The sequence below is a fragment of the Lepisosteus oculatus genome, chromosome 17 (genome assembly GCF_040954835.1).
Source record: "Lepisosteus oculatus isolate fLepOcu1 chromosome 17, fLepOcu1.hap2, whole genome shotgun sequence".
Taxonomy (NCBI): domain Eukaryota; kingdom Metazoa; phylum Chordata; class Actinopteri; order Semionotiformes; family Lepisosteidae; genus Lepisosteus; species Lepisosteus oculatus.
The window spans coordinates 2,550,461-2,770,028 of NC_090712.1; the positions used below are offsets into that span (position 1 = coordinate 2,550,461).

Below are 219,568 nucleotides of genomic sequence, written 5' to 3' on the forward strand. Positions count from 1 at the left end.
GAAATAAATTGCAGATTTCTTATTAAAAAATGACCCTATCAATTCCATTTATTTTGCTTCCTCTGCCTGTAAAATTAATTTCATGCAAATTGTGATTGCTGCTTGCTTTTGGAAGACAAACACAGACCAAAACATACACAAACTCTACCACCACAACATAATCCCAGGGCTTCATCAGAACTGAGTTCTATATCTCTAATACAAAGGCGATTTCCAAATATATTTAATTTGTTTATAGAAAAAAAACAAAGCAGGCTTAGAGCACAAGATGAATTGTTTTCCAGTCCCAGTAGAGTCTTTTATGCCCAAAGTTTCTTATCAAAATTAGTTGCATCTTACAGAAACAATTATGCAGTAGATTCATGTCCAATGGGATCTCAGTTATATATTTCAAGCAGTAATGTGCAGATCTTAACTGCCAGACCACCTAGCTTCGCTGATGTGTACAGATACAACAACACATCAACAACAATATTGACTCCTTAGTTTGATTAATCAGGCTGAAATCAGTCAGACTGTTTCCCCCATAATGCAAGGATTCACAAAAGGTTATCTCACTGGCTGCCGTAACCAGAACCAGACATAAACATTCGAAGTATCTGAAACTTTAAGTTAAAAGGACTGAACTCGGAAATCAATTAAGGTCAGCCAAAGTGGAGACTGATGAAAAGAGCAGGAGGTCACTCAATAAACATGTTTTAGGATGACACTATATATCGAGTTTGATAATTACTTCTGAGTCATGCATAATGCATTTTGAAAAGTACATATATAGAAACTGTTCTCACCCATTATGAAGTTGCTTCACTTTCGACAGGAGTACCAGTGAAGAGCTTTGTGGCAGTGTGAAAAAGGTAGAAATGCCTTAATGCTCCGCAGCTGTTTCATTTCTCTCATTAAGCTTCTTTGCACATTGCATGAAAAAGGGGATCTATCTGACCTGACGACTGCTACTCTGTTCTGTCCTTTATTCAGATTCAAAAGGGAGATGGCCCAGGCCTCATTATGTAGCAGATGAACATGGTTTTTAGTTGTTGAAGTAGGAGAACCAAAATAAAGGGTTTTGGCTTTAAAAAGCACAGGGGTTACATCATTATTTCATGTGTTATATTTTAAAAAAATGAAAAGCTCTACATTTTCACTACCTTCTCTTTATCTCTTCTGCCAAACACAACAATGGACATTAGAATGTTTTCCAATTATTAAAGAGAAAAACACAGAGAAATAAAACCTACACAGAAATCACCAGCATTGATCCCCAGATGTGAGCCCTTATTTTATGTGTAGGTAAGCTGTGAGCTAAAAAAATTATGAGCCCATCTTGTTCATCTTCTCTTGTGACAATTTGGACACACTTATAGAGACAGCAGAAATAATTGTTAAACATTTATAGTTTAATAGTTAACTTGCTGTTACACAGAAAGCAAAATAGACCAAAATAAATTAGAGATAAGAGGTGGAATAGCTTTATCTAAATGCGTTCAAATATTTTTCATCTGTAAGTACAAACTTTCTTTTACAAGAAAAGAAGTCTGTCACACAAAGAGGTTTTTTTCATCATTTTGGTTTTATTCTATTTTTTCCCTGTGTGACCAGTTGTGAGATGTGTTATAAACACACACATAGGATTCATTCATGATTTCTAGAAATGACCTGTGGTTCATTTTGTGGTATTTCAGAATCATTTAAAAATTTGTTTAAATAGCCTTCTACACTGCTTCGAGTATTTCAAGTTCACTTTGAGATATCTTTCCTGCTCGTTTTTAAAGAAATTATGAACAGTCTCTATTTCTTCTGGAGATATGGAAGCGATTTCTTTTTGGATCAGAAAATGAGCAGCGCATACCTTTATTTAACCACTTGGCAAAGACCACTGACCTTCTGAGGCAGGGCCTATAGCCGAGAGCAGGTGAGTAGATCCTGTGTGACCAGCAGCATCTCACGTCAAGGCAATTTCCCGGAGTATGAACCTTGAGCTCAGGTCTGACTGGCCTGGACTGGACCATAGGGGTCAATTTTTCCTCCCAAGGCTTTAATAACTACAATCTGTCCGAGGCAGGCCACATGATTGATTGACTGGTCATTCAGAAACCACTTTCCTCAGCTCCCCAGGGCAATAATTCGGTCAATTAGTCATACATAAACGAGACCTGGGAGTTGAAGGCTGTAGGAACTCTGCCTGCCACTTCTTTTAACAAAACTCCAGAGGGACCCACAAAAATATTAAAGGTTTTTAGCTATTATTCCATTTTCCATAATCACTTTATCCTCTGAGGGTCACAGTCAGCAGCAGTCTAACCCCAAAGGCAAAGTACAGGATATCTGCGGACAACAAATTAATAAAAATCGTGCAATTTATTCAGAGATTTTATATTCATAAGTAACTATCATCAACTTCCATAGCAAAATTACCCATCCGAGGAAACAGTAGAATTTGATTTACTGTCAGGTTAAGTACTAAGAGTCTGTTAAACATCAAAGACAGAAAATAAATAAAAAAAGGTTTGCTTATGACATTACATTTGTTATTGATTTTGGATTTAAAAGTTCAGAAGATGATAGGTTTGCAGTACTGGTAACAGTGACTCTCAGTAACAATGCTGTGAGAGAAGCAGAGCTGCTGGATTTAAAAACTGAACTACAGTCATCATGTTCCACTCAAAGCCCTGATCCTGCTGGGATACCTGGCTTCAGTAATAGTCCAGCCACATGGGAAACAGACGAGTCACCTTACAGTACATGTACTGGACATGAGGAGTAGAAACCAGTTGATACTGAACTACAATAAGAGGAAAGTAGCTTCAGAGAGGAAATTCAAACAAAAACATTCTCAATTCATTCTTTGCTTCATCTGAGTGTTGTTTTCCTCAAAGAGATGTGCTTTGTCTGGATCAGGATTTGAAGATGAGTCTGGGTGGCACAAATGCCTGCTTGGAGATACATGATCTATCTCTCTGTGCTGCTGAAGTCAATGGGAGGCTGGAAGAACCAACACTTTGAAATGAATCTTACATTAGGAATTTGTCTTTTCACATACCCCAGCTTGCTCTCCACGAGACACACAAGCACAGGCACAAGCTTGGTGTCAACCATTTATACAGCACTGCTGGGGCAGTTGAGGTTAAGGGCTTTGCTCAGGGTCCCAACAGAGGAGGATTCCACTGGTGGCTGCGGGACTTGAACCAGTAACCTTCTAGCCACAGGCACTGATCCTTAGCCACAGAGCCACCGCTCTGCCCCAGTCACGCAGGAGCAACTGTACTGCTGAGTTTGTTGTGGGTAAAGAGAAGTAGACAACTTCCATGCAGCTTCAAGACATTTTAAGCTCGCACATGATCTCCAGATTCCCACAATCTCGTGAGTTTGCTTTTCCTCGATGTGCAGTAATTTCTCTAGCCATGGTCACTCTGTCATCAGGACTCTGCAGGAATAACCTGAGAATCAAGGATTGTTGTTGTTTTCAAGGGAGTGAGATTGGAGTAGGGGACCTTTTTCCTCTCTGATGTCCTGGGGAAAAAATAATAAGTTCAGCCTTGCAGAAACACACTTTAACCCAAATACTTCCCTACTGCAGCACAATTATAGGAAGAAGGAATTCAGGAAATCAGCAGTCAGTAGTACAAAACATGTGCTCTTCTGACACACAAAATGAAAAGAAAGTTACTTTGGCAGAAGCCTTGGAAGTTTTAATTCAACATACAAAGACCGTCTTATTTCTCATTAAAAGTTGTAGGTCATCTCAGCACTTTTCAATACTCCAGGCATGAGAGGGATTGTGAGAAGAGATTTTTTTACCGAAGCCTTCATGCAGGGTTATTGTGCTAGAAAAGAAATATCAAATGTTTATGAGCTTTCAACGTTTAATCCAACAAACATTTGCTTTTCTCCTTCTGTCTAAGATGTTTCTAAAACATGTGCAGGGTGGCTGGATTCAGCTACAAAGCTCTTCCTGGAGTGTCATGTAAAACTGGAGCTTGGTTCTTCAAGCCTGACTCCACCCTCCTTAGGCATCCAGATTTCAACTACTGTTACTAGAAAAGAATTTTTAAGGATAAGAGTTCTATTGCTCTATTTTTGTGGGTGTGATATATAAACAGGACTTGTCTTTTGCAATAATTTGCGAACAACTCACACACACACACACACACAGAAGCCTGATGAGTGACTGAAGAGTCCTTCCGTTTATCTGGGCTGCAGTAAATTCCCTCACAATGCAGCCCTGCTGGAGCTCTGTCAGCCCTGGGCACTGCTGTTGAGTTGGCTGTAACATAAATGTCAATGTGCAGTTAAATGTTCTGTCACTGTGTCTTGAAAATGTCCTGTGGGCCTTAATGACAGACAAGCCATTTTTGGTACTTCCTCCATGCCTATGGACATGCCTGAAAACCAGTGCTAAATGTGGCTTGTTTGTCGATGCCCTCCTTAGCTTTTGTTCAGTGGGTGACGTCAGGATATGAGGCGCCGTGGATATGAGTTTGAAAAGGCACCAGGAAGACAATCCTGCATGTCACAACAGTCGAGCTTCCATTTGCAATTAAAAGCAACAACAAGGGGCAAAGAGTGAATAGAATTACAGCACCAAATTATTCCGTAACGATATTATTGCATATACAATGGATTATGGTAAATTATGCGAGATACATTTGCAGTGAATACAAGTTCTGCTTTTATGCCTGTGGATGTGGGAAAAAAAAATGTCTTCACTGTAATCACTTGTCCAGGTGACCTCACCCATTCCTTTATTGGTTCAAATGATCCATAGTGAATATTAAAATACATTCTGAATTTAAAGTACTTACAGTTCATCTGAATTTAAATTGTTGGCCTGCAGTGTGAGTGACAACACACATCTTATAAGCTTGTTGGACACCTCACCATGCCCTTGTCTCTGTTCATCACATAGTCAGTATGCGTCAGATCCTAAAAACCCCTTCTGTACATTGTCTTTTAACGGTTTAGTTGCACTCCAGTCTGTGTGCCTCTGAGAAATTATATTCTGGCTCAATATAGACTGGTGACTGGCTGATGATTTGGTAATGATTTCATTACAAGGTGGAATTGTTTACTGTGCTGCCTGTTATCACAGGAAATACACAGGTGTGACAATTGTCATTCAGTCAAGTTCAGTAAACACTCCACATGCTAATCATGGCTCTACCTCACACAGATGGTCACCTCGCTGAGCCTGGATGCTGCTCCATACTACCGTTCTTATGAAACGAGTCAAGATCCTTGCACAAGCAGTTCGTGATCAGTGGCACACACTGTCGTTCTTTTTGGAGCTCCTGCCTGAGACATGTGGGTGTGTTTTGGGACTGCCCTTAGCTTCCAGGACTGTCTGGTATTTACTTTGATCATTTCAGTTGATCTATCCTTCCAAATCAAAATATCGTTTACGATATGCAACCCTTTTGTGCCGATCCCAGAAAGAACACCTGGGTCTTGAAGGCCCTGGAAAAATGTGCAACACGTTTTAGGATGATAAAGAGATGTTTATTCTTTAGATGCAGTAATGATGACAGTCTTAAAGTCTAAGTCATTCATGAATTACGGAAGTGTTGCGTGATATCAGTGTTACAGTACTGGTTTCCAGCGACCAGGGGGCACCCGCACGGTCTCGGCTTTCTTCATCCACTCAGGGGAGGCGTGGGTTAACCAGGCCTCGTTAATCCATCACCACGCCTCCCCTCCTGTCTATTTAAACCCTGCTGTCTGCCTCTGCCTTGGTTCAGTATTGAGTTGTACTTTGTGGACTTAACATCAGAGCCTTCTTGTTACAGGACAGCTCCCTTGTTTTTGGACTTTGGTTTCTGGAACTTGCTTTGGATGTTGAGGACTTGTTGCTTACTTTCTGGCTTTTGGACTTCTTCGCTTTCCCTTTTGACCACAAATTTGGATCAGCCCTTTAACAGCTTCCTTGCCTTTTTGCCACCCGCATAGGGTCCATCAACTTCTTTACTTGCTGTTACCCAGTGTAACAATCGGCTTTCTCTTTCACAAGCTTCTTGTGTTTATTCCATGGAAAGGACCATGATTCCACTAGACTGGAACTTTCACTGGGTGTGTGGCCTGACTTTTTGAAGTAACTTCTCTAATTAGAAACTGATTGCTATCTAAATACACACTAAGGGACACAATGTTGTGGGAGTAGGGAACAAGCACCCCAAACCTTGTTGAAGATGGCCTTGCTTCCTTCAGGAAACATGTGGATGAGGTCTTCTGATCAATTTACTATTGGCAAATGGCCTAAATGGGTTGAAAAGCTTGTGTTCTTATGACCTAGAAAATTTAAGGTACTGGAAATCATTAGAACTTAGTGGATGCTTTTATCTAAAACTGTTTTGAGGAACCAGAGGAAAAAGTAGTGGGATATGTAAGCAGCTGATGTGCAGAACGTTTTTCAATAGGACCTTGGTTTCCAAATGTCCTTTTTCTTATTTACTATTATGTTCCACATCCCTCCTCTAGAGGGTGCTTCTACCACTTTTGGTTATGATTAATTTATATTATTTCCGGCTGCGTCTCGTTTCCCTTTTGGTTAAAAGCCTTGGAAGTATTGGAAGATGGACGCCACAAGGCTTGCCTATTTTCCGGGTTCTCCGAAGGCAGGCGTTTTCCCTGGTGTCCTGACCTCCTGGGTCCGGGATTCAGAGTACCTGGTCCCATTATATTTTTAGTCCCTGTGTTGGTTCTGACCCGGTTCCCCTTTTTAACTGTTTTGTCTTGAATCTCCCGGCTCTTGGATTATGGACTGCGCCCTGACTTCCCTTTGGGATTTCCTTGGACTTGGTTGCTTCGGCATTTCCCCCGAGCACCTGCTCACTACAGTCACCGCCCCCTGTCCCAACCCAGTTGTATCTTCCTCCATCGTCTTTTACGGATTATACCGTCTGCATAGGGTCTTTAATAACGCATTCCACGGGATTCAAAGCTGGCTCCTGTGATACTTACCTGCTATTCTCAAGGCCACTTCCTGACATCACTGACTGAGAAGCCTGGGAGTGTACAGTTACCTACTGTACTGTATGTGAGAACTTGCCACTTCCAATGGGCATTTGCTACTCCCTTTACTCCTTTGCCTGCTTCTTCAGGGATAGCCTTGCCTGTTTTCCAGGGGTGTCTTAAAAAGAGGCTCACTAGTGTTTCAGTACAATTCTCAAGAGGGTCTGGAATACCCATGAGTTCATTGGTATGTTTATGTGTGAATTTCTAAAAGACCCGTATGAAGCAGCAATCTGCAATGAAAAATGCAGTGTTACTAAACCATGCAGTCAAATGCAGCACTTCCTTTATCTGCCAGTGATAATATTCCATTCCACAACAACATTATTCCTCTTATTGATTCTTGAATTGTGAATTAACTAGCTCAACAGAATATTGGACCATTTCTTTTTGAACTGTAATACTATATTTAGGATATACTGATGGGGGGTCACAACATTTTATGGAATGAGAATACTATAGTTATAGCTTATGTACTTTCACAAAATGTTGTCAGTTTGTTTTAAGCCCTCTGACCAGCAATACAGCTTGTGCAGTGAGGCATTGCAACTTGCCAATCACATGAAAGCTCGTTAGGTGCACTTTGACCCAACAAGGTCCAGGTGGAACAATGTCTGATCAGGTCACCTTTAAAAAGGCCTTAAATCAAAGCTTGGGTCACTGCAAGAAAAAGGCCACACTTAGTCAGTTTTCTGTGCAGTCCATAATGTCACCAGAAGCAAGGGAGAGGGCCATTGGCATGCTGCAGGCAGGCATGTCATGTGCCAGACACTATGGAGTAAGCTGCTCCAGTGTGTCCTGACTGCAAAGAAGGTTTCAGTAGACCGGCAGGATCCAGTCGCCCTCGAGTGACCACACCAAGCTGGACCGACACATCAGACTGGTCCGTCTGAGAGATTGTTTCAGATCTGCCACCTGTACTACTGCTGAAACTGCAGGCAGACACAATGTCCGCATCAGTGACAGGACAGTGAGGCTCCATGCTGCTGGCCTTAGAGCAAGGCGACCTGTCAGAGGTCCTCTCCTCACACCTCCTAGACATCACACCCGACTGGCTTGGGCCAGACAGAGGGGCTGATGGACTCGTCATCAGTGGCATCAGGTCCTCTTCACACATGAGTCACTCTTCAGCCTGTTCCACGCAGATGGGAGGGCCAGAGTGTGGAGGAGGAGGTGTTGCGTTTCTTTTTTCCATCAGTATATATTTTCTCAAATTTAAATTATCTAAAAGATTGATTTTTCATTTTTTTGAAGTTCTAGTGACTGATATGTATCCAAATTCTTTCTTTTTTTGGAATTGTAAAAAGCTACAGGAGACAAATACAGAAATCACCAAATTATTGCTTGACTTGTGGACAAACTAACCTTTTAGCAGAACTATTGAGCTACTAAGAATTGAACATTTAAATTAGTGTCTAAACTAGAAAAACTGCATATGCAATATCTTTTCTAAAACACAATATCGTTTCATTTTAAAATGCAAAAGGTAACACAATAAAATAATGCATCGCAATAACCAACTGTAAAAACATTTTAAAACAAAAAACAATTGTTTTTATTCTCTATAACCTTCATCTTCTGTACAGTATATTGTGATCATGTCACCCAATCTTTAGCGTGAACATTTCAGAATGGGGATCTTTGTTCAGAAGTAATCACTTATCTCATGCATTGCAAGGCAGAGTATTTTGAATTATAAAACATTTGTATTCCAAAGAACACCTGTGGCAGCATTTTCCAAGAAAAATCCTTTAACCGATATCACATATGGGTTTCACATCACTCTCTGAATGGTAAAAAGTTCAGAGTACTTCCCAGATGAGGAGCCATTAATCACCCCTTTGCCCTTTTCGAGATGGAAAAGGTGCTGGAAGAAATTAAATGCTCATCAGAGTAACAAGATTACCATGTCCTTATATGGGTTATTAAATTATACCCACACAGGGGCAGAGATCTAAATGAAACCATGCCATGAGAAGAATAATTAACCACTTACATGAAAACAGGTGTTTGACCCATTAACTCACAAAATCAAAAGCATTTTTATCCCAGTATATGCAGCTATTCTTAAAAACTCATACAAGAACCGATTAGCCAGCTTCTCAACATTGTGCCCTACGTGACCCTCCAAAAGTAGTGGTGCAGAAAAGTCAAAACTGTTTTTTTTTTTTTGCTTTACAGTCAAGCACTGTGAATTTGTGATAATGAAATTAATAAGTAGTATGATATAATACAGTATGTGTTTTATTTCTGCCCGATTCCATGCCTAAAGTGCTTGGCAAAAGCATTAACCCCTTACAGTGATGTCCCAATTTGTTTAAGTGTAAATCATGTTTGCATATAACATATGTATATGTTAACCAAAACAAGAATGCTCAAACTGAACAGTTTTATGGGTGAAATAAGTTGCAATAAAAACTGCAAAGGAAAATCCAAAAGAGAAACATATTGGTCGCACACTTAGTGGAAGCATCTTTACAGCAGCAAGTCTTGTTGGATACGATTCTCTCTGCACACTGGGATCCACTTTGCTCAAGCTCTGTCAGGTTGGTTGAGGATAGACATTGGGCACCAATTTTCAAGACACTCTTGAAGACAGATTTTCTATCAGAATCAAGACCTTGAAGGAGCTACGCAGGGACATGAAAGGAGTGAATACTTTCGCAAGGCCCTGTACATTTAATCATATCATAACACAAATACGCTTTGTTATTCCCCCCTGTGATTTCAAGTGGCCATCTCAAGTGTTGAGATACATTCACCCTAAGTAAATTTCTGAGGGCAAAACTCAAGTATTTGGTTGCATGGATTGAATTGCAACAGCATGTTCTAACATTTTAGCAAGAAAAGGCAAGCTGGATATCGGGCAAAAACTGTTTAGGTTGTCCAGAGCCATATTTGGTAACTGCAGCCATTTAAAAAAGCTATTGGTCCCAGTCCAGGGCTGAAGGACTCATTTATTATGCTAATGACCACAGGGCAAAGGGCAGAAAAACAGGACTGGAATAAAACAGCGGGAATGGGATCTAATAAGCAAGTGGTGGATGTCACACGTGATACCAATTTCCTAAGGCGTGCAGTGTCAAGTTGAGAGAAACCAGAGAGAAGGGAGGCAGTAGTAGGCCTGCATGCAGGAGGTGGAAGAGCTACATGAGTGATGGAAAGAATGTCATTCCTGATGTCAATCTTGGAGTAAAAAACTCAAAGTGTTGAAAGTCAGGGATAAAGCAGGTAATGTAAAGGAGCCATTTGGCTCCAGCAGTCTGTTGATGGAGGAAAACAGGTACAGTATCTAGGGTTGTTATGGTTGTTCTCAATTATATGGGCGAAGTAGCTGGATCTAGCAGACTCTGTTGCATCCTTATACTCTATCAAGTGCTCCTTCCAAGACTGAAGATGTATATTCAAGCCAGAAAGACACCACCTACATTAGACTGAGCACAACCGGTGAGTAAACCAGTGGGCAGAGTGAGTTGAGTTTTAAGAGGAGCTATTGTGTTAAGAGTAGTTAACAGAGACTCATTAAGCATTTATACAGCACAAATACACAGGCCTTTATGGAGAATGGTTAGCAGTCTTTTGGAAGCTGATGAATGAAGATACAAGAAAAGAAAAAGAATTGAACACAGGACACAAAAGATGTTCTTCCCCCTTTAAAAGGCTTTACAAATAAAAACTCTAAGCCTGAAAGTAATCTTTCATTCTCATTTATTTGGTTCCACCACCACACGATCTTAAGCTGTTCATCTTCCAAGCTCTTGCTATAAGAAAACAGCAGTGACTGGAAAGATATTGCTTATTTTGATACGTCTCGATGTGATGTTAAATAAGGAAGTCTCCACGGTGTTCAGAACTTTCCAGTCAGGTAGACATCTTCTGATTGAACCAAAATGACAAAAGTACTGAAAAAACCTTTATGTTTAAACTTAGCAACTCCTCACACACTGTCATGAATTAAAAGCTGTTTTGACAAAGAAAAATTAAAAATGTCGAAAAATTAATTTCCCGGTTTCCAGTGACTCTCTCTCATTAAGCTTTAGTATAATAGTGATGAATGCAATTGTTCAGATAAGATTTCTTAATTAGCCTCCACAGGTGGGCTCAGTCTTCAATTACTCCACCTGTTCAATTAACAAAATTGCCATCTCTGTTCTGTGTATCCAGAGATTCAAAGTCTGAAAAAGAAGACGAGAAGAACAACTTTGTGCTTTTAGTTTGCAGCTCCATCCTGTTTTTTTTGTGAAGCAGATTAGGAGCACTGATGGGCAGGAATACAATTGTGGGTTTTATCACTAAGCCAGTTAAGAAAAATATAAGTGTTATGTCATGTATTTTAAAATAGTTTTGAAACTATTAAGCATTAAATACAGACTAAAAAAACTGAGCAATGACAGAGCAATGATTTGTGATTTCATTTAACATCTTGCTTGTTACCAAATAGCTGACAACAGTACATGAAGGTCATTAAACGTTTTTATAGTTTTAAAAAATTACTGAGGCCCACAATAAGGCGTGGGTTAATTGTTTGGGAAGGAACGTCAACCAAAGAGCTTCACCTCTTCTTCTTAACGTTTTTATACAGCTATTCACCCAAACTAGATTCAGGCATGTGGCCCAGGTTTTGCAATTTGTTGTTGGTTTTTCTGAAAACACAGGTGCAATTGCCTCGGGTCACTATGATGTAGGGAGAAAGCCGCCCTCCCGGCTCAAACGCCAGAGTCAGACGGAAGGCGGTGAGCCATTATGGCTGCCTGGTAATTGGAAAAACCTGCAGGATGAGGTACAGCTGGTGTGAATCAGTAATTGACACTCAGGGGGAGTGAAACTCCACATGTGAGACACGGTGGCAGGAGGGGCTCTGCGTGGAATTAGCCACTCCTCTGGGCTAATGAAGAGACTTGAAAGAGTAGCTGGGAGGAAGAGAGCTTCAGTCTGAGTCTAGGCTCCAGTGGTGGAAGGAGGGAGTGGGTCAGCCCTGGAGGGTAGGTGCTCGATAGTCATGGATTGACCTAGTTTACAGGTGTGTAGGGCGCGGTGAGGGATACTTGGGAGTATCCAGCACTGGCTGTACTTGGGGGGTGTCACAGTTGCTGGGAAGGCGGGCAGGCAGGCAGGCAGGGTGGTGGTTGTGGTGGTGGTTTATTTGCCAGGCTCAACAGGATTGAAAGTGACCTGCTGAGGAGCCATGCTGGCCAGCCGAACCAGGGCTGACTGGAGTCCTTAGTACCTGGAGGAGAGGGGCATTGCTTGGCAAGGGAGCAGCCTGTTATCTTCCTGCGGCCGGGAGCTGTCTGGATGACTACCTGACAACCTGGTACCCCTCGGTCTTGCTCTCGGCAGGTGGTTGGGCGGCGGTCTCATAGAGGGAGTTTAAACGGTGGGCTGCTGGTGAAGTTCAATTCAATTCAATTTATTTTTATATAGCACTTTTCACAACAAGGTGGCCCCAAGGCGCTTAATATACAAGTAACCGTACATTTCGTGAATACAGAACAGAAGACCAGAAGACAACGGAGGAGAGGAACCAAAAACTCCTTAGTAAGGAGGAAAAAAAAGTTGAGTTCAAGTGAATATTGCAAGCGCATGTCCCGGACTTGGCCTGGCACAGCCAGGCACCAGAGAATTCCAATGAAAGTGATGAGTGACCTAAGGATTGAGCCATGTGGATAAGCTTGCGCTGAACACCGAAGGGCCAGCTAATCAAGACTGAGAGTGAAGAGCTGATGATGATCAAGTAAGTGTGATTAATGAAGAGCTGGTGGGTTGAGTAGGTCCTCTTTGTCCTAGAAGGAAGAGGACTGTGCAGCCTTACCTAAGGGGGGGGCGGTTATGAAAGTGCTTTTGGCAAGCTCTTTAGTGACCAAGTTAGGAGTTTGGTGAAACGCATGATCAAAACGATGGTGCCTTCTACAGCAGTGTTCCTGGTTATTATATAAGGACGTGTGGAAGTTTTGGTCCAGAGGACGCTACTCGGGTTTTCCTTTGGAGATTAAAGAACTTCATGCTTAGCATTTATGTGGAGATAGCTCCCTTAATGTGATGAAATATGTAAGATCACACTGCTGGACTGTAGCCTTAACTTTGCAGAATTCGTAGTGTTGTATTCAGTGTTAAAACTGAAAGTCCTAATCCGTTTGTGTTGCTATCTACACCCAAATGAGATTTCCTAGCTCTCTCTCAGCTGTTGAGTATAATAGATTTTGAATTTGCTTATGAATAGTAAATGTCATGCATGACCAGTCCTGGGTATCACCTTTCTATTACTTCAAAACTACTTGCTACTTGTTGACTTCTTGACTTTTTTTTAAACAAATTGTGATCTTGGTGAGCAAGTGCCTTCTGTTCCTTTTAGGAATTATAGAGGTATGGAAAATCCTGAACAGATAAACAGGAAACCTCCTTTCTTGTTTGCACAGCAGCACTTGAACATATGAGACCACACTTGGAAGTCATTAGTATGTTGCTTTTCAAAGAAGATTTCCACACAGTTCAGTTCTGCTCATCTTACAGTATGATATTGATGCTGTGCAGAAAATTAGTTTGAATAATTTCAGCTTCTAACTTCAGGTAAGAAGTACAGTTATATTTCGGTGCTGTTTTCTCTTACCTGGCTCAGAAGGAATGCTGTTCCAGATCATTCGGATGACACTTTTTGGAAAGGCTTCAGTTTTTAATTTGTTATTTTTAGAATTGCAATAGACCCATACACAACTGGCTTAACTGGTGCTACCTATAAGTCAGAAAGCCCTGATGGGATCTATGTTTTGCAAGTACTGCATGCTGAATTTTGCAAATTGGGAAAACTGAGAACTTCTCTTTCATTTCTTAAAGTTACTGTCCTGTGAAGAAAGATGTGAAGACGGGGGTTTGAATTTAATCTTTTCTGTAGGGGGTTTAGACTTCTAAGTCACAAGCTGGGGTTTATGGCAGGAAAGGGGGTTAACTGATAAGGATTGCAGATGCAAGCTAGGAACCCCCCTGGGTGTAATGTTAAACTGACCATTTGCCCAGAACATCGTAAACTGGCCAAATACCATGAACCCCCCTCTTTACCATCAGACCAAGTGACGTCAGAAACGGAGAAGAAAACTGTATATAACCCAAAAGTTTGTAACAGTACGGGGGACAATACTTCGGTTTTGTTGTTTCTTGCGGGAAACAAGACTTCGGCTTTATTGTTCCTTGCATGCAATAAACTCATCTGTTTTACTTCATCTTGGGATCAAGAACCTTATTTCTTCTGTTACAACACCTGTAAAACTGCCTGTCGAGCAATGTGAAGTCCAAATATTGCATCACTTGTAACATTGTATGGATATGGATCTGAAAGTGGCCCATTTTAAACAGGGGTGTCACTCATTCTAGAGAACACTCTAGAATAGAAAAGAGATGCTAATACTCTTTCTAGTTTAATTTATTGGAAAATATTTTCTACTGCTGTAGATCTAAATCAGGCCTAAAATTGCCAATAATATATTATAGCACTTTTTTTATTCCTTCACTAACAAGACTTATGCCTAAACTATGTTACTCCTTCCTATAAAAAAACAACTTTTTGCACACTTGTGACATGTATGAGAGGTACATTACTCTAGGAAGAATGAACAGAGCAAAAACAGTCTTCCTTACGCAGGGTTGGCATGGGAGTGGTGTGATTAAAAGGAGTGGTGAGAATTCACTAGTTACAGCTACTGTTAAAGCTAAGTGCAAGCCTACATGCCTTCTGGTGCTCTGACACTTTTTATTCCGTTTCTCACTGACTTTCTGGTAAGTCAACCAGGTCCCATTAGTGCCTGATGCTGGAGAGAAAGCTCAGAAGTTGGTCGGAGTGAATAATATTATGTCGAAGCTTTGTTTCCTCAAGCACAATTACAAACCCGCCTTCAGGCAGCCTCCCGACAAATTGTTTGTAGGATTACATAGCAAATGCAGTAATGGTGACGAGGAGCCGGTGGCTCTGAACGTCTTGTTTATGAATTCGATGAAGCTGCAACACCTTTCCCATGCTAAATGGGTATGAATCCGATTAGACTTTGCAGATACACCTGGTAAACCTACCAATTTAGTTTGATCTGCTGTTGAGCAGAGCCTGTGGGAACGTAGCTCTCCGAGAGATTGCCTCTCCTAGAATGGTATTATGGGGTGGATAAAAGTGAAAGGTTATGTATTCAAACGTTCTGTGGATACATACTGTTACACATGTATCACACATATAGCCATACAAATGTTATACATACTTATTATATCAGTATTATTGTAACTGTAGGATTTCTATCGCATGTGAAGGATATCTGTGGTTTTACTTTTACTTGCTCACTAGACAACATTCAGGGTCATTATTAAGATGTTAAGTAAAACAAAGGAATTTCCTCCTTAACATTTTGCTGCTTTTTTCTGGTGCTAAACATGAAGCATGTCTAAGTTCTTCACACCTGAAGAAGGCTCAGCAGCTGAGATCCTGTCTTCAGCTTGGTAATTTAACCTTTACCTGTGTTTTCCCAGCCCAACCTGTTTTCAGAAATTGCTTTTCACAAGACCACGTGCTGGAAGGAGTCGAAAACGCATACAGGAGGCCACTTAGCTGTGTCCTTCTGGGCAAGCTGACCTATTGTACACTTGAACACACAGCACAGTTCTACAGTAAAAAATGGTGATGTGGTTTATTCAAACATCTGTATTAACAATTACAGAAACAATAAGGAGAAAAGAAGGGAGGTGCATTATTTTCATTTAACTGAATGGTGTAGCCCTGCAGCTCTCAACTGGCAGCCCACTGAAACTAAGCAGGTGTGAGCCTGGTCAGTACCTGAATGAGAGACCTCCTGGGAAGTTATGGCCCCTGCTGGAAGTGGTGTTAGTGGGACCAGCGAGGGGGGATCCACCCTGCAGTCTGTGTGGGTCCTAATGTCCCAGTATAGTGACGGGGACACTATTTGGATGAGATGTTAAACTGAGGTCCTGACTCTCAGTGGTCATTAAAGATGCCCGAGCATTTCTTGAGAAGAGTAGGGGTGTAACCCTGGCGTCCTGGCCAAAATTTCCCCCCTTGGCCTTTACTGTGGCCTCCAAATTGTCCCCATGTATGATTGGCCTGCACTTGCCCTGTGATGGACTGGCGTCCTGTCCAGGGTGTACCCTGCCTTGCACTCGCTGCTTGCCAGGTAGGCTCCAGCTTCCCGTGTGGTATGAAGCGGTTTGGTAAATGACATGACATGAATGGTGTAGTAAAAAACTATTATGAAGTCAATCTTACAAATATAAAACATAAATAAGAATATTACGGTAGAGTAAGAAAGCTATGGAAGTGCATCCATATACTGTATATTTTAAAATAGTTTTTTTAAAAGTGGTGTTTCACACTGTATTCCAGGGTCCTGTTGGAGTGAGCTTCTTTATCAAATACAAAGAAACTGTGGAGAGCAAAAGCCTGCAACTTTCAAGCAAGTGTGTCCTGAACTTGACTGAAAAGATGTAATAAAACCTATTTGAGTATTGTGTACACTTCCGTCGTGTCACTTGAGACTGGACCATAAACATGCCTTTAAACAGTGCCTGTATAGCACTGGAAAACATTTTCTGTGCCTTGGTTAATTCTTTTTTTTAGAGGCTGATTGAGAAAGAGGTTTTGTATAGGAAGGATTTGATTTTGCCACAAATCTTTGCTGATTACGTGTAAAGGTCACCCAGAAAGTAAAGTAACCCCGTATTTTTAAGTGTCCAATTCTTACATAGTTTTGAAATACCACTACAGAATTGCTCAGCAATCAGTTGTGAATGACATTTTGACAGAAGGGGGAAAAAAATGGAGGCATTACTTTCTGGATGACTTCCATAGGAAGAAATAGAAACTGGTTATGAGAATATAACTTTTAACTGGCTGAAGGGCCTGTTTGTTCTTGGTTTTTCTGCCTTAGTGGGCAAAATGCATCGTACTGAGGTGTTTTTTTTTCCTCTTAATGAGAACTCCACACAGAACAGGTCTTATCACGCACTTTTCTGGTGTGTGATGGAGCTGAATCAGCTACAAGAGGGGTGACTGCTGCCTGATCTACACCTCTCTGCCTCCCTGCTTCACAATAGCAAGTGGTCTTTGGGGCTTTTAATCAACCAGTTACCAGCAATGATGTATCTGACAGTCTAACATGCATAACGCACACTGCCTCATTGTTCCGTTTATGAGACGCGTCACATACAGCCCTGTTCTGTAATAAATGTCCAAATATGTCCTTATTGTAATGTGAGACAGGAAAGCCCAGGGACTATTTCACTGTTTCAGATGCTTATGACTAGTTTTCAATAGTGCAGGCCAGCTTTATTGTGAAACCCACTGATGTTGGAACTCGCCTCATTCTGCTGTTTGTAACTTGAAATTTCATTAAGGTTTAAGGCTGCTTTTTTTCTGATTGTGTCATAATGATTCCATAACTCTGCACGCCTCTTCTCAAATATGCTCTACTGCCTTTGAATTGATTCATCTTTCTGAAATCAAAGAACTTCTTAAAATAGTATAGATAAGCGATACATGGCTAAAAACAGCAGTTATTGCCTGATATACATGGCTGTCCGTTCCTTACTCACAATCTAAAACTCTAGAGTTGTCCTCTTGGGAAGTTTTCTTTTGCAGATGATAGGTCACAAAATGGAGTAGCTTTTAACATGGTTTTGCTGTGGTTTTTCCCACAATTTAACAGTGATTTCTTGCGATTTCAGCTTGTCTACTCTCCTGTTTATGACATTAACAACGATTATGTTGCATTAGTAAGAAACATAGGAAATACTTACCAACTTTTGATTTCACAGTAAATCAAAGTAAAAAAAGATGTAGAGGAACACCGAGTGCAGATTTGGTAAAGTTTCCGAAGACAAATGGCACTGAAAAGCACTGAAAATTATTTTTTTCCTTGATTGTGTGGTGTTTGTTTATACCAAAAGTGATTTGATATTTTTTTTTTGTATACGTTCTTTGAAAACATGAGTGATGTGGTGTTGTGTGACTCACAGAGGGTGTTATGTCAACAGCCAAGTCTAAAGGGAATTGCTGCAAATTATTTAATGTGGATTACAGTTCTTTTGTAGACAAGTGTCATTGAAAATAAAATGATTAATACTTTTGACAGCTCTCATATTTAGGAGCCAGATCATTAAAGTGGAATCATAAGGTTCATAGAATAGATACCAGTACTGTACTGTCATATTAATAATAGAAACACATTATCATAAGGACAGTTAGAAGTGCTGCACTGGTGTGTGGAAAAAGCTTTGTCTTTTTTTTTACTAGAGATATGTGAAGAAAAAAGACCCTGTGCTGTTTTCCTCCTCCTCCATCAGAAAAAACAGGTGTTCACTTCACTTGGGACTGTGTATTCCCGGAAATATTTTAATTTGGGGGGGAATAAGATGTGAGCATTTTAATAAAAATAAAAAGGGCATAACTTTAGGCTGTGATGATGGGCAATAAGGGCAAAAGCAATGTGTTATTGCGTCAATAATGCAATGACCACTGCACTGGAGAGAATTATTGATGGAAAGGATGTATATTTATCTGGTTGTACTGCGTGTAATGTAGCTATGATACACTGTATGTTAATATCTGGTTGTGACAAAACATAACTACTGGGTGACGGCTTCCACTATTCAGTGGAGTGGATTCTAGTGACGTACTGTAGGAACTTCTCCTGTTATCCTCCTCCTGCCCTCTGAGCTGAGCTTGCCACCTGCGTCTGTGTCCCTTGTACAGCCACACAGAAAAAAAAAAGTGGCATCCGTGTCTCAGTCAGGCGTTTTCACCCCTGATGATGGCAGGCAATTACTCCGAAAATGACCGTGAAAGCCAGCGGTCCCGCTACGCACTGTTCCAGCTGAGCTGCACTCCCGGTCTTTCTATTTTTACCCCCCGAGCTCCTGCAGGTAATTACGCTCTTCACCTGAAACGAAACGCCACTGGCGGAAGGTGCTAATGACTCTGCCTCCTTCAAAACATGCAGCCCTGCTAATGTGGACGTTCTGTACAATGCGGATTGTCCGTCTTTCAGAGAGACGTGCGGGCGCAAGAGCTGTTTGACTTGATTTTTAATTTTTTTTTTCCACGTGGAAAGTCGTTACAGCATAGTCAGATGTGAAAATCCTTTGTAAGTTATTATATTTGTGAAGGCAGCCTTGACTTTTCTGATCTAGTCAAAAAGAGAAGAGCAATCCACGGTGTCTCCTTATAATGAAACTCAGATCGGCAGTGGGAGGGGGGGTTGTTGGCCGTGCCTTTTTTAATTATGCCGCTCTGCAAGTTTCAGTGTTTTCTTGTCCAGATCCTTGCCAGGGAGAAGTAGGAGCAAGTGGAAGTTCCTAGGAATTGCATGTGCAACTCCCGTTTGCCTAATATCCATAGAACGTGGAAGAAAAGTGTAAAACTAAGCCATTTTCTATGCTGTTTGCTCCAAGTAATGGTAAAATGGAAATTGTACAAGTAAAACAAAAAGAATATCATCTGTATGCATTTTATGTAAGAACACACGGAGCGGATTCAGAAGCTGGGGTCGTATGTTTGCTGGTCCCCAGGGGCAACGGGGCCGTCTTGCAGTACGGTTTCTATTCCAGAAATACGGGCGCAAAGGAAAAGGCTTCACTGCTGGCTCTGTTGCACAGCTCTGGAACTAAACAGGCGCTGTTGCTGAAATCCCCTCCATCCTTACAGCCACGTCTCATCATCCTCTGCCCTCCTTTGAGATTTTGTCTGAGAATCATGTTAATGTATTGATTGCAATCAATCTTAGTGTTATGACAGATTGAGCTGAAAAGAGAGAAATCTTCTTTAGGAGGTGCTGAAATCTCTTTATTTGTTAATTATGCACTGTGGGACATTGCAATGTATTTTCCAGAGACGGGATTTGCGGTGTGTGACTAATAAATTATAGCAATTGACTGTTAGACCAGCACCTCCCCCCAATTCCCACAGTACAATGGATTAGAAGTGCTCACATGTACATTTCGTATCCCAGGGTAAGATGATGCGTGTTTCACTGTATAAACTAAAGAAATTGTCAAGAATTTGCTTAAACGGAATGAAGACCATGTTAAAGCAATAGGGATAAAGGAAAGGACAAAGAAATAAATCACAATAGCTTGAGTGATTTTTAATACTTATTGTATTGAGAAAAGAAATTGGTAAGTACATTGACAAACAGAATAAGCCCTCCCAATGAAAACAAACAGCCCCAAGTCAAAAGAGCCTCTGTCACTCATTGTGTACCAGCACCTCCACACCTTGTGCTGGGCAATAACGGCCCAGGCTGGGGAAATGACAGTCAAGACCGACAAACGTACCCTCACTTAGGAAGAATGAGCCAGGGAGCTGCTTCCAGGGTGAAGATGGGTGGAGGGAGGCTGTGAGAGAAGATGTGCACTTAAGAAAATTAGATATTTGTGCCTAAGAAACCTGATTTGTCCTCCTCCAGAATCTTAAACAACTTCCCTCTCGTGGTTGTCCCTCAGAAGTTACAAACAACTGCTTTGGTTTACTTTCCAGGAAAAGTTCCTAGATAAATCAAGAATCAGGCAGATCACAGAGGGAAATGTCCTGACTGATTGATGATTCTGACTGTAATCCCCTTTCCTCTCTCTCTCTTTTAAGTTTGAAATTTCTCCAGCCCATTTCAAAATGCCCATTGGTTTTAATCTGGAACATGTCTCTGCTCAGAGAGTAAAGTGGACACTATAACCCCAAGATCTGTGGTTCAAATCCTCTATCCTCTGAGCGGTGGTGGGGTGAATTGGGATGGGGAGGGTGGGAAGAATCTCTGGCCATTAATCAGTGTCAGCAGTCGAGCACCTGTGTTTACTTAGTTCTGTGTCAGTCCTGTATCCAGAATCCAGCTGTATTCTGCATGTGCTAAAGGTTTGCAGGTGTGCGTGTTGCAGGAACATGTTTCTGCTGGTCTGGGGAGGGGGGCTGCTAGCAATGAGCTGTTGGCAAGTGCAAATTGCTCCGACTTTGGAAGGGGAAAAAAGAATCAGTGCTTCCCAAGCAAAGCCAGTCTGCAATTTTGGAAACAACTGCAACAAAGCAGGGCCTTCTGTCTGTGCTCTGAGATTTGACAAGCGCTCAGCAAAAGCAGCAGCCTGCGTAGAACAATCATTTTCCCTTCACTTATCTTTCAGTCATAAAAATGCAGTTTTACTTTTTTTTGGGTTTGTTTTGCCATCGGCTTCGAAGAGACGAGAATCTGATGTGACAAATTAAGATTAAACTGGCACCGGACAAAGATTTCTTAGCCCCCCCGGCCTCTTCGGATAATTTCTTTGCTTTTTGCTTCCTCCTAAAAGTGGGGACAGGAATCAGTTGTGAAACTTTTGCAACAACAGGACCAAATGAACAAATATTTGAACTCCCATTTACATTCACAGTGCTTGCATTAAAAGAGGCTGTTGGATAGCTTTATGTGAGTTGACACTTTACCATTTCGTCAAGCTGGCTGTTACTGGGCCTTTTTGCCAATAAAAAAGAAACGTGTTTAATTAACACAACATAAAAGGCTTCGCCACAGCATCTACTGCTCGTCACGTCTGGCCTGTAATCATTCGTGCCCTTCCTGGGATGGAATTCCGTATTTCTCCTCATCTTCCACTTCTGATCAACAGTTGTCACTGTGGGTTTCTGTGGACTGTGGATCTTTCTTTGTTGAAGTGCTGTCTTCTCTGAACCCTCTATCCATATTGGTAGGATCTAGCTGTATCGGGTTGCAAATGAATCTACAGTTGAGGATCCACAGAAACCCAAAGGATAGCACCTAAAATCTGGAATGTATCCCAGTACTTTTGGTATTAAATTGCATGTCAACAAAACATGTCACTGACTTTAAAAAGGGATTTCGCTGGGAGTCCATTGATAATTTCTGAACCTCTTCCAGCACGTTCCCTTTGACATTTGTGACTAACCTCGAGGTCGGTCGTGATGCTTCATTTTGACACTTGTAAACAAACTGAGTCATGGTGGAGTCTTTTTACACTCTGCACGTGCAGGTTTTCCCATCTAGAAGACAATAAGCTTGACTGTACAATTTGTCCCAAAGTAACAAGGTGTTTTTCAAGTTCAAGATGCCACCCTATCATCTACTTATCCTGGAACAAAAACACATTTCCACTCTTTTACTCTATATAATACAGGAAATTCCTTTCCTGCCTCTAATAATGAGGGCTCTCTTTCTGCTACTGTTCTTGTAGTTTGGTTTGCTGTGCTTCTGAAGTCATATGCAGCGACTACAGAAAACCTTTCTCCCTACATCACTGCACATTGCCTAGGTTGTAGCTGTTTATAATAATGATAAGAATAAGATTGTACAATCACATTTACTAACACCATTGAACAACACTCAAACCACAGCTGATAAAAATACACTGTTTCGAAATTTAATAAGAAAATGCTCATATTAGCATTTCACTTAAAGAGTTGCTGTGCTGCAGGTCTTTTTTGATCTCTGCTCCATTTCAGCTTCAGAAGGTCCTGTTTCCATGTTCTTTATCTCTGATCGCTCTGATTTTACAGGTCCCTTTCAATCACTGTCTCCTGCAGATGTCGGAAAAATGTTGAAATGCTTCTGATAAGTGAATAATTGGTCCCGTTAGGTCAATCAGAGCTGAGGCGGAATAAATACCAGATACCCCTCTAGCCCTCAAATAAAGAATCTATTGACTCAGCCCCAACCAGTCTCCTGCAGCAGTTTCTAATAGCCACACACTGGAGACTGCAGAGTCTGCATGGGATTCTGTGTGACTGCTTCACAAGGACAAGCAGCACCCTTAACTGTTGCTGCTGCTTCTGGTAGACGCTGTGCAGAACACTGTAGATCTCATCAGAAAAGGAAGTGTAATGTGTTGTGTGATATCAATGGTTGTCTTTCAGTTAAAGTGAAGTCAACGAAGGTCAGATTAGCACCTGAGCACAACAGCCCTTTCATTGCAGTCTCCAGCCCCTAGTTTACTCTTGCACTACTGAAGCATGCTTTTGGCATGTTCATTTTGTCTTACATGTTCTCAGATTGCTTGATCTGGGCTGCTCTTGAACGAGACAGCTCAGTTGGGTCCCTGTATACTGCTTCTATCTTCCAGAGGTGCACCCTATGCATTGTCTGGCAGTCGAACGAAGACATGAGCAACGCACAGGAACCCAGCTAAACTGCACTTGACCAGGTGGTCAAAACAAGTGTTTGGAGATCAGTGTTTGCAGATTTATAGATCAGTTAACCAAGGACATGAAAACACACACAGAAAAAAGATTCATTTTTTTTCCTGACGCAGCGTTTCCTTAAAATAGTGGAATAACACACTGCAAATGAATGTATTGATCAAATATAGATTGCCCTTTATTTTGGATCTTCTGTTTTGGTGGGATCATTGAAGATGAATCAGACTAGTTGGATTTTAAATAGTATGTGTACTTTCTATATATAGTAAAATTAACTAGTATGAGAAATGAGAATTTTGGTATTGATGTCAGTTTTTATGGTTTTGATACTTTTGTTATTATCTAGCATTATCAGTATTCACTGTCAAATTATTGTCTCCATTTAGTCATTTCTACAGACTGACAGTCTTTTAAATTACTTAACAGTTCTTGTGTTAAACATGTTCACTCAGTTCTGTATCTTTCCCTGGTTTTTGAGTGTGAAGTGGACTAAATGTTCACTTGGATGGGATGAAAGATTCCAAGTCAACCCCTTGGTAAACCGCCTTATATTCATGCATATCTTGCACAGCTGGAATGAGTGCAGAACGAATGGGTATCTAGACTAAGCATGCAGGGAACTGGCTGAGAGCCCTTGCCACTGCTACACGCCAACTCCAAGGTGACTGTGCACATGAAACAGTTCCTGGATTGTCCCGAGCATCTGCGTTTGAGGCCGAAGACAAGCAGAGTTCAGATAGGTGGCACATCCAATGTGGTTTGTGGGGTTAATATATCAGTAGTGTGACAAAGGACTCGCTCTTTCAATTTAATCTGAAGAGAGTGTGGGATGCGATTGCACTGTGAAGAGTAAGAGCAGAGAGCGCAAGTCAATGAGCAGAGCAGGCGTGAGGAAGGGGCCCCAGCTGCAGGAGAGATTGTTGTAGCTCTGTAAAGACTGGCCCTTGGAAGAGCTGTCTGATTTAAAGCCTGAAGAACCCCTTGTTTTGGACAAACACATCTTGATCTTGTGTAAAAATGTGAGGTATTTTGCCATCTCCTACCCTTTTGACTCACTGTTTCCTCCTTCTTTAGTCAGGAATGGAATTTTGTGTGTGATCTACAGAAAGTTTAGACATTTCAAGTTAACAGTTCATCCTGATCGAATTCCGTAAATGACGAGGTACACCTGACAGGCATGACTGGTAAACGTGATGGGTCAGCTGATACAATGCTGGATTGGCAAGTCAGAAATAATGTAATTCCCCTTAAGTTCTTGTGAACATTTTGAAGATTTTGCTCAATTTAAATAGCAAAATAACAAGCATTATAAGTATATACCCATCCATTTTCGAACCACTTTATACAGTACAGGGTTTTGAAGGAGCTTGAGTCTGTATAATTATACTGTAATTATGATTATATTATAATACTCTAAGAGTCTGCTACTCTGCTACAGTCAGTCTACTCTACTCTGCTACAGTCAGTCAAACTTTAGATTATAGATGCTTAGAACATTCACTCCGTACTTTCACTCCTGGTTGTCTAAACCATTTATATTCATGAAATAATAATAAGCAATATTAATAGACTTTTGCCTTTGCATAGAATCAGATTAAATAAACAACAACAACAACAACAACAACAACATAGTTCTGCACTAATAAAACTTTATTACTAGTTTCATGTTTTTTGAAGTTACATTCAATTGAAGAAAAGAAAGAAGGAATAGTGTTTTATTGAGAATATTCAATAGCATTAACTTGGCATTAAACATCATACTTTTGAAGTTATATCTTCATTGACTATGTATCTATGATATAAATATAATCTTATTTCATGTCAGAACTAAATGCTGCTCCTGTGCTGTGCCTAAAAGTAAAACATTTATGCGTTCTAACTTCTAACTTCTGAGTACTGCTGTGGGTGAGGAAAACCGTAACAAACATATTACATAGGAAAATCTGTAGTCACTGTATTGGATTCTAGAACTCCTGCTGAGAAAGGGGACTTTGTAAAAAGAGATAAAGGTATAAATGGAGCAGTGAAACCATATTTTTTTTCCAACAATCATTACATTTTCAGCAATTGTCTCTTTAATATCTGGGTTAATTTGCAATAGTAACAAGGCAATAAAGTTTCAATTAAACTGTTCAAAGTGTAAAGACATGCCAGTGCTTAAAGAATAAATATGTCTTTACAGGTTATGAAGGGAAAAAAAACTATTTTAACTGTAAGTTATAGTGCATTTTGGATTGCAGTCTTAGTCAGGGAGCCTAAAGGCTTTTAGGGTCACTTCAGGTTTGAAATTATTGAACAAGATGTGAACATTTTATTAAAGTATTATTACTTCTGTTTGGTAATGGAACAGGATCATGAAAGAATCGGAAAGGAGTGTATATTTTTCGTATATCTCCTTGTGTTTCGTCACAAACATAGGAAAATTGGGAATAAATAACTCGGATTGTGCACTTCCAGAGCACAATAATTCATTGTATGTTTGAAAGTGCTTAAGCCTTTTGAATTTAGTTTTAATCCCTTTTTTATTTTATTTCATTTTCTTCCCTATTGTTTTGTGTTTCTAACGTAAAAAGTACACTTGGATGTTGATGTTGGGTATTTCCTTTTTCGTATAAATATTAGCATACATTGTATATTTAAATATTTCAGGGAATTGAAACCAAGCCATTATGCCTGGCAGTGTTATAATGTTTGTTCAGTATTATCTAGTCACAGAAATGGGGTTAGAGAGTGACTCATACAATCTGTAGTCTGATTTACAATATGAATTGGACATGCATATAATTTCATGGTGCTCCCCAGTTATAATTATTAATATTATTTTAGACCAATAGAAAAGTGGCAAAATGCTGAAAAACTGACCTACACGTGGTTTTTACTATTATGTTACAATAAGATTGTACATTGTCCAGTATACTACTCATTTTAATGCATTTATTGAACTAAAATGTACAGAAGACTAGTCCACATAATTTGTCTAACATACAGTATGTACAGCTTTAGGTCAACACCTCTGAATCAAAGTAGTTTATTTACAGTGTAAACATTTACTTTATATATAAGAACCAATTTTGTCACAATTCTTAACTTCACAACATTTCTCATTTGGTTTTAATACTGATGTTCTTATAATGGTATTTAAACAGCAAGTTAATGACAGATTATCTCCTCCTTCTTTCTGGAAGGCCTTCTTTAGAGTGTCTGAAAAAGAAACAACACAAAAGGGCAGATTTAGATCAATTCTATTTTCACAGATTATAAAGAGACAGCCATAGAAACAGGTCTTTTGTAGACAATAAGCATTTTGTTCTTATTCACCTGCTGCAGAGAGATTAATTTCTTTTCAGTTTGTAATTTCTGAATTTACCCCACTCCTTCTTTTTTATAAGGGAATCTGTGTTGTACAACATATGACTGTACAAGTCCACGCATAAAGGCTAGGTTTAAACTAGAAGTCTGTATTCTCCAATCAAATGAGGACAACATTGTGAGCAAACCAACCTTTCTAAAAGTGGACCACTTTTAAAGGACATCTATTCTGACAAAATGAATTTGACAGCAGACCTTTGGGAGGAAGGTAAGATCCTAATCTTGCCTACTTCCCCTCTCCTACATATATATATCTTGTCTTCAGGACTTCCCTTTGCACACCCCTCATGTCAACCCCAGGTACTGATACCCTTGTCGCAGCTCCACAGCTCATTCCTAATGAAAGTGAAGGCATGTTTGGTCAGCCTCATCCTTACGGTCAGGCTCTTGTTCTCTCGGCTAGGGTGAGTTGCACTAAATAACCTCTAAAACATTTTTAGAATTCATTAGGATCCAACTGAATTACTGAATGGTAGATTTTTTCCAAACAGCTCTCAGTTGCAGCTTTTGGCAGAGCATCTATGCATAATGGTCTTCATTTGTCTTTATGAAAAACTGCTGTGAAATCTGCTGTTGTGTCAGTTTCCATGTTCATCACTTCTTCCCATCTGATGTACCAAAAGTTTAATGTTTTTACATCAACAATAGGAAATTTTGGTCCCTGGTCCTTTGTTTTAGGTTCTATTGAAGCACCGAATGACTGAACTAACTAATTGCTGGACAAGGCTAATATTTTCTTCAAAACAGAAATAATTTGTCAACTGACAGAGTACCCTAAAATTCACGTAAGGCCCTGGACCCTGAGAGTTAGGTTTTCTGACATTTCTGACCACAGGGGTCAGAAACTGAAGGAAAGTTCGGACTTTTGGCGAGAGATAAAGAAATAACATGCTTGTGTTTTAGGGCCTTTGATTGTTAGGTACGATGCAAACTGTAATGGGAGCCTACCAATGGGAGGTGATTGAGGAGCTCATCTACTGTGACATCATCGTAGCTCTCTGAGAAGGAGGGCTCACTTATGGCAGCTTCATCCTGAAGGTTGGGAGAGTTTACATCTTCCTGGCTGTTATCAGTGACAAAACAAATGGGTTGAAATCCAAAAATGGAATTATGCTTGGAAGTATTGAATGGAAAAATGAAATTACACTACTGTAATAAACAGTAAACGCATAAAAATCCAAAACAAATGTATAGATGTATTTTGCTTTTAGAGGATTGGTTTTAATGGCACTATGTCAATCAAATACCTTAAATAATGCCAAATGCCATTTTAAATCGACATCGTTAAATAATATACATTCACATTGTTTGACATTGTATTCCAGCAGCTGCTGCATTGCCCTTTTTACAGAGTGCAGAAAGACCTGTTGGGCTCTCAGGCATCCCTGCCTTTACCTTCTCTTCCCTGTGAGCACGGAGTTCAGATATTTCTTCACAGCCATTTGTTTTCGGAAACGGCTGTAGTTGTCTGTAAAAAGGGCATCAGAATGGCGCTTGACTGGCATCTGTTCCTCCATCAGGTCATTACTAGGAGAGGAAATAGAAGACACAACAACTTTTAGCCAGGCTCAGAGCCCTGCTGTTCCAATGTTATGGAAGCCCTCAGGGAAGGTACATTTCTCGGGTATCTACATTCTGAGTCCACTTGTGATTCGACCCAAGAGGATATTCCTTTAGACTTTTTCTAAACAGAGATCTAGAATATAGCTCTGGGGTAATGTCATCATGAGATGATTGTTCTCCAAAATGTTCTAATTATTAGCTGTTTAATCATTATTTTTTAAGAAAGAAAGATAACTTGTTCTGAGGGAGGCTCATGTACTAACATGCTGACAAGTGTTAAGAAATAATTCATTCTGGAGTAGAAAGGATGGATCATTCTAGCATTTTCATTGATTTTTTTTATTGGACAGCACCTCCATACTCTCTGAGTATACATTTTTTTCTTCAGTTCGTCAGATAGACAGATGGAGACTTCTACTTTGGTTTTTGGAACAAGTAATGTAATTGATGTAACATAAACTGAATGTCTTGCTGTCACAAGATGATGCTAAAAGTTACTTTCTGTAACATACAGTACTTCTCCTTTCTAAACTGTGCATGACGTGCATTTAATAACATACAACAGGCTGATTTGCCCCTGGAATATACTGCAGTGTTCATGATAGAAAGATAGTGGTGAAATAATATTATCATTGATTTTCTGCACTTGTAATAATCTGTGAAATTTGAATTCAGCAATTCAAAGCTTGATATCTACAAAAAATGTAATACAAAACCTAATTGGGAACAATATCTTTAAAAGTGCAAGAGCTGAATTTAAACAACATGAATAACTGAAACACCATGTTTGCATTCTGTATCTCGCCTTGTTTATGTTTAATCAACAAAGAAAAAGATATTCAACTAAGCTTTTGACTACATGTACTTTTCCTATAAATATGTATCTACAGTATACACCTGGTTAATGACACCACACTGATGAAGCCTCAAATAGAGTTAATTTCTGTGGGGTTTTTGCCCAGACACATAAGTATGCAGTCATTTGTACACAGCTTCAAATCAGACATGATAAACATTCCTTTATACAGTGAGTGGATATGTAGACAAGACCTTCACTATCACAAGTTCATTCGTGAATAGGAAAATATGTATATGTCCATACAACATGTCAGACAGGTGGTGGTAAGTTCTATGACACCAGCTCTGTGTATTGAAACCTCTATTGTAGAAGTAACTCAAGAAGAATTTAGAAATCCTGAGAGATAATTGAGCTGCAGTGACTCTTTTAGCATATTTAACAATGCCTATCCAATCGCTTGGCATTTGACCAAATTAGTTTGCTTTATAAAGCTTATTGTTATTTAGATTTAGTGCCATAACTGGGGAAAACCCATACTACAGCTTTGGGAACTACACTGGAGTGCATAAATAGGCCTGCTCAAGTCATGTTTGGTTGTCTCATCTCTTGCCAGTTGAAGACAGCATCTTAAGAAATGCATCTTAAATCCGAGGATTTCAGAGATCAATAAAAAATCAGTTTATCAATAAAAATCACTAAATACCTGAAAAATACCTGAAATAACCTTTTTTGCAATCTTCTTAAAACGTGGTCGCAAGTGCATATTGTTTTCAGTCTTATGTAGTTTTAAACAATATTGCTCTAACAAAGAAAAACTAGTTAGGAATACCAGCTTGCTGTCTGACAAATTACTCCAGTCATGAAATTGAAATGTGTTTAAAACTATGCCAGGAATAAAATCCATTTTTACCTGACTCTTTTTCCAATTAGAGACTCCAGGTACCGTCGGGCGGATAGCTGGCCAAGAAGCTTGCTGTACCCACTTGTAAAAAGACCGTCAGCGTGTCGTGTGGGTCTGAAATTAAATTACGAAGTGAAATAACTCAACGCTACACGTTTCAAAACCATAAGACCATATACAAGCCCTACGTCGTTAATGCACGAAATCAGACATGTCATATTTCTCGACAGTGGCATGGCTGCCTTTGATGAAGATATTGGATATCTGTAGTGATGCGTTGATTCAAATAGAGCGATATGAAACCCATGAAGCATTCAAAAAAATACTGTAAAACGTACTGTACGCCATATGAACATAAATGGAGATTAAAGACGTCGTACCTAGCGATTGCGTTTGATAAATCATAGTAAAGCTTATAGCTCTCTGGGACGGAATCGTGTTTGGATGGACTCTTCGTCCAGTCGTTCTCGCTGTCTCCTTCAATTGCCACTGTGTTTCCCAGCCTACGGACCAGCAGAGAGAAACACTTCACTTAAAATCACTTCGTCTCGGATAAGCGCTTAAATTAATCTTAATAATAACAACGATTTCGAACCGTGTCACAGAATAATGACTTTCCAGGTAGCCTGTCGTTTTATATCTAGTTAATTGCTAACCAACCGCATCCAATGTAAGTAAATAAGCAAATTCCCAAGTAAGGTTTGGTTCGTTGAAGGTTCACGATATACAGTAATTTGTCCGATGTAATTAAAATCTAACTCCGTTCTGTTTAAGGTCGTCGAGGTGCATTCATTCAGGCGGATGTAGCACATTTAAAGGTCATCTTCAAAAAGCCAAGAGCATTTTGCCCGTAATCAGTGGTGCTAAACTCTTCGGTTTGCGGCTTTTTCTATAAATCAGCTACTATTGTCAGACGTCAGATTGAAGTTACCGATTATTTTAAAGTGTCACTGCTTGTTTTTGTTTTATTGTCAATTGCCTATGTTGTATATTATCGCAGACTTGGTTCTGTCCTTAAGATGTATGGGTTTATGTTACAGGTCAGGAAAGGCTAATGCAGTATTTAGCTCACCGATTTAGGGAAACTTCTGTTCTCTGTCGGAATCGCACATACTAGCGCCTGGCTTGTGTGCTATTACTTAAAACTCAACTGAAGAAAGAGCGATTAGACAACACGAAATCGGTGTTAACATCTGTCTCTCTCTAATAATAACAACTCAATTGTTTCAAAGAATAGTTAATATCTAGAAAGTCGTACCTCATAGACGAATAAGTTCCCAGCGCTGGTAGACCCACTGTTCTGGAATATAACACACTGCACAGGGCTATAAGCAGAAGAAGCTGGGAACTGTTTCTCTGTAACATCGCTTTCAATCTACACAAAAACGGACAGAGACAATGAGCAGACGTTTAGTTTGGTTTTAAGCTTGTTTCTTGTCACTTGACTGTAGCCTTACGTATCTTTCTCTGTAAATTTGAATATATTCTGAATGCAAATTTAGTAGCTTCAGCACGGAATTTAGCCAATAATTCTAAGGGAAGGCATTTCAATTACAATCCACTCAGATTTATTTTCTGAGCAGTTTTAACAATATTTATTTTAACGAGAAACAGTCGCTGATATTCTAAAGGCAGCGACAGGTGCTTGGCAAGTAGCCAGCTCATCATTTAAAGCACAATTCATATTTTCTTATTCTAAAAGCTGTTGCACTTAAAATGTATTTAGACGTAAAAAAGTATCATCAGCAAACTGCACTCTATAAGATTAAAATACAATAGGTACACTGTAACTGTACACTCGTCGGAACTTTCTGTCAAAATGCTAGTCTTTGTAATGCACAGCACTTGAAGCTACACTTCTACGCTCATGTGCTTTTATTGTCCTTAAAAGGTATAATGTATCTATTAAAACAACTTCACGTACGCATCACTCTTAAATATAAAAAAAACAATCGAGTCGAATTTTAAATATTGCATTCGGATTTTTTTTTAATTTGAAGGTGTATCTTTAACCGATCCCTTACACCTTCTCTTTATTTTGTATCAAAGGTTTAGGGAAACTGCGACTGGAGAGTCATTAGGCAGCAAGAGAATATCGATGAACTGCGCTACTTACAGGTGAGCAGTGAAAGTCTTCTGGCGTCTTTGGCTGGCGCTGTCCGCGGTGCTGGAATCAAGCACAGTAGACGGTAGGTTTCCACGCTGCAGAACTATCCCAGCAAAGCCAGCTCGCCCTCTTCAGCAGAACGTTGCCGGTGGTTCTTCTTAACTCCTGTGGGCACTCTTGCTGGATGTGGAGCAGTGTGCCTCATTTTATACATCTGAATACTTTTAGCCGAATAGGAAGGCAATCAGATTCGATCAGTTTAGATACGTCATGCCCAGTCCCACTGGGACAGGCGAGTTCGTCATTGGCTTGTTGGTAAGCCTGGATCCGTAAGCATCCGCCACAGTGGAACTAATTTATATCATACATAATGTGATTTCTAAAGTCCTGCAAGATATTGATTCATGCCCTCCACGTTCAAAGTGATATTAGTTTAGAGTCCAAACTAATATCACTTCTTTTTTCTGTAGCGATCTCCTAGTTTTCAAACCGAGCAACTTTTTGTTGTTTTGATCACAAGTAGTTTCAAGGTAAGCGGGAGCCCCTGTTCATTCACACAGTCGGGTCTGACTTTCAGCTTTGTCTTTGGATGTTTAATTTTTACTTCTGCTTTCAGATTATATTTTTAATCACTGGACTCCACTGATTAACATATATGCGCTTCAGATCAATCAAAACGTAGTTCGTATCAACCAGGCAGCGTCAACACTTCAAAACTAAATTGAGTTTAAAACGCCAGTATTTCTATTTTCATAAGTATTTTACAAGAAGGACATCTGTAATTATAGAACTGCAGAAAAAATAACCCTTTCCTGGAATTATATTTACTTCAATCTAAATTGCAGGGATTGTCCGATATTTTTAAAGGGGTTAAAGCCATGTCTGAAATGAATGTGCAATTCACGACGTCTCAGTAACTGAAATGAGAAAACCGTAATAAAAGAACTTTGTGATGAGGGTGCATGAAATATAATTTAATTTAAAAACGTATAAAATGTGAAAAATAATTGCGAAATCAATACCAGTCTCAACCTAACCAAAATTACTTATATTACTGTAGTTTTCGTTATTTTTCACATTAGAAAAATTGATTGTTGTCAAATCAGGTTGTAAAAGCCCCATTTTAAAGCATTTAAAAGTTTTGTTGAATAAAATTGCATGCACATGTCCCCTCTGTAGTGATTCCACAGATTTCTGTTCATTGTTTAATTATCATGTCAAAGATTCTTGACAGTAGACACTGGTAGTTTTTTTTGGGGTGGGATAGGTGTTTTCTAGAGACCTAAATGTAAATATGATCTGCAAAGGTCAGATGATCTTGATCAGCTCTGAACCAGTGTTAGCTCCCTAATGTGACAGAATGTTACAATAAGTCTGGAGGCATATTTGTTTTTATCATTGCAGTTGTGTATTGCAATCCAAGTTAGCTTGATTTGTTAATGTTGTGAGAATTGTAATACGCTAATTACTGCTACTGCTACTATTATGCTACTGGTGTTGAATCCTTTGACGCCTCTGAATCCATATGTGTCATATTTGCTGATATTTAGTTCTTTTTCGTATGTGTCTGCATTCAGTTAGCTTTTCTAAAGGAAATTTATTTGGCTATTTCTTTAGGATATACAAAATAAGCATTTAATATTTATCTATGCAGCAGAATACAATATGTACATCACAACACAGGAGTAAATTGACATTTGGGGCCAAGTAAACTGTGAAAAGGATTTTTGTCTATTCAGTTGCAAATAATTTTTTATCACCAGTAAGTAACCTGTGCACTCTTCACTTCCAGATTGCTAGAGTCTGCAACCAGCATATCCATATCAGCTTAAGAAAAACAAAATAAAATGTGTAATTTATTTCTAAAATTCTTTTGAGAATAATTTTAGTTTGTATCTATGTGAAAATATTCACGGGAACATGAGAAGAGATCGACGAGTCCATTACAGTTTTGTTGCTGCTACAAAACTAAGCCTGTCTTTCTATGGAATAACATGGCTGGGTAGCTTGTTCCAGACTCCCACAACCATTTGTGCAGAAAATATCCAGCTGTATTCATGAATGCAAATGTAAGTCACTTTGGATAAAGCATTAGCCAAATATATATATACTTACAGTAGTATATATAAAGGCGTTCCTCCTGACTGCAGAGGTAAATACATTTCTCTTAATTTTCCATGTGTATCCTGTGGTTGGTGTTCCAAGCTGACCCCAAAGATTTGAATCAGGCTGACTTTGTCAGTGCCTTTATGAGGATTCTTAGCACCTGGAATAAGTGCCCTCCAAGTCTGTTTTACACCTATTTGTAACTTCCATTCAAGAGTCTATGCCTTCAGCTGCAGTAATTAGTTTTTTTTTGTTTGCCATTTTAGTCTGTCTAAATGTGGTGTTAATGCAAATTGCAAAATTTTCAGTTGGCCTATTCATGCTCAAAATATCATACTCTTCGATTCCATATTTTCCTATCTGCATCTAACACTATGTACATTAAATCTGTCCATTCATGAATATTACCTAATTGTATTTTGTTCCTTCAGCAATCTTTACATTTTGTTGTATTTTAGAGTCATCTGTAATTTTATATCTACACTATAATTATGAGATTGTTGCTATATTTTAGAAAGAGAAGCGATCGTAATACAGAATCCAGATTAGGGTATCATAATACCCTAACCCTGTAGTATCCTAGTCCCTGACAATAACAGGTGATTGTAAAAACTTTTTTTTTCCTTAATTGATACCGTTTATCACCAAATCATCACCCAATTTCATGATAGTGAATCTAATTTTTTGTTATCCACTTTCATTATCCATATGAGAGAGATACTTAATATCAAATAAGGTGTGGGCACAATGAACAAAGAACACATGCGATTGTACATCTATATTACAGAGGTGTTGCTTAATTAAAAGGAATACAAAAATGAACCTGTGTGAAAAATGAGCGAATCACTAATTGTGATTCGATAATTGGGGTTATACAATACAGAGAGGAGACGTTTTGAAACAGCAGTACCTACTCTCTTAGACAAAGCATTAGCATGAAAGATACTGATCTCACTTGTTACCACTTGTTTCTTACTGTTTCGTCAGTGACTTCGATCACTGAGTCTGTCTGGAGCTGGATTAAAAAAATGTGCAGGACTTGGACAGAAGTATTCTTTGTACCTTTTCATTCACATCCAAATGTTTGCTACAGGCGTGTTCAAAGTTGTAGGTTGATTTGTAATTTCATAAACATTTTCAGTTAGCGATGGTGTTTCATCTTTTAACATAAGCACAAAGTTACAGTAACCAAACCAATAGTGAGGAAGAAGAGGGTATGTTAAACAGAAGTAGGAGGGTGCAAACACAAGGGCAGATCATTTTACGAAAGATGTAATCGTTTTGGGACTCTGCTCTATTTTCTACATGTAGAGGGGAAAGCAATCTTTATGTCTTTCCAAATAATTGTCGTTATTCATGAATCGAACAGTGCTGAACACCAAATCCAGATTGTGGTACACAAATGAAGACCCTTAACGTCTGCTAAGGGTAGGCTAAACCAGCGCGTCTAAAACTATTTGATTTCCAGCCACTGGCTGCACTGTGCTACATCACATAGCCTGATTTGGTTAGGCCAAAAATTAAATGAATTATGCGCAAACGACTTGGAAACATGCTGGTAAATTGACAGTGATGATTAAAAACAGAGTGCTGCATGAGGCCAGTGTTCAGGAAATTTTGCTCTTTTTACCGAATCAGGGGATATTATACATCGCCTGAAAGAGCACACTTTGGGTCACAGGCTTTTCAGGAACTTCAAAGATTTATGAGTGTGCTCCCTCATGATAGAAGCCATTTGTTTTCTCCCTCATTATGTCTGAGTCTCTTTAGGTTTAGGCTGTCATGAGTTTGGTTTTGGAGCCTCTCTGTCATCTTCTATTACTCTCCTTATATTCTCCCTTAGTTTCAGGTAGTCAGATTTATCTTTCAGTTCACATGGCTGGAAGACAAACCGAAATGACTGTGTGACTACATACCTCAGGGACCAAGTTCCTGCCCTGTTCTTGTTTTGGGCTCCACATTTACTGATGACATGTGTTGTTATAAAACTGATCGTTGTAAATTTCTGTTTTAGTTCAGGTGGGGAGCTGCACCAGCATGCGTAGGCTGCAAAAGAACAAGTAATAGGTTGATTCCCTGCTGAAAAGAGAAGAAAGAAAACACAACGTTTCGGCTGTGGAGCCTTCTTTTAACCCAGTTAGTAAAGGCACCTGCTGAGGGTAAGAGGCCCCCTTCTTACACCCGAAGAAGGCATCACAGCCAAAACATTGTGTTTTCTTTCTTTTCAGCAGGGAATAAACCTATTACTTATTTGTGTTTTATCTTTGTTCTGATCTGATTTATCTCTTCTTTCTTCAACCGGTGTCTCTTGCAAAACCCCCATCATTAATGAAGGTTAAGTGCAACTGCTTAATGCTGATTTCATCCTATAACCTGGTCATATTGTAGCCATACTTTAAAACAGGGTGTGTAACATACTCATTAAACTCACAAAACCTACATTTAATAATTCATGTGATTTTTCTAGGTTGTATTCCCTACAATTTGGCAAACTATTTACTTAAACCTTTACAATACATTTTCTGTTACTATAATATTTTAAATTATTTTCATATTTGGCATGTGATATTCTTCACATGTCTTTCTTTGACATTTATTCATCTCTGTTCAATGCCGGGTGTAACTCGATGCACTAATTTTCAAATTTTGAATTAAGAGGCCTTTAAGACAATCTCTGCCTTCCCACTTTTCCTTCATATCTCCTTTAAACACTTAGGCAATATTTTTCTTGACTTGGATATTTGTAATTTTAACCTTATATGTTTGCTGTACAACAATAGCACTTTTCTGTTGATAGAGAACATTACAATTTTCATGAAATCCCTTAATATTTAACCAGGGATTTTACCAAATGCATAAATATTTCTCTGACAGTCTCTTAACTTTTTCTGAAGTCCCTGTTTACATAATTAGGTATTTTGTAAAATCTGTGTTTCATGTTCCATCTCATATCTGTCTATGATATTTCCACCAGTTCTCAATTCCTTATTCCTGTTTTCTCATTCCTCATTCTTTCAAAGAGGCCTTTTTAGGAACATAAACCCTAATTTAGGCTCAGCCCATTGTGACTTAAAGTTTGCTTCAAGGTTACCGTATCATAGTCACGTTTCCAGTGATTGTAACACATCTCATCTCTCTATTCTGTCCTGGTTATTTGTGAAGTTGTGGTCAGTAAGAACATCACCCTCAGCAGGTGCCTTAACTAACTTGGTTAAAAAGCATTCATACTGTTTAAGCCATATCAATATCGGCTTCCAAATTTCCCCTGGGAACATCCCAGTCAATGTGTGTGAAGTTGACATCTCCCCAATAATATTATTTCCCTCTTTCTGCATACATTCATATTATATATTTAAGTGCTGTCTTCCATGTCTCAATTAGTTAATCTCTAGCATACACAACTGTATTATTCAGCCTTCAGACCAATTGTAAAACTGGTTAGCTTATTTAGAAAACTGCACTGCAAAAATATGAGGCATAGGGATGTGGTCTCAAAGCCTGTTTGGACTACAACCTAAAAGAATTACATGAAGTACTAAATGTGAAGAATAAGTATTTCACACAGGCTGTTATAAACTAGAGTATGTCAAAAATATGACCTGCTTATAGGATGAACTCTATCAGTCTTGAATAATATTAGCATTATTACCATGCATCTAATTTATGTATGACTGTATTTTTCCAGTTCTACTTAACTTTCATTAAGTATGTGAGTTACTCAGCCAGAATCTGTTCCCCATTGAGCCCCCATAAAAACATATGGGGAAGTATCATGCAACATTTTTCAAAATTCTGCTACTTGTTCTTTAAGGCACACATACTGATGTAGAGACAGTGTTGTTCAAGCATTTGTGTCCTAGTATGTGGAATTAATGCTATTTATTTTGCTTTGAGCAGTACACTGTCAATTTACAGGGTTCCCACCTTGTAGAAAGCAGCTGTTAGTGTAAGCCTGCCTGACATATTAGAAACACAAGTACAACTATCACCTGTATTTTGACAGATTAATGATGATACAAAACGACAAAGGAACAAGAAACAGAAACAAGATTTGTGCGTTTAAACCGACCCTGTCATGAGTCATACTTCGTGTGTAGGCATTTCTCATGCACATCCACCTTGAAATTAAGGAACTGACCTTAACACCTCCATAATGATTCAATCCAGTGCCTTTTTATGGGATAAATATCCAGGTGCGTGGTGTGATTAATGGATTCTGAATGAGGAAATTGCCTTTCCTGACGAACACAAGTAAAATAAGTTCTGGAACTAATCGAAACAAAATCTAAGCAGAAAAACATTCGCTGATGTGAAACCTGCATAGAAATAAGCCTTGATCACCGAAGAGCAACGTTACAGAAAGGCTACATTTGAAAGTTCACATTGAATACCACTTCTTCTAGTCTTTTCTAATTCTTATGATCCCATCCGAATATGACGCCGTAGTCTGGAGGACAGATATCACTCAGTTGAGTGCTGAATTTCTTCATGGTGCAGGGTTAATTATAATGCTATAACCAGTACCAATTTACAGCTCGTCTAAATGAGCTAACGTCAAAATGTCACATATTCCCCAGTCTCATGATTATGTTGTAAAAAGTGCAATATGTCATAATCGCAAGCAGTCTGGAACCTACAGGATTTCATTTTCCAGGTTTACACAACCCTTAAAAATCATTTTAAAAATCTGGTAATCAAAATAGTGAAATGCCAATATGAAGTCAGTTATATATATATATAAGGTACTGGTAATTTTTTTTGTTTTGGCCCAGTCTCACACCTTTCTCAATAAACCTGTATTCCATGGATCAGTGACATTTGTTCCAGATACCAACAGGGCCCATGAGCAACACGTTCCTATGGATAATGGCTGCACAAAGCAGCCTGTTTTCACAATGCAGTTTTCCACAGTAAGCCAAGCAGCTATACAAGTGGCCTTTGGACATTTGAACTAATTCATCCAGCTGGGCATTTTAGTGGAATGATATGGTACAATTGTTGCTCTTGGGTATAACAGCAGTGTCTCACCTGGGATTTGAACCCACAACCTTTCAGCTACAGGTTCGGAACCATGAGCAGTGCTCCACACTCCCATCCTAAGCCTAGTCCTTCAAGAAATAGTTATACACTTGTGCATAGGAGCACATTATCTAAAAACAAAACACTGTATCAGAAGAATTAAATAAATAGCAGCTGTTTACTGTATCATTTAACAAACACTGAAGCCGTATGTGCTGCAGAGTTTAAAGCATTGTAAAGACATTATCCATGCTAATGCTTTCAGAGCATCATTAGATTCCAAAGCTGATGCCAAGACCCAAGAGAAGACGTGGAATTATAATGGGAGCAAAAGCCCGGCATGCATATCTCCTGAGACTACAGGTCATCAGAGTCAATGAAATTATATAATTTCTTCTGGGATGCTAATAAAATTGTATTTTGCATTTCCTTCAATACTAACAAGATAAATAGGGCATTTAAGAGGTATTATTAAATTCTTAAAGGATTCGCTGGCCGTCTAGAGCTTGTTAACATCTTTGGCCACATCTGTTGAGATGTGTCAGGATGAAAAAACTATATTATAAAAGAGAGACGCTGCCCCAAACAGGCTAGATTCCTGAACCACATGACATCCTGCGACATCCTTTATAAATGCGTGCTTTGACCTTCAAACATTGGAGTAAGATGGAAGAGTCTTGAGAAACTTTCAATACGAGGAGTTCCTGTCGATACAAGGAGTTCGATTTCGTCCCAAATATAAAAATATTATGAAGAGTTTTGAAACATATGAGGACTTATGAGGAAAGGGAAGGTCTTGTCTAGCTTACTAGAATTGGACAGGAATTTGGCAAATGATATTTTAAATTAGTAAATGCAAAGCAATCCACATAGAAACATGCATTCTACATATCACATGGATGATTCTGAGTAACAGAAATCTATGGATGAGGGGGTCTGGATAATGTTAAAGCCATATCAATACCATAATGGATAATATTCATCTATCACCTCATTAAGAGGATGTCCGTCCATCCATCCCTTTTCTAACTACGTTATCCAATACAGGGATCACAAAGGATTCAGTCCATCATGGGGTGCACAGTCACACTCACACCAGGGCCAATTTTCCCAGAAGGCAATTACCCTACCGGTATTTGGATTGTGGGAGGAAACCACTGCACCTGCAGGAAACCCACATGAACATACAAACTCCACGCACACAGCACTCCGGGAATTGCACCCAGGGCCCTAGCATTGCAAAGCTATCTACAGCGCCACTGAGCCATCCGTGAAGAGAATGGGGTCGAAGCAATAGGAAAGCAAAACTTTGAATTTAAAAACAGTGAAAGTTATGATCATGCTTTACAGTACACCAGTGAGGCCTTAATTAGAATAGTGTGTTCAGATTTGGTCACCAGACTGTTAAAAAAACAGTCTGTTTAGAGCATCAGAAGAAGTTTAAAGAAAAACAGCAAAAATTATTCCAAGTCTCAGTGGACTTTCATATACATTTAAATCTTTTCACTGATCATGGAAGATTTAAATTAGATTGAAAGAGACTATTTCACACTCAGTAGAGAAGAGGCATACGGGCCAGGTGGTTAGTGTCAAGGTCTGATGTCCTTCAAGAAACAGTTAGATGAAGTTCTAGATTCACGTGGTCACTAAACTACCCAATAAGCAAACCAAATAAAAGGCCTTCTTCTTGTCTGCAGTCTCTGCAATGTTGCAAGCAACAGTCATTCCATTTCCACCTGAGGCAATGGTGGATATTTCAGTTTGTAGATGTTGCTGTATTCTTTGTATTTTAGGTACCCACAAAAGTCCAACTATGTCCAAAGCATCTGATGAATTTTCTGAAAGCACTTGTCCATTGAAACGTGACTTCAAAGACTTACTCATGAGTGGGGAAGAAAGGCTCCTGGAATTTACTGCCCAGCAGTCTCAACTCTGCATTTACCAGTGCAGCTCTGTGAATATGATAAAGCAAATAATAGGATAAATGTTCTGTTGTGGATTCTGTAACAATAGCTCAGTGTTGTGTAAGAGTCACTTAGTATGAAGGTTCTTCGCCGCAGTAGATACTGATGCACAGGTCACTGTTTGTACTTTGTATAACTGCACCAATTAAAAGTAGCTGATAACATTGTTTTTTATTTTAATTGAATGAAAGGTCTTAACTGACATTTGGGAGGAATAACAATAGACAAGCCAGTCTCATCGAGCTGATCCCAATCATTACCGACTTTTCACTATACACAGAAAATAACCCTTGCGCACACCTCTTCTTGCATTTTTGTCAGATTCATTCTATATGTGGACTGTGCTTCAGCCAACAAGCAGGAAAATAACAATAAGACAGAACAAAAGAAAACATATGCTACTTGTCTTACATTTGGCTCATACGTTATTCATCTCTACACGGTCCGTGCTCCTCAGAAGTTCAAGCCACAAGCCTTCTTCCTTCGTGTTCTTTAATTTAATCTTGAGCCGCTCCTCTGCACTTTCTTTTGTTTCTATTCTCTGGTATTCAGCTTGGCTTTGGTTATCTCCTTCCCAGCCCCTCCTGCCCTTGATGCCATCTCCTTGGGCCCTGGCCTGTAAGATGTCCTACCTGTGGCTCAGCCAGCAGGCGTCCTACAGTTTATACAATCCCTGGTGTCCCACTCTGGCCTCAGGCAGCCCCCTCTCAGCCCCTGCTGCTCAGGCCCAGGGTCTGTCCAGCGTCCTACCTCTGGCTCCTTCAACAGGCATCCCAGATGTTTTAATGGCTGCCTTCTCTTTTAATGTAAACTCTGTACCGCCATGTTCCTTCTGTCTGTTTTGGGGATCGCTTGATTCTTTTGGGGTTTGAGTGACCCCCGGGTTTCTCCCTCGTGGCCCCTGCTCCTCTTGATACCATCTCCCTCCAGCTCAACCGGCAGGCATCCGACAGCTTTCAACGTCCATCTTTTCTTTTTAATGTTTGCATTTCCTATTTTACTGCGCCTGGCTGTTCCTTCTGTCTCTTCTTCTCCATTGGTGGTTTTGGGGTCCACTAGTTTGGCTTTTGGGGGATCAAGCCTCCTCTGGGTAAAGCCAAAAATCTATGACACTTAAATATTCAATACACATTCACAAAGCACCTTGGATGACATTATTCCTCATGAAATGGAAGTTCTTAGCAGCAGTTCGTGAGGGATAACGACAGACAATCCCAATCTCACCCAGTGGAATTATCGACTTATTATATAAATTCCTCTCTCACGTGGCGCTTCTCGCATTTTGGTGCATTCATCCCACCCCAACCACATTTCCACCTTTGCTACTGCCCCTTAATTAACTCCCCTCTCTGAATGGGGTGGAGGTGGGGGGGTTAGTCTCCTTGTCCTTTGGCCAGGATGCTACCTCTTAACCAAGTTGGTTAAGCCAAAACTTATTATACTTAATTACTCAATACATATTTCCAAAGAATCTGATTCTTGGATGTTTGGTTAGTACAGAACTCTCCAAAGCACTTCACAAATAGGAAAAGACACTTTATCCATCCATATTTATTTTTTTTTCTTCTTGGTAAGCAGCACAGTTTAAGAAAATATGACTTTAATATTTGTCCCAGAAGCTGTGTGTTCTAAGTTGTTGGTGTTATCTTGTCCTGATTTGTCCTGGACTGAGAAGACCCAATAAACGTGCAAATAGGCACGTATAGTGTTGCCACAGCCTACATTTGCAGCACAGAAAACATGAAGTAATAATGGAATAAAAGGGAGTATTAAAAACAAACTGCTGAAGTGCCTGACAGATGTGCAAGGTGGAATTGTATTATAGAAAAATAATAAGACCAAATAAGCGTTCTGAAATCTGACTTTTATTTCATTGTGGTCTACCTTGGGATTCTCACGAATATTGGAAGACTGCACAGCCTCGTTGACGGTACGAAGCTGAAACCCCCCTGTCCTTATTCCATTTCCATTGATCCAGCACGTTTATACCCGTGGACTCCTGATTTCTATTGCCTTGTGAAATCAAAGATAGATATAAATGCATAAACACATGTCGGTATACACAAAAATGATTATATTCAAGATAAACCCTCCAGTATCAAAACGCCGCAATACGAATCTGCTATCAAAGGTTTTTGTTTTATTAAAGGTCATTGAAAGCTGTAGAAGCCAAAATACACACCGCAGATATGCCTGGAAAAATCCCTTGTTCTGAGTTATTAAATCCTCATAAATATTCATGAAAATATACTCCAACGAAAGGTATTAATGCATCTAGGGCACGTAAAATAAAATACAGTTATATGGCACCAAAGACTTTTACGATGTTATCTTCACAGGCTACACCTTTGCTAAGAGTACAGGTAGAGGATATGATTTGCCTTGCATATTATGTGGAAGCAAACCTGCAGGTTGCAAATACTAGCTTCTGCTTTGGGATTTCAAACGTTACAAGGAAACCAGATTAAATCACTTTCCAACTGCAATAAAACAGCCCCCCGAAAGTCCAACCCCTTCCTGGCAGGGACTCGGGGGATCTGAATTTTGAAGGTTACGGAAAGCATTTAGACATGGGCGATCACGTTCCAGGTTTTTTTTTTTATTTCAGATGACATTTTCTTGCCCTGTTGCCGTTTTCTTCTCGGCCTCTTGTTGGGTTTGGCTACGATTATCTGACAGAGGCATTTATTATTGGGCTTCCTATAACCAGCTGGAAAGCCTTAACGCAAATGCTGCATGTTCCGTACGGCTTGGTGTAATTAATCGGCAAGAACTGTATATAGACTGTATACATGATTCCACCTCAATCTGTCATGTGCTTACCTCTTTCAGTTTTGAATGCGCTATTTTTTTCTATATCCTGAAACCTAATTAACAGATTTCGTGCAGCCGGGTAACAGTATCAAATCATTATTGTCGGTTAAGAACGGAGTCGCTGGCGTGATGAATATCATCTTATTTGACGTTAATGAGACATCTTAATTTTCACATGTCACTGATATTTTCCGTTGCTTTTGACTGACCATATTGGAAGAAGACTGTGCGCTGGGTTAACTAAACTTTAATTCACTTTGTGTCCTTCTCTAAAACCAACGTCTCAAGAGCGGAGGAGAGTGGCGGTCTGTGTGACTCTGGATTCAGAGAATCATTTTTCATGTCCGTTGCTAAAGGCCATCAGTAATGAAGTCAGATAAAGAAGAGAAGTTCTGAATTTCCAATCGACGACACAGCCCAGCAAAAAGGAAACGAGCATTTTATATAATATAACCAGTGCAAATTTAGAACTAGAACAATGTAGTCCTTTAACATACCGGTATGCTTGCTTTCACACTTAATTATTCTAGACCAAGGGATTATACATTAACGATGCGTGCAAAATGTAGAATTAGTGATAGCTTACCCCTCGCCTTCCGTTTCAGTATTTTGCATTTGCAAAATTTGTATGTACAACGGTACCTATTATTTTTTCTCGGAGGTATTCCATGTATGGCTCCTTCATCCAACGTTTCACAAAACGTGCGTAGTTTTTTTTACCTGATTTATCTTAACAACATACTTTCACCAGCGTGTAAAGAACCGTTCTGTTGATTCCTGGGACTTTTTCTTAAGGTTAGACTTCACAGAACTAACTCGCGTTAGTGCAAAAAACACTCCTCATTTTCCTTTCCAAACTGAGTCTACCACTTAAATTCCCTCAAGCATGTTTCGGCTATTTTTGAGCGAAAAACAAAATATTTCAGCATTTTACAATTAGCTTTGTGAGCCCCCTTGCTTGCAGCAAAATAAGAGAAAGTGTAAAACTTTAGTGTAGTGAAAACTAGAAACATTTTCGATTCCTCAAAGTCTTAATTTTTGAATAAATTGTAATGCTTTTAGATATTACATATTTACATATTTAGCACACAAATCTGTTCATTATTTGAACATGGGGGAGACATTTATTATTGTCATATCACTGTTAGGGTTGTAAATATTAAAAAGTGCTTCCAAACTTATTTCTTGTCTTTCCTGAAATGCACTTGATCTGACTGCCAAAATTTAAAAACAAGAGAACTATCGTCCTCAATCTATATGTTTGTTTTGGCTGACTTCAATTACGTTGGGCAGTGTAGCATAGTGGGTCTTTGGACCCCTGACTGCCAGGTTGTGGTATCGAGTCCTGGTGCTGGTGTACCTTGAATGAGGCACCGTACCCCAGTTGTTCCTGGCCACCCAGCTGTTCGGGGGAGACCAACATTGCTAAGGAGAGGTCCCTGCAGTGGACTGGTGTTTGTCACCTGCTCTCAGTCATCGATGAGCTCTGGGACCAATGAGCTGCTGTGTCTGAGGTTCAGACATCACAGCCCCTCTCCCCCACACCACCATGACATTAGCAAGGCTTGGCGGTGAGAGCAGGGAGGTTGCTGGTTTAGACTCTCAACCAGAGCTGTAGACGACCCATTATCAGATTTAATATGTGTCTGACTCACCACAGTTCATCCAACACGGTCGTGACAGTGATGACTTGTTTAATGAGCTCTGGAAAACAGGGACCAGATTTTCCCTCATGTCAGCAGTGTCAGAACCCTGCAGTGGTGGGACCTTTTGGTGAGTTAAAACAAACAGCGTGGGATAGGAAACACATAAATTGACTCATTACCTTTGTAATTCAGGATAATTATTTTCCTTAAACAGTGGTGGTATGGCATTACAAATACAGTTGCTATTAGTTGATACAGGCCAATATAAAACTTTTCACTCATGCTAATTTTAACAGTGTCTGCCATTCCTGACTGAAAGTTCTGGTTCTAACTGCAAGGCAATCCAGACCAGAACCAGTATTCTTCTTCCACCCTAATCATGGGGTCTTCCTCCAGCTTTCCGACCCTAAAGTGACATTCGCCTTCCTCCCTAGATGGCAGCAAGGAGCTGAGAAACACGTCAAATGTCAAGATGCTTTATTATTGCACATACGTCTTTTAATGAACACATTATTGCTCATTATTCCACATACGTCTTTTAAATGCAACGACATTTGGGTTGCTATAGAGTAAATTCTGCAATCTTTACACAGCAACTTGAAATTGTTCTCTTGTGATGAATATTCCAAGTCTACGTAGAGAGATTCAAAGGTAACAATTAGATGATTCATCTTTATTACAACATACAAACACAAAAATCTTAAACAAGGTACAAACACATTCTGTACAGGGGAGGGTGAAGATCCATTTGGTGTGCATAAATACCCCTTTTCTTTTTAAACGTTTCACGGCAATAAAACATGACAATATTCCACTTACTAAATTGTTCAAAACACATGTCTTTACAGATTGATTCTTTTTAAGGGTGACAAAGAACAGGAATGTTTAATCCTGGTCATGAAGGTCCATATTGATTTTTTGTTCCAACCAAGCTCTCAGTTACACAATTGATATCATAATGGCATTCATTTGAGCTATTTGACTGGTTTCAGACTGGTTCCAACATGATATGCTTCTGCATATCATGTTGGAACTGCTTTTTAACTATTCATATGTAGAATATGGATTCATATGAATCCATACTATTCATATGGATTTCATATGTAGCAGTACTAATTGATTGCATGAGTATAACACATGGCTATGGTCCAATCGAGCAATTTGTTAGTTCAACATAGTCTTCAGTTAAGTAATTAAGCTTGGCAGGGACCAGCAGGAGAGTGTGCCTTCAGGATAGGGCTTAAGACCTTCCCTCTCTCTCCCTCCTCTTTCAAGGACTGAAGCAGGGTTGTCCTCAATAGCACTGATGACTTTAAATTCTCATGTGCAACAGTGTGCTCATGTGGATTAGCTTGGCAATTCTATCCATCTAGCAACTGCATACTGCATGTGGTACGTTATATAATTACTTCATGCGTTTTAAGCTTGCATTCCGTCTTATCGAAAACAAGGTTTTCCATCTCTACTGTGTCAGTGCCTTGATTCATTGATACATAAACAAGTCTTGCAAGAAAATAATTATCTAGTCTATTGTTGGCAAAGAAATAAATATGGCCAATTAAAATTTGTATTAGGAAGCGATACAGTAATTACTACAAGTACAACAATGCAGATAAACTGTATTTGTACTACATGTATGTGCTTTTGAATCTAACAACCCTAATAATAAGTTTACCATGGCAATGTCTGCCAAAGTTGCTTTAGACAAAAACATGTGACACATTATTTAACTGAAAAGTGAGTGAATGCTGAGGATGTGAATAATACTGAGGCAAATAATAGTTCATATACTAAGGAACACTTTCCACTTCCGAACTAGCTGTAAGTTAAATCACTAGTTTATCACTGTATTTGCTCTGACAATCCTCACAGGACATTTATTGACCAGTAAGTTGCGCTTTGTTTAATTGGGAAGTCATTGTCGAGAAGGGATATTTCGAATGATGTTGATGCTTTCTCACGAGATCGATATCCCTTATTGCATGGTTTGTAAAGCTGTGGTGTTTTTGGATTCCACAGTTAAGCGGGTTTCTTATGAAAGTCTCTAGAAACGCCGCAAAACTATGAAATATTGCAAGCAAAGTCAAACATATATCATCTCCAATTACGCTTCTCAGACAGACAAACCCATCCCTGCATGAAATTACTTCCCTGTGTTGTCTACATACTGTAGGAGGAATATTCGGCTCGGCTGACGCCCGTCCGCGCTGTTGATTTTTCTGTGCCTTCTGATTGGTCAGAGCGATATGGCGGAGGCTCACGGGATATCAAGATGGCCGCGTCCATTTGAATCCCTGTGTTGTTATTCTTAGTTTTTTACGTCTGGTCTTTTTTCCCCACGGAATTCAGTGTTTGTTTTGTTTCAGTTTGTCAAAAACTGTCATCCTCTTATATTGAACGTAAATACATCAAGGGACTCCGAGATCCGGCGGTAGACGATTCGTTACTAACAGGTTTGTCCGTATCCCTTGTTTATTTCCTGGCACAGTTTAATAGCTATCCAACGTTCAGCTGTTTCCGAGAATGACGTTTTGCCCTCAACATTAAGGCAAAGTGCGTGCTTTTCTTGTTTTGCTTAAACTAGTCTTGCTTAATTAACACTGCTTAGATTGTGAATCTAGATGAAATGTTGACTAGTAACGTGCTACGACATGCCCACGTGTTCCCGTGTTCTAAAATATTGCTGCTGTCACTTATCCGTAGCCCTCGTTTATTATCTTTCTTCCACTATCTGGCTCCTAAAATATGTAGTCTGGGAAGTTGCTGGAATAGTAGGATGGAACAACACATGCATCCAGCCGCTGTTACTGCGGGTCACTTCTACATCACTGCGCTGACCATGTTGTTGTTGATATCATTGTTTATGCCTTTCACAATTTTGAGCAGTGCGCTATACTCAGAGTGCTTCACTCTTTTTTAATTAAGAAATCGGACAACAAACTCCTAGAAATCGCTCGTTTGCTTTAACCAAATGTAGAAAGCATTGATTGTTTTTCTGGAAAGCTCTTCCAAGATAGACATGACCTCAGTAAGTTCATCCCTACCCCAGGTTCTCTCTGACGGAAAGGAGGAGTTGCTTTTTCTTGTCAGCTGTTTAAAGTGCAGAGTGTTTTCTCACTTTGTAAAACCTAACTCTTAAACAGAACAGTATGGGCCACAAACATGAACAAACACCTACAAATAAAACGCTATAAGCAAATTACATCTTTTGTCAGATTATGTTGTTTTTGCTTTCTGCTCATTTTCCAGTTCCTGCAGCTTTTTTGGGGTAATTTTCTTTCAGATATGTTTTATATCCTGGGGGGTGGGGGAAACGGCTGGCTTTTATCCAGATCATGTTTACCTGTTGGCTTCCCCTGCAGAAATAATGCTGATATCTGGAACTCATGTCGAACGTCTATGAAGAGAGAGCCACAATGATAGCCGCAGGTGAATTGCAGGAGTTTGTTCCGTTCGGTCGCGAGCACTGTAAGAATCACCCCAACGCCGTGAACCTGCAGCTGCGACAGCTTCAGCCGGCCTCCGAGCTGTGGTGCTCCGATGGGGCAGCCGGGCTGGTGGGGTCTCTTCGGGAGGTAACGCTGCAGGAAAAGGAGAGGGTAATGTCTCGAATTTCCTTTTACTCGCCCCCTTTCGGATTTATTTCTGTCCTGCTGCATTTTGTGTGTTCTCTCATTTTCAACTCTTTTTTTTCCCCCACTCCCTGATTCTGTTCCCCACATTGCTTTGCTGGAAGTTTATTTCCAGGTATCCCCTGTCGATTTCAGGTGATGCATGTGGGTGTTTCTCTAACATTGTCGTGAAAAGCCATTTTGGTCAGGTTCTTACTTTTGGCTTGATAACGAGCATTTAATTGTGGCAGCTTGTGCTGCGTCATGGCATGTTAACTGTAACACTTGATTTATTCAGATGGATACAATATGCTTTATTGATAACATAAACATCCCAGGACAAAAGACTCTAATTGAGCTACATTATATCAATAATCAGTATCACTAATACTAGTAAGATGGTGTGGAGGAAGAGATGCCTGTTAAAATTAAACTTGCAAACTTTCATGGCTCAAATACAGCTGTGGTGGATTTAGTCAAAGTTTTCATCGTTATGGGTGTATTTTGTGAAATTGTTGGCGGTTCCTGGAATGCCAGTCATCATCATACCTGTGAAGAATGGGCTATGGATCATTCCCTTTCTGTTGTGCTCAGGAGAGCTGGCAGCTGAGGAAGGGAGCTGGTGGAGAGGTCCATGGGGTGGAGTTTGAAGAGGAGCTGTATGCGGCTGGGAACATGGTGATATGGAGCCGGGGGAGCAAGAATCAGGCTTCGTATGTATACAAGGCTTTCACCGTGGACAGTCCTGTCCTACAGGTACACATGACAAAGGAAATCCACTCCCTCCTATTGTTCTTAAGCCTCTACTTTACTCCCGTGGGTAAAGAAAATCAAATACATCATTCAGCCCCAGAATAGAGTTTTTCTCCTGTTTTTCGTGCAGTCTCATTAAGTCATTATTTTCAAACTGCTCTCGGTGATCCTTTTGTGACATGGCTAAAGCTCTTTGAACTGGTTATGAAAGTGTATTATGTTTGTGCTTATCGAGGTACATGGAATTTGAAATTGTTTAATGGTTTATTTCAGGCCTTGTGGTGTAATTTTGGTGTACCCGAGGAAGATAGAGAAGGTAATTTTGCTTTTTTTTTTCATTTATAGTTTAGACATTAAAACCCTGGGTCTTTACGTCGGTGTATCAGCTTTCATTGTGTTTGTTGGTTGTAAACATGCAGCACAGTATCAGGCTTCAGATATGACTGCGGATTAATATCCCAGATGAGCAGATGAAATCCTTTGTTTAATTATAAGGGTATGACATGTATGAAATATTAATCTGTGTCATCCAGGCATCTAGGCTTATGCAGCTCAGCCTATTGAAAAGGTTGCCTTTTGTGGCAGCCGAAAAGATTTGGTAGGTGCAATGAAGAATCGGACAAAATCGCACTCCTGGCCAAGAGACTAGATGATGCATAAATAAATTTTGCTTTCAGAACAAGAAGTCGTGGAGCAAACTGTTTGCGTTGTTCAGAGGACGTGTGTGAATGTTCACAGTATTACTGGGAAAGACTTCATCTCCCCTTTGCCCTTCCAGGTGAGTCACAGTTCTTTGGCAAAAGGATATCTGTTTTTTACATTTTTTATAGATTTCTTCTGATCTGTGCTTAGAGCAACAGGTGCATTTATTGTGAAATCATATGAACCATTATTATTGCAGAGAGGCCACTCAACTAATTGTGTGGCTGATTCAGGTAATTTTGTGCACCTGCATTAATTTAGGTTTTCCACAGCGGAGTATTTGAATTATCATACAATCAAGCAGGGTGAACTGGGCGAGAGCTGGGACAGCTGTGGTCTGAGGCCAGGATAGACTGCTTTAGCTATTCCGTTTCACTCCATTGCAGTGTTTTCTATAACTCTTTCTCAATAATTATAGGGATCTTTGGCACTAGGGTGAATTAAGTAATTCAGGATTAACTATTGTTCCTGAAATGGCCTGGAATGGAAAATCCCAAGTTGCATATGCCTCGTGTAGGAGATCGGTATCGCGTGCTGGCGTAATCACCGAGATGTTCTGTTGTGCAGCATTTGATCATTTACAATAGTTGGAGCTCCAAAACCTTTATTGATCTATTAATTTAATTGATTGGACATTTTTAGTTCCACAAACGGTTGATTTCAAGTTAACTTGCATGTCTGAAATCTCGAGCTCTTTAGGAACTGCTGAAAATACTAGATTTATAGTTGAACAGATTATGAGGCAAATTATGGTTGTTGCTTGCGTGGGGCACTGAATAAGTGTGCCTGCGAAAAGAGCATCCAAAAGGACTTCTGAAAACTGAGCAAGGAAAAAATATGGAAAACTACATGCATGATGCCATGAGTATATTCTTCTCCTGTAAACTGTTAGACTTTTGCAGAAGTTGCTACCACTTAGAATCAGACGTGAGAAATTAAATGAATGGAAAAAGGTGGTGATCTAATCTATTTGCAACCCAGTTGGAAACGAATACAAAAAGCGTCTCAGTCAGTCTGTAATATTGTTGTAATGCAGGTGCTGAAACTTGAGAATGAATTGTGCAGAAAGTAAATGAAACTAAGAGCTTGGAGTTTCACCTCCATCTTGCAGAATGTGCTGAACCTCAGTCTCTGTGATCTCAGACTTTTTCCTATCATACCAGAAACTGTCTTACTGTATAAAAAATCCCTTAACATTTACATAAGGATTCCCTTTCTTCTGCTAGTTGTGAACACAACACTAGTCATTCAGTGAAGTATTGTAAATGGCAGTGAAAAAATGAATGAAACGTGCATCCTCAGTGTCAGGATGTTCACACACTCTTGCACCACAAAGGTGCATTGATCACTTCTTTAATACACTTGTTTAATACAGTATATGATCCGTCTTTCACAACCGTGATAGAATCAATATCAGTTTATTTTTAGTACACACAAAATAAAATTTCCCTCCAAAACAGCCCATGATCAGTGTGGTGTTTATTTCATTGTTGACTGTTACGTAAAGTTAAGCACGATTAATTTACACACCGCCTTGTAGTGTTTTGTCAGAGATTACTGATCTATGACAAAATTGCTAAATCAGTTAGATCAGACCACAGGCACTATGAGTGATGCTCCCTTAACAAATCCTAATACACTAAAATAGATGACAAATATGGCACACAAGCAGAATAATATTGTGTTAGGCTTAGCCATCCTGTATGTACTGAGTGCCCAGGGGGATTACACTTCAGTCCTAAGGGGGGCTGGATGGTCTTCCAGTTTTGGTTCCAAATTAAGGTCTCAGTGAGCTGGATTCGTTTTAATTATTAGCTCAGCTGGATATATTTAAAAAGGATGAAGAGATTTCAATTTTATTGTTTAGTCATCTGAGCTTGATTTCATTTACAACACAACAAAATCATTTTGAGCAAACAATATTGGACAGGAAAGTGTAAAATCTGTTTAACAAATAAAATAATTAGAACATTTAGGCCTCCAATTCAGCCCTGCCTTGTATCAAAACTTGGTATCTAATAGGGCCCAGAGAGTCCTTTTAAATCTGTAACTAAAGATGTGAAAGCGTTGACTAGTTAAGGAGGTTACCTGAGTTTATTTACTTGCTAGAAAGGAAAATGGTCTCTGCGAAAATGATTTTCTTGAGGAAAGTCTCTATTTTTTACACCTTCTTATTGAATTACAGTTACTGCTCACTCCAGTGAAAACCTGCCATGCATGTTTTCTTTTGCTGCAGAAAGAGCTTGTGCCCACAGGTTTGCATTCGTGTCAGCTGATCTTTAAAGACAATGCACAGCCCTACTGCACTGGACTCCTTATTGATATACCTGGCCCAACCCATTAGAAACACAGCTGGTGGTGGTGTGAAGCTGAAGAATCTTGACAAGATGCTGTTTATTCCTCAGATCTCTATAACCTGACATGATGAGAATTTTCCTTTGACCTAAAATTGAAAATATTGAGATCCTCCATCAGTCACCCAGTCAGTGTTTTGTTAACTCGGATGGGTTTTTCCTGTTGTGCCAATTGCTTGCCTCCTAATTTTGTGACTTTAGTGCTGAAGATTCTGTCAGAACCCCCCATTCTGACAGATCCTGAGGCAGCTGTGCATGACGTCACATCCGGCCTGTTTCATGTTTGGTGTTCTTTGGAGCATCTGCAGTTCCTTTGTTTCGCCTATCCATTACTTTGGTAGAGGTTGATCTTTGTCTCAACTGGACTTAGAATGTTTGCTCTAAAACTCTACTGGCTCATCTTTGCACATCTGAACATCAGCATGGCCTTGGCATGCAGGGCCAGCTCTGCAACTCTCTCACTTCTCATTGCCTATAATGGAGCCATTGATGGTGGCGGCAGAAAAGCAGTGAATCAGTAGATGAGTCATCTTGAGACGTGAATTCAACACGGAGTGATTTTGACAAGCTGCAAGTTAAGACACCCCAAGAATAGGCAGGCGATTGCACACAGTGCGTGTTGAGCTCATTAATTTGCAGACTTCATGCATCGTTGTTACCTCTTGTTATAACCTCTACGAGAGATGTAACCTAATATATGAAATTGGCATAACTGAATGTGTCCCAGTACGTATGGTCACTTCAAATGTATGCTTGAAATTACCCGAAAATGAAGCACATTACCTTTTACTTATTCAAATTAATCTATTTACCCCATAATTGCAAATTCAAATTGCTTGACTGGAAATCAGTTTTTACAGTATTGTACCAATAATTTTGGAAGACACTATATAATATTAAGATTATGTTTATATGATGTTGGAGTGTTCAAATCCGAAACACTTCAGTATTTAGAAAACTTGTGGCATCATCTCATGTTTGACCCTGGATAGCATTTAGAGTGATTGTATTAGGGCTTCAACATTTTTTTCTAATCACAATCCACATAGATCAAGCTGAAAAACAGTGGGGATATTTTTCTGTTTTTCTCTAAGGTATCAGCTGTGTGGCCGACCAAGTTTGGCTTGCTGTTTGAACGTAAAAATCCTACTTCTGATTTCCCACAGAGTCCTCCAAGGTAATAATATTTACTTTAAGTTGTGCATTTTCATTTTACTCTTGGATGCAATAGGTTTTCGCAATAAATGACTGCTATAGGTTGACCTCTATGAAAGGTAGAATATTCCTTTATGTCCATCTCTTATTCCCCCTTACTTTAAATTGATAATTGATATTCGCATCTGTGTTTCTAATCAGGACAAAATAATTATCCTCCTTATTAGTATTAGATGAAGCAGCTCACATTATCCTGCTATTTAGTCATTAAGATTTTGATCTTCAAAAAGCGAGTTAGGAGAAGCTGTTAGCTAGTGGATCCATCCAAAGTGTGTGGTATTGACTGTCACTCTAAACATGTTTTCACCAAAGCAAATTTAATGAAGAGTTCACCATTGTGGTTTAATGGCTAAATTAGAAAATGTATTATCTCCCAGTCTTATGAACTAAAATCCCTGATTGACAAATGGTTTGCAAAGAAAACAATGAAATGATATCGGAGACATGCATGCTATGTTTTATTTTTAACGTGGGGCTTCTGTGTGTTAATGTTGAATATTATTGTGCAGTTTTTAGATCTTTCTTCTGTATGTGAAAGTGAGTAGAGTATTGTTAGAGTTTTCATAATTACCCTGGAGACTGGTAGAGTAGGATGCAATATGCCATCTGACTTTTAAAATCTTTTCCCAGAGAGCCACTGCCAACAATTTTTAGCATGAGACATCCACTGGATGAAATTGCCCCTGTTATCTGCAAGTCAACAGGTGAGAATTGAGATCTCTGTTTATATATTTTTATTTTCTAATTCAGTATTGCCATAGTTTATAATGACAGTAATCATAAGACTAAATCATGGTTTGATGTACTGCACTTAGCCGATTGTCTTTATGAAATCTGATTACCAGGATTTAGGCTACACAAATCATATAATATCTACTTCATTGCTGACTGATCATCATGTGCTTTTCAAGGTGTTTAAAATCTAAGTCTTTAGCCATGTTGATGTTTTAATGATTGTGTTGCACTTTTATTTTTACAGTAAAACCTTTGTGGATTTCCTTTATTTTTTGCAAAGAGTAAACAAACAACCAGCTGTTTTGCACCTCAGTAAAGTATAGCTGCCACCTGCGGTTTCACAGGAGCAGAGGGAGAGCTTTCAAGTTTCCAGCCGGTTTTCGATCCAGGCAGGAAAGGCAGAGGAAAAGCAGGGAGCTCTTCTGGAGCTGATCGGTGTGTTGACTGTCCTTTTTTGTCTTGGCTTGTTTGCACGCAGGTCTGTTTGAAGCCGCACAGGTGCAGTATGTGGCCGACAGCACGCTGAGGATTGTTTTCACGAGCTGCGAGCCAGCGATCATCATGACCTACGACACGGTTCAGTACACTCACACTGTCTGGGCGCTGCGCAGAGTGACTCAAGAGGTATTATTTCTGTATACTGTATTTGAGTTTTGAGCAGTCTTGTGGCTAACATCAAAATTAAGGCTGTGTTTCGTTTTATTGAATTCAGTTCAGGCAGCCTGTTTAAAAGCTTTTTTTCCCCAGTTTGGTGTATTTTCCAAATGCTTTTATTAGTGCTGAGGAAGCCACACCTGTGGATTAGTGTTTAAATCTAAACCTTGTTTTAATGAAGTGATTTCTTTCATTGCTTTGCATTTCGATAGACGTAAATGCTGGTTCCTTTGTGTAAGGTTCCTGTGATGCTTTTCTGGCACTGTGATGAGACTTTTGTATTAGCCAGTGTCCCAGTTTTTTAACATTTGTATAAGGTTAGAAAATGTACTTAAAATGGTCAGCATAAGGAATATAATAGGTTATACTACAATCACTTACATTCAGATGCTGACTGTAGACTCAGCTTCTCAGGATAGTGTATGTGTTGTTCTAATGAGATGTTGCGGTTAAAGAATAAGATTCAGGAATGAAATGCACTGACACTTCGCTCTTCCTGTACTCTGCTTGCTGCCCTGGCAGGAGCAGTTTGTGGTTCTGAAATACCCGGAGCAGATCGGTACTCCACAGAAACTGGTGGCCACCAGCTCTTTCACTGCCCACCTCCGGAATGTCTCCAAAATGGATTCGCCCTCTGGCTCCCCATTCCAGAGCTACTCCCTGCACAACCAGAGCAGGATTACGGCCTCTCCGGGGCTCTACTCCCGATCCCACTCCCCATCCATATCAAACATGGCGGCTCTCAGGTCAGCCATCCCAGTGCTGTTTTTCAGGAAGCTCGAATTGCACTTGTGCAGCTCATCCACTGGGACTTTACTGACCGTCATTCAGACTGCACACCTGCTCTTTGACTTGAGGGATCCAGACAAGAGGATGAACGAGTGTCGGGACTGTAGGGGGCTTGAAGATGTCGCAACAAGGCGACATGAGCAATGCTGTTCTGTTCCTCATCAGTTTTAGGGGCTTATCTTTACTGCTCCTAGACCAAAGAGCTAATTGGAATCAAAACGATGTGAAGAAATCTATATAAATGTTAATTACTCACTTAGTTTTTCTGTGCCTCACTGTGCCATAAAACGGGTATTGAAGGTTCTATAGAATATTTATACTAATAAAGCTGCTGAAGGGCAGGATCACTGGTAAAGAGAGACTAACTGGTGAGTGTCGCTCTCGATCAGATTTCAGTGCCCTGTTTGGCTTCTGTCTCCTTGTTCGCAGTCGTTCTTACTCCCCTGCCATTGGGATGCCTTCCTTCTCCGAAGCCCCTCGGTTCAACACGTCCCTGTACTCCCCCTCGCCCAAGAACCACAGTGTGTGCCACTCTCCAAACAGCACTCTGAACGACTCTTTCCAGGCTCCGGAGACCGAGCCCATAGTGCCGGAGCTGTGCATGGAGCAGCTCTGGACGGAGACTGCATCCAGTTCCAGGTACCGGATCTGATCCCGCTCGACAATCCCCTGGACTGCTTCAGTTTTCCCAGCAGGACATTGATTCAGCTGGACATTGCCTGAATTACAACACCTGACTAGACAGAAGACTAGCAATTCCCTTAACATACTTTATTTTAGTTTTTTTTTTCCTGTTTGTTTATTTTTGTTTGGTTTTATTTTGGATTTGTGGGTCTCTTGTAACATACAATGTTTAACCCTTGGATGTCCCAGGGAGAAGAGCTGCCAAGCAACAAAGGTGTTCACCACAACTGACCTCTGTGATCACAGGTTTCTGTGCTTCCTGGTGGAATCCCAGCAGCAGCTGAGGTAAGTCGGCTCCCACTTCTGTGTGGATCTCCATGGATCTCCATGCTGTACGCTGTAAGAATTGTGCCGATCTCCTCGCACCTGTGCCTTCTCACTCCGGCACTGTAGTCAAAGAAAATCTCATGGTGCCTCTCGAGAAGCTTAGCTGTTGAACGCTCAGGTTGAGCTTTCCGGTCGCGGGTTCGAGCCCAGTTCATTTCACTGGCTGACGGTGACCAGGCTTCTCTAGGCAGAGATGCACAACTGGATAGGGTGGGATTAGTCAACTAGGGTTATCTCGGTTGGTGGCAACACTGAGACCCCTGTGGCATGCAGTCGTTGGGTGCTGTCAGTGAGGGACGCGCCTCTCTTCCAATCAGTGCAGTGATCCTGGTGACATGTTACAAGACGATTGGCTGGAAGATGGGCATCTGGGAGGAATCTGCCTACACTTCCTTATTCTCCCCTGAGTGAAAATCATGAGGATTGTAACTACAGGCTGAGACATGAAAAACATACAACATACCAAAAATAAATGGGCGATTCCAATGTGGAAAAAAAAATGCTAATGAATTTGATAGACAAAACAGTATTGATTATAACCAGCCTCATGTTTCTTGCGGATACAAAGACATCATTGCAGGCTGCGATCAGGGAGTTGTTGTGCCTGCTTTCTAGTGGACTTCCATGAGTAAACGTAATGAACCAGAAAAGGTGGTGGAATTGTGTCTTGTTAAGCTTCTGAATGAGTTGATTAAATCAGTCTCTCACAGACAGTAGCAGACTCATGACACATAAATGATGCCAGTCAGCACTGCTTCAAAATGTAACATTTTATATCCGGAAGATATTTTAAGATTTAAATGTATTTAATTGTCTTATTTTGTTAAAAATGTTTTTTAAGGCTATGTACATACCAAGTCTTAAAAACTGGCACTTTAACGCTTAACTTGGCTGTTGTTGCAGGTGTGTAAAATTCATTGAGAGCAATGACTCGTCTCAATTGATATTTGTTTCTGTCACCACAATCCCTGCGAAAGATGCGGCCCCACTAGAGGTAATTCATTTCAACTGATATTAATTAAAATATTGAGGGTTAAGGAACGGACTGTTTTTTCAAAGTGTAGCACTAGAGGGTTGAAAAGTTCTCTTTTCCTCTTTGCACATCAGAGCAAAGATTCTAGAACTGTACAAAGTGTTAGTGACGTTACAACTTCTAGTATTGGACGTAAAGTACACAGATGTTGAAATACCATTATAATTTATAAATGGCTTTACTGTGATTTTCCTTTCCTGGCCTGGAAGTTCTTAACTTGGTTAGAATATTCAGCAGTAGAATTTGGGCCTTCTTGAAGTGAGAGTGTGCCATTTCACTCTCTGCCCTGACTAAAGATATGTTACAGGCAATGAAATTTTGCTTTTGTTTCCCATGTTCTGCAGACTGCAGTTTGCCTCTGATCATTTGCTTTCTTGGATAACCTTCTTTTGCATTTTATAAAATGGAAAATTATTCATAGCTAATCCGGTCTGGCTTGTTTTCTTCAACAGAATATCAGTGCCATGCTGGTCCTGGAAACCAATGGGAGTCTGGTTTTGTACACTGGAATCTCCCGGGTATGTTTTTTTAAATCTGATAATTGCACTTTAGCTTCAGAGGGTAGGAGAGTGGGTTTGTGGCCTTGCAGTTTCCATCAAGTGGAAGTGGTGCAGAATTTGCTTTAACGTGAACCCGCAGTATTAGGACTGAGTTTGGTAGGAAATAGACACACAAAGCGCTTGACTAAATAAACTAATCATATGAGCCATGAACAACTTTATGCAGCTGTTTCTTGTAGATATTTAATATGCTGCATCTGAGCATTCAAATTGTATTGCTTTGCCACTAGTCTCCTGTGTACTTACTGGTTTAGCTTTGAAGGTGAGTGTTGTACAATAGTTGGTATGTTATATCACGTATATAAAATAATCTATACACATTTTATCTTCCACTGCATAAAATCCCTGCATCTGCAATGTGTAGCAGCAATTTATACTAAGCATATTATTAAGATGCTGAGATTTTATCTATCTTTATGCCTTAAAACCAACTTTCGGTGGTTGTATTCATTATTTGCCCTGGGTGACAGCATCGGGCAACCCATACAATAACTGTGTATAAACAAGTGCAACTTGAAATTACCCCCTTTGTGTAAATAAAACAACAGCAAGGCAGTGAATGACGCCTTCCACCTGTGTTGCTGATCTCTTTCCTAGGTGGGGAAGGTGTATATTCCTGGGCTCCCAGCTCCTTCGTGCAGCTTGTCGAACCCCATGCCACGCCCAAGCACCCCACTGGACAGTATCAGCACCCCGGCCAGGTCTCTGAGCAGACACGTAGGCCGTCTGGATGAGGTGAGCGGTGTGTGTAGGGGGCACACTCCCCAAGCTCTTGTTCCGTTTGTAGTGCTTGCCAATGAGGATCTACCAAAAACCTTGTCTGAAAAAGTTTCCCAATAAGTGCTGGCCTGGGTGATAGATTGAAAGATGGGTGGGTAGATCTCAGACTAGGGTGAAAGTTTGCGGAGACGTTTGCTGAGAAGCCTGCATACTGCAGTGTTTTTTCTTTAACTTTTTTTTTTTCGGGGGAAGAAAAAAAATCAGAAGAGTTTTAAACTCTTGGTCTCAGTGCTCAATTCATTTTCTTGTGGTGACTCACTACCCTTAGAAACTCACCCGGAAAAGATCCAAGTAATTTGCTTTTCAATAAAGTAACGTCTGTGCTAGGCAGCTTAATTGCTGAGTGGTCTACTCTAGTGCGATTTTGAGTTTTGGGAACAAACCTCCCAATATGCTCATCAATTTTACAATTAGATCCCAATTACATCCTAAAAATTACAGGTGTTTTTAACCCCAGCCTTCATAAAGGGAGTCTGAATTACAACCCAATTATCGGGAAAATGTATCCTTTGTGTGGGGAAGCAGTATATCGCACATTGTGGGGAAAAAAAACCTTGATGGGCTTCATCTTAACCTTGGTAAAAGAAAACGCTGAGAGAAAAAAAAATAATTGGGCCAAATTATCTACCTTTCTACCCAATTTCTCAGGTTAGCACTGAAACAGAAGATCCTTGAAATAAATTTCCCATCCTGTTAAATCCCGGTAGAGCTGTTAGTTTTAATTAAAAAAGAAAAACAGTTTGAATTACCTTGGGGTAATCTGTTGAAAGTGTTTGTGAAGGTAGCCTTTAATATAATCCTAGTCCTTGTATTAAACTTCATATACATCTGCTTCATAACTTTTCATCTTGGTGTTCTTTTTTGGGTAATGCCTGCTGTCTTCAGCTAAAATCTAATCCATTTTAAGCACCATCAGAAAACGTACATGGTACTACAGTACAGATGAAATGGGTATACACAGTTTTGGAAGGTCAGGCTATCTATCTGTTTATTACTTTACAGGAATTGTGAACTGTGCAGTTTGTCAAACTACAATAAGAAAGATCTGTGAATCTGTGTTCTTAATTTCTGCCTTTAAGAGAAAAAATACAAACCTATTGTTTTGTTTCACAAAACAAATATTTTGTTTCATCATTTGAAAAAAAACCTGACCTGTACCGCAATACCCACTCTTCTTCCTTAATTTTCTGTCAGATTGCCAGTCATTGCTGTTATCGGGAATCTAGAATAACAAAGCCTAGCCTTTTTGAATGATGCAGTGACCAGAATGTGATTATATATATATAATATAGGAGTGGTTTTGATAAAACATCCTTGTGGCAACATTTGTACTAGCATTTGAGGTCAGTCAATTGTAAAAACCTTTTTTCTCAGGTTGTGATGCTTTCTCCTGTTTCTGAATTAAGAGGCTCTCCTAAGCATCATGAATCCTCCTTGTTGGATGACACTGCCTTTCAGCAGATAGGAGCTTATATTCATTCTCTTAGAGACCCTGTTCGCAATCGAGTTACTTTGGTAAGTAGCTCTGCATCCTTAAGCATAATTGATTCAGGGATTTCAGTGGGATGTTTAGGTGATTTGTTTCAACCATGTGAATAACCATCCAACCACAATGTCGAATACTAAGCAATGCTTAAAAATAATAGGATACATGAATCAGTGTTTTCACAGACCTTGATAAATTAAAACAGTTTGGAAAGATCAATGCTGATCCTAAAGCCAAGTTCAAAAACCCTTTCAAATGAAGATATCAAACCATCAGGGAGTTAAGTTCATATTGGTGTGTGCATCTTTGGGTGTTTGGGATCAGCTGTTAAATTAAGACTTTTTTTCTTTAGAATCTAAAGTAATGTATTAAGGTTTATATGAGAAGTTCGAGTTAAACTTGAACTATTGTTTCTATAGTGTTTAATTTTCAGCATATTTTCTGTAAGGTCTGATTTCTTTCTCTCATTAACAAGCATTTGTTGAAGCATTAAGTAGGAACTGCATTAAGCATTTACAAGCATGAAGTAGGAACTGCTACTTTTGATGTTCCTGTTTGGTGCCGTGTTGGTTCCCAGGGTGGCTCCTGTGCCCGGTTAGGCAAGTGACGTGAATTTGTTTTTCCTCTTTAGGAGATGAGTAATGGCTCAATGCTAAGGATAACCATTCCTGAGATGGCGACATCAGAACTGGGTAAAATATGTTAGTTTTAGTTTTTCAACAGAGTTGTTGTTGTTACATCAACGAGGTCTAGTAAAATCGCCCCTGTTTTTGGATCTTCTTTGGAAGATCTTACTGTCGGCGACTCGGTGAATGAGTTTCAACTAAATGTCACATTATTGTGAATTGTTGATGGTATGAATTACAGATTTAAATCCAGGCGTCTTGCCTAAGTTGACACATTTTTCCCTACCAATGCGGCAGACAATGCCTATTACTTCATTAAACTGATAGCGCTTCCCAGAATGGGTCCCACCTGCTGATTGAGAGCCAACCTGCGACAGCATTGTAAATATAGCAGCACGCCGCCAGTGTTCCCCACTTGCTTGCTCTCGGGGGCATCAATAAAGCTAAAAGCTGCTGGCTATAATAAGAAAGACCGATAAAATTGAAGCATAATTGCACGGAGTTCCTCTTCTGGAATTGCAGTGTTCTGGATTGCAGGGAACCCCTAGGTTACACTATTTTTTTTGTTTTTCAATAAATACATCGTATTCTTAATTCGTTTGGCTGCCTCCCCACCACCATACCTTGAGCACTTACAGTATGTATTATCTGTTCGATTAGTGTTATAATAAACTTGGACAGTAGTCAGTGTTAATGGATCTGTAGGTTCTGCACGTCATAGCAATTACTTTAAAAACCAGAGTGCTGCGGTTAATCTTTCAGTGCTGTATTGGTGTGTCTCTGGGCCTCTCTCCCCAGCCAGCAGGTTTCCTGAGCTCCAGTTGTGACGAACATGCTCTACATAAGTAATGAGCTGAGTTACAGGGCACCTGTGTCTGTCAAGGATATGAGAACCAAAATGCCTCAGATATTTAATCACTGCAGGCAAGCTGCTTTCTGCGTTTCTCTCTACTCATTGCTGCTGATCATAGACGGCAATTGTGTAATTATATCCCATGCACATTGTTTCCTGGCACCAGCGTTAAAGCACAGGAAGACTCTGTTTATGGAATTATTGAGAAGCACGTCAAAGGCAAATGTTTTCACTTTCTCTCATTAGTACCTCTTAATGGGTTTTCCTTAATTAGGAACTATTAGTTGTGATGTTCCTGTCTTCTGTCAGGATTAATCGTATGTAATTGCATCTCTTTGGATGACAAAATACAAAATGTGTTTGTTTCTAATGAGTCTGACACAGTAGTTATGTCCTGCCTCAAACTTTGTCCAATTTGTTTTGTCGTCATTTTTAAAGAACAGCAAAGTGTGGAAGGGTTAAACCATTATGTTATAATTGCTAGCATTTGCCGCTCCCTATTCACACATTAGTTTGTAATTGATAGAGAAGCTGTGGTTCATATGTTAAATGAGATGGCATTTAAGCCCCACCGACTGCCATTCAATTCATTAGCAAATTAATATTCTTCTGTTTGTGAAGCGATCGTACATTCTGATAAAGACAATCAGATCATCTTAGTTTGCAGAACCACTGAGTATATCTGTAAGCTGTATCACCCTGCAACTCTGAACTGGCAGCCCACTGAAGCTCAGCAGGTGTGAGCCTGGTCAGTACCTGGATGGGAGACCTCCTGGGAAAACACTAGAGTTGCTGCTGGATGAGGTGTTAGTGGGGCCAGTAGGGGGCGCTTACCCTGTGGTCTGAGTGATTCCTAATACTCCAGTATAGTGACTGGGACACTATGCTGTAAAACGGCGCTGTCCTTCAGATGAGACGCAAAACCCAAGGTCCAGGCACTCTCTGCTCATTAAAAATCCCAGAGTGTTTCTCGAAAAGAGTAAGGGTGTTACCCCATTGTCCTGGCCCGATTTCCCCTGACCTTTACCAATCACGGCCTCCTAATAATCCCCATTTCTGAACTGGCTTCATCATTCTGTTCTCCCCCCCACTGAGAGCTGGTGTGTGGTGAGTGTTCTGGCGCACTATGGCTGCCGTCACATCCTCCAGGTGGGGCTGCACACTGGTGGTGGTGAAGGAGAGTCCCCATTACCTGTAAAGCGCTTAGAGTGGAGTGTCCAGAAAAGTGCTGTATAAGTGTTTATTTTCCCGTTGTTCTGTATCCGAAGGTGACTCTTCTCTCTTTGCCCCAGTGAAAAAATGCCTGCTCGCAATCAAGTTCATCCTGCCTAAAGAGACGGCGGTGAAGGTGCTCGTTAAATGGTACAACATCCACAACGCACCGGGCGGCCCCAGCTCTCACTCCGAGTGGAACCTGTTTGTGACGTGCCTCATGACTCTGATGGGCTACAACACCGACAGGCTGGCGTGGATGCGCAGTGTGAGTGGTGCCCCCTTCTGCCCTGTCTGACGCACAGGGCAACCCGCACAAGCACATCCGTGTGCCCTGCGCTGCTGCAGCTGCTGCCTAGGGCAGCATGTTGGGTTTTAAACTTCATTAACATGAACATTAACATCACTTTATTAGCCACATACAATTTCTTGCATTAGGAATTTTGTATTTTCGCATACCCCAACTTGCTCTCCATGAGACACACAGACAGGGAGAGAAGCTTGGGGCCAGAGCGCAGGTCAGCTATTGTACAGCGCCCCTGGAGCAGCTGGGGTTAAGGGCCTTGCTCAGGGGCCCAGCGGAGTAGGATTCCTCTGCCGGCTGCGGGATTTGAACCAGCAACCTTCCAGCCACTGACGCAGATCCTGAGCCACAGAGCCACCGCTCCGCCCCTAAAAACGTGGCTCTGCCCTGTGTGAGGATCGAACTCGCAACCTTCAGATTATGAGACTGACATTCTACCTACTGCGCTAGCGAGGCTCGGCGCGATTCACTTCCTGGTCGCTCAACATCCCAGGACAGCAGCGCCGTGTGTCAGACCCCAGCCCCAGCACAATTAGGCTCGTCTCAATTTGGTGGAAGGCCCTGCCTTTTGGGGTTTCAAGTGTTTTCTTCATCAGAAAGATGACATTAAAATCTGCAAGTAGGAAATTAAGGTCTGGATCAGACCAACCAATGGGCTTAACACATCATTTCAAATTACACACACTTAAAGAGGGAAGAATTAAATTGGTTCCGCTCAGAACTGGCTGAGTTCAGTGATGTAATTCTCAACTGGGGTGATCTGAAAGCCACCAAGCATCTTCAGGAACAATGTGTTTAATCTCTGAACTGGCCTCCTCACATCAGCTTGCCTAGAAACTGAACATCTAGAAGGCAACCTGGAGTCGTAGTTTAGAGCTTTGGAACTTTTACCACATGCTCATGGTTCAAGCTTCCATTTTAGATTCATTTAATAAATAACTGGATGCTTAAAAACTGGCATCATAACTGCATACATAGAATCTTTTTGTTTTTGGCCTTTTCACTTTCATCTGTAACTCAGCATACTTGCAGGCAGGCTTGTAGCCCTTCAGCCCAACAGCAGTAATTGGGGAATATTTAGTCTGCTTTCCAAGTGCTGTTGAAAGCAATGCCAGGAGTCGTAAGGGCAATACGATGCATACGCACTGTATGTGTCTGTGCTGAGCAGAGGTAGCTGTCTTGTATGAAGTCATAAATAAAGGAAAAGTGCATTTCTGTATTTGTACTCATTAGAAAGGATGACGTTCTTCCTGTCTCTATAGCTCGGTAGGTTTGCCTGCACATCCCTGGTTTTTTCTGCATAGGCACAGCGAGAGAGGGTGAATGGTGAAGAGTGAGCTTGAGGAAATTCGTTCACATGGGAAACTGAGGTTTCTTCAGGATTTTTTAATTTAGGCAATTGCTTCTCCTTATAGAATTAACTGAAGGTTGCACAACCTGCATTTCCAATTTTCTGGAGGGGCCACATAGGCTGAATAGCCTTCTCTTGCTGGTAACCTTCCTGATGTTCTTCTGTCTGGGCAGAAAACCGATCTCGCTCTTCACAAGAGGTGGCTTAATCTTCGGTTGGTTTGAGGGTCTATGAGAGCAGCTTGTGCGAAATGTTTGTACTGATATTAGTAAAATAGATAATCTACCAGACCTGTGATAACGGTGTTTTTTATAACACAATTGAAACTGTGGTTTAACAGCTCTTTAGAAGGACGTTGCTTTTTTCTAGGACTTTTTTTTTTGTTTTGCCACTGGTTTCTGTGTCTTCAGTGCCTTCATTTTTCATACATAGCTGGATGTAGTTAATTTGTATTTGTTGCATCATGGAGAGAATAACATGTACTGAGAATGTTGCATCATGCAATAACTCTTTTTCATACTGCACAATATTTCATTACATTGGGTCTTTTTTAGCTTGTACAGACCCAATGATTTTGAATGTATCAAAAGGGGTCTGAATTAAAAGCAAGCTAATCCAGCATTGGTTCTGAATTGATTTGAGGAAACCATGATAACCAAGTCATGATAAAGTAGGTGGAAATATTAAAAAAGCTTATGACATCATGCACAGTCTTAAGAAAATGTTTTAACAGGGGAGAGAATCAGTGGTATGCATTTAAAAGTTACCCAAAACGTAGCTAGGAAGTGTTTAATTCTGAAGCTTGTGATTTTTTATTTCAGCCTCATTGTTTGAATTTCTTCACAGCTTGATTTTGAAGGATCTCTTTCCCCTGTGATTGCTCCAAAAAAAGCCCGGCCTTCAGAGATGGGATCAGACGATGTAAGACTTTTTTTTAAGTTTACTTTTTTAGGACATATATGATTAACATGCATCACAGTAGGCAGAGAATCTGTCTTGTAGGAAAAAAAGCACAATACTAGTAAGTTATGCTAAGAGTTATACGGTAAGTTATACACCTTGGAGTTGTTCAGGTGGAGTCTAAATTTAAGTACAAGAATTACTTACAATAAGCACTCCAGGGCCTTGTGGTAATCTACCAGTTTTATTTTTTATGTAGGGAAACAAAATATGTTATTTATAGACTCTTCCACTAATAGACTGGAGAACTTCACACTTATTGGGAAAATTGCATCAATCCATAAACATTTTTTAATTGGCAAATGTTTATATTGGGATGGGTTAGTGGAGTACCACAGGAGTCTCTGTTAGGACCACTGTTCTTTCTAAATTACATTCTGGTATAATAATAAACCTACCAGGTCTTCAGATTCTACCAAACTAGCACTGTTGGAAAACACTGTAAAAAGCTGCATAAGAAATTTAAAATCTAGCCCAATTTTAGACTTGGAGCAAAGTATGGATTGGGCCAACACCTGCAAAATTGAATGTCATTTTGACAGCTTGAGCGTGTTGCTTTGCAAATACTTTTACTCTTCTAGACTGAGGCAGGGAGCTGTTAAAAATGCTGAAGAATTAGGATATATAGTCAAAGGTGTAGATTTCAAAGTGAGGAATATTAAAAATGTACGGTTCACTAGTAAGACCTTATTTAGAATGTTCTGTTTAGTCATAGTTTTGTCATAATATCATAGTTTTGGCCACCATGAAACAAAAAGATTTTGCTGCTCTGGAATCAAGGGAAACTCGGCGAGAGACATTCCTGTGACCAAGGAATGTCCTTCACTGACAGATTTGCAGAATTGAATTTTTAGTTTTGAATACAAAAGACCCCTTTGAGGGGACCTGACCTCAACCATTCAGAGTTGCCAAAGGCACTGCCAACCACATGACTTTTTCAGAATTAACAGTGAAACATTGAAACACGATTGGAACATGAGGACATAGGTGGAAACTACATAGCAGTGCCTTTAATACCAAGAACAGGAGGCACACCTTTACCCAAATGGTTATGGGTTCTCTGGCATTGTTCAAGAGACAGCTGGATGAGTTCCTTGACTCCAATATACACTGAACAAGAAACTGACTTAGATGGATCCTCTTATTTGTCATCTTACAAGTCCAGTCTTATAAATCTTTTTCAGAGTTACAACACCTTTCCACCTAGCACATCAACTCTATATTAATCCTTAAGAGTTTTATTTCCTGCCATAAGCTAAATGTTTCCAGTTGGGAGAAATATCCATAGACAGAGTGGTACTGTACCTCTTTATATTGCCTCACTTTATTACTGCTGTGTTTGCTTAGTGATAACGCAGGACTTCGAGGCCCTGGGAGGGAGTGCTGGGATGTAAACTGGACAATCTCCCTAGTTTCCGAGTCCGAGTGATAAGTTCCAGGCTCCCGACGCCCAGCAGAATCCGATAGCAGCGCGGGCTGCTCCGCACGTGACCGCCATTGACACGCTCATCTCTTTTTTTTTTTTTTTTTTTGTCGCCTGCGAAGGACTGGGAGTATCAGATGAGCTCCGACTACCACCGGCAGCTGGAGTCGAGGCTCTTGGCTAGCGCGCTGTATTTGGATCCGCTCGGGGCCCTGCCGCCCAGCGAGGACCCCTCGCCCCCGCTCGGCCTCGACGCCACCGCCCCGCTCTTCGGCCACATCCCCGCCCTCTTCTTCGTCCTGCACCTGGTGTACGAGGAGCTGAAGCTGGACACCCTCATGCGGAAGGGCACGCGCTCACTTGTCCTCCTCCTACAGCAGCTGGCAAGGTAGTCATAATCAAAATATAAGTGTAAGCAATTATTACAGCGCTTTTCTGGAAACTCCACCCAAAGTGCTTTACAGGTAATGGGGACTCTCCTCCACCACCCCCAGTGTGTGGCTCCACCTGGATCATGCGATGGCAGCTATAGTGCCATCTATAGACTCATCACACACCAGCTGTCAGTGGGGAGGAGAACAGAGTGATGAAGCAAGTTTAGAGATGGGGATAATTAGGAGGCCTTAACTGATAAAGGCCATTGGGAAATTTGGCCTGGATGCTGGGATAACACCCCTACTCTATTCAAGAAATGACCTGGGGGTTTTAATGACCACAGAGAGTCAGGACCTTGGTTTTACATGTCATCCGACAGTGCCTTTTTTTTCCAGTATAGTGTCCCCATCACTATAATGGGGGCATTAGGACCCACACAGACCACCTACTGTCCCCTCAACACCTCTTCCAGCAGTAACCTTAGTTTGTCCCAGAAGGTCTCCCACCCAGGTACTGACCGGCTGAGCTTCAGTGGGTTGTCAGTTGCGAACATTCAGTGTGGTATGGCTGCTCGCCACGACAGTAAGGTAACTGCACTGCTCCCATGGGAAAAAAACGACGCGCCTCTTTAGACATCACTGGGAAAGGGGGCCCGTGTCCAAATATACACTTAGTCTTGGGGTCTTAAGCCCTTCGTATGTGTGTTCTCGCTCAAGTCTGCAAGGGCCCAGGGTGTCCTATTTCTAAATCTGTGTTTCACAGGGGCGCTCGTGAGTGCTTTTAATGCGCCCTTGTCTGAAGTCCGCATCGGAGCGACTCCATTGAAAGGAATCGCCCCCAATTCCTCATGGAACGGTGACATTACACCAAAGGGTGTCCCTTTACCTTTTTTATAGCGATGCTCCTCGAATCCTCGTCACAGAAGCGCGGACTGGAAGGAAGGGCTCAGGGCGCAGTGTGAGAACTGGGGCTTAGCTGTGTAGCTGGTAGTTAGCTGTATAGCTGACGGGAGATGCAACAGTCATTTGAATAATGTGATGAACCGCGACACTTTTACTCGTCACTGACTGTTTTGTGTCATCGGGTATTCTGGTTGGCATCCTCCCACCCTTCCAGAGCTATTCACCTGCACTTCAGCCCGATGAACGCTTCCTACACTGTTACAGGAAAGCGAAAGAAGTGAAAAGCAGAAAGCGAGAGGTCGTTGGACGTGCAAAACATTAATGAGAAACCTCCCGTTTCAGTAGGCATATGACACATGCCTCGTCTGAATGGGAAATAATACAGCTTGCGTTCCAACTGTGAAAACGGCAGGAGGACTGTAGCAGAGCTGTAGAAAAGGAAACCTTGCAACGATAACCTGATCGCCTCTCATTAAAACTCCTGAAGGAGCCCTACTGCCGAATGCTATAGTGACGACTGTCCAAAGCTCAATGCTCAAGGAGATAAATTGCAACGATCTCTGCCAAACTGAATGCCAGGCTCCCCGTAGGTTTACAAACCAGATGGCAGAAGGGTTTTTAATGCCCATTTCTGTCTTGCAAATAAGCTAGAATAACAACCAGCACAATTACAATGGGAAGAGGAGGTAAACCGGTTTAAATGCCAGTCCTTCAGTGTTTTAATACTACTCATGCAGGCCGTCTGGGTGTCTGTGTTATAGTGAATAACTAACCATAGTATCTGGTTGACGAATTCTAACATCTCTTATCCATTCTGAACCAACTGGTTTTAAGTTGTTTGAGGTTATAGACGATACAAACACAGCCAGATTGCAATGATCTACATTATGTGTATTAAAGTCATATAAAAATAGGAATCCTGCAGGCAGAGGACTGTGCATTTTTGCTTTCTCACTCTGCCCATTTTGGTGTGCTAATCCTTCTTTTTTTGGTCATAGGGATCTGCACTTGGAAGAGTATATTGATTTCTATTGGCGTGATTACCCCTCCTTCATTAGAACCTTTAAAGAAGTGTGTGTGATTGACCAAGGTAAGCGCTGATTATGAGGTGAGAGTGTGCACAGGGTTTCACGTATTTTCCCTAGTAATGCCCCATGACCTTCTGTCACTTCTCTAAATGCGTTTTTAGATGTTATCTGTGATGAGCTCAATCGCATGTATTGAAATACTGGCTGTCTCAACAGCAGTTAATGCTGCAAGGTACACTTCATAATTTCCCCTTCTTGTAATTCACTGCCATTGTTTCCTTCAAACTGATTGTTTTGGTGAAGCTGGTTCCAGGTATATTGGGACTATTTCATTGTAACAGTAGTGCAAGAAGTTACAAGCCACCTCTAGTGCACCTGTAGGTGTGGGGGGAATGAGGTTGGGCAGGCAAGCTCTTCCAACACAGCCACCCGTCAGAGCTTTTCTTGTTTGACTGCTGTGTTCTCCATAATGCCTTGCGGGGGGGTTGCACAGATCGGGGGGGCAGCAAAAGTTATACTTTTACTAATAACTACAGAGGTCATTTTCTGTGCTGCAGGAAGCTTGAATGCATCCAAGACAGAACTGGACAGGTGCTCAGGGTGCTGGCCCACCTTTGTCCCTTTTCTTATGACATGTCAGAAAATTCATTTTTCTGAATAAAATATTTCCACAAGAATAACAGAGGTTGCAAATGAGAGGTTGGCCATTATTAATGGTAGAAGTAGTAATAATTCCTTACACTTATATAGCGCTTTTCTGGACACTCAACTCAAAGTGCTTTACAGGTAATGGGGATCCCCTCCACCACCACCAGTGTGCAGCCCCACCTGGGTGATGTGACAACAGCCATAGTGCACCAGTACGCTCCCCACACACCAGCTCTCAGTGGGGAAGAGAGCAGAGTAATGAAGCCAGTTCAGAGATGGGGGGTTATTCGGAGGCCATGATTGATAAAGTTCAGGGGGAAATTTGGCCAAGACAGCAAACAGCCCTGCTCTTTTCAAGAAACACACTGGGATTTTTAATGACCACAGAGAGTCAGGACCTCAGTTTTATGTTATAGACGGGCGCCCGCCGGTGGCTAAGGATCTGCGCCTGTGGCTGGAAGGTTGGCGGAATCCTTCCCTGCTGGGGCCCTGAGCAAGGCCCTTAACCCCAGCTGCTCCAGGGGCGCTGTACAATGGCTGACCCTGTGCTCTGACCCCAAGCTTCTCTCCCTGTCTGTGTGTCTCATGGAGAGCAAGCTGGGGTATACGAAAAGGTGAATTTCTAATGCAAGAAATTGTATAGGGCTAATAGAGTGATCTTATCTCTTATCTTATCTGATCTGAAGGACGGCGCCTATTTACAATTGATTGTCCCCGTCACCATGCTGGGGCATTAGGACCCACACAGAATGTAGGCTGAGCGCTCCACTAACACCTCTTCCAGCAGCAGCCTTAGTTTTCCCATCCAGGTACTGACCAGGCTCACACCTGCTGAGCTTCAGTGTGCTGCCAGTTGTGAGTTGCAGGGTGCTAATGTCCACAGGCCATAGTAGCTAATGCACCCAAGGATCTCATTCAGCTGTTTCTTGAAAGTCATTTGAAATCCTCAGTTTCTAACGAAGGCAATAAGCTCATGAAGACACTTTGCCCCGATCTCTAGGAAACTCCAACTCCGCCTTGCTAAGAACTCCAAGAAAGTGGCCGTGGTTGAAGTTCCTGTTGCCTGTTTTTCTTTCCTGCTCTCGTAGCTCAGATTGGCCAGATGAATAAGCCATCCTTCTTCACCTCCGAGCCCCCGTCTGTGCTGAGGTGGCTGAGCTCCTGTTTGAAGAGCGAGGAAGTCTTGCCTTTCCCATATTTACCTGGCATCTGTGAAAGAACAAAGCTGCTTGTTTTGGTATGTACTCTTTTTTGTTTATAGTGCTTGACTATTAGAGCCGCCGTTATTGAGTTAGTGTTGTAATTGAATTAGTGGGAATTAGTGTGCCTGCATCTCATGTGCCGCCTGTGGATGTAAACACGTTTCCTTCGAATTGACTTGCTACTGCTTGCAAAGGTGAATGACCATGACACATACAAGAGGTATCAGTACCTAACAGTTAAATATATTTGGATCGCATACAGGACACAATTGTATGTCTTACCCTGAAAAAATCGAGAGTTAATCTGTTTTGTTTGAGCTACGCGGTTTAAGTTTCAATCCATCATCCTTTCCAGCAGAAATGCATTCTAATGGTAATGAGCACGTGCAGCTGTACAGACACCCGAAGAAGGCTCGGCAGCCGAAACGTTTTCTTTTCTTCCCTTTTCAGCATGGAATAAACCTGTACTTGTTCCCGTGTGAACAGATGTGCACAATGTACTGTCAGTGTTGGACATGGTGGTCCTGATTGTATTCAGCATGAGATTCTTTAACATACTGTACATGGACGTCGATACTCATGGAGGTGTGAGAAAATAAATCCATAGAGATAGTTATGTTCTGGCAGGTTCACCAGGTGACAGTGCCACAATTTCGAAAAGCTGACCTGAAGCATGAGAAAAGTATACCACACAAAAAAGCCAGCAGGGCAACAATGGTAAAAAGTACAAGACACATTGTTTGAACATTTCCTCAGTTTTGGGTGTTCCACATAATATTATTATAGAAATATAGGATAAGTGTAGATCTATAGAATCTTTCCTCTTGCTGTGGTCACTGAATGATAGTCTCATTAACAAGTTTTGCTTTGGCATAAGTATATTAGTATGATTTCTGTACTTTAAAAAAATATCAAAAACTAGGATTTTGCAGAGATGTATTCTTCTGAGTACAGAATGCTTAAGCTAATGGGCAAACATTTTTTTTTTACATTTTCAGAGATTGAGTTATGAAATCAGTTCTTGGTTTGCACAAGAATCAAAGATAAAATATCTTGATTTCCTTACTGTGCTCATACCTAGTTCATTGGTTCTCTTCTTAAATTGCAATAATCTGTTTTTATTCATGAATATTGCAATGTATTCATATTCCCACCTGTATAAAATAGTGGAAAAAGACATCTTTACAAGACTTCTTTACAAGACTGAATACCATCACTTAATTAAACCAAGTTGAATGTTTTTCTGTTTTATTTCTCTTTAAGTTCCAGTAAGTTAAAAAGCAAACTCAACTGTTTATTTTTATATCAAAGAGCTAACCTAACTATATTGAATACTTCAGTGCTGGTTCCTTTATTTTTTCCAGGTAGCAGTGGAATTTGGGGAGTTGTCAGTCATGTTAAGTGACTGCTGTGTTTTATTTCAGTCACAGCTGGAGGGAGAATGTGCTAAATGAAATGGCCATTTCGAGTTGTGTGCTGGGGTTTTATAATTAAGCTTTTGAAAGCACTGACTGATTCATACTAAGGGACATGCTGCAGATGACTAAACTCAGCAGTGTCTCCTTGTATCAAGCTAAATGAAATGACGTGCCTGCCATAGAAAAGCTGACCTTGTATCTCATAAAAAGCGGCATCTTTTTTTTCTTTATTGAAATGCTCTGGGGTATCATTTTTATAAGGTTAGCCTATTTACCTAACCAAGGAAAACTGAATTAGCAAGTATAACAAATAATAGTTTAGCTTAGCCATTGGTGCTCCTCTGAATAGTAAAGGAATGGTGGTACAGGCAATTTAGGTGTCAAATTGTGGACCTTTAAAATATTATCCAAAACGACCTTCAATGTAAACATGTTTTTGGCTTGGACTGATCTTCAACCTGAAAACCTGATGTATGTAAACTTCCGAATTGAGGTGCTCTTCCATGTATTTGCTTGGACATCCTCTTTCCGATGTTGTTTGGCACATGGGCGTGACCTGGGGCTGCGCTCTGATGTGGACGCTGGACACGCAAACGTCATGGCTCAGTACCTCCACAGAGCTGCGCCTTGACGCCGCACCTGATGGGAGGAGATTGGATCCTGAACCTAAAAGCAGATATCTGAATCAGTCAGAGGTCTGACTTTCTGTGCTTCAGCTCCATTGAAAGGCTGCTCTTTCTTTTCTTAACTTGAAATAGCCCAGTTTCAACACATTTAGGACTCTTGCCACTACGAACTAAATAAGTCTTATCTTAGTAGCAATAAATTAACAGGAAAACAATATTCTTTTCTTTCGCTGCCTTCTGATGATTTTGCTTTCTCCCATCTTTTTTAAACGCTTTTGGTTTCAGAGGCATCCATCGCGTTTAATGTAAATTTAATGTAATGTACATGTACAAATTATTTTTACAGTAAAGGACATTTTCTAACCCTTCCATCTTCAGTTCATTTTACTTTGTTTGAGATGTACATTTTTAAAAAAACAAATCTGACTCCGTATGCCTGTTTCTAGCAGGTCAAAGGATGTCAACACATGGCTAACAGTGTGACGTGCTCCTGTTATTTGTAGAAACTGGTTTTCAGTGTGCTGCTGAGGTGCATGCTTGTGCTTTGGGGATTGCAGGCTGTCATATTGTTCACTTTCCTCTGCAGAGCTTTGCTTTGTACATTGTCGGGGATGACAGCGCCGTTTCCAGTGAAGTTTCCAAATACTTGTTGAGAATCTCAGCAGGTAGGAATCCCTCTGGGAAGCTTCCTATGAGCAAGGTGTGCTGCCACTCTCAAATGAGTGAATTAGAAGGAGATTGTTGACTCTCACCTGCTTTGAAGGAAAGCGACACATTTGTAATGCATGTTCGTGAACCTGTAGCCCAGAGTTTTTGGGCAATTATTAAAAAGAAACCCCCGTCCTTCCCCATAGAATCTAAAAAAGCACACATTCCAACAAATTCTAAATATATTATGCTACATAGTGTTTGTCAGCATCTCTTCCAGTGTGAAGTTTATGTTAATATATGGAATGCTGTAAGAACAAGAAATCTTAATACTATTAGGCAATGTACTTTGTTTTCCCCTTACTATAATGACTGATGTCCTGAGGTTATTGATTAGGCTGTGTCACAGGAATACTGTGGAACTGCGGGATCTGATCTCCCACGAGCCCTGGTACATTTGTGTCGATTGCTGTCGTATTGCAACTACTGTAGTGGCTTTTTTCAAATGCTCTCAGATATTCCCTATTTTTGACAGGCTTTTAACAAATTGTCCCCAGCCTTAGGATTGTGGGGCTGTAGAGATCACAACCTTATTATCACATTTTCTGTCCTCCTCTTGGAGGTGATAAACTCCTAAAACAAAAACGTTCAGATATCATGAAATGATGAATTCTCACATCTGTTCAGAACAAGAAGGCTTCCATTAGCCCGAGCAGATGTTTAATTATCAGACGGAGAGTTTCCGAGTCGTGAGTGAGCCAGCATTAGTCTTAGGAATGAGTAAGTGGTACCGATAGCCTGTGCCAGCAAGCTAAAGTATTTAATTATTTTCCATATGTGCAATACATATTTTACATTTCCTTTATTGTGAGACAAAGTAGAAACATCTGCACACCTTTTCAAACAAATAATAGATGCATAGAAGAAAAAATGCATAGATCCCAACTGAAGAAACTCCCACACACTCTTTTGGAAATATTAATTTTGGAGATCCTGTATCACTGCTGAAGCTGCTGCCTTCTTGGTTGTATGGCCTTTCCAAAAACCTTTTTTCTAATGCAAATACATATTATGCGTATTTTTCTCTCCACAGGACAGAAGAAAAATCCTAATGAACAGACAGCAAATAAAAGGTAACTTGATTAGTAACTGACCTGGTCACTATGATACCATTGTAGAGATAGCAGCAAGTGAAAAGTTTTTACAAGATACCAAACCATTTGTATTTCAATAAAGGCAGTGCTGAGACTCTTTGATGTAAGTGTTTTCTGCAATATCCTGGCCTTGATAAGCAGAATTGCATATTCATTATTTACTTAATGCTAGAACTGCATAACGTTTGGCCGTACGTCCTAAAATCATGATTTTTTTTTTAAAGTTCCAATGCTAACGTGAATGTTTCCCTCAATTTAATTACTTTCAAGCCCATTTCTGTCAACAGAAAAAAAAATTAAATGTCACCAGCTGCTTGGCAATTAATGTGCAGCTTTGTATGATACGAGAACAGCCTGACACTACAATGTGGCACTGTCAGTAAGCTGCAAGTCATAGGTGATTCATTCCTTCAGAAACTGGGCCTCGTCCTGTGAGCTCACTGTTTGTATGTGTAAGAGTTGAACGTTATTTCAGAGTGGATAACACACAGTTGTTTTCTAGGCTGAGCGGTTTGAGACTGAGTGCACCAAATTCCAGCCTGGCAGAAAAGCTTGTCATCTGGTTAGCATCTGCAGGTAAATAGTGTGGGGTTTTTTTCTGAAAATTCTCAAAGCGGAAAAGATATGCTTGTTTTAAAATAAATATTTTTAGCAAGGCAAGAACTCTTGGACTGGTCAGGTTCAACCCCCCAGAATTACAGCCCTTTGCCTTGTTGGCTTTTCTTAATTTTTGACGTGTGAAACCCTGTTGTGTTCTGAGGCACTTTATAAGATCACTTTATTAGCCATATATAATTTCTTGCATTAGGAATTTCTTTTCGCATACCCCAGCTTGCTCTCCATGAGACACACAGACAGGGAGAGAATCTAGCGGTCAGAGCGCAGGGTCAGGCATTTATACAGCACCCCTGCAGCTGCTGGGGTTAAGGGCGTTGCTCAGGGGCACAACGGAGTAGGATTCCTCTGCCGGCTGCGGGATTTGAACCGGCAACCTTCCAGCCACAGACGCAGATCCTGAGCCACAGAGCCACAGCACCTCCCCTTTAACTTGGTTCCTGCATTCTCACCTCTGCACTGCCATCCGAAACAGACAGTGTTACTTTCTGTAACACAGTGTGTTCTCGGTGTTTTTTTTCACCCTAGGACATACAGGTAATGCTGCACTGTCTTCAGAGTGACTCATGGGCTACAGGCTCTACAAATCTAATCAATTTATGACATTCCCATAGTGGCACAAACCGCATGTAGTTGATGGACTTTCTTTTTTCTCTTAATAGAGTGCAGCTGTTATATGGCAGTTGAAGCCATTCTTTTATTCGGTGTGCATCATTTTTTAACTAACACCTGCCCTGCTAGCCATGTTAAATTCTGAAATGCGCTGAATTTCTATAGAGTACAGAATAGGTGTGCTAATATTATACAGCTCTCAACCTGGACAAGTGTGTTGGCATTATTACCAGCTTGAGCTAGGGCATTATTCATGAAATATACATGAGTTCAAAATAACATTTTGGAGAAGCCAGTATATTCAAATACAAAATGTTTTTTTAATCATTTTTAATGTAGAATGAATGGCTTCCTGGTTCTTTCTGCTTATATTGAACAGCTCATACTTTGATGTATAAGTCAAAGGATGCATTCAAAATTTGAATCATGGTCTGTAAATTTGTTTCGACTGTTCAAAGTCCTCAAAAAAAAAAAGTATCGACAGTGTCAGCACAAAGGGCTTCTTCAGGATCACCAGTGAAATACAACCCACAGGACAAGATTGGAGACTAAGGGGAAGGGCATTTAACACTACGAGCAGGAGAGTTTGTGAGATTCTGGAAAGAGCTGCCCTGCCTCACTGATGAAGGGCAGTAGCCCGGCTTCTTCCAAGGAACGGATGCTTCGACTCACGCTGCCCCCACCCGCAAGAAATGATGATGAAATGATTATATTTTATAGTTTCTAAGCTATAAAACTAGAATTCACAAAGGCAATAGTTAGCACTTCACGCCGGTGACCGCAACAGATGGCTTGTTCTGTGGTTTTCTCTGTAGGTTTTACGCTCAAAGACCTGGAATCTGTTCCCTTTGGTGTCGCTCTTCCCGTCAGAGATGCCATATACCAGTGTCGCGAACAGCCGTCCTCGGAGTGGTCAGAAGACGTGTGCTTGCTGATTGGCCGGCAGGACCTGACCAAACAGGCACACGAGTTCACGCTGGCCAAAGGGAAATCGGTACGTTTGTGCCCTGGGCTTAGTAGTCAAGTGCAATGTGTGATCAGTGTGTGATGAATTACAGTAGGTGGCAGTAAATGAATAATCTTCGGGTGTGTTGACTGCAAGGATTGTTAAAAAGGCAGATGTTTGGAACCCACACATCTTTGTCATCGCCTCTGTTTGAAACTAATTTTAGGCCCTGAGCCAGGATAGCGATTCTTTTCCTTCGGCCTCGTGCAGCGCTGGGTTGTGACATCACTCCTATTAACTCTGCGCTTTGGAGACAACCTTAAAATGCCTGAATTGCTTGAAGTCATTATTGCATGCCCCCATGCCAACAGAGAAGGCGTTTCTGCTTTGGGCTAGAATACTTAATCTTCCATTTGAGAAAAACTGAATGATGCATTGTCTAAAAAATCCAGCAGTTAAAACCCTTTTGGTGCTATATAGATCTAAACATGTTGCCTTCACCTTCATCTTTGGCGATTCTCCTTGTGTCTTGAGATTTTTTTCTTTTGCTTGTGTTTACCTCTGTGCGTTTCCAAGGGGCTGTTTTCTTGGAAAGAGATGCCCTCCTCCTTTAAAAGTCATGATTTCCCAGCGTCCGTGTTTTGACTTTCAGACGGTTGGCCAGGGAATAACGCTCGACATGCCGTCTGCCAGCGAGGCAGAAGAGGAGGATGATGGGATGAATGACATGAACCACGAGGTGATGTCTCTGATCTGGAGCCAAGACCTGCGGGTGCAGGAAGTGAGGCGGCTGCTGCAGAGCTCCCGCCCCGTGAGGGTCAATGTGGTCCACCTGCCCGAAGTCAGCGACCACGAGTACATCGAAGAGAAGGAGAACAAGTGAGTGTGTCCCGGACCTCCGGCTTGGGGCGCTCAGTCCTGGGTGAAAACTGGAATCCAGGCACAATTATTCAGAATCTAGGCTAGCAGTGAGATGCAGATTCGAATAGCATGAACTTGAGATTCTATGGTGGTCTTGCAAGTGCAGACTGAAGTGGACCGTGCACATGCCTTGATCTGGGATGCTTCCGATGGTTCACCATGGTTTTTGTCTGGAGTGGGGGTACTTAGGGATTAGTAATTAAGGTAATTAGGTGCCAGTTTTCTTTTTTCCCCATTTTTATCATTCCATCCACCTCTGCAGCAGCTGGAGCCTAAACTAGCAAACGGCCGGAGATGGGACAACACTCAGTAGGGGTTGACAGACACTGACACATGCAGGGGAGCTTTAGAGTCGCCAGTTAACCTGAACAGTTATTCTTATTATCAAAGTAGCTCACCTTTCTAATTGAGAAGTCAGTCTACAATACACTGGTAGCAAAGCTGGCAAAATGCACTCCTGAACAGCAGTTTAAATAACTTCTCTCTGAAGTCATTAAAGTCTGGAGTCCAGTGTGTGTGGTGGGATGCCAGTGAGATTCTATGGTTGTGTATTTGTTACATTTAAGTGATAGAACTCTAGCGCTCCTATAGCTGTATCTATAGCTAGGCAACCAGATTGCCTAGACTGCAGAATGAGTACTTTAGAACTGTAGGTTATCTGCTGTCTGCATTAGCTTTTCATAGCAGGTTTTGCAGTATCTGCTCGCAAGTTGTCTAAATTAACTCACATCTGCTCACACACTTTATGTAGCTTTTGCACTCTGTAAATTGTTGTGGTTCAGCAATGGTTCTGTGTTGAAGTCATGAATGCTACATGGAAGTCTTTGGATACGTGTGTCAGCTAAATAACAATGATATGTATTCTAAGGGAAACCTATTTATGAAAAATGTGAGCATGAATGGGTTAAATGGCTGTGTTACAAAGCTTGAGGTTTTCCAGCTCTGTGCTATGATTGCTTATCTCTCTCTTTTCTAGGTTGCTGCAGCTGTGTCAGCGCACCATGGCCCTGCCTGTAGGGAGGGGGCTGTTTACGCTGTTTTCCCATCACCCTGTGCTAACAGAGCCCCTCCCAATCCCCAAACTCAATCTGACCGGTATGTGATTTTGTGTTTTGAAGAACACCCATCTTTATTTGTTGTCTGTGTTGCAGCTGTGACTTCTGAGGCAAGTGTTTTCACTAAATGAATAGACACAGGGTGGCTTGAGTAGGAGTGCAGAGAGTGCCACTCAAATAACTATTAGATCTGTGTAAAATCAGAAGAATGTGAATGTTGTGATTTCAATCTGCAGTCTGTTGTATTTGAAATGCATGTTCTTGCAAAAGAAAGACCAAAGCTCTTGGTCTCCTTAGAGACCAGTCACATTCTCCAACACACACACCGGATTCGGCAAGCCCTCCCAGCTGCCTCACTCATTATCCCTGATTAGCAATTTAAGCCTCTGCTCTCCGCTGATTGGAGATCGTCTTGTTTACTGGTGGTCTTGATCGGTCCTGCTCCAGTTTGCAGTCTCGGCCTGTTTACAAGTGGTCTTGGTCGGTCCTGCTCCAGTTTGCAGTCTCGGCCTGTTTACAGGTTGCTTTGGTCGGTCCTGCTCCGGTTTCCAGTCTCGGCCTGTTTACAGGTGGCCTTGGTCGGTCCTGCTCCAGTTTCCAGTCTCGGCCTGTTTACCGGTGGTCTTGGTCGGTCCTGCTCCAGTTCTCAGTCTCGGCCTGTTTACAGGTGGTCTTGGTCGGTCCTGCTCCAGTTTGCAGTCTCGGCCTGTTTACCGGTGGCCTTGGTCGGTCCTGCTCCAGTTCCCAGTCTCCTATCAGCCTGGCTCCAGCTGCCTCTGTCTGCTTTTTCACCAGCCCTTGCCTAGGAGGCTTTGGGTGTTTCAGCCATATCTCACCTCTTCAGCTATAACAACCTCTCTTATAGTCAGTGTACAGCCTCTACAATAAATAAGCCTGAACCATGCAGATGTGAACCAAATGTTTGCTTTGCTGTGTACCTTACCTTCTTTGTTCCTCAAAACTCTCCTGGTTGTTTCCCTGTTTGGCATGTCCTAACAATGAATAAATACATCCAGACTTAGTGTTCTTAAACATTTGCTCACTACTCTGCAGAAGCATAGTATGTAGTCAGATTGCATCTCTTTGTACTGGAGAAAGTTTTTGAACTGGATCACAGCAAAGCAAACTTGAGTCTTTCACAAGTGTACGATGTGGTTGCTTCGTTTAATTCGATTGTTGCCTGTTTCTCGTCTTAATATTCAGACATCCGGTTTGCGTTGTGCTGTAATCATCTCATTTGGGTTTTTTTTCCCCCAGTATGTAGCTGTTGTTGAGGTCATTCCAGATGCTCTGGCCAGACCTGACCGATCTTTATAGAGAATGTAGCTAGAAGCACAGGCTTATCAAATGGGAGAAGGGAGGAGAAAGCATCTGGTTCAATGTGTAAACAGGATACCAGTGCCAGAATTCATCACTTAACATTTCTGTAAATAACTGCTCAACAGATGTTGTGTTGTCGAGCTGTTCAAGTACTTCAAAGGCTATGATCCTTTGGTTGCAGTTCCATGTTCATTGCTTTGCTGTGTACAGTACCTGACTGGTCCCTGCAGTTTGACTGTGACAAACTGGGCTTGTTAAATTTACAAAACATCAACCGTGAGATCAATATTCGGTATCAGGTCCTGTCACCAATTTGCTATGCAAGCCGGGTATAAAGATTAATAATAATTTCATCCCCAATAATCAGGACATACTGAGCGCAACACAGCATGTGTGTTCTTGGTTTCTCAGATACAGCCTGGTAATAATGACCAAACAGAAGCCGTAAACAAGAAAAGCTATTATTTTAATAAATTACTATAATACAAAACAGTTTCATTACTGTTATTTAGAGATATTACAATTCTGTGAGTATCGGAGGCCTGCCTTCTACAGATATAGATCTCTACCTGGCAACAGAGAGACTCTTAAGAATGAAAGAGTGAAGAAAAGAGTGTGTTATCCAATTAAAAGATCCTGTGCAAGGCGAATCATTCTCTTTAGCAGATGTTGAGTGAACAGGAACTTTTTCCCCATTGCTCTCAAGGTGCCAAATAGAGACCTTTTGATAGGAAATTCAACATGTGACTACTCCTCACACGCAACAGTAGACAAGACTGCTTAGTCCTGCATTATACCAGCTGTGAGGTTGTAATGCTCCTTAAGGGTGCAGAATGGTACTGATTTGGTCAGGATGCTTATCCCTGTATCTAGATGCAAGAACAAGACCTGCAGATAACATTGTTGATATTAACTAAGAGCCCAGAGTCCAAAGGAGTTTGTGAAACACTACTGTGGTTGTTTTGCAGGTCGAGGCCCGCCCAGGAATACCACCGTAGATCTCAACAGCGGCAACATTGACGTCCCTCCCAACATGACCAGCTGGTCCAGCTTCCACAACGGCGTGGCAGCTGGCCTGAAGATCGCCCCGGCCTCCCAGGTGGACTCTGCCTGGATAGCCTACAACAAGCCCAAGAACTCGGAGCTGGCCAATGAATACGCCGGCTTCCTCATGGCTCTGGGCCTCAACGGGCACCTGACCAAGCTGGCCACCCTCAACATCCATGACTACCTCAGCAAGGTCAGAGAGCCTCCCGGTGCCACGCCTGGCCAAAATCACCTTTCGGGTAGAGTTCAGCGAGCTGGACAGTGTTCCTCCGCTCTGCCCAGGAGCCAAGAACACAAGAAGGTTTACTTAAGAAATGAGTTAATCCAGCCCAGCTAGAATACTGGCTTCAAACGTGAGACAGAATCACTTGCTCCAGGTGATGATTAATTAATTTATTTAATTGGAGGCATTATTTTTGTCATCCTCAAAGCTATTAGATATTTGTATTTTACCCGTTGCTAAACTTAGATCTCTGCTTCTGAGAATGCAGATGCATGGAGCTCAGGGAAGACAGGGTAATACAATAGAGGCCCCTAAAAAATCTTTTGATCATTTTGATTGAAAAAGCTCATTCACTAAGTGAAGTGCATCTAAACCCACATACTGGTATCAGAACTCACGACTTTCTCAGGCACTTTTTTCAGTAAATACACACCAAAGTGGAACACCTGGTTTTGCATAATATTGTCCTCTGCATTGCTCTCATCCTGTTTTTTTCTCACATGAAAGTAAAGAGGGAAATGTAAAAGCGAAGCTGTGTTTCAGTTTGACATTTTCCTTGAGTCTGACGCAAATTAACTCTTTCGTTTCCAGTTAAAACTGCCTGTAATAAGACTGTGGTTGCACTTGTTATCTAACACATCTGAATTTTAAAAGATATGGCGGTAAATGATTAATACCTTGTGCTTTCTCCCTTTTGAGCCCTTCAAAGTGCAGGATTTTCTCAAACGGGTACTTGTTTTTCTTAGAGTGTACAGGCAGGTGCTGAGACGAGGCTCTGCTTAATGCCACAAGAATTGGAGTTGATCTTTTTATGCGGCTCTGTGAAAAAAATGTTATTGTCCAGAAATCAAAGCAGTTTCACAGCAGCTTCATTCCGAAAGGTCACAGTGCCAAAAAAGAAATTCAAATAGGATTGTTTACACACAAAATTTACTGTACATATCTGTGTCCTACTTTTATATGTGTACCTAGCTTATTTTCAGTTGAGACCTCAGGTCATTGTTAAGGTTTTAAAGTTTCTTTAATGATGTTAGTTTGCTTGTTTATAAAGATACTCAATATGCCCATTGTGATCACTTGTCTTCTAGCTGGTGTTCATGCTACAGCTGGGAAAGTGAATGCTCATTACTAGGTTCTATAGCGTTTCCAAAATGTCTTATTAATGTTCATTAATATGGCAGTTTGTTTCTGCTTGGGGAAATGAACAATTTCAATATTTACCTTTTTGACCATAAATTCAGCTCCACCAAAAGTATTCACTCTGCCGAAAATAACATTTCAGCCTGTAATGAATCTCGTGGAGCTGCTCCTTATCCTACATGTGGCTGAGCTGGTGCTAACATGAAAAAGGTTTAGGCTATTTAAAAAATATTAAGAGGAGTAATTGCATTGGGCTGAATCCTCAATCCAGATTGAGAAGGGCAGGGCGTGGGGCTGAGGTGGTTCTCCTGATCCAGATTGAGAAGGGCAGGGCGTGGGGCTGAGGTGGTTCTCCTGATCCAGATTGAGAAGGGCAGGGCGTGGGGCTGAGGTGGTTCTCCTGATCCAGATTGAGAAGGGCAGGGCGTGGGGCTGAGGTGGTTCTCCTGATCCAGATTGAGAAGGGCAGGGCGTGGGGCTGAGGTGGTTCTCCTGATCCAGATTGAGAAGGGCAGGGCGTGGGGCTGAGCTGGTTCTCCTGATCCAGATTGAGAAGGGCAGGGCGTGGGGCTGAGGTGGTTCTCCTGATCCAGATTGAGAAGGGCAGGGCGTGGGGCTGAGGTGGTTCTCCTGATCCAGATTGAGAAGGGCAGGGCGTGGGGCTGAGCTGGTTCTCCTGATCCAGATTGAGAAGGGCAGGGCGTGGGGCTGAGGTGGTTCTCCTGATCCAGATTGAGAAGGGCAGGGCGTGGGGCTGAGGTGGTTCTCCTGATCCAGATTGAGAAGGGCAGGGCGTGGGGCTGAGCTGGTTCTCCTGATCCAGATTGAGAAGGGCAGGGCGTGGGGCTGAGCTGGTTCTCCTGATCCAGATTGAGAAGGGCAGGGCGTGGGGCTGAGCTGGTTCTCCTGATCCAGATTGAGAAGGGCAGGGCGTGGGGCTGAGGTGGTTCTCCTGATCCAGATTGAGAAGGGCAGGGCGTGGGGCTGAGCTGGTTCTCCTGATCCAGATTGAGAAGGGCAGGGCGTGGGGCTGAGCTGGTTCTCCTGATCCAGATTGAGAAGGGCAGGGCGTGGGGCTGAGCTGGTTCTCCTGATCCAGATTGAGAAGGGCAGGAAGTGGGGCTGAGCTGGTTCTCCTGATCCGTTCTTGTGACTCCCTCAGGGTCACGAAATGACCAGCATTGGCCTAGTGCTCGGCGTCTCTGCGGCCAAGCTGGGGACCATGGACATGTCCATCACACGCCTGCTCAGCATCCACATTCCGGCCCTGCTGCCGCCCACATCCACGGAGCTCGACGTGCCGCACAACGTCCAGGTGGCAGCGGTTGTGGGAATAGGCCTGGTGTACCAGGGGACCGGTCACCGGCGCAATGCTGAGGTCCTCCTGGCGGAGATAGGTCAGTGTTGGGGCTGACGTGAGGGTGGCAGGTTGGCCCAGCGGTAAAGACGAGGGACTTGCAAACTGGAATGTTCCTGGGCATAGTCTTGAGTGACTTAACGAGCCTCTTTTTTTATACTTCTCTCACTCTTGTAAAAAGTGACGTCCGTCTTAATATTGTCATTACAGGGGTGATGGACTCATAGCTCAGCTCTTGCACCCTGTAAGACACTTGCACGAGTGCTACCTTAATTCATTCTCATTCTTTTCTAATGCTTTGGTCCCTAATTAATTCCAGTCTGACCATCTGTGTACATACCGTAGGTCCCTTTGCTGTTGGTGTGCTAACTATCTTATCATCGCTCATGATGGTTAAAACTGTAGGTACTGGAATATGATCCAGGTCTATAAGCCACTTCTGCTCCAGAAATGTTAAAAAAACCTTCATTAAAAATTGCCTTGCAAAATTGCCTGTAGGTCGTCCTCCCGGGCCAGAGATGGAGTACTGCACAGACCGAGAATCCTACTCTCTGGCGGCGGGTTTGGCTCTTGGCATGGTCTGTCTTGGGGTAAGAGTATTTGATATTTTAAAATACTCAAACAGTAGATGCAGATAGTTCAAGAGATAAACAAGAGGAGGCCATACTGCCCATTAATCAGCTAATCCTTTACCTGCTGTCATGATTGCTGTATTATCAGAGTGACCCTCCTGTAGGAATCCTGAGTGAAGGAGAGCCACCACATGAAATCGTTAACTTCAAGCTATATCGTTTTCAGCATGGCAGTAACCTGACAGGCATGTCTGACCTAAATGTGCCTGAGCAACTTTACCAGTACATGGTCGGAGGACACAGGCGTTCCCATTCCGGTATCAACAGGGAGAAACACAAGTCCCCGAGTTACCAGATAAAGGTAAAAAGACAGGGTGACGAAAGGGTTTGGTTGTGTTTTTCAGGAGAAGCGTAATGCTGGGGTATTATCACAGTCAGGCTTGAGGCTCAGGAGAAACTCGTTTGGTTGCATCACATACCCCCATCTTTAAAACTTGGCGTGCATAAAGATTTTTCAGTGCAAAGAATTGGCAAGTAAAGTTTGTGTCCAAAAGTATTATCTGTGCTTCCATTGTAAGCTGTGACAGAGCTGCAAGACCCCAGTGTTTGTTGAGTTTAGAGATGATAGCTCAAGAAGACTGTGCTGCGTTTTCTGTGGTGCACCATGGTTCAATGTTGGTAGTGCGGCAGGAACTGAAATTAACACTGATAATGTAATATTTGCAACTACACGTTTTTGAGAGCTTTCTCGATTTCAGTCTTGCACGAGTGCCCGTACCGAGTGTCGTGATACCTGCTCTGCTGACATCAGCAGCTCACGCTTGTTTCTGTTTACGGCAGGAGGGAGACACCATTAACGTGGACGTAACCTGTCCTGGTGCAACGCTTGCTCTTGCGATGATCTACCTAAAGACTAATAACAGGTAGGTATCGCGCAGTGGCATTGCATTACTTCCTTATTGCTGTTGAGCTTAAGAGAAAACCTGCTGCTGTGTTGTGTTTCATAGTATTTACAGGATTTATGACAAGTGTGTCTACGAGCTGCAGCTTCTTTCATGACACTGTGCAGCTCCTGACAGTACCTCTCACCCTCATCATCAAACAGGTCTATTGCAGACTGGCTGCGAGCCCCAGATACCATGTTTCTGCTAGACTTCATTAAACCAGAGTTTTTGCTGCTGAGGGTGAGTAATAAAGTTGTGACCGTTCCCTCTCGCTATTTTATGAAGTGGCTGTTAAATGTTTTGCTTCCTGTAGTCATCGTGTACAAGAGTTGAGAATAATGCCTTTAACACTACAATTGGTTAAAAGAATGACCACGCTCACTCTCAGCTTTCAGAATGCAGTGTTATTGCTCTCTGTGAAAAGCAGATGCATCATGTTTCAGAATCTTTGTGTATCTCTCTCTGTGTGGTAATGATGTCACTGATGAGAATTCAGTCATTGAAATGCAGTTATTTTGAACTGTATATGCTGCAGATTTCTGTAAGTTTACTAACACTAATTGTTGCTCAGAAGAGAAACAATTGGTAAGATTATCCAGTGCCTGCTAACAACTACCTGTAAAATTTTACCATTGAATTCATAAGACTAAAGTATCATCAGAGGGGGAGTGATGGGTACCCATGCACAGAATGAATGAACAGTTTCAAAACAATTCTGAATTTCTGAAACCTCTCCTCTCGTATCTTTTCAGACTCTTGCACGATGTCTTATCATGTGGGAGGAGATTTTACCAAATTCTGAGTGGATCAACAGCAATGTTCCCCAAGTAAGTGGGCCAGCCACAGTGGACATGTTTAGTGATGGTTGAATGTAGGGCAATAGTGTCACAGATACTGTCGCCTCTTTTTACTGCCCAGTTAAAGGGTAAGCTTAGTACATCTGATCGCTTACAGCTTAAGCACCCATACCAGCAGTGCTACAGTCCACATTAATAAAACCTACAGCAGTACCTCTCCGTTGATTAACTTCTGTTGTCTTTTATCTCCAAAACATTTGGAATTTTAATTATTTTATCCATCTTCTTTTAAATCTTATTTAGAGATAATTAAACTGTCTCTTAATAAATTAAAGCATTTCTAATGAGGAAGCGACCTTCATTGCTTTCTGCTAACCTATAATTAGAGTTCAGTGTTTAGAGGAATACGGTAGTGGACTAATATCATCATGGAAATATTAGCAGGTTTCTGATTTCCTGTGTCTGTTTGCTTTTGTATTAACCTTTCTATAGTCTGTAATAGGCTGATTTCCTTTAGGCTTGAGTTTCATAGCTTGGTTATTTGGGAGCGTGTGTCGTTAGTAGCCTGAAATGTAAAACAGTTATTATCTGTAGCACAAAAACAAGAAAGATCAGGTGCAGCAGGACTAGAAATTCGTTTTAAACAATAGAAATGAAGCAGCATGGAACAGCAGTATTTTATAGTAATGTATAAAGGTTGCATTTGTTCTCTCCTTAATGTTTCCTTGACAAACCTGCATGTAAGTAATGTTATTAGATTCTCCTTCTTACTGTACACGTAAGAAATTTTCAGGATGATTTTATGATAAACACCAGCAGTGTACAGCTTGTGGTTTTTCTGGAGGTCTGTAATAGTACTCCAGATACAGGACACAGAGCTATTGACTTCGGGTTCGAGTGCCAGGTCACTGCTGGCCAGGGCTCCATGTATAGCATGTGTACAGAAAGTACTTTTGCTTCCCAACAGATTCTTCAAGAACAACAGGCAGTAGGATGCCTACTCATTAAAGTCAGATTTTTGTGACTTAACTGGCATTTTTCTTTGTATGCCTGGTTTCCAGATTATACAAGAAAACATTGAATTAAGTGACGACAGACCAGCTTCAGAGGACTTGAATATGGAAACGCTGGTGTAAGTGCAGACTTCATCACAGTTCATGGAGGGAAACCGGGGCAGAGGAATGGGCAGGACGTGATATTTCACATCTTGTGTTGTGTCATGTGGGGCTACAAACTGACCTTTGCCACAGCAGAGGAAGACGAAGGGATAGAGAAACTATTTTCAAAGTATGCCTTAACTAAAAGGTCTTACTCTTAGAGGAAGAGATCTGTGTAACAGAAATGAATTCCTTATTTTACTAAGCATTTACTTTTTTTATATCTGCTTCAACACTATCTTGTCTTTTCCTTAGGCAAGCCCATGATTACATCATTGCAGGGGCATGTATGGCAGTAGGCTTCCGGTTTGCAGGATCTGCTAATTCAGATGCGTTCGACTGCTTGGTAAGGAGTTCTGCCCAGGGGTCCAGCACGCGGCATGTTTTCCCATCCCTCTTAAACACCCAGTCCTAATGATCTCCTTGTAGGTTCTGCTTGGCAGGCTGCGGCTGTAAACCTCTGGTTTGACCGCAGGTCTTCGTTTTCTTCCCCTTTGAGTGAAAGGATTTGACAGCCTGAAGGCAGAGGGTGTAGGATGGGTCTGGGCAGATCCTGCTGCTCTTCAGGAGATGAAGTTGACACTGTTTCAATCTGCAACATTATTATTATTATTATTATTATTATTATTATTATTATTATTGACACCCCTTTCTGGCACTGTCTTCCAGTACAAGTTTGCAAGGACCTTCATGCAGTGTTTGTCGACTTCGGCGGCTTCAGTTGTAAGTTTCGCTTTTTATGCTGTTTTTATGTCTTTGAATATGGCCTTACAGACCGCAGTGATATACAGAAATACCATTCGGGAGCGTATACCTAATGTTTTGTGATTTTTTGTCACTAAATAAGGAGACAGGGTGAAAATGAGTGGGGGGTCGTTTATTGCCTCTTGCATTTTAAGTTTCAAAGTGTTATATATATATATTACATTGTGGATATAGCTATCGTTTAGGAGGATTTTGCTGGTCTACAGAGATCTGCATGGAGTACTGACATACAGGAGACATGATGGATGGATTAATACCCCTATTCATGTATTTCGTTTTTTAATTGTTTAATGTTAGCATGCCCAAAGGGGTTGGGCAGCCAGTTGACCTTGGACCCCCAGAGGTTTTTGTTCTCCTTACTAAGGAGTTTTTGGTTCCTCTCCTCCGTTGTCTTCTGGTCTTTTCTGTTCTGTATTGACTACACGTACGGTCACTTGCATTGTAAAGCGCCTTGGGGCAAACTTGTTGTGAAAGGTGCTATATAAACAAAATGGAATTGAATATATTTTCTTATTATAAAATGACATCCAGCCACGTCTTGAAGGAGCCCAGAGTATGGACATTAATCTGGGAAGCCTGCTCCAAACCCACACAACTTTTTTATAATAAACTATTTTTCTCTTTTTTTTCTTTTCTAAATTAATTCACTTTATAATCCCTGGGTTGTGACCCTCCATCCTCGTTTCTCTGCTGAGTCAGAAGTACAGTCATGAGTTAATACTTGGAAGTAGGCAAGATATATGCTTGTATCAAATCCTCTCCGTGTCCTTTATTCTAGAAAGAGAAGTTTCTTTGACCAGTTTTATATGACAATCCACTAATAAAAGAAACCACTCTTGTCACTCATCTCTGAGCTCTTTCTAAGGCAGTCGACTTGTGTTTGTGGTTTGGTGACCAATGTGAAATCAGTATTCTAAGTGGGTTCTTACTGACGCATTAAGATGATGTGCAGTTTCCTTTTTCAATTAACAGCTCTCCATCCAAATGCTTATATGATCTTAGATTTTTAGGGGCTTTTAATTTGAGGTTTAACCTTGAAGGGGCTTTATCAGAGCTTTCTGGGGATTGAAATATGATTCCCGCTCTTCAGCGTTATCGGCTGCTGGTATCGCTTGTTTGAACAGTTCCTCTCGCCGCAGACGGGTCACTATAACCTGCAGACGTGTCTGAGCATGGTGCTGCTGTCGCTCTCCATGGTGATGGCCGGCTCGGGGAATCTCAAAGTGCTCCAGCTCTGCCGCTTCCTGCACAAGAAGACCAGTGGGGAGATGAACTATGGCTTCCACATGGCCCACCACATGGCCCTGGGCCTCCTCTTCCTGGGGGGTGGAAGGCAAGTGCTGGAGCCCTTCCTATTCCTTGTCGGCTGCCAAAGCATTTGTAAAGATGACAGCTGCTGAAGATCATGGAAGAAACCTCACCGTGGTGAAGCCATGTCAGATGTCAGAGTGAGCTATGCTCAGAGTACCGATGATGGCAGGTCCTACATCGCAGTCATGATGATCCCCAGTTACAGTGGAGCTGAGGAGGCCTCTCTAGATAAAATGTAGAATTAATAACTGAGGTTAAATTAGTCCTGGTCCTCCGGGAAGAATTTTATTTAGAATTGTTGATTTTGTTTTCCACGTCAAGTGGGGATAATAAAATCAGTTTTCTGTCTGGTCAGAAGTCACTGGGACTGATTATCTTAAGGCTCGTACATAGGGAAACAACTCTTGCTCTGTCTAAGCTACGATAGGAATTCTCTTATGCCTGCTACATTCATTCATTTTTTTTTTGCTGAAATGCCTTTTGGTTGAGAGTACATTTCCAGAAGGCAGGAAACTGAGATATTAAGTTTTAACCAGTGTTATATCACTTCTCCTAAAAGGAAGCCCACTGGGGCCATGCTGTCTAGCCCTGGAATTTTTAACAAATCTATTCATTCTGGACGTGTTGAACTTTGGGAACCGCTGAGAAAATCCCAGCAAGATTGAACATTAGCTTGGCAGTGCCAGTTGCCATTTGTTTTGTGGCACTAATGTGTGCTGCTGTTCAGCTCCATGAGTCTGCCTTCAGCACACAGGGGGAACCCATGTCAGTTGTAAAATAGGTGCTAAAGTACACTTATTGAACAGTTTGACATTTTCTGAAAAGGTCTTCTTATGTCACATCATTGTGGTGCGAGTTCATTTTCCTTTTTTTCCACATACATTTTTAGTGTATAGTCGTAGTGCAGTCACTCGTTTCCCCAAAATGTGCATTTTTAGTCTTTTCAAGATTTCGCTTTAGAGAGTAACTTTGCTCTTCATTCATCCGCCCAGATGTGCTCCGTTATTCTAACTGAGCGAATGCAGCCAGCAGTGTGTACCTCTCCCAGTGAGATCTGCCAGGTGTTGGTTCAGCTGGTGCAGCCTCTCCCCAGACACAGGCAGGTTGAGTCAGCTGGCTGTCTTGGCTCACAAAGTGCGACTGTATTAAGTAGTGGTTTTCGATTAGCGAACATACTGTGTATCAGAGTGGAAAAAGGAGCCACTGGGAGCTCCAGTCCCCTGTGGCATCCCATGGGCAGGACTCCTCACTCAGATTGCCCCCATTAAGTGTCCTGCCGTAAAGGAGCCTCCAGGTTGTCGTTGTGCGTGAGAATTTGTTCTCTTTCCTGGTGGAATAAAAAAAGCTCAAGCGCTTGAAGAAACATGGCCTCTCTCTAAAGCGAGCACAAACTGCTCCTGCATGACTGTTTATGCAGTAGGCTCCTGATTGGCAGTTGTCATTCTAGTGACGACGCAGTTCCACTGCATGGAATCCAAGATGGCCACCTGACCGCCATTTTGTTCTCTTGTTCTTGTGCAAACCTTTGCCGGGGAAAAAAAGTGTTTGGCCGATTAGTTCCAAGCATGGTATTCTGTGATTGTTTGGTTATGTTACACTATGGCCAAGTAGAGTTTATACATTAATAGCATTTAGGTTTTCAAACCTAAAACCACTGCTGTCTTAGTAACTGCTACTCTGATTGTCCCAAAACTTACAACATTATACTGAACCAAGCCGGACTTGCACCTGAATTGCCCAAATGTTTCAGATTTCAGTAAGACTTGTTTCCCTATCCAGCTCAAAACATGTGCACTAACACTAGCTCTCATTTAAGCCCTTAAATTGGCTTATTTTGATCAAAAAGTCTTCCGAACCAAATGTTAATAAATCCACCTGCCCTAGGCTCATGTCAGTTTGGACATTTCACAGGTACACCCTCAGCACCTCCAACTCGGCCATCGCCGCCCTGCTGTGTGCTCTGTATCCCCACTTCCCGGCCCACAGCACTGACAACAGGTAAGCCGGCCAGATACTGCGGCTGCTCTTCTTGGTGGTGCTTTCCCAGCAGATCTTGTTTGCGGTAGTTTTCGGTTGTACTTTGGAATACTGTTCTTCCTCACGAACTATGATATACTAGCAAACCCCAGACCTGCATGTTTAATGTTTTTTATTATTCAGACTTGCCTGTTTTTATCACACACACACAGCCAGTTTGGAATTGTGAGTTGTTTCCAGGCTTCTCTCACTGCAAAGGAATGCTCCTCTGGCACGTTCGTCTGTCGGAAGTGTCCATCGGCTTTTAAACAGAAAAGTACCGATTTGTTTGGGTAGTTCTCCCACCCGGTTTGGAGACCCAGTCGTGTATTTGTTTCCTCTCGGGCTCACGACAGCGGCGCCTGTGCCAGCACGTGGGCAGGATGAGTCTCGTACCTGAACCCCTGGATGGCAGGGCTCAGCCCGCGCTGAGGCGAGCGCCTTTCCTGTGTGTAAGAACCCGAGAAGGGTTAGAAACGAGACGCCTTTTGGTCCGTCTAGCCCGTTGGGTTGTTTGTAGCTCATTGTTCTCCGTTTCAAATGCATGTCCACATAGTTTCCACTTGTGCCCACAGTGCCAGGCAGGGCAGTGAGTGCTTACGGGAGGAGCGGCCTGTCTCTCACTGCCATCTCTGCCAGTCAAGAGGACACTTGCCGACTAATGCCCTGCCCAGCCCAACCCAGTGGTACTCGGAGAGCTTTTTATGTTAAGAGATCAGTTCCATATTTTGTTGAAAAGTCCAAACAAACAAAAAAAAGGTCCGTAATTTTTTATAGAAAAAAGATGGGAGAGCCGAGTTGTGGGTCATGGCGTCGGGACGCATCTGCTCAAGCCTGACCTCAGACTCCATCAGGTGTGGAGCAATTTATCTCTGCTGGCGGCACGATCTTCCCTGGCAGAGGGACGGCCACTACAGGGACTCTAACGCCACCATCCCTCTCCCCCATAGGTACCACCTCCAGGCCCTCAGGCACCTCTGTGTGCTGGCCGTGGAGCCGCGGCTGCTGGTCCCTGTGGACGTGGACACCAGCAAGCCCTGCTACGCCCTGCTGGAGGTCACCTACAAGGTACCGACCCTCCTGTAGCCTTTCTGGGTGAATCACTGCCACCTCGTGCAGGCGTTTGATAATATTAAGGTCCATTTCCTCCTCGCTCTGTTCATCCGATTACTCTGTTTGTCTCAGTGAGGCTTATTAAAAAAAATTAAGATCTTTCTAGATGGGCCTGTGGCAAAGCAAGCTCTTTGTAAGGCTTGTAGCCCTGACTTTTTATGTAATTTTTATCTTAAATAGGATTGCTTAGCTAGAAATATTAGTCTTTCCACAGAGCCTCTGTTGAATGTTGACTGTCCGCTTGTTGCTCTGGGTTTCACGTCTCCTCTTGGTTTTCCTTTGTCGTTTTTGCAAAGGAGTCGCAGTGGTACGAGGAGACCACAGTGGAGCTCATGGCCCCAGCAATGTTGCCAGAACTGCACCTCCTGAAGCAGGTACAGAACACGAGGGTCAAAAGAAAAAACCAAAACAAGCAGCACAGCTTGGGGCCTGTCCTGATTTGAAAGGAAGAGGAGGGAAATGTGTTTGCTCACTGCTTCCTTCAAATCTGTTTCCTACTGCTCTGTACAAGTCTCTAGCTGCTTTTTCCAAGAGTAAAGAGTTAAATCTCATTGAAACGTATTTGTCATTGCAGCTTAAAGTGAAAGGACCAAGATACTGGGAGATATCCATAGATCTAAACAAAGGAACTCAGCATTTGCAGTAAGTATTGCGTCATCGATATTCAAATTTGTGTGTACCATCTAAGACCTGTAGAAAAATCCCACTTCATTAAGCTGGTGGAGCATTTGTTCCGGTGGAACATAGAAAGCCAAATGATGCCCTTAAATAGCAGACTGGAGTTAGTCTGGATCAACACGGATAGGGATAAAATGGTCATCTCGTCCCGGGAACACAATGATCGCTGTACACCAGGGCAGAGGAACTCTTGGCAGTTCCTGCTTTGCAGCTGCTGGACTGGTTGAACTCATTAGAGATGCACAATTTCATTGTTTCCGCGATGTCTGTCCACCACAATCGCCATTAATAGAAGCCTACCCTGGTGTCAGCTGTTAACCCGTTTACTTTCTCGCCTGCCTGAAAAACTAATCGAAACCGCGGCGTGATATCAAATCAGTCAGAGTTGCTTTGCTAAAGCGCTGTGATGAGCTGGCAACTGGGCAGCTAAGTGCAGTAACTGTGAAGGTGAGATGTTTCAGGGGGTTTAAGTGAAGATTCGTGAGCGGAATGAGAAATCTGAGATCTGTGTTTAGGTCCATCCTCTCTCGAGATGGCATGCTGTACGTTAAACTGCGGGCAGGACAGCTTCCATACAAGGACGACCCCAGAGGCTGGCAGAGCCTGCTGGCACAGAATGTCAATCCAAGGAACCCCGAGGTGCACTCCTTTAAGGTAAGGGTGTTTTTCCATGGGTGTTTGACTTGTTTCCAGGCAGGTTTATATCAAAGCCTTTCTTGTGGGTGAGGCAGACGTGAGACTTGGTTATGCGCATTGCAACTCCAGAAAAATCTTTTTTTTCTCCTTAATCCTATCATTAAGGACCACTGGTGAGAAACCAATAAGTGATGAAATGGGGAGCTAAACAATAAAATATACGCTTATTTTAGTTCATAGCTTCTGGATGTAGTGAGTTAAGTCAGTGAACAAAGTGTTTATGACTGCAGAGGCTTGCTGGTCTTAGAAGATCTTACATTGAAGATTGAAATAAGCTTTTCACAAAAGAAATACATTTACATTTAAAAACTGATCAGGATCTAGTTGCCTGGAAATTTATCATTATGTATTACTTTAAACCACAGAAAAATATCCCATGCCACCAGTGAGTTATCTGTAAGACAGATACAGATTTTACTCACTCAGCTGTCATTGTGGAATGTTTCAAAAATAGTCATTGATTGGTAAAACCTTGCAAAATAAAAATAAACTGCATATTTTCTTAGGTTGTAACTTTGCTAACCCACCTTCCTTTTCTCTGTATAGTTAGTCTGTGTGAACATGCATTTCAGTGAAAATTTTGTTTCGAACGTGTTTGACAAAATATTAAAATTCAGAGAAATTATATTCTTGAGGTCAATGCAAGTTAGTTGCGCAGTTTGCATTGTATCTGATCAGGCTTTCACAAAAATGAAGCTGATGAGGAAAAAGGGTAGCATTGCAAAAAGTACTTTTTTATGCAGCAGTGTTTTGTGATCATTGAGGGCTTTTCTTAATACCAGTTTTTGCTTTTATGTCTAGACATCTTTGCAGCAATTATGAAAATGCATAATTCGAGATATTGTACACTTGTCCTGTATTTTTAAAATACAGTGGTGCAGATTATATATTTACCAAATTATTTTCAGAATTTACAAAAACTCTTCCCCACAGTAAATTTAAATGTGCAATCCAAAAGCAGTGTTGCTGCAAACTAACAAACAGCTTGGCTCTGGCTCTGTTGGCACCCTTTCAAAGCTCAAGTGGAGCTTACAGGCCACTTGTTCCATACGTGTGCTATAGCATTTAATTACAGCCACCAGGAGTGTCAAGCAGTGCTCTGCAGTTGTCACCTTAAAACAAAGTTTGAAAATGGGAGCGAGGCTTTCATCCCATCTAGCCCATTAATTAATTAGTAGTTAATTGATCAGAGGCTCATCCAGCCTTTTCTTGAAAGTAGCCAGTGTGTCAACATTGACAACATGGTTGGGCAGCTTGTTGCATACTCCCACAACCCTTTGTGTAAAGAAGTCCCTCCTGTGCTCAGTTTTCCATTCGTACTCCCTGTGGGCAGCTAGACTGTCCTTTCCTTGTGTGCCACGGCCCTCATGATAATACTGTGCTATCGCAGTAGTGAAAAATGAAGCAAATATCCAGCAAGCAAACATTCAGTGCATTATCTTATGATGGCGAGTCGGTTAAAAATTGGTTTGGCCAACGTGTGTTCAGATTATATGAATTTGTAACTTTGAAACAACCCTGAAATACCTTTCTAACAGCCTGAAGCAATCTCAGCCTTTACGTCGGATGCTGCCTTGGTTTCATTTGCGGAATATTTCTGTAAACCAGCTGAAAACCTGAAGCATGTAAGTACATTGGGTGGAAATTGCCATTTTTGAATAGTACAAAGCCCTATTTCTGTGTATATATTTATATGTGTAACATTTTATATAAGCATGAGAAAATTCTGAAGTTTTTCTTTTGTACTTCAGACTCGATTTTAGTTGGTTTTTAGGCTGTCTATTGGACTTTGGAGGAAAAAACATCAATGTGATTTAATAGTAAATCAAGAATGAAACGAATGGCTTATTTTCTGCATTCACTGTGAATGTCCATGCTACTGTTTTTTTTTTTTCTGGCCCTGGACAAGCTTAAGTCGATATTTGAACTGGCCTTTATCTTCTAGAAAAAAGATGTCCTGGCTTTATTTTCTGCAATTCTCTATGAATGTGTTACCCAAGAGAATCCAGAAATGTTGCCAACCTACATTGCAATAGATCAGGTGAGTTTCTTAGTCATAAACTCATAAGGATTTGAAATGAAGAAAGTTTCCAGTACTTCACCATCAATGTGTTAATGACTCTTTCTTTGGTAAAGTTTCCCTACATTCCTGTATAATACGGGGCCACTCTTTGTAAATACTGTAAAATGTATAATGGAGATTTTTAACTTGACACTTATTGCCAGAAATACATGTCTTCCATAATTGCTAGCTATTATGGTTATTACTTACCTAGATATAGCAGTAGATTTGAAGACTTTTTCTGCCTCATTCAAAAACTGAGACAAAGTCTTTAAAAGGTGGTTACAGTATATAGATAATGAATATCAGCTGACTCTTTGACACTCGGTAATTTTGAAAGTAGATTTAATGACAATCTTCTGCTGGAAAACCTACCTTGATGCAATTATTGCCAAGTGCAGGCATAGAAAGAAAGCCTGATTTCAAAACTATACCACTGAGACCCAGGAAAACAGACTGCTCAAGTCCATTCCTCTAGCTTCTGTAGTTGCCCTGAGCAGAGTGCTGTGAGCTCGCTCGTCGTGATATGATGGCACACTCTCGTTCCAGGCAGTCAAAAGACTGCAGAAGAAGGAAGCCTGTGAGACCTTTGACCTTTGGCAGATCAAGCTGGTTCTAGAATTCTGCAGCTGCAGGGTCCTGCAGGAGAGGCTGAGAGCACCACAGGGGAAAGGCCTCCTCTTGAACTCGGAGTTCCTGCCCCTTATGAAATGCACTGCAGATACCACCCTGGACCAGTGGCTGTATGGTGAGGACCGCATCTTTTCAACCGCGAAAGCACAGGACTTGTCATTAACCAGAGGCTCTTCATTTCATGTAATGTAATCTGCAAAATTATTCATCCACTTGATGAACAGTAACTCAGGGTTGATTAAGCAAAGAAGATGCAAACAAGCAGTTCATGAATAGTTATGAAAGATGTATATAACGAAACTGAAAAAGAATAATAATACTTCTGAATACATAATGTTCAAATTTATTCATTCCCTGTAAACATTGAAAACTGTAAACTGTCAATGCGATCATCTAATTCTTTTCTTTAAGCTGTTAGTTCATTTCAATAGCTCAAGGAAAGGTAGTATAGAATTGTAGGAGCTACTTGTAGTCCCCTTGTTGCGATGGGGCCTTAAAGGAGGCTGAGCACAGAAGCAAACTGCACACAATGTGTCATAATGGGAAAGTCTGAATTTTCTGGAGACCTCAGGTAAAGATCAGCTCTCAGAAGCTCTAATGTGAGCAATAGAAAATCCATAACACATTCAAGTTATAATATAAGCATGTTTGGGGCTACCTGACCTGGAAGAATTATTATTATTTTAAAATTTCACCCAAATTTGTGTTCAGAAAAGCTGGGAGCTGGTAACTCATGTCCAAGATTCACAATTGGGGAAAGTGGGGAACAAAACCTTCGCAAAATTAGAATACATTGTCTCCATGGCTACCTTTCTTGACCTCAAGATCCATGAGTTCTGTGGTAACAAAAAAAAAAGAAAACACGTGAGCCTACCAAACAGCAACTACAGGACCACCAGGTCAAATGGGACCAGGTGATATTGTTGTATGAAACATTTGAGTTTTTGGACAGTTTCAGTAGGACCATGACTCACACAGAAAGGTGAAGCTCGTTTGGAAAAAGAAGGTCATCCCTTCTGTGAAGAATAGAAATGCATCCTCTGCATTTACAACTAAGGAAGCTTAAAAGGCTTCAAAGGCTACTTTTTCAAGGTTATCAAAGCCAAAAATACTCACAAATACTAATTTCCAGGGTGTGAATAAATTTGAACATCTAGCATTTAGAAATGGATACATATTTTTGACACGTGCTTTTATACATGCAGTATTGAAATTCACACAAGTGTTTTACTGTCGTACATTTTTGTCAGCAACTTCTGATCTTACGCCTGAATTTTAATTGTAAAAAAAATACTTCCAGTTCACCAAGGGCATAAATAAATGTTGGGTTTTTAGTAGTGCTGGTGGAATTATTTTAAAAAATTCAATATGTTGGACATGCATTGGACATAGCATGAGAGTTTAAATGTTAAGCCCGTTGTGAACTGCAATAAAATGTGGCAGGACCTCACTGGTCAGCTAATTTTGCCCTACCAAAATGATTATTGATCATGTCATAAATCAAATGTCCCTCGTACCTTTAAACATTTTTACCATGCATCCTTAATAGTGTGAAGCAACCCCTATGACCTAGGAAATGCTCCACAATTGTGAAAGCCTCGGGCTTTTATTAGAGTTTACTGATTGGATTTCACCCACAGCCAACAGCGATGTCCTCCACTCCTACATGGGTGGCCAGGCTCACGGCGAGTCAGAAACCAACATGCTTGCCTGCTTTCTGGTGTACCACTCGATACCCACCCCTGCTAAGATGGCAGACGTGGAGCTTGAAGGTAATCCCTCGTGCAGGACTCTCGTTATCAGGGTCTACTGCTGGGGCTGTGTAGACACGGACTCTTGTAGTTGGCAAAATGGGAGACCTGGAGCCTGCGCTGCTCCGGGTGGGGCCGTCTCTGGCTGGAATCCCACACGATCATTTCCGTATTCAGAGCTACAATCTGTCCGATATTGTCTACACCCCCCCGAACAGATCATTCTATATTTGCTGTGATAGCCAAGCAAGTATTCAGCCTTTCCTCAAGTCCTGTGTGGGCACATGTCTCATATTACTTTTTTATCTAAATGAGTTATTTTTTCCTATTTAGGAACTGCCTTCATACAGTATCTCATTTCTGAGGAGTCAATTTTCTGGTAGACGGTCAAACAACGGGGTACTCAATATAATATTTGAGCAAGTCCTCTGTAGTTCTGGCTGGAGTGTCTCCTGCTTTCATCTTACTGGATTGTACGGCGAAGCTCAAAAACCTCTTTCAGAACCTGCGTGCCTCAGTCAAGTCTATTTTTGAAAGCTGTTGAGAAGTCTCTTCTGTAATTTTGTTCAGTGCTCTCAGAAAAGAGTATTGATGGAAAAAATGGGCTGCTTAAGGCGTTCCTGTGTTTTCTAAATTAACGAATGCAGAAGTGAGAGTGGATAAACAGTAAATCTTCTAACATGGACACATCCTGTTACGATACACGATTAGCTGTTGCCAGATTGTGTGTGATGAGTTCAGTGCCTCCTCTCGTTTGCAAGCTTTATGTTCTCAAGTCCACAAAACGGGGATCTGTAGTACCGGCTGTTCTCTGTGTTCCTAGGTGCTGCATCGTTTGCTGACCTCCTTCTGAAGTTCACTCGGCTGGGAGTTCCTGTGCGTGCTCTCCTTCGTCTGACCCCACTGCTCTTGAAAACCACCAGCCGCCCCTTCAGTAATATCATGAGCTGCTTTCCAGCTTTCTAAAGTGGCGGCACCTTTTTTAGCACATAACACTTGGCAGTTGTGATAAATGCATAAGGCTGATTGAATATTCCGTTCCATAAGCCTGGAATATTATTGCAGTATCGTTTCTTACAATGTTGTACATAAAGTTTGAATACTTTGGATGTGAAAGTGTTTTTTTTTGCCTCTGTGGATACAATGGGATGAATTAAAAAATGCACACATTAAACTTAGTGCTTTTGTTATTTATTTACCCTGTGTGTCTGCACATTGCTTGGTTTGCGTCAGTGACAAAACAACTTGGAAGAGAAACATCAAGCATTTTTTCTGTTGTGCCACTTGTTGCTCGTTTTTTTCTTTATTCTTTCACAGAATGATTTGCTGGGACCTGGATGATTCCTCTGAAATCCAGGATCTAAGCTCTAAAAACAACTTCAATTAAATTAATTAAAGCTGTTTTTAGAGCTTGTCGCTCAGACTTTTGGCTTAACATTAAGAATTATCATTGAAGGGTCTACTTCTGAGAAAACTTGTCACCCATGTGTCATAAACTTAAATGCAAAGTATTTAAAGGTAATTCAAAAGTTTATGTATCCAAAGATTTGTGCTATTCTAATTCTTAAATGGGAAAGATATAGTATTGATTTTTGCTACCATGGCAACCAGTTTGATTTTATATCTTGCTTAATACTTTCCCAAAAAAGAGCACTTCAGCTACATGCTGACATTTGTGCATGAATAGATACGGGAATTAAAGAGGCAAAGAAAACCGGAGAAATGACATAAATATGACCAAGGCCTTTGAGGAGAGAAGTTCTTACCTGCAGCATGAATTTTGTGTTTCCTTTTTGTACACGTGTTCCCAGTGGATGGACAACAGGATGTGGAGTCTTGTGGGAATCTGTGAATACAATAAAAACGAGACAGATAAGAACCGCCAAAACTCTTTTCCTTAACATGCTGTTCCATTTAAAGAAGAAACAGGTCTGTTCTGCCAGCACTTAAAAGAAAGAGGCCTGTTCTGATTTCATTTTGAACACACTTCTGTATGTGCAGAATTCGGGAGCCACAACCCTGACCAGGTCTAGTGCAAGTGATCACATTACTCCTACCCTGGCGTCTTTGCACTGGCTTCCCAACGGGTTTCGTGTTGATTTGCAGCCTTTGTCCATCTGCCTCTGGTCTCCTGTCTGTCCCCCAAGCCCACTCGGTGGGTGACAGGGCCTTCTCCTGCTATGTCCCATACCTCTGGAATTCTATCCCTAATGATATCAGAGAGGCATCTTCCCTGTGCACTTTCAAATCAAGATTCGAACCCTTCCTCTTTTGAAGTACTTTTATTTAATTGGTTCTGCCCCTTTACACTCCTACTCCATTCAAAACCTGGTTGTAATCGTGTTAATTCTGCTATCTCCTCTCCTTCTGTGTTTTTTGTCTTTAAAGAGATTTGAGAAACCAATTTTAAAGGTGCTATATAAAATAAAGCATATTATCATTTATTATTACTTAACCTACAGGTATTGCTTTGCTGCAAAGAATACTGGGCCTTGCCTGACTCTGAACATCTTCTCTGCCTTGAATAGTGTGACCAGAGTTTAGGATGTGTTTTATTACAGTTCAGTATTTCTGAAGCGGAGCTGTTGATAGTGATTAGTGGAAGAGAAATGTCAGCTTCACTTTTGCGCTGAAGAGTTACTGGCGACTTGAAATTCTGGAGATGCCACATGCCACGCTGCCCTCGAACCTTCAGCGCTTCTCTAGGCCCATCGGTTTCATGAGGGAAGGGAGGAGGGGTTGGGGTCTGTTTGCTTCGCAAGAAAATAACGTTTTCAGTAACACAATTATCCTGCCCGCATCCTGTTTCACAAGAACTCAATTTATCATAATTTCTCAGCTTCCCTTCTTTCGAATTGAATCATTTCACGGATTCCTTTTCCCAGGACTTCCTGTCTGATATTAAGTTAAGCGCCGCTGACCTGCTTTTGCCACTGTGCTCCGAGCGTGCTGCCGGCCCTGGTGACAGCGGGGTTGGGAAATGTCAGAACTTAATTCAGGAAGTCCTTATTGTTCCTCTCTCGCTTGGGAGCCCGACCACAGAGGATGTGGTAGGAGATCTTAAAATAGTTAATAAGACACTGTAGCAGCTCAGGATGAAGCAAAGGGCTGGTAGTGGATGGGGTTGTGGCCTTAACCTTTTCTTTGTAGCACTACACGTGGCAGTTCTTCTGAGCATCCTGTTTGGATGTCGTACCAAACCCTTAATTACAGGATTATCTCTTTTGTGAATACAGCTGATAGGAGGAGAGATGAATGCTCTTTCCTGTTGTTTCCAGTCCTTTTCATGGGCTGCCTTGCTGAGCTGATGTTCTGCAGATGTAAGCAGGCCTAGACTAACGGAAGTATTGGTCACACAGTATTCGTGGCAATTCCACATCTCCGGTCAAGTTCAAAGCTTTCGTTTGCAGGGTAAAGACGCGTATAGTTGGATGCTCCTCTTGCTGCGAAGGCATTAAGAAAGTGCACTCCTCTCATCATCTCTGCCCCATTTGACAAGCTGACCTGCTTTCAAGCATTTGCAGAAGAGCTTTGTTTTCTAGACCTTGATGTTTCCCACTGGAAAGAGGGCACAGGATAGGTGATTTGGAAGCAGTTGAAGGAGATGCCCCAAGTGAGTCCTGCATCATCCCTGTAGTGTTTAGGCACTTCTGTTGCCTTCTGTTGCCTTCTGTTCAGCAGCATCTTGGGTTGTGGGAATCTGCAACAAGCTGCTTAGCCATGTGGATGACGCCAATATCCTGGCTTCTTTCAAGAAGCTGGATGAGGTTGTGCAATCAGTTAACTACTATATACCAAATGTTGGTAGTTGGGTCAAATGGCCTCATCTTGTTTGTAACCTCTGTTATGCTCTTAAGCAGTACGGAGCATTTCATGATAATAATAATTGCTTACACTTATATAGCGCTTTTCTGGACACTCCACTCAAAGCGCTTTACAGGTAATGGGGACTCCCCTCCACCACCACCAGTGTGCAGCCCCACCTGGATGATGCGACGGCAGCCATAGTGCGCCAGAACACTCACCACACATCAGTGGGGAGGAGAGAATGTGATGAATGTGTTTAGAATAGGAATATATTCAACCATGGCATTCAAACTTGACAAATGAACAGAAAGCTGGTCTTTAAGCGAAGTGTGAAATTATTGGCTTTCTGTGTGTTTTCCTCACAAAAGAAACATAAGTCTAAAATCCCTCCCCAATATACTTTTTTCAAAAATGTAACCTACAGATGCAGGCTGCAATCCTGAGCAAATTCTTTCCAGACTAAACACATTCCAGAGTAATTGCTCAGAAAGCCAGATGTGTTGTTCACATAAAAAAGCAAGAATTTTGCAATTGGCCAAGGAAGGCAGAATCTATTGATTTTTTTTTGTATTTGTGTTTCAGTGCAGTTCAGTGTTTCAGTCCTAAAATGACTATTCTGTTGTGTTCAGACAAACCTATGTCGCATAATATAGATGTACTAGAAAACTGAACTTTCAGTTCAAATGTCTGATGTCTTAATTTTATTATTAGTGTGTTAAAGTTGTCCAGGACCCTGCAGTGCACAAACCCTGTGAATAACACAATATGTAGTGCAAGTGGGCAAGGAATGTGAAATCTTTCAGTTTGTTTACTTCCCTTCTGCCTCTCTTTTCTAACTGTTTTGTAGGTGTGGAAGTTTCATTCTCTGAAAACCTTTTTATCTCGCCTCCCTGATTATGTCAGCTTAGCTTGTCTGAATGGGTAGGTCGGTGGTGTGGTGGTGATTATTATCATAAATGACAGGAACTAACCACACTATTTCAAAGACGATGTTTTTTGTAGTGACAAACACATTAACGTGAAGTGCAGTTTTATTTGTTAGGATCAGCACATATTTAGTTTTTACTAAATATGCCTGGCTCACAAAATAACATGCACCTGAGCTTTATGTGTTCTTATACTGACTATATACACTTAAAATACTTTTTAGAAATTTGTACTTCCCACAAAATACTAAAATGTTAGGGGATCCGATGAGGCTTATGAATCATTACTCTGAAAAAAACATCTGAATTCTACCTTGTCCTCAAACACATTTTGTTAGAAGGAAAGCTCAGAGGGTAAAAAGTTCCATTTTTAACTTGCTAGCCAGAAATAATAATGAGGGAAAATACCTGTATTCAATATGAAATGATTGGGATGTGCAACAAAGGTTTCAACATTGTGCTTGGCACCATGGCCCACAAAATAGTGTGCATCAGGACTTCACTTCAAGGCTCTGCAACAGAATGGCATGTCACTGAACTGGAACAGTGAACAGTCACAGTACTGGTCTAAGGGTATCTGCTAATATAGCCCCCGAAATTGAAAAATAATATCAATACTTGCCAGCTTTTAGATCTGATGACTGTTTCCCAGTTTCAGTGTTAAGTTTACACATTTTGGGACTCAAATTTGAATCTTTTTAACAATAGTGAAGCTGATGTTGTGTGACCATACTGAATATAAGTAAGGCTACAAATGTAAGGCTACTAGTTCATTGAGCTCAGGTGCCTAACACCTGTAATTTATAAGTAATCTTTTATGAAAACCTTTATCAAAAGCCTCCTGAATGTCTGAATGCACCACATCCTTTGCTTGATCAAAGAATTATAACCAATGATTTAAACAAGACCTATGTTTTATAAATCCCTTAGACATCCTAGGCCATTCACTGTTAACAGCATGGAGCTTTTTGGACCTAGTTACTCAAGGTAAAATGTTGTATATTTGTATATTTGAATAATAAAAAAAGGTTGAAGCCAAGGCAAATAAGTGCCTGGGAAGATTTACTGTACATGAGCAAATTGCATCTTTGTTTTTTGTAGGTATTTCTAGTCATACCTAGACATTGTACTATGGATGTGGAAATGCAATATGAATCACAGTGATGCAGTTAATCACCATACAGGCTTACTTTCAATTGTATTGAACCATCTGGCTGATTTTGAACATTGTTTTCTGGCATGACTGATTTTCTTCCACGCAGGCATTGTGCTGCTGCATCAGATGCTCCAAAGCGCCCACTCAGACCTTGTTTTGCACACTCGATATTACACTAAATGTAAACAGGGCTTGGAAGGCGAACAGTGACATCATTACTAGACCTTTGCATCGCCTCTATAAATCCTCAAAGATGTTCATGTACTAAAGGACACATATTGCTACCTTGAAAGGAGATAAATGCTCTTTACTTCGGTAGCTCAGCGCTGTCTGTTTTAATAATAATTGCTTACACTTATATAGCACTTTTCTGTCCACTCCACTCAAACTGCTCTACAGATAATTGGGACTCCCCTCCAACACCACCTGGAAGATGTGACAGCAGGCATAGTGGGCCAGTACACTCACAGACCACAGACCAGCTCTCAGTGGGGAGGAGAACAGAGTGATGAAGCCAGTTCAGAGATGGGGATTATTAGGAGGCCATGATTGGTAAAGGCCAGGGGGAAATTTGGCCAGGACACAGTGGTTACAGTTCCCTGTGGTTTTAATGACCACAGAAAATCAGAACCTCAGTTTTAAGTCTCATCTGAAGGACAGCAGCTTTTTACAGTATAGTTTCCCCATCACCATACTGGGGCATAAGCAGCCACGGAGACCATAGAGTGAGCACCCCCTACTGGCCCAACTAACACCTCTTCCAGCAGCAATCTTAGTTTTTCCCAGGAGGTCTCCCATCCAGGTACTGACCAGGCTCACACCTGCTGAGCTTCAGTGGGCTGCCAGCTGTGAGTTGCAGGGCAACATGGCTGCTGGCTGGCTTTGTTGGGAAGTCCTGTTCTGTCTTGACAAACTAATTCCATCTTGCCTGAAACTGAAGTGGAAGCTGTAACAGCTTCAGTAAACTAACCTCATCAGTGGCTCCCTGCAATCTGGTCAAAAGAAAATCTGAGAAGGACTCCCAAGTCAGTTTGCACAAATCCTGGAATGGACAGCGGTATCTCAGTTATGGTCTATCACCATTGAGCCTTTTCCAGCAAGGTTTTGACAGGAACATGGCACTAAAGCGACCCTTGTTCAGGCAGATAATGATGTCCTGATGGTTTCTGGCTCTAAGACACTCCATGTTCTCCTTCTGGATAGATACTGTCGATCACAGCATCCTGCTGGATCACATGGATGTTATTTAGGGAACACCAGGGCTCTTCTTCATTGGCTTGGCACCTCTTTGACTCTCAGAAGCCGGTTCAGATATCTTGGCTGATCTGTCTACAGTATGATATCACTCCACTTTATTCAACGTGTTCCACAACATTTACAGTACATGTAGCTTTCTCTAATTCCTTCCAGACGGCTCCCAGGTCCACTCAGCCTGCTGTCCAAATGAGTACAGGGGTAGTTAATCCTTCTGGGGGTCATAGGCCAGCTGGAGCATGATGCTGACCACATCACCTCCACCTCCAGTGTCAGATGGTTGAGAAAACTGGTGGCCCCATTCCCCCCATGGGCCTTTATGGCCTGAAAAGGGGACCCCACCTACCTACCATAGAGGACTATTTATATGTTTCTCCTGAAGACCTGGGGTATCCAAATCTACATTGAAAAAAACTGCAGTATGTCCAAATTTCAGCAGCGAGAATCCTGACCAGGTCTAGTGCAAGTGTTCACATTACTCCTATCCTGGAGTCCTTGCACTGGCTTCCTGACAAATTCTGTGTGGACTTTAAAATGTTCATGCTCACCTATCAGGCTCTGCATGGCTTGGCACCTCAGTACCTGTCTGAACTATTATCACCCTACTTCCCACCTCACAACCTTTGGTCTTCTAATTCTGGTCTCCCAACTGTCCCCCAAGCCCGTCTACACTCTAGGGGTGACAGACCCTTCTCCTGTTATGCCCCCAGGCTCTGGAACTCTCTCCCCAAGGATCTCAGAGAGTCACCCTCTCTAAACTCCTTCAAATCCAGACTCAAAACCTTCTTCTTTAGAAGAGCCTTTACTGAACTGGTTCCATTCTTCACCCCTCTGCTCCTATTTTACTTAGTTCCACCATCCACAGTCTCCTCTGTGTGTTGTAATTGTGTTTTATCTTGTGTATTCTTCTTATTTATTGTTGTTGTCATTCTGTAAAACACTTTGAGAAGCCGCCTTTTTATGCGCTATATAAAATAAATTGTATTATTATTATAACACATATAAGACTTTGAGTGGTGCAGCCAGGGTTCTGTTCAGGGGTTATTTATTGCGTGTAGTCCAGCTCCATAAGTCCAGGACCTTATCGCCCAAACAGAGACTCGGTGACTGAAGACATTTTTGAACTCGCTGTAACACCTATCTTTACACAAGAGCTTTTCATGTGTATTTCACTTCGAGCTCTTGTTTGACCAATTCAGTTTTTTTCTTTTACTTCACTTTTTTGCTTCTTTTGCATCTAGTTTGCTATCGTGTATTGGGCTTGTTCAGAAGGGCTCATAAACCAAACGGCATTTCTTATTATTTAGTCTATGTAGTCAAACCAAAAAAGGCTGCATGCAGTTTTAGACTGCGCCGAACTGCATTACCTGTCTCACAGTCTCTGGTGGCTCAGCGATACCTGCAGTACAGTATTTTGCAGTACTCAGCACTGATGTTAGCAGAGATGATTAATTTAATGGAAAAATGTGCACTGCGGGCGATCACATGATTCTAAGCAAGGAAGACTGATGTAAGTTTTTCCTTCCTACAGTGACATGGTTACATTTTTTCCAAGAGCTGACAACGCCGTCTGAAAAAAGTTTTAAAAAGTTTGCAGATTCCTACGCGGCACGCAGTCTCCGCGGCAGTCCCCATTTCTTTTTAAATAGGCTCATCCTTCGTTTTCAGTCTTTTTCTTCCTACCGAGGAATTGGCAACTGGTTGCTGGTCATATAATCGTCACACGAGCATTTAAGCACCTTTTGCGAACCTGTCTGTCTGGAACAAAGCACGAAAGCGTGAGGTGATCGCTTTTCAAGGGCGCCGCTGCGCTTTCGGAGCGCGGCAGTTACAGGAGCCCTGCCTGTGCTCTCTGCTTTGGGTGGGTGTGACCGCTTAGCGCAAACCCTTAAGGGGAAAGTCGTGGTTATACCATTGAAGGCTGTGAATGACTAGTGCTTAGAGAAAGCAGAACTCCGAGGGAATGACCAGCGAGAAAAACACCTCCTGACAGTAAGCTTCACAAAACCACTAAAATGTGCACGCCGAGAGTCTGTTAGAGCAGTGTGTATGCGTTCATGCCATTTCCTCTCGAGTTTATTCAACACTGCTCTGCACTATAAAATCAGATCCAACTACTGTTACCACAACCAGAGCTTACCCACCGGTATGAAGGGTGTAAACTTACGAACAGCAAGCAAATGCCTGGTAAGTAGAACTGTTTCTAGTCAATTTGGAAAAAAAAATTTTTTTTTTTAGAAAAGAAAGCGCTCGTATTAATTCGCTTTCAACTTGTGTTTCATGTTTGGAAGCTATGACTTCATTTGGCAGACTCAAAAACGTTGTCATAAATTTAAGAAATTAAATGGGTTAATTAAATGGGTCTCTTTTATATATAATATACTTGCAAATGAAGTCAAACGAGCCACGGGGTAACAGAAAGTATCTTTATTACACATAAATGGACTGGAATTCGCCATGGTATGAATATTTAGCTGTGGCTGTGTCCTGCTAATCTCGTAAAAAGATACCGACAGCGTGCATTTACAGGCAGGCCGACTTTAAATTTAAACTTTTGTTAAAAAAAAAAACGTCTGTTGGTCTGCTGGTTGATTCAAAGAGATTTATCGTAAGAGGAAGTGTGTGGTGGAGGCAGTGAGATAGTAAGTTGGGCTTCCTGTTCCTCTCCATCTATTTCATAGAAGAAACAGATCGCGCTGAATTGGCCAGACTGCCGAGTCACGCAGTTTCGTTTTGCCTGATGCTTTGCGGAGCGAAATATGTGGGTGTGTTCTAAATGTAGCACCTGCTGTACTGTATCTAGGGAGAAGCTGCAGTAAGTGCACTGCGGTTTGACGATTATACACGCCGAGCATGAAGCCGCTTCGCAGTGCGCCGGCTGCTCTTACGGCCGCGTCAAACGCCAGTGCAAAGCCTTGCGTCTTCTGGTTTAAACGCGGAGGCCTCAATTACGCAGCGCCTCAGCTCCTCACACCCCCCCGCTCCGCCCCTCTTTTTCTTTATAAAATCCCTTGCCTCGACTTTTAAAACGAAAGCAGGGGGTTGCAACTCGCTCCGACGGCGAGATGAAGGGCTGGTTCTCGGCGGAACAGGCAATGATTTCTTTCCACTTCGGCCACCTCTGCACGGCCCCGGGCTCCTCGCTCCTGCTGGGAGAGGGGGGAGAGCGCGTCTGGGGGTCGGGGGCCCCGCCTTTCTCTGCAGCTTCATGGGTGCGTGTAGTGAGAAGAACGTGTTTTGTAGTACCGAAACGGCGTGCGTTGAGATATCGCTTTAGTGCTGCTCAAAACAAGTACCTTCAGCCATAGGAGTAAGAGCGCAAGACGGCCAAAAAGGTACATGAACGGGAATCAAGAAGGTCCCGTCGCGGTACCCAATTTGACTGAATCTGAGGCGCTGCTTCGTGCGGGCTTGAAACACGTGTTGTAAATTGTAAGACGCAAGGAGACGGGGGCAAGCTTACTGTTAAGAAATCCGGCTCCAAACTTCTGATTTTCTGCTGTTACAGATTCACACTATCGGTATGACTTTAAAATGTAAGCGGGCAGCACCCGGCCTGCCTGTACAAGGTTCGCATACATTTACACTTAAAAGTGTACGTGAGTACAGCAGCTTTTATCAGATTCCGCTGCAGGTGTGAAAGACTACAAGTCAAAGTGACCCAGCTTGTTATATTGCGGTACAGGACTCTTAAGCCTGTGCTCCTGAAGCTGGTTGACTCACAGCTTAAATGCAACATGCAGTATGCAAAATTAACTGCGCCGTTTTTGATGCGTCGCGATTAGCACCGCTTGATTCAGTGTCTATATTTAGGTTCAGGCGAGGTGAGATGACTTGTGGAACATCCAGATCCTGCAGGTCTGTCCTGATCCATTCTAAAAACATGCAGATTTGAAAATTGATGGTGATGGTATATGGTCTACATTGCTTCTATATCAATATAAAAACAATTAAATACTACTGTATATTTACAATGCCTTATACACATATATACCCTTTCCTAACGTGTTCCATTTTGTTGAATTAAAAGTTTTGTCCAAACCTGCTCAGGCTCTGACAGGTTGCTTAGGAATTTTGGTACCAGTTGTTTTCTCTAGCAGACTGAAGTGGGTTTTCCCATGTTTTGCTCCATCCGTTTTCCCCTCAGTCTAGACAAGCTTCCCAGTCCCTTCCTTCCTGATGAGAAGCTGGACTATAACTTAATACTGTCAAGCTTTTGGTTGGCTGCTTGAATGGAGTTTACTGGGTGATGCATTGTTCTGGGTTTGTGCCAGACGTGGTGCTTGGAATTTAGACAAAAATATTTCAGTCTTGTCCTGTCTGACCGCAAAACCCTTTTCCACATGTTTGCAGTATCACTCCCATGCTGTGTTGGAGGTTTGAGGAGTGGTGCCCTTCTTGCTGTTCTGCCCTGCAGACCAGGCCCTGTGAAGTGACCGGGATAGTGCCGACCTATATGGACACATGCACAGTTGCTGCCCCTTTGGAAACAGCTCTTACAAAGTGTGCAGCAGTAGATCGCTTGTTCCCCTTTTAAAAATCCAAATAAACCGCTAATTTCTCAATGCAGATTAAACATTTTTTTTTCTTTGATTAGATTTGCAGCAGGCTGTTGCTGGGTGAACATTCATGCATGTTTTTCTCTGAGGCTAAGAGCTTTGGAAATGTCCCAGTGGATGTCAGGTAACCCCCAGGACCCGTGGAGTTCAGCACTCGCTGTATTTGGCCTGTTATCGAGAGCTGGCTTTACAGAATGAATTCTGAAACGTACCGCGTCATGCACACACTGAAGTAGCTGAAGCAGCAGTATAACTACCCTTTCCAATAGAAGTGAAAGAGTATGGATGTTGTGGACAGGGAAAGTGTTTGGCCTGGCATTCAAAGGTCTACTTCACCTGCATTTTGCTGCAATTACTGTACTCTAGACTAAAGAGGTGTATTCTTTCTTTGCAGTCACTTGCAACACTGAATCTGGTGTACTGCTGTTCTCCTTGCAAGATGTCTTAATACCTCATTCATTCTCTGGCCATCATGGTTGTTGACCATGGTGACGCACTGTTGCATTAAAAGCGTGATTTCAAAACTTACTTCTTGTATCTAAGAGGAAGGAAGTGATCAGGGGAAGTTTCATATAATTTAAGCAGCTGCAGACTTTAATTTGTTCTTGTGAATCTCTGTGTCTAGTGTGATGCTGTTCTCTGGTCATAAATCTTGAATCCAAGCTTGGATAATGGTGGTATTGTGTAGTACAGTGTCCAGTATGTTCCCCCTAATAAAACATAGTACTGATGATGAACAAATCCCTCTAGAATACAAAATAATGGCAAAACCTCTCTGCTTTGTGTGGCACTTAAGGCTTCTTTGCCTTATTTTGCATTAAATGTTTTTTTCCCCCAGGAAAATAAAAATGATGAAACAAAGCCTGACGCAGTGTTGCTTAACTTTAACAAGATCATTGATCTTTCCAAATTACTGCTGAGGAATAATAATTTAAAACCTGTCCTTGTAGGGGATCAAGTACAGTTGCTATCAACACAGAGGATTGTGGGAGTCTGAAACAAGCTGCCCATCCATGTTCAAGCCGATTCTCTTTTTCATATGAAACGGCTGGATAAAACCCTCAGATAGATCAGCTGTTAACTACCAAACAAGTTAGAGGAGCCCAGTGGCCTCTTCATTTGTAATCCTTCATTAGTTCAATGCTGTATACAGATTTCAATCTTTCACACCCATATTACAAGTAAGAGGTTTTGGACAACTGGATTTGGATGGGAACTCTTCTCCTTTTTACAAAAATTCCCCCTTTTACAACATCAGCTGCTTGCACACTGCTTTCATGGCACGCATGACTGATTTCTGCTCACCTGGATCCCCATAGGGAGCCTGCTTATTCAGAGCTGCTAGGATACAGCCATTATAGCATTACCCATTCATTTGGGCTAGATAGAGCGACCTCCTTTTGTTTGTGACTGCTGTTTTATTTCAGTCTTTATGCTTAATCTGTTTTTTTTTTCTGCTTAGTCTTTGTAAGCTTTTTTTTTTTCAAGTTGTGTTTTCTGGGATTCCCCATTGACACAATTTCATTCATGCAGTGTGCCCCATTCGAACACTCAGGTTCTGTTCATGACTGATTCTGTGAACATGGGGGTGCTTTCCACTGCTGTGTTTGATGCCTCTAAGAACTGCGATGTGACCTTTGATTAAAGGTGTTTGGGGCGGCGTTACTATAGCTGTTTTTTTTCTGTTTCTTGTAAATGCGTTTCTAAAATATCAAAATTAAGACTGCTGTCGGAAATCTTGAATTTGAGAATTTTTTTTTATAAACTCAGAAAGTATAAAACATACCACCCATAAAGAAGGCGACGAAAATGTAAAAAAAGTCCTGCAATATTGTGGCTTATTGTGAAAGAACATGTGCAGTACAGCAGCCAGACATGGTACTCGTATGAAACATGATCGCAGCACTACAGTAATGTACTGTAGCAATACTGATACATCCTGTATGATTGAGGTCCTCTAGTTTAGAATGCATGGATTTGGTGGTTTTAAATTGAAATTCTGGTAGCTTCTACTAGACTACCAGTGCAGATCTGCAGCTGGGCTGGACTACAGAGAGCCCTGCCTGCAAACACCTGCCCCCCCTCTGTTGTCTGAGCACATCTCCACCTGTCTTTTGACATCCAATTGACGTTTCTTTATTGCACAGGGCTGGCTGCACGTTTTTGTCAATGGACTGGCTAGCGTTGTGGCATGAGGTACAAAAGAAATCCTTTACGCACGTCATCAGACTTTGGTGTTTTGGGGGATGGACGTGTGATATCTGAGAAGAGTGCATTTGGGAGCTGGAAAAAAAAAAGAGCCCTTCTGTAGACAAAACATGTAAGTGATTGGTGACCCTAAAGCCGACAGAACCCTTTTTGACTGTTTTATGATTAACTGGAGAAATCGAATCATTCCTTTCAGGTTAAATATGCCAGATTTAACTATACACATGAGTAACAGACTTGTACAGTACTTGTTCTAAGAGTTACCTTAGGCTCTTATTTTGCACAGAAAGCGTTAAAATAAAAAAGGTGAGATTTTGCTGTAAAAATGTTCCTCTTTGCCCTGTGCCTGAATTTTACTCTTTAAATGAAAATCATTATGCTAAATTTCCACAAAGTTAGGCTTTCAGTGGCAGAGAAATTGTTTTTCTTTGATTTTGATTAAGAGAATGAAGTACAGCATAGCTCACCACAGCATAAGTATGTATTATTTTTTACATTACTGAAAACAATGTAGAAAACACTTGTGAAACACAAACAGCTTTTATGTGGTGCGCTACCATTCTGCTGCATGTTGTAGTGCATTTTATTATGAACCTTTTGATGCTCCTATCAGCAGCTTCCAGTAAATCCTGCTATTGAACTACAACGTCTTCATAAAGAACAGGAAGCGGTCGGCCTGAAACCTGCATTCATAAAAAAAAATTTGCTAGGTTTTAAAATAGCAAATGCAAATTGGCCGTTACAATGCGGCCTGATATGTTTTTGAATATTTTTACGGTTTTCCAACTCATTTGGAAAGCAGAATGAGTTGTTACGTCAGTAGTAGTGACTTCTACCAGTTAAGACGCTGTTAGTTCGCTAGAGGCAAAAGCACGCTGGTGCTAAAAATCTCGAAACGAGAAATTCGAATGGAAACTTGTAAACCTCAAAAGAGTGTGCGCTTCGATGCTGCATTTCATGCCATCCTAAATAAATGTTTTTTTTCTGCTCCCTGCTCCTGCGGACCCGACTTCTGAGCTAAAATCACTTCCTCCTAAAATGATTTCGAGGCTGCAACAGGTCTGTGGTTTAATCTGAAGCGTGTATCAGTATGCTTTTTTATAATGTGAGGTAGGGAGCCCGATGAATCATTCTGCACTTCAGTGTCTCAGGTCTATGAGGATAACGGTTACACAATGAAGTTATAGAAGATGTTTCTCTGCTCTTCCTTTTCCAGGGGGCAGATACCTGCTCCCCAGTGTAAACTAACTAGAGTAGATCCTCCCAGGGAAAATAAGGTTTATGGCAGATAGCCTAGCATGTAAAAGAGTGGTTTTAAATATGAAGTTACGACTCATCTGGGAAGCACGATGATTCACTACAGAAGTAACACAAAGCTGCCCAAGAGCAGCATGCTCTGAGTGAGCTGTGTTCACTGTATTTTGAAAAATGAAAGGTTTCTGTGAAAGCTGTACAAATACCTGACCGTAGGAATGAATGGTGGAAATTTGATAATATATCTGACGACATTTTAGGGTCTTGGTTCATACAAACCTTGTTGATTTAATGTCTTTCACTCAGAAGTGAAGTAATGAAATAATGAGAGACTAGGGAATTATCTGATGTGTGTTCACTGTGCCTTATTTCACTGTTCTAGACTTCCTTTCACTTAGGTCTTTTGTTTTTCTTAAGTCACAAGTGTCATGCTTTTTAAAAAAACGCTTAACACTAGTCCCATCTTTGAATCACTGGTATTGCGCATTAAGCCTGATTGACGTTAGCTGTAAACCTGGGTCAACCATGAGGTCTAGATGTTGTGAGCCTAAACAACTTTGGAATCAACAGTTTGTTTCATTCACTCAGCTACACAGTTTAGAGCTGCCAGTTCTTTAAGATTCAGCTCTATGGCTGTGGCCCCTTTACTGCACAGAGGAAATGAGGACCTGCAGACATGCTCCTCTGACACACCTGAGGGTCTTGCACTGCGTGCCCGACAGCACTTCACAGGAGAGGGAATTGCCAGTTTTAGGGGTGCCACGTCCATGGCTGACTTTACCGCAAGCCTGCAGGTAGGTGCCTAACCAGTCACATAAGGGTCCCTATACCCTGAGCTGCACCCCAAAACTGAACATGAAAACGTAGGTTACAGATGAGTAGCAGTCATTTAGCCCATTTTGTAGTTAGTAGTTGAGTGATTCAGGGTCTCATCTAGCCATTTCTTCAGAGAAGCCAAAGTACTGGCTTCAACCACATGGCCAAGTAGCTTGTTCTGTACCTTCACAACCCTTTGCATAAAGACGTGCCTCCTGATCTTGATTTTAAATGCACTTCCACATGGTTTCCACTTGTCCTCCTGTTCATGTTTCGCTGTTCATCTTGAAGACATCTGCTGAATGTTGGATACTTTTATCAGGTCCCCTCAGACAAGTCACAGTCTTGCAACGAGAGCGCAAGCTTCCCAACACCCACCTTGTCACCACATGGGAAATCCTGGGGACATGTGTGTTCTTCACTGGTCGAGCCCCCTCAGGGGATCTGGAGCTGGCCCTTGTGGGGCTGGGCTGACAGGAGCCGGGCTGGTTCCTGACCTCAGGGGCTTGCCAGGGTCCACCTCCTCCTGCAGTCCACACTATCCTGCCTGGAGAGTTTCTGAGGAAGAACAGCTGACATAGCTGAATGTGACAAGGGAGTGCATTAAGTTTCTTGGTCTCCCTGTGTAGTACAGGGCTATAACACACTGGGCAGGTATAAATAAGGAAAAAGATACTGCAGAGTAGATTGTGATACCTACATCCCTGCACTGTGGAAGTTTGTTGATGATTACAGCAACAGTTGTTTTTGAGTTTTTCTTCAAAGTTCTGATAATTTTCTATCATCAACTGCAGTTGTTTTCCTCTACCTGTCTAGCCATTGCCAATGGCTAAGTACCCCAGTGGTTTCCTTCTCAAGATATCCAGATTGGTGGTTTTGCTATGGCTGGTTTCTGATAGAATTCTTCATTTCTTTCATAGACAGGTCTCTAGTTTTCAGTTTGGTTTAGGCCTTATGACTGTTTTTAAGTCTAAATTCCACACTAAACATTTTCAGCTCTTCTCTGCGCAATAAATTCAAAAGGAAAAATGTAACGAATAAGCCAATTGTTGCAATACTGCAAAAATAGCAATTTTGATATAATTGTCCCACTACTTATGGAGGGTACTATATAGTAGACACTACAAAAAGCTAAAAGAAGCTTCTTTTGTTTTACATTGTGTGTCACAATATTTGGGTTCTGCAAGGTTGTGTCTAAAAAATACAAAGACACTGGGGAAGAACAGGGTGTGTAGCAAAGAACAAAATTGTGCATTATTCATCTGTTAAATCTTGTATGACTTATTGTGGTTCAGCTATATTTAGTAGGTGCACCACAGATTTATGCAGGGACTTGCAGACTTATTGAGGTGAGATTGACAGAACTGTCAGTCCTTAAAGAGGTAACTGAACCGGGTGCCCTTTCATTCAGACAATAAACAAATCAAGTACATAAAAATGCAAAATATGTGGTTTGATTGTTAAGGTAATGGTATTCTTGTTCTTTCTTTCTGTCCCCTTTAGCAGTGCTGCACATTCTAGCATCTGATGCTTTCTGTAGCATTCTGGCTAACGTAGCACTGTAACTTAATAGGTTCTCTAATCACAAAGGATCATGTTCACACATGCTTGCTTTCTGCAAGTTCATGAAACCAGCTAAAAATGTCACCAGCTCCCTGAAGATGTGTGAGGTCTGTAGTTCTCTCTTGTTCCCTTCTTGTCTTGTTCTGTACTTCAGCTTCCAGTCCACATTTCTGCTCATTAGATCTCTACTGATGGTTGAAAGGACTGCTAAGGATTTAGTAAAAATAGCCTTTTGTTTCCTCCTCTTCTCATCTCTAGTGGCATTAAAACCTTGAAGTTGAGAAAATTGCATTGGTTTGTAATCATGTACACTTTCTTTGTACTGGAATTGCATAGCCTCACAAGATAGCTGTTTGGCTTTTTTCATTGCTACAGTAGGTGAACAAATAAAGCTGTTCTGATCTTGGATGATACCGCCTGCTGTGTTAACTCATTATTAAAGACTGGCCAGAGAGCTCCAGTTTGCATGAAATTGGAAGAGTGCAAAGAAGGCCCAGCAGTTAGTGAGTCTGCAAGAATTGAGCAGAGATTGGTTTGAAAATCATTGTATAATATAAGAAATGGAGGTGGGGGGTGAGGGTTATAATCGGGCTGGCAAAATTCCTAACATACTACATAACAACAAACTAAAAAGGCTTTCCTGCTGTTTTGTGAACAGAAATGCTTCCCCCTGGAAAATTAGAAGCCAGTATGCAGGTTGTTCCCTTGATCAGTATAAATTGTTGGGTGCTCTTCACTTGTAATGCACACTAATGGGGTAGAATGACGAGGGAGAATTGCCTAGATTCTCATGCTTTAACAAGCAGGGCATTGAAGCTTAGCTATTGGACACCTTAGAGAGGCTATTCTGTATATTTTGATAGTTCTGGGAACTATTCATGGGACTATTGTAATGCAAAAGCTTGTATAACACGCTCACACACCTACAAGAACTGTAGATAGGTTATGAAGTCTATGGGGTTTGTTGCATACCTTGCCCATCTGCCTGTCTGTGGCTTTTTCTGGAACAGTGTAATCTAGCATCATCTTTGAAAGATCTAAGAAAACCACACATTCTGCGTGGTGGTTAGTACGCCACTATGGTGTACTACCGTCAGTACACACCACTGCTAGTACAGTCAGAGCAGTGCAGACAATGGTCATACTTATTCTTCCTCATCAAGCTCGTGTTTTTAATTCTTCAGATTTGGAATAGCCAGACGATTTCCTGTTTGTACACTCCCTATCTTGTCTACTGGCACTCAACACTTCTCGGCTTTCCACCAGTCCTACAGGGCCGCGCAGATGAAGACAGATCGATCACCTCTTCTGTCATCTGCTTGATCTCCCGTGCCGTGGAGCCCCCAGTGCTGACAACACAGCCAGGGGTGGCAAGAAAGGCTGGCATTTCTCTCTCCGGTGACTTCGCAAGTTCGCCGTCGCCTTGGGAGCTGAGAGAGCCCTTTGTGTATGTCGAGCCTGATGGCCAGGTCTGTGGTGTCCCCTTGGTAGCCTCTGGTCACAGTCAGCTCACAGCTGCTCGCTGAAGCAATCGGAAGCCTCTGGGGCCGTTTTCTCCTGCCTAAGGTAGCATGGCGATAGTTTGGGACAGTCGTTCGAGTTTCATACTGAATGTAAGGTATTTTGTTTTTGGATGGGTTTTTTTTTCCAGATCATGTCATGTTTATCTGGATGTGCAATTAATCTCTGTTACATCTTGGCACAGCAGTTGCCACATAGATGAGTGCAAGCTTTCTAAAAAGCGTTTTCCACGGTTCTTAAATGGGCTTAGCGCCATCTGCTGACAATGCAGAGAAGAACATACCTGTCTCTCCTTGCAGTCGTCTTATCGGAGAGGCGCCCTCGGTTTTCTAGCTCTAGCCCAGCGCACTGTCGTGTCTATTAATGTCACCAGTTGCTGTAGGGATATTAGGAACTTGCATCTCATTTGCCGTTTGCAATTGGAATAGATGAAGGAAAAATTGAAATGTGTATTTATTCTCACTCGACTCATCTGGTTGAACAAAGGATGAGTTTATCAACTGAAATGAGAAGGTGCCTGGCAAGCAGGGGGAGAGATGTAGAATATGAAACAAGCTGTCGATGCTGATACCATGAAATCAAGAAACAGCTGCATCCTTGATACTAGATACTGAAAAACCAGATGAGGTCCTCCTGTTCAGAACCGCTCCTATGTTCCTCTATGTTGTCATTAAAGGGTAGTTGATAAGCGGAACTTGGAGAACAAGGGTAAGTTATGTTTTGACATACAGAATCAATCCATTTGTCTGTTGCAGTCTATCATTGCCTGTTATTAATCTCGCAACAGCAAAAAGAGCTTTTCGAGCCTCCAGGTCCTCAGAAAGCAGGACTGTTTTGCCCTGCAGGGCCTCAGGCAGACGCTGCCGAATTACAGGCTGGATGGATGAGCACCTCCTCCCAGCCCTGGCAGCACCTGGCCGTCTGGGCCCCTCAGTGTAGGGGAAGGTGGTTGCACTGGACCAAAATTCAGGTGAGCAGTCTCTGGAGTGTAGGCCCCTGCATGACCCCCAAGATCAGGGTTTGGTGTTTGAGTCGAGCATTCCTGCTGCTATTCCCCGCTCTGTAAATCTCCCATTCCATAGTCCGTTCACAGTAGCCGATACTAAGAGATCAAGAAACAGCAGCTTCATTGCCAAGTAAGGTACTCCTATTTGTAACCATTCTCTTATGATCCCCTTTCACCTCAACTTCTCCCTGGTCAAGCCTTTTCATACAGAGCTTCCACCAAGCACTGACACAGGAGGCTGAAGACTTTTCCTATCGATGTGTTTTAGTTTTGGATTTTTCATTAACGTTTGCTGACATATAGAACTTTTTACCCATGAAAAATGTTCAGCTTCTGCCTTCAGGTTTTGTTTAAAAATAGATGCTTTGAAAAACGTGTATATTTTACATTGTTTAGGGTTCAACAAAACAGAGCATTTTGGAAGAGGTGAATTTATCTGCAAGGCACTGTGTGTCATAGGATCCTGTAGACCAGTCAGTGATACAGTGGTCTTTAGGTGAATACAGGACCAGATAGCAAAATCTTTACTATAATAATCTTTATTTTATCAAGTGCTTTTCGTGGAAGATGATCTCAGAACTCTGTCCTTTTGTGCAGTGAGCTTAAATACTTATACTTAAATAGATAAATGTGCGTTAGGTTTATTGCATAAGCCTTGGGTAGATGTTCATCATTGAGAAAAGGAAAACCTATAGATTAAATAGGAGTTATTGGCAATCAGACATGACCTGTCTCTACACTCCTCTTTGGGATAGTTGTCTCAGCAGAGCAGCAAATGTGTCTGTGAGGAAAAATAGCTGTTTTGGATACTGTGGAAAGAATTTCAGGATGTGGTTAAGCAATCACTTTTATTATCTCCCATCTGGCCTGGATGAAGTGCTGTGTCTTCTACAGGAAATTCGTTCAGAAAAATGCAAACAGAAGGGTCACCACCTGCGATACTTGACTCTTGTGGTGAAGCTGCAGATGGAAAAACTTCATGAGTGAAGGCCAAAATCTTAACTACACTCACAAAAGAATCTCGGAGTATTTGGAGTACGGGGAGAGGCGGTCTGACTTATTCTGCGATCCCATATGTAACAGAATTAAGGGCAAGTATTGTTCAATCCCTGCGAAGGTGCACCCCTTTTTTGCCTGATAATAGTGTGCATTCACTGGGCACTGTAAATATCTCGCTTGGGGTTTTGTTTCGCGACGTCGAGCTCTAAACTCAACTTTGTTCTATTCCAGTCATCTTCTTGATTTCCTGTCATAAATGAATGAAATCTGCTTTTTCAAAGAGAAGACCTAAAAGATGGAGAAATAAGATGAAATGGAAACAAAATTGATTTGACCTGAAGTCTGCTTAAGGTCTTTGAGAATTATTCCTGTATGATTCAGCAGTGCATCTCTGTAGTTGCCTAAAGCTTTGCAGAAATGTGTGAGTGAAGGTAGTACAATACATTTACTTACAATTACTGTAAAATTATTTCACTAAATTATTTTTCTAGGTATTTCACCATCAGAAATAAGCTCATGCTCTATTCCTGCCCTGGGTTTACACCAGCATTACAATTTGGTTTCATCTGCTGCTCCATTACACTAAATTACACCCTGTCTATTAGATGTAATTGACTTGAGAGTGGGCTGTCTAATAGTACAGCACCCCTCTCAGACGTTAAGCACGGCAGAACTGTGTTTACAAGCAGTGGTGTTGTGTTTAGCTGTGGGAGGGGTCTTGGAGGAGAGGGGCTGGCTTTTATTCCAACCAAAACTGCTCTCTTTCTCTAACTGGAAGATCCTTACGTGTTATCTAGTCAATTTGATATTTGATGAAGTTGCGACTTCTAAAGAAAGACTTGTATAAACTTGTTTCTTTGCAGACAATGCATATTGACATAACTCACCACTTGAAATTTATATATAGCACCACCTGGGTCTACAATGCAAACAACCAAAATATTTGCTTCAATTGCTAAGACCCTGTTGATCTTTGGGAGTCCTATAACATAACCAGGTCTTATAACTAGGTGTTACACTGCCATCTAGTGGACTAACAAGAGTGGTGCTTAATGTTCCTGCAAAACCTATTATTTTGAGGCTGTCGGCTGTACAGAGTAGAACTGTACATCTAAAATGGACAATTCCACACAGGACCACTTCCCACTTTGACAACAGTGAGTGTCATTGTAATCATTTGTGTGCCAAGTAAGGTCTTAACAGGCGGTCAGTAAGCATGTAATTCTGAGGTCACGTCTTAACCTCTGAAAACTGTGAGCTGCAGCTGAATCTGCCGGCTTACTTTTTGCTGTCTGGATTTTGTGTAGAATTGTAAGAAGTGTTCCTTATTATCCCTTGTGTCCATTTAATTTCAATGTCCAGGGTGTGAAAAGCCAGATCCTTTTCAGTCTCCACACAAGGTAGGCAATCTGAATGCTTACAGCTGATGTATTGGAAGAGACTTGATCAAACAGCAGACCTCACTTAGATTCACAACCAGGGGAGCCTTGTTAATACCGTCTCAACTCTGTGTTCAGTATTTGGTCATCATGTAGTTCTACACACTTGTTGATGTCTGTGACAGGGAGGTACAGTGCCTATAGAAAGTCTACACCCCCCTTGGACTTTTTCACATGATATTGTGTTACAGCATGGAACCATGATGGATTAAACTGAGAATTGTTGCCACTCATCAACACAAAGTACTCTATAATGCCAAAGTAAAAAAAATCCAGACATTTTACTAAAATTAAAAAACAGATAATAAGAATTTGTGCCCATTCTTCTTGGCAAAATGGCTGAAGCTCCATCAGGTTGAATGGGGACTGTTTGTGAGCAGCAATTTTTAAGTCCTTCCACAGATGCTTAATTGCGTCGAGGTCTGGGCTTAGACTGGGCCACTCCTGGACATTAACCTTTTTGGTTGTAAGCCACTCCAGTGTGGCTTTTGCTGTATCTTTCGGGCCATTATCCTTTTGGGAGTTGAATCGTCTTCCAAGTCCCAGTGCTCTTGCGGATTGCAGTACATTTTCCTCCAGGTATTTTCCGTACTGAGCTCCATCCATGTTTCCTTCTATCTTTATGGGTTTTCCAGTCCCTGCCGCAGAGCAGCATCCCCAAAGCAGGATGCTGCCACCACCATGCTTCACTGTAGGGATGGTGCTCTCAGTGTGATGGGCTGTTTTAGGTTTGCACCAAACATAAAGTTCAATTTTGGACTCATCAGATCCTAGAATCTTCATGGGCCTCTTGGTGGCCTCCCTTACTATGGCTCCTCTTGCACAGACACTCAGTTTTGGAGGACAGCCAGTTCTGGGCAGATTCACAGTTGTTCCCTATTTTCTCAGCCTTTTAATGATGGCCTTCACTGTGCTTGAGGTATATTCAATGCCTTGGAAAATTTTTATATCCTTGCCCTGACTGGTATTTTTCAAGAAACTTGTCTCGGATCTGCTTGGAATGTTCCTTGGTCTTCCCAGTGTAGTGTTTCCTTGCAAATGCACTAAGTGGGGAAGCTCCCAGGCTCAGGTGTATTCATTCTGAAATCATGTGAAACACCTCAGCTGCACACAGGCGGACTCCAGTCAAGTAGTTATGTGACTTGGACAAGAGAGTTGTTCACTTCAGAGGTAATGTAGGTGTGTCAAAGCAAGGGGTTGAATACTTATGCATTCAGTTATTTTCTGTTTTCAATTTTTAATTAATTTAGTAGAATGTCTGGATCTTTTTTTTTAATTTGACATAGGGTACTTTGTGTTGATGAGTGGTAAACATTCTCACTTAAATACATCATGGTTCTATGCTGTAACACAATAACATGTGAAAAGATCCAAGGGGCTGTAGACTTTCTATATAGTGTCTCTCGGTTCTGGGACCTGAACAGAGTTGGGAATCTGGATGGCCCAGTGTCTGGGACCGTGCATCAGAACTGTTCCATGACCATTTAATTAGTTGTCATGATTGAAGTATTATATTTTGTGAATTGTAGAGAAATTGGTTTTATTGCAGGCTTTCTTGCTGTTGTTTGAACGCTATGTGTTATTCTTAAAATTTCAAAAAGCCTTATGAATGTAACAGTAGCAGGGTGCTCTCTGAATTGTTTTTCTTCTGGCATAGCATTTAAACTGTTCAGAATCTGGTCTTTGGAATTGCACTGTATGTGTGACAAAAAGGCTGCAATTCGTACTTGTGCCAATAGATGGCAACAATTCCCAACGTTTTTGTTGAGCTGACAACTGTGAGCCTCAACAGTTGCCTTCTCTCTTCTTCTGTATTCCTGTTTGATTGGGCTTGTGATCTTTGCTGCCATTCATAACTAGGTGATTTATACTTTGCAGAACATAACTAGTTGGTTTAGGAGAGCTGTTGACTTTTATATGTACACTTGTCTGGCCTAATGTTTCCTAATGTGACTTTCTTTCCTAAAATCAGTTCTCTCCCAGCTATATCAACTGTATGCGGAATAAAGAAGTGTAGAAGAAGAAAATTTGGAAGTGGTTATGGGTTAATACTTCGTATTCCTCTTTAAACTTACCATACCAACTCATTCACTGTTACTTTGCCCTCAGAATGTAGACCAGCTCTTTGTGTCACAGGTGCACTGTTCTGGGAGTGTTCTGTAATGGCGCAGTTTGGGAAATGAGTGACTCATGGACTCCCGGAACTGTCTGGTGTGACAGAGACCCCCAGCTGCTTCTGCTCAGTGAAGACTCCCAGGAAACTATCAAATCTCCAGACACAACAGTGTTCGCTTACAGGTCTCTATCTCTAGCAAAACAACCTCTCTTTCAACATTGGGTGGAGACGGAGATATTCTTAGATCACATGTAGTTTTACTCGTGCAGAAACCTTGTTCTTGACCGCAGATGTGCAGCAAGGTTACAGTTTTCTACGACAAAAACTGGTCTGGGGCCTCTTTGCATTTTAAAAACCTTTTAAAAATATCCTTTCACTTAGTTTTTGTGCATGACCTTCCACTTATATGTATGTGTTTCTGTTTGTTCTTGCAAGTAAAGTAGGTTGTCAAGCCAGATATATACTTCTAGCAATCCACAAGCCAGCTGCATTGTGGCTGGTCTCCACCAGGTAGAAGACCTGTTGGACAAAGAGACTTTGGACACTGGGGTTGTAATTTGCAGTTGTGTTGGATGTTAATTGTAACTGGAAGGCAAGCAAACGGTAATACTCGTAGCAGGCTTCTTTGTTTGGAGGATCAATTTAATCCTTTATTGAACTAGATGAGCCACTTGAGAAACATACTGCTATCTACAATGAAGCCCTAGAGAGCAGACCTTCTGTGCAGCAGGAGACTTACAGGAGAAAACTGAGGAAAGGGCTTTGATCAAGGGTACAACAGTAATGTACCAGAGCCCATGATTCCCAAAAAGTAACAGCGCTTTTCTTTTGTGCTTGTACACACTCTAAGAGAATGTTTGTACTGTTGGTGAAAATGTGTAAATAGTGGTGTTTAAGCATATTCTTTATTTTAATATCCCTTAGTGTCTCAGAAGAAATCTTACAGTTAAATACATCACCTCTCACTTCAGGCATCACCTGAATGTCAGTTTTATTAGTAGTTTTACAGTTAGACATTTATTACAGCTACTTAATAATTACACCAGATTTCCTTTGGCATATTTCTGTTTTGCAATGACTACATGATTTGAACATAATTCATAAGAAGGTTGCAAATAAGAAATCTGTTTAGCTCACTTGTTTGCTAGTAGCTAATTGATTCAGGGAGCTCATCCTTCTTCTGGTATGAAGCCAGAGTATCAGCAAGGATGGACAGCTTGTTCCCACCTGATGTGAAATATGCTTCCTATTCTCCAATTTAGATGCTCTTCCATGTAGTTTCTAGTCGTGCCCTCTGGTCTGTGTTTCCCTGTTCATTCTGATGATGTCCATTGGACTGATTTTCAAACACTCAGATTAGCCTCTCTCATTGTTTTCTCTGTTCAAGACTAAAAAGGTTCTGTTTCATCAGTCTGGGACAGTCAGTTTATGGGACATTCCACTATCTTATTACACTATGTTCAAGGTTAGCAGGTCGTTTAAGGTCAACTACATACCAAACAAGCGGTTTCTCACAAGCCTTGCAAACTCCTATCGTGACTCATTTTGGAAATATGAAGGTTTTATGTCCTGTGTCTCTGTGAAACTGCATTTCATGTTTGCTAGAAGTGACCAAGTGATTGGGTGATTTTCAGTGACTGCTTAAAATTCAACGCAGAATGAATATTTTGTTAACAGAAGCAATTTTAAGGCCCTGTTTTTAGGACATGAAGGGTTGTTAATTGTTGTTTTAAAGTTATATTTATACTTTTAAGGAAAAACAGTTTTCAAAAACCTTTTGAACCTCCTTGCTCACACATTGCTTTTTCTTACACAGTGAGTCAGGCATAGTCAGCACTATCACTATGTGAGCGATACTGGTGTCCAAGGCAACATCTTTTCACAATATTGTAAACTTTTGTGGGTCAAAAGTGAACATAAACTGCTATTTTTGCATTTCTCTTCATTGTATAGCTATGAATACACTAATACATTATTTGCTTTCTTTTGCACACATCCAATTTCTGTGCTTAAACTCTCTTTCTTACAAGGAGGTGGGAGGGGGGGAGTCCTTCTAGACCCTCCAGCTGTACTAACAGTGATACGTGACACTTGTTTTTCTGTTTCGGGTGTGACTTTTTGTAGATTTGTAAGAACAGCTGCAATAATGAGAGCTTTATAGAGACCTCAATGCTTGCTGGCACTCCAGCTCACACGCAGGAGACATACCTTGTGCACATTCGCTTGTTGTGACCCTTGTGGGGATGGGGGTTGAGCTGAAAGTGGGGGTTTGTCTTTACTCAGAGAAAGACGGGAGAGGTGCAGGCCTGACAATGAATTGTAATGGTGGGAGCAGTCATATGTCTGTGGGGGGGTGGAGGGGGGTTTCTGGGGGGCGCCACACCAAGAGGTGGCGGACCAGCACCTCAGCAGGTGGCTGGATGGATAGTGGCGCTTGAATGTGATTGAGTGCCGGGCGGGCGCAGTGACTCAGAAATGCACCCAGGCCTCTTGTGGTTTCCTTTCATAGCTTCCCAGACACTGGGCGGATTGTAGTTTCCAAATTTAACAAGAAAAGCGCAGGTGCTGGTGAAAGAGTTTGGGTTTTCTTGATTTTTGCCAAGCAAGTTCCTGAAATAACCAGCTGATAGACTTCTCCGGAGGCCTGTTTCTGTCTTTAAATCCCTACCGTCACCGTGCAGCAAAGCATCTTGGACGCTGTTTGTTAGCGTACGAAACAAAGGCGCAGGCTCTTTTGTTCACATTCAGCCTTTTCCCCCCTCTCAGACTGTGACTGTACACTGAGGGACAGCTGTTCAAAGAGTCTCTGAAGTTTAACACGTTTCCTAGAGTTCAAGACAGTCGCGTTTCTTAGAAGGTCACCAAGATTCAGACGGGTCGTGGGGAAACTGTTCAAATCACAGCGCAGCAGATATCAATGCGCATGAGTGAAGATGAACCTTAATTGGGAAAACGTGCTGTTGTTGCTTGCAGATGGGGGAGCAATCGGGTTATGAGTGAACAGCTCCAGACATACTGTACCACAGACACCTCACGTCAAGGCAAGAACAGATCCCAGTGCTCTTCATAGCCACACCAGTACCTGAAGTACAGGCATCAACAGTAAGAAGGGAATTTTAAAAGTACTGGGCAGAAGTATGGTAAAGGTCACTTATTTGTATTGTTGGCCAAAATACGTGTTTTCCCTAATGTTGTTGTTTTCAATACAAGGGAAGAAAATGTTTTGACATCTGTTCTTTCCCTCAAATCCTTTTTGATTTCTAGGAATTTGCTCTTAAGTGCTGGAGACATTTGGGTTTCACGTCGTGAGCTCATGCCTTCCCACAGTTGGTGTATTTTGCGAAAAGATCCTTAACTTCAGCTGGGATGGGGACCTATCAAAAAGAGCAGCCTGTCTTCTCAATGGGCCCATTGAAAGGATAAAAAAAAATTCACAGAAAAGAATCGTTCTCCCTTATCTCGTCGTATGCATTAAGAAAACAATTGTCGGCATTCCAGAAACAGTGTTCATAATTACGGTCTCCTCTGTATTGACTCCATTGTGAACAAAGAAGAGCTGTAAGCTGGGGTGCACCAGCTCAGTGAATTTTATCATGGGACACTCGGCTTACATGCACCTCTGCTTAGGCTACTTTATTCATCTTGGGCCTGCACAATTATATTTTGTTTAAACCCACTTGCAGTTTATTTTAGGAGTGAAAATCTCCTTTCACTTGCACGACAAGACCACTTTTACACGGAGACTTGTGTTTTAAGCTAGTCCTCTGCCTGTTTGTTTCGTTTTCTGCCTACAAACCTTCTGCTTCTAAAAGCCCAAAGGAAACCCGAGCGGCAAAATCGTGAGAGGATTGATCCGTCCTTCCTAAAAACCTGACTGAGGGACACGGGCAGCTCCTTGGGGGATGAGAGAGGGAGCTCCAGGGATCAGTCTGGGATGAGGGGGCTGGGCTCACGTGACCGGGGGCCCGTCTGGTCAAGCTCAAGCCTGGCTGTTTGTTGTGCAGAGACCCAGACTGCAGGTGCTTAATGCATGAGTGTATGCTGACTCAATTCGAGTGTGTTTGGCTGATTCACATGTAGATGTTCCCTTTTTTCTTGTCTAAATGTCTCGGTTCCCTCTTGAGTTATCACAGAAGGGCGAGCTGCAGCAGCAGCTCTTGCCAGAGGGCTTCCATGAAATAAGGTAATGGATCTCAAACAGGAGAAATTCTTCTTTGGGAACTCTTTCAGTCATCTCTGTAAAATGGCCTGCAGTGCACTGTGGCGTGAACAGAAAGCTTTTGTATTTCTCCCCAAAGATCGTCTTGTGGTGTGAAAAACCCTGTCTTTTCCCCCTCATGAGCAGACCATTACTTTAAATTATGAAAAAAGGAAATCTGTGATTATAAGACATGTATGTTACATGAATTACATTAATTCTGTACAGTACAGGCAGTGCAGTGGAACAGCAGTCAGCACAGCTGCCTCACACCTGGTGGATCCTGAGTTTCTGTGTGGACTGGGAGACCTTCTGTGTGGAGTTTGCATGTTCTGCCAGGTACTTGTGTTCATTTTGTAAAGGTGCTCTGATTTGTCTCCACTTTCCTTGCTAGAGAGGTTAATTGATGTCTCTAAATGATTCTAGTTAGTGTGAACATGGCGTCCAAGAAAGAAAGGCTCCAGGTTGCTGCACCTCTTACCAGGAGCAAGGAGCTTTATGATAATGAATACATGCCTTAGTTTGGCACAGGGTGCAACTGGCTTATCCCTAAGGGGCGAATCAATGGCTGAGACCTGCTAGGGTTTGAGACAGGAGGCATCTGAAAGTGTCTCTGACTAAAGTAAAACTCCAAACTCTTTTGATTTTTAAAAAAAGTATTTAACGGAACTAGATAACGAAAAATATCTAGTATCGATGAAGTAGCAAACTTTGACAGTTTTACAAATATATAGCTTACGAGGTTGCAACACGCGCATTTTACTAGAGCAGTAGAAGGATACACATTAATTTCCTCGAAACAAAGCCCATCTCAATCAGCGTGTTTGACTTTCTTCTTTTGGGTTTGAGAGATCAAAGTCAGAGAGGTGTTTAATCTCTCCAGGTTTGGTTTATGATGTAAGAAAAAAAGATACATTTACATCTGCTGTTGTGAAAATGCTGCATTTTGTGGTTTGTCACCTGCAGCTTAAAAGAAAAACGTGCTCTACTTTTGTTTATGCCAGGGCAGAAAAAAAACAAATAATATTTTTTGTACTCGTGGAAGCATAGCAGTTGTTTTTGCAAGCAAAGCCATGGTACAGGCTGGGAATGCAAATATGTAAAGTAAATGCTTTAAAGAACATCTCACACAACATTACGAAAACTCATCTTCTTAAATGCTTTGCCGCTTGTTCAGCTGGAGAAATTAGTAAACCTTACGATATGTGAGTTATGTCGGCATTCAGTGAATGACAAGAGTCAAGTCCACGTCATCACAACTTCTCTCCAGCTCCCACCTGCGTTTGCGTGTTTGTTCTGGTGGGGACTGGAAATTACACTGTTCCCTTGGCCAGGTCTGAGACCAGGAGGTCTAAGATATTTATGAGCGAATTGATTTAAGAATCTCATCCAGTGGTTTCTTCAGAGCAGCCAGGGCATCGACTTCAACAACATGGCTGGGCAGCTTGTTCCATACCTCCACAACCCTTTGGGTAAAGAACTGCTTCTTATCCTCTGTTACAGTTATAAATACACTTCCACTCAGTTTCCCACTGTGCTGTCTGGTTTGTGTTTCACGGTTTTATTCTGAAGAAATCCACTGGCTTGACTTTGTTTATGCATTTGTGCAGAAACAAAGCATAGGGAGGAATAAATAAACAAAGGAAATGATTAATTATTGTAAGGGAGCAAGAAGAGTGAGCAATGCCCTGGTGATCTTGCATGACCAGTGAAAGTGGGAAACTCAATACATGCTGTCAGGAGTAAGTTTTGGAAAGACTAAAGAACAAGATACAGGTAGAATGGCAACATTTATTCTGCGGCTACAGTGAGTTTGTAAGAGGGTAAACATAACTCATAACAAATTGTTCTTTTTTGTGGCATGTGTGAAAATGTCAAAAACCTGTAAAGATAATTAAAAAATGTGAATCATGCAAAAGAAAAAAAACATGTTTTGTTGTGGCCAGAGTGATACCTTGTGGAGCCTGAAATGCAAAATAAGGTGGGAACAGCAGTCATTATATGAGCAAGTGATATATTGGCTTTGTTTGAAACACCCACCATAGAAACACGTGGTGGCCTTATCTTCTTAACATTTCATTTCCACGAAAAAAACGTCTTTCGTCAAACCTGAAAACGATCATGTCTAATGTTTTTTTTAATCATAAATGAACATCTTCAAAGCCACGCCAAACAACCCTGTGCTATTTACCAATCCCTGAAATTGTTTATCTTTCAAATAAATGACAGCAAGCTGTCTGTGGTTGGCCACAGAGAGCAGCCAGGCTGGTGACTTCCCCCTGATAGATTAGATTCTAAATTGTCAAAAGCCAGGTAGTATCTTAAATCTTCATCACGCATGGGGAAAAAATATGAGAACTGTGATTTTTTTCTGTTAGTCATTTTAAAAAGAATGTGTTGCGCCCCATCTCGTCTTAATGGTGGTGCTCTGGGTATGCTGCTGTTGCCTGAAGAGCTCCACCCAAGCGTGATGCAGTTGCTGATGCCAGTGTGGGGTCCCAGTGCCTGCTATTCTGGTGGGCGTTGTTTCGGAAGCTCCGCGCTGACACACTCACGTGCTGACAGGTCTGGCCAGTTCAGAAGCACGGTTCTGCCGATTGCTAACACTGCATTTAGGTTTCTGGTGTATGAGGACAAGAAGCGTCTTGCAAGCTATCGTGCCCGGCCTTTGTTGCAAATAAACAAAGCAGTCAAAGTCTTCCTGAAATCTGAAATCTTAATATCCGCCGGATCTTTCCCTTTTAACGAGTACGGCGTGTTAACCCATTTGACCTGGTTTAGTTCCACACTGGAGATCACATGTCTGGCCTCCCCTTAATTCAACTCCACCAGCAGTGACTCTGCGTTCCTCCTGAGGGTACTGAGACCCCTGCTCAAGAGCAGCGGTGGTACTTCCCGAGTGGATGAAGTGGGCCCTCTCCTGTATGCTAAACATTTTGGGATCCTCTGGGGGTGAAATCCACTATATCAATGCAAGGATTTATTATGATCATTTTTAGTTCTGATGCCAGTTGCCTTACATTTCCTATTTCTCTCTCATTTCAGCGCAAGATGGAAATGGAGGAAAACCAGGCTTCCTATAAGATATTCAATATCAGAAGATATCTGGAGTGAATGGTGGGTTGTGCTTTTGTAATTAACTGATCTGTCTGTAGAGCCTACAGAGTTATAAGAATTTCAAACTATTGGCTTGTTTTAATTTCCCTTGGATTGATAGATTCTGAGCTCTCAATGTCGTTCAGGGAAGTCTAACAAGAATGTAAGAAACCAGCTCCATTTTTCTCTAATGGTCAGATCCTGCATCTTAGGCTGTATACTACTGTACTTTACAATGCTTTTAACTAAAGACAGTGAGCACACAAATAGAGTTAACACACAGAAAAGGTTTACAGACTTACTTTGATCTAATTTGGGTTTGCAAACTGCTGAAATATTTCCAGCTTGTTATCCAGTTTCGGTGTAAATGTTTGTACATTTGAAAATGTCATCATTTCCCTCCTGCCCCTTCAGTATAATGATGACATTATTCAACATTTATGTTGCAGCGGGATACCTACTCCGTGAGTCTTGTTAGACTATATTATATTCCTTCATTTTCATCCTTTTCCTTGTTGTCTCCTTGGCCTCTTCTCAGTGAGACTTGTTTCAAAATATTGTTAGAACAGGGGAAAAAAAAATATCTATGCCTTACATTGTCTGGTTTGCTCCTGATTGGTACCGATAATTGGTGAAATATCGTGAAGGCCCCACACTTGATCTTATACCAGTTACTTGTTTTGGAACACTGGAGTCAATAAGCTTGTCCTTTCTGAGAGCTCTTCCAGCGTGTTCACTGGATGCTCTCGTCGGGATGGTGCTGGTGGCCTTTGGAAATGTGACAAGGCTTCAGCCCTCAGAGGCCCCACCTCTCATTTTGCGGCAAGAGAAAAAAAAAATCAAAAAAAGAAACAGACCCCAAGGTTTAATCCGCTTCTGGTTTATGACCGTAAGAATCTATTTTAAATCTCGTTCTGAGAAACCTGCCCCACTCCCCTCACCTTTGGGACGCGGCCCAGCTATTAAATGTTTAAAATTGTTTTTCTTTCCTATTTTCTTGGCCACTCGGTAACCGGGAGGCACTTTTCCTGGGACACAGCTATACGTTGTCTATCCGACGTATGGTGAACTTTCAAAATAAACCGAAACGGAAATAAGTGTGCTACTCCTGTTAAACTGTAGTACTGGAGTTGACCTGGGACTGCACCACACTGTACAGTCTCTGAACAGGTGCACTATTTGAGAAAGACAAATTTGAGGTTTGTGAAGTCATAACAGAATAGTCTAGTCAGTGAAAACAATAAATCTAACTAGATTCTTGTGGAAATGTGAACTTGCTGTGCAGACTTTCCATTGTAAATGTTCAGAAGGGTCCTTGTTTGCACGCTAAGGGCTTCACTGGCTAACAGAGTATCAAATATATAAAGTATGCTGTTTCCAACCACTATACTGAAACCCTTATTGTCCTGATTTCTTGTTCTCTAAATAAAAGGAACTCGTTTTTTCCTGGTGATATGACTGTCCTGACCACAGCTTCACATGTTTGCTTCACAAGCTACACTGACTGGTCATTTGCATTTCCCTAACTGAGATATCCTGCGTCAGAAAGAGTGCTGGGCTAAAGAGACCGCTCTGAGATCACAGCAGCACTGCTCATCTCAGTGAATAGCCACAATCATACAGTATTTAACGTCTTAAATATCAGCTTACGAATGCCATTCAGACAGCGGCTAAAATGTCCAGGGACCTTCTACACAAAGAGAAGAAGAATGGTTTTGTGCGGAAAATGACAAGAAGCCAAAAAAGAGACTTTTTTTGTAATCTTGGCTGAGCTGCCAGTGGGAGTTTTAAAAAGGCTCCAGCTCAGTTAGGATCTGAAGCTGGCGTGATTCTGTGCCTGCTGGTATCTGTACAAGATCTTTAATCCTTTCACACCTGCCTCTTACATGTTCGAAAGGAGGTTTTTCTTACATGTGCTCCTTGAATGGATTGATGGCTGGGTTTGGAGTTCAGGGAGAATAGGTGACAATAGGTGATTTTGTCTACTGTGAAAAAGTCATAACTTATATTCTTCTTAAGAATATAGCATCTCAGTGTGTCTTTTCTTGCAGTCCATATCCTAATATTCTTATAACCTGACTTGACCATAAGCTGACAGCAGTGGACCTGGAGGTCATCACTTGGGTCTGCGGTGGGGTAACCATCAGTCTCGAAGGGTAGAGACCTAGATTCAGCAGAGAACTGAGCATGTCAACGTTTAAGAGTTGTCATAGACATTCCCTGTGTCCAAATCTTTCAGCCCCCATCTGAAGAGACTTTCAGCTTTTGCCCAACCTTTCCTCAGCTGTAGATTAATCCCCCCCTTCACTGAAAAAAGTGTGTGGAACTTTGTGGTAGTTATTAGCTCCAAAATGAAAGAAATCATTGCAAGGTTAGTTGGAGTATCTATGGGATGACGGGTGGATCAGTGCCTTGCAGAGATACTGTAGATGATTTCTGTACAGGGTTGGACAGGTGACATGTGGAGTGCGCATTGTGGTTGCAATGGTTTAATATATATGCACCCTAAATTCTTCAACCTTTGGCAATCCGTCCTTCACCCTGGCTGTGCTCTGAAGGGCCCATTCCATGACCTTGGATAGATACATGTGGGATGTGCTTGTTTAGGCGTGGCTACAGTGCTCACTGGTTATATCTGCTTCTGCCATAAGTGCTTCAAATAAGTGATTTCACTCTGGAAATGGGCTAATGGGTCAATTGTGGTTGAATGTATTCGCCTCTGAGGTTTGAATCAATAATGTGAAAAGGAAATTGGAAGACTGTATGTTCTTGTCTTTGCCTTTTTGACATGGTATTTTATTCTGGCTACTGTACAAACCTGCTTCACAAGAAAATCTCTGTTATGTTTTGGACCAAGAGCTGGTTTTCACTCTGACACAAAGGGTGGCAGTTCTTCTGCAGCTGACTCACCACCCCATTTCCTATTACTCACAAAGTATTCAGGCAAAGCACCTGGCCTCAGTAGCCTCATATCACTGTCTGACTGCACTAGTTCTGCTGTAGCTGAAAGCCATGTGAAAAACAAATAAGAGTGCTGTTCAGTCTTATCTTTAGGGCCACGTCTTCAAAGATCACCCTCAAAGAACAGGAAGCCTCTTGCCATATGACTGACCATAGCAGGTGCTGAGCATTTGCACAAGATGAGCCTTGTGCTGCTATGGAATTCTCAGCATTAGAGGATGCTGGAAGAATAAAATGTTCCAAATGTGTTTGTTTTTCCTGCATCTGTTATTTTGTTATGACGTAAAGACAGTGTGAATAATTACAAATTAATCTGCTATATTTTGACAAGGGATTGTTATTGTGGACTACAAATAGCTGCGGCAGTCTTCACTGTTTTAGTATTAAATAACATTCCTTAACTGTCCTTATAAAAAGCTTCTGTGATCAGTATTTTAAATGTGAAATATTAACACCTGTAACAAGATTGACGCAAACCCAATTAAAATATTCAAGCTTAAGAGTTTCTGGGGAAACAATGTTTTTCAGTGAAGTGGACTGGATTATGTAATCCATTGAACTAGTAGATAGGAAACGTTCCCATCTGTAATCCATGCTGCGGCTTAAAGATCTGAATTTTCATTGGTATAAAGGTGATGTACAGGGCAAATACCATGCAATGTTAGCGTTTTTTTTCCTTTGGAGGGGGAGTTTTGTCAGACTTTTTCAAGTTTATGAAATACTTTCTCTCCATAAGGAAAATGTTCTGTTTTGAGTTTTAATCCATTGCAAAGACAGGATTTGAGAGAACCTTTTTCAAAGAGAAGAACAATGAACACAAAATGTGTACATGAGCAAATGATTTGAAACTTGTCATTATTAATTAGTTTGTGGTCCTGCTTCTTTAGAAAAGTTATTTTTTGATCTTTCAAAAGAATGGAGAAAGTGAGTGGTGCAAGCTTGCGTATGTTATTAATTGTTGTTGTATGTGTAATGGCATCTTATGAGCTCATAATGTTGTGCAGTATTTAACAGGATGGTCTAACAAGCTGCAGGGTTCATTTAATGCTCAGTTACATGGTGCACATTTGAACACGATGCACTATGAGTGACTAAGTAAGGTGGCACATTCAGGCTCATAAACGTGGATGGTGATACATTGTAGTCCAGCAAGGTAACATTTTCCATCCCATCGAAGAAAGCAGCTTGTTCCTAGTAAGGGTCACGACAATCCCGAAGCCCATCCTGGGAACACAGGAAATATGGGATTCACAGACGTTTCTGGAAGTCAGTCCAGTCTGGTTATACTGCACACCTTAAAATCAGTTAGGCAAGGTATTGTTTCCAAAGTTTTAAAACAACACACTGGCTTCTGAAGCGTATTTTGATAGCTTGCTCCTGCCTTGTATTGAAATATTTGCCTTGACTTTGTAGCTATCAGTTATACAGGTGTTTGCCACAGAAAGCTGCAAAGGTTTCATTAATTGAAGTATTTATTGATTGCATAATTTCTGAAATTACCGCAGTGTGATTGCTAGCCGTAAAAGCTCGTCTAAGACATTTTGAAAGTGCCTAAACGAAAGTGGTTTATTAATCACAAGAGCAATCATTTACCGTGATTCTCAAAAGTCCCCTCCTATTTGCAACATGAAGATTTTACACTGCCAAGGACTTTTCAAATTACAAGAATTATAGAAGAGCTGATCAGGAAATATGTGCAAAATAAGGCTGAATATGTTTAAAAATAACTTACAGTGCAAACAATTGACAACGTTTTTGATTATTTTTCTCTATACGTTTATGAATATTTCCAATATGGCAAAAATTAATTACAAAAATAATGAAAACTTCATTTTGTTTCTGTTTTAGGAGCGAAGCCATTGTCTGCTGGAGAAAATATACTGTAAAATATGACTGAAATCCTGTGAGTATTTTAAAACAGTGACATTTGTGCTAGCTGAATAATGGAGTCAGAGGTAGATCGCACCTTGACAGCTCTATGTAAATGCGATCAATCTGTTTTTTTTTATTAAAGTTTGCACTAAGCAAGATCGAAAGTCTCAGATCTACATATTGAGTTTCTTTGGGAGAAGAAGGCAGAAAAAACTCTTTTTTACATCTAGAAGGCAATAGTTTTTTTCCTTAATTATAGTCTGGTGTAACTAGTCCCAATTCCAGCTGTATCTCAGCTCCATCACTCAAAGACACATTTGCAAAATCCTCCTAACGCATGTGGCACAAGATCTGTCACATCAGAAAGGCAGGATGAATACATCAGTCTGCCAAGTAATACAAGTCCCTTGCCACTTGTTTAGATTTGAATGTATTGCAGCTCAATTCTGAATGCCTTTGCAAATGTCTGAAGCTGTATATTGTTATGTAGCGTGCAGTGAAACAACATGAAGTGTCTCTTCTGCTGTAAGGCTGTACAGGGAGGTCCAGTAAGGTACTGTTTTTGTTACTCGCCAGTTCCCAGTCCAAGCCTTAGCCCTCAGCTTTGCCTCTAGCTCTGGGTAACAAGCAGTGAGAAAGCTGCAGGAGCTCCAGAGGCTCAGTCCTTGGTGAAAACCAAGGGCCTGATGTACAGTAAGTGCAGCCAGCACCCCCTGTTTTCACTAGCTTGCTTTAGATACAAGTACCTGCTGGATCTTGACTACTGTATATGTACAAATTTGCCATATAGGCAGCCTTTCACGTGCTGCTTGAGTTGATCAAATGTATTGCCTGAAATAAAATTACCCAAAACAACAAGAACAAAATGTCCTTGTCGCCATATAAGGCATCACGTCTCGGCGTTTGTTTACGGTGAAAAGCAGGGCCTCTCAACTTCCATTTTAGTCCCTTAAACCCTTTAAACTGGTCATTACACACTTCAGTTTGAAGCCTGACGTGGAGTGTATAATTTGACAGAAGCGTCTGCGAGCAAAACGGGAGCAGTTGGGATCGGGCCACGGGCTTTGGCACACGGCAGGAGAGTCCGTGGAGCCTCCCAGTTTGGGATTGCAGAGGAGGTGCTGAGTGATTTACGACACTGTCATCCAGTTGGGCCGTGAGAGCTGCACTCTGAAGGATGCACACCATTTAAAAAAGAGGCTCGCAAAAGGAAGTTCCCAGGCTTAAAATAAGTGTGCGGGTGGACAGACTGGCAAAGCAACTTGCGATGATGTCCTCTTGAAGCACTGGTGTTCTTTATTCATTTACGGGTGTAAGTGAGGATGGGATTTTGTCTTTCATAGCCTGCTGCGGAGAACTGCCTTTTCAGAAAGAAATTAAAACAAAAAGTAATATCTTGCGATTGACCCTATGTATTTGTCAAGATTGTTTACAATCTGCGCCGTTCTTCACAGTACAATAATGAACACTCGCATCAAAACAAGTCCTTGCAAGTCATTTCCTTAAAAAAAAAAAAACTTTAACCAAACCAAATGTAAAATAAAAGTCTAGGAATATTTAGTAATGATTTGCGGGTTGTTGTTTTTTTTTTGTTCTGTTGATGGGGGGCACAGGACCTTCGAGGTTGTCTGTTGCAGGCCTGCCTGCCTGGTGGCTGCAGTATCGGAGTGAACAGCTCTGCAGCCGGTAACACTTTGTTTCCTGGCTTCACCCATTGATCAAGGGATTTGTCGAGACCTTCTCATGTGGTCCACACTTGAGCCAGGAACCCCAGAACCCATGGAAGAAAGGAACCAGAGCCAGTAACAATGTGAGCTCCAGCTTTGTATTTGCTCTAGGGAAAAGTAACAATGCAGAGTTGCTTTCATGATAGATTTATAAATTATATCATTCAGCGTTATGGTTTACATGTCCATTAGAATTAAACAGCCACGTTTAATTGCATTCATAAAAATTAACAGTGCAAGTATTGCACCAGATGTCTGTAAAAACAAAAGCAAGCTGATAATAATTACTGACTACAGACAACTAAGACTGAATAAACTGCATACAGTATGTCAGATTGAATTCAGTCTAATAAACTTGCTCTGCTCGTTTCTTGAAATTGCAGCAGATGATATGTCTTGGTAATGTGGAATTACAGTATGTGTTTGCAAGACAAGCTCAACTTGAAGTTTTCTGCAGCAGCAGCCTGACACTTTTTGTTGAAAGCAACCTGCTCATTTTTGGTAGATGAAGGCAGTGAATCTGGTTGATATGGGGTTTCCAAAATACCTCTTTTAAACTGGGAATTTTATTGTGTAAGAGGTGAGAGAGACTGGAACATGGGATAGACTTGGCAAGACTATTGTGCTCAGTAAGGTCCTTTTACAATCTCCCAGTGTCTCCAGACAAAAGTCCAAAAGGCAAAGAGCAAACATGTCACTGATTAATTCAGCTTGCAAAGTTTCATTTCTTTTAAGTTAACAAATTATTCAATCGCCAAGATCTTAAAATAGCTTTTGATGCAAAGATTTGGTTCTTTTTTTTAACATACAAAATGCTTACCTGGACTGACCCTTAAATGTCAAGAGATATTTCTAAAACAGAAACATTGAAACACTGAAGGAGTTACTATGCTGAGTGAGTAGAAGCCACAGTGTTCTGAAAATATCTGATGTGATTGATATTAGTCATAAACTAATGTTATGCAGTGAGAAATGATACAGAAACAGTTTTTTTTTCATTTATATATAGAGCGAAGATACCGTAATAGGTTCTACTGAAATGAGTCTGACTGAAGGTGATTAGTTTCGGTTTCTTTGCACCAATATTGAGTAAATCAGCAGCTTCAGAAGAAGAAAGTAGTGGAAAATAATAGCAGAACTTCTTGGAAGTTAATTTTATGTTGTAATATATTACATAAGTGAACACAGCTGGACAAGTGCTGCGGTCTGTCATCACTGCTCTCCACGTAGCTGGTAAATGGGGTGTTGTGTCCGAGGTGCCTTTTTCAGCTGTACCTCAAGCCTCCCTCCCCTCTCCGAGAACAGTAGTTACTGTCACGTTGGTTAAGAAGAGAAAGTGAGCCTGTTTCTGTAAAGGGCAGTTGAATATCAGGGTAAGTGTATATTCTAAGGGTCATCTGTGTAACGAATATGCCCCTGCGCATAACGGAGATCTTGTCCGCCCGGGCTGAGGAAGGTCTTCTTTAGCTCAGCTGGCAAGACCCTTGTTGAGTGGCGCCGGAGACCCGGGTTCGTGCCCAGGCGGTGAGGGACGAACTAGGTTAGGAGCATCGAGGGCACAAGCCCGGGAACCCGAATCCGTTACAGTCTGGCAGGAGCTCGTTCTGGACACATCCAGCACAGCCTCACTTTGTCTGTTCTGGATATTCATCCACTGGGATCTGTCCTTTGTTTTTGGCCTTGAAATAACTTCCCGGGTCACCATTTTTTCGGGATTTCCATTTTTGAAAATCGGGTGAAGAGCCCATAACATAAGACTAATTCCCCCCCTGTACGATATTGCTCAAACGGCAGGATCTTTTGGAGAGCATCCAGTATTTGTGTCTGCATGCTACTCTCCAGTACAACTGTGGTCACCTGCACATGAGTGTTCTGTAACCCCAGGTTACAGTCCTCTGATTTAAACTTCCTGGAGAGATAATGAAACATTATAGTTTGCGGGATGAACATTATCCTCATGTGTAGAAAGTTTGGCAATGGCTGTGTCAAATTGGCAGCCTAGCAGGTAAAGACTTTTTTTGAAATGTTTGTGCAACAGGTACAGAGGGTGTGCAGAGATCGTTACTAACTCTTCTGCAGTCTTTCTTATTTAGTCCATACCACTCACGTAGTTGTTGGCTGTGTCATAAAAATGTGATTCTTCCAGAGGCTAACTTAGTGCTATTTTCAGATCACACAGCAAGTGAAGAATTTACTAAATGTCACATTTTAAAGATGACTGATATCCATAAATGCAAACTAGGTACAGTTCTTACACATATTGCTTTACAGCAGTAACATACTGTCTGTGTATCTGCACCAGTCGTTTTTTGAGATGATACCGTGCAATCAGATACTAGAAAGAGAAGCTGTCTCCCCTCTCCAGCTCCCTTCTGCTGCAGTGAGTAACTCTGAGCATTTTGACTTGCCTTTCTTGCTATTTCAAATTTGAAGAACACCGAATTCTTGACCAAACCTAATAGACAAAAACAGTTGCACTAATGTAGGCTATTATTTTGTTTGCTTAAAGAAGTATGTACAGTGCTTTGCAGAAGTATTTTGTTCTCTTATTACATATACAAACCATTTACATTTTAATATAAGTGAAATACTGTGAATTGAGGTATGTGTGATATGCTAAATAGTACTGCTGCAGTTCTCTTTATATTTGTGAACTATTTGATCATTAAAGCAGATGATCTTTTACAGTATATTTAAAAAGAGAAGGAAGGAACTGATTTAGCTCAATTATTCTTGAACTGTGTAAAAAAACATAAACAGGGAACTTGCTGTGCATCTTCAGAAATATATTTAATCTTAAGAAATATAAGATGTTCAAAATGAGCCCTGCTGTGAATCTCTTTTGCTCCCTGCTCTTCAGCACCTTCCTTTGCCAACTGCTGCTGTTTTCATCTGTTGTCTCATTGTAAGCCATTTTTTCCTTTCTTCCACTCCCTCTTTCTTCCATGTCAGCCCTCCACTACCTCCTTTTCTCCTCCAGAGATCCTCCTCCACCTCACCCTTCTCCGATTCAGACTTCCCCTCCTCACTGAAGGGCCACTATGTCCTCTGTTTCCACAATGGTTACCATCCATGTACACAGTAAATACTATATACAGTATATACAGAGCACGTGGTATGACCATATAGCATAGCCTCATTGTTTAAGTGGTGGTAATCAGAAATACCTCTATTAGACTGGCCCAGGGCAGACATTACTGCTCTGTTCAGCGTTTGTCTAGATACAGGCTTCAAGCAGTCAGACACGCCAGTAGTTTCAGTTTATCTGGCAAAACTGTTAATCTCACTGAATTAGTAACGAGATGCTGCCCTTTCTGACACAGTGGATTAGAGATTATCTTGGACATGAGTGAAAAAGGTCTGTAGTGCACATTTAGAGCTTGTATGCAGATGTTGGTCAGTGTTGAAAGATGTCAGTTTAAACCCTCTAATCCTTGCAGGGCAGAGGCAGGTTTCTCTCCTCAAGCTTTTTTACTTCTCTTATTTATGTTTCTAGTTCCCTGTTGAACTCTTCCCTTTGCTTGTAATTTCCTTGTAGTTGCTTTTATTAATGGTGGAAAGGACACAGCAGGAAGAAATCTAAAGAACATTAAAATGTCAAGTATTTTTGGCAAAGCCGGCAAATTGTCCTCAGAAATTGACATACTGTATTAAATAAAAATGCCTGTTACAGTAACAAAGCTTGAAATCTTTTAGTTTTTAGTTTATTGTGTTTTATGTGAACTCTGTAGTCAGTTAAAGACTAATTCCTGTGTCCCCAACCCAAGAGATTAAAAAAAAAAACAGTTTCCCAGTCATTACCAATGTCAAATGCTGGCTTAATACCTGCAAGGATTGTGTGGTTTTGGCCTATAAAATGTGAGATAACTGTTGGCTATTAACTCAGCTTCACATTCATGAATAGCAATTTCCAAAAATCTTTTCCCAGCCAATGTTTTTTCCAAAAGTATTGCAGCTTATTCTTTAAGGAATTAAAAATAGGTGTTTTCATATGTAGAATTACCAAGCTTTGGTAAAAATATCACATTCATTCCACAAATACAGCTCTCCACTGCACTGAAGAAGACTCTCACTGTCCTGCTTAAATTAAATAACTGAAATCCAGTCTCTTGAACAGACCCATGTTGAGTCTGAACACGTCAAATTCTTCCATTTCTAGGAATCCACTCATTTGTGAGGTTTTAAGCTTTAAAGTGCTCTACCCAAATTGCAGTATAATCAATTATTCCAGAAAATATGCAAAGATAAGTGAATGCAATTCTTCAGGGCATTCATGACTGGTGTGTGACCTCTGCTTAAATTGAGCTTGACATCTTTTCCACTCTCCCATACAGTTTGGTAATGAAGGATTGTCGAAGGTTGTTCCAAATATACTGTAACTATAACTAGATAAAGTAGAGACAGACGGCTATATAAACCATACCACCTGCTTTACTGTAGCTGCTCTACACTGTCCACCTTCCAGCAAGCTCCCACTGACTACTGGCTGAAACGTGGACTTTCTTCCAGGCTTGGTCATCCCATTCTTTCATTTCTGCTGCCTGTTTCAGCCTTTTTTCCTCTTTTCTTGCCCCTTCTCAGCAAAGGATTCCAAGCGGCTCTTTGCCCATAGGTGTGCGGAGGTGAAGCTTGTTGTTCTTGAAGATATGCTGAGGCCTGTTCTTGCTGTGTGATCATCCACCAGATTATTTCCGGGCTGTTGCAGGTCATGTGGGGAATTTCCACTGAGGAATTCTCCATCAGTTTTGGAGAGTTTTTTTTTTGCTCCACCATGTCTGTTGTCCACAGTGCGAATTTCACTGATCATTTACAGGGCCTCATCTACTGTACAGTATGGCCCAGGGTGAAACGTGAAGTCAGGCTGTAGCCTGTCTGTAAGAGTGGCCTTCTTTCCATGAAGCAGTGCTTTGGACCCAACTTGTCACGTGGGATGTCCTTCCCAGGAGTGCTGTTGTTCACCGCAAGTTTCAGACTCTAAACTCTCGGGCTACACTTACGTAGGCCTTGTGCTGGTTTGGTACAATCAGGTTGGCTGTTGGCCAGATGTCCCATCTCCCCATGGCACTGCATTAGGCAGCATTTCATTTTTACACTTGTCATTCGATCATGTGTAATTATTGCCGTGTGAACTACAGTATTTCCAGTACACTATATATCACAATACTACAGGTACTATAATCTATATACTATAATCTTCCTTTTGGTTTGAATGCTGCGTAATATCATCCATTTGTGAACTTGTGACCTCCATAAGCACCTTTGGATGACAGGAGCTTAAAGGATATGGATCCTGGGATATCCCTCATATTTTTCCATTGTGTCTCGAGACCACAGTGGAGTGGTGGTTAGGAGCTCCTGCCCTGTGGGAGCTGTGCTGGTGTATCTTGGCGAATATGCTTCACTTGGGTTGCTCCAGTCCCAGGCCGTGTTGTTTAATTGGGGAACCCTCTGGGTGCTAGTTGCACATGAGGATTTGTTCTCGGTTGCTTTATCTGACAGATTAAACAAAGCCTTTTGAAGTCTGATATGTGTTTCTCTTGTTTTATCTGTTAGAGTATCAAAGCCCTTCTGTACATCTGATCTTATTGCTATAAAGGGCTATTTGGCCCTTTATGTCATTGTTAAAAGAGAAGGAAGACTCCTCTTAAAAAAGACCTCATAAATGGTTTTATGAAATGTCCACCTGTATTGTGTGAAACGTCTGCAATTCAATTACCGTTTTGAATTGCTTTGAAAAAGTTGTCTGCTTGACGTATGCTGCACATGTTATTTTTGTAAGTGTTCAGCTCCTTGACCACATTACAGTCATCTTTGGGCGAGTGGGTGAAGATAAACAGATGATGAAAAGTATCGGTTACTCATAGGTAAACTTGTCATATTGGTTCAAGCATCTAATAACAGATGGAATAAATGTAGCACAAGCATGAGGTGTGTAAATAAGGTTCTGAGTAGCTGAAGGCACGTCTCTTTACCTCTTTCTTCTTCACATTGATGCTATTGTTCCTGGTGTCACTTTAAACTAGTAATGAAATAATGTGCTCTCCATCCAGCCAAGGCCTCAATTAAAAAAGAGAACCTGATTCATTTTTGTTCCTGGTGCTCTCTGGAAAGCATTTCATAAGCTGTATTAAAAAAGATAAGGGAGAATAAAGCATCCTTATTATTACTGTAGTGAAGAAACTGGGGACAATGGAATTTGTGTTCTAAAATCATTTCTTTGTTACATTAAAAGAAGGTGGATAATTTATCTGCTGTAGTCAGTTTCCCTTGTGTGTTTAAGTTATTTGTGTTATTCTCAGTCCTTATCTTTGCCATCTTCTTTCATGTCAGCAGAGAAAATTTGGGCTGCTGGTCTTTTTCTCTCTAACAATTAAAAAATAGCTTTGACTTCTTCTTGAAGTAAGACTTGACCATTTGTCATCATATTCTTATCAAGGAAAGAAAAATAAAGGAGAAAATAATGTTTTCTCTACAACCATTCAAATAAGAGTTGTCTTCATGCTTAGGCCCCTTAAGTTCCAGTTATAACTTACTAAAATGTTTTGGGAACATGGGGGGTAGTTCAATTTCTTTGCAAACTTCTCCCATTTGATGCTACAGATGCTGCTTTTCTTCAACATTCATGTATATTTTCCTTTTTCGTTGCCTTGCTAATGACAGAGTTTTCGGTCCGATGAAGCAAGATGTTTGCTCAGCACTAATGCCACAGTGGAAAAATGGAAACCTAGTTTGTTTGATAAGGCTTTTTGGTAAACCAATGTGCTATGTTTCTAATTTTAAGCTAAAATTTCACGTGTAAGTTTTGAGCCCCCTCAGCAAATTATAAATGTCAGCTTTCTATGAATTCATTAAATTATTAAAGGCTTTCAGATTCTACATAAAATCTATTTGTGTAGTACCACTCAGCTCATTAAACTATTCCTTTATGGAGTTATACATGGTGTTAGGCGTTTTCCTACAAATACACCAACACCGGAACCAGAATATTTTGCATTTTTTACCTCAACTTTGTTTCTTCACTTATCTTAAACATGTGCTGTCTCTCCTTCACTAATGTAGGGTCATTTTTACCAGTGCTTTCCATGCAGTTTAAGTGTCTTGAATCTCTGGTATGGCAGTTATCTTGTCATGACATTTGTCCAGTTTTCCACTCCAAACTCATCCCAAGAGAGGCTACTGCCTGGGAACTCTTTTTAGGAAGTGTCTATTTTTACTTAGCTGTTTTTTCCCAGAGATTCTTTCTTAACTTCTCCAAATTTGGCATAACGCCTGTTCTTCTGATCTGTGCACAGCTGTATGAAGAAGCAGTTGTGCCAGTTGTACTCAAATATATAAGTTAACAAACTGTTAAATAAAGAACAAATATCCTTACGCTGTAAACCTGCAACATGTACACAATATATTTTGTCTCTTTTTTTCTGCGTCTCTTTTAACAGATGCATCCAACTTGTGACTTCCTTGTAATGGCAGCTTGTTCATTCAATAAAACCCACAAGCAACTCTGTTTGTCACACTTAATTTAAGGGTCTTGGCTTTTATCAAGTTTTATCAAAAGAGCATCAAACGGTAACAAAAAGTTACGTAAAGTTCATACGTACTGTACAATTTAGTGTTGCAAAGATCTCAGAGCAAAGTGTTTCTCTTTCCTTCATCGAACCACTATAGAGCTGTGTTAGGTCTCAGAGCTGAATGCATCTTCTTTCATGGTGAGGCAACCAAGTGATACGTGCTGCATGCTTGTCTTTCTAGGGAGAGCACAGCTCGCCTTGATTATTTTGGGTCCGTGGAGTGCAGAAAGGGTGGGACTCCCGGTGGATGTAGAAAGACTTCCAAGCCTTGGTGTCACCCAGGAATCATCCCCAGCAAAGCAACCCTCGGAGACGGCGAGATCCTGAGAACTTGGCCAGTCATCTTGTGAGGTATGAAAAGAACGCTTCAAAGAGGAAGTAGTGGTTTGTGAGTCAGCATACATGAGCAATTATGTTCCATTTAGCTCTCAACTGTTTTTTTTTTGTCTTAGTCATTTGGATAGCTAGAGCCCGGGAGGGAAAGACTGTGTGGGACATTGTTCAACATGTGTGGGAAATGAGTGTGTTTTAGTCACTATGAATTGAAACTAGTGAGGGACAGACCTCCAACCAGTCCTTTTTTCTTATATGTGTTTCTTCTAAAGTAAAAACGAAGATCAAGGACATTTGGTAAGCATTATTTCATTTGGTTTTGTTTACATAGCGTTTGATATTCCCCTGGTTATGAAGGGGGTATATGGTTAAGTTTGTAAGCTCAAATTGGATACTACATTTTCTGGAAACTGCTTGCAGAGAGATGGGGGTGCGTCCTTTTCCGAGAGGTTTTAGGATAACGGGAACGTTGGCAAGATAGCTCCAAATACTACATGAAAAGTAGTCGGGAATAACGCGTAACAGCAGGCTCTTTGACTTAATTTAATGCTTGTCGCGTGGTAATTTGGCCATGTCACATGTCAGATATACTGTGTAGTTTTATGATGCAATGCTGTGATAGGCCGAATAAGTTTTATATCAATAAATACAGTATATTTCACAGCGTGAGATAAAGAAGTGGCTTACCCTGCGTGTGTGTGGCTGTATCCCCAGCCTGTACCTTTTGGTTTGTTTGGTTTGGGTCAGTTGGCAGCATAGCAAGGTTTTGCAGAGCAGTGAAGGTATTTATAAGATAGCTTTCCATTATTGTTTTCGCTGCAGGGTTTTCTTTTTAATTGAAAAAATAACCTGCTTTCTTTACTGTAAGCGTTTTCAGAAAGAATTATCTTCCTTGTACAATATCAGGGCAATGTGAAATGTATGTAGCGTGTTAAGGCTTGTATGTAGTTAAAATCTCATTAGCCGTGTTTTTAAACATTTCGAGATCATGACCACCATTCAGTTTGTGTGTTAATGGGTTTTTATACTTTCACATTCATAATAGGTATCGTAATCCAGATCACACGCTAAACAGTGAATCTTTTCAGGATTATGTCAGCATATGTAATTCACTTCAGGAGCTCAATATTCAAGATAATGAGTAAAAGTCATAGAAATTCATTAGTTTTGATTAGATAAAGGTGTGGTATCAGACATTTTTTGATGATCAGACATCTTTTTGGCCTCTTAGCATTGCAAGGTCATTCTTGTTATGACTGTTTCTACTTCTACTACTATTAGAAAAACAGATTATTTTCAAATGAATGGTAAGCAGTTTCTTTCGTTGTATTAAATTATAAAAACATGTATTTACTTCTAAATGTGTGTTTTTGCAGATATTTATTCAGCCTGTTTTGACCCTGCCTCTCCTACCAATACAGGGGAGAATGAGCCATTTCTTTAAAGCATGTGCTATCAGGCTGCTTGTGTCTTTACACACTGTAGACGGAGACAGGAAGCTTCACGTGCTACTCAGAGGACGGGAGTGTCTTTTGTGCTGATAAATCCTTAGTCTTGTGTGTGGCGTGGATATTCTTGGGAGTGGCCTTTGCAGCTGGGGCCGGTTCTTACTTGACTGCCTTCACCCAACCTCATTTGGGCAGTACTAGGCCCAGATTCAGCAAGGACTTCAGATAAATCTGAAGCCGAAAAGATCCTTGGAGCCTCCCTCCCTTCCATTTCTGTTACCCACCACAAACGCTGCTTACACAGGGCCTCCAGTATAGTAGATGACCCCTCCCACCCCTCCCATAAACTCTTTGCCCTCCTACCATCTGGAAAAAGATATTGCCGTGTACGGGCCAGCTCCACCAGACTCTGTAACACCTTCTTCCCACAGGCTGTCAGGCTCCTCAACACCCTGGAATCTACTTGCACCCACACCAATTCCAGAAACAGGGTTTAAATCCCCCAAGTGTGTTGTGTACATTGTATTATGCATTAGCCTTAGTAATTTGCACTATCTGCACTTTGTACTATGTGTATCCTGTCTACAATGTCTATGTCAGTGTCCTGTCTGTATTTGCACCGCGGACCAGGAGGAACGATATTTCATTCCACTGTATGCTTGTATATGGCTGGAATGACAAACGTGAACTTGAACTTGAAATCTTTCTGGGATGTTCAAGCCTGTGACCTAAACTGCCCGCAACATGAAGGGAGCCTTGAAACTGCAGGTGCACTGTATTGAGATATTCCGCGTTTCAGATCCGAATCCTGGAAGTTTAAATAAGCTGGTTAAACTCTGCATTCTGTCTGCCCATTGCAGCTCTGTGTGCAGCTGTTGGTTCAGTAAGGAAGGAAGTGGGAAGTACTGTGGATGGGGTTGGTGGTGCTGTTGAAGGATGCCATGCTGGTATAGTTTGCTCTTCTTGTTACTGAAGGCCTTTGACCCTCTCGACATTTATTTGAAAGAGGGGGCAGTCCTTCTAAATTGAACTTGAATGTATAATTGTTCAACTATAACAGGAAATTCCATCCATTTGTGTGTTTTCCTTGCTTTTGTTTTCTTTGGCTTTCAGAACACTGTCTTGGTCTGAATCCATCCTGCATACAGTGCTTTAAAGTACATATACAGTACCACATGGGCTTTTGAATTAGATCATGGAGGTTATGACAGAGTCGCTCTCTGTGGCTCTTCCTGTGTTTAAATTGCTGCATTAATACAGATTTAAGTGCAATGAATATCTCTTAATTATGTGGAACACGCATAAGTAAAAGGTGATATTGTTTACGTCTGAGCAACAAAACTTCGTGGGGTTATTTGCATTGTTTTTTTTTCCATAAATACAAAAAAGGGACTGACTTCTTGATGAAAAATTGATTTCTTCTGAGAACCCAATGCAAAATTAAGGTCTCTGTGCTGTCCCCGTTGTTTTTTACATTATACACTAATGATTGTGTAAGCCACTATGAAAACTGTTTGATTATTAATCGGATGACGTTACCTTGATTTGACTTTGAATGATGACCACAACAATTACAGGAGATAAGAATTTTTTTGTAACTGGTGTCAGGATAATTCCCTGAACACAGGAAATGATCATTGATTTTAGAAAGAAGTTTTCTATCCCTGTGATCCTTTAACTGTTAGTGGAACTGTTACTGAAACAGTACATTAATATAAATTTACAGTATTGACACTGTAATCGAGTGTTAATTGCCTTGGACTACCATTATGGAGGCACAAATACGTTAAAAAATATGTTAAAGTACCGTATGGACTTTTAATGTAGAAAGCGCAATGTTGATACTTTCTTATAAGAGTTTTGTTCAGAGCATCCTAACCTTTTGTGTTCAGACCTGGGGAGGTGCCTTGTTGTTGTAGAACAAAAACTAAACTGAGCAAAGTTATCGGAACCAGTGGCAGGCTTACCAGCATATCCTTGGACTCAACATGTCTAACCGAGCAACATAAAATCTTAGATGACCCCTCTCAACCAGTCTTTTCAGAATATCCTCTGGGAGGTACTAGATAATAATAATAAACATCACTTTATCAACCCTTTACAATTTCTTGCATTAGGAATGATCTTTTTGCATACCCCAGCTTGCTCTCCATGAGACACACAGACAGAGAGAGAAGCTGGGGGTCAGAGCACAGGGTCAGCCATTGTACAGCGCCCCTGGAGCAGTTGGGGTGAAGGGCCTTGCTCAGGGGCCCAACGGTGTAGGATTCCTCTTCCGGCTGCGGGATTTGAACCAGCAACCTTCCAGTCACAGGCGCAGATCCTGAGCCACAGAGCCACTGCTCTGCCCCATTTGTAGATCTTTATAGAATCTTTATAGATCCCCTCTATAAAGACTCAGAGAGCATTTATTTCTTTTATACCTAAAAGCATTCATTTGTTGAACAATGAAAAAGTTGTTTGCAAGATCTTATTGTTGTTGCAGATTGTTGAAAAGGTCATTGGCTGTTTTTTTAATCTTATGGTACTGGAAGAGTTCTGATTGGGCTGTGCATATTTTTGAATATTGTTTTGTATTATGGTATTACACTGTTGTTGTATTGTATTATTGTCTTATACCTGTCTGTTATATGTTTATGAGCTCTTGATGGGGAACACAAATTCCCTTAGGGACAATAAAGGTTAATCCAATCCAAAATTAGTTATTCATTGTAGTGTCAACTAGTGTCACCAAAATGTGTTCATTGTGCAAGAAATACAAATTGGAGAGGGTGGGATTGCTCATGGCAGGGCAAAGGCACTTTGTAGTTTAAAATTTGTGCTACAGCTCACACACTTTATAGAAATCTTCTTTCAGATAGGTTGTCTGATAACTGTGGTAGAAAATATTGGCTTAGCCCTCTGTGTCACATGTGTCTGAGTCTGTGAGATACTGTATATGCCAGCAGAGGTGCACAAAAGATCAAGTGGTGCAGATTAACGTGAGTGCTATGAGGATGTAAAGGCAACAGAAGGAGTATACTGTGGCATGTGACACATGTCCAGGCTCTTGTGGAATGCAATTAAATAAAGAGGAGAGCATACTGAGCCTGTTCTGAAACAGGCCATCGATTTCCAGAATAATGCACTGGTATCAAATTAATGAAATGATCGGATTGACTCAGCATAAGCACGTGTTGAAGTCTGGGTAAAAAATAATTGCTCTGTAGCAGCATAAGCAGATAGAAGTCATGTCCGTCGTTGGTCTCTACCAGTTTTAGTTTTTGCATTTGCTAGATATTACCGAGGTGCTGAGGACCATACTGTATTTGGGCTTGTTGAAAGGCAGACGACACAATATCATTATATCTCTTATATCTCAGTTCTGTGGCTGTGTGGCATAGTGGTGTCGCTGCAGTCGAAACGAAACGTCAGGCTCTAATGGAGTCTGAGGGTATAAATTAAAAAGGAACAAGTGTGTTAAAGTTGCCACGTTTGACCAGAAATTAGCCAGCTGATCAAGCTGATGAGTAAAGAAGGTTTGTTCAGAGTATTATGGAAGTTTACTGTAGTAAATTGGCACAGTGTTTTAATTGCACTTTCCATGCGTGTTCCCCATGGTTTCCTGTTGTTATTGTAGTGTGACACTAAGTATTATCACACTGATACAAGTCTTCAAAATCCTCAACTCAACATTGAGACACTAACCGGAGGACAGAGGTGGAATCTCTATGGGAGATTGCTGCATTAAAAAGCTAGCAAAAGGGGGCACTTCTTCATGGAAAGAGTTGTACGAGTATGGAGCAAGCAGTTATGCTGTTACCCTGGTTTCAGCTACCTTGCGTTTTTGTGTGGAATGGCTGGATGAGATCCTCTGATCAATTAACTGTTAACTACGTTGAACTTGTCACTGCTTTAAAGAGCTTTTACCCTTATTTTACTGGGATTTACTGCGCTACACTGTGCTTTTATCTTGATTGCACTGGCCTTTACTGGACTGGACTTTAGTTATATTGTGATTTCATTGGGCTTTACTGCACTATACTGTGCTTGTACCCTAATGCCATTGGGCTTTATTGCACTGTGCTGTGCTTCTATCCTGAAATCACTGGGCTTTACTGCTCTGTACTGTGCTACCACACTGAATGTACTGGGCTTTACCACACTTCACTGTGCCTTTACCCTGATTTCACTGGGCTTTACTGTGGCTTTTAGCCTGCTTTCACTGTGAATGGCATCCAACAGTAAGCTTTTAGGACGCTAGATTACACTACTTTACAAAGTGATTAATTACTTTAAATCAGGACCAGTAATTTATAAACCAGGTGATATACAGTAGCTTCTTGAAGTCTGAGAGTGTCTGCTCTGTCTTGGGGTGCCACCTCAGCACTGAACCATGTGGCATCAGTCACAGTCTGCGTAAAAGACCATATCCTGGTGGTAGAGTCAGTACCCCACGCGCCTAGTTCTGGTTAACCCAGTTACAGTAAATGTTGACAGTTATAGAAGGTCTTCTTCAAACTGCAGGCGATTTTAGTAATGACTTTCTGTGGAAACTGAGTGTGGTACACACCCCGCCCCGAGCTGCTGTATCTGTTCAGTACAGTCAGCACAGGGCTGCGTGGGCAACTTGTCTAAAATGAGTCAGCACAGTCCCCACATGCTCTGTTGCTAGGCAGAAAAAATGCATCTGTTATCAGCTTAGGTTTATCACTGCCAGCCTCCAGTCTCCCCCCCAAAAAAAATAAGAAAATAGCTGAAGTGGGCAGATGACTCTGAATTAAGATTCTGGTCCATGAGGTACCATAAACAATATGGCAAAGAATTTTGTGATGTAGCATTCCAGGGACGTTAACATTTTGTTTTGCAGATTGTAACCAATCAGCTGCAAATCTGAGCCCTTTTTCACCACAGTGTGTTTAATTTTCATTCATTTCAAAGCGGCCACCCGAGAATAGCTTTCTAACGTTTGAGAAAGAAAAGATGAGAAGAAGTGGGTAAGTGAGTTTGGTGGCATTTGTTCTTTCCCGGGACTGAAGCCTCTCGACACTGGCTGAAAAGGACTGCTGTCTGCTCTGATCTGGGCTTGTTTCAGTGGGGTCTTGGTTGTTACCAATCTGGCGGAAGTCTGAGTTGCACTTTTGCAGATGAGCAGCAAGTTCTTTGCAATATGAAGGCTGCAGGATTTTTGTTGTATTGGAGTGAGTTCTGCCATTAAGCTGCACTGTGTGCTGTGACTCCTTGAGCAGCAGACATATTGATTTCTTTTGTAAAAGAAAAAAACAATTTCCTATGTGAGAGGTTTTTAATGGTGTTTCATGCACTTAAATTTCAGTTTCTTAAACACTTCGGAATGAGACCCTTTTAAAAATGATTGAGAAGCGGAAGTAAGTATCCTTCAGTGTTTTTAGTTTTACGCTCTTCTTCCTCAGATAAATCTTGTATTTCTCAGAAGAATCACAGCACTGCGTACCATTTTGTTTCTAAGTTAGTGTTGCCAAACTGTTAATTTGGTGGTGTAAGGATATGATTCACTGATAATGATGGAATGACGTGAAGATTGCTGTGTATACAATATGTTTATATGCCGAGTCAAATTGTGTTGTCAGCTCAAAAACGTAGAAGAGGTCCCAGAAACCAGACTTGGGAGGGGATCCTTTTGACTTGACTTGTTTTCATGCTGAGGTTATTGGATTTGAATTTCTGCTTGATGGACATTATCCTTTGCTGAAGAAAGGGGCTACATATCTAGAGCGTAGACAGGCAGCTCCAGTCTCCCAGTACCAGGTTCCTGCACACCTAGAAGTGCCTTTCAATTAACATCCGATTGAGACATGGAAAGCATAATTTATTTGTCTAAATTCATTCGCTTCAGCAATTAAGGTCTAAGGTGGAGTAGTGGTTAGGGTTTGGACTTGGAGTGGGAGGATTGTGGGTTCAAAGCCCAGGAGAGACAGCCAAGTTATTCCAGAAAAATACCTAGCTGTATAAATGGGTGGTAAAATAAGCAGGACCAAGTCATGTAAACTACCCATCTACTCTAGATGTACAGCAGTATTTTTCCCTCGTGGAGACAAGCACTTTGATCTCTAGATTAAAAGGTCAGCCATAGGAGACGGCTACCCTTCCAGGAGAAGAGCACTTTATGATAACTGGGATAGAAAGAAAGACTCCCATTGCAACACAGTGTGATCCTCTTTCATGTTGTCTCCTATCTATCTCTAAGTGAAACAAAACACTTTTAATGAGGGACGTGTCTTTGGCCATGATGAACTAAAGTTAGGTTCTGGTTACAAAAGGTAAATCAGTGCTCTTGCTGAATAGAAAAGAAAGCTATATTGTGCTTCATCAAAAATTCATATTACACTTACACCTAGATGTAGCCAAGTATGTAGCTTAAACAATAAGGTATCAAGCCAAGTATTTTTCAGTTTCAGCTTCAGTTTTGTGTTTTTCGACCAACAGCAAGTTCAAATGCTCTAAAAGATCCACCCATCCCATTTTCTCCAGTTCGGGGTTACAGGGCAGCTAACAGCTAGGCACTAACCCTAGCCCTGGACAGCTAGTCCGTCACAGGCTGCACACAAACACCTACACACTCACACCAAGGCCAGTTTTCCCAGAAGCCATTTCACTTACCCATATGTCTTTGGATTGTGGGAGAAAATTGGAGCCCTCAGTGAAAACCCACATGAACACAGTGACAACATGCAAACTCTAATACATAGCACTCTAGGTCCAGAAGTGAACCCAGGGCTCCAGCACTGCAAGGCAGTAATACTAACAACTGCACCACGCTGTATGTCTTCATGCACATGAACATTGATAGTCAGGCAAGTTCAGTGTGACATGGTATACCAGGTACTTCTGGAAAAACCCCACGACAGACAACAGTTACTCCTAGTAAGAGTGGGCTCCATGCACTACTTGAAATGGCTCAGGAAGACTGAATAATTGTTGAACAACAGCACCGCTGCAGTATGGATATTGCAGAATTTTCACACATGCACAGTCTGAGATTACAGCGCAGCACGGCGTTGGGGAGGGAAATTTGCTTAAATTGTCTGCTCTAATAGAGGATAGGCTGTCTTACTGCTGCAGATGCCAGTGACAAAATTAAGTTCCTGTTGTACATTCTTAAGAAACCAAGTCAAGTGAGAAAAGAACTCTGATTTCTGTGGCAAGTTAAGGTGTAATAGAAGAGCTGAAGTAAAATAATAGCTGTCCTTAAGAAAGGAACTGATCATTTTTATGATTTGCTGCTGTTTTGTTGTGTTTTTTTTACATTGAAGTGATTAGGAAAGAGAGAATACTGTGATCATTGAGCTTCAGACTTTACCTTAATTATTTACTGTCTCAGTTAAATATTTTGATGAATTGATTATATCACTTTTGTAATGACTAATTTATTTTTGACATTTTTGTACTTAAGTTTTAAATTTGGACATTTAACCGCAATTCATTTGGAAAGCCTTAACAGTTAGAGTTGAACTCAACAGTGGTACTGCTAATTTTATTTTGAATGTTCAGGCATATGTCTTGCTTTTAGGTGGAAATCACTGTAGATTATAAGAAGGGTTTTTTTAAAACAGGCAGAGATTCCTAAACCATGGTGATGTGTGTGAAGTTTACCAGTTTATCTGTATTGTACCACTCTCTTCTTAATTTATATTTAGTTTCTGTTATAGTTAGTCAATTAGTTAAGTTTGCGTATCGTACTAAGTGTGGTATGTGGTATGATACCAAAATATGAGGGTTTGCATACACAGCAAATTAAATTAAAAAAGATTTAGATAAAATTCAAGACTGACCAAGTGTAGAGAGAATGTCCTACACTGACAAGCTGAAAGACCTGACGCTTCTTAGCCTTGAAAAGAGCAGATTGCTAGGAGACCTAGTTCAAGTTTTCAAAATCCTCAGGGGCATTGACAAAGTCAAACCATTGGAACTCTCCAATACAAGAAACAGTTCTGTAGGAGTGTGGGATAAGCTACCCGGCCATGTTTTTGAAGAAGATACCCTGCTTTCTTTCAAGAAGCTGCAGGATGAGATCCTAGGTCGGTTAGCTACTAAGTACCAAGTTGTGAGATGGATTGAATGGCCTCCTCTTGGTTGTAAATGTTATATTCGTATGATTTGACCATGTGCGATAACAAATGGATTATTGAGATGTTCAGTAAAATTAATAAAAAAAGTATGGTATGGTTTGAGATAGCAAACCACATTTATACAGTACATTTCTCTGACATCCTGTGAATTTATTATATATTGCTCTAATTTCAGATACTGTATATAGTACAGTATATGTGATGGCTGTGTGTATCTGAGCACTTTACTCTGAGACCCTAATCTTAAAATTTAATTAATTCTTATTGAAGTTTAGACCTTTATTTTAATAAAGAAACATAGTTGATTATACACAAAACTATAATTATATATATTACTTTTTTACTCTGGTACATTCCCCTAGTATGGGGAATGTTCAGTGGTTATGTGTATTTGACCACAATGAAAAAGCAGGCAATCTAGTAAAATCTTATTTAGATATTGCAGTTCCTGTAACTGTCTTAGATTATGTCGAGTCAGGCAGGGATCTTGGATGAGCCAACCTATTGCACGCATTGTTGATGAGTTTGTTTGCTTACTGCGTTCATTACCACATCTTTATCCAGAGATGGCTATAATCGCCATGGATGTGTGACCTCACCTCTCATCCTGGCAGTCCGGTGATCTGGCGAGACAGCTACAGACCCTGTGGGCAGGGCAGACTCCGAGGGGTGAGGAGGAAGGACAGTGCCGATCTGCAGTGGGAACTGGGGCACTACGAAGTCCGGTCTATACTAATAGTTCTCCGGACTGATAGGAGTCTCGGTATGCGTTGGCATCAGATCAGTCTCCTTTGGAAAATACTTGTCTGTGAGGCGGCGTGACTCACAGCAGGTCGCTGCTCGGAACAGGAAATTGGACCTCATCTGTCGTGCTGCTAATGCCTTTTTCTAGTCCAAATTCCGGCACATGTGGGAAAATCGCCACCCAGGTGACAATACATGTTGGTGGGTCACGTGTGGAAGGTCCTGAAATTAATCAGACTGTCTGTGTTCCTTAGCCTTAGCCTCCATCTTAATTTACAGTGAGTGTTTGGTGGACAGTCTTTTCCTTTGATGGATCCACTGTCTGTGGCCTTCATATGCTTCCAGAATGCTTTATTCATACAAATGAAGCAGACTATGATAAGGAATCAGACTGATAGCTCCAGCTTCTTCTTTGCTCTTCTACTAAGGTTACATCTGAAAGACTTGCGGTGCTCTCTTCTGGTTCTGATTTGCTTTGGATGTGTGTCTCTGTCGTGGTACAGCCAGCCAACAGCAGAACCTGCTTTGGTACTGTTCGGTCTGTATCCATAACTTTGTGTTAATCCCAGTAGCCAAGAAATACTTTGCTCTGGGCTTTCTCAATCTGGCCTCCTGAAAGCGCTCAGTTTGTGAAGCAGTTTCTCATGTCTCACCCTGATCTGCTGTGCAGTGGGGGTGCTCAGTGTCACCCAGGTGGGAGCTGTACTTCAATGCTGGATAAAGAGGGACCCCTCTTGTATGTAAAGAAATTTGAGCTCTTTTGTTACCTTCCAATAATATTACATCATAAAATAATAGATTAAAAAAAATCTTTCTTAAAAGCTAAATTAAGTGAATGGGGATTTGACCCATATTTGGTATCGCTAGCATAAAAAACAAAACCAATTAAATATCTTCAATTATAGAAATTTAATTTTTAATTTTCTTTGCATCTCATTCAAACCTTTATCTCAAAGCCCTTTAAGATCTTTTTAATGAACCTATTGTGCAAAAACTGATAATGAATTAAATGAACAAAAAATATTATAAGAATAAACACATGCATTTATTGGAGTGATAAACAGAACAGTACCACTATACTGTATATACAATGCATACATGAAATTCATTTTTGTATAATTTGTATGATGTTAGGGCAGAAAACACAAAAAAAATAAATGAATCCTGCAGTATTCCCTGACAGCTCCATATCTCACAGGAGAAATATAATTATCCTGTACAAAATACTTTTAGACACATTTTATTAGTATTCACAGATAAAGTACAATAATCAAAAACCCCTTTTTAAGTAAGGCATGGTATCCTATATGTAATGGAGTCAGTGAAGTTTCTAAGAGCTTTTAAAAATCATGTTTCTAGATTACATGAATCTTACCCACATGTCTCAAATATCAAGACAGCTGTTGTAAATAAAGATAAAAAATATCTTCCCCTTTTAATTTCCTTCAATAGATATTGGTGATTTGAAAGAGAATGATATGGAATTTCTAATATGCCCAGATGTGCCTTCTCTGTCATTTCACATTTATCTGTTGTCTTTTGTCTAAGAGCAAATTCATCTTGCTATGATTAATAGTGATGTTGCGGGCTGCCTGTTTCTCAGAACAGGCAACATGTTGTACAGTATGTGTTAACATTGAATTTATTTCTTAAATGTGTGCTTCAGTGAGCAGCAAAACTTGAATGTGTTACTATTTTCCCTAAGTCCTAAGACAAAACAAAACAGATTAGAGATTAAATTTCAATGAAATGTAGGAAGTTAAATGAAGGAGCAAATAAGAGGAATGACATGCACAGAGCGGCCATGCCATTTATAAAAGGAGTTTTCACTACTGCTTGTGACATACTTTTTTCTCCTGTAGTGACTCTGAGCCTTGGTATACTCTGACTTTGCTTTAGATGTAGTAAGATATGAAAATGTAATTCAGGAGACCAGGAACGCGAGGGGAATTTACAGTATAGTGTTTTAAGAAATGATGTCAGGTACTTACACAAGATTTGTAGTTAATATGAAAAACATGTTTTTTTCAATTTCTTACGAAACAAAAGTGGGTTGTGGGAGTTGCTTCTGCATTGTTCGCTGTCAGTGGCTTTCATTTTGAGCTTATTTACTCATTATATTCTTAGATGGCACTTTCATAGCCCTCCTGGTGGGGAGGTATTGTTCTCTGATTTGGTCACCGTAACTATCAGTAAATGTGCTCCACGAGCACAATTTATGAAATATAAGCCAGTGAAGCATTTGTTACAGTTCTCTGTATGCTTGCATTGCAAGCACATTAGTGCTGTAAGACATCTCAGAATTGGCACAGTCAATCCATGCTACTACTAATAATGGTGATGGCGATTTTTTTATACGTGGGTCTTTCTGGTTTAATAAGTGCTCTACTGTTACTTTGAGTCTAAAGAAAGTGCCTCTTTCCACATTTCGAATGATTAATGTCCTAAGAATGATAGTTTTTTTTTAATTTCTAGATGTACAGTAAAAACTGAAGAATTCTAAAAGGTAATAAGCTCTGCATCAACAAAAGATTGCTCGATTTAAAATGGACTAACCTGCGGTGTGTTAGCCTCTGTGGGTGTGAGATTTGGATAATGCAAAGACATTAAAATGGTCAGAAGGAGATATTGAGGCCCAGAATGATGTGCTGCCTGTGTGATGTCTGCTTTAAATGCAGCCACCTGCTGGGCTCCAGCACTGGCCTAAGGCATGAGAGACAAAGCGATGTTTGGCCTGTGTTGGGAATCCTGCCTGTGCTGGACCAGTGCTTGGATTTCCTTTTGTGGTTTACAAACCGACACTGGACCAGCTGTGGCCTGATTGAAATTGTGACTGTGCTTAAACAGGATTTCCAGCGATGAAAACGGATTTTGGTTTCTTGAAGTGCTTCAGTACAGTCAGATATTTTTGTGTCTCATTTTTTTGTATATCTGTTTTATTCATCTAGTTTCATGATGGTAGGGATGAAGGCTCAGCGAGTTACAGCAGACGTGTTGCACGTTACCCTGGCCTCTGAAAGAAACCTGCTCTCTAGCCCCTTGGTGCTTTAGAGGCCAGCAACTGTGTGTTGATCGCTGAACACAAAACAAACGATGGTTGCTACCGGGTCTCTTGAATACCGAAGTTTCGCCTTCACCCTACTTCCTTTTCTGTGTCTCCAGTCATTCAGGCGTTTGTGCTCTGACCTACAGCCTTTCACCTTTTCTCAGTAGCTCAAGAGCAGTGACAAAGTGCGGACAGCTGTACTGAGCTAGTGGTCTACACTGTAACACACCAGATGACTCACTGTTCCGCTGACCCGCAGCAATGATTAAAATTGTGAAGCCAGTGTTTCATGAGTTCGGTTTTCAAGATTGGTCCACTTGAGAAAGTGCGTGGAAATTTAAGCCTCCTGGGGTGGGAGAAGAAGGTCAGTATTTCTACAAGGAATGTGCATGTACTGTATGGTCTGAAAGTATTGGTCTGATTCTAATGAAAGGGGATAAAAATGTGTTAGAAAGAGGTGATAACATTAGGAGAGTTCCCATTCTGCAAAGACCACACCCAATGCTACAGTATATAAAAAAGCTTAGATTTACCTTATTTCTGTTTATATTTATAATTTAAATGTATCTATATAACGCCAAACAGTACATTACATTAATAACAGTGTCTAGCACAGTGATACACTGCATTTATTTCATTTAAACTGAAAAGCAGATGCACAAAATACTATAAAGCCTCCCAAGTCTAGGGCATTTGAGCAATTAAACACCATTTTTGAAACGTGTTGCAAGAAGATGCTTGATTATAAAATGGTGGATGTGGTTTACTGTTCAAGGATGAGATTGTATCATGTCTCCCTTCTAATAAAAGGAATGTAAGGTGATGTGCACTTGTAAACACTGCTATATCTAGTATTTTGTGCATCTGCTTTTCAGTTGAAATTAAATGAACGCAGTGTATCACTGTGCTAGATACTGTTATTAGTTTAATGTACTGTTTGGCATTATATAGAACTTAGTAGATGGACAGTTTATTCACTGTAATACAGTGCCGTTGTGCCTTTATAGATTATATTCTGTAAGAGGTCAGTCAGTGGGCAGGTTGATCTTCTTGGCAGATCTGACCAGCTGCCCCCAATGGCAGCGACTGCCCAGACTCAGCTGGGTCTTTTTCGGCCACAGCCTTGCAGTTTGAGGTGCAGGTGGGACTCCAGCCAGGTGCCGGGCGCCTGCAGGCTGCTTGTGACGTCAGTGAGGGATGTTCTGCACCTCCTATCAGTACAAGCCCTCCTGTAGGGCTCCATGGAGCTTGAAGTGAGTCCAAAGGAGAGTGGCTCTGAAGACGGATAGGGTTGGTCTCCCTGTGAGGGTACCGGCTTCGTTACCAGATGGCTGAGTCTTATGTAATTTGCATTTCCAAACTGAGCACTAAATAACTAATAATCCGTGATTCTAGATGTACAAAAGTGTCATATGCCCATTGTCAAGTTAACTGAGCAGTGACGTGTAATAACTCCCCTGCTGTTCCCTTACTTATCTCTATTGTGTTTCCTGAGTTTCAGGATGTTGCAGAGTTTAAATGTGCAACAAAAGCATCAATATTTCATAGTTAAGCATTTAGCACTAAAGCCTGAGCTCCTCACATAGGGTTTCTGATGTGGCCAAGGTGCGTGGAGATAAAGTATGCTTGAGCTGGTGGCTCAAATCCAGAACACAACTACACACAGCAGCACACGACCTGCTGTCTCCTCCATGTTCACTCCTGGGCAAAACACAGGCGGAAACTTCTGGGGAAAATGCACAGCTTTCTTCCAGAAGAATGCATGTCGGAGAATCAGGAGCGAGAGAACTAACCAGGACAAAGATGAGGAGAGCCCTGGTAACAAGGGGGAGGACTCGAAACAAAGAGTCAAAGAGATCAAACCCCACAATGCCAAAAAAACAAAACCATGAGCTCACCCTTCTGTCTGCTCCCCTCCTGTAATAGGCTTGGTCACGCAGTCCATAGTGAGGAAACATGAAACATAGGAGGTGAATCATAAAACCTAAATTCCTGTATCTCTTTGCTTTTTACAGTTGCAATCCACCCCAAAAAAAATAAAAAGAAACACTTGCATTTGTGTGTGTGTGTGCAGACTGTTTCAACTGAAACTGCTCTGTAGGTGGGGAATTACCTTCCCGAGTCAGTGCTGAACTCCAGACAGTGTCCCCACCAACGCAGAGTCTCCCCACATCCAGCTGGAGTGGGGCTTTGACTGCACTCCCCACACAGCACAGGAAAGTAGCACAGCCGTGGGCATGCCGTCTGTAGCCCGGCCGGGCCCCGCGGGTCCTTGATGATCTTCAGCAGAGAAGAGCGCGTCTCAAAAGCGCGGGCAGACGTCACAGGTGAAGATTGTGAAGCCATAAAAATGCAAGCTTGGGGAAAGGTGAGGTAAGCATCAAAACCAGTAGTGGTAAGGGAATTTTATTTTCCTCTTCTGGCTTTCTCGGCCTCACCTTTAAACCGAGAGCAGCAGTTCAGATAAACATTAAGCATCGCTCCTCTTATGGGGAATATCTGTGTAATCTGGAATTCGTATCGTCTGGCATTCATTGACCCTTTTAGAAAAGCCTTTTGAGTAAATCTGCTCAGATATCATGAACTCTTTTTTTTTTTTTGAGAATGGTCCAGGTCTGTATGAAAAGTGAAGAAAACAAGCTTGGATGATATTTCCGAAAATTAACTTGGCGTTTTCATTGGTTTCACGTCAAACATGAAACTGTTCAGCTTTCTGATGTTCTCCATGAGTGAGCAGTTGTGCTGTTAGTGCATCACTAACTTCTACAGGGAGGAGTAAGGAGGCCATTAATGAGGTCCTGTCTTATTGATGACCCATTGGTTACCCAGGCAGCAGAGCTGGATGAAGAGCATGGTGGTATATGATACTTACTGTAGGATAACACAGAGTATGAGTAGCCTTTGCCACTCACCAGGAGCTGAAATAGCAAGATCTTTCTCTGGGTCTTACACAGTCACTTCAGTGTAGTAATGAGTGGGCTTCTTATCGATAGTGTGGGCGGCAGTGAAGATGATGTGGGCGTTTGGGACTTCGGGAGCCTCTGTCATACTACTGACAGTAAGAAGAGGCAGATGTGTCTTCTGAAACTCATGTTGCACTCTGACAGAGCTCTATTCAAATTGTTGCATGCTAAACCTTTTTTGGCGGCTGTGGATGGGAGGGTCTCGTCCAACGCCCATACAGATTCTTTTGCTAAAACGTTCGTTTCCATGGCTGTTTTTTTTTGCTTTGCTGTGGGTTATAATTGCCGAGGCCTTTCATTATCTGAACACTGTGTACACTGACCTGCTTTTGTTTTTACTGTCCCACAATAACATGCCTTTATCTTCAGCAAAGGAAACTGTACAACATTCTGTGCAGTAAGGCAGTATAAGCTCAAAATGAGACTGCCAGCTCTCCTGTTACACTTTTATCCCTCTGGTATTTTTGTGGCGATGTTCTGAGGGTCGGATGTAGCCGCTCAAAGTCTAAGTTCGACTAATGCGCTACCATAATAAATTGATAATAAATTGAAGCAGTTCCTTCCTGATCTGATTAAAGTGGCTGTTGTTTCCAGATGTGAGTGGTAAGTCATTTAGGCCAGCTTGTTCAGTATAATCCTCAAAGAATAATTTGACGATGGGGGTGGTGGTGGCCCCAGTAGGTCCATATTCTATTCATGTCAGACCCTCTGCTGTGGGAGGTGCTGTCCTTCAGAAGGAAATGTTTTAACCGAGATCCTAGACGCTGGTGATCAAATATCTCATGGCACTGTGGGGGCGTTTATCCCAGTACTGGCTAAATTCCACTCTGACCTCCTGCAGTCTGGTCTACTTCAACTTCATCCGTAATTCATTTGATGAAACCATGTTTCACTTCTCCACCTGACGTGCTGTGAAATGTCTCCTCATATTTGTAAGTGGCTTTGGGTTCTTCAGGCGTGAAGAGTGCTATAGAATTGCAATTAATTATATTATTACATTTGTGTACCTAGTCCTTGTGTCCTTTGTACCAACTCCTTTGTGTGCCAATTCCTTAGTCATCAAATGGCCAGAAGGCTTTGCACTGTGGAGACAGATTCACTGTACCTGTGAGTATCTTAAGGGAACAGGAGGCAGCTCGTTTTTCCTTTTGTAAGGTAGATAAAAGCTTGGAGCAGTCTACTGTACTTTCTGGGTCTTGCATGTTCTAGAAGGAAACCCTTTAGTTGAGCAAGTATAGAATCATTTTAAGACTTTGTCCATATACAGTAATTCTCTTAGTTTGGACGGTGTTATTTTCTATTTTGTTTCTATTCTTGAGGGCAGTGGTCCAGAAAATTGTGTAGATTTGTGAAGAGTGAAGAATGTCCAAATTAGTCCAGCTTCCTCTACCGCTGTTTCTCAGACTAGACTGATGGTGGAAAGTCGAATTTATATCAGCCTACAGTACAAATGCAGGATCTGGTTCTCTCTTGACATTATTACTAACATAAGCAACAACTACGATCTGTATAGACAATAGGCAGTTAAACCTGAGTATGTAATCTAGTCATTAACTTAATGTAGCAATAAAGGCATCTTGGGATTCAAAGGATTCAGATTAGGGATACTAACTTTTCAAAGCTTGGGTCAGAGACTCCTTTGTGAGGTGAATTAGAAATAACTGGTATTTCAAAATCTAGTTCCAAGGAGAATGTGGTGGAATCATGCTTGCATTAAACTTATCCACACTGTCAAATGGTTTTTAAACGGTACTTAAAGTCCTGTACCTTGTTACACCTGCTTTGCACTATATCATACTGTAGTGCTGTCTTTAAACAATTGATCTTTTTTTTTATATCACTGCTATTTACACGCAGTGTGCAGAACCTGCAACATGCACAATGCAGCCATAACAGTTCTAGATCCATTCAGTCGGTTTTCCTTTCGTTTCCCTGGAGAGTGACAGTTGTAGCAGTGACCGAGTCAACATGTTGTTCCTTAGGAAAAGGAAAGGTAATTTCCACTCATGTAAGAGTAATGTGCATCGGAACAACCATCCAACAGTATTCTCTTGAATAGTGGCTCATGTCTTAATTAAAGTGATTTTATTCCAGTTTGAAATTATGGTCCATGTAATAATGGTAGATATTCTAGATGAATCAAGGTGTATGTCTGACAGCTTCAAACGCATTTGTTCTAAATGTAGGTGTTTATGTTATGGTGTCAGGGGTGACAGACTCTGAATTGCAATGTGTTTTTGAAACCCAGCGGTGACTGCATCCAGTTTTTGTTTCAGTACTTTTGACGCAGTACTTCTTAGAGACAGTAGGTGGAGATGTTAATAAAGAAATGTGGGTTAGTCTTGATCAAAGCTGAACTGAGTGGCCTTGCAGCAAATGATTCAAATGACTTAAAACGTGTTGTTTTTCATTTAATGAATTATTTTGCATACAGTAGAAGAATCTACCTTCTGCCAAATGAAAACAAAATGCACAATATTTTACCAAAGAGCCTTTGTTCATTCCTTTAGGGATATTCTAGGTATTACTAGCTTTTTGGAGTTTTAAGAGCACACACTCTTATTGTTCATTTCTGAGTTCTAGTTTCTCCCAATCCACTGAAACAGAAACAGTTCAAATGTTCTTGGGAAACTACTGCTGTGGTGGCATTTAACCCAGTCTAAATAGTGCCATGCACATGTTCAAGCACACAAGCATTCTTTTTCTTTAAAAGAAGTAGCAGGTAGTAATAATGTACATTCCTAATTCTAACACCCAAAAATCAAAAACAATCTGCCTCCATCTGGGGGCATGTTTATACAGAATTTTACTAAACAAATTGGAAGTTTTGCTTGATCAAAATGTGATAAATGCAACATTTTATAAACCTTTTTCCAGGAAATCAAGTAACAGGCAGTCCTGACAGCAACAAGAGCCTCACAAGTTTGTCATTGGTGTAACATTTCTTATCACAAGAATTTGCATTTAGATGAAGTACACACGAACTAAGACAAAAAAAATTCTAAGAATACAATAAACTTCAAACTGTGCAATAATCAAGCTTCTTTCATAAGGTTTACTGTATGTAAAGTACAGTATGTCTGAAAGTAATAAAAAACATCAAGCATTAAGTTTGGTGGGAGAGCTTCTCAATTTTTCCTTATTATCGATTTTAGGTACTTGTATAAAAATGCAATGAGTCCTTTTTCTCTGTTTCAGATTTTTTTTGGGTATTCTGTGTTCTTGATTTAATTTAGAATTAAATTCTTAAATTAACAGAGCTTGTTTATATATATTTGATCATTTTAAACAATACAGAAAGTGAAATGAAAATTACCATAGTAAAGGTACCCCCCAAAATTGTAATGTTTATTTTCCTAATAAACAAGAAACTAAGAGTATTGTCGAAAAAGAAATGTTTTTTTGTCATTTAAAGCAACAGAATAATTATTCTAAAAACAATCAAATGTTGAAGCAATTTGTTTTCTTGTTCAATTACATTTCTTCCCATGTGTTTTGGTGGGTTTTACCTTTTATTATTTTTAAATGGAAATATTGCTTTCAATACTAATATGTGTAATAAAATAGTATACAATTATATCTTATTCACCTGCATTTATAAGACTACTGCAGAAAACTCGAAAGCAGAACAGGTAAACGGGAGCGATTTTGGACTGAGCCCAAAGAACACAATTATATTTGCTCTGCACTGCAACAGTTAATTCTCTTTATTTGAATTAAGCTTTTATCTGAAGATGAGCTAATCGGGGTTCAGTCTGGGTTTCATGTGTAATTTGCCTGGTATGACCTGGAGTTAAGACATAGAAAAAAGCAGCGATCTTCTAACATCATATCTTACTGCAGCAGTTACAAGGAGACACGTTCCAGTACAAGCTGAAACACTAACTTTCAAACATACAGCACATCCACAGAATAAAAAAAACACAAGGACTTCTGGACCGAAACACTGTTCCATTTTCCCACATGAATGTAGTGTCTTGTTATTGGTAAACTGCACCATTTTACAAGTGAGGTATGAAAACAGAGCAGTAGTGCATTTGTAATGAATTCAGATTTGACTGTAGTGAAATGTAGTAATTGTAGTTGACCCTGTTATTATTGTACTGAAACATGAAGGAATGGCAAGAAAAATGTTCCAATATTGCTTCACACATCAGTACTCCTTGTAAGCTTGCTGTGATTTTTACTTACTTTCAAGAAGTAAGAATCCATTGGAACCTCAGGAAAAGAATATTGTAAGTACTGGTTACAATTCATTAGGACTGTGCAAACACATTTTTAAATTGTGCACATTTACAGCATTTTCCAGAAGGTTGCGTGGTTGTAATGTAATATTACAATGTAATTAGGTAACTATGGGGAAAAAAAAACATTACGTTCTTACACACTGGTACTTGTACCTTGTACAGTGCTGTACAGATGTACAGTATGTTGCATCAGGAGTTTTACTGGCAGTAGTAATGTGTTCCAAACACTTCTTCATCAGGACATATCGTTTTATTAAAATAACAAGTTTTACAGTAAAAATACATTCAAGGCAATTGGAGATGATCCAAAAACCATGATTGTGCCAACTCAACAGAGAAGCAGCTGAATCCTTATGTGCATTATTATTATTATTATTATTATTAATAATAATAATAATAATAATAATGCAAAATTAATGTTGTTGCTTTTTTAAAAGCCAGAGTGAGGCACATTTTTTTGTCAAGGATTTGTTTTACATCAAGTTTTTCTTATGAATCAAAATCTGAAATGGTTTATTTACACTGGTTTCTGTACAAACATTATATTAAATTGCCATGAGGCACCCACAGATGTACATAGCTTAAAAGTGGAATGATAATTATAGATGATAATTGTGGCATAACTGTTTTTTAAAGAAGCTGCTTATGCACGATTGCAGGGAATTGTACAGATCCAGCTCAGTCTTCAATTTTTCCTGTAGCTGGGTTTAGCTAAGTATCTCAGACGAAGCTTAGTGCCGATAAAAAAGGTCCCATTATTAGGTAACATGTATTGCAGCATTCTGCTACACCTTTAAAGAAGAACCTTACTGGAAATCAGTAATTTCATATTCCAAACCGATTATTTTGAATGTCTGTCAGGTTGCCTGTGCTTGTTGCTCAGGAAAGACCTGCAAAAGTAAAAAGGTATACCGAGAAACTAAGCCATAAGCCTGGCTAATCTTTTCCATCATTCTGCTATGTAATTTCTTGGCATTTCTGAGTTTTCTTCTCTGAAACAACAAGGTGAAGGCACCAGTAAGAGAGAGGTTTCATAACTGCAGTGGAAAACCTGTATACCAAAGCTACTGTAGGCAGCATTGTTTTCTTAAATTCTAATATTTTTAATACTTTATATTAATCTATAATCTTTTTAATAAATCTTAACTGATAAAAATTCAAGTTATGCCACATGCAGATTAAGTGTGTTAGGTGGTGAGATAAACGTATCCTTTTTAAGTAATGTACAGAACTTAAGCAATAAACAATCATTCAGAGATCTACAGGTTTAATCTTGGCACTGCCCTTGCTGTAATATCAATTATTTGATATTACCAATTATTTTATGCAACTACATAGGGATGCAAAAGAGTGTCATACAGTACCAGTATTTTTAAAACCCAATTTAATTTTTAACCAGATTAAATATTCTTCTAATTCATTCTTGACACATAGTACATCATGTTTGGCTTGGAGCGCAGAATAAAGTCAGAGACCGCTACTATGTTCAGGAAAAATATTTTGGAGATTTGCTATTAACCTAACTTCTTCTGACATTGTGTATATGAGGTGTTCTAAAGTGTGAATTCAGTATATATTAGGGGTTTTTTTTTGCATTCAAAGACAAATATGAGAAGAGTTCTGGTTGTAAATGAGATAGGAGTGTGATAAAGCACATTTAAAATTGTTGCTGTGCAATAGCAAAGGGAATGAGCTGTAGGCAGATGCGGCGCAGTCGACTTTATCTGGGATAAGTGTTCCGGTTCAGTGAAAGTTTGGTTTTGTTTCCACTTTTGCGTTTTGCAAAACAGAATGGAAAAAGTGAAACTAACGCAGGGTTCAAAGTGAAGTTATGTAGGATGGTATGAGTTTTATGAATCACTCATCCACCGCCTCAAATCCACTGTCTGTGGTTACAGAAAAAATACCGATCCTTTTCACTTATTTCATTCTTAGTCACTGGAAAAAAAATGAGAGCGTGTAGGGTTAAAGAATCATGTTAGCCAGGCGTCTATTTTAAATGCCACAGCAAGTGGCAATGATAGAATTCCTGCATCTACAATGCTCGCTGGATTACAATTGCAGATAAAGCCATTGTCATCCATCCTGGAACTAAACTGGGAGACTATGAGCCTGTGTGACAGACTGGTAAATATCAGATTCAGAGGCATTTTTTTCTGTGTCTTTCATGCAGTTTTTGTATAAGGTTGTCAGCTATACTGTTTCTCTCTGCTGTTGGAAACAGATATGAATTTCAGTTTTTGCCTATGATATTTTTGCAATACTTTTATACTTTAAGGCTTTTGTGTTGCTGATGCTGTGTTTAATATTTAAATATGTTTAAATTTAGACTTCTGGATGTTTTTGTCTGTTAGTCATACAAACTATGGCTGGTTTTCTGATGGGACAGCTTTTCAGAAGCTGATAGGGACTTGTTTACACAAAAGCAAAGAGGAACTGCAAAGGAGATGTACAAGAATAATTTCAGGAGAAAATCAGAACATCTTTGTTAAGCCTGAGATATTTACTGACATGTAGGCCATAATCAGTTCAGAAAAAAAGAGGGGTATCCTTTAACATTGGTCAAAACAGCTTTTGAATGACTTATCGTCTATTTAAAATTGTTTAATCTCTAAATTGGATCAGGTTTTAACTTCTCTTTTTTAGAGCTGAAACCATTTCAGCAGCCAACCTCAGGACTGAAGGTAATACTTTAAGTTTGTTAGTGATGCATTTGGAATAATATACAGTAATTTAAATTTTATTTTTAAATGAAACTAATGTTGTCCTTGTGCCTAGGATCCAGTTTCACAACTTTAGTGGTGACCCAAATAAGAAGAGACTTGGATTGGATTGTCCTTTCGGTGTCATTACACTTCCGAAAATAATCAGAACTTGGTGGTTAGGTCTGCTTTTAAAGATAAGGGGTGTGATCATCTTAGGTAGCTGTTCAGACAATGTGTTCTTTGAACAAGCTATTACCAAAACAAACCCATGTTCTCTGTGTAACTTTGCATGATACTATGTAGTGAAAAGTTGAAAACGGCACCAAACGACACTTTAAAATTAACAAAATCAGACTGTGGAGTTGGAAAAACATTACACTATGAGGCTCCTATTTGTTTAACAAGCCAATACATTTTTGTAGCATTTTTCCCATATTGCAGATATACCTAGTTGGAAATGCAGATGCAGAGTGTATATGTTTTAGGATTTACGTTTGTCTTCTTCAATAATAATAATAATAATAATAATAATAATAATACGACTTTGGGAAATCTGATATTCCTTTGGGTGATAATCAGTTCTGGTTAAGCAGTACTGTAACCTATAAAATGCCAATTTGCTTTTTATCACCTTCAGACGCATACAAAGTGTGCAAACAGGATACTGGCAGATTATTCTGTATTTCTTGCAGGTTCCAGAATTAATGTCTGCTTGTAAGGAAAGGGGTACACAAACTGTTTTACTAATTTCTTTTAGTACTGTGGGGCACAATCCAGATAGCTCAGGAGTGCCAGGTCAGATCTGAGTTTAGGGATGCCTGTCTGTGTGGAGTTTGGGGTTCTTCCAAACTTTGCAGTGTGAGAACTGGGTACTTAATCCATTCCAAAGACTACAAATTGTGTCTTTTCAGGGAACTTCCAGGGCAGTCATGTACTTCTGAGTAAAATCAGTAGCCTATGGGACTGTAGAGAAATAGAATCAAATGACCACGTTGGGCCAGACATCCTCCTCTTCTCTTCTGGACTTTCTGATGTCCCAACAATGTTCTTTTTCTTCATCTATCGTTGATTCCCAAATGAAAAATAATTTTCTGGTTTACTTTCTCAAAATGGTTTAGAATCACCTGCCAACAAAGTCCCAGGCCAGAGCGAAAACACAGGAAGAAAACGACGACGTTCTATTAATCTCTGGTAAAATCAAAATGCATCTTGTGTCGACAACAAATTGAAAGTGATTGTTTTTTTTGTAAAAAACAAGACCGTCACGCTGCAAAGTTGGGATTGATCAACTGAAATCAATTAATCTCACAAACATTGTTTTACAAAGACACCTCTTTATATAAACTGGGGCTACATTTAAAGAAAATGTAAATTGTAGCCACTTCAACTACATACTGTATGAAAAAGAAAATTGTGATTTAAATCACACTGTCTGGTATATGTAGTGTTTGCTGCTCACAATATAAATTAAGGCCTAAGCTTCAAAAAAGGCAAGCATCTGAAGAAAACTTTCAATGAATCCCATTTCATCACTAACAGGGAAAAAACAAAGTTGATTGTTTCAGATTTGTAGACCACAAAGTTTGAGCTTGAGAAACCTGTTAGTGTCACCTTAGTTTAAAAAAAACAGCACTAGTTAACTTTTATTAGTTTGGCTTAAAGGTGAAATGATTCTATGCTATGGTTGGAGGTGGCTGAATTTGTTAGGGAATCAGGTTTATGCTGCTAAAGAAACCAGCAAATAATTACAAATGTACTGCTTTTGAATACTACAGAGTTTTTTTGAATAAATACTATTTGTCAGATCGGGGTGTTAATATCGTGGGAGTTGAATTTTTACAACCTAAGGCAGGAATGAGCCTTAAATTGGGCAACAGTGCAATGAAGGTGCAGAAGAGATGAGTAGTGACAATGCAGTCTGTGAAAATAAGGTGATGACGTACAGTTATAACCGTGGCACAATGGTGTAGTCTTTAAAAGGCTCAATGGTTAAGACATCCATACACAGCTCTTTTTTTCGTGCAAAGCCGAGGCAAACTGAAACTCAGCTGAAGTTTCACAGCGCAATTTTCTGCTGTTCGGTTGTGAACGTAGCAATTCATTGACAGAGGTGTTCTTGTTGTGGTTCAAAGTTAATGTTGCAATCCGCTTTTTTAAATTCTGCAGTTCGCATGATGGAGGAAGTACTGTTACATTTAAATAACACTTTCAAGACAGACACAGCTGACTTTTACCAAAACTGAATAAAAACATAAATACGATTCACTGTTAAATGCAAAAACAAAAGGAATTGCTGGAATTAAATACAAATAATGATAAACTTGAGCATTTGGTTGAAAGTCTGACAAGAAGAAAAGTCTGTTAAAATAGCCGGATGAGCTAGTACTGGTACTGCATGGATTTTACGGAACTTTTGTAAATAGATACTGACAGGTTTGTTTTTTTAACTTTACAAAGGAAACAGGACTTTGCCCCAGTCCCATGTCCTTAGAAGAATTATAATGACAAATTAAGCTTTAATGGAAACTTTAAAGTAAAAAAATATCTAAATAAAATAACAGTTCAGGCTCACCTTGAAGTAGGACTAAAATGTTCTTCAGAGAAATATGGCTGCTGTCAGGTCTTTTCTGAAAACATCAATAACATTATTTTTTAAACTTTTGGCAGGCATTTTAAATTTAAAATATCCAAAATAATTCCTTAGGTGTACATCATAAACATGACCACTTTAAATCCAAAGTAACTCTTGGTATTTTTTGTTAATAGACCAAAGTGTAAGACAATTTAAGAAAATGTAAAAAATTATAGACATTTTTTAAATTTAAGAAAATTAAAACCAATTAAAACAACTGTTCTGTGTAATGGATACCACTTTGTGCCCCTAACAATTTTATATTTCTCAATTGAATTAGTCTTTTTGATCCCAGCAATCGGTCTTCATGCTTCTATTTTTTTAAGTCAGACCCAGTTCTTCCATCATTATCACCATTTGTGCTCGGCAGTGATAGAAATATGTTTTCATTGGCCAAGTTGAAAAACTACAGAAACAACACAGTTTAAACAGATATGGCCGAAGTCATATCTGCATAAAATCCACCAATCTAATCCGTTTACATGGTGAAACACAAGCAAATACTTGTGCCAAAATATTGTTGTAGTGCCCTGTGTATTGTATCTATAGAAACTGGTTCATAGCTGCCCACACATATTCATCTTAAACCAGTGAATCTTTGTCAACATGGCATGCAGACACGTGAACATCACACTTGCCATTTGGAGTTTCATATTTTTTTTTCTGTTTGTATGTTTTCATACAACATGTAACAAATAAACTTGATTAAACTTACCCTTAACCTTATGGAATAAAATGAACATCTACCCAATAAAACTGCGAACCACATATTGTGCATTAATGACAATCCAAAGAAATCACTGAAATTAAAAGCAGCAAGGAGCTATGTGAACAATATGTAGTATTGTATATGTAGTACCTTAACCTCATTAGTCAAGGAATGAGCAAGCTGACATTTCAGGTTTTGCAATAACTGAGCACTTCCTTGTGATGTTAGTGACAGACAGATATGTTATTTATAGTCCTTGATCCAAGCGCAGCAGGCTTTGTCACATCATTGTAGAACCTGGTTGGCCTTTTGCCTCTTTATACAATAGTTTCTTTTTTGCATACTGGCAGAACCAACTGTGCATTCGCTGGAAGATGCCCTAGTTCACACACACAGTTTATGCTTTTGCAACCAGATGCATTCCACAGTTGCCACAAGAAACTATCCAGCTACAGAAAGCACAGATACTTCATTTTGATCTATCCACTGGTTCTTACAGTGTGCGAGGAACAACACCCCACAGGAAAAATGTGTTTATTAAATGTTCATTGAAAAGTAGGGAGAAGATTCGGTCAAAGTCGTAGCTGAGGTGTAGTACTCAGGACCCATGCAGGAATATAATGACAAATTAATCTGCGCCCAATATTCCTACCACTGTGATCTTCCTGAAGGTAGGTCTCTGGAAGGTTGTACATACCTCCCTCCCCCAGTAATTCTTGTTTAAGGAAAACTCGGATACTCAGCCAGGCGAAGACGAGACCTGAAGGGGTGTTCATCTGTATCTCGGTGATGGCAGGGTACTGTTGATAGGATCTGTGTCTTGGTTTGGAGACGTTATTTGTCCCAAGAGACAAAATGGGGTGAAAGTTGTGTAAATCTTGTGGAGACACGCTGGAGCTCAGAGGTCCAGGTTGGGACCTTGTCTTCTCCAGGGCAGGCCCTACAGCACAGAGTCACGTTTCAGTGTGCAGCGTGTTGGCACTCCTGGTAGGTGTGGAAATGAATACAGTATTACCTAGATATAAAATTTACACACATGGGGCAGCACAGTGGCGCAGCAGTTTCTGATTGCTGCCTCACGGGGCCCTGGGTTCTAGGGATGCTATCTTTTTGGGGTTTGCATGTTCTCCCCGTGTTTGCATGGGTCTCCTCCAGGTGCTTAGGTCTCCTCCTGCAGTCCAAAGAGACATTTGTAAATGACTTGGCTTCTGGGAAAACCGTCCCCAGTGTGAGTGAGTGCAAGTCCGTATCTGTGTCTGTGTGTGCCCGGTGATGGACTGGCATCCTGCTGGTTGTGGCTGTGGCTCACCGGGTCAGGCTCTGTCTCCCCAATGACCCTGTATTAGATAAAGCAGTTTGAAAATAGATGGATAGATATAGACTTAAGAATTCAAAGTGTAGCAGTTCCTACATGCCACATTTAGCTTGTTGTATTCCAAATATTATTTACTAAGGTACCTTTTGCCACCTTCTTTTTGGATGCAATCAGGAAAGGATTTGGATTGAGAAGACCGTTCTCTATTTGTGACCTGATTTAGTATTTACACAATCAGTCATCCAAGAATCAGGTCACTGGTGTATTGTCCAGTTTTGGGAAGGTGTGACATTTGGTATTTCGTTTTCAGGAGAATTCCACAGTGTCCTTCTTTTCTTTTTTCCGTTATGCAGTCTGCCACCGAAGGGCAACACATTAACATCAAGTGAAGCTCGAGCTTGGGTTTCTTGAAAGTGGGACAGCAGAAGATGGCAGGAATTAAGCAGAATAGCACTTGTTTACTTGCCAGTGTCTTGTCAAATGCTGTTGGCACCCACAAAAGCTCTAGATTTGAGAAATGATGAAGCAGACACCACTAGCCGGGATGCGCGTGGGTTTAGTCTAAATGCTCAACACAGCTGGTACGAATGAAACCCATAGGATGTTTAAATGTCAGAGACGAAATACCAATTCCTCTCCCTAGTATGGCAAAAGCCTGGTTTAAAATAGTGTAAGTGCGTTTTTGTGAAAACCACAAGCAGATTCTCGGTTTTGTTTTCTGCTGTCTTCTCTCATATAGAAGGAGTAAATATTTCACTGAATTCACAGCTTATATCTTGGTTATCTGTTAGAACACAGAGAAGAGAGTTCTGGGAATCATAACATCCTTTAAAATAAATAGAAAATCACACACATTTCTGAAGGCTTGTGTTTAATTCACCGGCCCTATGCTGGTGACTTCGAAATCTGTATCTCATAACCTAGTTATTTCATGTGAACTAACAACTGACCTCATGGAGGCGAATGGACTAGGCAGGCTCATCTTGAGGATCACCTGCTAATTCCAGACAACAGCGTAAGGCAGTGAAATGCCAGAGGGGGATTCCAGCAGGGCTGGGGATGGCAGGAGGGCAGGTGGCACTGCCCAACCCAGTCAGTGCCACTTCAAGTCACATCCAGCTGTTCGCGCAGGCCAGTCTTGCCACACGGACACTTAGCACTCCCCAGCTCGAAAGTCCTGCACTCCTTGTTTTGGGCACATGAACTGCTTTTTTTTTTTGTTGGCTTCTCTTAAAACGGGCAACAACCCTGTTATCCGTGGAATACCCAGGGACGTTGGCAATTCTGCTGGTGCCCTGCTGCCCGGCTTTGCACCCGATTTACTTGTGTGTCAGTTCTCATGAGCAGGCAGCCAGAGCTGAGGCTGTCAGCAGAGAGCAGCATGAGTCTCAGTGCGTGTCTATTTACTAATGTCAAGGCTCTAGAAATAGACTAACAGTATGCACGTGGTATTTACATATGTGCACCTCAGTTGAAAAAAAAACAGGCTGGCTGGAAATGTGTGAATACTGATGCAACCAGAAATTAAATTAGAAAGCTTTCATTTTCTTGCATTTTTTCATTAAAAAAATGCAGTTGGTTTTTTTAGAAGAGTCTGCCTTTTTTAAAATAAGATTCTGGCATGCAAAACATGGCACTACTCAGTTATTTCAACAAGGGCTGTTTCTGTATATTCTTTTGTGCATTCTTGAGTGTTCTCATCAGAGATTATGCTCATCAGATTAGAGGTAGTAAAAACTCTTTCATTTGACAGTTGTGCAGAATGCTGTGACCAGCTTCTCTCCTTTAAACAAACAAAAATAACTACATGTACAAATATCTTGCTATGGTACTTTTTGTTCTTCTAACATATGTCACTTATTATATTTAAATTTACAGTCTGTGTTATATACCATATACTGTATTAAGGTTTTTTTTTAACTCTGATTTTAGTCTGAATCTCAAATTGATTTTTTTTCCTGTTCAGGAAATTCAAATCATAACTAAACTTAACTATAATTAAAAAGGGACAGTAATTTTAAACCAAAAACTAATTAATATTTTTAAATGTTTCACATCTAGTACATGTTTTTAGTCAATACAACAGAGGTATGTTAAAGAGGAGACAAGCTTAAAAATATTTAATGACCCATTTAGAAAACAAACCAGCTAATTAAACCGTCAGCTGATTACTAAGATGTAGAGGGTTTCTAAACACCGAAAGTGTGTGGGCTAATATGAGAAAAATTTAATGCACTGCCGAGCCTTAATAGGCAAATTTGGCCCCGTTTCAATTGCTCTGTATTAATGATTAAATGAAAGTATACAATTTACACAACAAAACAGAAAACAACAAAAGAGCTTCATTAATGTGGTTTTATTTTTTGTTGGTACAACAATATCAGATACTTTGAAAATAAGACATGATATCTCCGTCTGTAACAGAGGACACCCACCTGTGGTTTTGTGTTCTTCTAGAGCACAGACATTTTAAGGGTTGCTATAAGCTGAAAAAGTGGCAAGCCTGCAGCAACTCTGTTAAAACTCGCAGTTGTTAACAAAATCATAAAAATAAGAACATCCTGTAATCTGAAGTATTGGGTTATTGTTAATTGCATTTCAGGAAATGAAATTGTAGTTAGTTTTTTTTACAAAATTAGATTTCTTAAATATTATTTTAGTTTGCTTTATTTGCTGTTGGAAGAGAATATAAAAGCACAGTAATCTCACTGAAATTGTCTTAATGTAAAATGGTTCAGTGACCAGCTCTAAGATGCTAACTCTAAGATGCTAACATTCATTTAAAGAAATATTGTTTTGTGAGATTAATTATTTCATAAGATGAAGTTACAGTATGACTACAATATTTTGCTGTTAATGCTAAACATTGTTTTCAGAAACCAGAAAAGGTCAGGGCTTTTAATATGTATGGTTTCATTGGTAATAATGGTTTTGTATGAGATTATGTACAGTAAAACTGCATAATTTTGTCAAATAAAAAAAGAATGTTAATCTTATATACCCCTGTTTTTTTTTTCATTTTAAATTCCCTTAAAATGTAAGAGGTCCCCATAGAATTTATGACAAAAAAGAAGGAGATTTATTTGGATTAAACTGCACATGCCTTCTGCTGTACACGGGGAAGATGATGGAAGATTTGACTTTTGAGGAACGAGCACAAAATGATTTGACTGTGAGAAGTTTTATCAAATGTGGGGAGACTTGTTGATCGGTTTCAGAATAGCTCATGGTTGCCTGGAGCTTATTTCTCATGCAGTGTGTGGGCACGGATAACAGTACAGGAGGGTACTTCCATTAGTGGTATTTCTCACAATACATTGTCACTGTCCTTCGGGTGAAATTGTGTGGGGTCTGTTAAAATGAAAAGCTTTACATCCAAATGAAATAGCTGAGATAACGTGAAACTAGAATGACAACATGACATGACACAGTTTAGTTCTCAGAGCATTTGCTTTTTAATTGTAGGGAAATATGTTGGACTAGTAATTACAAATTAATCTTATTTCTTATTGCTTTCATATTTGTGTTTTTTAAATATTTTTGTTAAAAATAAAAAAACAAACACACACACAAAAAAACAATAACTGGCACTTCTGATCTGCAACTCAAATTTATAATTGTTTTAATTTTGTATGGTTTCTGCTGTTTTTTAAATGTCTAAAAATTTCAGTGTTTTATTTGATTTTTCTGTATAAGAAGTAAATTTCTTATTTGGTTGCCTGGAAGAGAATTGCAATTGCACCTAGCCTCTTTGTGTAATTTTTCTATTAAAGGTTTCAGAGAGTTTGTCTAAAATGAGAAACGTTTTGTTTACATAAAATCTAACACTAAAGGTTATAGAAGAGAATGTATTGTGGTATCCTCCTTTTTTTTTTTAGTTTCAGTATTGATCGTTGAGGTTGCCTTATGTAGGAGTGACAGTAACTTGCCGTTACAAATACGAACAGTTTCTCAAATGTGTTTAATTTAACTTGGGAGTTGAAACTCGTTCTGAAATAATACGGAGGCAAACCCAAAATGTTTCGTCTGAATTTCGGTGCTTGGTATTGCTAACTTTGCCAGTTTATTTGCTTGATTGTTCCTGTTTTTTTTTCTCTGTAATTTCAATTTTGCACTCGAGAGAGTTTTTCTTCCTTCTAGTTGCGAGCATAAAAATTGTTCAGCTGGAACTGTAATTTAGTGTGGGGTTTTAAAATTAGCGTGGAAGACACTGAATGGTCTTGCAAAAGAGCTCGCCCTAACCTCTCACTTTTTCTGTAGTGCTGTGAGAAAAGGGGAAAAAACTCATCAGGTCTGCCCACAGCAGAGAGTTTTAAATTTTTATAACCACGCAACCTTGTGCTCATCAAAGTGAGACAGCAGATGAGTGATGTCTGCTATTTTTTAACCATTCAGATATGCTGTAAATATGCCGTTTTTTCCTTTTGATAAGTGATGTAATTTTTGCATTCAAGTGCAGTTGCGAAGCAGGATGCTGTATGGTACTGTATTATTAAAATATTAATATTTGCCATCCCCAAACTTCAAAGCAGGCAAGGACCTGCATAAATGGTGGAATTGTTAAATATTTGTTGTTGTAATATAGTGTATTGATTTTATTAAAAAATGCAGTAGTGTTTAACTGTAGAGGTTTTAAAATGTTTTTGTAATATAGCCTATATACTGTACTGTAGTATAAATTTACAATTCATTATACTGTAAATTTGTGAGTAAATCCTGCCAGTACCTTTTACAACCCAAAGTTAAAGAAAATAGCATATACTCTTGAATTTTGCTCTACTTGTCTAATCTTTGTTTTTTATATAAATAAATATAAATAAGTCATTCTGAAACTTTGATGGCTTTGGTGATAATATTTAGCTGTGGAGGGGAAATTTTCTTCATTAAAATGTTCTTTCACAACCCACTCAGTTTCGATAGGAAAAATCTTTTAACCTTTTCAGCAACAACAAATGCATATTAAACCGAGCAAACCAGATTTTTTTTCAGGGCTGCACGTTGTCAAGAATAAAGCCTTTTCTTGTCTTAAATTGGTGGCCTGTGTAGCATCTGTGCACTCTGCAACCTTATTCTAAAATACCAGAGCACTACAATATATTGACATTTGAGTATTATGAGAATGTTCTCAAGCAGTTTTACTTTTTCATGAAAGACAATGCATCATGTAATTTCTTGTGAACTCTCTTTGGATTTTTTGACTGAAATCATCAGGCATGTTGTTTATTTACATAGAACATAATATATGTACAGACAAACACAGTTATCTGTTTGTTTAGAATGGCATTAAATTAAATTATTGTCGATTCTAAATAGGCCTGATTAGGATTTTTGATGTAGAACTCAATTATTCTGCTTTTCACTTATAACTGGAAGAGATCTGGTTTGCAATTCAAATGAAAAATCTCATCAATTTGCATGGTGATGACTTCTTGGTTAAAGCTGACACTTTGCTGTGTTAAAGTTTCCACTTGCACTGGTCAGGGATGTACTGGCTTTGTCATCTTTCTTCCTCTGCCTGAGCTGATTAAGTGGCAGTTCCTCTATAGACACTTATCATCAACATGGAAAGTATGTAGTAGAATGTATTCATACACTATGCTGCCTACTGCTCTGTATTTTAAAACCAATATCTCCCTCTCAGACTTGTTTTTTTTAGAACTGTGTGCATGTATATAAAATAATTTTATTACCTCTCATATTTCTGATTTCTGAGCTTTGCACAAATGTAAAATGGCTACAGTAATTTTTGCAAACTGATCTTACTAGAGGCTGCTTCAAGATTCCGTCTAAGACTACAAAAAAAATGATTTTTCAGTTTTCTTCAGAAATGTTTGGTTTTGTTGTCTTCCTGGAACATGAAATTCTGTTTGTGTGGCTTCACCCCAGATTGAACAAAGTGAGAGCTCAGAATCCTGCAGTTCTGATACTGCTCCATGAGTTCATTTCTTTTGTGAAGATGATTAAAACACATTTACAAAAAGGCCCAAGCATTTTAACACTGGTCTTGTTGCTTTTCTCTTGCTACTTGAAACATTCCCACATTTTAAGTAACCAATAAAATGAAGCAATTAATAGTGTTTTCCAATATATTCTTTTATATGCAGCAATATACATTACAGAACCAATGGAAATAATGCTAACATACAATATGCATGCATATATCTTATATATACTGTACATATATATTAATATAATATGTTTGTGTGCTGGGTGAATGTATTCGAGGTGGTTATTTTGCTGACTGTGAGAAATTGTGTAAATATTTAGCTGCAACAAGACAGATGTAAAGACAAAAATAATATATTTGTTGGAATTATACTGTTTTTTCTGCAATTTCAGTAACACGAGCACATTCATTTAGATATTGACTGCTCACTTCCTGTTTGACAATGTTTTGTTTACCATCTAAGGTGCTATTTTTAAACGTATTTTGCCAGAAGCTCGTTTGGGTTTTTTTTTTCTCTTTCTGAAATGCAGACACAGATAAACATGCCATGTACATAATGATCGTACATATTCATGAAATCTGACCTAGATTTAGAAAGAAACTGTGAATTAAAAAAAATCCAACTCCTAAGATTTTAGAAGTGCATACAGTGGCAGTTTTGCTCTTATCACACAAGCTGAAATATTTTCTCAGTGTAATCTCAGGCTAGTTATATAGACATGCTTATTTTCTCTTTTCTACATTATTTTACCTTTTTAGGCACTGGTTATATAAAGGAAGATTTAAGTAAGAAAGATGATTTGCCTTATGTAAGGCACAAACTATTGGTAGCACTTATGCAATATAAATTAATCCAAGCTTTTGTGATCAACAGGTTAACCTCACTCGATGAAACAGATTGTATTATGAAGCTGTTTGTTTATTTGTTTGTTTTTTCCAGAAATGTGAAGTTACAGGGTTGCTCATACTGTATGTACAATTGGGAAACAAGACGGTCCTAGGAAGTCTGAGAATCTGAATCCTAATGTTCATTCTTCCCTGATTTTACTTAGGAGAATGTGTCCCTCCAAACAGTTTATAATAGAAACAAGAGTGTGAGCAGAATTTAGGGGTTTTATTGTAATGAATGTGTAGGAGTAACCTGTCTGCTGCTCTGCAGGGGAACTAGTTGTCTAGTCTACAGTATTAGATATATTTTATTTACCAAATCAGATCACAAAAATGAGTATTATTCCTCTCACTCCTGCATTAAGAAGCAGACTGGGAATAACCCCGTTAGAGCTGGCTGATTCACTGTGTCTCTCTTTCCCAGGGTGACGGAGGTCTGGAGTGGAGACAGCAGACTGCCACCTGTGATACAGTCTCACCATGCAAACTCCTGTTGACGAGCGAGTATGGACTCTTGCTCCCCCACACAACACGCCTGCCTCCGCCGCCGAGAGCACACACCGACTCAAACGTCACAAGCCGGCGCTGATTAAGTCTGGTATTTCAGAGGTTAAACATGCTGTTCCTTTCTTTAACCACTCTGGCTGGAGATAGCGCATGGATGATATTGACATTGTAATCGCCACAAACCACCACAACTAATATAATGAACAGAATATCACACTTCTATTGTTTTCAGTTTTATTCAATGCACTCTCTTTATTTTCAAGGAATAACTTAACAAGGAATAAGAGTCATTTTGTCAGGTGTTGAGGAAATTATGAAACTCTGAATTCAACAGGTCTAAAATGCTCAAATGTGCCAGCTGTTGTCCGGCACATTAAGCTTGCTATTCTAAAATACATTAACTTTGTTTTGAACAACTGTAGCCAGGATATTAGGCTATGAAATGTTAAAGAAAATACAATTTTCTGTATTTATCCTTGAAACGCAAGATAAACACGTCGTATTGTAAGAGGGGTATTGGAATTGGATTTTACAGAACACCTGTCTGGTCTTAGAGAGCAGTAACCAAAGTCATCTTCTGTTCTGCCCATTTCTACTAATGCTGTACATTACCAGAGGGAACATATTTGAATTAAGGAGAACATCATCTCTTGGTAGCATGCCTGTGAGAACATCAGGGAGGACGAACAAAGAGCATCAAAACAGACCTTTCTAAAACAGATTTTTGTGTGGGGGAAATGACCCAGGAAACAAATTTAAGTGCCACCAACACCACAGTGTCCCGCCTTCACGTGTTCTTTTTCCAGACCTTTTCCTGGGATTGTTTCTAACCACAAGGATCACAAAAAAGGAAAAAAAATAGGAAAAGGGTAAAAAAGAGATGTGTTGTGACTTAAAGTAGCTGCTCGGTCTGGTGTTCCTTTAAAGCACAACATCCATCTCTTCCACATCCAGCAGACCTTCACAAAACCTTTAGCACTGTTCTAACATCTTTTTTATAAATAATTTTAATTTAATAGCCTTTAGTTTGAATTCCACCTTTTGTTTTTACTAAAATATTTATATTGTTGCAGGACTGTGGGTAGACCATTTCTGAACTTTGTCAGACTATCAGCAGTTAGTTCAATAGTGTAATTTGAAAGTCATGTTTATTTTATAGTAACTGCTGTTGACTTAGTTGTTCTGCTCTTACAATTTACACAGGAAGTGCAGAATTTCCAGAAGGAAATGAATTTCATCATTCAGTTGTGAAAAAAGGGTATAGGAGTACAGGTGTTGTGCTTTGTGTCATTAATAATAGAAAACTGTACTCAAGTGACATCTCAGTTCCTGGCCAATTTGTGTTTTAAAGTTCCTGTGGTTATTTATTTTGCTGCTTGGCATTTGGTGTTTTTAAATCAATTTATACGTGTGCACATTATTTATATTTTTATAAACCCCAACATCTTACTTTAATGAATTGTTTCTAAATCATTATAGTTTTAGAGGGAGAGTAGTTATGAGCAGTGTATTGTAGTGGTGATTTGTTTGCGCTTGTTAAGATTGTAATATTACACAGCTTACTGCAGTGCAGAATGTAAGCAGGTGAAAAGTAAGTGAGTAGTCAAACCGCAGACCCTAATGCTGCTGTCCCCAAAATAGTAACACTATGTGTTTGAATTTCATCCCTGTTCCACAGGTACGTGCTGGGACTGAGAGTCCATCTGACCGCAGGAAAACGGTGTGTGGAGATTTCGGAAGTTGAATGTTCCTTGGCATCAAACTGGCAGCAGGGCTTGTGAAAAATATAATGTGCACTTTTAAATACTGAGTAGGCATTTGGTAGTCATATAATAAAATAGCTTGACTAACAAAAAAGCTTGGAAGTCACGACACTTTAAAATAGCAGTTGATTTATTTACACAACCTGTTCCACACACTCGGAGCTTAAAACAAAATGAAAGAAGTAAATAAATTATTAGTATTAAAAAAACTCTTTTGAAACTTATTTTCAAAGGCACGGGGGCCACTCAGCTAATTATGTTGCTTGTTGTGTAATTGTTCACTCGTTTGCCTCAGTTTTCCAATCAACACACAGTATTTCATTTTTTTCTCTTTAGTTTTTGCCGACATTTACTGTACCTTATCTTACCCTTAGAAGTCTTCAGTTTTTGAGGAAAATATTTTAAAAAGTTTCAGAAAACATGTATGTGTCCTTTTGAAATTTCACAAAATGGGATACTACTGCAAGGTGCTGTATGTCTGTGGAAAACTCTGACTTCTAAATAATTTGAGAGTTATACAGTCAGACACCAGTACTATATACAGTATTAAAGGGCTATGAACTGAGTTTATTTTATGAAGGCTTATTTCATACAGGAGCCTTATTCTCCCTTTATCAGTGAATACGCATTTGTGCTGCAACCTCAGCAGACTAAAGTAGACTGAAAACTCAAATGTTTTTTTTTTAAAGGAACACTTCTATTTGAAGGCTTCATTAGCAACAGAGTTAAAGAAAAGTCCACATTAGTAGAGGTACACAGGTTTTGCTGTTTAATGATGAATATGACTTGTTCTACAAAAATCGGGGTCTTCAGGGTTAAATATCAAACTCTGATTTTAGATTACAGTATATATTTACAACGTCGCACTTTCTTATTGTAATGAAGATCAAAGAGCTTTCACAGCTTTTTCCTAATGCTAGACTAACACTGAAAATTATGCCCAAAGATTCTGGTTTTGGGACAGTGCGTCCCAATATTCTGAACCCCACCCTGCCTCTCCTCGCCACAAAGCATAACTATCTTGATATAATCAGTTTTCCAGCTTACTTTTTCTGTTGGCTGCTTTGATGTCTTGTTTACAAAGACCTTTTTTACTGTATATAAATCATCTTGAATAATTCTTTCTTTCCAGACATCATCATTAATGATTGTTTAATTGTTATTACTATATATGCTTTTTGTTCCTTGTATTATGGGCATGGTGAAATTTGAGCTGTAGCTATTAAGCTAGGTAAGAAATAATGACAAACCCACAATGCACAAGGACACTGACAAAGAATAGTTAGTAAAGACCTTGAAGTGAGTAAGCCAATGTCCTTTGTCCACATTTGACATGACAGTTTAATTAATAATCCTTCCAAATAGCACCTTTCATCCAAAAGTATTTTACATGATAGCAGTACATGATACGTGATAGCAGCCATATCACCCTGCAGCTCACAACTGGCAGCCCACTGGAGCTCAGCAGGCGTGAGCCTGGTCAGTACCTGGATGGGAGACCTCCTGGGAAAAACTAAGGTTGCAGCTGGAAGAGGTGTTAGTGGGGCCAGCAGGGGGCGCACACCCTGCGGCTCATGTGGGTCCTAATGCCCCAGTGTAGTGACGGGGACACTATACTGTAAACAGTTGCCGTCCTTCGGATGAGACGTAAAACTGAGGTCCTGACTCTCTGTGGTCATTAAAAATCCCAGGGCGTTTCTCGAAAAGAGTAGGGGTGTAACCCCAGCGTCCTGGCCAAATTTCCCATTGGCCTTTATCAATCATGGCCTCCTAACAATCCCTCTCTATAAATTGGCTTCATTACTCTGCTCTCCTCCCCACTGGTAGCTGGTGTGTGGTGAGCGTTCTGGCGCACTATGGCTGCCGTCACATCATCCAGGTGGGGCTGCACACTGGTGGTGGTGGAGGGGAGTCCCCATTACCTGTCCAGAAAAGCGCTACTGTATATAAGTGTAAGCAATTATTATTATTATTACTACTACTACTACTACATACAGTATATACTGGACAAGTGCAGTATTGTACACAGACAGTTGACACAGCTGGCATTCTGCCCCTGTAGTTCCACTAAACAGCTAATCAGGGAAGTGATCTTTCTTTCCAGTCTGAGTTAAAAGGCAGCTTCAGACTGTACAGGTCTGATCTTAACCTGACCCTGGCATTCACATACCATGGGATTGTTAATGCCCAGATATTCAGGATCTCAGTTTAAAAAAAATCATCCAAAGAACAGGCCATTGGATTGGAATTCTGGTCTAGAGGGAATACTGCCCCCTGCTGGTCCACCAACACCACTTAAAGTGACAACCTTATTTCCCTTGGAGGTTTCCCAGTACTGACCAGGCCTAGGCTTGCTTAGCTACTCAGATCAGTTTAAGGGACTGTGTTTGCCTAAAAACACAAAGTTGCTCTCTCTGATGTTTTTGAGTCCTTGTAGCAGCTTGGATATCTGGTGTAGTATTTCACAGTTTACCTTTTAGAAAAGGTGAGATTATCCTCAGTATGGTTTACTCGCTTTTTCTATAGGATGGTTTGCAAATATCCGCAGTTACAAGATCTTTACTGCTTTTTTGTAGAAGCTTTTATAGTATTTCACTGTGCACTTGACCAGTTTTGGCATTGGTAACAGGTCTGTTGCATAAGAAAACCCAGCTGCTGGTTTAACACCACCAAAAGGTTTCAGTCTCTTACCAGTTTCAGTCTCTTAATTCATGCCTATGGGATTATTTCCTGACCAAAAGCTTGTAAGCACAAAGCCCCACTTCTCTTACAGCAGGCAAAGTATGTACATACAGTATGAAGAGGTTAATTAATTAAACCTGCACTGCAGCAAATGACAGCCACAAAAGTGTAAATATGGCAAGAGGAATTTTTTTTAAGCAATTGGGTTAACACGTTCTCAGTTTTTATATGATTTTTAGCTGAGGTTAATTTAAAATGATTATACATGGCTTAATTTCATTTAAGTTTAGGCAACTTATGTACATACATTTATGAATTTATTTATGAATACTGTATATGATTCAGAGAAGGGAGGGTTTTGAGAATATAAGGTATAAATGATTACTGCAACATGTCTAATCATGTTTTACCCTTGGCATACATGGACGATGAAAATACTGACGTGTTTTCATTTAACTTGTAAAATGTTTTAACTGCAGCTTGTACAGTACATTCTGGAAGAACCAAGAGTTAATTTCACCATTTTGGTTCACATATTTTGTAATTGAAGTAGTAGTCAACCTAATATGAACCTCACTAGACGTGTGTGTGTCACGAGAGCAAAATTCAATTTAGTGGGGTTCGGAGATTTTTAAAAGTCTTCACCATCCGTCTCAGTAACTCGAGTTCCTCTGGTCTTTGATCTTTTCCCCCCACGTGGGATCCTAATAATTGTGTTTTGAGTCGTGTGGTTGTAACTGAAAGCACTGATGGATGGAGTTCCCATCTTTTGCTGTTAAATATAGACCACACAGATAAAACAGATTATCCTATTCAAAACAACCGATACTTGGTCTAATTTGCATCGGTTTGTTTCCTGTCCCAGAATCCGAACAATCTCAGCGCGTTGTGTAACTGCCAGGCTGATCAGAGTGACTGGGCTCTGAACCGAGAGCACTGTTCTAGTGCTTTGCAATTCACGGACAGAAGAAAGATGGGCGATTTCTAATAGCATCACACTTTGACACTTGGGGAAAAAAGGGAAATAACACAGGCCACATCTATTATGAAAGCGTCCCCAAAGACCAGATTATAACCAGATCATCTATTTTTTGACGCTGTCTGCAGTGACTGCACAATGATAAGATGCTTTTCCTTTTTTCAGGGTTGTTCCCCTCTTTAAGAGAGGAAAGACCTGTCCTTCACGGCACATCTCGCCTCCTTTGTGGTTTTCTGGCAGTGCCTTGTGAGGAGACATTTAAGATGTCGTAGGCCCTTGCTGTATGGCAAACTGTCACATCATCTCTCCCTGCAACAGCAACATCATCTCATGCATTTTTCAAAGGATCATTGTTTACTTCTACTTAAATTAGTACTTGACATTTTTCTAAATTAGAGAAACTCCAGGCTGGGTTGACTGCAGTTCCCTTGCACCTTACCGGACACAGTTACGCATTTTCGCAGTGCTGTGACTTCCTAAAAAGAATCCGATCTGTGGCAAGGCTGTTATTTTATTTGTTTTATGCCAGATAATGTACTTTACTTTATAGCATGAAGCTTCTTAATACAGCATTTTAGTATCATGGTAGAATAATTTGATAATAGATGAAAATTTAGTATTATGGTCTATTTTCATGTAGTTGCGTGTTAAAGCGCTATTCAAGTAATTGAAGGCTGTGAAGAAGCAAAATGTTCAGTGGGCAACTGTTTAACGCATTTATTATTCTGTAAACAGTAGATTGTTTTGTTTTCCTTTTTAGATTTCTTTTCAGGGTAAGTAATTAAAGTAACCCAATTGCCAGCCAGCCCTGGTGTGTTGCTAATTTATCTTGATCGAGTGAAGTAACTTGTCATTGCAAAGGTCACCCATGAGAATGTAGCAATATGAGGATGATTGTTAAAAAGATATTAATGCTGCTCGGGGAACCTCTTTCTCACTGAATTTGAGGAACTGGTGGAAAAGAAAAACAGCAGCCAATGAACAAAATCTGTGATTGAAAAGCTTTTTTATCGATTGCCTTGCTATTTTCTAAATACAGTATGTACTGTCTTGGGGGATCTACCTAGGAACGTTGGTCTTATGAATGAAGCTGCCATTCAAATAGGCTTTTTTGTACTGCGAGATCATTATGAATCGAAACCATTTTTTTAAATCCTCACCCTCATTATTTAGAACAGCAAATTCAGACATTATCTATCAACATGTTTAGTTGAATTTTCTTATTTTGTTGCATCTTTACTCGTTAGATCAGGAGTCCCAGAGAGACTTTTGTCTTCTGTTTCTTGTTCCACTCAGTCTCTCGGTTAACGTGGTTGGTCTAATCATTCACTTAACCACATTATTGAAAAGCTTCTAACCTGGCATTGAGGTGTTTCATAAGTGTCTTCAATTAAATGATTTGTTATAATCATCCATCAAAGATTACCTAATTATTTTTAATTGCCTTATTGGTGACAGTTTGAAACAAATTCCAGAAGACTCTAGACCCTTTAGGATTTGAGGCTGTCCCTGCTTGCCTCCATTGTTTTATGGATTCGATAAGGATAGCATACTTTTACAGACAATTACCATCCCTAAAGTATAATTCCATTTAGTGTGTCTTGGGTTGACTCAACTAATTGCCTTCTTGAGTACTTAAAGCACAGAGCAGTTGCAGGAAAATATCCTTTAAAATGTGTGCAAACAATGAGGGATTTCCGCTACCTGGTTTTCAAGTCACAGTCATTGCCGTTGTTTACTAATTTTAGAGCTTTTCCCCAAAATTACATTTGCTATAGTTTTTTAATACATTTATTTTTTTATTTTAAACCTGAGAACCTTCCGTGTTTGTGGCATCAAAACCTTAATAGGACATCGCCAATAGAATATTTAGAAAGAGAGTATGCGTAAGATCATTGACAGTATTGCTTTAAAGGATACTATATCAAATAAAGTTCTTCCTAATAGTGGTAGTGAAAGAATGAATCATTTGAAATACTGGACCTCTTTTCATCTCCTTTCTCCTTATCTCCTTAAATCTGACGCTTCACACAGCATAACTTCTTTCCCCACACAAAAGAGAAGTTCAGTGTTTCAGTCCCGCCCGTAACTTTCACGCTGCAGTCAGTGTTTACAAAGCGTTATTGAGGATGTGGGCTTTCAGACTTCTTAAATTATTGTTATTAAGGACCGTGCTTTCATTGGCATTAAATATAGTACAGAAAAGACCCTCTGTGGTTCCGGAAGAAAGGAAACCGTTTAAAAGTGCTGCTGACGGGTTCAAGGGGCTGAAAAGTGTAAAAAGCAAAGGGGTAATCTGCTCTTTCCCATTTTATTTCCGCTTTGTCTCCTAGCTTGCTGTGCGTATGCCTGCGCTGGATCTCCATTTCTGGCTTGACTTTTTTTTAGCTTAATCCTTTATTTAATCAGATATTCCATTTAAAATTGAGGACCTAGAGAGTTCTGGTTTTCATAACAGATGAAGTTTCAATTTGAGCACTAGACTTTGCTCCAGGGTATAACAGCAGCCTCCTCCATGAGATTTGAGCCCCATGACTCTCCAGTCCAGAGCCCGAACCTCTTACTTCACATCACTGCCTCGGTTTCTACAAATGCTATTTACCACCCAATTATAAAAAAAGACCCCAAAATTATCAGGACTAAATAAGGGGATTTTCTTGTACACAGTGGTAAATTTATTGTCATCATGCAGGCTGCCAAGCACACTGTATGCTCTGCTTCAGAAAGGGACGGTTATCCTAGTTGATCTTCGAGTGGCTGTCCCGGTAGTGATCTTTTTCAGAAGACTGCCTTGTCCGTTGGTTAGTGTGGTCACAAGGGTAGAAGACTTAATTGATGACAGCAGGGAGGGCACGTGGTTACTGTAAGACTCCTGGAGAGTTTGTGTAAATTTGCCAAGAGGGGGAAAAAAGGGGTGTTGATATTTATTATGTACACACTGTACCCACTGCATTAAGTTCTATTTTTGGATGAATAACTCAAGACCAGCTACAGCAGTTTTGCAAATCTACCCCTCCCCAATGTGTAAAAAAATCCTGTTCTGCTTTGAAATTGCTAGCAATGCTGGCACGAAAACAACATGTGTGGACTAGAAATATTGTTTGCAGCTAGTTGCCAATTACTGAAGGCACATATCCGTAGTAGTACTTACAAAAAATAGTGGTTAATTTAGTGGAGAAAGGCTGACATGACCAATATGTTTCAGTACTACAGCTGAAACCAGACCATGTAGAAGGAGAGGGAAAAACAGGAAAAAAGCCAAATGCGGTCTGGAGAATGTACAAAATTTTAGAATCGTAATAAATCCCGAGCCACGCTAAGACAATGCTTGAGTGAAGTATTTTATCCTTTTGCAGTTTACTGTACTAACTGGACTTTTTGCTAAGTTCTAGTTGAGTTTAACATTCGAGAAATAATTATGGTGAAACTGATCTTATTGGACTTCTACATTGTGTCCATACATTTGCCATTTCACTGTAATTAACGAACACCAGCCCCGAAAGTGAACCTAGCCAGTATGCTAGTGAGTGAAATGCCGGCTACAGGGCGAAAAAACCAGACTGGCAAGGATAAAATGGGTCCTTAAACTTCTCAGTGTTGTTTTGTTCCCTGGGGGGAGGAGGGAGGGGGTTGATCATTCCAGAAAGAAAAATGTTCTGTTAAACGTCCTGCATTTTCACTTGTAAAAAAAATAATGCAATTATTTTATATTCCTCCCACTAGAAGTGTGTTTGTTTAGATCAACTTTAAAAGCCATGAATAACATTAAGGTATCACGAAATGGTACAGAGATGATTAATAAATATTTTTTATAAAAACTACTTAATCACAATAACCAAAGACAACAGCAGACTGCTGCATAAAGTGTAAAGTTATCAAGTTACAGTAAGAGAAACAGTATTAGTTTAGAAGTTCTGTATTTCAAAATCTATTTCCATAATTTATTTATTTTTAAGACCTTTGATACACAAGTACTGTATATGAAGGCGTTTTTTTTCCCCATTTTCAAGTAAAATGATTTTGTATGACCCACGAAGTCTGCTTTGTTTTACCAATACAGCTATACTGCAGCATAAAGTCTGCATTCTTCGAAAGTATATCCAGCCCATCAAGCATGCAGGCATCTATGAATTTACTGGAGCTCATGAATTACAGTGCCTTGCGAAAGTATTCGGCCCCCTTGAACTTTTCAACCTTTTGCCACATTTCAGGCTTCAAACATAAAGATATAAATTTTTTATTTTATGTGAAGAATCACCAACAAGTGGGACACAATTGTGAAGTGGAACGAAATCTATTGGATTTTTGAAACTTTTTTAACTAATAAAAAAATGAAAAGTGGGGCGTGCAAAATTATTCGGCCCCTTTACTTTCAGTGCAGCAAACTCACTCCAGAAGTTCAGCGAGGATCTCTGAATGATCCAATGTTGTCCTAAATGACTGATGGTGATAAATAGAATCCACCTGTGTGTAATCAAGTCTCTGTATAAATGCACCTGCTCTGTGATAGTCTCAAGGTTCTGTTGAAAGCGCAGAGAGCATCATGAAGACCAAGGAACACACCAGGCAGGTCCGTAATACTGTTGTGGAGAAGTTTAAAGCCGGATTTGGATACAAAAAGATTTCCCAAGCTTCAAACATCCCAAGGAGCACTGTGCAAGCGATCATCTTGAAATGGAAGGAGTATCAGACCACTGCAAATCTACCAAGACCTGGCCGTCCCTCTAAACTTTCAGCTCAGACAAGGAGAAGACTGATCAGAGATGCAGCCAAGAGGCCCATGATCACTCTGGATGAACTGCAGAGAACTACAGCTGAGGTGGGAGAGTCTGTCCATAGGACAACAATCAGTCTTACACTGCACAAATCTGGCCTTTATGGAAGAGTGGCAAGAAGAAAGCCATTTCTCAAAGATATCCATAAAAAGTCTCGTCTAAAGTTTGCCACAAGCCACCTGGGAGACACCCCAAACATGTGGAAGAAGGTGCTCTGGTCAGATGAAACCAAAATCGAACTTTTTGGCCACAATGCAAAATGATATGTTTGGCGTAAAAGCAACGCAGCTCATCACCCTCAACACACCATCCCCACTGTCAAACATGGTGGTGGCAGCATCATGGTTTGGGCCTGCTTTTCTTCAGCAGGGACAGGGAAGATGGTTAAAATTGAGGGGAAGATGGATGCAGCCAAATACAGGACCATTCTGGATGAAAACCTGTTGGAGTCTGCAAAAGACCTGAAACTGGGACGGAGATTTATCTTCCAACAAGACAATGATCCCAAACATACAGCAAAATCTACAAAGGAATGGTTCACAAATAAACGTATCCAGGTGTTTGAATGGCCAAGTCAAAGTCCAGACCTGAATCCAATCGAGAATCTGTGGAAAGAGCTGAAAACTGCTGTTCACAAACGCTCTCCATCCAACCTCACTGAGCTCGAGCTGTTTTGCAAGGAAGAATGGGCAAGAATTTCAGTCTCTCGATGTGCAAAACTGACATACCCCAAGCGACTTGCAGCTGTAATCGCAGCAAAAGGTGGCTCTACAAAGTATTAACGCAAGGGGGCCGAATAATTTTGCACGCCCCACTTTTCATTTTTTTATTAGTTAAAAAAGTTTCAAAAATCCAATAGATTTCGTTCCACTTCACAATTGTGTCCCACTTGTTGGTGATTCTTCACATAAAATAAAAAATTTATATCTTTATGTTTGAAGCCTGAAATGTGGCAAAAGGTTGAAAAGTTCAAGGGGGCCGAATAGTTTCGCAAGGCACTGTATCTCCTAATCTGGTCCAATCCGGTTTCTCTTACAGGTCGTCTATTTTAATGACTAGGACACCTGTAAGTAACAGATGAATCAAGCAAGTATTCTGCTCCATTAAGAGAATATCTGATTCTTGAGGGTACTTTGGCCCCAGATGATCTCCTCATCATTTATCAATTCCCCCCAACTGACAGATCATATCTAGAACTGGCGATTGAACGGTGACCTCTAACCCTGCTGGACTGGGGTTGTCCAGGATTGATGCTGGGGACCTCTGGTTTAATTGATGCCAAGAAAGTTCCAATCTGCCATCATCGCAGGCTGTCTGCCTCTTGTGGGGTGATGAAGGGCTGTTGACTACGATGTTCCACATCACACTGCTATGAGACGCTGTTTGTTTTAAACAACTACGCATTTCGGTCTATGCGTGTATCGGGTGGGTGTTGGGGTAGTGATATTCGTGGGACATAGTCGTTCATATGGTTCCCAGAAACGACAGTTGTTTTGTCGGGCTGCTGTATCTGTGGTAATGGAAAGACAAAGGCTTTCTTTCTCTGCGTTGGCCAGCAGAATGCACAGCCCCAGGACGGAGACAGAATATCGGTCCCATCGAACCCCTGAGCTCTGACACTAATTACATGTTTGGGCAGTGAAGGAAACAGTTAAAGACGGGTGACAGGTTTAATGACTGGTTTCACAGGGAGCCTCTCTCCCTTTTTCTGTATCGCTGTTCTGAAAGTTACGGGCGAGTCCGAGTAATTTAGCGAGATGCGTGTACTTGTACACAAGGCCCTCAAGGAAGCCCGACGAGAAGTTATGAAGCCTGTTGCTCAGGGGGGTCCAGCCTTTCATGTCCTGCTGAATGTAAACAGCCAACTGTGTGAAGGAGAAACTTCTTTTTAATTCCAATCACGAATCTTCCACACAAGTCTGAGAGGCCTTTTATCTGAAGTCCTTTTTATCAAACTCATAAAGTCATATCGCTTTCATGCTATATAACACATTTAGTGTGCTGTGTGATATAAAACCCTGTAGGGTTTTATGATATACAGTTTTATATCACATGTGTCATACAGCTTGAAAGTAATTGTACTATTTAGAAAATAACTGGACCATACAACAGTAAATACTGTACACTATGTAGAAACGTTTGCAAAATAAGTGTGCTACAGTATATAATCATTGACGTATTCTGTAGGCTATAGCAGAGTGCAAACTCAATGTAGCTGAATGTTATATCAAACTATAACAAATCACATAGTCTACATTGACTTCGGGTGGATCACTCTTATACAAGCAGTGTTTATGCGTGGCCATTAAAGATGACATTTTCAAAATATTTCACTGCTGGCGTTGGAAGTTATGCCAGAGGCTTTGAACAGGCCACCAATCCATTCAGGACTTTCAGGATGTTAAACCCGTGTCTGAAATTTCAACATTGCAGAAGTTGGAACTATATTTTTTCCCATCCAGACCTGCCAGTACACGTCTCATTATTTTTGATTATTTGTGTTACTTGTAAAAACACAGTCTCTTTCTAATAATTCCAGTTAATCACGGTTTCACCTGATTGTTAAGTGATGAAGAATTCAGGCGACATCTGTATTGCCCGTTTCAGGGATTAACGATGCATCTCTTTGCCTGTGTTTGTTCTGTGTCTGCAGGAGCTGAGTGTTTTCTACATCAGGCGTGGGGGAGCTCCAGCCTGCTGTCTCTGACATCGGCCACCTTTTCCTCAAAACCCTCTCGGTATGTACCTTGATTCGCTGTGCACTGCGCCCATAACTGTTCAATGTATTGCATTACAGTGGTAACATTTTGTAATGCTAATTAAAAGTGATTGTCATGTTGATTGTAGTCGCCTTAATAAATTGATTTTCTTATTCAATCATGTCTTTTAGTGGTGTTTCAGGCAGGACTGAATAGTCCTGCCCCCACTGGCAGTGTTTGATAGGGTTGCGTAGCTGCAGCTGTGATTTTTATTTTATACTTCTGGACCTCAGGGCTGCATTGTGTTCCATAGTGTCCTGCCCAAAACTTTGTGGGCACCTTTTACGATCGACTTTCTAAATACAGGGTAAACAAAGGCTGACAGCTGGCAGGTTTGATCTGGCCCGCCAACAACGAGCTGGGCTCTGCTCCCTCCCAGTTCCAAAGGAGAAAACCTGGAGTGTTGCAGGCAAGATCTCGTGTCAGCCTGCGGTTCTCACACTTAATTAGCAAGACAAACTGAGGGCCCCCTTGTCAGCTGAGTTGGAGTCAGCCTGCCTCTGCCGGGTTTAAGACCTGGGTCTTGACCATCATTCCAGATACAGTAGAAGACTGGATACAAATCTGGTTTCAGAACTACGTTTTGCAACTTCAAAGGCAGTTGCAAATTGGACAGTGCTGTTGCCAGCTCCAGAGATATACCCAGTCTAACTTGACCTACTGCAGTAAACTGGACAGATATCTCAAGGTCTCTTTCAGAACTACAGGAATTTCTGTTGACTACAATCACCAGTGTGTGACCAGTCTCTTTAACAACTTCAGGCCAATCTACTTTAACTTCACCCTCAGTCAAAAAATAAATAACATCATATATATCATATAAATCATATATATTCCATAACTGCCAGAACCCCAGCGGACCTAGAAGCTGTGATCAGCTCTGAACCAGAAACAGGAACATGCTCCAGCACGTTCTTTCAGTCACTGCCCACATCTGCAGAATGAAATTACTGGGGTTTTATAGTGATTTCCTGTGTCAACTGGGGGATTTTGGCAGTACTGTACCTCCTCTTCCACACTCAACAATATAATATGGTTAAATATTAGAATTCTATTGATCCTATTGCTGTTGTAGACGGTGATTTGAAGTGACAGGGTGAGTACACATTAATCATCTCAAGCATTTGTAGAAACTTCAGAATCTTACAACATATTTACTTTACCATACAGTACATTTTCCAAATGCTTCAGTAGAACGGTTTGGAAAAAAAAACTAGAATTGTTAATTTAAGCATTTGGGGAATGGTTGTAAGGTAGATGCAACTAGGTACAAATCAGTACAAGAATTTGTGGCGAGAACTGTCTTAGCATCTCACGTGGTACAGTACGTGATAAATACATATAAATTGCATTATTGCTTTTAAGTCATTCCTTATGGCTTATTGTGCTCATGCTGAAATAATACCACTTATTTCAGTTCAGTTGCTTTTTCAGTAAAACATCACTGGATTTTATTAAACCATGTGCTTTTAGTGTTCATCTCTCATTTTGAAAGCATTCTTTTGACAAATTAACCACAAAGCCTTAAAACCAGCAGCTCCTAAATGAGAGAAACAGGTTGTTTATTACACTGCTGTGACTAAACGTCTCTTCCAGAATGCAAGTTTAGTTTGAGCAGAGTCAGAGTTGGCAGCTGCAAGATGTTATTTCTACAACATAAAATTTGAAAAGACAAAAATAATAAACCACAACAGTGCCCATGAATTAAAAAAAATCCTACCAAAGACAAACAACTTGACATCCCTAAAACATGAGAGTATTCCCACAGCTTTTGTATCCTTTATGCTGAAGCAATACAGTACATGTGACAAACCCACTCAAAATATCTTATGTTACAACACGAGTAACTACTGGCTGGAGCAGTTAGCTGTCATGGTTTGAAGAGAAATGTTATCTCAGTGAAAAACTGAGAATAAAAAATGTGCATCAACCAGCACTTCAGTTTCCACAATTTGTAGTTGAGGAACTGCAGTTTCCTTTAGCTGCACATATGCACGCACCCATACTACAGATCTCTCTAATCTCAAATCTTTATCTAAAGTCATGCGATGACGCTAAGCGTTTGGCACAGAGGTGCAACACTGTATGTGTCATGTTAGCTCTTTAGGGTTTGGTACAGTTATTTATGTACAGTGTTTATGTTTGAGCCAGTGCAATCAAATGTTAGACTTGGAGTAAAGTTATTTTTAAGCAAATGTTGAAACAAGTTTAACAAACAAAGAGTGAACAATAACGTGTTCTCCGAAACGCATTTTCTTGTTTTAGCTCATTGGTTTCAATTTGTTTTTTTCCAGTGTAGGGGGTGTCCCTCGCTATTGGTCCTAAAAAGCCACAGTCCTGATGGTTTTATAGGGAACTCAACATCCTCAAATGCTAAAGACTCAGTGCTGGAATTAAAACCAAACGGGGCAATACTGGAATTAGTGTGGCCTTCCAGGACCAGGAGTGACGATCACTGATGTTGGCGATCAATATTGAATGTATAAAAATTAATATCTGTTGTAATCAAATACCATTTTAGTGTACTGTGGGTGTCCTTTCCAGCATTTAGAATTCAGAGACCTATGAAATACTATTATAACACAACCTCCTTTTAAAGTTAATTGTTGTGTTTAAAATGATATTAACTCCTGCCTTTGTTTCAACACTCTGATTGAAGGGCTAAGAGATCTTATCAGTTGAAAGGACTGTGAATTAATAATCTGTGTATTATCTGCATTAGTACTAAAATTAAAGCTACCTCAAATAATCTATATTAGTTTTAATGCATCACAACTCTATTGTTGTTTTCAAAAGGTAAAGATAACAGTATGTTGACTAATTAAGAGCTCATATGTGTTGGATTAGGTAAAAATAGATGTATATTTAGTTTAAAAGGCAAATGATTGTGTGTACAGTGGAAATCTGAACATAAAATATACCAGGCTTATCTAAATATACTGTATGCATGTGTCAAACCCAGAACCTTTAGGACATGAATTCAGAATTTGTCCTTGAAGGTTTTCACCTTAATTTGTGCACCTTAACATATTTAAGATTTTTCTTAGATAAGGTTAAGGTTTTAGATCAGGTGTGAGACACTCATTTTCTGAAAGGGCTGCAGAATCCTCCACTTTTTCTTCCAAATTTGGTCTCGTTTGGTCTCATTAATTGATGTGATAATTAAGAAATTGCTGCCCTGTATCTGCAGTATACAAAGAACTGGGGAAATGGGGTTAAACTGATTAAGTTAAACTACTAATTAGCTCAATTAGCTAAGAGCATGAGAGGAATGAAACACGACAGCCTCTACGGCTCTCCAAGACAAGAGCAGTTTATGAATGAATTCAGATCACAAAGACTTACCCATATAGCAAAGGGTTAAAACTACAGTTTTGTCAGATGAGCTTGATCCACGTTACAGTTGCAATAAAGCTGCATCAGGTCTGGCTTGACGTATTCACTTGTTCCACTTAAATAATTACCCGTGTTCCATCTGCCGACTCTGGTTTTAGACACAATACCTAAGAAATGCTCAGAGGCCGGGATAGACAAATGTTGCCCTTTGACTCAAATAATGCGATAAAGTAAGAGAGCTACAATGAGGATGCAGCCACGGAAAGAGACATAGCTCACCAATAGCATTGACAGTTTTGCCTGAAAGTGAACAAATAAAATCTAAAATATTAATCATCACAAAGATTACAACTGCCTGTACTGTTGGCTAGGAGTACTGTTGAGGCTAAAATAAAGGGGGTAAATACTAAATAAAGTACCTACTGTTATTACTGCCACTGCTGCTCTTACTGTGACTAATACTACTCATTAATAGCATCAGGAGTCACAAGAGACATCTTAGCCAATTCTAATAGAGAGGAGCATACTGGAAAACTAATAATCAATAAGGTACTAGACAGTTGACTATTCCAGATATCTCCCAAGACCAACAAAGAAAAATGTCTCATTTGTGATCTTGGTTCCAGTTTTAGTCAAATACATATAATATAAGTGTATCTTTACTTTCAGACTGACAGAAAGGTGTGGATTATAATGATCAACCCAGTCTTCCAAATCGGGGATGACTGTCACCAACTGACTACGTTCTCTAGTTGCTTTCCTGCTCTGGTCTCAATTACTTAAACTGCAATATAGTATCTGTAAAAACTACAGGACTTGCCTCTCCCTGATCTAAAGCCATCAGGTCCTCAGGGAATACAGAGACTGAATAACCTGCAATTAATCTATTGTAAGAACCTACAATTAAAGGCAGTTGGTCTAGTTCAGCTAATTATTTCACTTGGGTAGCTAAACCCACAAGTGGATTAAAAACCAGATGACACTGCATCCATAAGACTGGAACTGTGCACTGCTGCTGTAAGTGAACAGCACTTGGTGAGATAACTGCTTCTTTAGGTCAGGCCATCCTAATTCAAGGCCACTGGCATTAATTTTAATTCAGACTGCCAAAGTGCATTTTATTTAACTATTGGAGAAGTGAAATTCCCCTTAATATTCATACAAGATAGAATTTGGAGGCTATATTCAGAAAATACTAACACAGGAGGCGCTTCTGTTATTTAAGGTGAACAAAACTGGCAAATGTTCCAATGCTTTCATGTTTATAAAAACGTTTTTATATGCTGCGCCAGCCAAAAATGTGGAGGCATAATAAAGAAAGGATCATTCTTTTTCCCCCCAGTTTTATCCATGGATTACTAGTGTCTTTACACCCAAGAATAGATAGCAAGGTGAAAGAAGTGGTTTCCCCAGTAATGGCGACAGTGGTGACAGCCCAACATGTTCATCTTCCCATTGGAACAGCTCTCCTAGTGAACATAGTGTACTTCTGAATCTTGCACCGCTAATTCCCCTGAAAGTCCCTGAGACTGCGCCAAAGAGCAACACGCGCAGGTTCTCATGTTCTTCGCCTGTTGTGGGAAAACCAAAGCGAGGGACATTGGGACAGTTCTTCACAAATTAGAGGAAGGTTTCCTTCCCCTGGGTTTCAATCCTGTCTTTCCAGCACAGTGCTCAGCCAACACCTGAACATACTGTAGGTGAAATATGTCCTTGAATAGTACACTGGTACCAGTAGGAAGTGGTCTGGGCTGACAGGCAGTCTTTGCACAAAGCCATTTTTTGCATTACACTCTGAATTCAGTCTGGCAGATTGGTCTGCTTAAGTTTGAAGACTCCAATGCATATACTCTACAACTTTATAAAAAAACTCATTTAAGTTTTATTTTATTTAAATGGGCTTCTCTGCTAAGAGGGTTTATTCATTAGCCAGAACTTCTGAAAATACCCAGTGTGAAATAAAAGCACCTAGGGTGGTTAAAATGATTTTAAAAACAGACTTGAGATAAGTTAGAAGGTCACAGACCTGCGGTATTTATACATTACTACTCCCATTCACTGTGGGCTTCTTACCAATATTGTGAGTGTAGGAGTGTGAAACTGCAAAAAAGTAGCTGATTACTCATTCTCCGAGTCCATTTAACCATTGCTGGTGCGAATAACTACGATAAGGAGTTGCAGTCCGATATTATCTGAGCAGAAATTGCAGTTAAATACCAATTTCACGGCGTCAAGCTGTTTGATGCTCACAAGTAAGCCAGTGTCGCGCTGCGATCTTCAGAGCACTGGGAGCCGGAGCTGAAGACGGAGGAGGGACGAGCTTGCCAGACACCGCTGGAGGAAGATCAGTGCCAACTCTCAGAGAGTGTGCAAGACTAGGCCTTGCCAGATAAAGATGAAAGCACAATTATGCTTTAACATATGATACAACATAATATCCCATGGCTTGTACAATGCTAAGGAATATTTAGTGGAAGGGGGAAACATGATATAGTTTAAGTTTACCACATTGCATTTCTATAGGATAGTAAACCAAACCTAAACTAGCTCTTCTGCAAACCCTGTTCCACTGTTTGATTATGCATCAGATTAGCACACAGGAGACTACACTCTGGGGGCACGTTCAATACCTTTGCCCCATTTTTAAGCATCTCGGGGCCTCTGTCCGTAAGCCTGTTTTCCCAGTGCCATTAGACAAAGATCCTAGCACTCATAGGTGAGCCGAATTTTGCAGAAATGCACAACCTACTTTCAAAACAACTTGTGCACAGTTCATCAACATGTGACCTGTGTGAATAAATAACTATAGCAATATAATTTTTAGATTTACTGTACTGTATGTCTGTACATACAGTAATCCTACAATTAATCTGAAGATTGCCTTTACTATCTTATTTAAACAGCCAAACCACTCTGGCTCACAAGCACACTAGTATAGAGTGAGGAATTGAACCACACTGACACACAACTATGCAAAGGAGCAATATGTTTCTTTTTGTGTACCATATTTAATATCAGATTGTTCTAGGAAAAATTAAGTACAAAAATAAGTTTACAAGTTTAAATACCTCATTCACTTTGGGCACAATATCTTGCACAAGCAATTACAACAGTTAATGAGCCAGAGGCTTGATAATGTTCTCAATTTCCCACATCTGGATAAATGTCCCCTGAAGATTTATTCAGCTGCAAAGTCATCATGACCAAGGGACATCTGGTCCAGAGATCTTGTGGTTCTCTGTACAGCAAACTAATATAATCTTGCAAAACTTAAAAGCCAAACCTTTATGTGAACTCATTAACTCTAAAAATACCGGGGATGTATTTTAGATTTTCGTCTCAGTAGAAGTGTATTTATCAAAGAAAATGGGAATACATTCATATCATTTACAACCTAAGTTATCTCTGAGGGCCAGGTGATAAAGTTCCCATCTCTCAGTATAGACTTAAGGAGCTCCATTTTGACTCAGAAAGGAGCAAACCTTTTCTTTTCTTAAAGATATTGATGGAGCTGTTAACCTACTTTTTTAAACTTTTTGCAGCACAGAATTAGTAAGAGTGTGCCAGGGTAGTTGATGCAGTGTCACTATATTGTAATGTCTGGAACATATCAGTGAGAATATTATGAAATCATCATTAGTACAAAAATAAAAAATATACGACATGTCGTGCATAAACATTACAGCTCTAGACCGATCCCGGCCACAGTGACAATTGTATCAAGTGAAAATATTTGCAGTCAAACAGCGTCATGTTCTTACATAAGATATTCCCACAGAAAACCTTCCGAGAACCTCTGGCAGGTAAGGTACCGTACAGTACGTTCCATTAACGGAAAAGAGGAAATTGCAAAAGAAACTGTTGTTTTTGTGTGGCAAACAAAAAAAAAAGGCTCCCGTAGAGAACAAAGAATTAGCACGCTAGTTTCACAGCTCAGGTGGCTGAAGTACTGAAGCAACAAACTGTTCTTTTGAAAATGGATGAAATCCATCCATTCTCCAGGAGAACTGGTTTTCCAGGAGACAACTCAACTTTACCACCACAAAATACATGAAAAGATTATAAACACTGAAAGGTCATAAGACAGTTTTCGAAAAGACACTGCACATCATTAGTCACTGTGTGAACAACCAGTCATGTTGCCTTTTACTGCTTATCACTTTGACATCTTTATAGACTTATTGTTTTAAGGTGACATCATGAAAGCAAAAAAGAAAAAAAAAAGGTTTTCATACAAAGAGAACATTTTTATTCCTACTGATCACTATAAAAATTAATCACACCAGTTCTGCAATACACCATTTTTCCTGTGTTATGTATTTATGTGGTTTTCAGTGTGGTTTAGCTTGTCTGGTTTTTGCATATGCAGATAATCCCATTTGCTTCACCTTCTGTCTTTTTCACTTAGATGGGCTCAATCTTAAATTTACTAACTTAAAGTCTTTTAAAAACAGAACCATATACAGGATGACTAAATAGTTATTACGTCTTCTCCAGTGGTAATTCATCCTGCAACCTATAAATATGTCTTCATACATGTGGATTGTGCTTCTTTGCTTTATCTAAACGTCTTTAAAAAAATGCAATCATTTCAAGAATAGCATCTAAAAGGAGATCATAAAAAATTACGTAAGTACATATCAGAACTTATGGTTGTCAAGAGCTTGTTAGAGAAAACATTTAGTATATAATTGCTTCTAAGTGTTTGGTATTTCAGACTTTATTGCTTGCAGCACTTCATGGTGCTCTGGGGTAACAGAAGAAAGTTCTTCTAGTGAGAGAGCTTCCTATTTCTTTAACACCTTTCCTAGCTCCTAGCTTACTAACTTGGGATGTGTTTTCAGAGAGCGTTTCTACCATTGCTCCATGCTGTCTGCACTCTCATGTTCCCCAAAATGTCAGATTTCCTACAGCCCTTCTGCTGAGCGCTGTACAAGTGAGATGTTGTCAGGTGAAAAGGCTAGCTAAGCACACGAAAGAGACTTGCAGCCTAGTTTTGTCTGTCCCCAAACCAGTAGCACACCCTAAAAATATTCCAAATCACTGCAATTTGTTGCACTGCAGAAAAATGTTTTTTTCAAATCTTTTTTGTTTGTTGTTGCTGCTCTGGAATGAAACTGGAAAGTGGGATGAGATCTGAACATTTCTAGAGATTTACAAACTAAGCCTAAGCATTACAAAATCGATCAAAAGTCCAAAGAGGGGTCATTTCTTTTACTTTTAAATATCTTCCAATCTGTGAACTTTCATTCCCGTTGAACCACAGTGGAGGCAAAGGGATATTTTCTGAAAATGCTATCTTCTTGCCCTGTAAAGGTCGTGATTTTCTCTCGTGTGAAACGGCCTGAAGGAAAACGTTATGTGGTGCTTGCAGCTCACTCTGCGTCAGCTCATTGAACTGTGTAACCACACTGTTTCACAATGTTAATATTACAATAAAAAGGAAGGTATAGGTGCTCTTTCAGGAATGATTCAGCTGTAATAGCTGTACACAGCAAAGTGGACATCACGTACAGCGGCTCCCTACAGTAAGTGAGGGAACTCATTTGTTGTGACGGGCCTTACAATAAAAGTACAGACCTGCAGGAGCCAGAGCCCTGGCGATGCAGGTATGATTAATAGATGTTTACAGTGCAGCCTTGTGCACTGGAACAATAGGCTCAGCTGACAAGCTGTCAAGTGGCACACTTCAGAATGACTCATGGCATTCTGAGGCAAGGTTTAAAATTAACCCCTGTTGCCACTCTCCCCCACATGACTATGATTACTGTTGAAACCTTGCACGGTCTGTTTTAAGAGTTAATAATTCATTAACTTTTGTCTGGCAAAACCTAGTATTTAAAAAGTAAGTGTAGAGAGGTAGATCACTTAAAAAATAAGGTGCATATAATCGCATGTTGCGTGAGAAGCTATATTTAGCAAGCTTTGGAGTACCAATAGCCTGCTGTGGTCTCCAATCGGGTCGTTCCTGTAGGCTACCGATATTCACTCCAGGTTCTGTAGGGTCGCTGCGACTCCAGCTTTCCCTTTCACTCTAGACTCTTCATGGCTTGATTAAAATTCACTGTTCACTTAATCCGTCTCTATAAGCACTATTACCAGGTCTTTACTGATTGAATACTATAAAACACGGACTGGTGACCCTCAAGCATCAGGAGTGAATATGACCACCAGAGGCCTGGTGTTCCCAAATCCTGGTCCTAATGGATTGATAGATGTTTCTATCCGACAGCTGAAATCTCAATTACTTATGAACACCACAGTAGACCTAACGACGGGACTAACGACGACTTTTACGAATATTAACTAGTTATGATTTTGAAATTAAAATGACTGAGAGAGTTCTGTCATTAGCCCATATTCTGCTACAAGTAATAAAACTTACTGACATGCCAACAGTTTCTGCTATGCATTTTAGGCAGCACAGTACATGTTATACTGTATTAGGATGAAAAAGGCAGGCAGAATGAACTCCTCTGAGCTACATTTGCAATATTGACGGAGAAACGCTGCAAGTTAGGGTCAGCAGACCTTAAGATGGGCAAATGTCTTCTCCTTCACAGAGGTAAGAGATGGGAAAGGAGGCAGCACAACAGGAAAAGCCTCATGTGTACTGCTAGTGTCCCTTCTTTTGCCCAGCCCGTCATGTCCGACACTAGAACATGGGCAATATGGTCACATTTGGTGGCAGCTTGCTCGCAGTTCAGAATTGGACCCGACAACAAGATTTCTGTATAACCCTGAGGAGATACTGAGTCAGAAAGCAATTCAGCATTTCGCTACAACATCATCAAAAAATCATGTGATGGAGAATCAGTGCAAGTAATTTCTGGATGAACCGAAGCAATTAATTAGTCAAAAATTCATACAAAAGATTTAAGTATCCTCAGTATTAAAGACTATGGATGTGCATATGGACCAAGAGACATTTGATACATGAAATGATTCAGCAGATGTCAACAGCAGGGATGATTGGTATACAGTCACAGCCCTCAAAATGCCCAGCATGATAACCAGTTTCATTGTCCAATTAGGGTCCAGAAAAAGAAAATGGATTAAAAAAGGGAAAAGTACAAAACTTCTCAGCAGCTGAAACTGGAGAATTCTCAATTGCTGTTCAATGGGTCCCCTGCCACAGTCGGCCTCTGCCTTCACAGAAATGCTACAGCTAATTATGAAATTGTTCGCAGTCAGCACAGTTCTCTGCAGGCAGACAGTGTTACAGCTCCCAGACGGGGATACGCCCAGACATGTTCTGCTCAAGCTTTCACATTTGCTACTCTTTGTCCACTGAAATGTAAACACAGCCCTGCGTTCTGTGCCAGCCCGATTAGACTGTTCTGTCGCACAGACACTTGAGACTCCAAAGTCACAGAAGATGCCAGCATTTCCTTTGACTTCTGTTCTCCTGACAGCTTACATTATTGTTTATTTGATGTTGCCTTTGGAATGGTTTTCACATGAGCGTCTTTTTTTAATTTTTAAAAGTGAACCCAATATAAAAGCAGATCGGCTGTATAAAGAAGGGAATTCCAGTGATAGTTTAACAGAAGCACAAATGTGTCACTCACATGCATAGGAAAGATTATGGGGGAAAAATTGTCAAATGCAAACTATGCATTTCCTGTAGGACGAACAGTGAAAGCCAAATGGTATAGAAGTGAAAGTAATTATTTTCTCCATTTTTGTAAGTGCTATCTAAAGGGATACTGATTAAAGATTTGTCTGCTACTGAAAATGTTTCTCTGTAGTAATTTCACCATCACAACCTTTGGAACCTTCTGTGTGGAGTTTGGATGCTCTCCCATGATTTCTTTAACATGAGAAATGTGGTGTTCTTGGTAAACAAAACTCTATCTGGCACAATCAATTTCCACTGTGCATTAATTTGTCTAAACTTTGGATGTTGTCTCGAACACACTGCTTCAGAATGATGAGTAAAACCCAGCAGCTTCCTCCATGTTGGAGCTGATGACATCCGGAGTACACACATTAAGGCACTGGGACCGAAGAGCCCAAGTGTTGGATTATGAAGAATAAATTTGTGTGAATTAAAGGAACCAAAGATGAAAAGAGAATAATGAACGACGACAACAAACAACACTTTTACAGGATGATTTTAGGGAATGCCGAGTAAATTGCAGGATGTTCAGACCATCTGGAAGGTCACACATAAAGAGGAAGCTGTTTTGTTCAAGTCATTTAAGTTCTCTGTGCCGATTGTACTCATAACAAACCCACTCAAATACAACACCCTTCTCCCCCCAAAAGAGACTGCTTAGAATAGCCAACCAAACCTACACATTGTTGGGAGGTGAACACTGGACACTGGTGAAAACCAAGGTGACAATAAATTTGAACCCTGAACCCTTGGACAGTTGAGAAAATTACAATTTAGACAAAATCACTTTTCAAGAAATTGTCTTGCAATTGTGCAGGTGAGAATAAAATAGATCTAAGACAAATTATAAACCCTTCTCTGTGTTTCAAGATTAAAACTGCCCTGAAATTTTCTTCACATTATGGAACAAATAAAAGTTTGTTTTCTTGTGGGAATCTCATTTTGTTTTAAAAGGTGAGTAGAGCTCAGTGGCAGACTTGTTTATGGTTTGGTTTCACAATGTTCACAGACGAGAGGAAACAGCCTTCTCTTGGTCTGAAGAGAACTGCTCCATTTCAAGAGTGAGCCAAAGGCATTATTCCCTTAACGTTCTCAAGTCACAGATTTATCTTTGATCCATGTAAACCCTGGCATATGCAGTATTTCGAAGGTAAGTCCACATTTCTAAGATAATTCATGTGCAGCTTTATGAGCAATCTTTTTAAATACTCTTTAAAAAAAAATTTCTATTCATTTTTAAATTTTATGTAATGTTATATGACAGCTTGAGGTGAGAGGCATGGTGCTGGATAAATAACATTAAGTTGATCGAATACTATACAGTCCACATCAAAACTTTCCATATCTTAGGCCTTTTATTTGATACATATACTGGGTGGTGTTAAAACTGAAATAAATTAGAATAAGATCCAAGAACACTCTCAGTACATCTATTTATACACATTTTTTTTTTTTATTTACTTGTCCTTATTTTTTATAATAGCGGACAGACAGCACACTTTCACCCACTGTGTCTGAGGAAGTCACTACGTCCTTGAATTGTATTTTTAAGCGTGTCTGTTTCCTCTAGGGCAGGGGTCCCCAGTCCTGGCCTGAGCTCGTTACCATCCAGCCCAGCTCAATTACCCAGCCGTTGCCTCAATTAAAATCTAAATTGTTTATGAACTTATTTCATTTATAGTATGAAATGCAATAGTTGAAAGGCCAACTACACCATGTTTAATAACTGGAAACAGTCAAGTGCATCAAATTCAACCCATTACCGAGTCAGTGAAGGGCTCGGTGGTGTAGCAGAGCTTGGCTGGAACAGAACCCAGTAGGAACTGTACGTATGTGGGCCTACAGAACCAGGACTTACTGAGGAATTTCACCATATTTACTACCTGGGCTGAATTTTTACCTGAAGGAAAAGAGAAACTTAAAACACAACAGGCCTAAAAGGGGCCATAACAAAGCTTCTCCCTGAATTACTCCAGGTAACATTTTACACATTCTCTCTCGTGTTGCCTAGAATATCAAATGACCTTAGATCAGAATTACAAGAAAAAAACAACAACACAACTCCCCTAAATATGTGGAATGTAAACATCATTGCAATCGTGCTTTTCAAATGCAATGCCTTCAGTTTTGAACAAGGAATTTCTCCTTCATTCAATTCTCTTTGAATTACCAGTTCTAGATAAATTGGAATAACCTCTTAAATTTCAGTTCCATTCTCACTCTGAGGAGTGATTCAGTATATTCAGTCCTTACCACAATTCCTTCAGAGTTTTCCATCTCCTATTCTCCCCATTTTTCTACATTTGTAGGAAACATTTTAAAAGAGCCACTCCACGTGTCATGACACCACAGTGCATATAACAGCAAACTTCATTTTTGCCCCTTTACAGAGCAGCTTTCACCTTTCTGCCAAGCTGTACTTTCTATGCCTATTGCGCAAGAGAAACTTGTCATTTTCGGTGCTTTTCAGAACAGGAGTCAGCTCGCCACGTCAGGTTAAAGAGTTAAGGAACTAAAACACATGGTGACTAATGAGGATAGGAAAGTACCTTGCTCGTGAACCTTGTTCATTTACCCTCAGGCCAAAGACAGAGGTCTGACTTCTTATCACTCTTTCGAGACTGACTCAAGTGAGAGATGGATACAACATGGAGGTCATCACTAACCTGAAAGGGGCTGTCAGCACGTGACAGCTGACCTTCAAAACCCCTGTCCTTATCGGGACATTTTCTTTCTTTCATTTTCCAAAATGCCAAGATTCTTATACTGATAAATGGACAGTTACTGTTAAGTAATGTAACTTCTATCTCCCACAGTAAGTTGCCAATAAATATGACCTGCTTTCCTCAGACCAGGGCTCTTAAAGGTAAACATCCAGGTGGGGCTGCACATTGGTGGTGGTGGAGGGGAGTCCCCATTACCTGTAAAGCGCTTTGAGTGGAGTGTCCAGAATAGCACTATATAAGTGTAAGCAATTATTATTATTATTACAAACTTCCAAGACTTCTAACAGACTGTTGTTTTGGTAAGGTCACGTCTCTAAAAGCAATAAGATAAAATTCCTGCCTCTACAGAGCAACTTTAAATAAAAACGGCAAACTACAAATTTTGAGCATGCGATCTACATTTTTATTTGTATTTGGAGGAATGGAGTTAAATCTGTAATTCCTGCCAATTTCAAGTTACCCCTCAGAGTAGGTGACTGCATCGGTGTGCAAGTGGCATAAGAACACAGAGGAAGAAGGAAACACTCTGGAACCTTCTTCTCCAGTGGCTCAAATGTGGGCCTCCCTGAAGAAGGCCTCACAGTCAACACTGTCCTTTCACTTTTTAGCATGAAAGCATGACCTTTGAGTCTCTTACTTTTTCACCACTCAGCTACCTTCATTGACCTAATCAACCAGCTTAATCAGACATCTATACTATTATTACTGACAGTCTCCAAAACCAGACACTTTCTAAAAAACTGTGTATTGATCAAGCCTACAGCAGCGACTTAAAACAACTGTAGGCCTCCATACTTGCAGTGTGATTTTTGAATGGATAAGAATTGTGCCACCAGAGACGCGAGAGGAACAAAACCCAGAAATAGCTGTGCCCCTTAAGGGGCTGAAGACTAAAATGCCCTGCTATCTTCAAACATTTTAAATTAAACCTTATAACATTACATTTAAACAAAGTAAGGAATTTGCAGTCAAGTAAATCCACTTAGTCAAATTTACCAATGACAAATGCTTCAGACAAGCTCTTTGGCAAAAGGTACATGATAGTAGATGGTGCTGCAGGCTTGATGTGATGCACTCACTGTTCATCTGGAAGGCAATGACATGCATTTTCCATTACCTCAAAAACAAAGTCACACCGTGACTTCTGTGGTTACTGTCAGCGATGTATTTCACTAAATAATAAAAACTAAAACCGTATATCCTCCCCCTTCCTGTAAACAGCTATTTCATAAAACTGCAGAAAATAAAATTAAAGCCTCCTCTCTGTCCTGTACAAAGCAAGCGTTCCTGATTCAGCCCGACACTGCTAGAAGGTCAGGTATTGCCAACATATCTTTCTTCTACAGGTTTCATTTATTTAAAGATGTGAATAGTTTGCTTCTGGATGTTCAATTACAGCATCCGAAACACACTCCCATCGCAGCAAATTCTCAATTACGCAGAAGTAGGTGGAGAATCGCTGGTTCTCTCTGCACAAAAAGTGATGCACCTCTTCAGCAGTTGATCATGAATAAAATATCCAGCTGGGTTTACAGTACATATGCTGTTGACTGTTGAAGAACTGGAAAAAATTAAAACTGTTCAGACAGCAGTTACAAAACAATGATTTCAAAGCATACTCTTCCACAATTCAGAAAAGGAAGAAATGTTTATGCAGAACATAAAAACCTTTATTAATTGATAGTTGATAGATGATTAATTCTCCATAAATTCTCGTAACATTATACTATCAATTCTTATAACATAAATTTACTCCATAACATTATTGTAATCTATGCTTCTAATTTGCACATAGATTAGATTAGCAAGTGGGATATTTTCCACTCTGACCTTTTACAGAGAACATTGTTTCCTTTGGACGTGCCGTTATGCCAACTGTCTGGCACAGGTGCTGCCAAGCTGAACGACTCGATGGGAGAGATAACTGGCCTGCAGGATCAGCTCATCACGATGCATCCCAAGTTATCAGTCCTCCTCTGTTCCCCAACACTGCTTGGCGCTGCTGCCAAACAAGTCTAAAGCTATGTGCAGCTCCTGCCAGAAGAGTTAGGAAAGACTGTGGATGAGAAGCGTCCACTCCATTTTGCATAAACAATGCAAGGTTGTTCTACAATAATGAAGACAAATGACACTCGGTACTTTCTTTCACTGTAATTCCAGAAATACAGCGAAAGGAAGTTCACGTGTGCCTGTAACCAAAGGCACATCCGAATAACCGATTTCCAATGTCAATGAAGTCATTCTGAAGAATTGGAGATCTTCTAGTTCTTTAAATAAATCCAACCATGATCGTGAAAGGTATTTATTTGCTTTCAGGTTGCCGTAATATACTGAATAAATCTTTGGAACAGTTCATATACTCATTTCTTCATTTATAATCATAATGATTAATTATATTATCTAAGGTGACAACCACGTCTGTGGGAAACAGGCTTTTGTTAGTGAATATCACAGCAGCGGTTTGTGACTTGTGAGCAATACTGAAAAACAGAATAACCCACACTATATGGAGGAAAGGCCCCTACATTCAAGTCATCATAGCAAACAGTGAGGGTTTAAGTGCATGAGTGCTGAGTACTGGGCACCAAAATTTCCGTCATTTGAAATTTGTGCAACATTCTCTGAACATCTTATTCATAGCAAAACAAAAAAAACATTACACAATCCCTACTCACTGCGGCATTTCAGTAGAACATGGAATTTTACATGTAAAATAGCGTACAGCCATTACAACAGCAGTTTCCTATGGTCTTTGGCACCACATGGAATTTATATTTTAAGGGAATATTTATACCATAGATTTAATTTATATTATATAAAATCTTACATAATACTATTCTATACAACATTTTATTTAATGAATATAAATATAATATTAATATTTTTAAGGGAAAGGGGATGAATACCTCTGACACAGCATATTCAAACTGCACTGGTAGTTCTTTCTAAAGAAACCTTCATTCATTTCTTCTTGAAACGTCAAGCAGGAATTAACTAAACAAGAAAGTCTGGAAAATCAAATCAACCACGCCTTTGAATTGATTGAGGGACTGATTAACCTTTGGGAAAGGTTATTATAGGTTCCACGGTCATTTAACCCTCTGCCTGGGCGGTATGTTCGGACACCTCATTTCATGTGGGGTTGTGAAATGCCCTGAATCATCCTAAGGCTTCCTGTTGTGAGCACATGAGGAAGTTTTCAGGAATTTTCAATTGGGATGCATTGCTTGACACATACAAGCAGGAAACCAAAAACATGACTTTGGCAGGAAAGCAGAACAGAGGCTGTTCCTGTTCCCAGAGGCTTTGTAGGATACAGTACATCTCTCTGAAGGCAAAAAGACTGATTCAATTTTAAAGTATGTTTAAGCACATGGGAGAGGAGAGAAGATCTATTCCACTGCAGTCTCCATTCTCTGAGAACATAAGTGCATCTCAGGCGAGAGCTGCTGGTTTGTTGTCGTTCTACAGTTGTCAGCGGGAGACAGAGACTCGCTCTGCCGACACGGTCTATTACCTGCCTAATGCAACCGACAGCACCACCTGCGAGCTCCAGCAAGGCCCGACTGAGAATGTCGTGTAGGAGTCTAATCGCTACATTGTGGAGCCGATACAGCAGCTCTCGCATACATTTTGGGTCTTAAGAAATTGTTCTACAGCAATAGGCTGAAGGAACTGAATATCTTTAGACTTGAACAGAGAAAAGTATCCTCCAAGGCAATGACAAAAAAAAATCAACAGTGTTCTTCTTCAGTATCAAGAGTGAAAGGAATCAATTGGAAGACAGTTATGGGAACGTCTTGGACATGGACTTACATCTGTGAACACGAGGAGGAGAGGACGGGGCCGGAATCTGTACAGGTATTCTCTCAACCAGCTGCTGGATGTGGTTCCCGGCTCAGTAAGCTACTAATGCCCAAGTGAGTTCGACAGGCAGAAAGGGTACAAGTGAGAGGAGGCCATGTTGAATCTTCTATTCTGCTCTCCAACCCCCCTAGAAAACTTTCTTAATGCAGCCAGTACTGAAAAAAATGCAGATAATTACACGTCATCGAAGCCATAAAAGGTGGTTTATGCAGCCATCTTTCAAGATGGACATCTCTGAATAAAAAAAAAGTTTAACGAGCCCAGCTTTGTGAAGTTGGCATTTACCTAAATGTGTTACATTACTCCGTGTTAGGCCAAAAAAATCAAGCTCATTTCCACGATCTTGCGGATGTAAAAACTCATCTATAGCAGCTGGACTGGACTGAAGGGAAAAGCTCAAAACAGTCCCAGTAATGAGAAACAGATGAGCGACCCTCCTTATTCAGGGAAGGCTGCACTCATACACACTGAGCCCAACGTCTTGTTACTATAATCTCACACCACTTTTGCTTGTCAGTTGGTTTTGGTTTCCTCACAATTCTCCATTGGAATTGCAGAACACACACAAAAAAAAAAAAAGAGGCTGCGTCATTTCTATTGGAGACTTGCAGGGCTCCGGTCGTGCAGAAACACAGAACCTGCCATATACTGTATTGCCAATATAAGGTAACAGGTTTAACAACACAGCATTACACAAGCTTGCAAGTACTGAGTCTGTCTGGGTGCAGCCCCAGTCCTCTTTACGGTAACCAATGCAAACAAAAACATTACTGAAAAAGTCCCTTGATCAATATTTTACAGTCTGTTTATGTAGTCAAGGCTCCTCAGCCTCACTGTTCTAGTACAGGTTAAAGTCCCAAGAATGTTCAGTACCAGAATTACCAGTTATTCCCACAGGCTGTAAACAGCACATTCCATCACAAGGGAAGATAAAGGAATTCATGACATAAACAGTAAATAAAAGCACATGGCCTAAAGGAAATGTGCTAGAAAGATCAGGTGAATAGTGCAAGGAACAACTAATCTACCGCACTCATCAGTTCAAACTACACAAGACCTATAATAATAACGAGATTCTGAAGGAGAGCTGTCGTACAGTGCAGTCTGTAAGAATTTGGACAGTGACACCATTTTTGTTGTTTTGGATCTGTACTCCAGCACATTGGATTTGAAATTAAACAATGACTATGAGGTTAAAGTGCAGAATGTCAACTTTTATTTGAGGGGATTTACATCTATATTGGCTGAACCATATAGGATTCAGCCCTTTTTATACATACAGTAGTCCCTCCATTTAAGAGGACCAAAGTAATCAGACACATTAACATGTTGTTTTATCTGTACTCCAGATAAAAGAACAAAAGTTGTGTCATTCTCCAAATGCTTAGGACTACACCGTAATCATGTGAGGTTTTAAATCAAGATATTAACAGAATAAAGCCCAACAGAACTGAATATCTGAGAAGGACCCCTGTCAAGGGTCTGTTTTCCTTTTGGATACACAAAATATTTATAATTCTGCAAATCTAAACATTTGAGAGCATCACATTTGTAAATCATCTTCCTAAATAGGAAAAAAGACAACTAGATTTCGTGGAGAAATCTAAAACTGATGATGACTTTCTGCAATCTCCAAAGCATTGAAGACACAGGTAGGAAATGATACTTCATCAGTATCAGAGCACATCAGCAAGGGAAACCAATCCAAACGCACAGTGCTAACCAGGGAAGATCTCATGGACTATAGACACACACAACACAAGATGCTACAGAACTCAGACAGCTTCCCACTACATCCCCTCTCCCAGAGGCTTAGTCCAATTCTCATTATCACAAGATGACAAATATAAGGCAATAACATACTTAATATGACAGTGTTTCGCATTAACTCACCTGGCTGAGGAAATGACAGTTCTAGTTTTTAGTTCAGGGCTGACAACCCCCCCCTCACTTGAACTAGGAATGAACCAGGGAGGCAGCAGCAGGGGTGAAGATGGGATGGAAGGATGTGTTAGAAAAGATGTGCACAACAGTGGGTGACATTTGCATGTAAAATAGCGGACGGATGAGACTAAAACTTCACCTCCTACACAGATTATGTTTAACAACCCCATATCAGCTCTTGCCAAACTGCTGGCATCCTGGTGCAAACAAATAAATTACATTTGAGCAGTCTTACAAGGAGTTTTGAGACGCTGAGCTTTGATCATCTGCTCTCTCAAAAACGCTGACTCTTCAAGGTTAGTTTATATCCTGGCACATTTGTTTTTACAGATGGCTCTGAAAGTGTTATTTTAGCAGCTATAAAGACACAGTACTGGCTTGGGCACCCCTAAAGCTTTCTTTCAGAGCTTGTTAGCAGGATTAATAATTTGCCAGTCATGGTGACAAACCTTGTTTTAGGAGTGATGTCTGTGACCCTGTCACTGAAAGTGCAAGTTACCGGCTTTTAATTTGGTTATTATCTGTGCTTAACGCTGCTTCCTCTATGTCAGAGTTAAACCGCAGCATGCTAGTCCTTCTTCTTTAGCATTATGTAAACCAGCAGGCCTTGTTCTGTGGTTTAACAACTCCTGGGGTCTATGTCAAGACAATAAATCATTTTTATTTGTGAACGGCACTAAATCAGCGAAAGACTATTGAGTTAACAGCAGCACAGCCTGCTTGAAAAAGAATAATTAAAAGAACCCGAGTTAATTAAGTTATTCTCCAAATATATCCACTTTTGTTTCAAAGATTTTTAAAAAGTTTGATTTAACACTCACAGATGCAGAATTACACATCATGACAAGATGCTGAATTATGAACTCCCTTACAATTGCTTTCAGGAGATTGGAAATAGGAAGGCTGTGCCTGGATACTGAGGTACACCTTTTCAGTTCTCATTCTCAGCCTCAGGGATAGGACAGCAGTCCCCTCTGTGGGATTTCTTGAACACAATGAAAATGTGCTACACAGGAAGTAAAATGAGAGAAGAACAGTCGTCTAATACAAGACATTTCAAGGGTTGGGGTGTAATATCTGAAAGAGCACCAGTGCCCCAAATACAGTTTCAAGAACGGGTTTCAGACTAAAGAAGGTTTCAAGTTCCAAAACCAGCTTCCAGGAGATCAAAGGCAGTGAAATAATTAGCACTATGAATTAAAAATCCTGTTGAATGATCTAGATCCCCTTTTTGTCATCTATATTACCCAGTCTTAATAATTGCATTGTATTGAAAACATTTGGGGGTTCCAGTTTGATACACTGATGCAAAAACAATTCCCCGTTTTTCATTGGAAGCGTTTGAAATTATCCGCTGTCCCGTCACCCAAATGCACACCAACGCCTGATCCGGATGGAGTGAATTCGGCAGCAGCGATGAGCTCCCGAAGGAATGAAACTACAGGAAGCAAGGGTCATAACTTGCATTAGATTTGTAGCGCCGTGTTTCTTTAACTGATAAAGTTCCACGTTTGCAAAAAAAACCCCACCGCTTTGCCAAATGTTGTTTAGAGCAAAGCGAGTCCCTCCTGAAAACGGGTTTTGTGAAGTACTGTAAGTGAAAGCAAACGGACGCAGGACAAGCTGTATAGAGGAATGCGCCTGCAGCTTTGGGGGATTTTTTCTAGTTTTATTTTGGCACACAGTAAAAGGACGAACATGAGAGGTAAAATGCTGTTGAAGCGCCATCCTTTCTAGATTAAGAAAAAAAAAAGAAGCCCGATAAATATTGATAATTAACTCCATACCTTGTAAACTACCTCGTGTTCCTTCCCAGGATGAACGCATGTTTAGTTTGGTTCTCAGGTCAGAACAGCTCCGGCACGTTTATCGGGGAGTCAGGCGTGAGAATTGATTTACGCGCTGGAGTGCCGACCACCTGTCTGTATTAACCGATAGGTCGCTACAGCTGTAGAGACAGAGACGGATGAGGATGCACAAAACTCCAAGGGAGAGAGTGAGGTCTGCTATGGTATTGAGCATTTTTAAGGAAAGTGGCGTCGGGGAGGGTAGCAGAGGTGCACGGTAAAAGGTTCACTGACTCCCGAATCTCCGTTAAAATAATTGTGACTACCACAAATGCTGATTTGAAGGACAAGTGCAATTGGTTGCAAAGAAAATGGTCTAAAATGTCGCAAGGGCACAGGCAATGTTTTAGTGAAGTGCAGGGTTCCTCAGGAAATGTTTCAGTTCTCCTCTGACACTCTGCAGACCTGCTCCTCATGAGCCCTGCCGCGTCTCTCACACTCGTCAGAGCTCCTCTGCACTTGTTATGGAAACTACAAAGCGCTTTGACTTCAAAAACAATGATACATGAAAGGTTATAAAGCAGCACACCTTGCGCAGCAGAGTTTCCTGAACACAGCAGTCGACACACGCAGCTTTCCAAAAAGACGAGAGCAGCCACACTCTTCGACATTACGGCAGCCTGCACCGGGCTCCGATAGCCAGTCAGAAAAGGAGTTTGGGCTTTCCTTGGTCTAAAGGTGGAAATGACGTGATAGTGCATTTAAAACTGAGAACAGGAGAGAATTCTTAATCCAAAATGTTAAAGACAACGCAGAGTAAGATACCCAGCCATGTTTTTGAAGCCAATACAAGGCTTCTTTCAAGATATAGTTGGATGAAGATCCTAGGATCAATTAACAGCTATCAAATGGACTTGATGGGCTGAATAGGCACCTCTCATTTGCAATCTTTTTTGTATTCTTATAATCCTAAAAAAGTCCATTTTCCTCTCAGTGTAGGATATTTTTGAGCCAGGGACTGTTTCCAGAGCAGCACCATTGATTTTAACCACACTTGCCCACAGCAGTCACAGTGAGCTCTTACTATTGTATTGAATTATTTTGCCAAAACATCACTTGATTTAATCCTTGGCTTTTTATTACTACCCCCCACAGCCTCTAGAAGACGTAAGTGATGCGTCATCGTGAACTACTAACTCTTTCTGTCAAGCAGTCTCTTCAAGCTTAGCATTTCCATTTGTGTTTGCGATACCTACTGTACAGTATGTGCAATACACTGCGCTTATCTACATGAAATGCCATCTGCCAGGAGCTAGACCAATCTTGAACTTGGTACGCAAGTCTTTTTGAATTTCTTTTGCAACGTGTGCAACATTTTGCTAGTTCTCCCAGTTGGGCATCACCTGAGAACATGACTGGTTTACCAGATTCTAGAGCATTGATCTAAAGCAGGAAGAGCAGTAAACCCAATACAGATCCCATCTTACCTGGTTTTCCTGCTCCTAATCCATGTACTTGCATGGATCGAATTCCTTGAATACCTACCACTCGCAATTTGAGAATTCTTTATGGGAAACAGTATCAAACATTTTCCCCAAAAAATTAAGTTTACCATATATATTCTGATTACTGTATATCCATTACTGCCATTGCTTGTTTGTAGGACAAACAATATACCGAAGCAAGACCCATCTCTTCTATATCCATGTTTACTATACCTTGCAAGCACATTGCCAGATGATGCTCTAGTTTTGTTCCAACTAGTGTTATAAGATTGTTATTATTAATAATGCTAACAGTATATACCACTTTACTGGACACTCCACTCCAATGCTTTGCAGGTAATGGGGAGTCCCCTCCACCACCACCAATGTGCAGCCCCAACCTGTATGATGCATCAGCAGCCAAAGTTCACCAGTACTCTCCCCCACACCAGCTTTCGGTAGGAAGGAGGACAGAAATAATGATGCCAGATCACAGATGGGGATTATTAGGAGCCTCGATTGTAAAAGCCAAGGGGAAATGTGGACAAGAAACCAGTTTATACCCCTACTCTTTCTGGATTTTTACTGAACACAGACAGTCAGGACCTCGGTTTAATGTCTCATCAACAGGACGGCTCCTTTTTCTATTGTTACTAAGAATTTCAGTTTAGGTGGATGGTGTTCTGGCTCCTTCTAGGTCTGGTATTGACCAACGGGACAGCATTCAGTTTTTCCTGGCCCCTGTAGGGTGGTGGAGGAATTATTGTAAAACCACAGTAGGAGGGTGCCCTTAAAAATAACCTAGATACAGACCATTCCTTCACTAGCAGTGAAATTTAGAATACAACTGAAGTGATGCAACAGAATAGGAAGCAATATCATCGAGATATTTTAGCAAGAATAGTGGTCATGATATTCAATGTTGGAGACCATGCACCCTTAGAAAGTTCTTTTTAAAAAGGGGTGTAGTTCAAAAGCTTAAAAGAGCAACACCACACAGACAGCGAGAGGAGGCACAGTGGTCTCCCGGCACCTGGCAGAATTGCGTCTCATTCGTCACCGGAGGAAGAAATTTGCAATCAATTTGTAAACCACAATATCCTTAATGCAGTACCTCTGTGGTAGGGGCCCAAAAAGGGAAGGAGTGTGACTGAAGCAGAGAGAGCCATGTGTGCGTGTTTTAGAGAGGAGAGAAAAAAGGAGAACAATACAGCCAGGACTTGAGAAGGCCTTGCGGGGGAGGAGGGGGCAGGTCTTCAAAAATTGGCCACAAAACAAGTCAACACTTGAGACTGAGGATCAGCACTCGGCCTCCTCAAGAGCTCGGCTGCGGTTTGTTCCAGCTGAGCCCCCAGTGACAGGACTGGAGTCATTAAACGGTCGCTGGACGCGTTCAGTTCAATGGCAGCAACTGGCAGATTTCCGAAGCGTTCATTTTTCCTTTATTGGAAATTTGAGAAAAAAAAACAAACAGGAGCGACTTCGGAGGCTGGCTGGATCGCGCCGTTCCGCGCCGGAGCGGGACCTACAGCAGCCGGGGTGCTGCCAACCCCTGCCGCCGCCCCGCTGGGAGACGCGGCGCTCGACAGCGGATCCCTCGTGGAATTCCAGGCTCTTACTGGGCTGGCGCCACTCTGTACGGGCTACCAAAAACGAGAGGAGGAGGAAAGAAAAAAAAAACACACTCGACATTCAGGAAAAAATGGTTTTGTGTGATTTAGTGGTGGTAAACCTCCAGCGCTGCCTTTGGTTTTGGAGCCGCTTGCGGAGGCCTGGACAATGGGTCACGTGCACAACCATTCTGGTTTCAACACCCCCAGGAGTCCACCCAGTACCTTAAATGTTCTTGGAGTCAGGAGAAGCACATGCCTTTCTGGAGGCTTCCCAGAGCTGTGGGCTTGGAACCCGCAGGGATCCAGGAAAGCCTGCCAAGGGTCCAGGCACAATGGCCTTTCTAACAAGGAGCGGGGTGTTCGGAAACGCCACAGAAGGGTGGACGCATTTCACACGGGATAACTTTTCCGTCAAAGAACGCAGTTAGGAATGCTCAGTGAGGAGTGGGGCTCGGGAAAATGTGGCCGAGGTCTTAAGGGCCACCCACCTGGTGGAAGGAGCTGGAGGTTAGGGCCCCCTGTGCAGAACGAGGGGTCAGTTAAAAGGAAAGCTCCGAAGGTGGACACAGAGCGGAGGAAGGAAGGGTTTGGAAAGAGGAATGCAGGGACGAGAGAGACAACGTGGTATTTTTGTTTTGATAGCATTTCGAGAAAGTGACGTCGGAGAGGATCACAGATTGGAGAAGCAGAGGTGAAGGAGAATTCGACTGCCATCCTCACTCCCAAACATCGCCGGAATGCTCAGTCCGGGCTGCCATCATCTGCTTTCACCTTCCCTTCATATGGAAATTGCCAATCTTGTCCCTTTCCGCTTGTAAAGGACAAACTCTGAGCAAGTGAATGACCTTGTCTAAAGCCCAGCGCTCAGTTTGGTTTGAAACACAAAGGGAAGGTGAAATATATTCTATGAGACATTTAACATGCTGTGGGTTTTGACAGGCAGCAGTGTGAAGAGGTATTTGGTGCCTGTTCCTGGCCTGGAACATGTGTCTTCGCACAGCACTCAG

General features: G+C 40.6%; 2 protein-coding genes and 1 long non-coding RNA gene across 14 annotated transcripts; 2 read left to right on the forward strand and 1 right to left on the reverse strand.

Annotated features, from left to right (window-relative positions):
- Positions 1 to 24,814: 24,814 nt before the first annotated feature.
- vip (vasoactive intestinal peptide) lies at positions 24,815 to 32,132 on the reverse strand. 2 transcript variants are annotated; one of them, XM_015362409.2, is made up of 7 exons: positions 31,925 to 32,130; positions 31,067 to 31,183; positions 30,189 to 30,311; positions 29,818 to 29,922; positions 27,941 to 28,072; positions 27,494 to 27,608; positions 24,815 to 26,377 (listed from the first exon to the last, which is right to left on the reverse strand). In XM_015362409.2, exons 2-7 carry the CDS (start codon positions 31,171 to 31,173, stop codon positions 26,369 to 26,371), a joined length of 591 nt encoding a protein of 196 aa, XP_015217895.2. In that variant the 5' UTR covers positions 31,174 to 31,183; positions 31,925 to 32,130; the 3' UTR covers positions 24,815 to 26,368. The 2 variants fall into 2 exon arrangements, with proteins under 2 accessions (XP_015217895.2, XP_006638528.2); XM_006638465.3 differs by lacking the exon at positions 30,189 to 30,311 and having other exon boundaries at positions 31,925 to 32,132.
- Positions 32,133 to 47,680: 15,548 nt separating this feature from the next.
- anapc1 (anaphase promoting complex subunit 1) lies at positions 47,681 to 100,776 on the forward strand. The gene is made up of 48 exons (XM_069179868.1): positions 47,681 to 47,917; positions 48,827 to 49,063; positions 49,670 to 49,831; positions 50,102 to 50,144; positions 50,506 to 50,606; positions 53,979 to 54,061; positions 54,730 to 54,803; positions 55,313 to 55,458; positions 56,011 to 56,234; positions 56,707 to 56,916; positions 57,151 to 57,246; positions 58,192 to 58,282; positions 58,774 to 58,839; positions 59,479 to 59,616; positions 61,036 to 61,176; positions 61,779 to 61,839; positions 63,919 to 64,106; positions 66,340 to 66,414; positions 67,999 to 68,264; positions 70,152 to 70,243; positions 71,918 to 72,066; positions 74,662 to 74,740; positions 75,817 to 75,856; positions 76,380 to 76,453; positions 77,920 to 78,098; positions 78,703 to 78,929; positions 79,948 to 80,066; positions 82,315 to 82,586; positions 84,919 to 85,153; positions 85,612 to 85,703; positions 85,912 to 86,046; positions 86,526 to 86,608; positions 86,791 to 86,869; positions 87,382 to 87,456; positions 88,488 to 88,558; positions 88,839 to 88,929; positions 89,253 to 89,306; positions 90,488 to 90,681; positions 92,571 to 92,657; positions 93,626 to 93,743; positions 94,085 to 94,162; positions 94,363 to 94,430; positions 94,982 to 95,120; positions 96,701 to 96,787; positions 97,108 to 97,203; positions 97,774 to 97,972; positions 99,498 to 99,629; positions 100,432 to 100,776. Exons 2-48 carry the CDS (start codon positions 48,851 to 48,853, stop codon positions 100,572 to 100,574), a joined length of 5,865 nt encoding a protein of 1,954 aa, XP_069035969.1. The 5' UTR covers positions 47,681 to 47,917; positions 48,827 to 48,850; the 3' UTR covers positions 100,575 to 100,776.
- A 7,679-nt stretch (positions 100,777 to 108,455) lies between these two features.
- Positions 108,456 to 198,860, forward strand: LOC107079312 (uncharacterized). Of its 11 annotated transcripts, none has more exons than XR_011182293.1 (9): positions 108,456 to 108,938; positions 127,206 to 127,334; positions 128,045 to 128,251; positions 128,659 to 128,769; positions 131,476 to 131,547; positions 136,336 to 136,390; positions 145,836 to 146,005; positions 181,143 to 181,327; positions 194,078 to 194,301. It is a non-coding gene; the product is annotated as an uncharacterized lncRNA (long non-coding RNA). The 11 variants fall into 11 exon arrangements; XR_011182294.1 differs by having other exon boundaries at positions 128,664 to 128,769; XR_011182297.1 differs by lacking the exon at positions 136,336 to 136,390.
- Positions 198,861 to 219,568: the final 20,708 nt, after the last annotated feature.

What these genes read in the sequence shown, in the direction of transcription:
- vip (XM_015362409.2), bottom strand. Translation starts at nt 31,173, where the DNA reads ATGTTACAGAGAAACAGTTCCCAGCTTCTTCTGCTTATAGCCCTGTGC. An exon ending in CTAATTGGAAAAAGAGTCAG is followed by an intron (nt 28,073 to 29,817) that starts GTAAAAATGGAT and finishes TTCCTCTCCTAG; the next exon opens with TAATGACCTGATGGAGGAAC. An exon ending in GTGCTCACAGGGAAGAGAAG is followed by an intron (nt 27,609 to 27,940) that starts GTAAAGGCAGGG and finishes CACTGATAACAG; the next exon opens with CCAGGAAGATGTAAACTCTC.
- anapc1 (XM_069179868.1), top strand. Translation starts at nt 48,851, where the DNA reads ATGTCGAACGTCTATGAAGAGAGAGCCACAATGATAGCCGCAGGTGAA. An exon ending in TCCATGACTACCTCAGCAAG is followed by an intron (nt 82,587 to 84,918) that starts GTCAGAGAGCCT and finishes TGACTCCCTCAG; the next exon opens with GGTCACGAAATGACCAGCAT. An exon ending in CCGAGGTGCACTCCTTTAAG is followed by an intron (nt 95,121 to 96,700) that starts GTAAGGGTGTTT and finishes CCTTTCTAACAG; the next exon opens with CCTGAAGCAATCTCAGCCTT.